Below are 270478 nucleotides of genomic sequence, written 5' to 3'. Positions count from 1 at the left end.
CCGCTGTGGCCGTCAGAGCTACTGCACAGGAGTTACGTTCAGAGCAGCCCTGGAGTTGAGGAGGGTTGGGGTGCTGCTGGTCTCATGCTTGCCAGGCCATAACTATAGCGCTTGCTCTGATAAATACGTGCCTGTTGCAGGAGATGCTGGTCCTGAAGCCTCCCTTGCTCTGGGATGTGCTCGGAGGAACGTGCCTTTGCCTGCCCCGGGGATGGAGGACTCCAACACGCAGACATGGCAGTGACAGCTCTCACCAGGACTGCCACCCTTAATGTCTTGGGAAGTGAGCTTATGGGGGCATAAATGCACAGGCAGTTTGTTCAGGTTTAGGCTGAGCACCCAGGAACAGGATTCCTATCTCCCTTGACAGTGACTTGGGTTGCTACGGAAAACATGATGTTAGAATTAAAGGCCACTTTCTGCAAGTATTAGCATTAAGTTCTCTATTCCTTGGAGCACTTATCCTTGTGGTTGCTCAGAGAGAAAAGGGTCACAAATTCAGCCAGCATTAATCTATGAAGAAAAGCCAAGCGAGCAGTCACACCACAAGTATGTATTAAGCAATTAATGATAATCATGGGTCATTTTGGAGGCTGGCCTGTACAGTGAGTGGCATTGTTGGCTGAGTGAAGAAGTGGGGATGCCGTGGCACCTTTTCTACCAGGTACGGCATTTCCTGTCCTCAGTGAAAATGTGAAGCTTTGAGCACAGCCATTAACTGTTGCCTCAGCATTCATGTGTCCGTGCAGTTAATTTAATGCCACCTCCGACAGGCTTGGCGCCCAGCAGCCTTATGAAATATTCATGAGGAGGAAAAGCAGTGGAACTTATCTGCTCTGTATTGTTCAGATGCAACTTTGACTGAGACTTAAAGCCTGGCAGGAGCCTTTGGGGCAGGCTGGAAAGCTGCCTGGCTCTCCTGGGAGGGACATGCGGAGCGAGGCGGGGTGAGAGTGAAGGAAAGCAAGGGCTAACCCGAGAAACGGCGAGAGGGAAGTGGCAATCGGAGCGCTGCTCAGCCTGGCACAGGGAGCAGGGGAGCTGCAGGGTCCTGAGAGACCCCCCCCCACTGCATGAGCTGAGCTGGGAGCGACCCCAGCCCTCTGTCCCCAGGGGTGCTCTCTGTCCCCTGATATTAGCTGCCTTTTGTAAGAAACACAAGGAGAAAATAACCCTGGCTTCCTTGGCTCAGTGTCTCCTTACGCTTGTCCTTTCTTCTGCCCTGAGGGTTCGGTTGCTTTACTCCTCCCAGTGGAAATGGTTTGCGAAACGCTACCCCGTGCACCTTCATTTTACTGCACCTGCTGGCACAAGGCAGCTCCTCTGAAACCTTCTTCCCCAACCAGTATGGCTCTGGCTCCAGGCAGCCGAACAGCATCCAGGACTGTGTAATTATATCCCAGCGCCTGTTTCTGCTGGCAGCTTTAGCAGCGAGCGAGTGGTAACCAGGAATTATTGCCAGGGAGGAGAAGAGGTGATGCTATCTCTGCCGTGGTTATGTGCGCGTTGCATGATTAATCCTTGCTCTGTAGGGTTTCAGCAGCTACACAATCCATGAGGTAAACACAGCAACGTGCAGGCAGGTGCTTCCCAGCATCTCAGGCCTAGGTGTGTCACACCCCATCCTCGCGCAGATCGTCAGGGACGCTTCCCGTGAAATGTAATTAACTCCTTGTCTTGTGCACAGCCCGAGTCTCGCACCACCGAGTGACGGAGGTGGCTGCACACGCGCTGCCTGTGCCGCACACCTCGCGGGCTGCCAGCCCCACGCCCGTGACCCGCCGTAATCCCAACCCGGCCGAAGCTCCCCAGCCCGCGCGCGCTGTCTGCGACGTTCTGAGGCTGCACGTTGGAGCCTGGAGCCTGCAAACGTGCGGCTTTTCTGCTCCGTATCCGAGAGCTGCTGGCGTCGGTGTCCTGCCAGGCTCCCTGCGTCGGCTGCGCTGCCCTTGGGCTCCAGGCACCTCCGTTCCAGGCCGGGGCTCGCAGACATCGTGTCCAGCGGCAGCAGAAGCCTCGGACGGCCGCGCTGGGGCTGGGGATGCGCCTCGCAGCGCGAGGCTGTGACAGATGGATGGGGTGACCCGCTCCCAGCGCAGCCCAGCGGGTTAATGGAGAGCTGGGGAAGAGATTACAGCTTGCAGAGACGGGGTCACTGCCTGCCCCCTGCAACAGGAGCTGCTGTGAATGCCGCTGCGGAGGGAGCCGGCGCCGTCAGCTGCTCCAGCTACTCACAGGGGCTGGCTGCAATTAATTTAGGTTCATTAACTCCCTTCTGGGCTCAGCTATATTATCTTGTTCCTATTCAAAGCCCACCCTATGGCCTTTGCAGCACCAGCTCTGGCAGAGAAGGGCCAGGACAGCAATAAGACCGTTCTAGTTTAAATGCAAAGCACCTGTCTGCCATTTCCAGGAGCGAGAGGGATGTGGCCCAAGCCAAGGGACCAGGGGGAGTCTGGCATTTCAATATTCCTTGCCCACTGCCCACTCACTATTATTCAGTCTCCCTGGGGTCCTGAAGGCTTTTTTGGATGCCCGGTGTTGGATCTGGCACATTACTTTTGCTCTTCATAGCTGGAAATTTGTAGGAGAAAAAGTGTGTTTACATATGGCTCATGCTACAACTGCTACTAACTTGGTTAAATTAAAACCAGGTGATATTCAAGCTAGTGACTCATTTCTGCTGTCCCAAACCACCGAAGTGTTAGAGTTGTCAAAGATTAGCAGCTCTGCATATGTTAATTCTCCTCCTCCTGCTTGAGAGCAGAAGTCAGTTCCCATCCTCCCGTCCTAAGCGTCCCTCAGGGCGTGTTCACGGGCAGTGCGGCCTGGAGCTGGCGTTGGTGCCCAGAGCAATCACCACGTTAGCACAGCGCCCAGCAAAGGGACAAAGCTGACGCGGCTGTTCAACGTCAGCTCTGATGCTGCTGGTGTTCGTGTGCGCGTTTAAAGACGGTGCTGGAAGTCTGGGCCAAAGCTTTATCCTTCCCCCCCATCTTTTGGTCTCGGCTCCAGGATTTCAGCGACGCCTTCAAGAACATCCTGGGATGATGCCGTCCCCACCTGCCTCCTTGGGGAGCATTTCCAGCAGCTCAGCAAGAGAGAAAGGCTCAGTGTTCATGAGTTATATCATTCTTTATATCATCGTTAAGAGTAGCAGGTATTGATGTACAATGCATCTGTCATCTTATTGTGCTTCCTATGAAAATGTGTGTACATAGTACAGATACCAGAGAGAATTCAACACTTTATACACTTGAAGGCATTCAGAGATCAGTAACAGAAAAAAAAATGGCACAAGAACAAGGCCTAAATGCTACTAGATGGGTATCTACACTGATATGATGCATATATAGAGATATATATATATATGTACACATATATATATAGTCATATATATTATATATAAGAAATATAAAATGCAGATGACATAATAGAAACAAAGAAGTGTATGCTTCAACAGGTGAGCGTCAAGGTCAAATCCCAGCCCCATCTTTAAAAGCTTTAATGGGAAAGAGAAAGAAAGAAAATAAATAAATGAAACGCAATGAAACATTAGGAAAAATCCATAAGAAAATTTATGGATGTGGCCGACCCGTCATCTTTGGGCGATCGCTGGATACAAAGGACTGACCCCCAGTTCCTAATTTTGGTCAGGAAGCAAATAATAATAATGTCAATAATAAAAACAAAACTGCAGTTTAGAAATAATAATTACTAAAAAGACTTATTGCAAAAGCTCTTAAAGATAAGTAGCACTTCAGCCCTGGGAGGGCTCTTGCTTGATGTGTGGGGCCTGGGGGCTGGCAGGGGCTGGGGGAGGCCAATTTCCACTGACCCTGGAGTGAAATGGGGGTGCACTTGTGGGCCCGGGGAGCAGAGACTGGGCCAGCACCGGCCGGCCGGCCCCCGGCTGCCAGGGCAGGTCTCTGCATGCCGGGGAGAGGGCAGCGGCGGGAGGAGCAGCGGCCGTCCTGGGGCAGCGAGCCGGCGGATGCCCTGAAGACGCCCGGGGCTCGTGGTGCCCAGGGGCAGCTGCTGCCGGGGGGTTCGGCGGGGTGGGAGCCTGCGGGCCCGGGGACTGGAGGCTGCTGTGCCGTGGGGTGTCCCTCGAGCTACGAACCCTTTCGGTGTCGGGGCTCCTGTGCCCACCTGGCCGAAGCGGTGCCAAGGGGCCGTCCCTTGTGCTGCCCCCGGCCGAGCCGGACCGGTGGCTGCAGCCGAAATGGGGGCCAGGAGTTTTCCTTCTGCCTTTCTCCCCAAAGATGGCTGTTTTTGGGGGCCGCACAGGGTACCCTTGGGGACAGGAGGGACTGTGGGGCAGGGCTAGCACTGGCCAGGAGAGACGGACAGGGAGACCACACCATCGCCCGACCCAACATGGCCAAGGGAGAGTACCCGGGCGACGGGGTCTTCAGTGCCGAGGTGGCACCCCCTGGCTGAGTCCCCTCTGGAGCTCACGGCCGGCCAGCGAGCTCAGTGGCCGGGCACCGCCGTCCCTGGAGCAGGGTGCTGAGGAAGACGTTTCGGAGAGGTGGAGGTGCCCCGTCTTCATGCGCGTGGAGTGGCCAGGGGTGCCCAGGCAAGGGCGGGCCACGGGCCACCGCGGTCCCAGGGGACAACGAGGCTCTCCTGGGACTGCCGAACCCGCTGCCATGCCTGCCAGACATGCCGTGGGGCTCCTCGGTGATCCCTCCTGCCGGGCATGGGGGTCCCAGCAAGTGCCAGCCGAGGCGTTGGGGCAGGATGGGCATGGAGACAATGGACAGACAGACGGACAGGGCTGTGGATGAAGACTCTGCGGCCGAACGGCTGCTTCTTCTTGGCTTCTGGGTTTCTAGTTAAAAAGGCCGAGGGGAGCCGAGGGGAGGAGACGGGGCAGGCCTGTGCCCCAGCCCGCTGTGCGTGTCGCTCCCCGCACCGCAAGGATGGGCCGGGCTGGAGCGTCCTCGAGTCTCTGAACTAGCGGGGCAGGCGCGGAGCAGCTGCCGCGGGGGCTGCGCCGGGTTCGAGCGTCACCCGACCCGACTGCCTGCCCCGAAATCCGAGGCCGTCGCTCTTGTCCGTGTCCCACCGTAGCGAGGAGCAAGGTCCCCTAGATGTGTCTCTCCGCTGGCGCTCGCAGGGAGAAGGGCAGCTCTCCGGAGGGCTTTGGTAGCTCAGGTTGTACATCCAGACGTCGGTTAGCAGGTGAAGTCCTCAAAGGTGCCCCGGGCCGGGTGATGAGGTAGGATGTTGGCTGCGTACGTCATGCCTGCCGGGTGGCCCCGTATGCTTTCACAGGGATTCTGCAGGGCAGAGGACGGACGGGACACTGGGGTCACTGGTTTCCCCCAGCCCCCTGCAGAGCTCGAGTCTTGTCTCCCCACAACATCTCTGCCTGGTGCCTCTGCTCCTTTCCCAAGTGCTCCCCAAAATGGTGATGCCCCCCTACCCCATGACATATCTGGGGCAGCCTCCAAGCTGCAAGCGAGGACCAGCAGCTCCCGTGGCAAACCCAGCACTTACGTGGCGTTTCACGTCATCCATGCTCAGCGCGACGCCCTTGTCCGTGTTGTTCCTCTTGTGGTTCTTGCGGCACTTGCCCCGCCGGCACAGCCGGTGCTTTATCACCTGCCAGAGCCAGATTTCAGTACCGTGGGGATTCACAGGCGGCTCTTCCCCATGTCCCACCCGAGCGTTTCGGTGCTCCAGGGTAGCCTGGGCCTCCCTGGCAGCCGCGGATGGCAGAGACACTCACCTCGTAGGCGTAGTCAAACAGCTCCAGTACTGTGAGGATACTGGCCCCAATAAACAGCCCCATCTGCCCTCCGATGTCACCTGCAGAGGAGAGGGAAGCCATCAGGGAGGCACGAGGCCTCCGGTGGCAGAGGGAGCAGAGGAAGGGCAGAACTCATCACCGCTGTGATGGTGCCCCGCTCTGCAGCCACACGGTCGGCACATCCCTCGGGAGCAGGGCCACGGAGCACGGGACCACCGTGTCGGAGGGCGCCGGCCGGGTGCTGCCGCAGGGTCCTCGTCACAACCACCAACACTCACCCAGCAAGCCGGCCACCTCGTACGCCTTCTTCTGCTCGATCGTCTCATAGTTCAGGGCTTCAAAGAAGATATCCAGCACCAGGATGTTCTCCCTGTGCAGGACATAAGCGGCGTCAGGCTGAGATTTGGGACGGAGGGACGAGATGCTGCCCCGCCGCCGTGGCCGCAGGACGTTACCCGATGTACTGCTCCGATTTGTTGTACTTCTTGGCCAGGTACTTGGCGGAGGCCTTGCTGGGGATCTTCACCATGGAGAGCTCTTTGCCATAGCGGGTCACGTTGCAGGGCATCTCGCAGACGCAGTACTCGTTGTCCTTCTCCACCAGGAAATCTGGGCAGGGAGAGAGGGAGATGGAGAGATGGAGAAATCCAACCCCCACAGCTCGGTCCCACAGGGCTGGGCAGCCTCACCTAAGGCCGGATCCGCGCACTCCTTGTACTGCTCCGGGGTGCAGTAAGGGGCATCGCCTGGAGGAGAGAGAAGGCGGGTTTTTGGGCGAGATCACGGCGGTGGGCAGAGCCCGGCGGGCCCGGGCCCCATGGCGGGGCTCACCTGGCATGTGCACCATGCGGCAGTTGCAGTTCTCCACCAGGTAGCGGGTCTCGCAGTCGATGCGACAGGCCGTGATGCTGTAGGTGTCGTAAAACTCCGAGTCACCCGCCACAGCCTTGCAGTCGCCCCAGGGAGGCGGCAGGTAGATGAGCTGGGAGGGGGCAGAAGCCAGGAGTGAGGAGAGAAGCCCACCGGCCCCTGGCAAGGGACAGACACGCTCGCTGCATCGGTCCCCAGGGCCGGGTCCCCTTCTCCATCTGATGTGGGGACAGGGGAGGAGGCTCGGCATCCCACAGCAGGTCAAGCCCCCAGCGTGGGGTGGGAGGGAGCAGCCCGGCCCCCCCGGTCCCTACCCGCTGCTCCTGGCAGGACACGAAGGTCTGGAAGCCGGGAGCCACCCCGAAGCCCAGCTGGTCGATCAGCGGGGGCTCGTCCTGGCTGTGGATCTGCACCTTGATCCCGGCTTCGAACGAGGTCTCATCTGCAGCAGAGAGAAGCGGGGTGAGCTGTACCCTGTTCTGCAAGAGGGACCAAAACTTCTCCTGTCTCCCACCCTTCCCCTGGGCAAATTCATCCGTTCACATGTCCATCCATCTGACCATCTGTCCGTGTCCTTGTCCCCTCCGCCTCTGACCCTCCTGCTCCAGCACCCGGGGAGAGCGGCAGGGAAAGTGTTTGCCTCTATTTATAAACAAGCGATGGCTGCTTGTCTAAACCGATGGGGAGTTGCCATGGCGAAGAGCAAAGACAAGGAGGAAAAAGGAAAGAAAAGGATTCGAAGTGATGAGAAATGGAAGGAGGGGAGAGGAGGGAGCTTGAGGGACGTGGTGGGGAGCTGGGAAGGGGCTGGGAAGCACCTTGGGAGCTGCTGGTGACCGAGCGGACCTGCTGGCAGAGCCGCTGGGGCGGTGCGTTACCTGTTTCCCCCCACACTGGCAGGTACTCGTCCTGCTGAATGTCCAGCATGATTTCCAGGCCGTTGCCGGTGCCCCCCTTCATGGTGATGAGCCGGGGCTTCCCGTCCTGCCCTGCGTTGAAGGTGTAGCACTTCCCGTAGCGGGTGAAAACCTGCGGGAGAAGACACGGGGCTGAGGCTGGGGCCCCGCTGCCGGCACCGCAGCACGGACCCGCGAGGGTGTCACCGGCCCTGAAACACAGCCGGGCCCAGCCTGGGGGGAGGATCCAGCCCAGGCTCCTGCCCTACAGGTGCTTCTCCCTGTTGGAACTGTCTCCTCTTGGAACTGGAGGAGGAGATGTTCCCCACCGAGGCACAGGGATGGCACAGACTCGGAGGAGACACTTTGCAGTGCCTCGACCCCACAGACCCCACGGCAGCCCTGGCTCCCCGAGTCGGCGGCACTCAGCCCTACGCCTGCACCTCCTCCAAGCCCTCCCATGGGGCTGGACGGGATCCTGAACCCCCCGGTCCCTCCTCGGCCGTTCCAGCTAATGCCTCCGGCAGCCGGCATGTCTCCACGCTGCTGAGCTGCTGCCAGCCTGGGCAAGGGGCAGGGGAGGCCACAGACCCCACGGTGCCCCACGGGCCGTGGTGATGCCGGGATGGAGCTGCCAGGCACCTCCTCTGCGAGCGCAGCTCCGGGGCTGCTCTCCGTGTCCCGCCAGCAGGTCTCCACAGCCGGTGCCATCCCCAACTCCAGCGAGACGCCCAGGTGCCGGCGGACAGGGCTGAAATATCAGCCTGTCCCCAAGCCAGCTGGCAAGGGCAGTGTCACCCATCGTGCCTGCTCCGACACGGCGTCGGCTGCTCCCCGCTGCCTTGGGGTTACTCACCGCCACAAAGTCACTGGGGCCACACTGCTCGCCCCGGTAGCTGCAGCTCAGCAGCATGTCCTCCAGCTGGTGGCAAGTGCGGTTAAAAAACCCGTACAAATTTAGGGGCTCATCCTCATCCCAGGGGCCGGGCTGTGCCGGGGTGAAGCCCAGCTCCATCCCAGGCTCGTAGTCGACCAGGGGGGCCAGGTAGAGCAGGTCCTCGTGGCTGAGCTGCGAGACCCGCACGCGGTTGATGTTGCAGAAGGTGACGGCGGGGAAGGTCATCTCGGGGCTGTCCTCCTCGCTGAGCAGAGTGACGTGGTGGTACTCCAGGTAGTAGACGATGCGGTCGGCCACCTGGTAGAGGAAGACGGAGAGGGAGAGGAGGAAGGCCAGCGCCCAGAGTGCCTGCCGAGCGCCCAGGCTGCCCTCCACAAAGATGTGGCTCAGCCCGTGCAGTGTGCAGCTGCTGGCAAAGGCCACGAAGTCCGTGGCTGCCCCCACGTCCTCCTCCTCCTCCTCCTCTTCATCCTCCTCCTGCCCATACAGGAACTCGTCTGCTCCATCCTCTCCCTTCCCAGCATCTGCAGCATCTTGTGGTCTTTCCTCGCTGGCGAACGAGATGGTGCAGAATATCTGGAGAGGCATCGTCCAGCGTGGGGGTCCCAGCTCTGGTGTGGGGGTCCCGGCTCTGGTGTGGGGGTCCCAGCTCCGGCGTGGGGGTTCTGGCTCTGGCGTGGGGGTCCCAGCTCCGGCGTGGGTGTCCTGGCCCCTGCTCTGCCACAGCCTGGGGGTGTTTGACGGTGGGTTGGCTCTTCAGGGTGTGGGTGAGAGGGGCTGGATGAGAGCAGGGAAGGAGGAAGGGCCAAGTTCAAAGAGAAATGGAGAAGGGAAAAGGAGCGAGAGGCGAGCGGAGTGAGGGAGAGGAGCAGAGGGATGCTTGGAGGGGACGGAGAGAGGAGGGTATATGAGGAGCAGGGAGGAGGAGAGGAGGAGCGAGGGGCGGTTCTGCGGGCTCCCCAGGTCCCCCGGGACAGCCGGCTGCGGCTGGCAGGACAGAGCAGAAACGTCACCGGCTCCAGAAGCACCGACGTGTTGGGAGCTCCCGGTGCTGCCCCGGAGGGGCCCGAGGGGCTGCCGTGTCCGGCGAACACGGGTGTGCAGGGGGGTGTATGGGCCTGCTGCGTGCCCACGCCGCATCCTCCCTCCTCGCTGCGGGGCAGCACGGCCCTGGCAGCCCGGATGGCTGCTCCAGCCAGGCCCTCCCCGCCGGGCGCCGGGCTGTTTCCTGAGCCACCATATGCCAGGCTCTCCGGGCTCTTCGTCAGGGCGGCTGGAGCCAGAGGTTTTCCCAAAATATTAGTGCTGCTGTCGTGCTGCAGTGCCCACCCAGGGCGGAAGGGTGCTGTGGTGTCCCCGGGCTCTGGCAGTGCCCATCCTGCCCCAGCAGCACCCGGCCCTGCGGGCTCCTCTCCCCGTGCCGTGGGGCAGTGTCCGGCGCAGGCGATGGTGTCCCGAGCGGTGCCAGGTCTGTGTCCTCCTCCAAGCCAAGGTTGGTTCTGGCAGGGTTTGGGCACTGCCATGGTTCAGGTGACGCCTCCTTCTGCAGAGCCCAGCCAGCACGCTGTGTGTCTTCGGGTCCCTGTGGGGCACAGGGAAGCCCCCGCTCCCCCCAGGGGACGGTGTCCGGGCCTGGTGCTGCTGAGCCGGCTGGGCTGGGGGTCCCGGGGGGGGGCAGCCCTGCTGCAGGATGGTGGGATGGAGCTGGTGGCCAGGCTGGCAGCGGGGAGCAACGGCGTCTCCTCCCTGCAGCCCTGCAGCAGCACAGCCCCTTCTCGTGGTTTGCTTTTTTCCAGCACTCAGCACTTCATAAAAGCATCTGATGCGACCACAGAGCGATCTCCAGCCCCATCCCAGCACCGCAGCCGCCAGCGCCGGCCCAAGGGGAAGGGGAGCATCTAAATACGGCAGCGTGTTGATGCGCAAGAGCAGGACGGGAGGTTTTGGCTGATGCCCGAGTGTGATGAGTGCGTCCCAGCCTGCAGTGACTCCTTCCCCAGCGGCACTGCGGGGCCCCTGGTCCCCGAGCACATCCCGGCTCGCGGACACGGGCACCACCAAGCCGGGCGAACAAATACAACCGGGAAACTTGTACAAATCTGATCTGATACTAGGGCAAAGTTATCTGCTCTTCCCCAGCCAGTGACGCCGGTGTAATGGGTAGAGATCCCTGCCAGGGTGGGCCCAGCCAAGATGTGACAGCGAGTTGTTCCTCGAGGGGCCATCCTGGGGCTCCCCAAGCTCAATATTCAGAACGGGGCCCTTGTGTAAGAGGGATGCAGCTGCCACAGAGCTGGGGAGGCTGTCAGCACCTGGGGGAAAGGGTGGGTGACTTTGGGGATGAAATTTCATAAAGCCAAGAGCAAGGTCGCACCCTCTGGGAGCAACCCAGAGAGTTGAAGCTGGAAACACCCTGGGAAATGGGACCAGGGAGGTGGATTGGTGTCTGGGAGCCACCGTGCCGTGGGTACCAGGTCACATCCCGGCCCTTTGCTTTTGACAGGGATGAGCTGCAGCTGCACCGTGGGCAGGACTGGGCTATAGAGGCATCAGGGCTCCACCTGGGAGGGGGTTTGGGGGCGCTGGGCTGGCTCAGCCCTGTGGGAGCAAGCTGGGAGCAAGCTGGGCTGATCACACAGACCAGTGCTAGAGGATGCTGTTCACAGGGAGCGAGCAGGTACTTGGCTGAGATCGGGGTGGGATTTCTGCTGTTCCCCAGCTCTGAACAGGGAGTTTCTGTGAAGTGTCTGCAGGAGGGAGGGGAGGAGAAGGAAAATGGAAGAGAAACCTGAAGGGGTTAGTTTGGCCCTGGCAGGGCACTGATGGGCGAGCGGTGCTGCCCGGGGCCCCGTGGGCCAGTCCCTGCTGGTGTGAGCGAGGGGCTGATCTGATCCCACGGCACGGGGAGGTTTAATGTGTCTTCTTGGGAGCAACTGCAGCAGGGAGAGGGAGATGCTGTAATGAAAACACTCCGTCATCGCCTGGGGCCATTAACCTGCCTGTTCGGCTTAAACAGCTCGCTGGGGCAGCAAGGATGAGCGCTGCCCCGGCTCCAGTTACCGCCGCCTGTCCCACAGCTGACACTTGAGCCGGGGTGAAGGTGACCGGGGACGGTCGCAGCCAGGAGCACGGTGGCACCGGCACTCAGGGGAGCGTGTCCTGACCCCACGAGTGGGGACAAACTGTGGCCGTGTCCCCGTGCTGCAGGCAGGAGGGTGCCGTCCTGGTTTGTGCAAGTTTTGGAGATGCTGGAGGAGTCCTTGGGCTCATTCCAGCTCCTCCCTCGCCAGGAGTTATTTTTACCCTCTCTCAGGTAAAGCTTTGGCGGGGGAGAGGGACGGGGGATGCTATAATTAGCTGTGACATCAGCCCCCGTGGCGGCGCGTGCTGGGATGATGCCACCACACCCCGACCCACCGCTGGGCACCCGGGATGCTCGCTGCCCTCCTCCCTGCCGCAGCGAGGGACACGCGATGGTGGAAGGAGCCTCGTTTTTCCTGGCTCCCGCGTAGTGTTTGGCCACTGTCCCGTGGCGGTTCGGCCCCGCTCGCTGCTCTGCAGCTCGTCACGGGCCCGGGAAAGGAGGTTCCCCGGAGCGGGGGAGCACGGAGGCGGCGGGGGGGAAGCGGGAGGGGGATTTGACGGCAGCAACAGCACATTTCACAGCCTGTCACGCTTTAATGGCAGAGGAGATCAAAGCTGGGATGGAGTTATTCATAGAGATAAACCAATCCCCGAGGAGGCGAGGAGAAAACAACATTGCAAGCTCTGTTATCCCGGGCCTGCAAGCAGCAGCCCGGCCCTGGGGAGGCTGTCGCAGAAAGCGCCCCGGGAGCTGGACCTGCTCGGTTTTCGGGGCGCTGCCTGTCCCTGCCAAGGACCTGCTGAGCCGGGGCCGAGCTCCCTGCATCATCCCTGGGGGTGCCCAGAGGCTGGAGCTGACCGGTGGGAACGGATGAGATGGGGTGCAACCCCACAGCAGCCAGAAGCAGGATTTGGGGGAGGGAGGTTTGATGGGGCAGCCGGGCCCCCCACAGCCGGGCTGTCCCGCTCCCACGACGCAGCCGGATGCGTTGCAGGGGAGAAAAATCAGGTTTGCGATGTGCCCTGGCCCGTGGATGTGCTCTGCAGCTCCCAGAGCTGTCAAGATGGTGGTGGTGGCACCCGCAGTGCCTCCGTGGCTGCTCTGGGCAGGATGAGCTGCTTTGGGACGGCTCCGGGGCTGCAGATCCCCTCCCTGACCCTGGTGAGAGGCAGAGTCGGGGCAGCTGAGCGAGGTGGGATTGCCCGGGCAGCGGGGATCTCTGCCGGGACTAATCCTGCCGCCCCTTATCAGATGCTGCCACCTTGCCTCCGCTCACTCCGCCAGCCAAGCCGGGCGCAGCTTGTGTTATCCAGCTCTTTATCCCCCAGATTAGATGCTTCACAGTGGATTAGCATGTCACATTCTAATGCAGAAAAATTGATGATTAAAAAAGAGTTTTTCCTCTGTATTATTCCCCACCTCCGCCTCCTCTCCACCCCATCCCCTTGGGCCCAGGCAGCCCGGCCCCAGCCGTGGGGACCGGTGTTGCCGCGGCGCTGGGCTCTCACAGTGGACGGGGAACCAAAGGTCCCTTTTTGGGACCGTGCCAGGCTGGCGCGCTCCGTCCTGGCTGCTTTTGGTGGCAGGGCTCAGGGCGGAGCGGCTGGGTGCTCCAGGTCCCTGTGCCACCCTGCCCCGGGTTATCGGCTGCAGACCCAGCATCTGCAGCACAGGACTTTAATAAAAAGCACATTATGGTGAGTAATGCGCTAAGTGGACTTCATTATGGACCCGGGGCCTCCCTGGCTCCCGTCGTTCCATATGATTTCATATCAGATGAGCCTTATCTCCTCTCCAAACGTTTCCATTTAAACTCCATTAATCTTTCAAAGCTTCCCTGGGCCTGCGCTGCCAAGCGCTTCCCAGCCAGCCCAGCCGGGTGCAGGTGCTGCTGCCTTGGGGCGCAGAGGCCACCTCCAGGCCCCCGGCTCGGGGGGGCTCAGCCAGGGCCCTCCACAGCTCCGCGGGCGGTCGAGTGTGTCCCCACGGCCGGGCCCTTCGCCGTGCGTCCGCTGTGACAGCTCCCACAGCCACCTTATCCTTCTCGCCGGGGATCTATTTACGCTCCTATAATTGAAACAGTTTGTCACGCCGAGAGCGTTCAGGTGATTTACCCGTTGGTGGTTCCCTTTGTGCCATGGAGGGGTCACGGGCCTGTGCTGGCTCCTGCCCTGCCAGGATGTGGAGGATGCTGTCGAGGCGCTGCTAATTCCCGGGCAACTGGGATTATTCTGCGTGGACACTTATCCCAGTGCCTTTCCCTGTTTCCTGCCGATCACGAATTACCCATAAGCAGGTTGCAATTTTTTCCGACATCCTTCACAATTGCTTAGACAGTGCGTGCAAGCAGATTCAAGCCGACGGTTTTATTGGTGGGGGGAAAAAAAATTGTATTCCTATCTGGTTTTCTCGCTGTGTTCGCTCGCTCTGGCTCTGCATGCGCCACGGTTTTCAAATCTAATCTAATCCAAGCAGGGCGGTTACGCAGCCCCGGCGCGCGGCTGCTCTGGAGGGGTCTCTCTGCTGCTTTACAGGGCCGTGAGGCTGCTGGGGAAGCGAGGAGAGGGGGCTTCAAATCCCCCAGAAACCGGAGGGTGAGTGAGAAGCCCCATGGCCCAGCACCGTCCCCTGCCCCATCTCTGCCCTTATGGTAAGAGCCTGGATGCAAATGTACCAAACTGTCCATACAGAGGGAAAATAAAGTCAAAAAAAAAGAAAAAAGGTTATAATATCCAAGTGTCGGGGCCTGTATAAATAAATAAGAGCCCGAGATGGTGAGGAGCTTCTTGATTCATGGTTGTTGCAGGAATTGCAGCGGCGCCCACTGCTTGGAGAGCCCCGGCTCTGGCCAAACTCTCTGCAGGCGATAAAACAAAGGCGTCTATAAAAAGCCAGATAAATTAAAACTGAGGCAAAAGGCCACGAGACAGTTAATTTCCCGGATCTCCCTGGGGAGATTTCTGCCTCCTGCGTGGGTCTATGTGCGCCGGGGACCTGCCGCCCTCTGCCCCGGCTTCTGTCCACTTGATATCGGGGCAGGAGAGGGAAAATGGCACCAGGAGATTTCCTGGGCAGGTTCTTCGAAATACCCACAGTTGGCAGAGGCGCCACGTGCCTCGCTGCTGCTCAGCCTGGGTCTCGGATAAAGACCGAAGGGAGATTAAGGGGCAACAATTTGGAAAAATACCACGTGCTGGTGGTGATCCGGGGCTGCGCTTCCAGCCTGCGGCTCCCTTGGGGGCCAGCACCGGGGGGGCAGACAGGGTGCCCCGCCTGCAGCCGTGACACCCTTGCCTCCACTGCGGCCGGATAGCACTCGAAAGCCTCATCTCTTCCAGCAGCCACAGATGCCATTAAGGCTTATTATGAATAATTAATAATTCATTTGTTAATGATTCTTTATGTGCGAAGGCATCGCAAGAGGAGCAGGAATGCCCTGAGGTGCATCTGAGCCTCTCTGATCTCTTGGCACGACACCTCCGGGTGTGCAAAGTGCTGTGGGTGTGCGTGACCCCTCCAGGGGTGCAAAGTGCTGCTGTGCGGGTGCGCTGCTCTGCGCCGCGGCTCTGGGTGCGCCTGGGGGTGCTGCCGGGGACGGACACCCGGCTGGGCCCGATCCTGATCCTCCGTGTCCTTCTCTCTCCTTCCTTAATCGCCTGCTGGGGCGGGTGGGAGTGACATTCAGCGCTTAGAGGCTCGAGGCACTAAATGATTTCCCTGCTCCGTTGCAGAGCCGCTAATGAAGCGGTTGCGGGGCACAGGCACGCGTCAGCCTCCCGCCGTGCCGTCCTCAGCCCTCTTGTTCCTGACCCTTTTCTGCACCAGCTCAGCCAAGATCGTGGTGGGTTCAGTGGCTCCGCTCCCACGCAGCAACGGCACCGGGGTCACACCGTGGCATCACTGTCCCGCTGCAGAATGAGTGTGAAATGCAACTGACTTCGACACGAGCAAAGCCACAAGCAGCTGAAGGATCCCCAGTCCTGCCCGCAGCCCGCAGGTGCCCGTGTCTGGAAAAGCCTGGATGAAGCTGGAGAAAGGAGGCAGCGGAGGAGCAACGCTTGCCAGCATCTCTGCTCCGTGCCCAAGGGCTTAAACTGCTCACAGCTGCTTTCTGGATGATTTGCTTTGAGCAAAATACCGTGATACCGGAAAGTCTCCGAGCTGCCAGTGAGTTGACAGAGTCAGGGCGTTCCCAACCCGCTGAGCTTCCCAGGAGAGCTGAGCCACCCCCAGCCAAGGGCTGCGGTCCCGTCCGCGGCCGCGGTCCCGTGCGTGGCTGCTCCTCTGCTCCATCACCTCCAATTATTTTGCACCAGGCAGCCCATGTCCCACTGGGTTTGCTTCATTTGTCTGGAAAATGATGCAACCTCCGGGGTCAAACGCTGCTGCTACTCGACAGCAGAGAGAGGCCGACGCGGAGGGTGAGCCCAGCCGGGAGTTGGCAGATGCTGCAGGTGGGGATGGCCCCAGGGAGAACTGCCGGGATGCCGGAGGTGAATCACCGCTCCAAAATAACGGATACATGCGAGCGGTTTCAAACGCTTATAAGTTATTTAGGAGCCCATGTGCCACTTTTTGAAGTGATTTACATAAATCACTTGAATGTCTTACAGAATCTGTGAATGCGCCGGCTCCGTCGGGCGCCGCAGTGGGAGATGCCGGGGCTCAGCGTGCCGCCGGGGACGGGCCCCAAACCAGGAGGATGTTATTTGGGGCCAGCGGCCAGCTCTGCTGCCCACGCGTGGTCCCCAAGTTGTTTTTCCAGAGCCAGATGGGCCCATGTGGTTTGTTTATTGACTGTCTAAAGCTCCAGGAAATATCTGGGTATCAGTAATTCCCGCGCCCGGTCTCTCCAGCTGTGTTGGAGATGCTTTTCACTCCGGCTCTATGATTATCCACTAACGCTGCGCCGCGGGGGAGCTCTGCTCACCGCGGGGCTCCCGGGCTTGTGACTGCCGCAGCTCCACGCGGGGCCGTGGGGTGCTGGGGACAGGACGCCTGGGTCCCCAGTGGGTGCTGGGTGTCCCGTGGGGCTGAGGGTCGAGGTGGAGCTGCGAGACCAGCAGCATCCCCTGGTTGGATACTCAGAGACCTGAGTGCGCCCCATTGCAGCCCTCCCTCCCAGCTCCCAGGGGTGCTGGGGGACACCCCAGCACCCACCAACGGGGCAGGTGTGAATGACATGAGGGGCTTTTTTTCAGGGGGAAAAGCCATGGTGCTCGTGGGGTGGCAGAAGCTGAGCCCCAACACACACCAGCTGGCATGAGGTGGGCTAAGCAGGGGGTTCAGAGGGGTTCAGAGAGGCTTTGGGGGTGCAGAGGGACATGCATTGGGGCTCAGCAGGGTACAGGGGCACAGCAGGGTGCAGAGGGGCACAGCAAGATCTGGTGGTGTCCAGTGGGGCTCACCAAGGTGCAGTGGGATTCAGAAAGGTGGTGGGGAGGCTCAGCAGGGTGCAATGGGGTGCTGTGGGGTACAGTGAAATGCCGCTGGATCCCTTCTCTGTCACAGAAGCCCCCACATTGCTCCAGAGATGGGAGGAAGGAGGAGAGGAGGAGCATGGTCGGCGTTTGCTGGGACTGCTCCAGGCCTTTCCTGCTCCCTCCCTTGCTCTTCCTCCATGCACTCGGTATTTCCAGGGCAGAGGATGCAGAATCCGATGCAAAAGGCAGCGGCATGATCTCCATGTCAAACTCAATTCTCCCTAGTGCCATCTCAGCCCTGGAGCCTCATGGAAATGGTCCAGAGGTCTTAATCCTCTGCAGTTTATGGAGGATGTCCCGTGTGTGCTGCCCCACGGCTCCCAGCTCCCCTGCCAGGCTCAGCCACCCTGTCCTGACGCAGGACGGTGACGAGGAGTTGGAGACGTGGCTCTTCCCCGGGATGGGATCACGGGGTGTGAGAAGGAAAAGCTGCAAACGCCCATTGCACCGCACCAGGCACATCACCCCTGGCTGCACCGGCCCCTAGAAAGGGGCTTCGCAAGCCTGGGGCACCGTCTTGAGGTTTAGTGTATGTGGGGCTGCCCCAGTTTCTGTCCCACAGGCCATACTGGGGTGGGTAGAGGAAGCTTATCCTCTGGGTTTCTCCTTTTTCCCAGGGATGGAAAGAAAATTAATGAGGTTTAGAGCCCAGAGACAGGACTCCTGGGCCTTTCCCTTGCTGGGCGAGGGGCAGATCCACGGGGGATGAGCAGAGCTCCTGGGGCCCTTTGCTGGAGCGGGGAGGGAGAGGAAACGCAAGCTGGGAGCTGATGGGGCCGCGCGTTCCCGCAGAGGCGTGAGGGCTTGAACTTATAAATAATGAAGTAGCAAGCGTGAAACATTGATCTTTGCTGCTAATGAGCACGTCGGGGAGCGCAGTCCCGAAACAGAGGCAGCAGTGAGGGCGATTCCCCCTTCCCCGCAAAGGGGAACCGGGCAGCCTCCCCCTGCCCACCCCATGTGTGGCCCTGTGGCTCTGGGCATGTGACAGGGACAACCTCAGCCCGTGTCCCTGAGGGGGATCAGGACTTGCCCCTCAGCCTTGTGTTTGCCCCTCTGGGCTTTAAGGCCATGCCAGGATTTTGGGGCTGGGGAAAGGAGACGGCTGCTCCTCCCTGTGCGTCCTCCTCCCCGTCCTGGACCGCTGCAGTGGGGGAGCTTTGGTGGGTGCCAGACACCCCCATGGTGCTGAGGGGCTGGGAAGAGCCAGGGCGAAGCTGGGGTGGGCCAGTTGTTTCCCCCTGGGTCTTCTTAGAGGGTTCAATCCCCCACACGAGACAAGGCCCAGCCCGGTCAGCTCCACCTCTGTCCCTGGAGCATCCCTGCATCCTGCCCCGGCTGCTGCTGGGGAGCACCCAGCCCCTGCGGTGAACCAGCCAGGGTGGGTGGAGGGGGATGAACAATGCCAGGGACCCCCCGACGTGGCCTGGTGATGACACTGGATGAAAGAGGAGGTGGGAAAAGCCCGTATGATCCCAGGATGGGTTTCCCCATGGCATCCGCACAAGCCCTGTGTGCTGGGGGATCCTGTCCCAGCTGCAGGGTGAGGGGGCTGAGACCCAGCCCACCGCCCCCCTGGGATGCTCCTGGGTGGGTGCATCCCCGGGGGGCACCCGGGCAGCGCTCCCCGCACTGGGGGCGGCGGGCCCTGGGCTGCTGCAGCTGCCCCCCCGGCGATGCTCTCCCACTGTCCGGCAGCGCGAGGGGGGACGCGGGCAGGCTCAGCTCCTGCCGCCTTTTTGTCACCCCGGATATTTCGGTTACGGCAGCCCCTCATTTGCATTCGCCGCGTCGCCCCCCCCCAAGCCCTCCCTTCTGCCGGGGACAGATAACGTGGCAGCCGCGGCGTGGCGGGGCCGTGGTGCTGGCGGCAGAACCGCGGCTCTGCCCGGCACCTCCTGCACCGGCCAGCATCAGCATGCAGCCAGCATCACCCGGGCGGCCACTGGCCCCCCAGCCATCCCACCGGCCCCCCAGCCATCCCCACTGGCCCCCCAGTTCTCCCCAGCTGTCACGGCACCGAAGTTAAATGGCTGCACAGGGGACAGGCGCAGGCAGAGGACCGACGTGCATCCCCGCCGGCGTGCAGGCAGCTCCCCCCAGCCTGTGGGGTCTGGGCAGCCCAGAAATCCTCCCTGGCCAGGGCCCTCCCTGGAGTCAGCGCCTGCTCTGTGCCAGCGAGAGGAGAGCGGCAGCGCCGGCTGCAAAAGCCCCGCTCGGGGCACCCCATTAGCCTGGACGGTGCGAGGGGTCCCCGAAATACAGATGACGCGCACCGGGGCGGCACGAGCCGGGGTGATGGTGCGTCACCGGGTGATGGTCCCCGGCCCCCCCCAGCCTTGACCGGTGCCACCAGGCCCAGAGCAGCCCCAGGCTGGCTCAGCTTGGGCGGACGCAGTCGGAGCTGGGAGGAGGCAGCAGCGAGGCGGCAAGAATTCACCCGTCAGACAAACCCCTCTCAAAGCCGCCGCGAGCCCCGGGACCCCCGCGCGGGGACGGGGCAAAGGTTTCCCAAACTGCTCAGCAGGACGGAGCAGCTGCCGGGGCCCCCGCACAGGCAGCACCATCCCCAGCCCTGCCTGTGCCAGGCTGCAAGGGGAATCCAAAGAGCAACATAAATGTAGCACAGAGGCAGCTTTTTCTAATCAAATCCATTAAATCATCCCAACCTGCTTGCAAGGAATAATCCAGGCAGGAATAACAAACCAGCTGTGAGTCTATTTTGCTTTTGCCGGTCAGAGGGGATGCAGAAAGTAGGGTATTTGGAACCCGAGAGATGAAGGCTGGGAGCTGGGATGAGGGTCCCTGAGGATGCTTCGGCGCAGAAAACACGACTGGGCACCGGGAAGAGCCCGGCATCGAAACCGGCCAGTGGCCACACGCAGGCTGGGAGCCGGCCCTGCTCGCTGGCCGTGCTGGAGAGGATCCAGCCCCCTCCGGGCTGCAACTTGCCTCCATTTAATAACTAAAACGCCCGACGGTTGACAACAGAGAACGGCTCCATGTAAAGAGCCTGTCAAGGGAATTTAATGCAGATGATTAAAATCACCCGAATTGTGCTGGGACCTGGGCAGCAGCTCCGCAGGCGCTCGGCCGGTGCCAGCGTGTGCTTGGTGGCTTCGTCCCGGCGCGGGACATGAGTGGGACATCCCTGGGCTGGGGATGAGGACGGGGACCCCAAACAGCGCAGAGCTGCAGGCTCCATGCTGGAGCCGGCTCGGGAACAGCCACCCTGGCTGCCGAATTTATTAGGCAGCACCCGAATAGCCGGCACTGTTTAATTCCCAGCTGGACGGGGGGAGAGGCAGCCGCGGGGGGATAAAGGCTTTATTGTGCGCTGGATCCGTGCACCAGCACGAGGCGCAACCTCCGTGGTGGGGCACAACGCCGCGCGGTGCCACCGGGACCTGCCTTCCCCGAGGGATTGCGGGGCTCCCTCGGCTCCCCGCCGGCCGTCGCCGTGGCTCTCCCTGCTTTTCCACCGGTGTCTCCTCACCCCGCGGCAGTTTCCAGCGCGAGGTTTCCAGCCCGGCATGCACAACCCTCCTTTGCAGACCCCAAGCGATCCCGGGGAGCTTTGCCCACACGGGAGCACCCTGTGCAGCCGCACCGAGCGGCACGTGCTCCTGGGGAGCTCTAAAAGCCAGCGGCATCCCCGGCATCCCCTTAACGAAGATGCTAGCGGTCCTTTCCGAGCTGAGAGGAGGCAGCAGCAGCTACAGGCAGACAAACACCCTCCTTGCACGGGAGAAATGTGACCTTAGACCAGGGCCGCAGGGGCACTCACCACTTTGAAGTCTTCAGGGGTGCATTGCTCCCCGCGGAAGAAGCAGGACAGCAGCATCTCCCGGATGTCGTGGCCAGCCCGGTCATAAAACTCCAGCATGTTGAAAGGTTTGGGCTTGAAGTTTCGGAAGTTCGCCTTGTCCTGCAGGATTTCCAGCTGCTTCTCGTCGGCCGTCTGGGTGTCTGGGATCTCGTATCTTAGGGGAAAGAGGAGGCAGAAGTTGAGGCCTGACCGTGGTGGCTGCTCCCACCAGTGAAACCCATTTGGGCTTCACATGAGCTACTCCTGCCCCAGCCCCGGCGAGGGCTCAGCAGAGTCCCAGGCACTTTGCACGTGGCATTTTCAGAGCATTCAGCAGCACGAAGTGGCCCAGAGGCACGTGAGTGGCGGCAGGAGAGTGGGCGAGGAGGAGAAGCTGGGCAGTGGCAGTGGCCACGTACCAAACCCTTCCCACTTGCCCCAGAGCTGGTCCCGCAGCACCGGCCCTGGCCAAGGCCAGCCCAGCCGCCTGCCCCGTGCCTTTGGTGGCCTCGCTGGGACATGGGCTGAGTGTGCTGGGTCTCAGCCCCCATTCTTGTGGCTCCAAACCCCTCCCTGGGGCATGAGTGGGGGCAGCGGTGAAGCCCCTCAGCAAACGACACAGGCAGGGACTGCGTGTTGCTGCTGGCACTGGGCTCATGGCAGTGGCTTGGTGGCACCAAGAAGCTGCCACAGCCACAGGGAAGGGCTGGGGAGGGCGGGTGAGGGGCTTCCCCACGTGCCCTGACACTGCAGAGACCCACGGCCCAGGGAATGGCGCCGACCCTGGTCCTGGCGCGTGGGTGATGCTCAGCGGCTTCGCCTGCTGACATCCCTGGCCTCGCTGCATGTGTCCAGCACCCAGGACATGGTGTTGGAGCTGTGAGTGCTGCATCTGCCCCGCGGGTGTCCCAGGGTGGCCCTGTGGCACGCACTGGGGCCGGGAGCCACCCACGCTGGATGCACCCAGGGCAGCCCAGCATGGGACCACATACCCAGGAGCAGTGGCAGGACCTGGCAGCTCTCGGCTGCCAGTGTTGCCGCAGAGTGGCTGCATCCAGCTGCGGAGCTGAACTAACTCAGGATTCGCTTCCTCACGGAGACTACGGAGACGCCGCCCACGCCAGCGGTGGAGCGCACCTCTCCGGCACTCACTGCCCCACGAGGTGCAGGGCTGGTGTTGTGGCTAGGGCCATGGGGACGTCCCCTGGGGCCACCCCAAAGCACCAGCACCCACCTGTTATTGAGCAGGGCGAGGAGCTCGCCGGCGTGGTACAGGTCGTTCTTGGTCACCCGGCTGAAACGAAACTCGTTGAGGTTGCAGAAGGTGACGGCGGGGAAGGTGAGCCTGGTGGCCGCCACCTCGTCCAGTTTGGTGACGTGGGGGTAGAGGAAGTAGTACTGGATGCGGTTGGTGCAGACGAGGGCGAGCAGCGCCAGCGAGCCCAGGAAACACAGCGCCCAGACCACGCGCTTCAGCGACAGCCGCTCGTACGAGAAGATGTGCGAGAGCCCGTGGAGGGTGGAGCTGCTGGCGAAGGCCTGGATGCTCACCGGCTGCCCACTGTCCACCTCCTCCTCGTCCACCTTCAGGTCCATCATGGTCCGTGCTGGCACCCCGGGGCGGCCACTCTGCCGAGAAGGGAGCCCATGGGTGCGCGGTGCCGGGGCGGCCTCGTGGGTGCTGCCGCTGCCCAGCCCGTGGCACCCCCGTGCAGGGACGTGCCCAGCGGCCCTCGCATGGGGCAGATGCTTTGCTGTGTCCTGCTCTTCCCCCCAAGCCTACATATATATATATATACACACACACATATATATATATATTTATTTGGGTGCAACCTCTTGCATTTCCTCCCCTCCCACCTCCTCTCTGCCCTCCCCATCCCATGGCAGGACTAGGGTGCTGTACCCCCCCCCAGCACCCCACCGTATCCACCCCTCCCCTCCCACCTGCCCCCCCCCCTCCCCAGCTCCCCCCCCTCCACCTCCCCCAAATGGCACCGGCGCATCGACAAATAAATGAAGGAATCGAGGATGCAAACCTGGAATCAGGGCCGGCGGCCGCGGCCGGAGCTGGGCTCGTTCTGCTCCGCGACGGTGGCTGCCGCTGCGACGCGGGTGCCGGGGCTGGGACGAGCCTCCCTCCACCTCTTGCCGCTGGGTGGGAAGACGGGAGCGGGAGACGTGCAGGCACGGAGGGTGCGAGAGGCACCGAGCCCGGCAGCAGCGGGCGAACCGGAAAAGAAAGGGGGGGAATAAAAATAGCCTCGGCGGTACCTTGGTGCAAGCGTGGGAGTGGGGATGCGCCGGGGCCTCGCTCAGCGCTGTGCGGGGGGACCGGAGGCGACCATCGCCGGAGAGGAGGCAGCTGCCGGGTGCGAGGAGAAAAGAGGAGGAGAAGGAAGGCGAGCAGGAGGCTGCTTCCCTGCCAAACACATGGATACCTCCCCCTGTGGCTATCTGGGAGCTGGTGATTTCTTCAGATGCATAATCCGCATGAAGTCATTGTCTGTGCGCTGGTGGGGCTGGAGGCCGCGGAGGGGTGCCGCAGGCCGGTGGGCAGCGAGGAGAAGGAGGAGGAGAAGGAGGAGGAGGAGGAGGAGGAGGAGGAGGGAGAGGCGGAGGAGCGGGGCGCTCCAGCGATTGCAGGCTGCTGGCAGGGGCTGTTGGTGCTGCTGGCGTGTGCATGTGGGTAATGTGTGTGTGCGTGTGCGTGCGTGTGCCGCTCCCATCCCCCAGTGCCTTCCAGTGATGCTCCGGCTCCTCGCTCCACTGGAGCCCCCCCGGCCCCCCCATAGAGCCCTGACCCCGCTTTCCCCTGCCACGGCCTCCACCGCCCTCGCAAGCTTCACCCACGGGCGACCCCAGTGCCGGGGCGGGTGCTGGGACACGCTGGGGCTGGTCCTTTCCGGGAGGACGGGAGCCGGGCACCTTCCAGTCCTTTCTGGCCGCCTGCTCGGGGCAGCGGTGGGGGCTGCGGGGCCTCGAGCGTCTGCCCCAGGTCACCGGGTGCAGCCTGGCAATTCCCTGCCTGCTGGCACGGGCCCCGGCATGATCCTTGCCACGATGGGGACAGATGCTGCCAGAGGTGCGGGACGTGCTGCCCCTCCCCGGCTACTCGCCTTCTCCCATTTACAGAGTCATGGAAATTGCACTTTTGTTCCCAGGGTGCTCTCTGGGGCAGGAGGTAGCAGGTGCCGGGTGCTCTGCTCCTCCCCGGGGCAGAGTGTGAGGGTTGCACGGTGCTGCCCAGCTTCCCCCCAGCGCTGCCCAGCTTCCCCCCAGCGCCGCTGCATCCCCAACTCTGCTTCACCCCCCTCTGCTCCCCACTGCTGCCCCGGGGAGCGGGGTGCCCTCACCCCCCCGGACTGCACCCCACTGCAGATCTCCACCCGGCAGCAGAGGCTGCAGCAGGTGCCTGCCCAGTGCTCCCAGTAAGGTGATTGCAGTCAAATGGAAAAGAGTGTTTCAATGTCCTTTACAAGTGTGATGTTGGGAAGGGACAGCCGGAGCCCGGGGTCGTCCCTACGAGCTGTGTCTCTGCCCGAAGGCACCTTCCCAGTGCACTGTCCCTGCCTGATCTGTGGCTAATGGGGGCACGGCCAGTTTGGGATACAGCAGGGTCAGGCATGCGCACCCTGTCCTCAAATCCTGTGTCTTGGACACGCTCGGTTTGCTCCTTTTCTGCAGCATCTTCTCCCAAACTGGATCCTTGCCTGGGCAGGAACCCGGGGTTTTGCAGTGGGACCTACTTGGGGACATCTGGGGGGGACAGAGACAGGGCCCAGGGCCACCCCTGTGAGCCAGCGTCCCCCCTTTGCTCACCGCTGGGCACAGGGACGACCCTGCCAGCGCTGGGAAAGGCGGCTGCGAGGCCGGGAGAGCGGCGTTCGCGTTTCCAGTTGGCACCAGTTCTGCCTCTCCCTTCCCTGCTCCGTTCCGCAGCGCGTCGGCCCTGCTCCTGGCCCCGCCGATACCCGGCTCTGCGTTCGGGCTCCTGACGGGCACCTGGAGAGGGACGTGCTGCTTGGATAAGGGAGAAGAACATTTAAAAAGGGGTTGCTTTTTTCCTTCCCCCTCCCCTTTTTTTTTTTTTTCTTCCAGATGAGAAGTCATTCTCTGCGGTGGTTTTATTGACAGTAAAGCCACCGGCAGTGGCGAGGCTGCAGGCCGGCAGGGATGGGGTTTCGGGCCGGAGCGGATGTGAGCCCTTGTTGTCCACCGCTCAAGAAACCCCAGTGAAGAGACTCTGAGTCCCCAAGCACCCTGGCTGGAAAGCACGTTTCCTGGGGGGCTGTCGGGGCCCCCCAACACCCTGGGAGCCTTTCCTGCAGGAGCTGGGAGGAGGTGAACGGTCGGAGGAAACTTCCTTGCTGCTGGCCCCCAGCCAGGAAAGATGCAGCTGCATCCTTGGAGTCGAGTGGAGCGTGGGGAGCACGAGCATTTCCGCGTTATTTTTCAGGGGAGCCACGTGAGGGTTGTGTTAATTCCTGCTGGGAGAGGCAGCGGGACCAGCTGAGGGCTGTGGGGCGGGTGAGGAGCTAACAATTAGCCCGATGTGCTAATTGATAACAGCAAGACACCAGGCAGGAAGGCTTGAAGGTGGGTAGCCAAGGGGTGGGCTGGGACCTGAGAGTGATGGGCAGCCGGGTGTGACGAGGAGAAGGAGGAAGAGGAGGAGGAGGAGGAGAGCTGCTGGGGCTGTATCCTTACTGTACAAAATGGGTGCTCAGCTCCAGCATGGATTCAGTAGCCAGGGCTCCCCTCAGGCATGCCCACAGATCCAATTAGCATGAAAAAAGTAATTAAGGGAAGGTGCTGCAGTGCTGAGGCTCCCAGTGCAGGCTCCAGCAGACAGGCAGGCACTGGCGTGTCTTGGGAACAGCTCGGGAGCTTGGCCAAGGGATAACTCAAGCCCTGGGGCTGTTTTCTCGCCTTGCTCCACCGTAGGCACCTCTGTTACGGAAACAAAGTCCCACTCTGCTTCTTGGAAGGGCAAGAGCATCCCCAGGGCAAGGATGGGCTTGCAAGGATGGGTAAGAGATGCTTTTCCATGCTTTTTTGGGGTTATGCCCTGCTATCGCTCCCTCCTTCAAGGCAGCCCTGGCTTGCAAATTGCTTCTTTATCTGCACCCGCCGCCCAGCTGCTGTACAGGAGGCAATTTAATTCATAATGGTCTATTAAGTCCTACGGGTGATGGAGGTGCTGGGCGCTGCCGCTTCCCTTCCTGGGGCGTGACGGCTCTGGGGTGCCTGGCCCTGTGATCCCCAGGATTTCTTTGTGTGTTTAAGGTGAGAGATTTAATTAAAAGGCCGCCAGTGCCACAAAGCCCTTGCAGCCAGGGCCGCGGAGGCAGCGCTCCGGCGTTCAGCTGCTCGTTGGGAGGACGGTGCCGTTGTTTGCCCCGTGCTGGGCGCCCAGCGTGGTTCTAACCCTCGGTGTCGGTGGGTTTTGCGTGGCTGGTGCAGTGTCCAGCCTCACAGCCCCTCCTGTCACCCCATCCCCTCCAGGCCAGGAATTCCAGGGGAGAGGGGGAAAAATTCAAGCCTACCTCAAACCTGGGCTGAGTGACCTGTAAAACATCCTCACAGCCGATCCGGTATTACAGATTGCTCCTTTGAAATTGCATCCAGGAGCCCATTTTGAGGCCAAACACTTCCTAGCTTGGGGAAATAACCATCAGCATTATTAGCAACAGTAAATTGTATTCACATGAAGCACTGTGGGGCCTTACCAGGACTTTTTACACGTGCCTTCCTCGCGGGTGGGGCAGCTCCAGCATTAGGGGCTGTTGGGTCTGCATGGGGCTGGGCACGGCTCCCCCCAGCCCCGAGAGCTGTCCCCACTGCCCCGGGCTGCTCCTCGAGGCATCACTCTGCTCCAGCTCTGAACAAAGAGCAGCTCCCTTGCCTCCACATAGGTCCTGGTAGAGGTCCAGGGCTTCCTAATTCATGAGTACATCGTTAATTATCTGCTGGAAGCCAAAGCCTCAGCGCCTTGGTGAGACTAACGAGACTATTAGCAGAGCTGCTTCTTGCCACTGCTGGCTCTGGCTGGCCCGGAGCACGTTGCCATCCCAGGTCGGCAAACGGAGACAGAGAAAAGCCTTGTGTTGCATCTTTTGGCTCCTATTTGCTCTTGCGTTTAAACAAAGCCTGACCATTTCTGAGACCTTTCCAAAGGAAACCACCATATCCAAACCCTGAGAAACGGGAACCCAGCACGAGCAGCTCGGTGACACTGTGGGATTTCTAAATCGAGCTCATCCCCGTCGCCCCGGTGGTGGTAGATGCGAAGGGTCAACGACAGCCCGGGCGCAGGGTCGAGCCGCAGCACCCCGAGCTGCTGCGTGCAGGAATTACTGACGGGGTTATCCAGAGCGAAAACGCAACTGTTTAAAATCAGGAGTTCGCCTGCCTCCCTGCTCCCAGCTGCTGGGTCACTCGCCCCCGTGCAGAGTGTCTCCGGCTGATTTATGCCGTGTGGTGCTGTGCTCTCGCTTGCACCCGCTTGGCTCTCCCGGCGCGAGGAGCAGCCAGTCCATTAAACACTGAGTCATCCTCAGCGGCATTTAATTTTGTGAGGGGCAGCAGTTTGGATAATTAAAGGCCTCCGTGGCCAAAGCCGGCGGCTGTGGAGAGCAGGGCTGACGGGGAAGGCGAGGACACCCAGCAGCACGATTCATCGGGTGCCACCACCACGAGAGAGGTGGCTTGCAGAGAGGTGGCTTCTCGCTCCCCCCCTCCCCTCTCCCCCTTGCGTTTTGGGGCGGTTTTTAACCTTTTCCTGCCTCAGATGAGGGCTTCCTTGGTCAGGCGAGTGCAATGATACTTTCTGCTATTTCTGTCCGAATTAACCACGTCCTGATGGGATCTCCCATGGGCAGATATGCGATCTGGAGGCCTTGGCTTATTAAAAGGACAAGCTATTCGGGGAGCTGGTAATAAAGCCATGAAAGCTTTTACGAACCAGAGTTGAAGGCACTAATATCGCTGTGCTCTGCGTGGGTGAGAAATTAGACAAGAGTTCCTCCGTGCTGATGGTTTTTTTCTTCCTCCCCCCTATTCATCTTTCTCAACAATTATCTTTTATTTTGATATCTTTCTATTTAAACCTTCAGAACGGCGCTCGGGATAAAAAGGAGGCTGAATCGCTTAACAACCAGGCACCTTGCAGTGCGGGTGCGGGGGACCTGGAGACACGGAGAGTGATGGGGAAGGGGGAAGGTGGCTCCAGCTCTCCTGAGGTTTTGGCAGCAGGAGACAAACTCCCCGGGGCCCGTCTCCTGCGGGAAAGCAGATACACCTCCTCGCCAGCAGCGAGGGAAGAGCCGTATCGCTGCGTCTATGTTGCACCAACATTGCACACCTGGGTCTGAATATCTGGGATTTCCTCCTCTTGCTGCTCATCGCCCTCGGATCTGGGTGCCCCTCGCCTGCTTCGGGGCTGCTGTGTTTTTTACAGCCCCTTCAGGGCTGTTTCTACTCTCCTGCCATCCCGGAAATCTTGCGATCGATCAGCTGCCGCTTTCCAGAGTTGTGAATGGCACAGAGCAAACTGAAGGCGGATGGAAACCCTGCAGAAAGTCACTGAGCTGAGCGTGCAGCTTCATTAGCTCGAGCAATTAGCATGAGGCGATGCAAAGCCACTGGCTACTGCTCAACAGCTGTCCTGAAACACTTTCCCCACGCACCGATTCCACCTTGGCCGGCTCCTGCCACCCTCACTTGTTTTACCCTGTGTCCAGAAAAAGCCTCTTGGCGGGGGGGGGGGGGGGGGGCGCGGGGCGGGGTGGGGCGCAGCCCTGGGGCTGCTCCTGGGACTGGAGGGTCTGAAGATGCTCAGGCTGGATGGGACCCGTATCTGGAAGTGTGGGGCAGAGGCCAAACAAACTCATTTCACAGGATGCTGGGCCATGGCTGGGTCACGCAGGGATCTGTGGTGGCCAGCAGTCCTGCAGCGCTGCCCAGGGCCACCCCCCAGCTCCTTGCTCCCTTCGCCAGGCTGAGATCTGTCAGAAGCCGGAGCTGGTTTGGAGCAGAAATGCCCCGCGGTGGCCGTGCCCCCGCTCCCACGGGTGCGTCCGGCGAAGGCGAACACCCTGCTGCGGTCCCAGGCCGCGGGCGAGTACCGCCACTGCGGGTGCGTGTACCGGGGCGAGATGTGGGGATGTGCAGGGCTCCAGGACCCCCCCGGCCCTCCCTGGGCGCAGCTCCCGCCCTGCCCCACTCCCCTGATGCCGGTTCTCTGCCTGCGCTGCCCTGGCTTCGCTCGCGGCTGCTTGTCCCCGTGTCCTTGTCGCTGCCGTAGAGCCCGTTCAGATCACATTTTCTTTTATTTCCTCTGACACTGGTTGTGGTCACAACAAAACTCATCTCATTAAGGAAACGCTGAGGGTAGCTGGAAGGGGAAATGGATCCCCCCAGCTGGTAAGTGCCAGGTCGGGCCAGTGGCTCGCGCTCGCTGTGGCCCCGAGCTCTGCGGAGCCGCGATGGAGAAGGCGGCTCGTGTGTCCTGGGCGTGCAAACACGCTCCGGCAGCCTGAGCGATGGCGCGGGAGCCAAAGGGTTAACGCTGCCGGCGTGCAAACATCCTCCAAACAGCACCGATGGGAGCAGCGAGCCGCTCAGCTCTCTGAAAGCTGGCAAACAAATTAAAGCAATGTTGCAACTAATGCGTTTCTTTGCAGCAGAGAGGAGGAGAAGCACCGCTCAAAGGCTGAGGAGACAAAGGCGGTGCAGATGGGTGCTGGGGGACCCGGCGAGCGCCACGTGCGCTGCGCTGCTTGGCTCCCAGCTAAGCTCAGATTTGCTGCTCCAGCTCTGTGACAGCGACTGGAATAACCTGGGGAGGATTTACAGGAACCACAGCAGGGCCAAAGGGGGAACCTGCCCGGGAAGGGCGGTAGCTGGGAGTTACGCCGGTGTTGCTGCTCCTTGGTGTTTGTGTCCCATTTCTCCAGGAGGAATTGTGTTGTGCAGGGAGGGAATACAGCGCTATATGCTCCAGGCATATAGATCAGCGCGTCGTCCTCCCAGCAGCTGCCTGACACGCAGCAGTCCAGCATCTCCAGAAACGAGGTCCCGCTTGGCTTCTTGTGCTCTTATTTGCCTTGAAGAGAAATTAAACGGAGAGCTGCAAATCCCCTAAAACAATATAATAAAGCCAGTGGCCGTGGTGGCCCCAACGGAGCCAGGTCCAGGGCTGGTGGGTGCCTGGGGGAGGAGGCTGGTTGGCACGAGTTTGGTGGGTGATGAAAGGGCTGGTGGAGTTGGGCAGCCTGGACCCACAGCCGCTGTTGGAGGGCTGCTGCTGGTCCCCCCATGGCCTCCTTGTTGCCCCCCGTTTGCAGAAATGACACGTTTATCTCCTCGTTATAAACAGGGGGGGTTGCTAACCTCCCCCTGGCAGCCAAGCCCCTGCAAGGAGCAGATGGAGCCCATCTTGAACGTGCAATCTCAGCAAAAGCAAAGCCAATAAGTGAGTTAATTACCAGCACGTTATGTGAGAACTGGGGATTCCCAGGGGATGGTGGAGATGAAGCGGCCCTTCGCTCGCCATCCGCAGCTGCGGGAGCCGTGCGTGCCCGAGGGGCCGGGGGAGCCGGCTGGCCGCTGCGGGAGCTGAGCTGCCTCCCCGGGGACAGCTCGCCTGCGAAAACCCTCCGCAGACCAACTCGGGGCTCTGCGGATATTATCGAGGTCGTATCTGTCCTTTCCCCTGTGGTTTTCCTGGCTGTGTCTCATGAGGCGTATTCATGGGGTGGCTGCGAAGTGCCAAGCTCTCCACAAGGCAGTTGTGGCTCTGACTGTGAAAATACAAATATACCTGAGGGCAGAGCGTCTTTCCTTTGTCTCACTGCTGAGCAAAATTAGGAGAGAAAGTGTAGCAGCTCCTAAACTCCCCAGTTTAAAAGTGAATTTTAACTGGGCTTGAAGGACAGCTGGCCCCTTACCTGGTGCCTTTGGGGGTTTTGCCATGCCCCCCCCGGCCATGCAGCGTCTGCCCTGTGATGTGAGGGACTTCCCAGCCGAAGAACCTGCCTGGAGGCAGCGTGCTCGGCTCTGGCAGCCGGAGGATGCGGATGCGCTGCTTTGCCCTCTTTAGGCCTTCTGCTCTGCTTCCCATCAGCTTGAGCTAATAAAGTTTGGGCTTGTTAAATCCACAAATGGTTTCAAACTCGATTGCCCTGGGCTGGCTCGCAGCTCCCGTCCACCCCTCCCCTTGCATATCTGCCTGGGAGATAAGGATGGCAGTGGCTTTAATTCCTCACTTATGCATCGGCTGCCAATTCTCCTGCCCGCTCACCCTTGATAAATATTGCACAAAGATTTGGCTGCCAACATGCTGGAGATAAAGGTCCAGTCCCACCAGATCTACTTCCTCTGTGCCTTTTGTCTCGTTATGTGTCCAATTTGTTAAACAACCCACCTGCTGCAAGAGAGGCTCTTCCCGTCTCCGCTCCTGCTTTGGATTATTGCTAAACCTCTGAGCGAGCTCCCTCCTCCCCGTGCCCAGCCTTGGGTGGGAATTGAGGACTAAGAAAAGGCGCTGTCATTTCCAGGCCTTGAATTGTCATTGACTGGGGGATCGATAGCGGAGCCTGCCTTGGCTCAGTGCTCTCCCGGGCCCGGCAGGATCCTCTTCGCTGCCGTCATGTGGGTGCTGAGGTGCTGCCCTGTCATCCACGAGCCTGGCCTTGGGAGCAGAGCCCGAACCAGGATCTGGGGACGCTCCTGTGCAGCAAACCTCCAAAAGAGAGAGCACCCAGAGGCTGTGGCTGGGCTTGGCCTTGCTAAAAATTCTCTTTGCACCCCTGTGGCCAGGCTGGATGAGCAGTTTGGGGCGCCAAGAGTAGGGTTAGTGTCGGGGAGGCATCACCAGGAGCTGTGCTGCATCTTGCCCACCCATCGCGTCTGGGTTTGCTGGAAGCGGCTCCCCTGGCTCAGAAACCCTCCAGGAGCTGAAAACCACAACCCGACAGCGCACAAATGTCTTACAGAGGGTGCAGCGCCGACGGGGAGCCATCGTGGCACGCACGGGGAGGATGCCAGCGCCGACGGTCTCCGTGAGACCGTGCAGACAAAAGTCCTGATGGCCCAGCAGTGTGTGAGCGTTGCTCCTGACGGAGCCTCAAATTTCAGGGCTGCTGTAGGCGAGAGGACAGGCAGAGGCTATCGATTGGGGTGGGGAGGGAGAAACAGAGGGAAGGTCTCAAGCAAGCTTATCGCTGAGTATAGATCTGGTTGGCAGCATCTGTTAGAGCTGATATCCCCCCTCTGCCTCCTCTCATGCAGCATCCTGGGTGTCATCTCTCTTATGAGGAGATCAAATTAAAAAAGAGATGAGTGACGCTCAGATCTGGAAGTGTTTGAGCTCAAATGTGGCACATTCATCTGTTATTCGTGCTGTCCTGCTGGAAGAGCAGCTGTCCCAGGCAGCTTCAGATGCTATTTACCTTACAGGTCTCTGGATTCCCCAGTTTGGGGGTGGCTCTGACAACACGGTTTGATCACTATCACTTCTAAATCCATAAGAAATGTCATCTAAAGTGCAACAAATAACGTTCTGATTATCTGCTGGATCCTAATGCTACTCCCTGGAGATAACAAGCTGCAATTTTCCCCCTGGGCCATACAATAATCGCCCCAATTACTCCCAAGCAGCGGTTATTAAACTCACGGCACTGCTTTCATTTACAAAGCAAAAATAATTAAGCAGGTGTCTGTGTTCATTGTTTGGCTGGGAGTGACCGGGGTTATTTCTGCTTTGTTCTGCAAAAAACTCTTGGCGTCGATGGAAAACCTCCATGGCTTTTCCCTCTGTGTGGCACAGTTCTGTCAAGAATGGTGCAGCGAAGCTGCTGGATGATCGACGAAATAAAATGCAGTTGGTGTCTGTTAATGCTGGGGTTGGTATCCCAAAGGGTGTAACCTCCATCCGACTATAACATCAGAAGGATTTAGGGAGATAGTGTGGTTAGCGGAGCTGAAATGTGATGGGCATACGAAATCACCCGCTAGGCCCTTGCAGAAGTTGTCGTGCTGGTTCGGTTTAGCTGGATTGGTGTTGGGTACCCCAGCTCCATCAGCCTCCGGGTAGAGGGGACAACGTCCCCCTACCTACATCCCGGGGCAAACCTGCAAAGAGAGCTACACTGCAGCTGAAACCTGCCCGTCCTGCGGGGTCGGCGGAGGCACCTGCGTGCTCGCTCCCCCACACCTGAGCGTGCTTCTGCACCCACACACGCAGCCAACACACGCGGGCTCGCCTGCACAAGGAGCCTTCCAGTTCCTGCAGAAGAGGAGCAGTGAAAGCAGAGCGAGCGCTGACCGGGACGGAGGGAGGCAGCGCTGGTGAATTATGCATGACACAGGGAGGAGAGCGTTATCTGCACGGACAAAGGCCTGTGCCAGGCAGCTCGCCTCTCCGCTGTACCTGTACCTTCCTTTCGCCCGCGCTTTATCTCCACTCCCAGCTTGTAATTCAGCCCAAATATCAGAGGAAGCTGGAAGATTAATTTTCTCTGTTTGCATGGCAAAGGAGAGGGGACGCGCTCTCACTCCAGCATCCCAGCTGCTTAATCTGCCGCCAAGGCCTGCCGAAGGAAAAGGCAAAAATTTATCAGCGTTGGCAAGTCGCTGGTGCGGGGAAGGGTGTTCGGAGCCGGTGGCTGCGCTCAGCCTGGGGCTGCACACCGGCCCCCCGCGAGCAGGTCGTGGGCTCTCACAGCAGAGCTTGGCCTGCTTGATGTGTGGAATTTTGGGGGGATACTAGGAAAATGCAAAACCTTTCCCCCACCCCAATGTTAGGACCTAGAGGAATGTGTGGGGCTCGGGAGGGTTGGAGTCGTTCCCTACCCTGTCGGCGAGCGTGACCTGCGTGTCCTTCCAGCGTGGGAGCATTCACGGCTGCGAGATGCTCAAATATTTAAGAGATGACAACTGTATTAATACAAAAACTAGATAAAGATCCCTTGAGTTTAAAGCAGGAAACATCAGCATAGCTCTTATTTTCCAGCCCTCTTCCTTAGCTTACTCCCTGGCTTAAATGAAATCATAAATATCAGCCCACAAAGGTCCTTTGTCACTGCACGCAGCTCCCAGTGACAAGAGGTCATTCATTAAAAGCCAGATTAAGGCAATAGAGACTCCCATTGTTTTTTAAGGAGTTCAGGATAAGGCCGTGGCTTCTCTGCTAACATTAATGCAATGTTTCACTATGAGAAGCAGAGAGGATGGATCGTGTGCTGCTGCAGACAGGTTTGGCTGATCCCATCCAAGAGCTCTTTACCCCGATGCCAGTCGCCGCTGGAGGAATTATCCCGGGTTCACGCAGGCAGGAGATGGCAGATAAATCTGGTTCGTCGTTCGGGCCGACGGTGCAAACACGGCTGCTTTGGCACCCTCCTCGCAGACTGCACGGGCGATGCGCCGAGCAATATTTTGCAGACGAGCGATGGCTGAGGCCCCGCAGCTCCCGCCCAACGGCATGAGCGTGATGCCATCTGCCGGCCTGCGGCTCGGGCCAGGTGCGAGAAATTAGAAATTAATTCCCCAAAATGTCCAGCTTCCTCCGGCTAAACCCAGGCTGCTCTCCCTGCTCAGCCTCCCGGGTATTTTCCTCACGCCACCGAATCACTCCTTTTGAAGCACGTGCTGTATTAATGCATCAAGAGAAATGCACCTAAGATAATTTTTTCTGCTTTTTTTTGTTTTTTTTTCCTGGAGAAAGGATGCTGTCTTAAACTTTCTAGTTCCGCTTTCTTCCCCCCCCCCCCCCCCCTTTTTTTTTTTTGAATAACCGTTCATGAAAACCATCATGGTCTAACCGGTTTTGGATTAAAAGGAACTTAATAAAGGTTTCCCCTGAGCACAAAGCCGCACAAATGGGTTTGCAATTCTGGAGTTAATTAGGCAGGAGCCGGGCACAGAGAATTATGTGTTTGCGAAGCTCTACCAGAGGATGAAGCTGGGAGGGAAAGGTTTATTACTGCAGGGCTGCTTGCTAGCACAATGAGGCACCGGGGCAGATTTCTTTGCGTCCTGCCCCAAAACATCGAGGCCTGAGGTCACCAGTGAGCCTGTTGGCATCGTCATAAGCAAAAATCCCGGTCACATCGTGGGGTCCACACGCGCTGCCCAGCAAAGGAGTCTCTGGTGGCTGGAGGAGGCGAATGGGCTAAAGACCAAACGGAGTGAGACTGCAGAAGGAATTGGAGGAGAATTTCTACTGCCTGAAAATGTGAAGTGCTTCCGCCAGTAATCGCCGGAATCATCAAATTAGCATAAATTCTATTAACGGTTTCCCAGATGAGACATTTCAAGGCTTCTCCCTCCCCTCCGCGACGCAAACAAAAGAGAGTATAATTACTTTGCAATAAAGCAGCTCCTGAAAGGGCCCTCAATCCTTATGCCTTTTCTTCTCCCTTGAAATAAAGCGATGTATGAAAGGTGCTCCTGACCTCTCTGCTCTCATCATGCATCAGTCAGGAAGGAGGAAAGAAAAACTACAAAGCTTTTAGGGACCGGGGCTGGGATCGAGCAAGTGGCATGTGCCACAGGACATGGCCCATTTGCCATGTCCACATCGTATCAGCAGGTGAGGGGGCGTCTGAGAAGGTTTTTGGGGGAACCGATGCCCTTGGAGCTCCCACCCATCATGTTTCAGAGGAGCATTTGGAAGTACGACATCCGAACACATATGGAAGAAATCTAATTTGCCTAACACTGAAACCCAGTACCTAACGCAGTAACTCACTACAAGCACCACGGGGGCAATAATCTGAAATAATGTGCCTTTTTATTGGCACAAGATTGCGGATGACAATTTAAAAGAGAAGAGAATTTGCTTATGAGCAAAAGCCTCCTTAACTCTTAAGAATGACACTAAAACAACCTGCCTATAAATATGATCTGCCAATAGAGACATCTTAGCTGTGAAGATTTAATTACAGGCAGGAGCTGCGGGAGGCCCCGGGGCTGACACCGAAACAGCTGAACCTCCTCAGAAATGGGGGTGCAATAAGTGCCAGGAGGGGATGTGCATGCACAAGAGGCTCTCAGCAGAGCCAGGTGTAACTATCAGCCTTCAAGTTGCTTTCCAGACTGGAGCAAATTGGGCATTTGGATGATTTTCCGTTCCACGAGGTCAAATATCAAGGTCAGTGCCTTTTTCTTGCTTTGCCATTGACACGGCGGATGAGTTGTGTCTCTTCTGGGCCTCAGTTCCCCTATAAAATGTAGATAACTTTGACTATCTTTCTCAAGGAAGCCTCATTAATGTTTACTTTTCAGGAGACCTTGAGGCTTTTTACAATCTATTATGAATTAATTATTATTAATTAAGTTAAAGCAGACTATATAACCTAAATAAAGCAGTTCTGACAAAGCAGCTGGATGTTAGAGAGCAATCTGCTTTACGAACTCCCTTTTCCACTTAGCAATTCTAAGCATTTAGTTCCGCTTTCTAATTGCTAATATCCATTCTTCAATTACCCGCTGTTTTGTTTCAGATTTAAAAGATTAAAACGCGTTGTTATTTTATGATTATGTGATTTCACTTCTTGTAATTGTTGGGTTTTGGGTTGTGTTTTATCGGTTTGCATATTAAAAGTCTGCGAATGGAAGACTCGTACACGGCTTGAAATGGGGTTTTGCCTTTTGGCACGCAGGACGGATTGCTGGCTGTTACTCAGATCAACGTTTCAAAGACAAAAATCAGTCGAGGCGTCATATTTCTCAAACGACAACACTTAATAAAAGGCCTCCTGGTGAAGTATCAATGTTCTGAGCCAGCTATGGTTTGCATCCAGCATCTTTGCGTAGGCCTTGCTGCGCGCTGCAGAACCAGTGTGGGGGGGCTCAACACCCGCACCGTGTGCCAATGGCTTTGCTTAAAATTACACCCGGGGGTCGGCCTGAGAACAGTTTTTTCTCCCCAAAACAGCCTCTCTGGTACATCGGCTGCACTTGGGCCCTCAGAGAAACTGCCGCCCTCCATGGCGGGGGGCCTAGGCCCTGTCGGCGTCCCCGGCCTGCTCTGTTGCTAAGCGACACGGGCCGGAGCCAGCAACCAGCAGTAAAGATGGCGCTTGGCCGGCTTCAGCACGCGGCTGTCCAGGCCACCGTCCGCCCTCGCGCCGGGAAGCGGAGCGGACAGGCCACGCCCTCAGCAGACATGGCGCCGGCTTGGCTTCAGCCGCCGAGAGAGCAGAGCCAATGAGAGGCCGGCAGGGTGAGTAGCGCGCTGGGATTGGCTGGCAGCGGGGATTCAAACCGAACAGCGGGGCGGTTGGGCCGGGCCGTTGGAGTCGGAGCTGGAGCCGGGCTGGCGGCCCAGGTGAGTGTGCGGGAGCGGGGGCTGAGGGACAGCGGTGGGGTCTCGGTACCGGCGCCTTGCAGGGGCCGCGGGGCCCCGGTACCGGGCCTCGCCTAGGCCTCATGACCCCCTCGCCGGCCGCGGGGAGCGCCTTCCTGGCGCAGCGCGGGCCGGCGCCCAGGGCGGGTCCGGTGGCGGTTTCCTCAGAGACCTTTTCCCTCGCTGGCGGTTTCCTCAGAGACCTTTTCCCTCGCTGCCTCCAAGGGTCGTGCCCCGGAGGGCGGCTGGGGGGCCTTTACGGGCTGGCCTTGGTCCCTCGCCTTCCCCAGCCTCTGCCGTCGAGTTGGGCTCGGGGCTAATGATCTGGTAATTAAGGCACGAAAAGTAGTGCCCCTTGCGAGGGATTAACAGACGATAAGGAACAGGAGAGGCTTTCAGCAGAAAGCTTTTCCTCACCGTGTAGTCCACATAATATAGAAAGTCCCGAGATATTATGTCTGTGGAGCCCGTAACTGCAAATCGAGTACTTCAAAGCTTTCCACGGCGGGCCCCTGAGCTGGGGTGTTGTGCTCCCCTCTGGCACCTCCCAACTGTGTCCGCACCCGCTCCTGGTGCGAGTTCATTAGTCAAGGTTGTCCTCTGTGCCCCAGCAACCTCTTGTATTAGTGAAGTAATTTCTGTGTTGCTGAGCTAGAGACTTTCCTCTTCGTTGCTTCTGTTTATGCCATTGTTGCTACTGTTTGAGGAAAATGTGCTGACTGGCTGAATTTTAACAGCGATTTGCAGGAGGAGCTGTAACTTAAAATGCAGCTAAATTTAAAACTGTATTAAAATTCCACAGAATGTTGCTCCTATTTTTATCTTATGAAGCTCTGAAAACTTGCAGATTTTTAGTGGCCTATATAGTACCAAGTTATTCGTATACAGGGCATGGGCTGTGTTCTGCAGCCTTCCAGAAAGAGAACGATTTGGGATCATCTTGCCTCTGTAGTATACTGGAGAATATTTGCAGCAATAAGGTGGGGAGCTGTACTGCTTCTCCCTGTGGCTCTGCTGTCTGTAAACTGTGGAGGGGTGAGGATCTTCATTCCCTACAAAAGAATTTAGATGCACATATCTCCATAAAACATAACTCTTAATGTATTTTTGTTTGTGCGGCTTCTAAAACTCGCCTTAAAAAAATCAGTAATTCTGAGGCTTTTGGGGTTGGTAACACATTTTCTGTTTGGGGGTGGGAAGAAAGGGCTGGGCTGTTTATTTAGCTCTGGTTTCTTGGCAGGAAGATGGAGACTGCGATGCTGAACTTACGGAGTCTGTATGATCAACTTATGCGCCAGGCTGAAGTTTTAAGTGAAGGAAATGAATACCGTAAGTTCTGTTTCTGAGGTGGGTTGTGCTGGCTTTGCTGTAAGAACATAAACACACAAACAAACATTATTAGCTGATATTGAAGAATCTGTTGATGATGTCATGGGTAATAAGGCTGCTACAGGCAGTCAGATTTGAGGGCTTTTTCAGTGTCTAGGAATACAAAGTCACAGGCTGAACTAGGCAGGGCCACGTTCTGCTTGTAGCAAGCTGACTTCATCCACGCGGGGTCTCGTGTTGTAGCTTTTCTGGCTGATGCTGGCATGAAGGACTTGGTCTGAAAAATGCAAGATCTCATGAACATCTATAGTGTGGGTGGGTTTGCCAAAAGGCTGGCTTCTCCACTCTTCAGTCAAGAGCCGGTTATATTAATAGATATCTACTGTCAGGGAAAGGAGGGCTGCTGCATCTCCTTTGCTTGCCTGGGTAGCTGAAGATTTACGTGTCTTTTCTCCAGAGTTTATTCAGTTAGCGAAGAACTTTGAAGAGTATCGCAGAAAATGGCAGAAAACGGAGCATGAGCTTGGCAGGTACAAAGATCTTCTCATGAAAACTGAAGCTGAACGTAGCGCTTTGGACGTGAAGCTGAAACATGCTCGCAATCAAGTGGATGTGGAGATCAAACGAAGGCAAAAAGCTGAAACGGACTGTGAAAAGCTGGTGAGTAATTCCTTTATTACCCGTTAGCTCTTTAGAGTGTGGAGACAAGGTGATTAAACTGCATTGATCTATGGAAAATAAGAACTGGTGCTCATGATAACTTTTTTCCCGGGGAGGAAAAAACGCAACAACAATAAATTGGCTTGGCTCCTGGCAGCAGCCGTCTGCTTTGGTCTGGAAAAAGACGAGTGGCTGCTGTTTGGATCTGAGCTGCCATTCCCTGTCGCTTGTGCGTTACCTGCCATTACCTTACACTGTACACTTGAGGTTGGTTCATGAAGTAATTAAACACAGTTTATCCTGTGGCAGCCTCTGATATCATCTACATTTGCAGGAGCGGCAAATACAACTGATTCGAGAGTTGCTCATGTGTGATGCCTCCGGGAGCATTCAGCTAAGCGAAGAACAGAAGTCTGCCCTCGCCTTTCTTAACAGGCCACAGGTTTCTGTAGGGGGTTCAGGCAACAAGAGGTAGGCAAAATTGCATTTTGTCTAAGCAACATAAGTGTCAAATATCAATCCAGCCCTGTACCTCTGTGACACGTACTGCACCCATATCGACAGAATTTTACTTTTGTTCCAGCTTGAAATACAGCTCTTCTGAGTCAGAAAGATTGTTCTGGAACCTTGGCTGACTGAAAGCCAAACCGATACAAGTCTCTTCTAATTTTTGATTTTTATTTTTTTTTTAGGCTGTCTACAATAGATGAATCTGGCTCAATTCTGTCAGACATCAGCTTTGATAAGACTGATGATTCACTGGTAATGTAACTCCAAGTTCTAAAGTTTTCCTCTGCTGTAAAACCTTAGGGGTGTGGGTTAATCTCTAGAGACCTCTTGTGTGTAGGTTACTGTGGTATTAAACTGGTAGAGCTGATTTGCATTTCTCTGGTGTACCATTGGCTAAAACTTAATGAAAGTCCTGGCCAGATGCTGGGTGGTATTTACACTGAGCTAACCAGCATTGTGCATTTCCCCCAGGACTGGGACTCCTCTGTGGTGAAAGCTGTCAGACTGAAAAGGAGAGAGAAGCGGGTATGTTCAATTCTTCCCCCAAATGGATTCCTTTGTTAGCCTTAGCTGACACAATGTCACCATCTGTCATCTCACCACCACCTCTAATGATGTCTGAGCCACTAATCACAATCAAACTTGGGATGGATGTGCTGCTACTGTAATTCAGACCTGCCGTGTCAATTTAGATAAAGTTAATTCTGATGTTGCTGTTTGTCTACTGAAAATGACTGGAGTTCTGCATATCTTGCTTGCTTATGGCCTAGATTTTGCAGAAAGCACTTAATTATTAACAGCTGCCAGATCGGGGAAAATCATGTCGGAAGTTAATATTTTTCTCTTCTATAAAAGAGCTTGTGCTTGTTCTGGTCCGCTGTAGGATGTGGTAGGCACAGGTGGGAAAGGACAGCCTGAAATCAGCACTAGCAGAGTTGGGAGGAGTCTGGGACTTGCTTAGTTGTCGCCTGTTTTTGTGTGTGTGGTTTTGTTTGGGTGTTTTTCCTCTTCCTTTCTCTCTTTTTTTCTGAATTGGATTATAAAGCTGGCTAGGAGAATTATTTGAAAGAGCAGTATATAGAGGCCTCCTGATACTTCGTGGCAACCTTGAGGTTGCCATGAAGAACAGGTACTGTGGAAGACCTTAATGCGTCTGTGATGTGTGCAGACAATTGTTCAGTCCTTCTAGTTATGCTGAAGTAGTATAACACTAAGTTAACAGCATCCCTGCTTCACAGACACAAATGTACTGTATCTTTCCAGCGGTCTTCCAGGCAGTTCATTGAAGGCCCACCAGGTCCTCAGAAGAAAACCAGATCAATTGGCTCCACAGTGGACCAGGTATGGTGGTTCCATCTGGGTCTGGGTGCACTTCATACATGTTCCTAGGGCCAACGAGCTTGAAAAGCCCATGTCCTGTCAGTAGTGCTGCCACTAACCGCGTATTTCTCATTACAGGGAAATGAATCCATAGTAGCAAAGACAACTCTCATGGTCCCCAATGATGGTGGCCCCATTGAGGCCATCTCCACTATCCAGACGGTGCCGTACGGGCTGAGGAGCCGGCGGAAGAGCGGTAGGTGCCTTGTCTCCGTCTGTCCTAGTCCTGAAGCAGCTGCTTAGCAGGCCGGAGGCTTATCCTGACGCGGTAGGGTTGCCTTCTGCCAGGACCTGGGCAGTTGCCTCTGGTTTATGATGCACTTGCTTTCAAAGCAAAGGTTATGAGGGGTGGAGGGTGATTCCATGCAGTCATTGCTCTTCCTCTCCTGTCTTTCAGGCCCTTTGCAGCCTTGGAGCAGCGAGTCAAGCCTGGGCAGTAAGCAGCTGGAATCCAAATCAGAGACTGATAGCTCTGGCACCCCGCAGCACAACGCGGGAGTGAGGCTGCACGATTTTGTTTCAAAGACGGTAAGTCTGCGGGCAGGAAGAGCTTGAAAAAGCATCTCCTTCCATTTTTAAATGTGTGTGATTTCAAGCTATTGATGAAAGGCCACCAGCTGTTATGTCTCAAGTCAGTATTAACTGTACCGGTTACCTGCACGGATCAGGGTGTGTTACCCTCTGTGGTTATCCAGTTTGAGATGCAGAGTTACTACACAGCACGAATCTCTTCCCATCTGTATGCTCTGAATCATTAGGTTATCAAGCCAGAATCGTGTGTTCCGTGTGGAAAGAGAGTAAAATTTGGAAAAATCTCTCTGAAGTGCAAAGACTGCCGTGTGGTGGCTCATCCGGAGTGTCGGGACCGCTGCCCCCTCCCCTGCATCCCCACCTTGGTGGGCACTCCTGTCCGCATCGGAGAGGTGAGCCTGGGGGTGCCCTTTGGGCAGAGGTGGAGCGTGCTGAGGCTCAGATGAGTCTGCCTTCCCCAGAGGAGCTCCTGTTGCTCAGAGCTGCATAATAAAATGCAAATGAGCTTGCTAATGTATCCTCCAGTAACCAGGGTGGTGGGCGGGAGGGATGCGATGTTAGGAGGGTGTTGAGTTGGGAACATGGCAGCTCTGGGTAGGCAGTCCTGCAGCATTGGGCTGATGAAGAAGAAACAATACTTGTTTTTTTAAGCCTAGATCTGTGAATTTCTAAGATTTACCATGTCTTGAAGACTGAGCATTTTGTTTTTATTTTCCCTTCTGCCTCTTAGGGGACCTTGATGGACTTTGTCCCTTCTACTCCTCCGATGATCCCTTCCATCATTGTGCACTGTGTTAATGAGATCGAGCAGCGAGGGCTGCATGAGGTAAAAAGAAAATGAGGTGTGAAACAGCGCTAATGAAATGGGTTATGGTGTTAGGGAAACAAATTGTTAACCCAAATATCTCTTATTTATGGTGTATATAGTGCTGCTCAGTGGGTGACTTTGAGCAACAGTGTTTGTGTAGAGCGCTCAGGAGTGGAGAGTAAGTGGGAGTGGAAGAATGCAGCTTTATATGTGTGGTTGATGTTCTGCCTCTAAGCAATGCTTTCTGTTAATAGACAGGCCTTTACCGGATATCTGGCTGTGACAAGACAGTGAGGGAACTGAAAGACAAGTTTCTTAGAGCAAAAAATGTTCCTTTGCTCAGTAAAGTGGACGATATCCATGCAATCTGCGGCCTTCTCAAGGACTTTCTACGCAGCCTGAAAGAACCCCTTCTCACTTTCCGGTTAAACAAGACTTTCATGGAAGCTGCAGGTAAGGAGTTGCCAGATGACATCTCCAAGCCTTTCCCTGGGCTTGGCGGTCATGGCTTTGGGTGTCACGTGAAGTGGCAGAGCGCAGCGCTCCGCGGAGCCCTCGTGCTTGCGGCTGTGTTGACGACGTGCTGGGAAGGTCTTTCTCCTGCTGTACTGTCTTGGATGAGGAAAGAAACAAATTCTAGTGCTCGAGCAGGATACAAAATTATTACAATGGCATGTGGAGTTTCTGGCTTCCTTGCTTCTCGGGCTAGCTATTGCTGTGAGGGGACTGTTACAGCTGTGCCTCTGGGACCACTTTCTGAGGTCTAAACATTACTTTTTTCCCCCAGAAATCTTGGATGAGGACAACAGTGTTGCTGCTATGTACCAAGCGGTTGCTGAACTTCCTCAGGCCAACAGGGACACCCTGGCTTTCCTCATGATCCACCTGCAGAGGTACGTTCAAATGGCCTGGTAGTTCTGAAAGATTAGATTCTCTAGTTGGCTCTTGTTGCTGCTTGTGAGCATAAAGTCTTCATTCTGGAAGAAAACTGCTTTTTCAGAGGCGGAAATATGTGTGGGATGGGGGAGTTGTATGACAAGTGAGGGGAGAAGCTACATTCTCTCTTAATGATTTTTCTTTTAACATAGGGTGGCTCAGAGCCCAGACACTAAAATGGATGTTACCAACTTGGCCAAAGTCTTTGGCCCCACAATAGTGGCCCACGCGGTGCCCGATCCTGACCCGATGACGCTGCTGCAGGACACAAAGCGACAGCCCAAGGTAGGTCAGCAGGAGGCAAATGTGTCCTGCTTCAAGAAGTCACATGAATCTCTGGAGGGAGGCGAGGCAGTGCCTGCCTGGCATCGCTGCGTAGCGTCAGCGGCTCACAGGTGTCTCTGTAGGTGGTGGAGCGACTTCTGCTGCTGCCTGTGGACTACTGGAGCCAGCTGATGGCTGTGGAGCAGGAAAACATTGACCCGGCACACGTAATTGAGAACAGCAACGCCTGCTCCACTCCGCAGACACCAGATGTTAAAGGTAATCCCTGGGTGCTGCTCTATGGGCTGTGCAGCTGCTGTATTAAAAATTAATGACCCTCAATCAAAGCTGCTTGTGAGACTGTTGGAGCTAGCCCTTCCTGCAGGCTTGATGGAGGAAGAGGGAAGAAAAGTGTGCCAGGAAATGCCAGATTTGTCTAGTATTTTTGACAGATGCTAGGGAATGTCTAATGTTCCTTGCATGGCAATGAAAACTTCAGCTGTCCTCGTGTTGCTCACTTTGCTGCCTCTCTTTTCTCGGCAGTGAGCATGCTTGGACCCCTCACTACTCCGGAGCAGCAGCTCTCCAAGACGCCGTTGTCGAACTCCCTGTCCCAGAGAGTCCGCTCCACCTTCAGCAAAACCACCCCCAAGTAAGTGCCAGCAGGGGCTGTGGAAGTGGTGGGATGACTGCAGGTGCTTTGGGCGTTCAAGGAGAACTAAAACTAGACTTTTAGACCCAGTTCTGGGAGCAACCTGGATTTACTACTCGGGCAACTCTCCCTTAATCAGTGCTGTAGTAACAGTGTGAGCTGCGTAACGGTTAACAAGCATCCTCTTAGGGGAGGGGGAGGAACCCTTGGTTTGGGAGGGGGGTGAATGGCCCCTGGGAAGGGCAGAGCGTTAGACCAAATCCCTAACTGCTGTTTTTCTACCTCTCTTGAACTAGATTTGGGAGCAAAAGCAAGTCAACAACTCAGCTTGGGCATCAGGGCAACTTTTTTGCCTCTCCTATGCTGAAGTGAAGTGGCCCTGGGAGTCGGTGTCATCCCAGCATTTGCACACCAGTATACACCAGTACAGCAAACGCGAGTCCTCGCCGCGGCCCTCGGCAGCTTATGTAATAAGATTTTTCCTTTTATCTTTCAGCTTAACTGAGACTTTTAATGGGATTTTATTGTGCAATGTATTTTTATTATCTAATGTTGTGCTAAATTTAGGATTGGTAAAGTAAGTAACTAACAGGATTTGTTCAAAGTGTTAATTAAAAATGTTAGAGGAACTCGTTGACACTTTTCAATAGCATCCAGTCTTCCACCCATACAAAGTGGAACAGTCATATGGGGTTTTTTTATTGTTTTTTTTTAAACTCCATAGATTGTTTTTTCACACAGCAGTGACACCCCAGGGGAACTCTGTCAGGATCCAGTCCTTCCAGTAACCCACCAGTCTGTAACTGTTGCCTTGCGCTGCGGTGGTGCAGCCTGCAGTCCTGAGGATGGCAGTGTTGCATTTGTCTGACGGACAAAAGACGCTGTTTAATTAACTGCCAGAGGGACTGGGGCTTCCTCTAAAGAAACGTTTCCTGATACTGTGTTTACAAGGGGAAAATTTTGTAAAGGGCTGTCTGTAGATGCAAACCCAAAGGATTCCTGGGTGTTCTAAATGGTGCTGCTCATCCTGGTGGGGGGAATGAGGGTAGTTCAATAGCACCCTTGCTTTTGGGAGTCCCTGCTTCCCCAAATGGGGATATGTGACCTTGCTCAGTGCTGTGTGGAAAAAAAAAAGTGTGGAACATGTACAAAAGTTCATAAAATTGCTGGTTTTTTTAATTGAGTTCTGGAAGACTGTCCTGCCCTGTGCAGTTAAGTAAATCATGATTCTACATGACCTATGGCTCTGGTTGATGTTTTTTACTCATGCTCCAGAGTCTTAACCAGGGCCTGTGGAGCGAGGTGCTGTCCTCAAGTGCAGGTTCTGGGGTGCAGGATCAAGCACTGGGCTGTGGCTGATGGGTCCAGAGGAGGGAGGAGAACAACAGTTTTGCTCCTCAGTGTTGTAGCAGGAGGTGAAATAGCCTGGGCTGAACGTGGTGGCCTGGGTTCTCTCTCTGCCCCTTGGTTGCAGGGGCTGGAGGGTGAAGTCCTCTCTGGCCACGTTTGCACCCCCGCTCTGACCCACTGCAGGAGCTGGGGGGCTGCTGCTCCCCTTCCCCCCGGGCAGGTGGGTGTTTCTGGCCCCTCACACACACCAGATCTGCGTGAGAGGCACTGAGGTGTGTTCCCCTCCCCCAGATCCCGTGTCTTGGACACACTTGGCCTTTTCTGGACCATCATCTCCCAAACTGGGTCCTTGCCTGGTCCTTGTTGGAGCAGAAACTGGGGCGTTTGCAGCGGGACCTGCCCTGATCCCTGTGGGGATGGATGGGGCTTGGGGACACCCTCACAAGCCACCCCCAGTTGTTTGCTGCTTGGGAAGGTGCCTGCAATGCTGGGCCGGGGGGTGCCCACCCCTCCCAGAGTGGGATCTGGGAGCAGAGGGGACCGTGCAGAGGAAGAGCTGAACCCAGGGGTACTGAGAACTGAACACAGGGTGTGTCTCTGGCAGTCCCTGCTCCGGTTGCTTTAGGCTGCAAGAAGACACCAGACATCATGTGGAAAAGAATTTGGAATATTTATTGATTGAAGAATATTAAAAGCTTCACTTTGGCCCCAGACACAGGGATGAATATGTTGGTCCTAGTGATTCCTCTTAAGTGGGTACCAATGCAAGAAAGCAAAGCCCCTGTTTTATGCTCACAGGGGTGAGCCCACACACACACTTCAAAGAATTAATGTGCATACAATTAACTATATGCTCCTTAATTAGCAGCTAGCTCTTGCTACATTTGTGTTTTAAGCAGGTGGACAGCCCAGGGACCATCTCTGTCCTGAACACAAGGGCTTCACCCTCATCACGGCCCCTCCGCACTCAGTGACCTTGTGGAGGAAGCCATCTGCTTATTTGTGCAAATGATAGAAATCTGGTAATTGAAGAGAGTTAATTTCTCACGCTGCCCTAATCGGCACTTAATTCTGATCTACAGCCCTGCCATGGGAGTGACACAGGTCTACACCTGTAAAGGCTTGTGCTCAGACCCCCTAAGCCAAGTTCTTCACCGCTGTTTTCATTCTCTCCTCGCCGAAGCAGGACTGAGCGCAGTCACCCAGGTCTGTGTTTTGTGAACGGGCACGGGGATGGTCCGAGGAGCTGATCGAGCCCTTGTGAGGCGATGGGCCTGCTGTGGGAGGGACGGACAGACAGACACTAGTCCTTGATGCCTTCTAGCTTTGCGGAAGGATACCCTGCGTTCTCCGCACTGGGGCTCCTGCTGTCAGTCTAGATCGGTTCCAGCAAATTCAGCGGGCAAGTGGCGGTCGGTCTCGTCGATGAAGCGGTAGAAGGTATCGGCCTCGTCACGGGGGCAGTGCCGCGCCATCTTTATCAGCCTCTGCCCACACTCCTTCCTCTCTCTCGTCATCAGGGGAATTTTGTAACCATCCATAAACTTTGCTTTTGCTTCATCTAATGATTTCTTCTGGTAGAGGAAGAACCTTCCCCAGTAGAGATTAAGGGCTTGAAGGCCTTTGGGGCTCAGGGTGTCCTTTCTCTTCTCCAGGTCCTTGTAGATCTTCTCTTCCTGTGCTGGGTCTCTTGCACCACAGAGCTCTGCTAATTGCAGCTTTGCAAACACGAGCTCAAGGTCTGGATGTTTCTGAAGAATTTGCTCGAGGTCCTTGATAGCTGCCTCCAATATATTATTCTTGTCTTCTTCCTTTGCGTTAAGCCACTGTAGCTTATAGCACTTGGCCAGGGTTTGGTAGAGAAGGTGGTAACCTGGATCCGGCCGCAGGGCTCGCTGTAATACCTCAGCTGCTTTCTCTGTGGACCGTCGTCGCAGCCAGAACAAAGCTGAAGCTTTGAGGACATCAGGATCGGAGCTTTTCTCTGCACTTTCTTTTATCAACCCAATTGATCTTTCTATATCCACTTGTTCGAGTAGCTTGGCTAAATATATCTTGGCTCTGTAGTTATTTGGCTGCTCAAGGATGGTTCTTTCCAATTGCATTCTGGCTCTCCCTGCAATGTCAGGATACCAGAAGTAACAACAGGAGAAATAAAGAGCCATTCCGAGCCCAGCGTGGAAATCTCTGTTCTCCGGCTCAAGCATCAACGCCACCTCAAAGCACTCTCTGGCCCGTTCCCCGTTACGGGCTCTGATGGCCAAGAGGGACCAGCCCTTCTGGGCCTGGATGTACGGGATCAGCCGTGCGTCCCAGGGAGCCGGGCAGAGCCGCTCAATCCGTTCCAGGTAGCTTTCAGCCTCCCGATAAGAGGCCTGGAGGTAGTGAACCCAGGCGTAATTCCCGTAGATAACCACAGACCCGGCCGTGGACGCGTGTGCTCTCAAGGGCTGCTCGCCTGGTCTCTCGTGCTCCTCTTCAGCATCTTTAAGGCTTTGTAGAGCTGCTCTGTCCTGGCCTTTCAGCTGGTGCAGGTACGCCTGCAGCCCCAGGAGAGCTGCCCGGTTTGGGTGGACTGTGTGCTTGATTTCAACAGCCAGCTTCTGCAGGACGTGGGAAGGTTCGACGTGGTCCGTTACGCTCAAATGCCAGGTGAAATGGCATTGAAGGGCATCCAGCTTCTCCTTCAGTTGCTCGTTGCTACAAAGAGGAATATGTGGGTTATGAAGAGGCAGCGTGTGGGGGGTGATACCCACAGGGAGCTCTTGGTTGTACAGGAAACAAAAAGGAGGGAGGGGTGGAGGATGGGGCTCTCCCCACTTGCTCTGTGTGTCCCTTGCACTCAAACTGCTAAAAAACTTGTATATCTTTGTTCTGATCAGCCCATTTTCAGGGCACCGTCTGGGAGGCTTCATTCCTGGCTTGCTCTTCTGCAAAGGGGAGTCACCAGTGCCTGGAGCCAGGGCTGCTCTTTCATCTTACCTAAGACAAAGGCCCTGGGCTGAGCTGTGAGCAAGGGAGAGTAGAGCCAGCCAAAATCACAGGATCAAACCTTCTGAGCTCCCCAGGAGGAGGAAATGGGGGCTGTCCCGTTGTCTGAAGGGTGCTGCAGGAGATGGCTCAATGAAGAGAGAGTCTAACAAAGGGCCATGAAGATACTGGCCCAGAGCATGTGAGGAAAGGCTGAGAACTGGGACTCTTCAGCCTGGAGAAGAGAAGGCTCGGAGGAGTCTTAGAAATGTATATAAATACCTGCAGGGAGGGTGCAGAGTCAGAGCCAGGACAAGAAGCAATGGGCACAAACTGAAAGCTTTTCTTTGAGCTGTGAGGATGACAGAGTACGGGCAGAGGGTGCCCAGAGAGGTTGTGCAGCCTCCTCCATCCTTGGAGATACTCAAAATCCCGTCCAGACGTGGTCACGGGCAACCTGCTCTGGGTGGACACGGTGACTCCCGAGGTCCTTTCCAACCTTGCCCATCCTGTGGTTCTGAACAAGGACACTCTGCTGAGCCTTGGCAACCCAAACCCACTTTTTCTGGGAGCCGTTACGAGAATAGAAACTGTGCACTCACCTCATTGTTGCCGTGGGTGTAGTGTCACCGTCCGGGAGCGGTGGCTGGGGCTGCGCCTCTTCCACGCCGCGGCGGATACGCTGGGCAGTACCGGCTCTGCAAGCTGTTGACTCAAACAGAGATAGCACTTCTGGCCGGGGTCTGATTAAAAAATGTCTCTTGAGTGAAACAAAACTGGAAGAGAAAAGCTTAACACAGGAAAGAAACTATTCTGGTCGTCCTGAAGCTGGTATCTTCCTTTCACAAAATGGGGCTGAGGCCTGGATAAACAAGAAAGGAAATCCAGTGGCCAGAGCCGCAGGATCTGAACTCAGCCCTCGAGACCTTCTCCCCGCTGAAAAGGACTTTGTGAGCATTAAAGCTTTTCAAAAGTAACAGGGCTGAGGTGGGAGAAGAGAAGGATAATGGGCTACGGAATGTAAATACGACATTGCCGTTGTTGAAAGGCCACAGGCTCTGTAGGACCCTGGCACTGGGGCTTGTCAGCCTGGTTTTGCCTGGATCTGCCCTGACCCGCCTGGATCTGCCGTGGTGTGGTTTGTTTAGCTTGTTCACCTGTAACAGCGACCGCCTAGCAACAAGGTGGCTGTTACCCACTTGATTTTTAGCAATTGAATTTGCAGTTCTGTGTAACCGGGAGGTACAAGGGCTGTGCCCGTGATAAATCCGTGAGGAGCGAGTGGTGCTGACGGTCACTGAGCAGGGGGTGGCCCCAGGGCTACTGGTGACTCCTCGGTGATCCAGAGCTGATTATTGAAGAGCAGTTTTGGCAGGTGACAGAAACCGGTCTTAGAGGTAATGATGAAAGGTTAAAGATTAAAACAAAAGAAGCATTTCACAGGACAAGGCTTTGGGAGGGGATAACAGGCTCAAAGATAGTAGAGCCTTGCAGAAGGAAGAAGATAAAGGAACAGAACCTTGAATCCAGGAACAAGGAAACCTCTCTTGGTCATGTGCTCAGAGATACCATAGAGACTTGCCCAAGCTGTGTCCTTTAGATGAATTTAGCTCATTGTCATGTGACAAAACCACACCTCTTGATGAGAAACAGCCCCCTACTCAGGTATGACCCCCACCCTTTGTGTTTGCACAGAATGATGCAAGGACACCGTGGCTTTAAACGGAGCCGGGACATGTTGGTAACCAAGAGGAACAGAGTGACAACAAACCAACCACTGGTCACTGCCTGAAACCTGCGTTCCAGTAGTTTGAGGTGTATATAAACACGTCGCTTGCCGGTGTGCGGTGGGCTAGCGCTGTGGGATTGCCACCTGGCACCCGTCTCTGCGCGGATGCGGATTAAATAAACATCTCCACTCTGTGTGGTTTTTGGCTCGTGGCATGCTGGGTCAAAGAACCCAAATTTTGGGACAACAGTAACAGAAAAAATATAGGTAAAACACAGGATGCACACTATATCTGGATGTAACATGGAATTGCAGGTCTTTGAAGACAGATGCAAGTATAGAGAGTAATGGAAAATATATTGAAACCAGCTCCAAGTAGACCCTGAACTGAGGAGGAATAAACAATCAACCTTATCATCATATTCCTCCCAGCAAAGAAGAAGAAAAAAACCCATCACTCTCGTTTTTCCCCCCTCAGGATGCTGACGAGTCGCTGCAGCAATGCAAAGGAAGAAGGGAGAATTTATCATTAGAGCGATGGCGCAGATATTTTTGCCTATTGTGTTTGCTTTTTTTCCTATTACTGACAACCTTTAACAGAAATTGAGTGATTTGGGTATTAGTTGTTAGCACTGCTGTAACTGGATGAATGGTAAGTGATTGCTGTATCTCGATTAGACCGAGGCATTAATTAGACTACCAGTAAGTTCTAATTCTTGAATCCCCACGTAAGCATCTTCTTTCTGTGCGGTTTGGCTTGCACAAGCTGCTTCTCTGTTGCCTGTCGTGGCCAGGATGGGGCCGTGTGAGTCGGGCGATGGACAGAAGTTTTGACTCCCTGGGGCAGGGGCTGAGCTGGGCTGTGGGCAGCGCTGGCAGAACCGAGGAGAAATTCAGAGCTCGAGTCCCTCAGGCCTCGGCAGTGGCTCTTGGCTCTTTCTCCTGCTAATATTAGGACTGCTTTGAGGAAGATTACGGTTCTGTGAAATAGCTATTAATATCATACAAAGCTTGGATGGAAGTCAAAAATAACAGCAAATGAGAAAACTACTAACCACAGAGCCAAACAGGAAGTACAGGCAAGGCTTGGTGTTGTGAAAGATAAACGGTGGGAAGGAAAAGCGAAAGAGCTGCAATAAGACGCAGAGAAGAAAAATACAAATAGCTATGGAGAGAGCATGGAAACAGTCCTTGGATCCAAACCGGTTACGTTACATCAAGTAATGCTGATCGAATTCTCTGAGCTGATTGAAAGGAAATCCTGGTTTATTGGCCCAGACGTTTCCCGAGTTTGGAAAAACACCCGTCTGTCACAAAGTTCCTCTGCTGGGAGCGGAGGGGGCTTGAACCAGCCCGGTACTGTAACCCCCCTCGCTGCCTTGGAAAGGAATCTGCTTGTCTTCCTCCCGAGTCTGTTCCTTTACCCACAGCGGGCTGTTACTGGGCAAGACTGGACGGCTGAGCCCTGGTTTTCATCTTCCTTTGTAACAGCTATTGTACTTGCCATAATCTAGCAGTAGAGAGACGTGGTGTGGGCTGTAGGAATAAATAATCTTTATAAGACCAAATGAACTGATTAGGAAATGCAGAGAGGGCCAGCAGGCTCACAGCCCTTTATCAAGCAGGAAAAGGAAGAACAAAAATCCGGACTCAGCCTGATTCTTGTTGGGCACAATGAAGGGGCTCTGAACCCCCAAAGTCATCCGCAGTGGGAAGCAGGAGGGGCAGAGCCTGGAAAAGCTGCTCTGAAAACTGTGCCTGCGGGGTTAGGACGTCGCAGGGAGCTTCAGCTGAGCAGCAACGGCCAGAACTAAAACCACACTGAGGTGCAGCAGCAGGGTTTCCCTGACAGAGTTTGAGTCCTGGCTGAATATTTAAAATCTTTTGTTAATCGCAGCTAAAACTTCCCCTTTGGCATCGAAGTACAGGTGAGGCTTCTCGGAGTAAGAACAGGGAACAGAAAGGTGGTTCCCGTCTCTGTTACACCTTTTCAGATCACGTCGGCTCTGCTGCTCCGGGCTGCACCACTTGCAGTTCTGCGTGGGGACGTACACGCTCCTCCGGGGGCGAAGGGGGCGAAAGCAGAGTCGTGCTGGAGTAGCAACACTTGCACAGAGGCGTTTGATCCGCAGCGTTGCTGGTCGCTGGACAAACCCCTGTGCTGATGAAAGCCCAGGCTCTCCACCTGCTCAGGAGCCAGAGGGTATGCAGAGGATTGCAGTGTCTTTTCCGAGACCAAACTAGGTAACATTTCGCCCAGACAGGGGCTTCTGTACTTCGGAGATGCCTGTTGTCCTATACCGTAAGACAGTCGCTCTATCCCCAGGCTCTCCTTCAGCGGTTTGTGCCGGCAGATGGCAGAGGGTTTCCACCGAGGAGCTGTAGGACGCGAGGTGGGGGTGTCTGCGCTGCCATTCCTCTCTCCAGCCTGTGAATACGCTTTTGCACCACTTTTAGATTTCTGCCTCACAGCTGGATTATTTTTTAACAATATTCCAGTTTTTCTCCCCGCCCCCTTATTTGGATGAAAAGATCTATATTTAGAAATGTGGCAGTTTCCCTTGGGTGTAAACAGGGAGGGAAAACAGAGCGGGACTTTAGAGCGTGAGCTGCCTGTGGAGGGCATTCAGCCTTCTGCACAACTGAGCTGGGAAGGGCCCAAGAAAATGACCGGGCAGCAAGCTTAAAATGAAAAAGGAAATATTTTTTCCATATAACGTATACTGAAACTGTAAGAGCAGCATTGTGTAACAACAACCTCTGCCTCACCAAAATATTTGACCTTGTTTTCAAACGCTTTGAATGTACCACAGAGAACAGCCTCTCTGTGCGTGCCCTGATTATTACACTCACCCGAATTACCTGATACTGGAAATGAGATATATCGAATTCCTCCAGATCAAGGTGGCCCAGACATTCAGCTTTCCTGATACCTGAGCATCAGATGACATGTAACCTCCAGAGACTGGATTTGCTGCCGTGGGATGACGCAGGGAGCTCTGTCTGGAGATGGCAGTGAAGGGCATCGCTCCAGACACTCCTGGCTCCCCCCAAACCTGCCAGGGGCTGCTTATGAAACTGCGTCTTCTATAACCTGCAGCAGGAGCTGGGTAACATCTCGAGCATGCACAAAGGGCAGAAAAAGGGAGCTGTTAAGCATTTCAAAATTTTAGGCTGAAATACCTCCCTGAAGTGCCTATCTCTCCTGAATTAATCTATCTCCAAAAATACGAGGATTCAACTGTTTACAGCTTGGCAAGCCAATGAGGCCACTGCAGAGGCTTGATCAACAGGAAAAAAATAATTCTAAGGAAAAGAAAATAGATGATAGTGAGGGGTTCAGTTAACTGACCTCAAAAACACAGCCCTCAGTGGCTGCTGTCTACGTGACCGCCTCACCATCTCGCACGTACAAAGGGTACGTCTGCGAAGTGCTGGAAGACACCCTGATAGCAACGAACTCCCCTGGCTCCTCAGGGAGGGCTTCTTATCTCCAAGAGCAAAGCCTTCCCTTCTATCAGCACTTAGAGAGACACTCAACTGTCTTCCAACTGCTCTGATGCGGTGATAAGCCCAGAGCATTTGCTGCTCAGCGAGGTTGGGAAACTCCAGAGCACCAGGGGCTGGTCTAGGCCAGGCGGCTCGGCCGTGGAGAGCAGCAAACCCCTGCCCTAAGCCTGCAGGAGGGTTGGGATCCAGAGGGCTGTCCCCACCTCTCCATTTTGACCCAGCTCGCTGCCCGCAAGGGGCTGTAGCCTCTGTGCCGTCTCCCAGGGCCGGGTGGCTCAGGGCAACTCGCAAACGCAGGGGGCCAAAGCCAAAAGTGGCTCTTAGGGACGAGCCCCTTGTCCTGTGTGCAAGGAAGAGAGCTGGCTGGAGAGCCCAGAAGTAAGAGCAAGGCCTGCGCTTCTCAGGAGCCCACGCAGTGCAGAAAGCTCAGTTCCTACCTGGTCCTAACTCTTCCCACAGCAGTGACTGCCTGGGGCAGGGGACACAACGTTCCAGCCTTCTTTATTCCAAACCAACTATTTGTCTAATTCTGTCTCTCACTGGGTTTGGGATCTCTCTGCTGTGGCTACAGGGGGGTCTCTCCTGGTTTTCTGGAATCAGAGTGTGTTGCAGGTCAGCGGGAGGGGGGCAGCAGATCTGCCCAGGTGAGCAGTGATTTGCATCTGAGACAACCAGGACCAGTCGCCTTCGTGTTGGGAGCATTTGTGGCTGCCGAAGGAGGCAGCAAACGGCCCTGACTCTTGCAACAGGGCTGGGTCTGAATGCCAGTCCCAGACCACGGGAAAGGCTACAGGAAGATCCATAGGATTTGCAAGGTTGTTAACTAATGAAAGCCAGAGCCCCGGAGAAAATCAGATCCTCTGATTCCAGCAGCCAACTGCTGGTCCAAAGGCACGTGGACCTGCTATCGTGGCAGAAAAGTAATGAGAAATTGTGGTGTTAAGATTCTGATAAGATTGCTGCAAGAGTTCGGAGCCAAACTCAGAGAGCAATGGGAAAAGAAGAGAAGCTGAAGTGATGACAACCCAACATAATGTGTAGAAAGAAAGAATAATAGCCAGTGGATGATTTAAACAATGTGTTAATTAAAATAATATAGATATTGAAGGACGAATCTGTTTCCTGCACAACTTAGAAAAGAACAGAACATGGTATGCTTGGACTAGTTAACAGCAGCTGTGGGTAAGGGTAGGCAAGAAGATCTTTCCCAGTGAAATGTTTAGGTGCTTTGCATAGGTTTAAAGAATGTAAAAGTTCTGAAATGTGGCTGAGCTCATAGAAAGTCCCACGGAAATGAAAGGAAAGGTCCGTCAGACATCTGTGACCAGCCAGTTCAGGACAACTTATTATTCTGGGTGTATCAGAGATGAACTGTAGCCGATTCAACAATTCCTTGGATTCTTCCTTGGGTAGGAGATTATTTCACTAGTGAGTAACAGAGGAATTTCTGTATGTGGAGAGCGGAGGCGAAGGAAACAGCAGATCTAAGTCTTTCTTAGAAAGAGAAGAAGCTAATAGTGGGTGATGCCAAGAAGGTCGAAACGTGTCTAATTGCAAAGGGTGATTGATCAGATAAGCATCATAATTGACATGAGTGGTGAAGAGGGAAGAAATCTCAATATAGTAAAGAAAAAACCGAGCTCAAAATGCACTTACATTCATTATATTCTTTCAGGCCACCTGGGCAAGATTAAATTCACTCAGCAGGTGGGAGAAAGCTGAGAAGGGAGCCTCCACTAACCTGAGGAGGATGGAAAATGGTCAAGAAAAATGCCAAAGGTTTCTCTTAAAAAGGAGAGTGAAGATCCAGAGAGAATTATGTGGTGTTGGGATCTGGGAAAACAGTGGAACAAGCAGTTAAACACGTTGTTTGTCAGCACTTAAGGAACAACACCAAAGAAAATGAGAAACAGGCAATACTAATTTGGCAAGATCCAACCATCCCAAGCTAAGATAATTTACTTCTACAACGATGTTATGAGCGCTGCGCTCCAAGAAGAGGCAGTAAATACAGTTTTACAGCTTTTGACACTGTTCCACATGGTACATGAGCAAGCTAAAGCAGCAGTTCAGATAAAATCACTCCAGAATGGGTCCAAGAGTGAGTGAGGAGCCCTGTGCAGAGGAGAACTTTCCTTGCAAAGTGGAAGGACAGAAGCAAAGCAAAGTTTCAAGAGCAGGTTAAAGAAATGGGTCAGGAATGATGTAACTGGTCCTTGACTGCGCAGGAGGATATTTCTTTCTTGCCTCTATCGATGGAGGCTTCTGTGGATATTTTGGAAAAGAATGTAGTTTTAATTGCCATGAAACAAAAAAAATTTTTTTTTTTTTTTTTTGCAAGTAGGAAACTAAAATACACCTTGAAACAAGAAGCTGTCAGCAGCTTTATCTAACTAAAGATAACAAAAGTATAGAGCTAAGTGGCTACAGACAGAAGGATCCTTTTAAAAGTGTTAATTCATGAAGAAATAGCTCAAACTGAGCCTGGATGCCTGCTCTCCCAAACAGGGATGGAACCTGCATATTTCTGCAAAGAGATCTCCACCGTATTATCTGTTCCTGAAAAATCCCTGTTCCCTCAAACGCTGTGTTTCCCTGGGGACGTCTCTCTGAAATGTCGGTACACTCTTGCTGAGAAAACCCTTTTTTACCCTTGGCCAAAGTCACAAACAAGAGATTACATGATGTGATTTCCTGTGCGAGCAAAAGTGGGTTTGATGACCCACTGAACATCTCAGCCTTGAAGGTTGAAGCTTGTTTTCTTGGGCTTTAACTTGGAACCAATTCAGCAAAGTCTTTTTGTCCTTTTAACTGAACACAAAAAAAAGAAGGGGGAGAATAAAAATATGCAGTGTCTTCTAGAAAAAGAAAACAAACTCTATGACTCCCTAATTCTGACTCTTCCTCTATCAGCTTTCAGGAAACAAAGTGACAGAGGTGAAATTGTTTTATATACACTATAATTTCCACCCAGTGAGATGACGGCTCCCTGCTCACTTCTTGATCAAGTGGGGCTGAAGGCGGCCATCTACCATCTGTTAAATGTTTAACGTCTTTGTGGGGACACGGGCAGTGGCATCGAGCGAACCCTCGGCAAGTTTGCCACTGACATCGAGCTGTGTGGTGCAGTGACACGCTGGAGGGGAGGGATCCATCCTGAGGGGCCTGGGCAGGCTGGAGAGGTGGGACGGGCAAACCTCCTGAAGGTCAACAAGGCCAAGTGCAAGGTCCTGCCCATGGGTTGGGGCAATCCCCAGCACAAATCCAGGCTGGGCGAGGAGTGGATGGAGAGCAGCCCCAAGGAGAAGGACTTGGGGGGGTTGGTGGGTGGAAAACTGACTGTGAGCCAGCAACGTGTGCTCACAGCTCAGAAAGCCACCGTGTGCTGGGCTGCACCCAGAGCAGTGTGGGCAGCAGGGCGAGGGGGGGGGATTCTCCCCCTCTGCTCCGCTCTCGTCAGACCCCTCTGCAGTGCTGGGTCCAGCTCTGGGGGCACCAACAGCAGAAGGACACGGACCTGCTCGAGCGGGGCCAGAGGAGGCCACGAGGATGCTCGGGGGGCTGGAGCACCCCCCTGTGAGGACAGGCTGAGAGAGTTGGGGGGGTTCAGCTGGAGAAGAGAAGGCTCCGGGGAGACCTTAGAGCGGCCTCCCAGGGCTGAAAGGGGCTACAGGAAAGGGGGGAGGGACTCTTGATCAGGGGGTGTAGTCCTATGACAGGGGATAACAATTTTAAACTGAAAGAGGGGAGATTTAGGTTAGATATGAAGAAGAAATTCTTCCCTGTGAGAGTGGTGAGGTGCTGGAACAGGCTGCTCAGGGAATTGGTGGCTGCCCCCTCCCTGGAGGGGTTCAAAGCCAGGTTGAATGGGGCTTTGGGCAACCTGGGCTAGTGGAAGGTGGCCCTGCCTGGGGCAGGGGGGTGGAACTGGATGATCTTTAAGGTCCTTTCCAACCCAAGTCTAGGATTTCTCACCTGGGCAAGTCTGATGCCTAATCCTGTATGAAACATCTCACCAGGACAGCAGGTTTTCCCACGTGCTTTCACCTGCTCACAACAGCATCTCCTGGAAGTTTTGCTTCTTCTTCATCTGCTTGTTCTCATCCAGGACGTACCTCAGCCAAACGCTATCACTGGTGCATGGCAAAGACCCGGTGCTGTGTATATCTGCCAGTACCATCCCACCAGCTGGTTTAGTGGCTTCAAATATCTGTTGAATTAGACAAGAAGAAGCGTGTGGTTGTTGTGTTGTTTGTAGCATCTTTGTAGCCCACATTTGGGGACGGAACTCGGTACAACCACAGTGGACACTGGCTTTGTATCTACTGTCTACTGCTTGGCCAAAGTCTTCTCCAGGGTCACGTGGCCCACAAAGACTTTGTCTTCTTGTGTTTTTTTTCCTTTTTCAGTTGAAAGTACCTGAAGCCCTGAGAAGGCTGTCAGAGCCTTCCCGAGTGGTTTATTTTTAGCGCGGCATCAAAAGCACGCTCTGTGCCCTGAGGCATGCCGTTCGGTGATGCGAAGACACTTGAAAATATAAAACTCCCCCTTTTCAACAGAAGTGAGCTCTTAAACCTGCCCAGACTTCCTAGTGGCTTAATTCAATCCCTGTGATCATATTTCATTTGACGGGATTTTATTTGATGTTTCATTTTTGAGACGTTGCTCCCCATGAGTCCCTCAACCCCTCTCTCTAAAGCCCGAAGTCCTGAAATCTCTTGCCCTAAAGGCTCTGAATGGGTCCCGTGGTGCTCGGATGATCCCGGCGGCGACTTTGGCCTCGCAATTGCTGACTGGGTGAAACGAGAACCCCTGATTATTTTCACAGACGGCGTTCCTGAGCAGCAGCCTCGCGGCGGCTCACGGCATCTCAGCCCCTCGCTTATGAAACCCCGCGTGTGCGCGCGGGAGGTGTTTCATCCGGGGCTGGAACACATCAGCCAAGCAGAATTTCCTTTGAGCTGCAGATAAGCAGATTCTGGTGATAGAGAGGCCCTGCTCAAACAGACACTGGGCTTCCAGCTTTCAGAACAGCCTCCAGGGCCAAAGGGGAAGGAAGTGTTTAATATTGTGATCATACAGAGAAAAACAACACTCCAAGATGCATCACCCTTAAACACACGCCCTGAGCTGTTAACCCACTGCTGCCAAGGGTGAGCATCCCCACAGCGGCCTCGGAGCTTAGGACACGCGCAGTGAGGCTAAAGGTTTTCTACGCCTGTGCAGTATTTGGTAAGAATTCCTCAGGAATTGGCCACAAAGAGTCGACTCATTGTGCAGGGAACCTTGATCAGCCGTGGAGAAAGCTGATCAGGGACTTGCGCGTATTGAAAAATCAAGTCGTCTTTGTGAGCAACCTGAATGGTCAGATTACAGAAAGTAAATCCCTGCAAAAAACCAATCCCAGCCTCTTCGCTGAACGCTGCAGAGCCCAGCTTGCTTGGTGTTGAGTTGTGAAACGTGTCAGGGCACGCACAAGATCACTTCTTCGAAATCACAGCTCTTTTCAGCATCAGCAGAATTAAAAAATATAATAGTCTCCACTTTCAGAGAGCAAAGAGAAGCAGCTCTCTGCACTGTCCAAGTACTGTCCAGAGTGGGATAACAAAGTTGTGGTCAAAACCAGCAGAAGGTATAGGCAGACTCTTAGGTGGACCGGTTCTTGAAAGAAAATCTTAGAAAAATCCATAACAGATCAAGCACAGTAATAATAGACCAAGTATTTCTGGAAAAGTGACGGAGAAGCATTTCCTAATTTTGGGCAGACCCCAGGGACAAGCACTAACGAAGAGCAGAGAAACGCAGGCAAAAATTTACACCGTGGTCACAGATGATTTACAAGCACAGATTAGAGTCAGCAGAGGAAAAAAAGTGTGATTCAAGGGGCCCCCTCCTGGTTTCCAGGGGCGCAGGAGAGACTGACGGTGCAACCCCGATCTCGGGGCCAGATTAGGTGATGACACGGCGGCATCTCCAGTAACAGAGACTTTGTCCGAGGGTCCCCGGTTGAAGAAAGGAAGAAGAGGATAACGACCCGCTGTTCAGAGACCTTGAATCGCAAGGTCACACCGTATCCTGGTAGTTCCTGGTGGGATGGTAGCTGGCAGGGGCTCCGCATGATGTGGGCACAGCACCACCATAGTGCTCCCAGAGGGACACCCCCATCTTCCTCCCCCCCAGCCCAGCGGAAGGTGCTACAAGCGATGTTCTGCCCGCATCTTCCAGAAACTGCCTCAAGGTGGTGCTCCAGCCAATTTTCTGGGTTTCTAAAAGAATTTGCTTGCGTTGGGGATGGCTTTTCTGTGCAGGTCTTTGCTTAATAGCAGCAGCTGAGGGTGGACCGGGCTCAGGCCTTGCAGGGAGCCTTCAGCTGCCTCTGCCAAGCCATTCCTTGCTTTGAAAGGTTCATGGCTTCCAGCTCATGGACTGGAAGCCCCCGAGCGGCTGCCGGGAATGAGTCACAAACAAGGTCCCCCTAGGAAAGGAGAACTATGGATTCATAACCTTGACCATTCTGGGTAGGAAAAGTTTATTTGTCCAGCTTGATTTATAAATAATCCAGAAAGCAGCAGCTTTGTTTTCATGATCTCGGACTGGATGTGTGGAGGAACCTCAGCAGAGTGCCTGTCCCAACCCTGGCAGCCCTGGCTGGGGAGACCAGTCCCTGAGCAGGCAGTTTATTTAATGACTCAAGCACCCCAGCAGGATAAGACCAAGGAGCAGGACCTGTGCCTCTGGCATGGGAGTGCTGTGGGCACGGCACAAGCACCTTCATGCTCCCTCTGGCCCCTGGATGTTGCCAAAATCTATCCTCCATCCTCACTGTGCTTTGCAACACTGTAGAGAGAAACGTCGGCGGCCTCCCTGTGCTGCGACTCGATATTGCTGTGTTGCATCCTGAGTGAGAAAAAGGATTAAAAAGAAACTGGAGCAATTCTATGGAGAATGGAGAGTTGAGGTCAAAGAGCGAAGTGTTAATGGAGGGACTATGGGGACCTGCGGAGTCAGGACACAGGTAACTCCAAGGAGAAACTGAAACTCTGAGAGGAAAATTAACCCTACGCGGGCAAGGTTAACCCTTGCATTTTAAGGCTGTCAGCAGGGAGAGTCTTTTAGCAATCATTTGCTGCAGGGAAAAGGAATCAGTGACAAACTGGGAAAGGTACTTATTGTTTGCTCCTAGGCTGGAGTGATGCCTGGCTTCCCACAGCAGCCGATGGTGAGGGAGTCAGGCAGAGATGCCGGGGCTGAGGAGGAGCCAGGCCTCATCCCAACTGCTGTCCCACAGAAGATCCCTCGCTGGCCCCATTCCCAGCACTGGAAACATGAGGATCCCCTGTCCTCCCCATACAAGTGGTTTGGGGACAGAGAACAGCATTAATGAAGAGCTGATCCTTCCACTAATCATGGGGGTTTTTTTAATCCTTCCATCATATAGTGTTTTTCTCCCTTCTGCGGGGCAGGAACAGCTCCAGCTGTTTGTTTTTTTTTTTATTAGAGGATCTGAACAGGTGCTGAAAAGGGGCAAACACTCTTTTAGACCAAGCAATAAAGCTGAGAAATCACAGGATCCTACAGGAATGGTAGAGGCAGCCATCAGCCAGGCACCTGAGCCCAGCATCGTTTGACACGAGACTTTACAGTGGTGGTCAGCTACTGAGCATCGAAATGCTGGAAGCCTTAGTCATGGGGTAAGCATTGGACACGGAGAACTCTGCAAAGTATGTGGAAAAAGAGGAAAAGTAGAGGGCAAATAGAAACCCTGTGCTCAGCACTTCGGGGCCTCGCAGCCTGTTTCTCCCATTGCAAGCAGTGCTTCCCCGGGCAGCTTCACCTCCCCTAAGGCTGGTTTGCAGAATACTAAAGACTTAAACAAATCTTTAAAACTAGATACTTCCCTTACCCAACCCACTCTTCCTTCAGCCCTTATCTGCCCTTACCTGTCTCCACTAGGTCGCTTTAAAAGTCCCAGACACTTCCTTCCTTTGTTTGTCTTGGCCAGAAAGGGAAATGTCTTGTGTGTCAAAGGTTTAGTGCAAATTCCTGTCCAAGCTCTTTAGTACCTCTGGCCTCAGTAAATCAAACTTGTGCTCCTGACTAGAGATTTGCACAATCAATCAGACGCTCTCTCCCCACTCTCCCTCTCCTGCCTGCACAGAGCATTGAGGTGGAAGCCACAAAACAATGAGGGGTTGAATCCCTTCTGGCTGGTGCAAACGGGGGGCTGGGAAAGATCTGGGTTTCATAGAGGTTAACAGGGAGCCAGAGTTTCTTGAGGTCTGTGCCACTGTCCTGGCTCTTCAAGGGCCTGGCTGAGATGGGTGAAGAGCAGCTGGCAAAAAATGAGCCCTGAAGAAGTGGTGGTTGATGGGGAAAATATGAGCAACTAATGGTCAGATGTCAAGCTGTCAGTGACCCACATCAGTGCCTCTCGGGGAGCATCAGGCCCACCAGCACCTCATGGAGGCCTCTCCCAAGAGCCTTCTCTTTCTCCTGCCCTCGCACTCCTGTTGTGTCCCCATTCCTGTTACCACCCAGGTTTTGTCCTGTATTTTCCACATCCCACTAGATACCTGTGCCCGTGTGGCAGCTCTCAGAACTCATAGGAACCTGGAAAAACATCCATTATTGCAGCAAGCAGAAGAGGGAGAGAAGTTTTCATGCCCCCTGTGCAGAGTACATAGTACAGGACTTGAGGTTTCAAAAGAGAAATGTCCCATTACCAACCCAGCCAAAACCCTGCAGGCGTGAAGCTTCTCCTGTGGGTGGTGAAGATGCTCAGAAGAGCCCCCATTCTCCTGGTTTCACAAGAGGAATTAGTCATTTTTGGAGCGGGGATTTCTGGTGGGATTGGCACAATGGTTTGGTGAGAGCAGAGGTTGCTGATGAAGAAAGCTTGAGAAGCATCGTTCTCCGGCGTGTTGGGATACAGCACTTGTCTTAAAACCGGCACAATAAAGCCAGGAGCAAAACTGAGTGTGAAGGGGGTCATTTTCAGGAATTCCTGGCAGCTCTCGTGCCTGAATTAGCTTCCCTGGGTTGTTTTCCAATGAACTGCTCTGTGCCGTGTCTGACCAACACATTCAGAGGGATGGAGTGAACAGATCAAAGAGCACGAAACCTCCTTGCCTGGGGTGGGTGAAAAAAGAACACTTCTCTGTGCATTCTGCTCATCCCTTCCTCTTTTAGGAAAATCATCTGGACTTAGAGACTCAAAGCAGGACACTGGGGTCCTGGCTGGAGATGTGGGCAGGAGGCACAGCCTTCATGAGCTCTACCTGGCCGGCAGCGCCCTTTCCCTAGGGCCCACGGGAGGGAGACTGACACTTCCCGTCATCCTGGAAGAGTGAAAAATGTGCTGAGCCTGAGACATGTTCTAAAGAGAGGTGCTGGTCTCCCATTTCCATCCCAGACCTTTGCCTGGGTTTCGCTGGAAAGAAGAAGAGACCTCTCCCTCGGGTGAGCAGCTCAGCGGCAGCAGGTGCAGAACAAGAGCATCGGGTCGAGTTTGAAGCTCTCAGAGGCTCGGCAGGGAGGGGCGAGCTAGCTAGCCACAAGCCTACCGCGCAGGCAGCACTTCGGTTGGAAGCTTCTTCCTTTGCAGATGAACACCTTGATCTCAGCTCCCCACTCTCCTCCTTCTCACCGAATCAGCCCTGTGTGGTCGCCTGAGAGCAGCGCACCTGACTGTGGGGTGCCTGGTGCCAGCAGCTGCTGAAACCACAGCTTGACTGAGGCCAGCCTTCCTCTCCCTTGCTCAAGACAAGGCTGTGCTGCAAGAAAACAAACCTGAATCAGGCTGTTCTCACCCCAAACTCTCCTGGCAAACAGGAAGCTGCGAGCAAGGATGGAAGAGCAAGTTTATGGGCTCTTGGGTAACACGAGGAACAGACTCCAGACACCACCTGCAGTGAAGTGAAAGAAACGCTTTCCAGGTAAAAACATGCATCTGGGTTTACCTGGCCAGCTGATTCACCAACATCTGTATCCAAAAGAGGGGATGAGTTGAGCACTTGCATTCCCCTCCCTGAGCTTTGTCTTCAGACGAAACGTTAAACTGATGCACCATCTGCCAGAGCAGCAGTTCAGGTGCAAGTGGCTGTTGCCAGAGCTGCCGTTAGAGCCAGGGAGAAAAACTGATGAGGAGCCAAGAGATTAGTGGCCGGTCTCCTCCATGTCAGTGCCACAGCAGCTGGTGCAGAGCAAGTCATCGTTCCTTGGAGAGGGAAGGTCTTTCTGCCCCCACAATGCTCCTTCCACCTCAGAACTCCTCCAGAAACGTGGAATAAGTCCATCTAGGAGGGACAGCCACCACGTTGTGCCCCCAGCTAAGGGTTCAGGCAGGCCTGCGGGGCTCCCTCGCTGCAATTTGCTCTCACAGCAGACAGGGATCGTCCGTCTGTACGTTGAGGGAAAGAGGACAGGAGCAAGCACGTGCCTGGGGAAATGTGGCTGAGTCAGATAAAAGCTGTTTTGCAGCGAGTTACACTTGGCTGCGAAAATATCTGCCCAGGGAAAGCCTAGGGGGGAAAACAATCAGTTTAAATAAATTGATATTGAATAGTACAAATGCCTAAGGAAACATGCGCCCAGCAAAAGCCAGGTAGGTTGTACTTCTGTAAAAACGCTGGCACTGATTTAAGAGCAGGATCTACCCAAACCAAATGCACTTACAGCTCCGGCAGGTTTCTGCCGCACGTGCGGCCGAGAAGCAACTTTCCTACGCCTGACACTAGAAGTTCAGAGCCCTGGACGCTTTATAAGCATTTCTTTTTAATCATCAGGTGTTTTTCAGGCTGACGCAGAGGCCAAAGGGAAGCTTTTGTGCGCAGACTGCTAACGCAGCATCATCTTGCCCGGTGTGCGCCTCCTCGGCGGCTCCACGGTGAATCACAACGAGGAACAGCAGCATCTTGTGCTGATCCGTGCCAAGAGGCCGTTGGCGCGTGAGAGAGCGGGGAGACCATGGTCTCAGCAAGGCACCTCCATGTTTCTCCATCCTGGTCCTCTCCTTCGCTCCACCAGCACCTAAGTTACATATTAGGTATGGGTTTTCACCACCAGCCACGCACAGAATCTGTATTGGAGCTCCCTTGATCCAGCACCTGCCTGTCGTTGACATTTAATCTCTCTGTAGTGATGAGGATCCATCGCGAAGGCGCAGCAAGAGGTTGTTGATGGCAATACGAGAGCCAACAGCCATTTCTGTAGGTCTTTCTGCTGAGTCCCCCCTGGAGATGCTCCTACCTCTGGCACTCCCAGTCTGCCACCGGAGCCAAAGGCCACCACGGGACACGGGTGGGATGATGGATTAGAAAAGTGGCTGTGAAATTTCTCATACATTTCCTGCAAGTTTTGAAGTCAGGCCTCCCCGTGTGACATCTCATCCCTCCTCTTCACAGCTGCTTCTCATTTCCCAGCCATAGTCTTCCTGTTTTGCTGGAAATTTTTATTTTTTAATTTTTTTTTTTTAAAGGTGGGGGGCTGCACTTAACAGCTGCACACAATTCTCCCTTGGCCATGCCTGCTCCCATCACTATATATAGCCTCAGACAGGCCAAACAAATGGAGCAGGGCTGGGGTTAATAATCACAAAATGGAGTTCAGCTGTCTCTGAACTGTGATTTACTGGGACCAAGGCCAGGCAAGTTCCTCCTCACGCCCTTGCTGTGGAGTTGTCCACAAGGGACCAGCCTTTTCAAAAGGGGAAAAATTATTTGAAATGCCTTTTTGCTAGCTGAAACTCAAGAAGATGTGAAACGATTCAAGCAGGTCTGCTGTTGGATGAGGTCTCCAGGGAGATGCTGGTGTGATGGGGAGGGGCTCTGTGCGTGCTGGTGTACCACCTTCTCCATCCGTAGAAGCTCGGAGCCAGGACAATGGGTGAATTTAGCCCAGCCCTTGGCCCTCGCTGGGGCTCGTCGGGGCTGAGCAGCTGCTGATGGAAATACCCCATGAGGAACAGAGTTGTTGGAGTTGCTCTCAGTCAATAAGTGCATCCCAGTGGGAAGCTCTGCTCTGGGGTTAGAGGTGTGAGGGTCTGCCAGGCTGTGTCCCCTCCCCATTTCATGTCAGGGCTTCCAAAATGTTCTTGGTGTTGGATATTTTGCCTGTTTGTCACGTGGACAGAGACTGGGCACAGCTGTCCCCTTTCCTGAGGGGTTTTAGCCTCATTGGTGTCCTGTGCGTTGGGTGTTGCTCTGTGCTGGTGCAGGGGCACTGAGTCCCTCTGGGGTGACCTGCTGGGCGTGGGGGGCTTATCTCTGTCCCCTGCACAATCACAATATTCACATGAAGAATCTGCAGAGCGTAGCTGGGGCTCAATTTACTTTATGTACTAATTATTAACAAACAGGCTGAGCCAGGCTGCGTTCACCTCAGAGCCTAAAACAAGGGCCAAAGTACATGAGCAGGATTCAGAGAGCATCCAGTGTTGTGGGGCTCGGACACCTCAGGCATCACCCCAGGGCCTCCCCTGCAGAGGCTGTAAGGTGGCCAGAGGTGGCACCGATGTGGCATTGCCACCTTCCCTCCAGACACAGGGCACCCAGCACCCTGTGCCCTGCTCTCTCTTGTACACCCCAGTCCTCAACAGCTCGGAGTATTTTTAGCCGCCGTGCCTTGTGGACATAACTCTTCTCCTCCTGAAGAAACAAACCTGCTCCTTTCCTGCCTTCTATGGAGAGATGCGGCTGCAGGCAGCTCTCCTCCCCTTGCCTTGCACATCCACTGCCTGCACCCACACTGCTGCTGCTCCTCCAGTTTTGAAGCTGCTGATGGCCCGCTTAGTGTCGACGGGCAATTCTGGCAGTGCCCTTCTCTGCTCACCTTTCAGGCAAGGAGGTGGATCTGGGGTGATGTGAGAGCAGGCTCGTGGCTGCTGGAAGCAAAGAAACAAAGTTCTTATAAGCATGCCGGGGGTGGTGGGATGCATCTGACCCAGCAGCACAGCTTAGGTCTCTGTGTTTTGACTGGAAGAGATGAGGTCCTGAAGGTGTGTTCAACACCAAAGAGGTACAGGCACCTGGCAGGATTTTCAGCAAAGCTCATACTGTTTGTTACCCAAAGGCTTCTCAAAATCCATCTGTCCCTTTCTACTCCTAAACACCATCTCAGACCTGCCCTGGCCTCATTAGTTACTGAAATAGCAGCCTGTAGTTTTCTAGCATGTGAAGGGAATGCTATTCATCCTTTGAGTGGCTCCTGGACGAGAAGGCTGCTGAAATACCTGGCTGTATCTATGCAATTTCAAGAACCCTTCCTCTCCTCCCTATGCTCCCTCAGCCTCCCCACCCTTAAATGAACTGAGCATCCATGCTGATGTGACCACGCCACGCTTGAGAGAACACCGGGGGAGAAGCCAGTGCTGGCAGATATCACAACAAACACTGTCCCTGGAGCTGCTCAGATCTTCCACCACGCAACCCCGGAAGGCAGCGTGGCACGGCTGTGCCACCATGCCCTTCAATCCCACTGATGGGGACACTGGGACGTCTTTACTGGGCTGCTGTACCAGCACTGGGGGGATGGCAGCGAGGGGAAACCTTGTGTTGAAGGAGACCTGCACAGGTTTGTCCATGCTGAGCCACCGCGTGCGGTCTGCTGGGCCAGGCAGGGCAGGGGCCTGTCAGTGCCGGGTGTACTCTGAGAGGAGGCATCCCAGGCTTATCTGGGACCAGCAGCTGCAGAAAAGAGGGATAGCACAGAACAAGGCCAAAGTAGCCCCTCCAGAGCTATTTCATTCCCCGTCCCACGGCAATCTGCTGTGCAGATTGCAAGTTTGCGGAAAGCTCGCAGGCTGCTTGTGTGTATGCACAACATCTTCTGGGAGCGTCCGGGAACACCATTCCCACGTGGCGTGAGTGTTCTCCATGTATGTCTTTACATTCCTCTGTGCTAGCCGACAGTTCCCCTGAAATTTCCTGGAATTTTGAAATTCTTCCTCTCCGTGTACATCCTTAAATGCAGCAGGGTGTTCCCACAAGGCAGCTGTAGGAATGGCAAATAAGTGCTTGTGGACTACGTGAAGATCTCCCTTTGAGGGAGCTGTGTACATAGCTAGGGATTTCAGGAGCCCACTGGAATGTGTAGGGGTTTGGTTTTTTTCATGATAAAGCCTTGAAGAAGTGCTCTTGGAAAATGCCAGCACAGATCAGAGCACTGGGGGTTAGCATTTGCACAACTGCGGAAGTTCAAAGGAGCTAGGCTTACGCTTTCCTTGAGAAGATGGGTCGTGGCTTCCAAAAGCCCTACTCATGCCTGCTCCATCCCTGGGTCTATGTATTTCCACCTCAAAGTCCACTGGGTGCCGCTTTCCACCTTCTCCTACAGCATGAGCCCACCACCCATGTCTGCAGTGGGGGGGTGTGTCTATACGTGCTCACAACCCCAACGCACACACACACCCCCCCCACAGCTCGTCTACTCTCAAAAGCTCTGTATGACGTTTCTTCCTTGATTGCCCATATTCTTCTTTCAGGGCAGAACTGACCCTTCCAGCAGACTCCAACTGCTCTGTGCCAAAGCAGCCGCGTGCACTTCAGGTCCTCAGACAAGGGTCCTTCCAACCAGTAACTGTGGGAAATGCTCCCACTGACTGCTGGGGTGCAAACGTGCACAAAATCCTCCTCTCTTGTCCAGCTGACGGTCTGTCCGTCCTGCAGGGAAGCCTTTGGCTTCAGGTGCCTCTGACAGAAACAGAACTTATTTTGGGTGGCCATCCCCAACCCTTCAGACACACCTCCCATCGTGAACACCTTCAGACCCTCCTTAGATCCACCATCGTAACTGCTTCCAGTGCTCAAGCTGCCACGCAACATCTTTTGGGTTCTCCAGTTGGTAGAACGTGAGCTTTTCTGGCTGGTCTCCTCTGCCTTTGAAACACAAAGATTTTAATCTTTCACCCTCTTTCTTCCTCCTGGGAGACTTCGGGCAGTCTTCTTAATTAGACAGGATTGCCTCACTTCCTTAGATATGGAAATGTCTCTTTGTTAAACAAGGCAGTATCTCTTATCTCTGGCCCTTGAACAACTCTGCTTTTGGCAATTCATTCTGTGTCCTTACACCTAACATGCAAATGATGCAAATATCCAACTAGGTAAAAGTTTGTAACTCATTATAAAAACTTGGCTCAGACCCGGAGCAGGAGTGATCCTGTTTGGGGGCACTCAATTCTGCGTGGCCGACTGCCAAACTTTCTCCTAAGCACATCTTTACCACGGCTCTTTCCTTTCCCCTCAGATCTCTCCCCATGATCTTTATTTTTATTTTTCCTTTTTACCTCTTTCAGGTTATCAGGTTCTTTTATCTGAGAACAGAGTCAGAAAAATCCCAAGAATGGGTTTTTACCTGTAGGACTTCTCCAGGACAGGACTGCCCGGACACCCCCAGACGTGACTTGTCATTTTGGGGAGAAAGCAGCCCTCAATCACGGCTTTCTGCAGGCTGATGGATCCCTCCCAGCCCCCTTCCAGAACTTGCCCTGCTGTTGCCATGACTAAATTTTGCTGCTGCTAATTGTGAGGATGAAAATAAGCAATTTTCTCCCTCATCCTTCTGGCAGCAAAACTAAACTTTTGCTTTTGAGACTTCAGCTGTTTCTAGTCTCAGGAATTCACATCTACTTGGTAGAGCAGGACTGGCATCACTTGGGTTTTAGAGGTGGGAGAAGGACAACCATGCTCCATCTTTTCCACTGACATTGCTTCAGTTGGCATTAAAGGATAATTTGTGCTTGGGCTGGAAATAGCCAGGACAGGTTGACTATGATCCCCCAACCCAGGAGCTGGGGCAGGGAGCCCAAACTCTGCTCTCAGGAGAGTTTGTGTGCTCTCTGCACAAAGCAGGGCAACTTCAGCGGAAGAGGTGGAGTCCATCCCTTTGCAAGGCTCCTGGGAGGATTCTCCTGGCTGCTGGAGATTTTCCTTCCCTCAGACAGAGGCAAAACCTGAAGCCAGGCCTCCCACGTTAGGTCAACTGCTATTATTGAAAGGGACACTTGGGGTGACAGTGGGTGAGGCAGGAAGAGTGTTACCATCTTCCTCCTGGAGCTGAACCCTGAAGACAAGGTTCTTCAGAAAGGTGAAGGCTACGAGCCTTGGAAATGGTTTGGGGCTGGGAATCCCAGGTGGAAGGAGCCACCTCCTGGAAAGACTAAGGCTTGCAAGCACTGAAGGCCAGTCCCTCAGCTTCTCCCCCCTCCCGTGCGTTCCTTCTTGCACTCATCTTCCTCATGAACTCTTCTTGGACTAGGCTGTGCTCCCATCATGAGTGAGGTGCTCAAAAGCTCAGAGCTGCAAAACTATTGTGCTGTGGCCCTAATTCCCCTGCGGATCTACTGGAAGATGCTACATCTGTGACACTCAGCATGCAGGAGGCCCCACTGACTGTTTGCACAAACACTAGTGGCTTCTCCTTAAAGAAAAGGAATGAGGAGTGAAGGGCAGGTAATGATGTGGCCGAGATCCTCGAGGATCAAGGGACAGCAGTGGGAATGGAGCCAAGAAGAAGCACAGAACAATATCTCACCCTCAAGACCTTCTCTTGAGTGACCCTAGAGGAAGCCCCTCCATCTCCTGTAATTTTTCTTTACAAGTGCCTAAAAGTTTAGGGAAAATTAGGCGCAGGCATCTAGATGAGTCCTGTGCTTTTGAAACTATTACCCAGCATTCTAACAGCATTTATCACCTTAGAGTGCAGCTGGCTTAGCTTTTCTCAACAAATTCAAAATAAAATTCTCAGATTGGACCTTTTTTCCTGAGAGCAGCTGACTTCTTGTTTGAAATCTTTGTGTTTTTCCCTAGACAACTCCTTGAAAGGAAGGGTGGCTTCAGGCAGGGCAGAGATCAGCTCATCCCAGGGGAGTGGGAACAGGAGAGAGGGTGACTTGCAATAAACTACTGAAGGAACTTAATCTGTTTGGTACGTCAAAATCCAACAGCCTCTCAACTGTGTGCTTAGTGACACTGGAAAATACTGGATTTGACTAGATTTGAAAGTGATAAAATGAATAACAACAATCAATTTCCAGGAGTTAAGCGTAGCCAAACAAGAAAAAAAGACTCTTGTTTTGGTGGTGACTTAACATAATTAAAAGAAGCGTTCCTAGTTAGGCTGTTAAACTATTGAGGAAAAAAAATGAGGTGTGCAAATCCAGAGCAGACGCTTCTGGAAACTGCTGTAGATGTTGGGCCCTTTAAGTGACTGTCTCGGGTGAAAGTTCCTATCTTGGGACTGTCAGGTGAGGAAAACGTACTTTTCTGACCCCAGAATCCCAAAGCCTGTGTCTGAGAAGTCGTGCTTCAGTAGCTGAGGTCTGTCTCTAGCTGTGCCCGAGGATGTCTGTACAATTTAATTCCTCTCTGGCCCTGTTTCCCACCTGCTCTATCAGATTGACTGTTTCCCTTGGACTCTCGCTTCACAGTGCCACTTCCCTTTCCATGTTGGACTGGGAGCGCTGGGTTAATGCCACCCTCGTAGGGTGTCAGCATTGCACAACCAGTTAACCCTCTCCTGATAAGAAGGAGATGGGAAAAACAAAAGGGAGAAGAACCAAATTCTCTGCCGGTGACACTTTCTCCCAGCCAACAAACAAAAGTTTTATTAGCTAAACCCTCTCAGATGCTGCATTCCAGCTTGGTAACATTTCGGTAACACATTGCAAACGTTTGACTCATAGAAACTTGGAAGGCTGGAGCCGGGGGAGGGGGAAGAGCGTCACATTCCCATTCCCGGGCAGGGTTTGGTTGTTGGATTTCTTTTTTTTTTTTTTTTTTTTCTTTAAAAAGAACTGAAACTTCTCTCTGTTTAATGAAAAAAAAGTGTTTGAGCCTGACGGCTTTCACCGGCTTGCATTGTGTTTGGGAGCGAGGGGCTGGGGGAGGAGGGCTTGTGCTGCCAAGGGAGGAACCCAGGGCAGCTGAACTCGCTTTTCTTCTGCAAGTTTTTTTTTTCTCCCTCTGTGTTCCCAGGACAGGGTTGGCTTTCTAGGTTTGATAAAGCATTTCCTTCCATTGTCATTCTATACGGCCTCTGGGCCCTTCTCTCAGTCCCTCCCCTTTCCCCGTCCCCTCTCTTTCTCTCTCTTCCTGAACTTTAGTGAATCTTGAGATATAAAGAAAGCAGCTGCCTCCCTTAAGCACATCTTGAACAATGAGACCTCATCTCCAAGGGCTTTAATTCCTCTGGATGCAAGGACAAAGCCAGGGTGAGTAGCCTGCTAGTGACTCTGCCGGTCACTGCATCTGCAAACGCGGCCGTTCCCGGTGGGTGCTCGTGTCCGTCCCCGCAGCATCGGGGTCCCCTCTCGCTCTCGGGCTGCGGAGGTGTCGGGTAGCACAGGAGCAGATGCTGGAAACGTTAAAACTCTCGAAGCCCAACCGGCGCCGCCCGAGAAAGCGCAGCCACGGTCCCCATCGGACACGGTCCCCTCCGGCCGCGGTCCCCATCGGACACATGCGCTGGAGGCGGCTTTGCCACCCAGCTGCGTGCCGGGATTTGGGGCACCCGCTGGCTCCTCTCCTTGTGAGACTGGGCAGAACTCGGCTCTCAGCAAGGTGGGAGGAATCCCGATCCCAAAGGCAAAGAAAAACAAATATGATGCAATCAAGCGTGACTCGGAGCTGGGCTGCGGGAGGGAGAGCTTCCCCCGCAGATGTGGGGCTGTGCAATCCAGGGGCAGCACTGAAATCGGAGCTTGGGCAGGCGCCGGGTGGGAGACCCCTCCGCGACCCCCGGGTGCTCGGTGTCGGCGGCGAGGGCTGCGTCGTGAGGGTGCCGCAGACCTTCCCGCCGGTGTCCGCGGTGCTTCTGCTCTCTCGCCTTCAACAGCCTCATAGGAATTTTCCAGTCCGTTTGAAATGGCGAAGCGAGAGATGGGCTGGAGCTCAGGGGAACTTCTGCTCGGTGCAGGGGAGCGGTGACTCCCAACCGCTGCGTCCCGGGCAGAGAGCGGCCAGCGCGGCTCGCTGTGGTCCCACAGAGAGCAGGCAGAGGTGCAGCGTGTGCTGTCGTTGTAAGGAGCGTTATCTGGGGTCTAGTTTTGCCAGCGTGATCTGTTTAGATTGTTTTGTGCACAGAAAGCAGGAGGCAAACACAGGATATCTCAGCAGCAGCGTGATGTGCGTTAATGAAGGGAATTTGGGACAAGTGATGAAGCTGCTGCCTAACATGCAACTTCCAATATGGGGTCCCCGTCTCATCATCCCAGGAAACTGTAACCGATTCACATGGGAGACCGTGACGGAGTAGAAGGCCTATCCCAGATATATCTTTAAGATCTTCCCAAGGGATTGCCCGCCCCAAAAAAGCACATTGTAAACCTGCCAGCTCCTCCTCCAGAGCAGCTTCCCAGGACACTTGCTCCGTTCGATGTGCACCAAAACAACTCCGTGTTCCTGGCACTTCCCCGCTGCTCCTTCTGGCAGGCCTTTGCTAACAGCTGAAATAGGCTCGTCTCATGAAATCTTCCTTTCAAGGTGTTTGCGCTCCCGTGTACTCTGAGGTACTCACTGGTGTCCAGTCCACCTCTTTGCCTCCACCGTTAATGCAATCTTACTTTGCTTGCAGTGCCTCGGTGATGGGGACAAAGGAGCGGGGACCGTGACTCTGACGGATGTCTGAGGTCAAAAAGTCCTCTCACACTTTCTCTATTTCTCCTCTATTTCTGAATAACCTGCAGAGTGTTCCCCACCTTCATGCTACTTAGGGCAACTGGGGGAAAGTTGGTGGTGATGCACAGTGTAGGGGGTGCACAGGGGCTGCATGGCGGTGTGAGAACCTGCAGTACCCCAGGACAGTGGTACTAGATGTACTTTGGAAAGTAGGAAACACTTCAGGCTTAAGAGAAACGTTGCTCTGTTATGGCATGTTCCTCAGACTGGCAACCACAGGAGTTTGAAAAAGCAGAGGAGGGAAAACCAGTGAGATTTTGGGAGGGAAGGTGCTCCGGCAGTTCTGACGTTTTTCCCTCTCTCAGCTGCCCCTTCGCTTCTGCCATTGAACTTGTGTGATTACGGTGTGGCTAAACTGGGCCCTAAGGGTTTATTTTTAACCTCGGTTGCTTGATGTTAGCTCAGTGATCTGGTTGACGATACAACGCCACAAGTGATAGCAGTGCCGCTGCTGCGAGGGGCCGTGAACTGCGACACGCGGGTGGGATCAGATGGCCTGGGTGGGGAGTCCTTAAGGCTTCGCTGCCAAAGACACCGGGGAGTGGAATGACTCCCAGGTTGAGGAGTCGACTGCATGCAACTAAATACAGCCCAGATGCTGTTATCTAATGACCCCACGTCTCAGTACCACACCACCCCCCCGCTTTTGAGTTTCTCCTCTTCATCTCCATCTGTCTCCAGTGTCTGCTGTCTGCGCTGAAATCTGATTCATAGGAAATAGTATCTTAGCCTAGGAAATACCACAGGGTATCTGAGGCCCTCGGGATGGGGCATGGAAAAGGTTGGTCCCTGAAAGCCCATAACAAACCTCCATGCCATAATGACTGATCCTCAGGTAAGAAATTCTCCTAAAAGCTTTATTACAGGTGAGTTTCCCAAATTTCTGCCTTCTGCCCTAGAACAGAAAAGAAAGTCTGGGATAACTCCAGTTAGGAAGGTTTCCAATGGCTTTATTTGTCTCCTGCATCCCATGTACAGGCTTGTCAGGTGGAATTCATCCAAGTTAAGGTGGATGAGCCCAGCTGAGCTGCTCAGCCTTGGCTCCCTTTGCAGGCTGAGGGGAGGAGGCAGCTCTTCTGGGGACTGTTCATTTCAGCTAAAAGTAGATATTCGATGTGCATTTCTAATCTGGATAAGTTGGATCCTTCTGGTAGGGGCTTTAGGAGAAGCAGCTGATGACTTACACATGGCAAAGACAGGAAAAACAGACAGGAAAGATGGCTGATAAAGGGAAATTCAGATTAACAGGGTAAACCTGGGCACATGCAAACAATGTGATTTTGTGTCAGAAAACACTGGAAGAAGAAAACAGCTGAGAACAGAGAAAGTAGGTCAGATGCTGACTGCTGGATCTGTTCTAGGAACCAACTCTGGCCGTCACCTGGGTAATCGGGAGGACGTGTCCCACTTCTGCCGTAAGGCCCAGTGTGATGCCCAGGCAGATAAAATTAACAGCTCTGTCCTTACTGTGTTTTAATCTCATTGGAGCTGATTTTTTTTGGAAAATAGGAATGTTGATGCTGCTCAGGGCTTATTTGCAACGGGGAGCTGTATTTTAGGAAGCAATGCATTGAAGAGGCTATAGGAGGCTTTGAAAGCAGAAACCTGGTGGTACTGTTGCTGGTATGATATGGCAGTTGAAAAAACAAGTGTGATCTTGGGGCTTATAAACAGGGAACGATCAAACAAGGTGTAAAAGAACACTTTTGTTACTCATTAAAGCATCGGGGTGTGCACTGGTTCCAGTAGCCATTGGTGCATGGTGTGTTCTTATGCTATAAACAACCTCAAAGTTGTCCCGTATTCTGCAACATATAAACTGTTCTAAACATGCCTGGGAGTTTCCTAGGAGACCTTGTGGCTTGTGCAAAAATCATCCAGAGAGCCTGTGCAGTCTGTTATGCAGCAAGTCAGAGTAGGTTAGATGTATTTTTGAGCTTTTCTCTCCTTAAAATCACATTTCTAGTCCAACACAACATCAAGTGTTTTCCCCCATCCCAGCACGTTGTGGTTGTGCCACTTGTTCTTATCCAGCAACTTCCACTGAATCCAGCAGCTTTGGGCAGCACCCTGGCATCTGCAATGGAGTAGGAGTTGTGGGTAGAGATGGCTCGGGATCGGACACGGATAGGGTTGCTCTACTCCAGGGAAGATCAGAGCCTGCCAACATAAGGGAAGCAGCCACGTTCACCTTAAATTCCATTGACTGAGTTGAAGGAGTTGGTTAAATTGGGCTTTAAAGTAGCAGAATGAGGGAGGTGAAATGAGCATCTCCAGACTTGATATTGAACAGATCAGGTCTGCGGCAGGAGGAAATCTCCAAAGCTGTTGTGCTACCGCCTGGGACAGGCATTTTTCCAGCAGGAGCTGACATGTGTTAACATAAATGTAGATGAAACCTTCAGATTTAATGGAGCTTTTCAGAGGCATAATTGTGCTCTCTTGATTTGCAGGAGGAGATGAGAACTTTACTGCCACTTCTGCCACTGAAAGTCTTCCCCACCTCTGTGCCCACAGTCCCCTCCATAGCAGCCTCCAGGAGCTCATCTGTGCTCTTGGCACTTACACAATGAGGAAATTGGCCAGCATTTCCATATTAGCAATCAACTTTCCAGGGATGTTGCATGTATTTTCCAGCAAGGGATGGAACAGCATCAGCAACGCTTTTATCCACCAAGCCGGGACTGCCGTTGTGCAGCCGGGAGGACCAGGCATTGTTTAAAAAGACTCAGAGGAGAGCGCTCAGAGTGCAAATGCCCAGAGAGGCCCTTCCCTCAGCCCCCGAGCTCTGTATTCAGACCATGTCCTGGCACTTGGCCCTCACATATTGTCCCTGTTGGGATGTTTTGGCACGGCACGGTGACTGCTGCCATGGCCAGCGCTGCCCCAGCCCTTCCCTCTGACAGCCCCAGTGTCACACCAGCAGGCAAGTGGGCAGACTGGGCGAAGGAGGGAGGGATCAGTGGGGCAGCAGTGCTGCTCTCTAGACGCTTGTCCCGCTTCGTGTAGCTTCTTGGCATCTTGACGGACTCTCAGAGATTTATCGCCTCGTTCCCTTGGTGAAGCTGAACTTGGGGTTGCTCGGTGTGGGCTGTCACACAGGGAAGGGAAACTGGGATAAAGCGCTGAGAAATGGCCACCTGGAACAGTTGGTAAATTGGGATGGAGGCGACACGACTTGTTTGACCACCCTCATGGTGCACAGGGATAGGGAGTGACAGGGACCCAGCCGTGACCTTACTTCCAGTGACACTTTCCTCCTGGTATCTCTCCTGGACAGACACAGCCATGCATTGTTTGCATTCTCAGGAAGATGCACTTTAAATATGTATTAATTGGGCATGGTTAATTCATCAGGAAGTTTACTTTAAAAGCAAATAAAACCAGCGAGAAGCTCTAATGCCAGGAAACAGGTAAAATTTTTTTCCCCGAACAAACCACGTGGATGAGGCAAAAAAAGTCTTGCTTGAGCTGCAAGCATTTAGCATTTTGTGATGGTTGCACCTGATGGTTATAATATCACCAGGCAAATTGCTAAATAATGAGTTTTTGGGTGGTGGCCACACAGGAAGACCCTTGTGGCCACACGCATTCCCCCATCCTTTAAATTTGCTGTCCAAGACCGTTGCGGGTCCGTCGGTGACTCTGGTTATTCCATCAGCTTGTAGTCGGATCTAGTTTGTTGGTTTGGCATCTTTCAAACGCAAAATGCACTGAAGGGGAAAAAAAATAAATAAACCATTGTGCTCTGCTTTGTGCGGTGTCTGGCAGACGCGTGAGGGTCTGTAAAACCCATCCTGAGCTTTGCGGCACCGGTGCGAACCTACAGCAGAGCGTCGGGCCTCGAGGTGCTGCAGCTCGCGCCCCTGGAACGAGGAGATGGAGCCTCTCTTCAAGGTCACCAGGGCCCTCCGGCACTGCTGCAACCCTGGGCTGCCAGTCCGTGGCTTCTGCTAGTCCCCAGCAAGCTGGGAGACAGGTAACACCTCAGTTCAGCCTGTTTTACCCTTTTTTTCCCCGCCAGCCTGCTCCTCCCTGGTAACTGCTCGCCGTCCTTTGTTCTTGAACCATATTTCTCACCACGTCGTCAAGCGCGCTCAGCGAGACGGAGAAAAGCGCTCCCTTTCAAACACAAAGTCCCAGGACAACCCCGGCCTTTTTGTTTCTTTTTTTTTTTTTTCTGTGCTCGCTTTCATGCTGGGAGAGCAGTTTTTCCAGCCAGCCTGGCTTTGGAAAAGCCCAGAGCACTGGACATGTGCAGAATGAGCAATGCCAGAGCGTCGGAGCGCAGCCCGAGGACCTGAGGCTGGCGGGACGGACAGACAGCGGGCTGGAGGACCTGGAAGCAGGCAGATTTGGGTTTTGGGGACAGAGCAGGGCTTTGAGGGGAACGTAGGCTTTCCAGAGATGGATTTTGAGTTGGAGACACCCTGAGGTTTTGGGTTTGGAGCAAAACTATTTCCTCCATCTCTTTGTGCCTGTGCTTTGAATCTGGTAAACAGCACATGTTCAGTTTTGGTCATTCATTCGGTGAGACCCAGACCCTATAACTCACTCGATAAATACCGTGGCAGAGTCTGCTTCTCCCGGCACAGGGGCTGATCCGAGCACTGACAGGATGCCCCAGACAGGCAGGACCTGGCTGCTGAGCCCTGCTGACTTTTCAGATCAATCTCTTCACTGTTATTTGTCTAGACAAAAGGTTTTCAGCAAGTTGGAAAAACACTGTGAGATTCCTGGGCATTTCACAGCCCTCAGCATCCACTGGCCCTTTTACTGGAGGTGAAACCCTGAAATTATGAGAGGCTCAAGATCATATTGCTGTGCGACTCCTAGGAATGATTTATAGTCCAGAGACTATAAATCCTGCTCTGCTCCGATGTTATAAGAAAGGATCCCTCTTCCCATTTCCTGAATTCATTATATTTAAGACAAGTGAATCTGCATTAGAACAACGAAAAAAAATATATCTCTGTAGCAGATCAGAAAGGAAACATTCCTATACATGAAACTAAATCTCAGACCAAAGCTGAGACAAGGAAAGTAGAGACTAGACACAGGAACCTGGCTTAAAGCCATACGGCAAAGTCACAGGCATCTGAGATGGGTCTTGGGCAGGAAGAAGGTGCTATCTGCCAGCTTAGTGGTTTAAACAGCCCCGAAGGCTGTGGGAGATGGGAGGTGGGTTCCCCTCTCCTGCTGAGGGTCAGAAGGTGCCGAGCTACGGCTGCTCTCCTTGTGCAAATGCTTCTCCAACTTTTCTTCAGAGCTGCAAGGCTGGAGAGAAGGTTTTTAATGAGGTTGGGATTCCTGCCTCCCCTGCGGCGTCGGGCACCGGGGCTGAGCTCAGATGCGGCTCTGGCTGTTGGCTGTGGTCCTTCACCAGGGCCAGGGGTCGGGGACGTCGCTGGGGGCCACCTCTCCCCGTTCCCCAGCGGGGCTGGTTCCTGGGCTGGCAGCACCCACCCGGGGACGCGGCCGGGGGGTTGCTCGTCCCTTCTGCTCTCCGCACACGCGGCGTGAGCAGCGTCACGGCGGGGGGAAGAGGATGAGGGCCTTTTTCAAGGTTACAAGCCTCTTATTTTTGGACGCGTTTCCCTACTGCTGGAGCTGACCCAGGCTGTGAGCTGTTGAAGTTTTAGGTCCTTTGTTTGTTTAATTGAAGTGCTGTTTGTTTTTGATCACAGGCATTAGATAGGCGCTTCCTCTGCAGGCAGGAAGCAGTGATTTCCTGTTCGCTCGCTGGCCAACTCTCACTGCGCAGGAAACCTCGCTCTGCTGAGTGTTCACTTTTTGTGCAACATTTTTGGAAGGTCTTTCGTGTTGTTGTTTTGTTTTCCCTTTTTTTTTTCTTTTCCCTTTTTCCCCCCCGCCCCCGGCCCCGTCCCCTGCAAGTGGTGCTGGGTCTCTGTAGGAAGGATGTGTAGAGACAGCCCTGAGTCATGCCGGGCTGAACGCGCTGGGTGATGCTTTTTGCTGAAAATGGTTCCATTTAGGCTGAAATCTTTTAGAGAGGTTCAAAAGGCAGGGAAGGCAGCCGCTGGGCTGTCTTCACACCACCGCCAAGCCTCCTGCTACTGAACGCATTTGGTTTTGACAGTTATTTGACAATAGCTATGTGTTACCACAGGCAGCGCAAGTGTATCTTCCTCACGCCTTTGTGGACCCCACTCAGTGCAGATCCGTGTCTAAGAGCACTGATTTCTTTGCAGGGCTCGCCGGGCTCTAACTGAAGTTTTGTGGATGTGTGCCTTGTAGTGAAATTTTTTTGTTGTTTTACGGGGACACTGTTTCATTTACTGTCGAGGAAGGTGTATTTGTAACGGGTCATTTCAATGACTTGCCCAGTATCACCTAAAACTCAGCACGTGAGCAAGGAGTTAAAACAGAGTCCGGGATCAAATCTGCCCAGCTTGCCTGCTTGTTTGCTCGCTGTGCTAGAAGGAGCTTTATGTAGATGAATACTTTGAGGATGCAGCAGGTGAAAATTTTATTGCCAATTCCCAGTTAAATCTGTGACAGATCGCTGTTCTCGGTCTCTGCCCACCATGGCTGAACTAGATGGAGTTTCCCAGCTCCTTTGTAAGTGCAAAAATCTCATTTCTCATCTCTGCAATATCCCACCGGCCTTGTTCCCTCCTTGGCTACAACCACGCGTCCAGGTCAGAAGCATCAGAAAGGAGTCGGGGATGGGGTTCAAGCCGATGCTTCACACCTTCATGGGTTTTTCTGGGGTGGAAAAGAGATGCTTTGGCTTTTCTGTCATATCCCAAACGGGCGGAACAGTAGTTCCTTGGCAGCTCCATGCACATGGGGCTGTTTTTACTCAGCGTGTTTATCCTGGTAGGATCTAGGAGCTAACCCAGCTAGGGCTTCACCGCAGCGCAATGCCCAGAGGTGAAGCACTGCAGCGTCAGATGGCTCCAGCCACAGGAAGCCCGGACAGACAGACGGACACCGCTGCATGAGAGCTTTCAAACTGCCCCACGGCAACAGATGCGACCGTCAGTGCTTCGCATACTTGTCTGCCCGAGTTTTTAATTATCTTGCCGTTGTAAAGGGGCTCCCCTGCAGGGAGGGAATTTGTGATGGGAAGAGGAGCGGCTGTAGGAACAAAGCAGGGAGAGAAATGGCAGGGGAAGGGGGAGCAGAGCAGCTCAGAGCCCCCGAGGCGAAGGGTGGGAGGGATTAATCCTGCAAATGCCCATGCACGGGAGAGAAGATGGTCGGAGGTTTTAGCCAGGGTTGTGAAAGAGCAGCTGGCTGGGGCCGTTGGGCTGCAGGGGGATGAAACGCTGAGGGATGCACAGAGGGATGGGAGGAGGAGGAGGAAGGAGAGGGCAGGACAGTCTCTGCTACAGCCACCGTGCTGGGCTCCAGCCTCCGTGTGCTTCGGCCACGGCTCATGCTTGGGACCATCCAAGGAAAACTTTGCCCGGGCTGCTCTCATGCGGCCCTGGCCCTCTGCAAGCGTGTCCCCACCATCTCAGCCTCCTCTCCCGCCTCGTTCCTGGAGAGCTCTCCATTCCCCAGGCCCCTTCCGATCATTGCACATCGGTGACATCATCGCTGGTTGCTATGGAGAAGCCAGGTTGTCCAAAACACGACCCCTTGGCCTCATCCCATGTGTGTCAGGAAATGAAGGTTTTATAGTACATCTCTGCAATGGAGCAGAAACAGCCGGAGCAGGAACCGCAGCCCGGGGACAGGCGCACAACCCACCCTCGTCGTGGGCTGTTTGTGTGTGACTCCCCGGTGGCCTCTGCGATGGGGAAATGGGGAACAATTTCTTGGGGTTGCAAGGCTGATTTATGTCTCCTGAGTTATTCCTGGGCTGCTGAGCTTTCTGCCTTGGTCTGAAATGCCCTGGAGGAGAGGCAACCTGAAGTGTTTTAAGCCGGTGCCTGGGGAGAAGGCAGAAAGCCTGCACCAGACTCTGAGCAGAGGCAGAAAATGGGAGAAAATGGTCCACAGGGGCTCCTGGCCGGGTGGAGCAGTTGGAGGTGATCAAACGCGTCTCCCACCAGAGCTGCAGGCTTCAGGGGGGGCTGTGATGTGCAGGGAGAAGAGTGAAGGTGTTTGGGAGCCTTGGCCACAGAAATGTTCCTAAAGCCAAAAAAAACTATCCCAGAACCGACAGTTACCAAAGACCTCGCAGACGGTGAGGGGGCTTTGGAAAGGAAACATCAGGTATCGTCCCGCGGCAGGGATGGGATGTCACTGTTAAAGGCAGCCTTTGTTCGGGCAGGAATTACAACCAGACTCTCTCTTCTCTCCTGCAATGTTTGGGTGTGGAGGTGTTTCCCCGAGGGAGGGCTGGAAGCCTTATCCCTGGATTCTCCGAAACCAGGCCAGAGAAAGCACGAGGTGTCCTGCCCTGACCGCAAAGCCAGGCTGGATCCGCTCCCTCCCTGCAGAAGGAGCATAAAAATCTCCCGTGAACACCTGAAGCAGCCGGTGGCTTTGCCAACCCCGGCTTCAACTTCCCTTCCGACTTCGCGGCAGGGCCAGCCTTCAGATCGTCACCCGGGCTCGGACGTGCGTCACCTCAGATGCAACAGCTCTGCAGCAGCTTGGGCTTTGACACAGTTTGTCTTGCCCCTGCCCTTCCTGCTCTCAGTTTGGCTGGGAAACGAAAATGCTGCTTCTCTCGCTGTTTCCAGGCAGAGCGGCTCTGGGTGGACGAGCTGTAACGTGAGAGCCCCAGACCCAGAGAGCCTCCAGGTTGGGCCATTTCACGTGGCTGCATCCCGTGTCTGCGCACACTTGCGTTAGTCCGGGTTGGTGTGTGCCCATGCACACCACAGCCCTGAGCACAAAGGAAGTAAATAATAAGAAGAAAATGAGCATCAAAGAGCGGTGTGGCCCAAATCTGGTGTCCACTCCATAGCGCAACCTCAACGCGAACCTGGAGGTTTCTTCCAGCTCGCTCGCCCCTCTGCCGTGTTGCCCCTCGGAACCAGCCCCTCAGGACACAGCGGCGCTGAGCAGGTTAAACAGCACACGGGGGATGTGCTGGAAAATAAAAAGTTGGAGTCTTTCGGTTTTGCATACCCCATCCGGGGGCACGCTGCCGGCAACGAGCATGGAAAGTGCCTGCATGACTTGTTTTGGTCTCACTTTGCTTGATAACTCGCCGATGCCGCAGTCAAATTACCCCGTAAACAAGAGCACGAGCCAGCTCAGACTCAGAAACGGGGCTGGCGGTGACACAGCCCCAACCCAACGGTGCCGGCCGACCCGCTGCGCCGCACGGCAGGCTCCCCCCGCTCGCAGTGGGTGTTTCGGGGTTAAAAATAGACTCCAGATTTCAGTTAGTAAATGCGGAGGCAGGGAGCGGAGCTGTTTATCAATGCCAGGGTTTCCCCTGAGACGCTGAAATGAGTCAGGTAGGAGATGGGCACAACTGTGCACATGCCCAACTTCACCGGTGCTGGCAACGCTGCTCCGTGCACGGGCCGTTCTGGGGGATTTTTTCTACGTGCTGAGGTGCCTTGGAAGCCGCAGTCCCTATGGATGCTCAGTATGACTCATGCTCCTACCACATTTAGATATTTTACAGCATCCTACCCTCGGCCCCTTTTGAAAACATCGCTCTCTGTCATCAATCCATCATGCCTCGACCATGAAGGAGTTATTTTTCTAACCTGGCACAGTTCCTACTCATATTTTGAGCTCACGCAAAGGGGTAGAAGGGGAGGAGCGAGCGGTGGGGCTGGCGGTGGGACATGGGTGTCTTGAGAAGACCCGCTGCCTGCCAGGCACCGGCCCCGCCGGCATCCCAGCCGCCCGGGACGCAACTGCACGTCGCAGGGCCGGGCAGGCATCGCCCCAAATTTCCCACCGCATGCAAAAAAATTGTTTCTGATATGGAGGTCACATAGCAGGCTCCATAATCCCTGAATTTTAGAGAAGCATGAGCTGTCCTGGTGGGTTTCGCTCCCCAGGCAGCCGGGCTCCGTGCACAGGGGGGTTTGCCGGTAGCAAAGTCCGTGGTCTGGTAATGCTGGAGGGGTCCCAGGTTCTTTCAGCTGAACAAGCACTGGTGAAGTCTGGTTGTATGAACAAAATTGCTGTTGCAAGGTTTTCTTGGGGTGGAAAATAAGGATAAACCGTTAATGGGATAAACAGAGCGCTGCAGCCGCCGCTGTACTGCTAACGCTCAGGACCTTCAGCGCTGGGACGGTGAAGGGAGGAGAGCTGCTCCATCCCTGGGGGGTGCACAGTGTCCCTGGGGGGTGCACAGCGTCACTCCTGCTGGTTCCTGGAAGGGAAATCTGGCAAGACCCGGGCACTCAGAGCCCACCGGCACCCCGCGGCGGGGAGAGCTGGCCAGCACCGTGGGGAACGACGTGGCACCTTTTCAGTGCCGCTTTTTGGGACAAAGTTCATCATCCAGTGATGCCTGAACGTAAAGACATGGGCCACTGTCTTTATGTCCCTTGTCTTGCCACTGTCTCTTGACAGTCATCAAGGCACTGGCTCATGTTTTCATGGCGTTACAGGCTCGTCTCGGTCCCACCAGCCCCGCGTTGCCCTCTGCCCGCTACCAGCTTCCCTGGGGTGATGGAGACGTGGTGGCAGCCCCTGCCCCGGCGCTGAGGTGTGGGGGCCGTGTGTTTGAGTCACCCCGGCTGGTTATCATGCCCAGAGGCAGCAGCGTGCCGCCCCTTTTAGCAAAAGACCAAATCACCTGGTTGCAGGGTTTCTGAGGTCAGGGGGGTGGAGTGCTTCGTCTCAGCCCCGCGGGGAGGGGGACAGGACTGAAACCACCCCCCAGCTCCAGCCTTTCCCCTCCTGAGCCCCATCTCAGGCACCCAGAGACTCCCGGCACCATCCAGACCCCGATGTCTTTGTGTCCCTGAAGCGACGCATCCACGTACAAGGTTTCCAATGCTCCGGAGCCCTTTTCCTACAGTGACAACCAGCACCTGGGGCCTCAAAATTACCCAAACCTCGTTTTTCAGAGGGGGTGACACAGGCAACACCAAACCTCCAAATAAACCTTGCTGTGGAGGAGGCGCAGAGCCAAACCCCAGCATCCCACGGGCAGCATCCCCAACGCCCCAGCCTCGCACTGGCCGGGTAAATCGGCTTGGCCAGGGGTGGGCTGTGGGGCCAGGTCCTACGGATTAATTGAGGGCACTTTTTCATGGCTAATACCTCGCTCGCTTGCACAGCAGCGGCTTCCTGTTTGACTCACACCTGACAGCCCCGCTGCATAAGTCGGGGCCTCTCGCGCTTGCAAGCAACTGAATGGGGCTGTTTACAATTAGAGAACATGGGATTCCCAGAAAGAGGCTCAGACCGGACATCCTGAAGCGAAATACCCCAGGCGTCACCGGCTAAAAATAACCGTAGCAGAACAGTCACCAAACAAACAGCGCGTTAACACCAGCCCCAGCACCGAGCTCTCACGTATCCCATGGCACGGGGGGAGTGGCAGGCGGAGGGGCACCGAAAGCACCGGCTTTCCCTACCCCTGCGGGGTTTTTCTGCCATAACATGGTGCTACAAAGGCTGGTGGCTGCCACTTGCAGTGATTTCTTTTTGTTTCTGTTTTATTTAGCGGTAGGGAGGAGTAAGGCAAGGGTTAAAATATAAATAAAATGAGTTTCAGCCAGAAATGGCTGGTGGAAATCAGTTCAGCCCGCTGGTGGGCTGGGGGAAGCCGTGGAGGATGGAAGCGAAGCAGGAACAGCCTCGGCGAGGATGGGGACTTTGCTGACCGGCTCCAGACCTGGAGCTGGTGCCCAGCGGCTGGGTGGGCAAGTGTCATTGCAGCCAGCTCCAGGGGCTGCTGAACAGCCTCGGGGAGTGGCACGGGTGGCTGCTTCTCATCTGATGCCTCTACTGGGGACACTTTTTCCCGCCAGGACCCCCTGCTCAGGCTCACAGGGGTTTTATAGCAAATGCTCGCAGCAGCCAGGGGGAACCAGTCCCTCGGCACCGTTCAGCTCTCCATGGACAGCAGAGCGGTGGTGGCTGCAGGGTGGTCTCAGTAACGCTGCTGTGAGTTTCCGAGTGGGATCCTGCTGCAGTTTCCCAGTTGCATCCCCAGGATAAGCAAGTGCCAGACCCAAGAGCCTTTTTCCAGCCTTTCTCGGGGACAGCCCCAATTAAGCAGCTGGCAGGAACAGGCTGCATGTGAAAAAGAGTCGAGAGCGCTCACTAATCCCTTATGAATTTTTCCAGGACCTGACTCAGAGCTGGGGAAGGTGCTAAAGTGTCTGGTCCTTAGAGCGGGGCTCAGAAAATGGGGACACGATGGTGGTGGGACCAACTTCAGCTGGAGCTGAGCTGCGTGTTGTGGTAACCCCAGCACGAAGCGGGGAGCTGCTGGCTTTGCCCCCCCTCCCCGATGCTCGTCAGCTTGAGGGAGAGACAATAAGATGGATCAGAGCAAAAGGGCACAGAAAGGGTCGTAAAGACTCGTCCCAACAGCCCTATAGACCAGTCAGCCTCTCTGTAACAGAGATTTCAGAAGATAGGAGCTCCCGTTAAAAGGCACTTACGCAATAGGTTGCTATGAGAGGAAGTTTCTCTTTAACCCCAGGCAGTTAGTGGTTGATTTATGTCCTACAGCTTTAGATTTTATAAGTTGCAGGGGTGTTGCTTAAGAAGATAATTGGACCCTGTATTTCTTATAAACCTTTTCTGTTGGGGAACATTTACTCTTTTATCTGCCTCTTGTATTCCTGATACCTTGACGATGTATAAGGAAGGAAAATTATATGGCTCAGGTTATCTTACTCATGAGAGTGAATCCTCAAGTTCTCCCCGAGGCCGTGCTGGATTTGGGTCTTCCTGAGCTTTATCCAGGGGACTGCCCACTTTTCCTTCCTAGTTGTATCCCCCTCAAAATAATAGCGGCTCCGTTGTTGCCCTCAATTTCTCCTGCTCTCTTTGTGTACCGAGTTATGGTTGGTGGCTTTTGCTCTTAAGCAATAAATACCACAGTGGGGACATGGGCAGTGGACTGCTGTGGACAATTTTGCACCATGTTCATGGTGGACTTACTTGCTGGACTTAATGGCCCTGGGACCCACTTCCAGTGCCATGGTCCTTCCTAGGTAAGAGCTATCACTTGGTGGGAGTCAATTCATTTCATGGCAGGGGAGACAGACGGAACTCTTCTGCTTCATGGAAACTTCACTTGGGCTCTCTCCTGATTTGCCATTTGCCTTTAACCTAAAATAAAAGTTATTTAGACTAAAAGCGCACATTAGCGATTTGTGAACAGAAGGACAATTACAGGGAGAAAACTAATTTCCACCAGCATGGTGGGGGAAAGACACTGCTACATTGTCTGAGCTGCGGTGTCCTCCCCAGCAGAAGAACAGGCCCAGGTTCTCTGCCTCCAGCTATTTCGAATGACGATAGTTTGTGAACTCGCCCTCTTGTTCTTGGAGTCCTTCTTGGACTCCCGCCACAGGTTGTCTCACTGCTACGGCAGCAGAAATACCTCCAGGCCTTCCCATCGACAGCCGCCCATGTCAAAAGCTTCATTTGCTCAGTGGAGGACCCGGCTCCTCCATCTGCTCTGGAGCGGCGCGGAAGCGGAGCTGCAGCCCGCAGGGATGGCTGCGGAAACAGCCAGCGCACAGCAAATATCACGCTGGAGGGACAGGCTGCCGAGCATGGGGAGGGTGACACTGGTGCTCTGAGATGCTGAATGGAAAGTTGGGGCAATTCCTGCTTTTGTTATAGACCCCCCGGGGCCCTTGAGCAAGCCCATTACGCTTGGGCATCAGCTCACCCTTCTTGCAGAGCTGAGCGGGGGACAGCGTCTCCTTTCTCTTTTCATCTGTCTTGTTAATTGGGACCGGCCCTTCGTTTGCGTGGGTGTCTGCTGCCATTTGGAAATCTGAGCTTTAGCTTGTAAAATCTCAAAGGGAGGGATTTTTCCCTTCCTGGGTGAGTGTGGGTGGCTTCAACGCTGCTCCAATTTTAGTCTCTGTGCACCACCCAGATATAAAACCGGGCATCTTGCTGCATCTGCTCCTGGGATATTCATTGTCCGGGAATCCCCGGGTGACCAATTATGCCAGTGGGAGCATTCATGGAAACAGGCCATTTTCTGCGACAGCTCAAAGTCTTTGCAAAAGGTTGGTAGAGTCCCAAGAGCTTCTGGCAGCTTCATTTTATTTTGAAACCGATTGGCCCCCAGCTGGGTGTGAGAGTAAAATGAAAGGATGCGAGATAAACCCACTTGTGCGAGAGAGTGAGCAGCTGCCCGAGGCAGCACAGCATCAGAGGTCGTCATTCTGAAACTGAGCATGGAAACTGCACTGAGAAGAAAGCTAGAGAGCAGGGCTCGGGCTCCTCGCCACACACGGTGCAGACCACACTAAAGAGCTGCTCTGCCTGGGGACTGTCACATGCACTGGGGCAAAAGAGAGACGGAAACCTAAAGGGCAGCAGGCAGCTCTGACTGGGCAGATGAGCGCTGACAACAAAGGTACTCTTGTCCTCTCTGGGCTACTCTTGTCCAACCCATCTTTTGTGTTTCAATGTGTCTTTGGGCTTTCTTTACCCTCTGCTCTTTGCTGAACACCTCTGTCGTGTTGCTGTGATCGCCACCATTGCTCCATGGGTGGTTTTAGGCATCCCCTGGCCTGAGCTGCTCAGGAGGATGAGGAGACGTGGAGGTGGAGGGGAGTGAACGGCAAGGTACGGAGAAGAGGAGGCTCCGATGGGTTGTTAAAGCTTGCGTTTGCGTCTTGCTTACCGCCAAGTGAGCTGCCAGCCTGCTCAAGAGCCTGGGTAGCGTTTATCAGGAAATACGGTCGGTGTGTGCTGCGTTCGTAGCTTCGGCACCTTGTGACCCAGACCATACCCCGTCCAAGAGCACGCAGGGAGTTCGGGATTTTTAGTCTGGTTGACCCATTTTTGTGTGGCGCGTACTGTGTCATTCCTAACTGCTCTTGCCCTAGGTCAGCATCCCCATCCCCTGGCACAGCCGCTGGTGTTTTAAGTAGCTGAGAGATGCTCTGATGGATGGGCCGTAGTAAAAGGCTTAATACAGAGGATCTCCTGGTGAACATCAGCCAGGCAGGGAATGGCCAACCAGGCAGGTAGTTCTTGCTCGTGTTCGTCATCGGTTGCTCGCCATACACGTGCCAATCTCCTAGCAGGTGGGGGTAGCTCCCCTCTTTCAGGTGAGAAAGGCATCGCAGCAGGTGTAGCATGGCAGAGAGCAGCACCGGCTCTTGCGGGACACCAGAGCTCTCCAACTTCCAGGCTAGATGCTCAGTTACAGGTTTGCACCTTCAAAGCATGAAGTTCTCATGGCATGGCTGCTCCTCGAGAGCCTCCTGTGTGTGCTGCACCGTGGACGCGGTGTGGCCGTATGACCCACGGCATGGGTGGCTTTGGTGGACAGGAGCTAACCTGAGCCTCCAGCTCTGCAGAGCTAAGCCACGGTGATATACAGGAGCTGCAGCGTTCTCTTACAGTACATGAATGACTTTTTGTCCATACACCAGCACTCGCCTTGCAGAGCCCTGGCCTGGGCCACGTGACTGGAGCCAGGACATGGGGAGCATCTCTCCACTTCCTTCATCCCAAGACAGATATTACAGCTCTCCTCTCTTCTCTTGCCACCCCCTGGTACTGCCTTACTCTCTTTTTGTGAATAGGTTGAGAAATCGCATCAAGGTAGAAATGTGCCGGTCATGACACCACAGTTAGGAGGAGAGAAGCTGTGATGGAAGAATTTGTTGAGTTTTGTCCTACCTCAAAAGTGCTGAAACTGGTGTACTGCTCCCACACCTCAGCCTGGGAATTTCCAACTAAAGGTTTTGGTTCTCTGGGCTGTAGAGAAAGCGGAACACACGCTCAGGGTGCTCTAGATGTCTCAGAAACCAGGAGGCAAATTGGAAGAGCTGACACTTTTAAAGTATCAGGACCCTTCAAGCTAAATCTCATGATCTCTAGGCATCTGATGTGACTTTTGGCACCGCACAGCAAGTGTGTTTCAAGCACCTTGTCTTTTGGCTTTGAGGGGGATGGTGAGAAAGAAAGGAGAGGGAGAGCAGGACACAGCACTAAGGGAAAACGATCCCTACAAGTGATATGATGCTGTTGAGAAGTGGGGAAGGAAGTGGAGGAACTTTGTAGACCTCATGCAGCAGGAAGGCTTTTAATCCCAGGGCTCCTATGACCATTTCCAGGCCAAGAAAGCACCTTCAGGGCTGTTCTCTACAGCAGGAGACAGATCACAGCCAACAATTAGTGCAAAGTAGAGTCAATTACAGTTGGTTGGCAAGGAGCAGGAGAGAGATGTAGCAGACCCTCTTCTCTTTCACCCACTCTTTCCTCTGTTGCTTTCCTCTTGTATTAAAGCTTCATCAGTTAGGAGCTCTGGTTCGAGGTTGTCTTTGTTCCCCGCCTACGGCAGCAAGGCCAAATGCTTCTTTGGAGGAGAGAGGGAAGGAACTGAGTGAGAAAAGCAGCTAGAAGATGCTTGCGAGGCAAGTGCCAAAGCGCTGCAAGCCACTGAGGATGCTCTGGGGTAACTGAAGGCTTCAAGGAAAGCTGCAGGGAACAAAATGAGCAAAAGATAGCTGCTTCAAAATCCTTTTGTATTAGAGGTCATAAGCTTTTTTTAACAGGCTGCGCTTGAGTTATCTGGTGCTGGCGCAAACCCCTGGATAACAGTGCAGTCCTGGAAGGACTAAAACTTTTGAAGGATACTGTTTTCAGGTAAGAATTCAAAAAAAGAGGCTCTAATGCGGCGTTTATAACAGTTTTGATTGTGCTGAGTCTGCTGGGCAATTCTGGAGGGCTTGTGAACTCTGCAGTTTGTGGCCAGACCGTAATGGGGACCAGAGGTGAGACCTTGTGGAAAAACCCCTTGGGGGGTGTCTTGATTCAAGCAGTAAAACTCCGAGTGGGGACAAGAGAGAACTGGCCCGGTCTTGGGCTTTGGTGGGGAATCAAGGCAATGCCACTGGGCGAGTGGCCTGTAAGTGACAGCCTGAGATGAGAAAAATGAGGAAAAAGTGAAAACTCCAGGGATGGGGCTGTGAAAACTCAAACAAGGTGTTGATAAGAAGCAGGCGGGAAGGCTTCACGCAGCGGGAGAGAGTGCCGGCACCCACGGCAGAGCTGCTTCCCTCACAGGGAGGAAAACTGCAAATGCCTTCAACAAATGACTGGAAATACCTAAAAGCAGCAGAATTTACCTATTCTGTGTGCTGCAGAGGTTAATTTGCAGAGCTGCTGAAGGCACAGCCATGCACAGTGGCGAGGCTGTTGTACCTAATGTTATCAAACCCACTTTATTTATAGAAGTAGAGCGAGGAAGCCTGGTGTTTAAAGCTTACACACACACACAGGGTCACTCTTACCATGGGTGTTTCTGAGCTTTGTATCAAAAACCTGAAAGTTCCCTACTGGTAGGATAAAAAGGGTAAAAGGTCTTTTTTTACTGTTTCTTGATGGGCTGATATCCCAAGTCCTCCTAGGGCTGAGCATGAGCTTAGAGCCTTGAGCTGTCATTGGGCAAAGAAAACCTGAAAAGATGCAGACTTGACAAATAACAGCTCCTTTGGTGGCAATTTCAGAACTTTATGCCCAGTCCACGTTCATCTGGTCGTTCTCTGTGTTTCCTGGGAAATAGGATATGATGGGTTTGGATTAATTGTTCTTGGTGTTTAGAAAAAGCCTCACTGGTGAACCCAGCTCCTTGCCCTACAATCTCAGATGGAACCAAACCCTGTAGCAATGGCAGAGAATGAGCCACATCTCATTATTAGGAGGCGGGGGGGGGGGGCTTTTTTTAACCAAAACAGGATGATTTCCAACCGATTACTTTGAATCTGGCGGATGAGTAATCACGCGGTCGTGAGGATGGTGAGGTTACAATTGTTAAAAGGAAACCTTAAAAATTGTCGGGTGTCGTGTTCAAAGCTCATGCGAGGGTAGCACCCATGTAACGGGGACCACAATAAGCTGAAACGTTGCTCAATGAAACCTCAAGCTAGACGGCTTCATTCTATAAGTATTGGTTATTTTTAAAAATAACTCTTTTGGAAATGTTCATATCAATCATGGGCAACTGCAGCGCAGAAGGTTGGGAGAGAAAATCTGGGGTGTGTGTTGGAAATGGGAGTGTGCATGGGTAGGATTTTCTGCTCCTTTTTTTTGGGATAGCTCTGTAGGAGAGGAAAAGAAACCTTCAGCTGTTGGCAAGAGGAGGTGGAGAGGAAACGGACCCTGAGTCAAAGCTGAAGAGGCTACAAAGGGCTCGGGGTGCGGGCAGGAGCGGCGGGAAGGGTGAGTAGGCAGCACGGGGCTGCTCCCAGGGCGAGTAACTCCAAACTGGGCTGAGACCTCACTGTTCTGTCCCGTAAGGGAAGGTGGCCCTTGAAGAGGCTGGTGTGAACAACGAGGAGCTTTTTGGTGGGATCCAGCTGATGTCTGTCCCAAGAAAAATTCATCGGCATCTGGCTGTGATGCCTCTCCCTGACCCTTCTTCCTCCAACTTTTATGTACCTCCCTCACAAGATAAAAACCCATCAGAGTTATTAGCTCCGTTTCAAAGATGCCATCAACCACAACCAAAGCCACAGCTTAGCCAGCAAAGTGTTAAAGTCTGTCCCGGAAACTCTCCGGGAGGATGGGAACTGCCCAGAGGCAGGCTTGGGTCCCTGCCAGCTGCTGCAGAGCAGCCTCAGATATCTCCTGGCCACCCTCCCTGCCAGCCCCCTGGCTGGGGCACACACATGCCTTGGGTTGTCCCCTCACTTTCTCAGGATTTCTGTGATCTGTCATGTGAGCAGTTCTGGGTTGCTCATCTAGACATCCCAGCTTGCTCCCCTTGGCTCCGCTGGCATCGTCCTCCATCCTACCCCATCACAGAGGGGTTTCAGCGGCACCTCCAGAGCACTTTGTGTAGCTGCACCCAGAAATCCTCCTAGCTCCCAGCACAGCTGGCCCACGTCCCAGCTCCAGGAGGAAACCCCAGTCCCCAGACTCAGAGGTTTTGCCTTTGCACCCACTGTCTACCACTGCTGGAAGCTGCTTTGAGTGATGTTGCAGCGGAGAAGGTCTCCTCTGGGATGGCAGTGACATGGGCGCGTCCTGGGAGAAGGGAGGGCTGAGCCGAGGAGGCAGCCTGGAGCCAGCTCGGGAGTCCCTGGCAGACCTGGCCCGTCTGCTGTGGCATCCCAAGGGCTGTGAGGCCGTGGAAAGGCTGCCAGCAGCGCTGCCAAGCATGAAATGGAAACATGACCTCAGCCTGAGAGCAAAACTCCCCTTCGCTTGGAGGTCTGGCCACTTCTGCAGCAACGTTGCTGGCGGGGCTGCCACCTCGGCCCCCCTCGTGGTGGCCCCGGGAGCTCGTGGTGCCAGGAGGCTCGTTGGCACTGCCGTGCTGGCCAGCCTGAGCTGTCCTTCTCAGCAGCCTTCCTCAGGAGGGACATCTGGGTGAGTTAAAAGCAGAAGGCACCAGGACTGGCCTGGCTGTGGGAAGGATGTGGTTGCTCAACAGCCTTTGGGAACATCCTTGCCCAGAGGTTTTAGACATCTCCATCCTCGCAACTGATTATATTTGACTTTTTGGTTGTGACCTTTAGCTCTCTGAAGTTGCTCGTTCTGCAGTTGTCAGAGGTGTGTTTGGGCTCCTCTGTGGCTTTAAGGTGCGGAAGCATTGACAAGAGTTTTGCTGTCAGACCTTGTGCGACTTGGGGGAGAAGAGGAGGAGAGCTGGTGCCCAAACTGACCTCAGAAGGTGGACTGGTTGGGTGAAAGCAACCCCTGGGGTACCCAGGCTGTCAGGAGCTGGTGGGTTTATTGGCCTAGCTGAATTAATCTTGGATCAGGCACTTCTCTTCACGTTCTCTGCCAGGGACTACAAGCTCTGGATGTTTCTAAGCAAGCTGCGAGGGCATCTGTAGGTGTGTCTGTGCCCACCTGGTGGCACTGTGTCTGCCCTGGGCCCCGCAGCCGAGGCGCCCGACCCGCTTTTGGGAGATGATTTCAGTTCCTCAGGTTAGGTCATGCTCCAGGGAGGGACCTGGTGATGCTCTGCGTGGCTGCAGCCAGGCTCTTCACACGGTGCATGGCAGGAGGAGCAATGAGCATGAATTGAAATAAGAGAGGTTCTGGCTGGATATGAGGAGGAACTTCTCCCTGTGAGGACGGTCAAGCATTGGAGTAGGTTGTACGGGCTCCATCCTTGAGCCTTTCAAGGCCAAAGTCCAAATCAACCTACTCTGGTCTCATAGCTGTCCACATTTCACGCAGGAGGTTGAACCAGAGACCTCCAGAAGTCCCTTCTGACTTGAATTATCCTGTGATCCTACGACAACTCTTCTGGCCATAGCAGGAACTTTGCTGCTTGTGCTCTCGCATCTCAACCCATCTGCTGGCAGCAGCTGGCATGTCCTCCTCCCATCCAGCTCCTTGACCCTGGGGGTGCCCAGCTCCTGGCTCTCTCAGCGTGTCTCTCTCGGCAAGCTCTGAGCATGATACAATCCCTTCCACGTCGCCCGTCTGCGCTGCTGACGCGTTCGCCGGTGAACCGGCACCAAGGAGCTGAGCGTTGCCTCCAGCCTTTGCAGGCAGGCTGGGAGCTGAGGTCATAGCTTGCTGGGTGGAAAGATTTGCTAACACGGTCATTCCTGATGTGTTTTCTGAGCCTTTTTGAAAGGCAGGAATCCACCTTCCCCTGCAGACCCGCCTAGTCTGGTGGCACGGCTGCTTTGCTAAGTCTGGAGACGGAGCTCTGGCCATTCAGGTAGACCCTGTCCAGGAAGGGGACAGTGCGGTTGCTGTCATGAAGCTTTAAAACATATTGGTCTTCCCTCTCTAGCCCATTCTGACCTCACAGTGTTTCCCATCCCAGGACTGGAGTGCTTGGGTGAGTTCCGCATTCTAATTAATAAGAGAGCAGGTATTGATCCAAGCTGTTGAATTGATGGAGAAAGTACCTTGCCCCTGGATGGATTATAACATCCCTTAAATGCTCCTTATTTCTCATTGAAATCTGTTTATCTCCATTTGGTTCTTGCTCTGCTGTTGGACAAGAAAGATCCTCCTACACTGAGAAATGTTGCCCCTTGCAGACACCCCCGATCACAGTTCCTTCAGCCCATGACCCTTCCCTGGGTGCACACAGCACAGGACATACGGACTCTGAATCTTTACTGACCTTCTTCAAGGGCAGGTGCCAGAGCTGGGGCCCATCCTTGCGCCTGCAGAGGTGTGTCGGGCTTTGGAGGAGCCAAGTACGTAGATCTGACAGTGGGACTTTCCTGAAGGCTCAGCTCACCTCCCTTTAGATGTCTTCACCTGAGCATCACTTTAAAGTCGACAGAGGGGAACAGCTTTTCTAGGGCATGAGTCATCTGGGCTATTTTGGAGATGAACTGTACCTGCTCTGCCCAGGGATTTCACGTGTGGTTTTTCACTTGTGTGACTGATACGGTGCCCATGGAAAGTTGCCCTCCCAGGTCAGTTTGGTTGTGTTTTCTATCAGCCAACCTATGGCAAGCTGCTTGCTTCAGATCAATATTTCCTTTTTCTAACTGGCTTGATGAGAAAATCACAACTGTCTGGGTCAGGTTGAGAAACTGCCGTTTCTCTTTTAGCAGTCGCTGCCAAGTTTAATTAAACTCAAGTGGTTCCTGTGCCCAGGCTGGCTCTGAAGATCTTAAAGATGAGGTGCAACTGTCTTTTTTGTGCCCTGATAGATCTGCTTTATATGCCTGAAAGGTTTGGGGAGTAAAAGCCACCTGCAGAGCCCCGTGAGCCACCCAAAGCCCCTCTCTCCTGGGGCCAGGGGAGGTGGGACGGGCAGGACCCACAGCAGTGGGACCCCGAGCCCTTCCCAGCTGGCTGGAACCTCCAAGCAAGCCCATGCTTTAACCTTTAGAGCCCAGGATGCTCGGGCGCTCCCCAAACCCCACCTGAGGGTAGAAAAAGAGCCAGTTTTTTGCTGCAGGTGCAGGACAGGGTGGCAGCGGGGACTCAGGGTGGCCTCTGGACCGGCAGCCGAGGAGGTCATGCCACGAGGGTGGGTTACCGCCTCCGATGCCAACGTGCCCCGCAGCTCAGAGCGGTGCCCAGAGCGTGCCAGAGGCTTTTGTTCATTCTCCTGGTGTTTAGGAAAACACAGTTTTGCCGGCTATTATTTCTTTATCTGGATACAAACCCTCTGGGCATTTTAAAGGGAAATAAACAATTTCCAGTCACTCAGCTGGTGACATTTGCAAAGTGCCCTAAACTTTCGCGGCCCCTTTCTGTGAAACTGTTTGGCCTGAGCTTCTCTAATGAAAAAGGCAAAGAAGAGGTAGCGGTCGGTGTGTACAGGCGATGGGCTTTCATGTGGTTGGTTGCCCCATCGGAGTTGTTTTTAAGGAGATATTAAAAAGGCAGGGGTCTATAGAAACTCCCGTGTAAGTTGGGCTGTGCCTTGCTTCACAGGGAACGTGCAGCGAGGAACCCACCGGGTTGTGCCGGCAAATCCCATCGGGGAGGTTTGAAACGGGAGGTGCAGATTTGGCACCCGGAGATGAGGGAGATGATGAAGCCACCGAGTTATTGCATTTGCTCCCGGAGTCAGGAGAGGGCGTGCGGCGCGGGGCCGCGGGCAGCCTTTGCTACAGAAACATTTAGTCAACTTGAAGACTGTTTCGAAAGCTGAATTCAGAGCTGCTCCGGCTCTTTCCCCAGCCCATTGTTGTGGTTTTACAATCACATTTTCCTGTTTTTAAAACAAATGTTTTTCTCTCCCCTGGGGCCGTACGAAAGCCCCGCAGGAGCAGCAGGGGAAGGCGGCCGCAGGGCTGCGCTGCGCGGGGGGGCTGCAGACCTGGAGCAAACCCACCCGCCGGCCTCGGCGTTGGCATCACCCCCTCCCTCTAATTGCCGTTCACTTTGCGCAATGGGCGGCAGCGCTAACAACAACGGGAGGGTGAAACAGGCAGGCAGAAGTGTGATTATTTTTATTTTTTAATCTTTTTTTTTAAAGTCGATGGTTCCTCTTTACTGTGCTGTGGTTTCACGCTCAGCAGCAGGACGGTGAAGGTATTTTTGTAGGTCTTATTCAAGGAGTGTCTATTTAAAACAAACTTCTGGGCTGCCAAGCAAATGTCATAGCACAGGCGGAGGACGGGGCTCTTGGGGAAAGGGGGCGGCTGGTGGCAGCCCCTCGAGGGCTTCTGCCACTTCTGCTCTCTGATGGGTGCTGTGAGGTCTCCGAAGGTCCTCAGAGCCCAAGTCCCAGCTGAATCCGTACAGAGGGTGGACCCACCGCGGCGTACGCGGAGGCGGTGCAAGACAAGGGCCTGTGGAGGAGAAAAACTATTTATTATACAAGTTCCTCTATGCAGAGTGTCTGCACGCTCCCAGCGTTTTGCATTTAAATATGAATAGTTTTACATTTACTGAATGGAAGTCAAGAAGTTTAAATGCTGAGCTCTGCCAAGTTGCTTCAGCCCTGCCTGGTGTTTCCAGGCAGGGTGCAACCGGGGCCAAAACTGCAGTGGGAGTGGGCTAATGCTTGCCCAGCGTGGCCAGGACCTGCTTGGCCCATACTCTGACCCCACTTCTTTCACTTGAACAGTTGAGACCCTGAGATATGAAACACAAACCCCATCCTGGAGACCCGACCGGTGCCTGTTTACCCAAAGCACCGCTCGGCGCCTCCTTCCCAGCCCAGCTGCATGTTGCCCAACGCAGGGTGTGAGTTGCTGCTCTCGTATCACACATCAGCAAATAAAAAAGGCATCAAGGACTCTTGTGCCCAAGTCAGCAACTCACCCACCTGCTTGCTGGGTCAGCCAGTCCCGCTGCTGCTGGCAGGCTCAGCAGGTTGGCCTCAAACCCTCCCAAGCATCCCAAATTCAATCCCTAGCAGTGAAAAAATTGGGAGGGGAAAAAAGGGAGGTTTTTAGACAGGATTTGAGAAAACAGAGTGCGTTTCCCTTCCGATCGCGTCTCCAAACCTGCTGGTGCCAAGACGCGCTGCCCCGGGTGCCCTGTTCGCTGTGGCCCCGCTCCGGCATGACGGGGCTTGTGCGGATGCGGGGAGCAGAGGCAGCTTGATCTGCCCTGCCACGCAGGCCAGTGGGGTAGGAAATGTCTTTGGCTTGGTCTGTAGGTGGAAGATAAGGGCATGCTTGGAGCGCATGCTGTGTGCTGGAGCATTAGCAGGAGATCCGCAGCTCCTGAGAGCAAACAGTGATTTTCAGCATCTTATAATGAGGCTAAAAGCATCCTACTGCCAGACTGTGAGTTCCTGCTGAGGCCAAAATATATCTGAAACAAGGACAACCCCATTTTCCCCTGGAAAGCAGGAGAAACCTTCATTTTTTCATATTTGTGAGGCCCACAGGTGACCTGGGGTTCCAGACCATGCACAGCCCTGGACGGGCCCCGAGAGCAGAGCTTTGTGGTTGCAGGGCGGGCAGGTGGAAGGAGCTGCGGTTTCGGGATGGAAAGATTGTGGATGGGGAGAGGAAGACAGAGATCAGCACAAAGCCAGGGGAGAGGATTCAGGGCTGTCCCCGAGGCTGTGGGTCCCACCTGCAGCTCTGTGAACTCCCCTCTTATGCTCAGGTAATTACGGAGCCACGAGGATGCAATCAGTCCCGGGGAGGGGGGAAGCTGCTGGCTGCCATGTCCCTCATTTTACCAGGTTCTTCCTTGTGATCAGCAGGATCCTCACGCTTGGACACAGCCCTCCCGACGCTGGCAACGGCCAGGCGTTCGCCTGGTTGCCACCACACACCGCCGGGGAGATACCAGGCGTCTTTCTGTTCCCAGGGCTCCGGTTAGGACAGCCCATGCCAGGAGAAAGCTGGCGGCAGCCCAGGTTCCCAGCACGGCTCTATAAACCAGGGCGGGCCGGGGAGCTGAGCGCACGTCAGCGGATGCTCTCCGCCGGGGAGCATTGCTCTCGTCTGATCGAAACCGCAGTCACTCCTCACCTGCCACAGCCACCACCTACGTGGCCTCTTGCTGTTCCAGATGTTCCTGCTGGCAGCGGGCAGGGAGGCTGCAGGCAGCAGGCGTGGGAAGGGGAGCGCAGCGGTGCTGAGCTGGGGCGGGCAGGAGTTGGCGGCTGGGGGGCTCCAGGATGGGGGACGAGGCCGGGAGAGATGCTGAGAATAGGGCTGCCCGTGCCTGCCACACACGGGGCACATGCCCAGCCTTGTGGCCTCTGTCATTTGGGGGGCCAGGAGTCACCCCCAGCCCTGGAAATGTTCCCAGCCTTATCCCTGTATTTCCCAGCTCTCCGGTTTGCTGCGTGACTTGGTGTGAAGTGGTGTGATGGGTGGGAACTAGGAAAGCGCCCGGCTGCTCAGCAAAGGCTTGGGTGGGGAACTGCCACCACTGCCCACCCTCCTTCCTCCTCCCAGGCACACCAAGATCAGGTGGCCAAGAAGGCCAGTGGCATCCTGGCTTGTATCAGCAATAGCGTGGCCAGCAGGGACAGGGAAGGGATCTGACCCCTGGGCTCAGCACTGGTGAGGCCACACCTCGATGAGTGGGTTCAGTTTTGGGCCCCTCACCCCAAAAAGGCCCTTGAATGACTCGAGCGTGTCCAGAGAAGGGCAACGGAGCTGGTGCAGGGTCTGGAGCACAGGTCTGATGGGGAGCGGCTGAGGGAACTGGGGGGGTTTAGTGTGGAGAAGAGGAGGCTGAGGGGAGACCTCCTGGCCCTCTGCAACTCCCTGAAAGGAGGGTGCAGAGAGGGGGGAGGAGTCTCTTGAGCCAAGGAGCCAGCGGCAGGCCAAGAGGGAATGGCCTCAAGCTGCGCCAGGGCAGGGTCAGACTGGCTCTTAGGAAGGATTTCTTTGCAGAAGGGGCTGTTGGGCGTTGGAATGGGCTGCCCAGGGCAGGGGGGGAGTCCCCATCCCTGGAGGGGTTGAAGAGTCGGGTTGAGCCAGCGCTGAGGGATCTGGTGGAGTTGGGAACGGTCAGGGTGAGGTTCATGGTGGGGCTGGAGGAGCTTCAAGGGCTTTTCCAACCTCGATGATTCTGGGATTCTATGACCTTCTTCAGGTTCTCCTCCACCCTGAGCACCAGGGCTGAGCCCGTGTGGGGATGCTGTGGGAAGCCTCCCCACTCGCCATGAGCCGGCTGCTAGGGAGTTGGGATGAGCCTGGGCAGCCTGGAGCGTCTTTGTCTGCTTCGCCGACAGTCTGAGGGTTGCACAACGTGTGGGGGTGAAGCGCATTCATCTCCGCCGATCAAAATAGCACGTTTCTTTCACAACCGGCAGCGGGTTCTGCACATGTCCCCCTGCCCGGCCGCAACAGAGCCCCAGCCTTGCTGGCAATGGTCTGGAAGGGAGGAGAGACTCTAGAAAGGGAAGTGGTGCCTTGCTTTCCAGGCTAAAAATACTGGCTGTGCTTCCAAAATAATTTTGGTTGAATGATCTCGATTGACCCCACGCTCCAAGGCTGCCGGCTGGTTCAATTCCCCAATAACTTCAGTCTGCGCTTTGGCCACCTGCATGGAGGAAGATCTCAGTGGGATCTTTTTGCTCTTGGAGGTGAGTTTTGCTCTTCTCGTGCAGGGAATTTCTGAATGAGGTTGTAACGGGAGGAGCCAGGCTGCTGCTTCTTCTTTTTCAAAATGCAAACATGAAAAAATTCACCAATTTCAAAGTCGAATACAAAGACCAGAAAAACTCTGGTTTTCCAGCCCGCCCTAAATCTGACCTTTCATTTGAGCTGTTATTTTGTAAAACAAAACCACCAGCTTCCTCCAGGCTGCTGCGGGGTAGATTCCCAGGGGTTATACTGGAATGGGGAGCAACCTGCAGGAATGGAGGGGCTGGCTGAGCTCAGGAGGACCAACCCCCAGCTTGCCCTTCCCGATGTGTCTGAGCCTTTTTGAAGGATGAATTTAAGGGAATTTAGGGCACTGAACAGGAGAAAGAACTAGATGAAGGGGATGAAACCCTTTTTGCTGCTGCTGCGCAACTTAAACCATAGAGAACGGTCCCCACCAATCACACCTTTGCTTGGCTCCACTGAGTAATATGCAAATTTATGCAGAATGGGGCCTGCTGGGACTTAGGTTGTGAAGTTGTTGACTGTTCTCAGAATGAGCTGTTAGTCATAAAAACACTGTCATGGCAACTTTGGTGTCGCTGGGGCTCTAGGAGCACGTCAGCGTCCCAGCCCAGGAGACCCCTGGCCCGGCAGGTGAGTCCTCGCAGCCCTGGGGTGTCCGTGGGTCTGCTTGGTGCTCACCAGTGGGTTCGAGGCAGCTCACCCACCCCAGAGTCCTGGTTTCCCACCGCTCATGCCTCCGGACAGGCTTTGCACCTCATTGCATCCCTCTTGTCACCGCTTTGCTTTGCGGCGTGCTCCTCCCGTGGTCCCAAAGCACAGCCCGGGCTGGCGCATACGTGGACCCTCTTCCCGGCGGGGGTCTGAGCCTCCAGCAGCCCCCAGCCACGCGCTGGATTCTTCACCAGCTCGGGAAATGGCCAGTGCTTTTGCAGCTCATGAAATCAGGGACGTCAACGCTGCTTCCTCCACTGGTCAGCTTCCTCCACTGGCACTGACGCTGAGGTTTCCCTATTATCTCCCCCAGCTTCAGCTTGGGATTAATTTTCAACCATCTTAAATGACTAGGACTTCTGTTCTGGTGTTATTTTCCAAATCAGAGAGGCATTAAGTGTAACCTTGGTAATTATGAATTATTAAAAAAGCCTTCATCCCCTCCCTCTGTCCTGGCTCTGGACTGAGCTGCTATCAGGGGCTGTTTGAGGGTCGTGCAGCTCCTCAGATGAGCTTTTGCCAGGCATTTCTAAAATGAAACTGTGGATTGATGAGGTTTTAAGAGTTTGGGAAGGAAAGGCCAATCCAGATGAAAGGGAAAGAGAAAGCCCCAAAGGTGAGATGGACCGTGAGCGGCTGCAGTTTGAGTGTCCCAGCTTCAGCGAGTGCTGAAAATAACCACTTGGTAACTGGGGCTTAGCTGGGTGCCAGCCTGTGTGCATGCATGCATGCTTGATATGTAACTTCCCATATTCTGTTCTGGTATCGTAAGAGCGAGCAAAATAGCTCAGCAAAAACAGAGCCACTGCCCACCCGGGTTTCAGTGTTTATCTCGCTGCATCTGCACCGACTGACCTCCGGAGATGCAGCGCGCTGCAGCTGAGCGGCAGCTCTTCCAGGTCTCCTCGCCCTGGGACGAGGCAGGGCTTTGCTCTGCATCTGAAGTGATTTCTTCTTTGGAAAAGAGAAGTGTAATTCAGTGGTCGGAGAATCCCCCGTGCTTTGGATTTCCTGGAAGTGCAGCTGTCTTCTTGCAGAGGAGCTGCGGCCCAATTACTGCCAGCGCCGGCTGTTCACGCCGCGGTCAGGAAGGAAATCTCGGGTGATCCCACTGTGCCTTTGAGTGGGATTTGAAGCCCCTGAGCACCACTTCCTTCACCCTGAATTTGGCTCATTTTCTTTCCTGGAGGTTCTAGGTCCCCCGTGGGGATGCTCCCGCTGCCCTCAGCTCATCCCTTCTTCACCCCGTTGTGTCTGGCTGCAACGGGAACTGCCCCGTCCTGGCCCCGGGAGGGTCCGTGGGTGAGCTCCCGCAGCACGGTGATGGGGGAGTCACGCAGGAGAAAGGTCTTAAGCCTGCAATTTTATGCAATTCAGGAGTTTTACTTGAGGCTACGTGGAGGTGCCTATCTCCAATGAGGTTTGCAAAGCTCTCTCCAGATTAGGGCCTTCTGGCAGCCTGTTTGCTGGCCCTTTTCTCCCCAGTTTGGTGGCTTGGACGTTCACCCAGGATGGAGGGGACTCAGGGTCAAGTTTGGCTTCTAGCAACAAGGGTTTGAACCATATTCCCACTCGCCCTGGGTCGTCCTGACTACTCAGCTGAGGGATTGCTGGGACAAGCTGCTCATGGTCCCTCCTGTTGAAGCAGGTCTGCTCGATATAATAACAGATTTATTGGGTATGAGACAATGTGGGTTGCTCCTCCTGGGGATGAGGGTGCTCCTGGGCGCTCCCATGGGTGAGCGACCTGAGTTTTGGGCCTTACTGTAACAGCTCCTGCATTTGCAGTACAGCTGCTGAGATGGTTGGGGGCTCCAAGGAGAGGTGAGGGGAGCTGCCCTGTTAGGGTGGGCAAGAGGAGATGAAGGAGAGGTCTAACCACAGCCCAAGGGCAAGCACAAGGCAGCAGAGCCAGTCTATTCCCAGTGGTGCCACGTTACAACAAAAAGCAGCTGGGACAGTTTGTGGCTGGTAGAGGCTGTTTCTCAGCCCTGAGGTGGAAGGTCTCCACCCCTGGAGGTGACCAGCCCAAGAGAGGCAAAGCCCCAACCACCCTGCTGTGGTGGTGGGGAGGGTGCTGCTCCGCACGGGAGGCTGGACTGGAGCCTCCGGAGGTCCCTTCCCACCAGCACCCCAAGCCCTGAGACAGGTGCCTGTCCCAGGGTGGCTGTAGGACCAGTGCCTTGAAAAGAAACCATCACCCGGTCCCAATGCGATGTAGAGACGGGAGGTGCTGGAGCCTGACCAGAGTGTCAAAAACCCAGGATGCTACATGCTGGGTGCTTGAAAGACAACCTAAATTTTCATGTGGATTTTAGAGTACCTGAAAATACTGCTCAGAAAAGGAATGTTTGGCTCAGCTCCAATGAAAGAGCTGCTGCGCTCCTTAAATTTAAGGCAGACCGTGATCCGTGTAATATTCCGGATTAATAGTATTTAATTTTCAAAGAGAATGCACTTAAGACCAATACAAATAGCAGTAGAAAAGGCTGGCAAGCTTCATGGCTCCTTCCTGCTTGCACATCCCATATCTCTCCGGAGCCACCCTTATATTTACCAGCCGGATGCGACAAATCCAAATGATGTGGCCACTTGAAAGGACTTATCGTTGGGGACCGAGGCCCAAGGAAACGGGCAGGAAACGGCACCAATCTGCCAAAGACAGCCCCGTGTTTTCAGCTTTGTCCCCTCTGCGCTGTCATACAGCTCTCGCTGCAGACTTCGCTGCATTTCAGATTTTTAAGTAAATCTGTGGTGGAAGAGTCTTTTCCAAAACTTAATTGAGTGAGTCTGGGCTCAGGGATCAGCTGCAAGAGATTTTAAATGTGCAGTTCCTAGTTTTTCCTCTTGAAACGTGTCTGTGAATCGTGCCGGACTCTCTCGAGCAAAGAGCAGGCAGGTTTGGGAAGTGAGATAAAAAGCTGCAGTAACGGCAGAGCTCCTTACCAGAGAGTTCTTGCTGCAAGAGGCGAGTTTCTTAAGTTCCTGCATGTAACCAACCTGACCTTTACATTTTCTGTTTCTGGGATTTACAGGCTGTAGCAAAGCTTCTCTGTGGCTCACTGACCTCAGAGGGATGGGTTTGGTAGGACCGAACACGGTATGGTGGGCAAGGGGGGGTTGAATTCAGCAAGCACCTTGCTGTGTGACTTTTCTATGATGTTAAAAGAAATAAGTTAAGACAGAACTGACATAGTCTCCACGTGAAGCAAGCACATAAACCAGGGATGGCAAGACGTGTCCAAGCAAAACGCAGCTCAGACAGAGTCATCCTCCAAAGGCAGCGGCCCCAGCAGTCAAAGCCGCCGCCTGTGAATGCTTTTAGGCGTCTCGGCGGTGGGTTATAGGTCCTGCTGGGCTGTCGCTGGGGTTTTTCACACCTGCTCCTCGTGGTGCAGATTTTCTGCTCACGGCAGCGCCCGGGGCTGGTGCAAGGCCGCGGCCGTGGGGATCTCGGTGCCCGGGAGGTGCTTTTCCAGCCCAACCACGCAACAGGGGCGGCTGAGGGGGTCTGCAGAGCACAGCTCCGCGAGCCCCGATTTGACTCAAGCTGGTGAACCCCGGTTCTGCTCCAGGCTGGTCCCGGGTGCAGGATCCCCAGGTTTTGATCCTGGTGCAGGATCCCCAAGTGTTTGAACTCCCAGGCTGGTCCTAAGTGTTTGAACCCGGGTTGGTCCCGCGTGAAGGATCCCCACGCTGGTCCCAAGTGCTTGAACCCCCAGGCTGGTCCCGGGTGCACGATCCCCAGGCTGGTCCTAACTCTCTGAATCCGGGTGGGTCCCGGGTGCAGGATCCCCAAGCCTGTCCTAACTGTTTGAACCCGGGTGGGTCCCGGGTGCACGATCCCCAGGCTGGTCCTGAGCGTCTGAACCCGGGCCGGTCCCGGGTGCAGGATCCCCCCGTTGCCCCCCGCCTGCACCCCGGTTCCCAGCTGCACGGACCCGTTCCCGCGTCCCCCCCCCGCCCCGTCCCCGGTTCTCCCCGGCGGCCGCATCCCGGGGGCCGAAGCCCGGCCCGGCCCAGCCCAGCCCGGGGGGGCGGCGGCGGCGCCATTGGCGGCAGCGGCGGGGCGGTGCCGCCCGCACCACGGGCGCCGTGGGCCGGGCCGGGCCGGGCCGCTCCTCCCCGCCCGGTTCCGGGGCGGCGGCGGCGGCGGCGCAGGTGGAGCCGAGCCGCCCGCCGAGCCCCGCGCCCGCCGCCCAGCCCATGGCGGCCCGGCCGGGGGCCGCCCCCCGCCCCGCCGCCGCCGCCGCCTGAGCCCGCGGACGCCCCGGCCTGGCCTTTGTCCCCGCCCCAGGTAGGCACCGCGGCCTGCGGCGGGCGCGGGTCCGGCGGCCCCGGGGGCGGAGCGGCCTCCCCCGGGCCGAGACCCCGTCCCCACGGCGGGAGCGGCCTCCCCGGGGCCTCGTTCCCCTCACACCCCGGGGAGGGGGGGATGCGCCCCGGAGGGGCTCAGCTCGCCCCCTCCGCACCCCCACAAGCCCCCCGGGGCTGGCGGGCTCCGCTGAAGGGGTGCCCCGAGGCCGGGCCCCCTCCGCAGGGTGTGGGTCAGGGAGGGGGGGTCACTCTGCAGGGCCCGCGGGCAGGGCTGGCGGGGTGGTGGTGCACCCCGTAGCCACGGAGGGCTGGTGGTAGCCGCGGTGTTGGCCAGGCTCCGGGCGAGGGAGCATCCCGGCACATGGCGGAGAGCCAGGGCGGGTGCCTGGGGACGCATCGAGCGAGGGCGGCTTCGAGAGCAGCCCGGGAGGAAGCGGAGTCCCGTGTGGACGCGGGTGTAAGGGCTGGAGGAGCTGCCGGAGCCGCGGCGAGAGACTTCCCGAGTCCCCGACTCATCGGGTCGAACGGGGTCCGCGGGCCTGTGGCCACCTTCAAGCTCAGATCCGGTAACCCCGAGCCTGTTTGCTGGAAGGTTTTGTTCTAATCCTGACGCCTTTCCCTGCCGAAGGCCAGCTGGTGCTTGCGGGAGCCAGGCTTTAAGGGCAGAGGAGCGGCAGCACCAACAGCTCTGCTGGGTTGCGTCTTCCTTGGGTGTATTTACTGAAATAGCATCTTTTTTTTTCCTCTCCGAATACCTCGTTGAGAAAGGATGTGAGCGGCCGCACTGGGAAAAGAGCGGGCGATCCCCTGAGTAGCCTGAATCTGGAGACTGAGCACACGAGCCGTTGCAGCCCACAGATCCGCGGGTCGTCCAGGGTTTGCCCTTTGCTGGCAATTCCTGGGCTCCCAAAAAGCAGCTCTTCCCACACCTTTTTCCACGGTGAAGGTATGATCCGGGGTTTGGGCATGTTACGAGGCTCTGCTGAGTAATGGGACGTTGGGAGGCTCCTGCAGAGGCGGTGTTGAGATGTGCTGGACTTGGCTCCGTGCAGGAGAGACGAGGTGTCGCTTGTGGGAGAGGAAGGGAGGCGAATGACCAGAGGATTTGGCCCGTGCAGCAGTTTTTGCCCAACTGGATGTTCTGTGAGTGGTTTCTGCCCTGTGTTAGTTCTAGCAGATGGTCAAAGCAGCACGCTGCGGGAGGATGGGGAGGGTGGGCCCCGCTTTTCGAGGGTCCGGATGCGATACCTCTGACCAGATGTTTGCAGAGGATTTCAGCCTGGAAATCACGGCCTTTCTCAGGAGATCTCCAGCGCTTCCTGGTTTGCAGCGAGGACTGGAGGATTTCAGCACTTCCTACTCAGCTGCCTGATGTGAGCAGGAAGTGGGAGCGTGAAAATGGCAGCAAAAGCGCTTGCAGCGAGGCTGGAAGCTCAGCAGGCACCAGCACCTGGGTTGATAATGAGGTTAGACCTGTCCTGAACAGGGTCCTGAACCTTTTGGATGTGACATTTGGGAATGCACAAGTCACAGTGTTAGGGCTGGTCCGTGCAAGCGTGTGTCTCGTCCTGGGGCAGCGTAGGACGGAGGTGAGTGTGGACGGGTGCATGCGAGTGTGTCTTTTCCTGCAGTTTATTAAACAGTTTTGTGGCATCCTGCTGGGGCTTGGACAGGAACCTCCCCGGGGCAGGGAGAGGCTCCTGCTTTGGGTCGGTGCTGGGTGCTGTCCAGTGCAGCTCTGATCTGGTAGAGGCGTTTCAGTGCAACTCAGTGTTGCATCTGGGCAAGCAAAGTGATAAACTTCGTGGCCTCATGAGATTGCGGGTCTGGATTTGTGCCGTGGCTCAGGCAGAGATGGGGAATTTGGGCCTGCGACGGCTGGAGAACGCGCGTCGTGACTCTGGCCCCGGTTTCTGTGTTCACACTGCGTCGGGCTGTGGATTAAAGACCCAGGTTTTATCTGGTGTTGGGAGCGAGGCTGGTTGCTTAAAGTCTTTTGAGGCTCTAGAGGTGTGAGTGGCAGCACCGATAGCTTTGGGATACGTGGCTAAAGCCAAACAGTTCTCCCACCATGGGGCACTGGGATAGAAACAACTCTTGGGAGGCTGGAAGTTGGTGCTGCAAAACTGTTTAAAAACTGTTGAAAGAAAAATAAGGTTTGAAAATGTCAGTAATAAGGAGACGCTGTGTATTTGGAATCTTTGTAGCTCAGATTTTCAGGCTTTTTTCTGTTCAAATAGTGGGATGCAATAGCATATGTGCTTTTTTAAGAGAATCAGTGAGATCCTACAATCCTGTATTTAACAGCTGGGACCTTGGGGAGGGGAAAAACCAGACAAGTGTGTTGGCAACGCTCCGAAACGAGGCAGCTCCTTCTGCCCCCTTGCCTGACTCTCGCGGGGGAGGTGTGCGAATCTCCTCTTCCATCTCTGATTCAAACATCAAGACCTTAGTTTTTCTGATCTGATTTATCACCTTTTGATCTCCATCCAGCCCCGTAGCCGCTCTCTGCTCCAGAGGGACGGGACAGCCCAGGACGGGTAGGTGAGTCAGTCCTGCGAGCTGCGAGTCCGTCCGACGTCTGTGTCTCATCGCCTTGCTATGCTCCCCGAAGGCAGGAATGCATCCTTCCCCAGTTCAGGCTTTGCCGGCCTCCTATTAGCAGCCTCTTTGCTGACTTTCGTGTTGTTGGTAAAATGGGGGAGATGACAGCCGGCCAGAGAAGCGTGTCCTGGCCCTGCTGAGTTTGAACACTCTGGTTGCAGCTGGGTGGGCTTGTGTCAGACTTGAGCAGCCCGCTGTGACCGAGGCTTTGAGAGCCCGGCGCGGTTCAGCTCCTGGCTGGCACGGCTGGTCTCTCGTTTGCCCTAAAAATACTGCAGAAGCCCCTGCTGCTTGCAGCCCAGCAGCCTCGCTGAATGGCTGTAATGTTTTCCTGCCTTTGTTGGCGCCTTAACCTATGCGGTTTGTTTCTGGTCACCCTGCTCCCTTTCTCAGGACGTATACGGGCTGCTCTGCTGAACTGCCTTCCCCGAGGAGCTGGGCCGGGCCTGGAGTATGTTAGGGACGATTTTGTCACTCAGAGAAGATCTGAGTTGGTACATTTGCTGGATGATGTGATGGTGTCATGAAGCTTTCAAGGCGGTGTACAGAGTTCGGGAGGTGGGCAGGGGCTGGTGGGGTGTAGTGTGAGTTGCTAATGCTGTTAATGTTAACTTTTTAGCAGAAAAACTTGGGTCTTGTTAAGCTGAGCTGAAGAAGTTTAGGAGAGCAGTGCTGTCCTGCAGAATGTAGGCAGAGGATTTGTTTTCTTTCTCTGCCTTGGAGAGCTCCGTCTTCCCTTGAAACCATCTTCCAGATATAGCAGCAGTTGCTAACGCTGAATGAATGCGTGCTGAATTTAGGCAGCTCTGAGGCTGCTGTATGTTGTGTAGGATTCGGTCGTTTGGGTTTGAGTTTAGCCAGAGCAAGCGAAGCTGGTATGCTTGGGTGGCATTGTCCCAGTTGCCAAACTATAAATAGCAAACGGAGCCCAAGCGCTTGTTGAACTGACTTTGGAAATTTCCCAGACTCACCTTGGAGGAGGAATTCGTGCCAAGGCACATCAGCCCTTGGCAGAGTGGGGCCGAAGGCGGTGAGTGCTCGACATGATGCAGAAGTACCCGTAAGCGACTCGATGAGGTGGCAGAGTTGGTATGAGTGCCATGTGTGCGTGTCATTGTGGTCCCTGTTGGGCAATATCGGAGGATGCTGAGGAAAGAGCCTTGAGTCAGCGCTATGCTGTCACTCAGAGAAGCCTTCAGGAGGGAGGGAACATCCTAAAGTGAGGATCTCCACGGAGGTCCAGACCCCGAGGAGGGGCTGGAGCAAGGTAGCAGCTATCCGTTACAATTCAACGCCTTCGCACATCCATCACGCGTAGCTGTTTGTCTTGCCTCATCCTAAAAGTTTAGTCCCTCCACGTTCAAGGCTGAGCATGGCGGGCAGTGCTCAGTGCAGAAATGATGAAGCTGTCTCTGAGGCTGGAGTCTCGCTCGGTGGCTGGTTTGCTTCTTGCACCTCAGCACAGCAACAACCCCCATCGCTCATTCGCGGGCGGATACGTTGGGCTTTGTCCCGTGAGGTGTTTGTATCCCGGAGGAGGAACGCGTGCCAGGAGGAGAATTAGCTCTTCCAGGAGGAGAATTAGCTCTTCCACGGGGTTGCATTGCACAGTTGGATCAAAATACTGCTCACATCAGTGCAAAACAAACACTGCTGCTGGTCTGGCACGTGGTCACGCTCACCCCGCGGCCTCTCTGCGCCGCGGGAAATGACGGTGAGTGCTCCGGGGGACGGAGGCTCCGCGCGGAAAGGTGGGTGTTGAAGGTGGGGAGCAGGAGGAAGGGGCGTAGTTGGGGCAAGAGCTGCAAACTGAGAGTATCTCACACTGGCCTCCAGAAGAGACTCGTTGCTCTTGATGGAGAGATTTTGGACACATGCAGGGTGTCCCCGTGAGCGGTGCCTGCCCGGAGCATCCTCCGGGCGAGTGGGACAGGAGTGGGAGTCGCTGGTGGCCACCTGCAGGTCGTGGCTTTTGGCCGGGTTGGCTGATCGCTCTTCGGGGCTGTTTGTGCATCGCCGCGTGTAGCTCAGGATCAAAAGAGCTCTACAGGTTTACTGTAGCTATCCTAAAGTAATACCTTAAAACCAAGACCCAAACCTTTGCTTATTTTAGAAATGACTCAGTTGATGTTATAAGGCATGAAATAAGCAGGTTAGGGCTTCCTGGTGCATTTGGCTTCCTTGACAAGATTGCTCTCGCTGTGCTGATTCACTGGGTCACGTTAGGAGATCCTGGACTTTTTGTCCATCTGCTCTCCCACCTTCCTCTCCTACTTTGCCTCTTTTAGTCCCTTTCTCCACCTTCCCTTTTACTTGAGTACTCCCAGTTCTTCCCCAACTCCCCCCTCTGCAAGGAGTGTGGTAGGCATTTATAGAAATAAAATAGGAAGGTGTCCTGCTCCAGTTTGTGTTCCAGTTGTAGCTGGAAGGATGTCAGCCGGTCACTTGGCTCATCTGCTTCTCCGAAAGAGCAGTGTGTCCAAGGGGACACGTGTCCTGCAGGTGCCTCGGAGTTGAGCTCCACGGAGGGTGGGAGGAGGGCGCCAGGGCAACCTCCGGGCAGGAGAGGACTCCCTGATGCGGGAAGGAGTCGGGACTTGGTGCTGGGAGCAGTTTGCCGGGGGATGTTCTTGAGCCTTCGAAAAAGGAGAATCTCTTACGCAAGAGAGGGGAAAACAGTGGTGGTGCTGAGGCTGCTTTTTCAAAAGCTGCTGTTGCGTAAGGGTGAAGCCTTGGGCAGCACAGAAAATGTGGAGAACGTCACTTCCTAGCAATCACTCAAGACCAAGTGAGGATTGCTCTCTGAATTTCCTCCTTTATGCATATCCTAAACTTCAAGGCTTATGTAAATTCTCCAGGTTTCCTCACGGCTTGATGCACTTATGTTGCAGAGGATATGTTTCCATGCGTAGCCTGGGGGTGCAACTCCCAAGTGAAAATAGTCTCTCCTGTTCCTGCCGTAGACTCTTTTCTTTATCTGGCTGCCTTCAGCAACACTTCAGAGGCCAGTGAAAGTGCCTGCTTTCCAGTATCATCTTCTAGTGGCTGTAGGGTGGGAATATTCACAGCAGAGAGGCTGTCTCCGAGGTGGGAGTGTGTCCCTGCTCCCTCCCTCCCCTTGCCAGCCCAGAGCAGAGGAGAATCGCTGTTCTCCCACTTCCTTGCCTTGCTCAGTCACAGGTTTTGCTCTGTCCTTTTCGCCATCTGTGTGGGCTCACCCTTGGTCCTCTGGCCTTGTCGCAGGGCTGAGGCAGGGACTGGCACGTGGCTCCTTACCGTCCCAGGGATGTCGAGGACAGAGGGTTGGCTATTTCTGTGGACACTACATAGCACCTGGATGCAGGAGCCTCTGCTTCTCTTGGGGCTCATCTCCTGGCTTCTGCTGAGCTCAGGGTCATGCCTGCCTCCTCCTTTTCCTTCTTCTAAGACTGCACCAACACGCTGCAGCGGTAGAGGGTCCCCAAGTGAGGGTGTGGAGGTGTTGGTGGGCAGACTTGCAGGATGGTCCATTTGCCTTGAAAATTGGTTCCACAGAGACCAGCAGCAGGCGCAGTTCTCCACGGCTCAGGGATGCAGCGAAGCCTGATAAAACTACTGGGTGCTCCTCATGTGCCTGTGGTCAACCCCCTCTGAGGCCTTGCAGCTCCCCTCTGCGCTGGAGCTGAGGTGGACTGGATCCTCCTCGTCCTTGGTGGCACTTCCATCCCCACAGCATGGTTGCAGAGCAGAGCTGCTGCCAGCCGGGGGTGGCAGTGTCCCAGAAGAGGGGTTCCCCACGCCGGGGGACAGTCCCTGCCGCGGTGCCAGGGCGGTTTGGGTTTTGGCTGGGTCCCTGCAGCCACGTGGCTGTCACCTGCTGGTGTGGGGCGGGCAGAGGGGACAGCAGCGCTGGCTCACGCCACTCTAATAATTGAACTGCAGCGTTAAGCAAATCTGTGGCTTGTGATCTTTATTCAGAGTGCTCAGTCTCTTTGAAACCGTGGTTTAATACAGGCGGTTTGACAGAGGCCTTAATAAGCAGTTGCTGTCTGGATGACGACTGGAATTGGAGGTGCCGTGTTCCCTCGGATGCCCTGTGTAAGTTTTGGAGGATGTTTTTGTAACAGACTAAGCTGGTGGGTTTGGGGAATTCAATCATTTAGCACTGTGGACTCTGTCAATCCCTGTTTATGACTTACTCCTGTCCGAGAACCAGTAGAAAATACATTTCTCGGTTTTGAGTAAGCTGGCAGAATATGCTGGCATCACGAGTGTTGAGATGCACACGCTGACGAGATGGACACCCTGTGAACGAGCAGAGAGCTGCTGCAGGGACCGGTTTCAGGTGGTGAGTTTGATTTCCAGAAACCGTAGCTTGTGTGTTTGTTTTCCCAGTATCTAAGGGTTGAAATCAAATACGCTCCGAGTATTGCCATTTAAATTTCCCTACATTAATCTTAATGTTGGTTGCTAACCAAGACCAGATCTTTCCTAAACACATCTGGCGACTGGGCGTGATCGCAGCCCTTTCTGCTACGCTGAAGAGCTGTGAGGGTCAGCTTGAGGGAAGCAACGACGAGGTTTGGGGTTTGTGTCTGGTTGCTTTGGTCGTGTCAGCTCCCTCTGAGCCTGGGCTCGGTCGCAGCAGGATCGCTGGCAGGCCCGCTCCACGGAGGTGCCTGGGCAGGCTGAGCCTATGGCAACACGCTCGGCCCGCTGTGGGCCGCGTGGCGGAGGCACGGGCAGCACGGGAGGCGGTTTGCTGGGGTTTGGCTGGATCCCAAGTGAGCAAGAGCAATGGCCATGCTGGGCTGGTGCCTGTTGGGGTCCAGCTGTGCGGCTCTTGGGGGGGCTCAGCCGGTCCTGGGGATGCTCAGGGCACCGCTGTGCCTGGGGACAACCCGCTTGTACCACGCTGCCGCAAACACAGGTGCCACGGCTTGGGTTCTGAGGGGTGAGCTGGCAAAGCGCCGTGGAGATGGCCTTGGGGATTCCTCACAGCATTTGCTTTGCCTCAAAAGCACGCGCGGTGGCTCTACCTTCTGTTACCCAAATCTTTCTTGGTGAGGTGAGAGTTGTTGTGCAGAGTTTCCTCTTTGTATCCTCTTATGTCACGCTGCCCCGCCGGCTGAGTGCGCTCAAAATAGCTGCCAATCCCAGTAGGTTTCACTTCAAGGTCTCTATTCTTAGCTTGCTGGTTAGCTGAGCAAGCCGCGTTACTCAGTAGTCATGAGTTCAAGGACTGTAGGGTAAAGACTAGCAAATTTAGGCCATGCAGGAGTCCTGTTTGCGTTTCATGGCAGCTTTGAAGGGACGGCTTGGGTAAAGCCCGGCTCAGCAGCCTCAGACTTTCGTGCTCAAAAAGAGAGCCTTATCTACGTGAGTAGGAAATAAGAGTTGCCGGAGCGCGTACGTGCTCCGGAGGAGGCAGAGGGCTCAGGTGACAGGGTGACTCGGTGCTGGAGAGTCTGTTAAGTGGCCGATTGCATCTGGCCCAGCGACGAGCAGCCTTATCAGATGCGTCTTACTGCTGCGCTGATGGCCAGATCCGTTCGTTGGTGGCAGGAGTGAAGCAGAAGTGAATGTGGGATGCAGAGCGGTGGCTTCCCGGGAGCGGAACTAGCTGGATGTTCTCAGAGTGTTGCACTGAGGCTGAAGATATCTGCTGCGCTGGTGATGTTCAGCCCATCCTGTAAGTGCTTTTCCCACCCTGGGGGATTTTTTTCCTTCCGTGCAGGGCTGTGAATCCTGACTAGTCGGGTGGGCTGGCTAAAGGTCTACATGGGAGCATCCTTCCCTACGGCACACGGAGAACGGTTCACGCAGGGGCCTGAGCTGAAGCTCCAATCTGTGTCTGCTGGACACAACCACCACCCAGGCGGGTTACGGGCTTCAAGATTTTGATGGCCAGTCTGCAGCGTCCCAGCTTGGTGCCTATATGGGAGCTTTCCGCAGCCTTGTAGCCACAGCAGAGGAGCAGACAGCATCAGTCCCAGTTGTACCAGCAAACACAGGACAGGCTCATCTGTTACCTGCTCCGCCTTGTCTGGCTGTTTCATTGGGAACTCGCCGTTTTCCCACCACCTCTTGCTCAGATCTGATGAAGGTGCTGCCTAGGTGGGTGCAGAGGGACCCCCCACTAGTCCTTCAGCAGGATTTAGCTATTTTTGAGAGTGCATTTTGGGAGAAATCTTGTTTTCCAGACTTCATTTAAATTCCTTTAACTTTGTCAAACTATGGTTGAAGCTGTCTGCTGCCAGCTCTGCTGGGTTTAGATGGATTTCCGCCCAGGAGTGGCTCAGACACAGCGTGCTGGGGTTAGGGCACGGGCAGGAGCAGCATCCTGCACCCCAGGGATTTATGGCACAGGAGACAGGAGCCCATCCCGGGGATGAAAGGTGCTGGCCGTGGCTTTTGCTGCGAGGTGGCTGAGGCTCTGTACGTGGGGTTGCTGGGGAGTGAGTGTTGTGTACTGAATTCGCATCCTGCCTACGCTGCGGGTAACGGGTCACGTGCAGACGAGGCCTTTGTCCTGTGCCTGACTGCTTTTTTTAAAATTTATTTTTAGGTGCTCTCTGGCTTCCTCTTCCTCCTGTACTGCGCTGCACTCCCTATTTCTAACTCCCTCTTCTAGGACTGCTTTTTGAACAATCAGTTCCTCCTTAAACCCATTTTTGCAGGCCTTTGTCTGCGCTTGGGAGCTGGCCCAGTTTAGCATTAGCAGCTGCTGGCTCCTTCTGGGTAAGCAAGAACAAATAAAGGTTTACACTGAATGAATCATTTGAGCCTTATCTGTCTTTCAAATTCGGGACAGCTGTACAACTTCTGCGTGGAGTCTGCCTGGAGGGCACAGAGGCTCCTTGATGAAAAACTTCTCCTGCCAGTGGCCAGGCTTAATGGGTTTGTGCTGCGGATCCATGCGCTGCCCGAGTGAAATCTTCCATGTGCCTCTTTGAGCTTTATCCCACGCTGGTCACAAAGCACAACTCTGGAATAACTCCCTTTCCTTGAAGACTTGCTCCATGCCGGCTTTGCTACAGGCTCCTGTGGAAATTCAGCCTTTGGGATGCTTTCAGTGGTTTGATCAGCGTGTGAAAATGCAGATGCTGGCTGCAGAGCATCACGGCGGGAACCACATCGTGGTGGGACCCGCGCAGGGGATGAGCTTTGGAGGCAGACGGTGCACGGTCTGTGGGGAGCGAGCTGTTGGCCTCCCCCCGGGCTCGCCACTTCAGCAAAGGGCCGCGGCAGCGTCAACACTGCAGGAACTGTGGTGTGGCTTTGCTGGTTTAAGAGGCAGGATTTGTAGATAAGTAGTGTTAGTTGGTTTTAATAACAGAAATGTGGGAGAAGGGAGGGGAGCAGCAGATAAGCCTTGGGCTCGTGCCTGAAAAGTTTTAATCTGACACTGAGGTGGGGAGTTGCACCAGAACTAATATTTTGCTGAGGTGAACAAGAGTTTTTTTTCTCCCCTCCTCCTGCTGTCCTCATCTTCTGGCACTCTAGATTAGGCTTGGTTTATCCTCTTTCTACACAGAGAGGCACCCTGTCTAACTGTAACAAAGATCTTGCCAACAGATCTGGTGTCGTTTAGTGGTTCGGAGGAAGTGCAGGCACATGTTGAGCCTTGCCCACCCTTCTGCAGCCTTGTCCTTCTCCCAGCTCGCATCCTCCGGTCGTCAGAGCTCATCAGAAGAAGAAGCAGGCTTAGACACATGACGCAGTGGTGGCAAACTTGTAGCTTCTTGCAATTTCCCTTTTTTTTTTTTTTCTTTAAATTCTTCAGAGAATATGTGCCGCAGAGCCTGCCCATGTCTCTGCACCCTTCGCAGACGCTGGGGGGAGGTTTTGGCTCTGCGGCTGGATAAACCATTTGCCTGTTGCAAGGCTGGGAGCCACCGCGCTCTGGCAAACTGGAGGTGTTGGTGGAGCTTCCTTTGTGTGTTCGTAACCTGCCTTCCCAGTTTGTCTCATCCCACGCCCAAGGCCGTGTGTTGAGACCAAGAGAGGGACGCGGTGGCTTCGGCACTGTCAGGCGTTGAGGACACATTTGCAAGACAGAAGTTCTGACAGGCCAGGCCTTGGGAGGTGAAGATGGCTCTGTCCTTCGCATGCTAGCACGGGCAAACCTTGCTGTTGGCTCAATGAGAAGAATTAGGGGACTAAAGCGGATCTTGGCTCCCGAGTGCAAGGGCTTTCGGTGCTTTGACTCCTCTGTAGAAGATCCGTGGGCTGTCCTGGCTGCTCAGAGCTGGGCTTGTAGCTCCCGCAGAGTGTGGTGAGGTGTGCGCAGGATCGCAGCAAGGTCTTCTCCTGCCTTGTCGGTGACGTCCCTGGGGCTCCCTGGAGCTGGGCTTGCTCTGAAGCAGCGATGGCCAAGGCTCTTGGGATGCTTGGAAGGTGATTTTAGGACTAAGGTAAGGTTCTGGGTGAGGAACCAAACAGGTGCTCATAATGGTGGTGGCAGAACAAGGTTGCGTTGTGGCAGAAACTGTTTCCTTAGTTCCATATGAGCTCTTCCCTGCAAACCTCATCCCTTTCTTCTCCAGAGCTTGGAGGCACCCGGCTGTGCTTGTGACCCGGCCTGGGAGCTGCAGTGGAGCAGGGAGATGCAGGGAGCCTTTCTTCCCACCTTAAATACAGAATTTTTGAAGGGGGTCTGCAGGGTGCTGAGATGGGATAGCCACGCTGTGCAGGGTGAGCTTGGCGGTTATCTGTATCTTCGTCTGGCGTGGAGGTGGCACATCAAGCTCGGACATCAGCAGGAGGCTCTTCTTTTGGTGTTTCCAGCACCAAAGGGTGTGAGACTACAGGTGGCTGGACCCAGGGACTCGGTGAGAAAGGGGTCTTGAGAGCAAGGTAGGGATGCAAACCTTGCTATGGTGAACACAAAAACTGGCCTCCAAGACATGGAGAGGTCTAACTCTGAGCCCGAAGTGCTGCAGCGTGGAGGAGCGGAGCACAAAGGTGGCACCGAGCACGTTGTGCTGGAGAAGGGAAAGCCAGAGCAGGGGGACACAGCAGTGCAGGCTCCTCAGACACCTCTGAATTTTTCAGTCTTTCTGAAAGCTTCCTATGCATTAGGCTGGCTCTGTAACCCTCGGTGTCAGATCCAGGCTGGGGCAGTTTGGGGCCAAACCCTTGGAGCCACGCACGGAGGATTTCCGAGGGATGCCCCCAGCTCCCCGCCACGAGCCTGTATCGATTATGGCTTCACTTCTGCTCTCCCTGCCCGTGTCGGGCAGACTCCGAGTGCCCCAGCGCAGGGGTGAGCAAACAGGGCTTGTACAACCCTTACAAAGCCGGGGCTGGAACCTGCTTTTCTAGTATAACAGACCACACTCAGCCACTTGCCTCTTTAAAGCAAGTGTACTCAGAGAGGGTTTGGCTTTTCTGCCTATAACTAATTTTTTAGCCATTAGGTAGACGGGGCAAAAGTCCCTGTTGGATTTGTCCGAGCGCTCATTGCGGAGCCGTCGGAGGTTGTTTGTGTTGCAACGCCTTGTCTCGTGCGGCGAGTCCATCCCTGGCCATGCAGGATGCTGAATTCCCCCCTTCCTCGTCAGCTGGATGCTCTATAAACAAAGCAAGAATAATTCACCTCTTTTTAAATTAAATCACAAGTCCTCTCTCTCCTTCCATCTTCAAGGCTCTGCTGTCGTAAACAGCTGCTTACTGGAGTAGGTAAGTGGAGGCAGCACAGTCCTGCCAAGCCCTCGTGTCCACAAATGACTAAATCCTGCCTGAAAAGTCAAAGTATGAAAACATTATTTTTTGGTTTTGGCTGAGCCTTGTGGATTGCTGGGATCAAGCCATCTTGGCTGCCCGGCGGGCTCACAGAGCCGCTCCTCTGGACGCTGGCTGGGGCTCTGCCCACCTTGCAGCTGGCGGAGGAAGGTGGAGGAAGGCTGGTGCGGACGTGTCGGGGGGCAGGCGGGGGTGCGGGGGGGTGCCTGGGGGCTGCCGCTGCCCCTGCGGCGCTCGGACCAGCCTCCCAGCCCAGGATCAGCTCTCAGCACTCTTGCAAAAATTGTTGTGCCCATTGGCAAAGTGTGTTGGCAGGAGGGCGGAGGGCGGTGCTGCGGCTGCGAGCCCTCGCAGTTCATAAATAACTGTGGGGGCTGGAGAGCCGGGCCGGTGGCTCGTAGAGGAGCTGTCGTGCCAGCCCCTGTGCAAATGCAGCACCTTGCCTGCGTTTTTCTGGCTTTTCAGCTGGTTTTTCTTTCGTGTGTGCTTCCACGGCGAGGCCCTGCATGCAGCTGGGGTTTCTGTGTGCTCCTTTGCTTGCTGCTCTGACATCCCGTGCTGGGACAGTGGCCGGTCGTCGCCTGTTCACGGGCAGCTGGGCCTGCCTGGGGCTGGGTCAGGAGCCTGGATGAACCAAGCGGTGGGTCCCTCATCCGTTGCAGCCTGGCTGATCGACTCTGCTCTCGGTTCGTAGGGAATAGCTGAATGGGAGACGTGGGTGTTGAGTAGGGCACTGGGAAGGGAGAGCTCTGAGCAGCTCCCTGCTAAAGACTCTTTGTGCATTTTGATGTCTGTTTAATATACGCCGGAGCAGGAGCCCAAGAGGGTGGAGAGCAGTCTGGTAGGAGCCCAGTCTAACTGGGTGTCCTGACGTGCTCCTGGGAGCGTCGGATCTTTCGGGCAGCGAGATCTGCGTGTCTCGCCTGGGAGTGCAGGTGCCGACAGACTCAGCGGCGCTGCGTGTTGCATTGCTGAAAGACCCCTGGCTCTGGGCCCCGGCCCACCAGAGCCCTCGTCCTTCTCCAAACAGCTCAGCAGCTTGTGGCCGGTGTGGTTGGGTTGTGTCTGTGCCGTTCTGAATGCGAACAGCGGTGGACCAGGCAATGCATAAGCCACTCTGCATCCCTGACTTGCTTCTGCTGCCTCTGCTCGCGTCTCCAGCTCCCCAGGCTTTCCCAAGTGTGCACCTCTTCTTCTCCACCCAGAATAGCCTTTGCAAAACTTGGTTTCCCAGCTGCCCAGCAGATAAATATCCATAAAACGAATATCTCCTCTCCTCCTCCGTAAGCTCCAGCCCATAGAGGTGGTGCGTGGGTCCAGCTGCCTCAGCAAGCGACACTTGGGACCTACAGGAGCTCAGCACGAGCCTGGGCTCCTGCTCTCTGGCCAGGGCTGTAGGGACAGAGCTGAGGAGCCTGGTATGGGAGGTGAGAAATGGGAATGGGAGAGCAGGCAGGTGCTAGGGAGGTGGCAGCGGCAAGGGGATGTCCAACCTCCATCTCCCAGTGAAGAGGTAGGCGATGGGTTGTTTGCTCTAACACAACTCATAGCATGATCTGATGTGACACATAACTGCGGGACGCTCGTAATTTTTCAAACCTCTTTAACTCGGCCAAATTTATAATCAAACTTTGCTTTAGAAGAGGTTGGGAGCTGTGCTCTGGGTTTTCCGTTTGCAGCTGGAGAGGACAAGCCTGCCTGTGTGTCAAAGGGCCAAGCTTGAAGCTGGACTCTGCCAGCTGGTCAGAGATGGTGGTGGGAATGGACCATCCCTTCGCATCTCCTCCCTGCTCCACAGGCATGGCCTGCAGGGGCGCAGGCAGCAGGCTGCGGGCAGTCTGGGATGGCTGCTGGTGGAGGCAGAGGTAGAACTTGTCTTCAGAGGCTGTATCTGCTCCGTCTGGGCCAGGCAGAGCAGCACCAGGCCTGTGATGCTGCACTGGGTGCTCGTCTGCTCCCACTGGCTCTTGGTGTCCATGCCCCGCCGCCCCAGGAGAAGCCCCCCTCCCTCCAAAGAGCAACGTCCAGCACCGCTTGCGGGACCCGACTCTTCTGAAAGACTCTGCAGTGTCTGGATGGAGATAAGGGTAGGGTTTAAGGCCAAAAATCAGGAGAATTTCCTGCTGCTAGAGGTGGAGCCTGGATAATGCTGATTCAGGGCTTTGACTCCCATCCGCAGCCTCCCTGGGCTCCCGGGGGAAGCTGACCTCATTCCCAGCTCATTGGGCTCTCCCGGCTCGCACCCACTGGCAGGGTCCATGCCTCGCTGGATCTGTAGGTGGTTTGTGCATATGGATCCCCGATTCTCGGTCTTCTGCATTCATGGCAGCACAATTCCCAGGTACTGGAGCCGCCGACATGCCGCATCCTTCTGCGGTAGGACCGAGCCTGGCAGCCGAGACACCCCTTCTGCGTGGCCAGGCTCAGTGGTGAGACGCTGGTATGCGAGATGTAAACTCAATACCAAAGTTTAGATTACAGCCCTGTGAAAAACATCAGCTCCCCTAAATGGAGCCCAGATGGTGGCGGAAGCTGTGCAACGCATCGAAGCCGAGGGCCAGGAATTGCAGGAACCGTGTGAGCAAAGGGACCGGGGCTGTGGGGGAGGGAGAGGAAGGGAGGTAGGGTTACAGCTCATGGAGGCTGCGAGGCAGGCAGTTGGCCACTGCCATCTGCATCGAGGGTCAATTCTTAAACCAGGCGGCTTAATCCACCTCGCCCCCTTAAAAACAACTTTGGACGACAAATGTCTCCCGAGTTGCATCACTGTAAATGCAGCATTTCCAAAGCTGAGGTTTCCCACAGCCCGTGACAGCTGAACTTGCGGGCGTAAGAGGCCAAGGGCTTTTGGGCAAATTAGAGGAGACCGGGTAGATCTGAGGCAACGAATACACAAGCTGTGCTCGCTCGGGAGCTCTGCCAGAAGAGTTTCCCAGCTTCCTCGTTTCGGCAGGTTCAGAGCTGCTGAGCCCAGGGTCGAGTGCGCGCGGGGAGGTTGGAGACGGAGCCGTGTCTTGGGTAAGACGAGCCCCAGCAGCCGGGTGGTTGCATGGGTGAGCGCAGGCTGCGGGGAGGCTGACCGTGACTCAATATCCTGGTGTTGTGAAAAAACCAAACGGCCCGGGGCACTGCTGAGAGCACTGTCTGGGAGGCTCAGAGCCATCCTTCCCCCTGCTGCGCTGCAGGAGCCTCCGCTGCAGCAGCTTCTGGGTGTTTTGGAAAGGCTTGGAGTGATTGAGAAGTGCTGGGAGGGACCACAGAGCACACCTGGTGGGGCTGGACCCGTGAAGCCAGTGTGCACACAGGAGATGGAGATGGAGGTGTCCAGCCGATGCTGCGGTGATGTGAGAGCGAGTTAGTGCCTTCCCAGGAGAGGCGATGGCCTTGGACTGCCGCAGGCAGCCCTCCTCCCTGGGCCAGAACGGGTCCGGTGGTGAGGAGGTGCTGGGAGGTTTCTCTAGAGGGTTTGGCCACATTAGATGAACGTTAGGAATGGCTGAGTTCATTGTCCCCTCTGCGAACTAGAGAGCTGGGGTGAGATGGTAAGAGATGAGGTGTTTATGTAGAAATTGGGGCTCTTCCTGAGGTCATTCTGTCAAGAGAGGTTGTGGGGAGACCCCAAACATGTCGAGATGGGATCGGTGCTCCTCTGTTAGGACCCCACCATCCCTCCATTCTCCCTGCTCTGCCCTTCCTGCATCTCCTTCCCTTCCCCTCCTTCGAAGAGCTGCTGCATTTTTCAGTGCCACCCGCTTGGGTGGTGAAAAAGGGACTGGGGCTGAGCGAGGGAGAGGGCAGGAGAGATGGGGAGGAGCAGGAGTGATCCTGCAGGCCCCAGCGCCGGCGCGGGTACCAAGCCACGGGGCCTGCAGGTAAGCTCACCCGTGCGGTGTTCACCGCGGAGGAAGGCCCACATCCCTCGAGATAACAGTGTGTGCAGGAGCAACACACCCCTCCCCTCGGAGATAAGCTTGTGTGCAGACACAGCCCGGAGATAAACACTCCGGAAGGCAAACATCCAAGTCGTACACCTGTACGGACACGGAGCACCTGCAAACACCCGCCGCCTGGCTGTGCCCGTCCTCCCGGGGTGTTCGGCGCTCACCGGATCAGCACCGGACCCGGTTTTGTGCTAGAAAATCACGTGTAGGGCTGCACGGAGCCCCAAAATCTGGGGATGCTCAGGGAGGGAGAACAGGCGGAGTTTGGTGTCATCTGTGGGTTGAGTTGGCTGCAGCTTTCTAAGATGCTCAGAGCAACGTAGACCCCGAAGTGCGGTTACACCCCAGGTTTCGCGTGCCTGGAGGATGCCGTCATCTTTAGGCTGTGCATTCAGTTTTCTAGTAGCTCTCGGGTAGCCTCCGTGCATGATGCGGAGCCATAAAAAGTTCCTTTAAATTGCAGGAAGGGTTTTTGTTGAACTCCTCATGTCTCAGAAGTTGTGAAATTGGCACAAATGAAACGGTTGCTGGCACGGCTCCGCCGCCACGGCTCCACCGCCGCCCCAAAACCGATTTCCACCCGCGTTTTGGGGACTCTGCTTTCTGACTCCTGTACAGGGAGCTGAGCCGGGCGTCTGGGCTCCACTTGGCTTTGGGGGAGAGCAGATCCATGCCGCTGCTCGCTTCTTGGGAGCAGCGTGCATCGGGTTTAACTCCCCGAGTTTTAGGCGTCTGCAGCGATGGCGTTTGCGTCTGAGCCTGAACCGCGTGTCGCCGCACTCGGGGAGGCGGAAGAGCTGCTGGGGCAGACAAACCGCACCGTTTTGGGATGTCCACCACGGGATTACTGCTCAGACATCTGCACTGAAATGTCGACTCTGGCAGATGAATCACAGCTGTAGCTGGTGGATTTGGATCTTACCCTGAAGTCAGACTCTAGAGTTTTGTTTTTCAGCACTGACAGGCACCGTCACTTTATATCCCAGATCAGACAAGGGGGGCTGGGGGGGTTCTGGTGATGGTCAGCCCTGCGTGTGCTGTCTGCAGACATCTCCCAGCACATCCTGCAGAGGCCGTTTCTGCAATATTTCCGAGTCTCTCAATGGAAATTTAGTGGTAAAATGACTACTGAGACCATGACAAACTACAGCAGCAAGTTGTGCTGTTTCAGGAGCGGGGGAACCAACAGCTCTTGCAGCCTGCGACTTGTGAAACGCAACGGCGCAAGCATACAACTGTGCTTTAGGGGACAGCGTGAAGGACAGGCTCGCAGGTGCACTGCTCGTCTCCGCTGTGGTTAGGGGCACTTCGTGAGCAGACCTAGAGATGCCGAACAGTTGTAGGTAAAGGCACTGCAAAAAGAGACCCCTGTGCCCCCAGCCTGCCACGCTAGCTGCGGGCGCTCTTGAGACAGGCTTTGGCGCTTCGGTTGCACCACGCGGTGACTCTGATTAAAATAAATACCAATAGTGGGTTGTAACCAAGCAGGGGGTGGTGGTTCTGTGTCTCATCTGTCACCGAGAGGGCTTGTTGCAATGCACCCCCAATTCTGGAGCGAGCAGCAACCTGAGGAACCCTGTACTGACAGGTAGGAGCCTTGCAGAGAGTCGGGGAGCTAGACATCAGCTCTGTGCTGCTTGTTATCTTTGTAAATACTGCAGGTGAATGTTAACCACCTTCCTTGGGAGGATAAACTAGTCTTTAGACTTGGAAGACTAAGAGTACTGTATTGGTGGTCTGTAGCTGCAAAGATGTGGATGCAACCGAGCAGTAAAGACGTGCCTGCAGCGTGTCTCTACCGGGTATCCTTTGCCCTCTGTCTCCCTACGCCTGCAGACTTCGTGTACTTCTTGTGGGTTTTCCTAGTAGAGGTTTATTTGGCATGAATCGACAGCATCCGTATCCGTGAGCAGGAACTGAGCTGTCAGGAGAGAGATGATGCCGGCTCTGCTCAGGCGATGCCGTGGTGGCTGTGCTCGAGTCCCTGAAAATAACTGAACAGGGTTGAAGGCTCCACGGAGTCTGTGCTGCTTGAGTGACACCAAGAAACGTTGAGTAGGAGTAAGGAGATGTCATCGCCTCTGTAGCTCATGACTCTCTGAGTGGTCTCCATGCTGTGGCCAGCACCGTACTGGCTACTTCAGCAAGGGCAGTGACTCAGTGGAAAAGACTCAAAACTACACAGATGTAGGATCTGCCGCGCAGGGAGAGCTGATGGTGAAGCTCAGGCTGGTTATCTCGACAAAGGAGGCTCCAGCCATCAGCTCCTTTGGCCAGTGGACCAAGCCAAGGATGTGCTGGAGGCAGAGGTTAGCTTGTGGTTTCTGTGTTGGCTCTGTCCATCTCGTGAACAATCCTAGCAATGCCACATCTGATCTCTTCTTGTGTCAGATCACAGCAGAAGGGAGTCCCTGGAGAAACGTCTGGAGTCTGCTCCTTCCCTGGCCGAAGATCTACAAGTCTCGTTTGCGGTTCCTGTCAGTTTTATTGGCTGCCGTTTTTGTTTGTGTTTTGAGGTGTGGATTTGTAACAGTGCTGATGACGAACCCTTGAAAGATCTGTCAAGATCAAGGAACTGGGAGGATTTTTTTAATTTTTTTTTTTTCCCTTGGTGGGACCTTGCTGTCAGGGTTGGATGTCTTGTTGGGTCTGGCTTACTCATGAGTAACTGTGCTGGTTGGGTGGAGGTTCGCTCTCTCTTCTGCAGGAGCCCGGACTGGGTGATAGCCTGTGACGGTGATGGGAACAAGTGATAGCGCTTGGCTGCTTCCCTGCTGGGGAGGTTGGGATGCTGGCACGGAGAGGCCGTTTCACACCACGCGGACGTGTCTGGGACGATGTGCCAAGCGAGCGAAGAAGGTGGAGGGTGTGTCTGAGGAGAAGCCTGGGAGGGGTGGAGGGTGTAGGATGGGGTGCTGGCACATCTGGAGGTGGGACAGAGAAACTTGCAGAAGGATTTGTGGGTTAGGCCTGGTTTGAGCTTGGGTGTGTGCTGTATCTGCAGAAATCTGCATGTCCTCCCTTCTGCCCTCTTATCTTCTGACTTGGTGGGGGAGGCCTCCCGACAGTGCTGCTTCCCGGAGGAGATCCTTGCAAAACCCCGTGGCTTTTCCCTCTGTCCACGTGGCTTCCACGTTCATCTCCTCACAGCAGCTCTCGCACATTCCTGACCCTGGGAATGAGAGATGAGACTTTGCCAGAGCTTACCTGCTTACCGACCAGCCTGCCACCAACAGCCCAGTTCAGAAGAGAGGTTCCCAGTTACCTGCTGCTGGTTGTTTTTCTGGTGTACTTAGCGTGAGTGTACAGATCTCCCAGTTGGAGAGAGAGGGATACCCCAAATAAAGCTCTTGCAGCAGGCTCTGGGATGAGCAAAGCTGACGAGTGGCATCTCGTTACAAAACCTGGTGGTTTTATTTTGTCAGAATATCTAAATTAATGGCAGAAAGGCTATGACTTACGTGACTTTGAGGCGAGGGTTTGGTCACGGGTGAATAGTTTCCAGCAGATTTGTGTTTTAGGGAGCCATCTGACACGTTGTCTTCAAGAGTTTCCGTAGAAGAGCGCGCTGAAATTGCCGTGGCTGGAAGGTGGCTGATGTGGGAAGCGGGAGACTGGGGTGAGAGCAGCGAGTGGCACCGTCCGGTCACGAGCAAGGGACGGCGGTGTCCTAGTGAGAGGCAGCGTCTGCGGCTCCTCCATGCCTAGAAACTCTTATCTCACTGAATAAGAAAGGGAGTCAGGAACTTTATGGCAGGGAATAGAAATCCCAACCCAGAGGTCTGGCTGGGAGCTGTGTCTTCCATGCAGACAACAAGAGCCCTGTGAGGCTATGTTTAGTCTCTTAGTCTAAGAGACAAAAAAAGGAATTGGATTTGGGGCTGGGGTCGGTGGATTTAAGCCTGGAGCGGGGCAGGGGGGTTGCAGGAAGGGTTTGTGCAGCTCGGGGCTGTCTGCCGCTGGATGCACCCGCTCCTGGGTCAGGCTTCGGCTTGGCAGGGCTTTGCTGAAAGCGGAGGCCAAACAGCTGGGAGAGGAGATGGAGCTGGCAGAAATCAGGCCTGCAGGAGCTGATTTATCTGGGAAGATTAAAATACTTTTATCTAGCTGAAATCATGGCCTTCATCTAGGCTGTGCAAGGCCGGGGCTGTGCTTGCTCGCTGTTAGCTCCAGATCCCGGCCGCTCACTGCAGGAGAGTCTCCTGCTGCACCTCTGCCAAAGCAGGAATTTACCCAGGCGTTGCTCCGTGTCTGCAGCCGGGACGGGGATCGGTAAAAAGCAGCCACAGCACCTCCAGAGCCAGACCCTCCTTCCCTTTTGGGTGCTCGCTGACCCACACGTGCAGGCTGGCTGCTCCCTCAGCCTGGCCCTGGGCTCCCAGCTTGCCTTTTTTTTTTTTTCCAGCAGCAGCCACATGCCCTTTCCGCAGCCCACACAGTTTTTCTTGGGTTGCGGGAGCCCTGGCAGCAGGATATCGGAGCAGATTTCCCTGCCAGGGCTCTGAGGGTGGATAGACCAGCTTTTCTCCTTCCCTTATCACCTCAAGCTTCGGGAGCGGGGAAGCCGCTGCTGAGCTGTGGAAGAGCTTTTTGTGTTTGGCAGCAAAAGGAGAACGTCAAGGCTTGCGATGGCTGCAGACGGACCACCTAAGAGAGCATGGGAGGTTGGCAGCAAACATGGCTGAGCAAAGAAATGGCAAACTGATGTTGAAACTCCTGGAAAAGGGAGAGTTGTTGCTGTAGAGAGTGGGAGAAATAATATGGAAGCATGGGGATGGCTTGCCACTAGATGGAGCGAATGGTCTTATGGGGATTTATCTTCAGCCTCTGGCAAGTTCAGCCCAGGACCTTCGCTGGGGGAGTGGGTCCTTTCTCCCTCGAACTCCTGGGTTTGACTTTGGGGAGCCAAGTTTTGCTGACCGTCAGCATCTCCCCCAGCACTGCTGAGGTGTGCTGGTGTGGTGGTCCAGGCTGTCACCACCCCTTGGATGCAGAGCAGAAGAGTCACCTCCAGCTACTGCGGGCACGGAAATTGAATCTTTAAGCTCTCAAAGCCTGTGTCCTTCAGCAGAAGCAGAGTTTGGGACTCTTCAGGAGGAGAGTTTCCATGGGCGAGTGTGGCAAACGCAAGAGTCGTGCGGCAAAGGGAAATCTTCTCCAGCCTTGGTGGGGGGAGCAGGAGAGCTGGGGCTTTTGGCAGGGGCAGAGGCCTTTTGGGAAGCCACCAGGGCAAGAGCTGGAGACGTTGCCCTCAGGATGCTGCGGAGGCACCGCAGGACCTTGCAGAGGTGCTGCGGTGCTGGCTCTGCCAGCCCCACAGCCATCCCTGGAGAGCCGGTGACAGGGGACCCTCGTGTCCCCTCCTGTTCGCCCACCTCTCACTGTCGGCCGAGGAGGCTGCAGACCCCGTCAGGAATGATGTGGTGCTGCAAGAGGAGATCGACGTAGGAAAACCTTGGGCCGTCCCTCTCCAGTGCCGAGCGGGAGCGCGAGGAACCCCTGCAGCAGCAGCAGCAGCTCCCCGGTGACGCAAGCGCCGGCGCAGCGGCCCCGTCGCGGTGAGGTGCTGCGCTCTTCCCACCGCCCGCGCACCAGGGGAGGGGTGAGCTACAGCAACAAAAATGCGCCCTTCCACTTGGGTGACTGCTCCCAGTTAGAGATGAAAACATTTGTTCCTGAAATTGGAGTCATTCCTGGGATTGCAACACCCAGGCTGTGTTTCCAATTAATCTGCTGAAGTCGTCATGCATTTCCAAGTGCATTGGCTCAGCAGAGAGAAATCTGGCGTCGCCTTCGCGCTGAAGTGCCAGCTGAGATGTGCGCGGTATTAAATGAGGAGAGAAGGGCCCCGCAGGCTTTGCCCACCAGCGCCTGGCACGGGACGGCGAAGGGGCACCGGGCAGCTCCGGTACGGTGGGGGGGATGTGGCAGAGGGCAGAGCAGCCTCCTCCTGGGAATGAAAACGCTTGAAATAGTTGCTGAATTACTGTCGGGTTTTTCCTGACTGGTTTCCTTCTGTTTCTGGGTGTGTGTTTTGTTTTGGGGAGAAGGGGAGGGGGGTGAAGTGAGTTATGCTTGGTCTATTCGCTGCGTCTGCAGGAGCGTATTTACAGCCTCGCTGCCTTAGCGGTGACGAGTGGTAGATGTTTGCTGGGCACTGGGGATGCTGGTGTGACCTCTCAACCCCAGCCTCCTGGGCCCTCCTGCATGGTGCTGCTGCCCCCAGCGAGGCAGGCGAAGGCTGGAAGCTGGAGGCTGTTTGGTTTTGGGAGTTGAGTGATCCCTTAAGCGATGCCCACGGTGCTGCGCCCGGGGCAGCCTCCGGGTGCCTCAGGGTGAGGGGCGAGCGCTGCGCCATTGGCTCCCGCCTGCTGAGACTGGAGCTTGGTGTCGGATGGTGGGTCCTGGTGGTGCGTCTCCGTTTAGGCACCTCTCCGGGGAGCTGCTGGAAGGACAGACATCCCCTTGCCCATGGTTTTTTCTCTCCTAGGGCTACTTTTGCAGAAGCCAGCGTTCCCGCCTGGAGCTGGAAGTGACCTGACACATTCCTCTCATCTCCCGTGTGATTTTCTGAGAAATGAAATTGGATCTGGAGCCCGGTCCCAGCTGGGTGGGAGCGGTCCAGTGCGTTCGCACAAACACTCATGGAAAGGCCGAGCTTGCGTAGAAATCTTCCCTTTCCAAGAATGAGGTTCAAGCTGAGGCCCCCCTCCCTCTGGCATCAGCTGGGGTGATGGGCAGGAGCGGGGAAGGGGGGACGGGGAAGCTCAGCAGGTCTCCTGCCACCAAGGTCACAGGTGGCTTTTCCCTTTAGGGGGAAGCACGCACACTGCTTTTGCAAAAGGAGCGTGCAAACTGCTTTTACCCGTTGGGAACTAGAGCAGGGATGGGGTGTCCAGCTGCCTCCAGCTCCCCGCTCTGCGGAGCCCCTCTCCCCGGGGCCGTCGGGACGGCGTCACCCGCTTTCCTGCAGCAGCGCTTCGTTTAGAGCTGGAAAGTGTTAAGTGAGGATGGTGACAAGACCGCTCCCAAATTGGATCACGCTTGCTTTCCCATCTGCGAGGGCAGCACCGGGGCAGTATGTTCTTCGGTGGGAGTGTCGTGCAAGCCTGTGCACCCTCCTCGGAGGCCAGCGCAGGCAGGCGGCCTGCGGCAGATGCAGAAAAGCCTGCAAAAAAACCCAGGGAAGCGAGGAGAGGAGGGGGAAGGCAAGTTTACCACTGGTGTTTAATGCCGCGGCGCGTCAGTTTAACGAATGCTCTTAAGGATGTTGTGCTAACTTCCCAAGTTACTGCCTCCAGAAATAGAGCTTTCCTGTGTGTCTCTCGTAGAGTAAGTCTCTGTTGCATAGATTTTAGCAGTGAGGATGTAATCTTTCTATATTTGCTTGCAGGACAATAATACTGATGCTTTCTATTTTTAACCCATCAGCAGGGCAAAAATGCACTTGGGAATCTTCAGGGAGCAGAGCAGCTCTGCTCGTAGCGCTGCCTGCCTGGCCAGGCTTCGGGAGCGACGCCAGCAGCTCCGCCAGCAGCACGGGCTTTGAGAGGGCCCAGCCCCGCTTTTCGGCAGGTAAAGGGAGGCCGGTCTGCACAGGGCTGGTCTGCTGGCTCCGATGGGCTCAGCGGAGCCCGTGCTCTGGGCTCGCAGGGCTGGGCGGTGGCGAGGAGGAGCAGGGGGGTGCGTGGCGTCGGCCGTCCTTCTCTTCCTCCTGTTTCTGTCCCTGCTGCGGCCCTTCGCGGCTGCGGAGGTGGTGGGGAGCGCCGGAGGGTTTGTGGCTCTGGCTGTGTTGCTGACTCTGTGATGCTCGTTTGGGTGGTGCCAGTCCTGAAATCCCAGCTTGGGTCCTAAAAGCATCTCGAGCCTTTTTTTGGTTTATATATATATATATATATACACACACACATTTGTGTTTTTTAAGAAAAACACTTTCTGTCACCACCTTGATCGTGAAAAAGGGCTGCAAGCAATAACCTGCAAAGCCCTCCCGAACAGGACATAACAAAACTGGCACCAGCTTGAGTCACGGTCCCAAGTTTGGGGACTGGTTCATAATTTTGAGTAGTTCTGCCCTGGCCAGGTCCTTCTGCCGCCCTCATCTGCTCGAGCTGCCGTCAGCAGCCGTCCTCTGGCAGGACGGGCTTGCGTTGGTCCTTGCAGGGTTTTCCAGCTGCTGACGTGCATGCTGGAGGAGCCTGAACACGTGCACCTCCCATTTGGAGGAGAAAATAGGAATTTAGGGTGGAACTTGCTCCCTGGAGGCTTTGTTTTGCCCTCCGGGCTGGGTCCAGAGAAAGTGTCTTCTGCTGTCTTGTTGTTTTGTTGGGTTTTTTTCCCTGCAGTGGAAAATCCCACTGGCCTCAGGAGTGGATTTTATCACGGTGTTTGCGCCTGTTGCAAAGACTTTGGTTTCCAGCCCCTCTGCGGGACTGTGCACAGCCATCACCGTGCTGCCACGGCAGCTGGTGGCTGCCAGTGGAGTTTGGGTTAAATCCGAGCCCTGGTCCTTGTGCCTGGGGGTCCCGGGTGAAGGTGGCACCTGTGCCTGCGGCCGCCCCTCCCAGCCAGGGCACAGGTTTTTGCATTTCAGGGCTGTTCCTTTGGGGGCAAAGAGGCAATCTCGGTTTTGCCATCCCGGGCGTGCAGCTGCGCGGGGCTCGGCCCTGGCTGGGACAATGGCCGGAAGCCGGGAGCCGCGCGCAGCTCCTTGCCGCTGGCCAGGCCCCGCATCCTCGCCGAGCCGAGGCTGCCTCCGCCGCCGCTCCTCCCTTGCTATTTCCATCGCATTGTCCGGAGGAGAGGAAGGATGTTTCCAGCCTTCTTCCTTTTTGCCTCAAAGGGATGTGGGGTGGGCGGGGAGGGGAGGGGAGAGGATTTTTCTCGCTGGCGGTTGTGCAATAGGCACAATTACTGCTATTCGAAGCACTGTCCCGCTCCGCCCAGGTCAGGGGGGTGATGCGTCTTGGCCTGAGCCATCCCCGAGGTCTCCCCTCCTCTGCACACTCTTGGCAGGGGAGATGCGTCTCGTCCCGTGTCCCCGCTGGCAGACACCAGGCTCGGGCGCAAGGCGGGGGCTCGGCGCTCCGTCAGATGAGATGCTTCTGCAACGTGGCTTTTAGCGGACGCGCAGACGTGGCCAGAGCCGTGGTGCTCAGCGATGCCGGGGGAGATGCTGCTGCCTCCACATCCCTTATTCCCAGCGGTGGGGTGAGGCTGTCGTGAGGTTCTTAGCGCTCGACGTAAGATATTTTGGGAAGGCGAGGTGGGATTCTAATATTATAATCGCCGTGCGTGTCGTGGTGGGGATGGGTGCGTGGAGGTGGGGGGGGCTGCAGGGCGTGGGAGGATTGTCCCCGGCCCCTCGGCGGGGATGGTTTCAGGTGCCTCTGAACACGTTAGAAGTGTGCGGTGGGGAAAGGGAATAGGGAAGGTCACCCCTTGCATTATGATGGAGAAATATGGCCATGAAAAGGGATTCTGGCTTTTTTGGGGATGTTTTTAGTTCTTCATCTTGTGGGCAGGGCTCTCATGATGACAAAGAAACGCTGCAAAGTCTTTCCTGCGTTTTTGCACAGCTCCAGCGGTCGTGGCTGTGCAAAGTCGAGGCTCCTTGCTGCGCCGCAGGAGGCCGGGCTCCCACGTGCCAGGAAGTGAAAGCACGATTAATTAAGATGGGAAATGATCTTCATTTACTCTGCCTAAATCCCTTTAGCACCAGTAAACCCCAAACATTTGCAGCAAAGATCTTGGTCAGCGCGCGGCCACACCTCTCCCGTTGTTCAGAGGTGGAGAAATCGCCCATGACACATCTCTGAGGGTTTGACTGTATGGGAGAGTTTTACCAGTTTTACTGGGGTGATTGTCACTTCCTGGTAGCAGCCAAACTGGGAAAAACCCCTCTCTTACTGAACTGGATCACCCTGGCACAGCCAGAAGAGTCCAAATTCAGATCTCGTGTGTGCTGGCGTCGAGTCTGTCCTGGGGCAGCCCCAGCCCTTCGCAGCACTGCTGTTTTTTCCATAGGGGAGCAGAAAGCTTTAAGGATCCCTTTTGGCTTTTTTGCTTTGCTTGTCCCAAAGTGGATCAGGACACAGCGTGGCTGTTCCGTCGAACATCTGCTGCGCGTGGTACCCATCACGTGCCGCTCTCAGGGACACCCTCCATACCGCGCTTTGGAGCCGCTGAACGTTTCTGACAAAGCCCAGGGTCAGGGCCAGCCCGCGTAACCTGCCAGGAATACCGGGAGCTCCCGGATTTCGCTGCTGACAGGAGGTGTCCTGCAGTGCCAGGGCTATGGAGCAATTCCTTGGCGGCGGTCGGAGCCAGCTCTTTGCATTAGCGAAAAATGGGAATGATCTGCAGGCTTGTGAAAGTCCCCGGGGGGTCGAGGTAACGACCTCGCCTGCGTGTCCTCGGCAGTTTAAACCTTCCTGATGCTTTGGCCACGCGTGTCCTGTGGCGTGTGTTGGTGTTGGCCGCCCCGGGGGGGGGGGTAGGCAAGGGAGGAGAGGTTGTGTGGAAGCAGGAGGAGATGTGGAGTTCAGTTGTCTCCCTCTTCCTCCGTGGTTTTGCGGTTGTAGAGAGGCTGTGAGGGCAGAGAACAGCAATTCTGCTGGAAACCAGCTTAGAAATGATGCTGGAGGGGCTGATGCGATAAAGTATCACTTTAGTCTGGGGCAGAAGTTGTTCCCTGTATTTTTAAAATATGAGCAAGCTGGGGTATAAGCTTCGTTATGGTCTATCCTATTGCATGTTCCCGTTTGTGAAGCAGAGAGGGTCTTGTGTTCATCTCTGGCAGCTGCCGCAGCAAAGGGAGCTGGAGTGGGCAGGCGCAGGGGCAGGACTGGCATCGTGGACCGGCCTCTCTGCTCCACCGTGGCTTTTGCTTCCCCGACACAGACTCAGCGTTTCCACCTGCTGCTGCGTGGGGCCTGGGTGCCAGCCACCTGCCCGAGCCCACGCAAAGCCGCCCTGTTTATTTTGTCTAAAAGCAATATCCCCCAAAGGGGCGGTGGGGGGGAGGAATACCCACTCTGGCTTAATTGCATTTAATGAGTCTGATGGGGCTGGCTGCCAGCAAGCCGAGGGCTTTGCCAAGGTTCGTACTTGCCCGTGAGAACGGCGAGGGTGTGGTGCGCGGCCGCGCCTGGCTTTGCAACCGCTGCGAGGAAAGATCTGAGAGCTCCCGCCACCCTCCACCGCCGTCCTTGTGCCGCTCGCCCGCTGCCGTCGGCCCAGCCCGCCTCGCAGGGCTGAGCTTTACGGGCGTGTTGGCCCCTAAGGACTCGGAGGAACATGATATCGTCGATAGGTGAGTGTGCCAAGCGGGTGGGAAATATCCCTCACAGACATTACAGGGGCCTTAGCAAGCTGGGGTTGTTAGATGCACCATGAGCATCCCTTCGTCTGGAGCTGGGTCCAGCTCCGCTCCGCAGCATGCACCCAGCCCGTTCGGTTGATTGTCAGGTGGATTTTAGGGTCCTGGACAGGGATGTGATTTTGCTGAGCTGACACCAGGCCCGATCTTAAGAGATGCCGAGGGCTCGAATCCCAACCCATGCGCGGATTCCTCGGTGTCTGAGGTTAACGCTGCTGTGCTGGGCTCGCCGGGGGTTGGTTTGTTTATTTATTTTCCTTTTTTCCCCCATGCTTGAGCGGCTCAGCGGCAGGATTAACCCTGCTTTCTGGGTTAAACACCCTGGGCAGTGTTGCTACATGAGCGCGGAGCACACACACCCCACCGCACCCTCCGTCCCCGCCAGGCGCTTTGGCTGCCTCGGGGCACCCGCGTTCTGCAGCCTCAGCTGGGAGCCGGCCCGCGTCCTCCTCCGAGGTTTCTCCCTCCCGACTGCTCTTCGCTCCTGCTTTTCCCTGCTCCGGCTACATGTAGGACACCGGGTCCTCCTTTTGCATTTCTTTCCCCCCCAGCTTTTGTGGAAACCCAGAAATCCTGCCTGATGACTTGGCCCTGCTGTTTCTTGTTGCTTTTCCAGCCCCAGTGGCATTCTCCGGCTTCAGCGTCGTGGATCTCTTCCCACCATCTCCCCCAGCTGCTCGCGTGCACCAGTGCTCACCCGGATTTACCCTGCAGGGCGGCTGTCCCTGGTGCCCCCATGGTGTGGCAGAAGGGCTTGTTGGCTCCAGGCACGTTTCAGCCTCCTCTGCATTAAGGATTTGACTCCTGCACCTTGCCCAGCTGCACAGATACCAACTTTGAGCCAAAGGCTGCGCTTGCTTAGCTTCTTCCTGAGCACCCAGGTAGGGGAGGCAGGGCCAGACAGCCCCACAGCGAAGGGTACCAGAAGTGTATTTGTGCAGGAAACCAAAAATGTTGCGGCTTCCTTCCTCTGGCATAAATAGTTCTTGCCCTAAAACCCGTCTCTGCTCTGTGTGCTGGTGATCTCCAGCGCTGGCCGGAGGGGATGTGGAGACGGGGCGGGCAGTGGTCAGGGGCCACCATGTGCTGTCCCCTGGGCTCGCAGGGCAGAGCTGGGGCTCCCCGGCTTTGAACGTCCCCTTGCTCAAACACCTGATGGTCAGCACTGGAGCACGGCCTGGGGTGAACTCTTGACTGCCCTCGCTGGTGGTGGTTGAGCAGTTCATAGATCCATGTGGAAATTTAATTTGTGCCTCTTTCCCTGGGATGTGTCTTATCCCCACAGAGCTGGGGCTGCTGGTGTTTCTCCCAGCTCCTTGGTCTCCTGCTCTCTGCATTGTATTGGGCCTGAGGTTTTTTGGTGGATTTTTTTTTTCTTTTCATGACCGAATCTGCCTTGCAGCCCAGCCTTGGACCTCGGCCAGCGTTTGCCAAAGGGATTTCCTTCTCTGCAGCACGCAGAGAGGCTCCAATTAATGGGCAGGTCCCCTTGAGTAGTCACTTGCTGAAAGTGGGTATTGTGGGAGTCCAGGCTTTTTTGTCTCAGCACTTCCAGATCAAGCAAGACACTGCTTCAGAGCCCTGAGCTCTTCCCCGGGGGCTTATGAGTCAAGCTGGGCTCTTGCTGTGTTGCACGCAGCAATTAAAAAAAATAAATACGTAGGCTGAGCTGTAACACTGGTGACAGCAGCCCCCGTGCAGGGGTGACCCTTCGCAGGCGGCGCGAGGCGAAGTGGCGTGTAGGTCTGAGCCGAGTGGATGGAGACGTTGCTCCGTGCTGTGGCGGGATGCTCCGAGGAGCAGCTTCGTGTGTTTGGGGGGTGACAGCAGCGGGGACCCCTCTGCAGCGGCCCCTGGGGCCGAGGTGCTGACGAGCCCATCGGTGTGCTGTCCAAACCGGTTGGGAACGCTCTCCTCCGCTTATGCAAACGGCTGGTAATTGAGGAGAGGTTCGTATAATCGTTTGATCTCTCCTCTGCTTCCCTTGGCACGGAGGCCGCATCCTCTCGTGCTGATGTAATCAAACCCGGCGCGGGAAGACGAGGCGTCCTGCGCCGAGAGGGTGCTCGCTCGCTTCCCGGGAGCGCTTGGCCGTGTCCGCGGGGCTGCTGCAGGGCTCTGCCTCTTGGCATCTACCTTGGAGAACAAAGACCCCGGAGGAGCTTCTCTTGCCAGGACCGATGCCAAAGCCGCTCTCCAAAGATCTGTGTTGGCTGCAGGCAGGGAGATGATGCTGAGGCTCTAGACTGGACTGTTGCCTCCTGCCAGAAGCCTGTTGAGGGAGAAGATGGGGCTGTTAGAAGACACGGGGCTGTTCCAGTTCAGGCAGAGCGGGGGTACTCGCTTCCCTGGAGATGCTGCCTGTCATCCGCGTTCGTCTCTGCCCACGGGCCTTGGCAGCGTTTAAGGTTTCAGGAGCGCAGCGCAAAGCCCTCGCCCCTTCTCGGGCTGCTCTGTAGCTGCGTCCCCGAGGCGTGGAGGTGGGCGGTGAAGGTGCGTAGCAGCCCGACGGGCCACGGTTGCGGGGCCGGTGGAGCTCAGCGTCGGCTGGCTGCAGAGAAAGGCTGCGGGGGAGGCCCAGGAGGAAGGGCACTGCCTCTCCGTCGCGTGACTCGGGAGGGCACGACGTGCGGGGCTGCGCCGACCCGCCGCTGGCAGCTCTCGAGCAGGGAGTAGCCAGCAGACCCCGGCCAGGCTGTGCGACCAGGTGAGGGAGGTTGGAGGGGAGAGAATCCAAGGGGGTGGCCTGCATTGAGGGGGATGTTTCCCTTCTGGGAGGGGAGGACTTTTCCTGAATCACGGGATTTTCCCTGAGCAGAAGCTGCCTACGCTGTTTGGGGAGCACAAGGTGCCACCAGGCAACCTTGGCTTTCCTTCAACAGAGCCCTTTGGTCGTGAACTTCCCTCTGTTTCAGAGGAAATGGTGGTTGTTGCGAGGTTTCCTGGGGATACCTCGCACTCCTCCGCACAGCATCCTCCCCCAGGGCCCTGGTGCTGCTGTTTGGGATGGGGTTTACGACCGGCGCGGGCGGGAGGATACAACTGCTGGCAGGAAATGACTGCCAGAGGTTTCCAGCCCTGCCAGAGCCGTGGCGGGGCCGGGGCCCACTTGCTGTCCCTCCGGTCCCATGTCCTGGCTGCAGTTGCAGGAGATGAGCTCTTCGGTCCAACCTTGCCCCTCACGCTGCCCACGCTCAAACCGTGTGGCGCGATGGCCTGATCCTCCTGCAAGAAACTGGTAAAAATCCTATTTATTTCCTTACTTGCTTTAGGGGGACACAAACACATATATGGTGATGGTGCCATATATCAGGGCACGATGGAGGAAGAGCTGGCTGGGACGGGGATGCCCTAAGCAGCTCTCTGTGAAACCGCAGCCGCTGTTGCCTGCCTGTGGCATGATTCAATCCTGCCTGTGCCCAGCTCTTTCTGTGGCTGAGTACCTGTGCATTCCTGTGACCAAACGATCTCAAATTTAGACTCGAAACCTATCGCTGGGTTTTGCCGTGCAGGTTTTGCCTCTGCACATTCGTGGTTGGGTGCTTTGAAGGCTTTAAAAGCTCATTCCTGGGAGAGGGGCAGCATCCAGGGAGCTCAACCCCTGGCAGGTTTGAAAGTTGCTCCAGCTCATCCGGGAGCTGTACGGGAACATGAAAGAGGTTGGTTGGTGGTTTAAGTACCTCCTGCGGTGAAGTTTGGGTCCGGCATTAAGGTTCGGGGCTTTGGGGTAATTTATCATGAGGCAGGGTTACCTTGGGATCCTCTTGGCCAGCTTTGCCCTGCAGGCAAAACGCTTTCAGGGCCAATCTGAACGTGCAGATTTGAGAGCGTGTGGAAAACCTGCCTTGAAATGCACCTAAACATGCCTGTGTGGGTCTGCTCCCCCCACCAACCGCATCGGTGGGGCCGCCCAGGGCCCGCACGCAGACCTGGGCCAGCGAGGAGGGGGCTCGCTGCTCAGGGAGGGCACAGGCCCCCCGACTTCCACTGCGGGTGCAGCTGAACCACTGCCATGAATTTAGTCCCAAAGGGTTCACTCTGCCTCTTCTTTGGCAGTAGAGTCCTGGCTTCTGCTCTGTCTAGATGCTGTGGGAACGTGTAGCGTGGTCCCATGTCTCTGACGAGCCTGGATGGGAACACCGACGTTGGGGTGTGGGTGGAAACACAGAACATTAAAAATAGGAGCAGATCCAGGTACGAAGCTTTTTGCTCCGGGTCCCTGTAGCGCAGGCTGGCCTCAGCGCACCGTGAGATATTTGGGTCCCGGAGTCATGAGTTTCAAAATGTAACTACGCACATTTGTGGGGAGAAAATTCCAGGGAGGGCTATTAAATGTCTGACTCAAAGGTCACGAGCCACAAATAACCAGGGAGAGTAATCAGGGGAAGTATCTCGCCCTGATCCACTTCCCGAGGCCTGATGTGGATCTCGTTTACAGGCTCAAACAGAGTATTTTCTGATTTATGTGCTTGAAATACCTAAATAATGTGCTTCGCTCACAGGTGTATGTGTGTAGTCTGGGTGGTTTCAGGTGTGTTGCTTTTAATCCTGGTTCATGACTTTGGTTGTGGAAAGGGGTTTGTGATGCACGTGCGACTTTGCCAAACTTTAATCATCGTCTGTCTCAAATTTTTTCTGGAAACTTTCTGCAGAAGAAAGTTTGCAAGAATCAAAGTAAAAAAAAAAATATGGTTTTACCCTTGTGGAAAAACTCTTGGGGGCTTTTCACAGGGAAGCATCAGCCTCTTCTTGTTTTGGAGCAGGAATTTGATGTCTGGTAGGGAGGAGAGGGATCCACCCACATCTGGCCAATTCATAAAGCCCTTGAAACTCCCAGTGAACATGCTCCATAAAGAGTTATCAGAATTTGGCAACCGACCGCTCCAAACATTACATCTTCCCTGAGCATCATCTGTTCTCGTATGGCTCATGCGGGACGCTGCGGACGGCCTCTCCGCCCGGGGACAGCTGCGGCGGCGCAGGGCTTTCCCCGGAGCTGCCGTCCCCGGAGCTGCCGTCCCTGGTGCTGCGCTGCGGCTCCCCTGCGCTCCCCCGGCAGCCGCCCGGCGAGGCGAGGAAGGAGGAAAATGCCCCAAACGCTCAGATTTTGCGGGGTCCTGCGAGGAAACCCCCCGGGAACGCGCAAGCAGATGGAGGTAGGGGGAGCGGGGGGGCGCGTGGAGCACCGGCTCAGGGTTCCCACTGTCCCCCTGAGAGCTGTGAGACCCGACGGCAGTGCCTGTGTCCCTGCTCCTGGTGTAGCAGGGCAGAAATACCGGGGTGATGCTGGTTTTGTAACTTTTTGCTTGTCTTTGAGGGGAGCAGAGTGTTTGGCCCCATAATTAAAACCAGCATCTCGGTGCATACACCCCAGGGGCCAGGGCGAGGTTACGCGAGGTACCCCGACTCCGGGATTTCCTATTTCTCGAGTTCTGGCTTTGTGATCTTAATGTTGTTTCAACATAGTCCTTTTCGTGTGGTTTCTTATTTAAGTGTTTTTAATTTGAACAAATTCCCTCCAGCTAATTTTTGTTACTTGTGCGTGGCTCTGGAGAAGACCTTTTCCTTTTATTAAAGAGGAGTGTTTTTAATCACATGCATTCTTCAACCCGGCTGAACTCTGAACCTTTTGCAGCTAATCAACATAAGATGGGAAAGGGTTTTTAAAAAAAAAAAAAAAGCCCAAACTGCCTTTAACTGCTGCTCAGCCTCAGACAAAGCTCTGCGCCGTGTGCGATCGCCTCGCTGGCACACGGCGGGGCTGTGCCGTGCCGCAGAGCCCGGCAGGCTGCCCTCATGGCAGGCAGGGCTGAAGGCAGGGCTGCGCGGAAAGGCGTAGCTCGGATGCGACTGGTTTGCTCCTTAAGAATCTGCCTGCCCTGGTTTGTTTGCTTCTTGCTTTATTTCCCTCTTATATAAGTGCAGCTCTTTGCTGACGGCTGATCTTGCCTCTTTAAAAAAGTCAGGAAATGCCAAAGCAAAGATTTCTGCGCTGCTTTTTTTTGGGGACGGTGGCTGTCTGTCTGAGAGCAGCAGCGTGACCAGGGATTTCCACTTTGGGGAGACGCAAGCGCCGGATTGCCACCGCCAGCCTGGGAAAGTCGCTGCCACCAGATCCCACCCTGGCCAAAAGCTTAGCAGGAGCCCGAGAGGCTCTCGATTGTCGAGTGGGGAGCCCGTCGCCGGCTGCACAAGCTCCGTGTCTCTCCCCACCTCGCCGCAGGGCCCTCGGAGCGCTTCGGCTCTTCTCCCCGCGCCGCGCCGTGCCGGCAGCCTGGAAAATGCTGGTAACCCGGGCCGGGTTGTTGAGCACAGAGCCTGCATTCACGCTCGCACCGCCGAAGGCTTTCCCAGGGCACGCTGGGGAGAGACTCCGCACCGAAGCTCCTCTGGCCGTGTTGCAATCTCCCCTTCCCGCGGAGGAAGGGTGGAGCAGCAGCCGCTGTTCCCTGCCCAGGTGCGGAGCGGTTTGTGCAATGGGCTCGGCAGCCCCGGGCGCTCGCCCCCGCGCCCCGCGACCGCGGCGCGGTTCGCCTCGGCTTCCTCCCGGCGCGCTGGCGTAGCGGCGTGTTTTCCTCCCGCTGACCTGGCTGGGCAAGGTGACCCAGAAAAACAACCGCTCAGTGCCACAGTGATGGGACGTCCCCAGTGCTGCTGTTTTAGTGCCAGGCCCCGTGGTGCGAGCGGGGACAAGGCAGCAAGCGATCCCCACGGCCACCTTCGCCTCCCACCCGCGGGAGGGGCTGGTGCTGCCTTGCTTCGCGCCCCAAATACCTCCTGGGTTGCTTGAGCTGAGCAGATAAACTTTGTAATTCGTGCTTACTCAGCAGAAGCGGGAGGAGAGGGAGAAGGCATCGTGTCTTTGCAAAGAGGCTGAGTTTTGGTGTGTGTTAACGGCAAGGTTATTTGCAAAGCCATTTGCCCTGCGCGTGCTGCTGCTGGTGACGTGGTGGCTGCTGAGCCCCTGCCATCCCCAGCACTCGTGTGAAGACGAGCTCAGCACCAGCGCCGGCCTTCCCGTGCGAATGTTCTTGCGAACTAAAAATAATTCGCAAAAATGTTGGCAGCCGGACATCCAGCCGGGAGAGGAGCCTGTCCCAGAAACCTTCCGCCTCTTCCCTGGGTGGGTGCTCCCAGCTCGCTGCTCCCTGCCCCGGCTCTGGGCCTTGCTCCTGGCTGTGCGGGTGAGGAAGATGATGGATTCGGCCCCCTGAGGCTGCACAGGGCCAGCGGAGCGTCCCGCTCTCAGCCCGTGCATCCCGATCCCAGCCCCTCCACGGCCACGTGTCGTGGTGCTGGTGGCTTACAGGGGTCTGCTGGGAAGCGGCAGGACTCGGGCCGCGTTGAGGAGAGGGGCAGACCCCCCAGGAGCCATCGTGGGGCCATGCTTTTGGCCTTCTTTGGGTGAGGGGAAGAGGAGGAGCTGCTCGCCTGGCTGCCTGCCCCCTGAATCATGTGTGAGCATCGGAGGCTGCCGGGGAGGGGAGTTGTTTACTGTAACTCTTGGCAGAGGTCCCGGCATGAAACCCCAAATGAATTCAAGCTGCAGCGGGAGGTCATGGCTGAAGCAAACAGCTCCCAGGGCAGGAAGGACTTTGCAAAGGGGGTCCAGAGCTGCTGGAGCCCGGGCTGGAGCAGGAGGGACACGGGGCAGCCCCGGGGAGCTGCCACACGCAGGCGCCACATGCCGGAGGGGTCCCAGCACGGGGATGGTGGCCCAGGCTCCTGCCCAGGAGCTGGGCTGCACTCCCAGCGCTGCTACCCCCGGCCGCTCCTCGTCCCTCGCCACCCTGGCACTCGGCTCCTAAAGCGTCGTGTTCCTAAGCTCTGGAAAACCGCCCTGGGTTTTGTGGCTTTAGTCCGGGCCGGCCGGGTGCGAAGCTGGGACGCCCATGTCACCCTGGGGCACTTCAGGCCACTCTGTGCTCCCACGGTGCCTTTTTTTTTCATCCCATCCTCCTTCTCTCCCACCTCCTGAAAATTTTGCTAAAACATCCCCAGCTGAGCAGGGCCCGGTGTAGCGGGGCGCTCCCTGCGCCAGTGATGTGCGGAGCTGGGGGCCGGGGTGGGAGGAGGGTCTGCGCAGCCTCCGCCGGCGGCTCGTCCCTGGCTCTGGTGCCTCTTGGCCGTGGGGATGCTCGACAGCCTTTTTCCTGGCTCTGGGTGAGTGGTGAGGAGTTGTTTTTCTGGCTGCTGGCCGCTGGCCTGCCCGTCCTCCCTCTCCCCCAGCACACGTGTTCCCTCCCACTTCTCCTCTTCCGCTGCTTCGGAGTTTGTTTTTAAAAAGACTACAACAAATGAGGTAGAGAGATTCCCAGAGACCCCGCCAGTGCCTTCCCCCTCGGCTCTGTGCCACTGTCCACGTCTCCCCCTCCATCCCTGGAGGTGCCTGTAGTAGCCCTTCCTTTACTGTGGTTGCCCCCAAGACCTGCTCACCCCTTTCTGCCCCGGGAAGGTGCTGGTCGGGCCATGCCGAGCCTGAGGATGCTGCTGATGGGCAGGCGGGAGCTCTCCAGGGGCATTTTTAGCATCACAAGCGGAGAAAGGCCCCAACAGTTCTTCTCCAGATGCCGTCAGCTCTGAGGACAGAGGCTGTGGCTTGGTGTGCTGGTCCCTTCTTCCTCGTGCCCCCCCTTTCCCCTCTGAATGGTGATTCTTCACAGAAGCAGCCCCTGAAAAGCGTCTCCAAGCTGAACCCGACGCCGCAATCCCCCGACAGCCCCCCTGCGTTTCCCAGCTCCTGCCCCTTCGCGGGGTAGAGCGGGACAGTGACATTTGGCTGGGGGGGCAGCAGGGTGGCCAAGCTTCAGCAAGTTCCTGCAGATAGAACAGCGTCACGTGGCGGGGATTTGGCTCGGCTGGGAGCTGTCAGAAGTCCCCGTTTCCCATCCTGAGATTTGCTCGTTACAGTCTGTCCTTGTCTGGCTGCCAGCAGCCCGGCACATCGGGTAGCACTACGCACGCCGGGCCGCTGCCTCCCTCCAGCCTTCCTCCCGCGGAGCATCGCTGAGGGGCTCAGCCAGCGCCCGTCCCTCCGGCATCCTCCTCCTCACCAGGAGATGGGAATACATGTGAGCTGAGAAGCAGGAGGTGACAGCCTGGCTTATCGCTTGCATCCTTCAAAATCGCTGACATTTGGCAAGATCTGAGGCCCTTTGGGGGTTGCTGAAGCTGGGAGGTTTCTGGAGCGGCAGGCAGGTACGGCCTCCCAGGGCGCCGGCACCGCGCCACGAGGAGACGGGACCGAGCTCTGCGGCCTCTCGGGCAGCGCTGGGATGAATTGTCGGCGCTGTGGAGGACATCAGCCTTTTCGGGAGCCCTGCCTGGCTTCCCGCAGGTGTGGAAGGGCATGTGGTAGGCGAAACAAAGGGCTGAGAGAAGACGAGGGATCTTCTTGCTCAGGGTAACTTCGCTTGGCCTCTTGTTTACTCATCAAAATGCAGCTGAAACGCGCTCGTCTGCTTTTGCTGTGCCTGACCCCCAAAGGGGGCTGCAGGGCTCCTCCTGCCCGTCTCGTGGCATCACCCCACGTCCAGCCCCGAGGCCCTGGTGATAACGGGGCAGATTTGCTCAGCGGCTTTCAGGCTGCAGCTGTTAATCTTTTTTAACCGCCGTATCATGCTGGTTACGGTGGGGCAGGCAGGGTGTAGCAATTAGAGCCAATTAGCCAGAGACAAATTAAATCCCAGGCAGTTATCAGCGAGAGGGAGAGAGAATGGAGTAAACCCTGTGATGGGCTTTCCTGGGAACATCATCGGGTCCTTCTCCGACATGGGCTGAGATCGGGGACGTTTCTGCCCTGGAGAATTGAGCTGGTGCAGAGACGCGTTTGCCCTCGCCCAGAGGGACTTTTCCCTGCCCGGGCCATGCAGGAAAACCAGAGCTGGCCCCGTTTCAGCAGGGCCGTGCACCCCGTGGTCTGCAGGATGTGCGCCTGCGGTTATTAATAGTCCCTGTGCCCTCCTTGGGTGAGCACAGTCGTGCTCCTTCGCCTTGCAGGGAGGCACAGGCTGGGCCGGGACTTCGCTGCGTTTTCCCCCGGGCAGAGCCGTGTAAAGCTGCGTTACGGGGCAGGAGCCTGCAGAGATTTCTCATGCAATATTGCAGTCATCAGCACAAGCTCCCTGATGCCGTTGAGGCTGAGGTTTGAACAGCACAGGGTGTGGTTCTCTGTCTATAAAATAACGTTTGTATTTTTGTTTTTAATTCAAACTGCTTTTGGGAAACAATTAGCTCTCAGGCTGCAGTGGCCTTGGCCCTGCGTCCTGCAAGAACATCCCCCTTGCAGCGTCTTTTAATGCTGAATTTCCCACCCACCCACCTCTTTCCAGCTTCCCCCGTGCTGCAATGCCCATGGTGAAGTGTGAAGCTGCAGTGGCCGTGGCTGTGTTTGGGTTTGTGGGATGCCGTGGGCCCGTCGGGGCTGTCCGTGCACCCTTTGGTTGCTGTCGTGCTCACTCATCCCCTCGCTGCCTGCTCGCTGCCTGCTCGCTGCCTGCTCTCTTGGCAGAGCTGCGGGTGGCCACCTGGCTGGGCAGCTCTTCTGCAGGTTCACCTGCTGTTTGTCACAGCTGGAGGCCACCAGCTCTGCTCTGCACTGGCCTGTGGCACCTACAGGATAATTTAAGCAAAGCTTTAGGAGCTGGTCAGTGAAAACCCCCTGTTGCAGTGGCTGCTCCAACACTCTAATTGGGACTATTTTAGGGGTTCCCACGAGGACGGAGGATTCACCACGTGGGGAGGCGCTGCATCCAGGCAGGGCAGGAGCGTCTTAAGTTTGCAAAGCAATTCTCAGCTGTGGTGTCAAGGCGAGATGCCTGCAGCACCTTGGAGACTCTCCAGAAGTGTATAATTTACAGGAGTTTTTGCCCAGGAGATGGAGGAGGCTTTTGCAGGCAGTCGATGGTGTGTGGCAAACCCTTCTCGATGGCAGGGCATGTTCCTCGCAGCGCATTGGGATGTACCCGGGCTCCATCCTGACCTACCTGACAGGGTGCTCTGAGCCGGACAGGGACTGAGCTGTGCCCCACTTTGTGTCTCAACAGCTGCTGTGAACCCGTGCACCTCCCCACGGGTGCCCCAGACCGCCCCCATGGACCTGCGCATCGGGCAGCGCGTCGTCAAGCCCAGCTCTGACACCACTTTGCTGGCCCTGAAGCACACGCAGCAGCTGCAGCACCAGCTCTTCCTCGCCAGCCTGCACCACCAGCAAGTGGAGCAGCTCGCTCACCAACACGTGAGGGTACGGGCACTCTGGGGTGCAGGGGGGGACCCGCACCCGCTTTCGGTAGCGGCTGGGTAAGAACCGGGCACTTTGACAAATTAATTTTGCCCCCAAAGCTCAGGGTGCCGTGTGCGGCTGCCAGCGGTGTCCTGCATCGGGGCAGGCTTTGTCCGAGCTCCCGCCTCTGGCAGGGATTAAGAGGAATAAACTGGAAATCCCAACCCCAAAATAACCTTCCCAGGTGAATTCCTTCTTTCCCCTGAGCTGGAGAGCCTGTGGCACTTTTTAGTCAGCCCAGAGACCTCTCTGACGCAAGGAGGCCGGTTAGGGAGTCAGGTGGGGGGTTTCGTGACTCGCTTTCAGGCCAAATCTCCGTCCTGCCAAGGCCAGCGGGAGGGCTGGGGCCTCCTGGGATGTGTGAAGCAGGGAAATGTTTTCAGCCGCATACCATGTGTGCTGAGCGAGGAGCCAGAGCGACTGGACAGGATGCCTGGTGTCTGTGATCTGCCACTCCGCTTGGCCACCGCTGTTTCTCTGCCCCAAAGGCACGGCTTACTCACTTTACAAGCTAATTTACTTTTCTGGGAAGTCTTCACTGAAATTCTCTAGTGTCACCCGGAATAGCACCCCTGCCTGGCACAGCTTCTGCTGCCAGACTCTGCATTGTCACAGAATTACAGCAAGATTTAGCTTGGATGGTTCCTCGGAGGCCCCCGCCAAGAGCAGGGGTAGGGCAGGTTGCGGAGAACCACGTCCAGGGGGCTGTGACCGTCGCCCAGCACAGGGATCCCCGGTCCCGGGGCTGCACCATGCTCATGGCAGGACTCGGTTCCATACATCCAACTGGGATTTCCCTGTCCCATTGCTGCTCCTCCTGTTGCTGCACTCCCTGGGGGACCCTGGCTCCATCTGTTCTACAACCCGCTTTAGGCGGAGGAAGACGCGGTTGTACCCCCTCGCCTCAGGACTAAACAAGCCCAATCCCATCACACATCCCGCGTGCTCTGCCCCTGAGCTCCCACCCTGCTCTCGGTGTGTGGCGTGGGCTTACTGGTCCCAGTAACCTTGTCTGGAAGCCCTGGGGGAATCACTGAGGTGTTCTGGGAGAGGCTGAGCATCAGCTTGGTCCATACAAGGAGACTTTGAGATACTGGTGCTGAGACATTTGTGCTCCCTGTGAGATGGGATCATCTCTGCAAACCTCAGCTCTGGAAAACACCGAGATCCACACTTTTAAGACCAGTATAATAGTTTTTTTCTTTTTTCCCCTTTTTAGTCAACTATGATTTTCATTTTTTGTTGTATTACAACACGCCCTAGCTACAGATATGTCAAAACACCGTGAAAGGCAGCAAGCTGAAACAGACTGGTTTGAGTTTTACAATGTCCCTGGGGAGAGTCTCTGGAGACAAAGATGTGTCCGGTTTGCTGTGATGAAACAACTTAACAGGTTCTTGTCAGCCAGGGCTGCCCATCAGGTTTCCAAAAATGACATAATGGACTGTTTCAGACGTGCTCCATCACCGTGTCGTAGTGCCTTGGGCTTGGGGAGGGGGTCTGGGGGTTCGGTCTGTGCTGGGCGACCCTGGGGTCTCCTGGTCCTGATGTCCCTCTCCTCTCGCAGGTGACCATGGAGTCTCCACACCGTGAAGTCGAGCCTGGGCAACAGGAGCAGGAGCTGCGGCAGATCCTCAACAAGGACAAGAGCAAGCGAAGTAAGAGCCTCCGCGTGTCCGCTGGCACCGGGCGCCACGGCTCCGCCAGGGGACTCAGCTGACAGAGGGAGGGAGATCAGAGTGGCTTTTAGAAGGGGACTCAGCAGGAGGTTGTGCCCTTACCCAGACCAAGCTCTGCCTTCTCTGGGTCTAAAGGCGTGTGGTGGCCCCCGCGCCGCGGAGCAGCTCCGTGCTGTGCATCAAACAGCTGCGCTCGGTGCCTGCCTGCGGCCAAGAGAGCGACTTGGTGTCCGCGGGGAAGTCTCATCCTGAGTGGCCAGCAGCGGTGCCAGCGAGTTGCACTTAGCAGCTGGCAAGAGATTTTTTTTTTACCCCTGGCCTGGCTGGTGTTTGTCCTTCACAATGCCAACCAGGTGGTCACGACCCATCTCCACGCTACCGCTGCGTTGTGCCCTCCAGCCCCTGCAGCTGACGATGCTTGTGACCGCGCTGGGCAGGGCCTGAATTTGCCTCTTGAACTTGCCAGCCCCCAGCCGGAGCACCCGTGGCAGTGGGGAGAGCTTAATGGGTCCCCCCATGCTGGGCAGAAAGGTTTGCAAACCCCGTCCGGCTGCGATCTCCCTGCGCCATCTAGTGCCAGTCGCCGCAGGGAGCTCGCAGGGAGCTCGCAGGGAGCTCGCTCTGAGCTTTGGGGTGGGCAGAGCCCTGCACCACCCCCCAAAGATGCAGCTGCAGTGTTCGTCGGACACACTGCGTCCATCCCAGTGTCCGTCAGCCTGCTGTCCACCCGTCTGTCCAGCCTGAGCTGTGTCGGGCTGCTGATATTTTCCCTCAGCTCTGCCGCGCTTCCCGGGGTCGATGGGGCTGATTTGCAGTGCTGAGAACACAGCGCCTGCCCTTCCCGTGCCATTCCTGAGCACGCAGCGCCCGCAGACCTGGTCAGCTCAGCATGGCTGAGTGTGACTGACGGCCTCTTCATGCAATCTGGGAGTTAATCATGCAAATTAATCACGGAACTTGTGGTCGGAGGTGCTGAACGCTGGCCCGGAAGCGTGAAGCATCCCTGGTTGTAACCACAGAACGTTCCTGCTGGAACAGACGATGGGGACACGGCCTGAAATGGGTGGGAGGATGGGAACGGGCCCACGTCCGAGGTGGGGAACCGCACGGGAGGCTCCTGGCAGCTGGGGACTGGCAGCCACAGCACCCTGCCGCGGTCAGTCCTCTGCGGGGGGGGTGTTTCAGCCGGGCACTGAATGTGGGTCGCTGCCGTGGTGTTTGCCAGCGGGTCGTGGTAAGTCTCAGGCTCATCTGGAAGAGCACAGCTCCATCGAGAGATTCGGGAGCCTCAAAGCTGTCCCCTGAACTCTGTGGAGATACTCTTTTTCTTGCTGTCCCCGTCTGGGGGCAGAGCGTGGCTGTGGGGGGCGCTGAGGTGCAGGACCGGCAGAGCTGTGTGCCGTCAGCGTGTAACACGGGCTCAAAGAGCCCCGGGGCAACGGTGTCTCTGGACAGGCTTCAGAAGGATCCCATGCACCCGTGGGAGTTCTGTCACTGCTTTACAAGCCACGCTGTGCTTTCATGGCCTCTTTATTCTGTGGGTATCAGCTTATACCTGCTCTCTCTGGCTCAGATGAAGCAGGCAGATCCGCAGCTGAGACTCGCCTCTGGCGATGCTCTGCCTCTCACCAGCCGCGCTCTGGATGCTCAGCGAGGCACAGGGAAAAAAACAGGGCTCCTGAGATGACGTGGGAGAGCTGAGGGTGGGACAGGGATCCTTCCCTGACCACCTGGGAAACTCCGGTGGTCCCAGCTGACCTTTCTCTCCCTGAGCCAACCTTGACCAGCATCAAGGAGGTTTGTCTGTGCCTGTGTGGTTGTTGGAGCTCTCCGGCCACCCTGGCACCACTTGTGCAGGCACGGGGGAGCTGTGGCGCTGTGCTCGTGTCTGCAGGGATCCTCTCAAGTGCTCTGTGTCGGCTCTCAGCCCCGTGTGGTCACTGCTGGTCTTTCTGCAGGTGCTGTGGCCAGCACAGTGGTGAAGCAGAAGCTGGCTGAGGTCATCCTGAAGAAGCAGCAGGCAGCTTTGGAGAGGACCAGCAACCCCAACCCTTCAGCCATGCCGTACAGGTAAAGCAAGGGCATCCTCCGGCCTGCCTTGAGCAGGACATCTGCTCAGAACCCAGAAAATGTGGCTCTTTATCTTGGGCAAGATCTTGCCGGTATCTTCTGCTTCCTGGTCTTTAGAGATATTGTTTCACTAATGTCTGTTGGGGTGAGGTAGCTTGGTTCTCTGTGAAGTGCTTGCAGGAGGGGATGATGCTCCCACATTGTTTTCCTTGACCTTGTTGGGCTTTGATGGCTTGTCCCACTCCTGACTCAAAAAGTAGTTAGGCTTCTTGTCTTCTGTCCCAAGACAAGGCAAAACCAGCAGCTGGAACCCTTCTATAGGTGCTTGTGGCAGTGGACAGGACAAGCCTTTCTGGCCACTGGCAGAAGAGTTAACACATGCCCAGGAGAGGCAATGGCCCATGGGCCACCCTTGCGTTGGAGGGCACCGTGTGGGTGGCATGTGGCAGCCAACTAGGAACAGTCTCTGATGAGGCGGCTTCTCCCCGCAGGTCTCTGGAGCCTCTGGATCCTGAGGGCCCTTCCCCTCCTGTGCTCAGCACCTTCCTGCCCCCCGTCCCCAGCACTTCTCTTGACCCTCCAGAGCATTTTCCGCTCCGGAAGACAGGTAAGGCCTTGGGGATAACGCCAACTCCCTCCCACTGCAACACCCTCACAGCCCGCTTGCCGGGGATGGCTGGAGCTGAGAATTGGGGTGCCCTGGCCCTGGGGAGCCAGCCCAGCTTTGCCCCCATCAGCAGCGGGGCCGGGACTAACCAAACGCCTTGTCTGCTCGCAGCGTCTGAGCCCAACCTGAAGGTGCGTTGCAAGCCCAGGAAGTGCCTTGACCGACGCAAGAACCCCCTGACACGGAAGGAGAGCGCTCCCCCCTCGCTGAAGAGGCGGCCGCCCGAGGCCATCGGTGAGAGCTTCGCCTGGACCCCGAGACCTCGGGGCTTTGGGGAGACCTTGGGGCTGGGCTGGAGCAGCTACGGCCTGCCCGGGATCCTGGGCCGTGTCTCTGGGGCTTGGCACATTATCGGTGCCCTCTCAGGGCACAGCCCACGGAGGGAGCTCTGCTGTGGTGCTGCAGGGATAGATGAGCCAGGAAGGGGTGTTGCTGCAGCTGTACCCGGCTGCTTTCCTTTCCTAAGTGTTAGCTTTGGCTTCCAAAGCCTCATTTTGATGGTCCAAAGGCTCAGTTGTAGTTTGCAGTGCCTCCTTTCTAGAGTCCAAAGCCGTGTTGTTACTCTCCATCCCCTCATTTTCAGGCTCCAAAGAGGCATTTTTAGGATCTGGCCAGGCATTTAGAGGGTTCAAGCTGTATCTTGAATGTCCAAACCCTCCTTTATGTAGCCCAAACCCTTTCTGTAGGGCCCAAAGCCTCATTCTACAAGGCTGGAAGGGTCCAAGGCCCAGAGGAAACATGGCTGGTCAGGATTCCTGACCCGCTGGCAGCATCTCCACTGCGCCAAAGGGAGATTTGACCTTGGGAGGGTGGTGGGCGGCTGTCGGAGGGAGGGAGGGCTATGAAGGGCTGGGGCAGGGGCTCTGCAGCCCTTCTCTGGGTGCTTGTGCCCATAGCCCCGTTTCTCTGCCCCGTGCAGACTCCTCCCCGAGCAGTAGCAGCACCCCCGTGTCCGGCTGCAGCTCTCCCAACGACAGTCTCCCCGCTGAGCACGGAGCCCTCCCCGCCGCCTCCAGCATGGCCCATGAGGTGAGTTACGGCAGCCTCGTGGCCACATCTCCTGTCGTTGGGGCTTCCTGGCCCCAGGGTCAGGCACCCTGATCTCCTGCTGCCGTCCTAGGCTCAGGCAGGAGGTAACAGACCCCCGAGGGACCCCAGCCCTGAACCCCACTGCCCAGGAGCTGCCCTCAGCCCTGCTCTCCCCGCACGGCGGGACCCTCTGCCCAGCCCAGCGCTGCTCCTGACACGCTCCCCTCCTTTGCAGTGTGTGTTTCTTGTCTCCTGGTGGATGTGCTGTACCCACGGGTCCCCAATGCCCCTTGCCCTGGCCCCAGGTGTCCCCCCCGGCCAGCTAGGGCTCAGCCACCCTCTTCTGCTGCCCGTGCCAGAGCTACGTGTCCCACACTGAGCTCTGCTGCTGCTGGAGCAGGAGACTAATGAATTGTGTTTGGTGCAGACGCCCCTGGCCCAGCGCCTGATGATGCAGGAGAGCTCCCTGGCCCAGTTTGCCCTGTCGAGTACAGCCTCCCTTCCGGCCATCACACTGGGATTGCCGGCTACCACTAGCGCCAGGGTAGGTAGCCAGGTTCTAGGTAGCCCCAGAACTGGGCAGAGGGTCCCCAGGGTGGGCAGGAGAAGCCCTTTCCTTTGGGCCTGGGGTTCCTGGGGTAACACCAGGCGTCGTGTGCTGGCTCTGAGTACTCTCAGGTGCTGCCTGTGGGCATGGTGGGGACATGCCATCCCCTCCTCATGCTGACCCAGTCCCTCTCCTCCCCGCAGGGAGAGGCAGATCGCCGCCCCCTCTCCAGCCTGGCACACCGGGTGCCCGTGCTGAACGGACCCGTCCTCGCGGGCACGCACTCGCCCATGTTCATACCGGCTGGCTTGGAGCAGCACGAGGCTGGGAGCCCCTTATCCCCTCGGCTCCAGCCCGTCATCATCCTCGAGCCCTCAGTCACCCACACTCCGCTGGTGGCGGGTAAGTGTCGAGCTCGGGGACAGGCACCGAGGCTGTGTCAGCGCCGGAGGGCTCAGTGCAGAGCGTCGCTTGGGGCAGGCAGGTGTTCTGGGTGCCGGGAAAGCCCAGTGGCCTTGATTTTGCCATTACTGTCCCATGAGCTGGGGCTGAGGGAACAGGAGATGGTGAGCCTGGTTCTGGCTGGCCAGCGAGCACGTCCTTGCCACACGCCACAGCCCCGACAGTGCGGAGAGAGCCGTAGCTTTGGCTCTTCCCTCCAGCTGCCCCTTGCCCTGCCTGAGCTGGGCTGGCGTGGAGCTGTTCACCGTTCCCGCAGCCTGGAAGCCGCCCTCCGTCGGGTCTTTCTTGCCTCTTCCTGGGCTCTTGTCCCAGCAGCTTTCACTACAGACCCTGTGTTGAGCCGGGCAGCGCAGAGCCCTTGTCTGCCTCTAGCTGCCTTATTTCCCACAGCCCCTCTAGGGAATCCCCTCTGGCTGTTGCAGAAAGAGAAGCGGCTCTTTTGTGCTGCTCCCGGGCTCCATCTCTCCCTGCCCTCTGATACCTGCAGTGAAGGAAGCTTCTCCCACTGAGGATGAAGCTGAGGAGGGGACAGAGGGGATTGAGTTCAGCCAGATCCTGTCCCCAGAGCGCTGGGGGCTGTGTGATGCCAAAGCGATGGGGACAAAAGGAGGGGACCCATAAAGGCACAGCCCATCTGTCCTGGCCTACCAGATACTGCGCTCCAGGGCAGGGTTTTTAGGGCTGTCTGGGGCTGGTCTGCGTGGGTGCAGACAGCCCTGCTGCTTGCTGCAGTGTGGACTGACAGCTCTGCAGGGTGTCGCGTCTGCCCAGCGCACGAGGCCACCCCTCACCTCTCCTTCCTCTGCCCTCCAGTGCCAGGTCTGGGAACGGTCCCCTTCTCCTTCGCCCCCTCGCTCATCTCTGCAGAGCGGCTGTCGCTCCCAGGCCACCATAAACCGCTGGGCAGGACCCGCTCGGAGCCCCTGCCCCAGAACCCCAAGGCCATCCAGCAGCAACTGGTGTACCAGCAGCATCACACCCAGTTCCTGGAGAGACTCAAGCAGCAGACGCACCTGGGCAAGGTCAGTGACAGCAGCGCAGCCTGGGCGGGCAGGAGGCAGTGGGAGAGGTGCTGGGAGGGTGCAGGATGCGTCCCTGTGAGCGCCACATGTCCAGGGCACGCGAGATGCTGCCATGCCCGGGCTCATAGCAGCAAGCTGAGGGTACCTGCTCAGCTTCCTTGGCTCCCACATCCACTGTGCTCCTGCCTCGAGTTGCCCTGCCACACCCCGGGACCTTCTCGGCCTCGGCCTGTCCCCTGCCACCTCCCTGTGCTCACTGGTGACCCCTCCGGCTGCAGCGCATGGCAAAATCCAGCGAGAAGCCCCGTCTGCGGCAGATCCCCTCCTCGGAGGACATGGAGGCCGAGGGGACGCTCCCGGAGGCCGGGACTGAGAGCAGCGACCCGGCCAGGGCACGTGTGGAGCCCCCACGGCCGGGGAGCGGCGTGAAGGAGCCCGAGAGGACGCAGAAGATGATGCAGCCTCAAGAGGAGCTTGTCCTACAGCAGGTACACGAGGGCTGGCAGGGATGAGAGAGCCCTGGGGAGGGGCTGAAGCAGCCCTTGCCCTCCTGGGCACACGAGCCCACAGGCAGAAGCCACAGTGCCTTCCCCAGCTGCCCCAAGCTGCGCGGAGCCCTCGGCGTGGTTTGGAACCGTCATAACAGGCTGAGGAGTGGGTGGAAGAGGTGGAGTTCCTTGCCTGCTCCCTCTCTCCTATTGTGGTTTCATTGCTTTGAGCAGTAGTCCCGGACAGGCAGCATGCAGAGATCCCTGCTCTGCAATTTGGAGCGATTCTTCTTTTCATCCCTTGGCATCTCCCATTTGAGGCTTTGCACAAACCCAGCAAAGCCGGCAGCTTCCCAAGCCCGGGAGGATTCAGATCAGCCCCCGAGAGCCACCTCGTGACAGGTCCTGCATGGGTTGGGCCACCGGCACCGTGTCTGTCCCATCCTGCAGCCCAGGGTACTTGGCTGGGACAGGGACGAGAGCTGAGGCCACCCTGGGTGTCAACAAGGCCGGGCATCGTCCCCAGGTCGCTGGGCACCGTCCTCCAAATTTCTGGGCACCATCCTTCAAATTTCTGGGCACCGTTCTTCAAATTTCTGGGCACTGTCCTTCAAATTTCTGGGCACCATCCTGCAGGTCTCTGGGCACCATCCTCCAAATTTCTGGGCACCATCCTTCAAATTTCTGGGCACCATCCTCCAAATTTCTGGGCACCATCCTGCAGGTCTCTGGGCACCGTCCCCGGGTTGCTGCGCCTTGCAGCAGGGCCGCCCAGCGCTGCGGGGCTGCACCAGCAGAGAGCAGCAGATGCTACGTGACGTGTCCCAGCTCCTGCAAACCAGCTCCGAGCCCCCCAGCTGTTGGTATCCAGCCCCCGGGAGGGTGCCCAGGGCAGGGCTCCCTTCCCTGTGCCGGGTGCTGCTGCTCTCTCCGCTCCGGAGCCGCGCTCACCGCTGCCTCTCTCCGTCAGGCCTATCTCTGGGATTCCTACCAGCGCGCGCAGCAGCAGCTCCTCAAGCGACAGCCCTTGGCCGACTCCCCCATGGTCCCCACCATCCATGCGGGGCACAGGCCCCTCTCCAGGGCCCAGTCGTCTCCTGCCACCGCCACGGTCTCCCTTCCCGCCCAGGATACGGCCTCCAAGACGCTCTCCCTGCCCGTGCAGGAGCAGCCAGCCAAGCCACACTTCACCACAGGTACGGCCTGGCCCCTCTGCGGGGCTGATCCCGGCTGGAGCAGCCACAGGGGCTGGGGACAAGAGCTGGGGATGCCCAGGCACAGCTTAGCATCAGTCCTGGGCACTCCCAGGCTCATAAATCACAGAATCACAGAATCATCTCGGTTGGAAAAGACCTTGAAGATCCTCCAGTCCAACCATGAACCTCACACTGACAGTTCTCAACTCCACCAGATCCCTCAGTGCTGGGTCAACCCAAATAAATGCTTGGGAGTGCTCTGGCTGGCTGCAAAATAGAGCAGAGCAAGCCACGAGGGGCCCCTTCTCCTTATCTGAGGTGGCTTTTCCACCTTCTGGCCCCTTGACTGCCATCCTGGTCCAGCAGCGCTGGCAAGATTCAGCTGTCTTGCATACCCAGGGCAGGATTTGCTTTGAGCATGCTGGGACAGAGGCTCCCCTGGTTTGAGGGAGGTGTTTCAGTCAAACTAAATAGTTATGGGCGTTCAGGGTCTCGGCCAGCCCCTGAAAAGGAGCTGAATTAGGGTCAGCACTGTCGAGGTGGGACAGGCCAGTCTCTCCTTGTGCGTTGCAGGGCTGGTTTATGACTCGGTGATGCTCAAACACCAGTGCTCCTGTGGCGACAACAGCAACCACCCAGAGCACGCGGGCAGGATCCAGAGCATCTGGTCCCGTCTGCAGGAGCGGGGGCTGCGCAGCCAGTGCGAGGTGAGCACAAGCGGCGGGGCAGGAGATGCTGGGACGAGCCGATCTCCTGCTAATGCTGCCTTAGGGTAGCCTGCTCCCATCTCCATCCCTTTTGCTCCCAGATCTTCTCAGCCTCTTTGAGGGCTTGGACTTGTCCGTTGCTGGCAGTGCCGAGCTGGAACGTGCTGATCTGCCCGTCTCCAGCTTGGTGTGGCAGCAGCAGTCTGCTCTGCTGGAATATGGGTGTAGGGAGAGGTGTGACCCCTACCGAGATAGGGTTTTGCCAGCTCTGGGAACATCAGTGTCAGTTCCAGTCTGTCAGAAACCCTGCCCTGGCCTAGCAGGGTCTGCACAAGGCTCTGCAGTTGTAGGAAGGCGGTGCTGGTATTTCCTGCCTGCTCCCTGCCTGCTCCTTTGCAGGCAAATTTGCAGAGGGGTGCTCAAGTTCAAATCCAGCGCCAGAAGCGCGGTGCTCAGCCCTGCAGCTGTGTCCCCAGCCGCGGTGGCACGAGGTGTGGCCGTGCTGGGGCAGCAGGACGTGCCACCTCCACCCTCGGTGGTGGCAGAGCCTCTGTGTCCTACCTGGGGCGGCTCGGTCACAGCCCCTGTCTGTCACAGTGTCTGCGGGGACGCAAGGCCACCCTGGAAGAGCTGCAGTGTGTCCACAGCGAGCGCCACGTCTTCCTCTATGGCACCAACCCCCTCAACCGCCTCAAACTGGACAACGGGAAGCTGGCGGGTGAGTCCACATCCACAGCCGTGCCCTCGCCGGCTGCCCGCCCCTGCCCGCACACCCGCGGCGCATCTGGGGGCACCCTCAGGTGTGGGGACTGCGCCAAGCAGCTCCCCGGGGAGCTGCTCCTAATTCTGTCCGAGCAGCCAGGCCAAACCTCCCTCCTTGGTGGCCCTGTGCCGTGCGCCCCGTCCCCCACCGCTCCCCAGTTCCTCAGCTCTGAAGTCCTTGCTGTCCCCTCTCTCTGCAGGGATCCTGTCGCAGCGGATGTTCGTCATGCTGCCCTGCGGAGGGGTGGGGGTGAGTGCTCGATCTCTGCTCTGGCCGCTTTCGGACGGGGTTCTTCCTTTCTTCTGTCCCCAGCGAGGGCCTTCTCATGGGCTTGAGGGGAGAGGGAGCTCCCGAAGCCGTTGGGCAGCCTCAGGTGGGAGCGCTCCATCCGTGGGCAAGGTGTCATTGTGTCAGAGCTTGCCCTCCCCATCCTTGGGGTGCTCCCAAGCATCCCACACTTGAAAGGGGGATCCTTTACACCTCCTCACTCCAGGAAACCCAGCAGCCAAGAGCCCTTCAGAGCTATTTCGCAGAGCCCGGGGTGTTAGAAGCAAGCGAGCTGGTGGGACGCTGGGGGGAAGCCACAAGCCGTGCTCTCCGCTGAGGCGGGGAGCGGTGTCATGGGGGCAGCAGCTCACCGCTTCTCTCCAGACACTCCTGCGGCCTCTCCTCTCACAGCTTGCCGTCCTGGTTTCTCTCCGTTCATTGCGTTCTCCTCTCTTCCTCTCTCCCCTGTCTCTGTCCTTCTCTCTCTCTTTCAGGAAGGGCCTCACTCCGTGCCTTCCTGCTGCCTCTTCTGGTTCTTCTCCTCTCCTTGCCCCCGCTGCTGGGCACCAGCTCTTCTCAGCCCCGTTTGCATCTACTTTCCCCGCTCTGCCTCCCCCTCCCTGCTCTCCTCTCGCCCGCGCCCTGAAGGCGGGGGGGCTGGAGCTGCCCCTCTCCGTGGGCAAAGGGGACCCATTGAGTTGCACACATGGCGTTGATCAGAAGAGACTTGAGTTTTCCGGCTCTGGCTCGGCCCTTGAAGTGATCCTGATCAAACCAAGATGTTTGGTTAAACAATAAAATAAGATAAAGAAGGTAACGAGCGTTTTCTCAGTCACTCCTTCCAGCCCCCGGGTGCGGGGTGAGATGCTCCGTGTGGAGCTCAGCTCGGGGCTGGGGCTGTCGGCAGGCGCAGGAGCTGCCGTCCTGGCCAGGATTGCACCCTTGCCCCGTTGTGTGCGAGGTGGTCCAGCTCCGCAGTGCCCAGCCCTTCAGCCTGGACGGGATTGAACCCCTGGCCCCAAGCAGGGCGGCTGGCAGAGAGCCTGTGTCCCGTGACTGAGAGCTCCTCCACCGGTGCCTTGGCCCCGTCTGACCGCTGCCCTTGCTTCCAGGTGGACAGCGATACCATCTGGAATGAGCTGCATTCCTCCAACGCTGCTCGCTGGGCCGCGGGCAGCGTCACCGAGCTGGCCTTCAAGGTGGCCACCAGGGAGCTGAAGGTAGGCTGGCTTCATGCAGAGCTCCCAGAGCTGTGCGTTGCCCCGTGGCCGGGTAGGAGCGGGGCCGTGGGGTCTCACTGGCGGTCCCTGGGTGCTCCCAGCCTTGTGTGATGCTGGGGGGCAGCAGCTCTGATCCCCTTCGCCTCTGTTTTGTCCCCAGAACGGCTTCGCTGTGGTGCGGCCACCCGGACATCACGCGGATCCTTCCACCGCCATGTAAGGGCCCTTTCCCAAGTTGCAGGGCTTTGGGTTGGCACGTGGGAAGCCCCAAAAAACATCTGCTTGGCTCAAAATCACTGATTGCTCCAGACTAAACTCCCCCAGGACCCATCTGTATCCAGGCTGAAGGGAGAGGGGAGGGAGAGCCCATCCTTTGGGGAGCACGTGAGCCAGGAGGAAAGAGTGCTCAGGAAGGGCCCGAGCGTTAACCAGCTCCAACTCCCTCTTGCAGGGGATTCTGCTTCTTTAACTCGGTGGCCATTGCTGCCAGGCAGCTGCAGCAGAAAGGGAAGCTCAGCAAGATCCTCATTGTGGACTGGGTAAGTCCCTCTGTCCCCCAGCGCATCCCTGCTCCTCCCCAGGACATCCCCAGGAGCGGGTGTCTGCTCTGGGTTGGAGCTGGAGCAGAGAACAGCAAAACCTTTGGGACTGGCTGCCAGGAGCGTAGCTGGGAACCCCCCGGTGTGCCAGGATGGGGGATCCCAGAGCTTTTAGCTCCATGAGACTGTTGGGCCACCCTGAAGGCTGAAAAAAAGAGCGTCCTCCCAATCCCTCTCTCCCTGCAGGATGTTCACCACGGCAACGGGACTCAGCAGATCTTCTACAGAGACCCTGACGTTCTCTACATCTCTTTGCATCGTCACGACGACGGCAACTTCTTCCCCGGTAGCGGGGCTGCTGATGAGGTAAAAAGCCCCGAGAGGCTGCGAGATTGGTGCAGCTCTGCCCGGGGATGGCAGCGCTGGTGCCCAAGGTGACAGCTAGGAGAATGGGGCTCTGGTGTAATTCTGTGTTGGTGACTTGCGGGCTCGTTTCCCATCGCTGCCTGATCCTGCCTGCTTCACCCCGCTGCCTGCAGAGCTGAGGCTTCACCCCAGCCTGCAGCCAGCAGCATGGGGACAGTGTCTGATGGCTGCAAGGCTCTGGAAAATGTCAGGAAAATGCACTGCGGCTTCTTTGGGCAGTTTTGCAAACCCAGCCAGCTCCCACGGGTGTCCAGAACACCCAGCCCTGCCTCCCCGGAGCTATCCAGCACTGCCCCAGCGTCCCTGCGGGCCACAGAATCACAGAGTCATTCAGGTTGGAAAAGCCCCTCGGGATCATCGAGTCCAGCCCTCAGCCCGACTCTACAAAGTTCTCCCCTACCCCACATCCCCCAACAGCTCACCCAAACGACCCTTAAACACACCCAGGGGTGGGGACTCCACCCGCTCCCTGGGCAGCCTGTTCCACTCTCTGACCACTCTGTCAGGGAAACATTTTTTCCTCATGTCCAGCCTGACCCTCCCCTGTTGCAGTTCAAAGCCGTTCCTTCTCGTTCTGTCACTAATTCCCTGGGAGCAGAGACCAGCCCCAACCTCTCCACAACGTCCTTTCAGGGAGCTGCAGAGAGTGATGAGGTCTCCCCTCCCCTTCTCCTCCTCACACTGAACAGCCCCAGCTCCTTCCATCGCTCCTCACAGGATTTATTCTCCAGCCCCTTCCCCACCTCGTTGCCCTCCTCTGCCCTCGCTCCAGCCCCTCGAGATCTCTCTCGGATTGAGGTGCCCAAAACTGGACACAACCCTCCAGGTGTGGCCTCACCAGTGCAGAGCACAGGGGGACTGTCACCTCCCTGCTTCTGCTGGCCACACTATTTCTAATACACATCCAGGCCTTCACCCCTGTCCTTGCTCTCTCGCAGGTTGGTGCTGGCCCTGGCGAGGGATTTAACGTCAACATAGCCTGGACTGGAGGGCTCGACCCCCCCATGGGTGACCCTGAGTATCTGGCTGCGTTCAGGTACTGCTCCTTGTGTTCCTGCTCACCTCCTCTTCCCCTCCATGTCAGGCTGACCCAGCACTTAACGCCTCTTACTTGTTTTTTCCCCATGCAGGACGGTGGTGATGCCAATTGCACACGAATTCTCCCCCGACGTGGTGCTGGTGTCGGCCGGCTTTGACGCAGCTGATGGCCACCCACCGCCCCTGGGCGGCTACAAAGTCTCTGCTAAATGTGAGGAGGTGGAAGCGGCGCCGCAGGCTCGGGGCGGGTGGTTCCCGCTGCCCACCCAGGCTGGGGAACAGCGGAGGGGTGGCAGCTCTCCAGGGGAAGATCTTTGGGGTTGTACAGCCCTGGCATCTCCGGCAGGGAGGCTGACAACCCCCCCTCGGGCTTCTCCTCCAGGCTTTGGCTACATGACAAAGCAGCTGATGAGCCTGGCTGGCGGAGCCATCGTCCTCGCGCTAGAAGGTGGCCATGACCTTACAGCCATCTGCGATGCGTCCGAGGCCTGTGTCTCAGCCCTGCTGGGCAACGAGGTGAGAGCTGGGGGCCAGCGGGTCGGGACTGGGGGGGTGCACTGGTGCTGCGAGCCGAGCCCTGCGCACAGCTCCCTCCCATTCACTCCCTCGTGTGTTCATTCGGCAGCTGGACCCTCTCCCAGAAGAAAGCATGAGGCAGAAACCAAACCCCAACGCTGTGCGCTCCTTGGAAACGGTGATCCAGGTCCAGAGTGAGTGTCCCAGGGCCAGGGGCTTGGCTGGTTAACGAGGAAGGGCCGGGAGTGGGCATTTCCTCCCCTCTAGCAAACCCCATGACCTCCAAAGACACACTGGGCATAAAAAACTCCAGTGGAGTCCTTCATCATCATCACAGAATCACCTGGGTTGGAAAAGCCCTTGAAGCTCCTCCAGCCCCACCATGAACCTCCCCCTGACCGTTCCCAACTCCACCAGATCCCTCAGCGCTGGCTCAACCCGACTCTTCAACCCCTCCAGGGACGGGGACTCCCCCCCTGCCCTGGGCAGCCCATTCCAACGCCCAACAGCCCCTTCTGCAAAGAAATCCTTCCTAAGAGCCAGTCTGACCCTGCCCTGGCGCAGCTTGAGGCCATTCCCTCTTGGCCTGCCGCTGGGTCCTTGGCTCAAGAGACTCCTCCCCCCTCTCTGCACCCTCCTTTCAGGGAGTTGCAGAGGGCCAGGAGGTCTCCCCTCAGCCTCCTCTTCTCCAGACTAAACCCCCCTCGGTTCCCTCAGCCGCTCCTCATGTGCTCCAGACCCTCCTCGTGGCAGGGGGATGCCCCGTGTGTGAATTCACTGCAAGGGGACCCCAGAGACCTGGGGCACCCCCATCCTGGCACCTCCTGATTTTTGCTTCTCCCACAGGTAAATACTGGGTGGCCGTGCAGCGCTTCGCCTCCAAGCTGGGCTGCTCCTTCCTGGAGGCTCAGCACCACGAGGCAGAAGAGGTGGAGACGGTCACAGCCTTGGCCTCCCTCTCGGTGGCCGTGATGGTGGAGAAGAGGTGATGCTCTGAATGGATCCCAGGAGATGTGGGTGCCTCTCCCTGCGTGCCTGGCTCCCGACCTCGGTGTCGCGGCAGGGAGAGGCCGTGTCCACCAGCCAGATGAGCTGCCGGGAGCTCAGGACGGTGCTGGTGTGGGAGAGAGAAATTACAACCATCCTCCCCACCGAGAGCCCGGGGTCTGCAACCCTCAAATCCTGGCAGATCTGCCCTCAGGTGGGGGGGGTGGATGGGGGGGTGAGGTCCTGCATCTGCATGGTCAGGACCTGACCTGGCTTCTGGGAGACTCGGGGCTGGGCTCTTCCCAAACAAGATGAAAATGAGACCAAATCCTCCTCCCTTCCCTGGAGGCTGGAGGGGTGGGGGTGCACCACCTCCTTTCAGCAGGGTCCCCACCTGCCCAGCACCTTTCCTCACCCTCACCAGGACTCAGCTGGAGCCTCTGTGGGTCTCCGTGGAGCAGGAAGCTCCAGCTGGCAAGCTGGGAGGCTTGTTGGCTAGCTCCAGGAGCTGGACATGCCAGAAGGCCCCTCGACGCTGGGAGGGATGCGTTGTGTCACACGGGTCTCCTCCTTGTCTCAGGTGTCGTATTTCTCCGTTTCAGGCCACAGGACGAGCCAATGGAGGAAGAGGAGCCCATGAACCAGTGATGAGCGGTGACGTTCTCTGCTCCCCTGCTTCCAGGATGTGACTGGACTCTCCTGAGCCCAGCGCTCGCTCTTCACTCCTGGCTTCCCGTTTGCCACATCATCCTCACTCCCCGAGTCACGGTCCTGAAACGGCCCGGCCCTTTGGCTGCTGCCTCCGTGGGTCTCCCAGAAAGGATGTTCCTGCAGCCACCTGGAAGATGTCCTCCTGCTCGGGACCGATGGAGAACCACGAACTCCCTCTGCACGGCGTGGCCTCGCAAACCTCGACCGTGCCTGCGATCAGTCCCCAACCTTCGGGCCCTGAAGCCCCTCTGGGGTTGTGCGAGAGGCCTCCACCCCTCAGGCGCAGACCTGCCCTTCTCCTGGGACCTTCCTCACCCTTGGGGAAGGGGGTGGGTGTTGGGGTGGATGTTGTGGCCGTGCTGCGGGTGGTTAGAGCCACCCTCGGGACTGCACCCAGAGCTCCTCCCCGGCCGGGCAGCGATGCCTTTTGAGAATCAACCCCGTGTTTTGTTCGGGAGGGACAGACTCTGCGTCGTCCCACGAAGGCTTCCTGGCTCCCCCTTGCTAGGGCACAAGGTGACCGTGACACGGGCTCTGAGCTCGTTCTGCGCAGAAGGGTCTGGATGGCTGTGGGTGACGTCCCGACGCCCCACGGCTGGGGAAGAGCAAGGGCTGGAGTGGCTGCAGTGCCCGGGATTGCGCCCGTGGGTCCTCCTAACCACTAACCAGAGCGTCAACCTCTGGTGCCGGGGCTCTGATTTGCACTATATACAATTGCCGTGTGCTAATGTGAACCTTACGTACTCTTCTTTCCATGGGAATTTCGGGAACAAACACCTCTTCGTGTGGACTTGAGCCCTTTCTGGCGCCCGCTGACCTGACGATCTGTATCCTGTAAGCCTGAAAGTGGGGCCAGCCCAGCTCTCTTCCAGTCACCCCCCCTGCAGCTGCACCCCCAGCCCACCCCCAGCACCCCGTTGGGCTCCTCCAGCCGCCATCAGATCAAGTCCCGTTGCCCTCAGCTCGGTGCTCAGCTCCCCCAGGGCTGCCCCAAGCCCCGGCACTGCAGCGCCCGGCTCTGTCCAGGCTGTTTTGGGGTGACAGAGGCAGTGTCAGGCCCCCCCCCAAAATGAGGCGTCCATCTAGAGCTGCCGCATCTCGGACTGCAGCAGGGCCCCCCGGGTGGCTCCTCACCCTCCCAGAGCCTTCCCCTCGTCCTCCCCCCATGTCCCGGGGGTTGTCCCCCAAGGATGGGTCCCCCCCCTCGGGTGTCGGGGTGCTGGGGTGCAGCGGGGGCTGGGGCCGAGGGGATCCTGAGACCTGGCTGAGCTCGGGAGGCGGCCGGGTCCGTCTGCAGGCACAGGGAGGAGATTTTGTAAAAAAAAAAAAATAACAAGGAGAAAAGGAAAAAAAAAAAAAAAAAGGACCTTGGAAGAATAAAACATTTCTGTGTCTCAGACTGCCCAGAGCTGGGTCCAGCAGCGCCGGCTGGGGGCACGGGGGAGGGTGTGAGTTCCCCTAGTGACAGCAGACCGTGGCACTGCCCCTGCACCCCCCCCGAGGGCTGCCTCCTGGCTGCTGGGGGACAGCTTGGGCAGGAAGGGGTTAAAAAGCACCCCAAAACCTTTCTGTGTGGTCTCCAGAGCCTGGCCATTGCAGATGCTGTCCCTCCACCCTCCGGGCCCCCTCCCCAAGGTGGGCTGGGGGGAGGGGGTGGGAAGGACCTGCTGCTTCTCCAGCCTTGGGGCACTTTGTGTCTGGTGTCCCCAAGCCGAGGCTGGTGCTGCCACCCCCCATCCCCTTCCCAGTGCCAACCAGTGCGGCCCCTCCGCTCCCCCCTGTCCCCCCAGGCTGGGCACCCTGCAGCCCCCGGCCCTGACTCCTCCGGTGCCGCCACCTCCCCCTCCGCCGGCCTCAGTTTCCCCTCCCTGCCCAGCCCCACCCTCACTCCCGTTTCTCCCGAGTGGTCCCAGCCGAGAGCAGTCGTGGCCTGTGGCCACTCCGTTGCCTCCGAGGGAGCCCAAAGCTCGGCGTGGAAGGAGAAGTTTGTGCCCCAGTTTCCTCCAGCAGAAAGCTGGGGGTGCAGCTGGGTGAGCTGTGGAAGCCGTGACATGCCCCGAACAAACGGCCTCTTTGAACGTCTTTATTATTTAACATTTTCAGGTTTCCTCTGGGTCTATCAGGGCAAGATACCAAAGGAAAAAAAGCTGTGATTAATTAAGCTCATAAATTCAAGGGCTGGCCCTCCGCAGGCTCCAGCCCGGCAGGTCTGGGAGCACCCAGCAAGCCCCTCACAAGCATCATCCTTCATCCTTCGCACCCCAAACCGGAGCCGAACCCCTGAGCACCCCCCTGCATTTGCTCCCCTCTTGCGTCACCACGACCGATGCACCGAACGGCTCCCGGGAAGCGCCAACCCCCGTTTCAACCCCGAAGACGGGGCCAAACGACGTGGTGGCCAAGCGTGGGCATTCGTGGGAAGGTGTTTTTTTTTTTCCAGCAGAGTTGTGTGCTTGCTTGGAAGGGTCCCCCCTCCCCGTAGGGTGGCACCTCCTCATCCCCAGGTCCCCCCTAAACACCAATTTCAGGGGTGTCTGCTGAGCAGGGAGGCTGGAGGAGGTGGGGGGGGGCCCGTGGGTGGAGGTCCTGCCACCGGGTCTGGGTGGGCACGTTGCTGCCTGGGTGCTCCCACCCCTTCCCAGTTAGGAGGGAGGGACAGAGGGACCTCACTGAGCTCCCATCAACCTGATTTATCAGCTGAACTTCGGGTGGAAGAGCCCCGCCATGAATCCAATGGTGGAGGCCCCAGGGAGGGGCTCTCCTCTGCAGCCACCCCGGTTGCCAGCCGTGCGTCCCAGACGAGCACACTCCACCCCACTGTAAATGGAGAGTGGGACCCCCCAAAACAGCCACTGGGTCCCACAAAAGTCACTCGCACTTCCCAGCTGATGGGAAGGTTTGTTGGCGTGACAAGAAAAGCCACATGACACCACAGCCACCCACGCCAAGGGTGCTGTGGGACACCTAACGTGGCGCTGGGGTGGCCGTCCCATGGGGATGGGGGTTACTGGGCAACCAACGTGGCGGTGAGGTGGCCATCCCGTGGGGATGGGGGTTACTGGGCAACCAACGTGGCGGTGAGGTGGCCATCCCGTGGGGATGGGGGTTACTGGGCAACCAACGTGGCGGTGGGGTGGCCATCCCGTGGGGATGGGGGTTACTGGGCAACCAACGTGGCGGTGGGGTGGCCATCCCGTGGGGTTGGGGGTTACTGGGCAACCAACATGGCGTTGGGGTGGCCATCCTGTGGGGACAGGGGTTACTGGGGCTTTGCCCCAGGCCACAAGCAGATGCTGAGGGCCTGAACCTCTCCAGATCCTCACCCCAAACACCTTTTTCCCCCACAACTTTCTGTGGCTTTTGGAAACAGCAACCGTGGTCGTGACTGAACACTGAAAAAAAGCCAAAGCCACGGTTCAAATTATTGTTCCTTCCTTAGGGCTGATGTTTTGCTCATTTAAAAATAAGTAATACAGGCATTTTTTTAAAAAAAAAAAACAAAAGACTCAACAAAATGTTACTTAAAAAATAAATTTTAAAAAGATACTTTACCCTTTCTTTAAAAAAATTACCATTGGAAGCCTGAGTCTCCACTTCACAAAGAGGTATTTCCCCTTTATTTTTAAAGCATATTTTATTTTTTTGAAAGAATTTTTATATTTCTAAAGGTGGTTTCATTTTTCCTGTGTAAAATACTTCGTCTGATGCAGTTAACGAAGCCATCCACAACCCTGTTTTTAATGGAATTTTTATTTTTTTTAAGCACATTCAGATCTTTTTAAAGGCTGCGGTCAGCTCCCTGGAGCAGGGAATCCACTCACACTGTACATAAAAAATTGAGAATTACATAGAAAAAAATAGTCTGAGCCTTGCTGTCACTTCTCGTTGGATTTTCTGGTGCGTAATAAAGCGTGATCACTAATTGAAACTCTGCTGTGGAGTCATTGGTAACACTTCTCTCCCGTGTGGATTATTTTGGGTTCCACGCCTGTTGCAGCCTCACTTACAGGGACTTCCCCCCCCCCGCCCCTTTCTCTGCTATAACAAGCAAAAATACCTGATTCTCTTTTGCCCAATTTCAATAAAACTGGCCGAGCACCAGCGCTGACAGAGGACGTGGGGGGGTGCGTGGCTGCGCCGCCTCGTGCTTACAACAGCACCATTTCCTTAGGAAACAAAAGGATTGAACCCTGGAAAATTCCCCCTGGACTTTATTGGGATTGTCTGGAAACCCCAACACCGTCCCCCAGCATCTCCACATCCCCCCAACTCCTTCTCCCCCCAAAAGAGCCCCAACCGCCCCCCCCAGAGCAGCACCGCTCCCGAGATGTCCCCGAACTCCCCCATTCTCGTGGGGCAGAGGGAAGGGCTGTGTGTGACGTCTCCAGCCTTATTTTCCAATAATTTCAAAGAAACGGGGTTGTTCCACCAGAGCGGGTGATGTTGAGGCAGGCCCGTGGGGTACAGGGGGAGGGCGTCGAGAGCCGCGGGGTTCACCGAGGGGTTCAGCAGCCCCCCCAGACCCGCTCGGCGTGCCGGGCAGCAGTTCCCACCGCGGCATCGCTGCGGCACAGACCTCCAGAGCAGGATAAAAGCGGAACCACGCTGGGCTCTGAGCTCCATCCTTGGCCAAACCCTCGGACGCTGCGTTTTCACATCCTGGGAAGCGGCGAGGACCAGCCAGCGAGGGAAGGCTCGGGCCCTTCCCATCGTCCCGACGGGAGTTGTCCTGCCCGGTGCTGGCAGAAGGCAGCTGCCTGCACATCCTGGCTGTGGGGCTGGCTGCAGGCAGCGGGGGGATGCGGGGAGGACCGAGCCCGCTGAGCCATCGACTTCCCTGCAGGCTCGGGAAAGTCGATAACTTGACTATTTCTTACCTGCGAGTCAAAAATAAATTACACCTTTAAGAGTTTCATACACAGCGTCCAAACAAGCTCGTTTCAAGCAAAACCACCCAGGTCCTGGTTCGGGTCCCTCTGCCCCAGCCCTGGGGTTTGGAGGGGGTCAGAGCAGCCCCAGGCGAGGGGGCTGGCAGGGTGGGACGGTGCTCGTGCTCTCCTGCTCGCCGGGGAGGCTGCTGTCAGGTTTTGGGTGCTGGAGGAGAGTGGGGTGGCTGGGTCTGGGTGCCCGGGCGCTGGCGAGCTGCTGCTTGTTTCCATCGAGGCGGAGGCGTAAGACCTACGGGGAGACAGGCAGGGTCAGCCTGGCTGCCAAGTCACCGAGGGTTTGGCTCGGCACGGCCAGCCCAGGCTTCCCAAAATCATGCAAAATCCGGCGCGCGGCTGGGAAGCTGGCGGGGAGAAAAGCCACGTTCGGTTGCTGGCTCCTGAGCCTTCGTGCTTCGCATTCGCAGACTTCCCTGTGGCCGCAAGAGTTTGCCTGGGACGCTCTGGGAAATGTCCTCGCACCTGAGCCGGGGACCACGAGCGTTCCAAAAAATCACAGCTTTTACCCCAAATATGTTTCTCTGGGAGGATGGAGAAGGAAAACAGCCGACCCGCTCATCTCTCCTTCCCTCCCCTCCGTGGGGGGAGGACTGGTGTTACCCCGCGGTGGTCTGTCCCCTCTCCAGCCCCGAGGACGCCAGGCTGTCCCCAGGGCGGGTGACACCAGAGGGGACCCCATGGAGCCACTGGATGCCTCTGGCCACCACTGGCCGCCAGCCTGGAGCCAGGGTCCGTGGCACGGGTGAACCGAGCGCGGGAGCAGGGCAGACCCTGCCTGAGCTGGACCTTGGGCCGGGGGAAACGTCTCCTGCACGGGCTGGAGGAGATTAGAAACGGCTCCAGCAGGTCTTGAGAGACGGGACGTGGGGGGCGAGGGGAATCCAGCCCCGGGGGCAACAGCTTCATTTTGCTGGCCCCGGAGCTGTCTGGGCTTCCTCCCCATCACCCCCAGGTCTCTGGTTTTATTTCATCCCCCCCTGCATTGCCTCCTGTTTTTCTAGTCCTTCCTTTGCGCAATAGCAGAGACCTTTAACTCTCCGGAGAGGAGCCTGGAGAGGAATAAATCAAACCCTCCAGTAATTCACCCCGGGCACTGCTGAGGTAATGCAGACGGGGCCGGCGGGCTGCTGGGGGCAGCCCCTGCCCACCCTCCCTGCAGGCAGGGCTGCCCGCGGGGCTCACAGATGGGGCAGAGCCTGCCTGAGCCAGGCGGCAGAGAGAGAAAAAATCCCCAAAGCCCAACGCGTCCCATCGCTTGGGGGACTGACAGGTCTGCGGTGGGTGCTGTGCACATCCCCGGTGCTCAAGGGCAACGGTGCCCGGCACAACGGGCAACCAAAAAATTCCGGTGTCGGCTGGCCCAGCGCAGGGATGTGCTGGGGCGTGAGGAGCGCAGGCACGAGCGGCTCAGCCCAGCTCATATAAAACTTAATCATCTCCCCTCGCCTCACGGCACGGCCGTTCCCAAACCAACAAGGTCTAACGCCAATTAACGTGCTCACCGCAGGATTTTGAAGGCTGCCGAAGGGCTGCGGGAGCCTCCGGAGGAGACCAGCCCTGCTCCAGGGGACCGACCGACATGGGGCTGGAGAGGACCAGACCACGGAGCCACAACGCTCTGCGAGCCCCGGCTGAGCGCTGCCCTTCCCTCCCTCCGCCGCATTAACACCCTCATCTCTGTGCAGGTACAGCCCTATAAAAGGAAATTAAATGCAAAGCCCGTCTTGTTAACGCATCTCCTTCGTTCCTCCTCAGATCCCAGGTGCCTTCCCATGACATTCGGCGATGAAATACGGGTTCGTTTCAAAGGCATTCCTCTGGGCTAAGCGAACGCAGCTGAGAGCGAGCGAGCCCGTCTCCTCGTGGGGATCGTAAACCGGCAGACATTTTAATGCTCGTGAGGGCTGGCTCTGTAATTTTATCTCTGTTTTAATTTTAACTAATCCTGAGTAGGGCTGAGAACCTGCCTTCCTGCGATGGAGAGGAGCCTGGTCCCCCCGGGGCAGGTTTGGTGTTGAGTTCTTCCATCTTTGATAGAAAGGTGAAAGTTTTTGCTGGAAAAAGGCTTTTCTGCCGGTGAAATGAACGGCAGCCCCAGTTGCCCCTGTGCCACGTCCTCGTGCCGGATGCTCTCGTGCCAGGGGAGCTGGAGGGGGATGGCTGGATGGCCTGCGGCTCTCCCTGCTCCGGGCTGGGCTCTGGGAACAGCGGCAGAACCGCTCGGCACAGCGAGGTGATGCCACCCCTTGCTCCTACACAGCAGTCGGGGTGTCCCCGACAGCCACGGTGTGGGGTGTCCCCGACCAGCCCCGTCTGGTCCTGCACCCATACCCGGAACATGAGATCAGCCCTGGGATCTGGGGGATGTCCTGCATCCCTCATCTACAGCGGCTCCTCCAGCCCCGGGGCACCAAAGCTGGAGCCTTCAAGGCACCAAATATCTCCTCTTCTACCCGTCCATCCTGCAGACGCCGTAGCAAACGCTACACCGGCGTGTGGGGGAAGAAAACAGCCTTTGGAGGAAACTTCTGGGCTCTAAACCTGCTCTACGCCAGAGCAAGGAGCAAATCCCAGAAGCATCCTGCCAGAGCGCATGGATGGGAGCACGGCTGGTACTTAACGTGGCCCTTGACCCAAATGGAAAAAATGAAAAATGACCCAGGCACAGATTTCCCAGGATTTGGGCAACTCCTCCTCTCTTCTGGGAGTTCAAACCAAAAGTGAAAGCCGGGTGGTTCCTCGCCTGCTGGATCTGGCTAAGGAGGAGCCCAGCGCCTGGGCTTGGTCTAACCCAGCCCGGGGGTCCTGGGCCACCTTGGCCAGTTTAACCAGCAGTGAGCGAACGGACACGCTTCTCGCTGCTTTTAAAGGACTGATCCAGGGTGGCAAGGCAGCTCAGCCGGACGGGACCGCGCTTCCTCGCCGGTCTGCAGAGGGATCGCAGCTTTTTGAAGCAGATGCTGCTTCAAATGCGTTTTCTGGATAGTGAAAGGAGCTCTCCCCAAGCTCCTTCAATACCCTGGTGCTTTAATACTGTGCAATGAGATGTATTTATAAATAAAAGAAAATGAAACATCCACCCGACAAAGCAGACTCCAAGCAAGAGCAACAGTCCCCAAAGGGAAGATTTATCCAAGGTCTTTCAGGATAGACAATTAAGTGAGGGCAACGCGAGAAAGACAATAAATCCAGGGAGACAAATGAAGGGCAAGGAATATCACCCCTCACCACTCCGCCAGTCTTTCTCCCCCAGCAGTTTCAGCTTCCAGCCTCATTTTCTCCTCCAGCAGGAAAAGAAACCATTTTAATGTGCTCAAGACTGTGCTGAAAAACCGTGAGCTTGGGGGACTTCAAACATTATTTTTCTTGCCTGAGGGCTCAATCCCTCTTTCCCCGGATGATGTCTCCTGGTTAACAAGGGCATATCCACATCCAGCTACTCCAGCACCCTTTGATATTTAATAGGCTGAGTTCCAGTGGAGACCAGTATGCCGCGCTCGCAGCAGCCATTAGCTGCTTTACATTATAAAATTACAGTCCCATTGCAAGCGCTGGGTTAATTCACTTACGGAGGAGAGACGCAGCCTTTCCAACTCCAGCATCGCTTCCCCTGTGGCTGTTCCCTCTTTTTGGTCTTTGCTTAGCAAATCCTCCTCCCATTACTTCCCTGCCCAACTGGGAGTTGCTAATTGGTACCGGAATACCGCTGCAGGTTGGCACAAAGCAGATTATTATCTATTCAGCTGAAGGATGCTTCGCCTCAAGGCAAGCACCGAAGCCGCTTGGGATGAATATTAACCAGCAGTGATAAGCACACCGAGCGTACCACGCTCACAGGACATGAGGGATTTTACACGGAGGCTCTTTCATTTAGCAGAGAGGTCTTTAGGATCGCTAAGGGTCTTTAATTCCTGTTTATCATGGGAACACAATCCCTGCCAAGCACTCAGCTTAAATAAACAGGTCTACGAGTCAACGACCGGGCACAGAGCTGCACGTCAGCCCACACACGCGTGCTCCGAGAGCAATGGCCCCGAGTCTGGGGGCGATGGGGAGGGCACTCAGAAACCCCACACCTCCCCAGGGTGAAAATGCCTTTAGCTGGGCTTTAACGGAGCGCACACACCTCCTCGGCACGGGCCTCACCAACACAGTGCTGAAGCTCCTAAAAACCACCCACCGAAGAAACCCGCGAGCTGCTTCCACCTCTCCCGCGAATTCAGGAGCGGGGAAAAGCCGTGCCGAGCTCTTTTGGGAGCATGCACAGAGCACCCCGCGCCCCCCAAAACACGATAACCCAGCTGCATGCTGAAAAACTCGCAGGGCTGCAAAAATGTGATGCCCAGAAGAGGATGAGGGAGCCTCTGGGGGTAATAGGGGCTTGCTCTGCTTGCGGGGCTCCACACCCCGACTGTCTCTGGCAGCTTTTTGACTTCTCAAAGTGAGAATAAGTACCCACACGCTTCGCTCTGCCTGTCCCGGAGGGGAAGGGGTCCCCGGCGGCACCCAGCCATGGCTACGGGGCAGCAATCCCGCTTCCAGCAAGGACGGTCTTTCATTTTTTAAACAACCAGGTCTGCCCCAAATAATTGAGGTTAAACATGGGTTTAGAAAACTGGCAGTTTTCCTGTTGGTTGGAAAAGATCTCAGCCAGGCTTGCAGGAAAATGAGAGTTTAAATGTGGCACATCCTTAGGTGAAATCCCCCTGGGAGCTGGTCAGCAGCGCCTGCACCTCCAGCTGCAGATCTGAGCTGAAATTCAGGGCTGTGAAGTGGCAAAGCCCGATGGCAGAAGGGTCAGCGGTGCTCGGGGTGGGGGGACACCGGCCATGCCAGAGGGTCCCCCACAACCCCGACATCACTTGAGCCACTTTGCAGAAATTTTGTCTCAAAAAGGCCACTTTCCTCCCTTTCCCTCTCCCTCTGGCCTTCCAAACTGCGAGACCAGGGCAGAGAGCAGATATATTTTTGCACTATGGCTTCCCCCAGACGTACTCTGAAGGTGAAGGCGCTGGCAGCCCGTCGTCCTTGGCGGGCTGTGCCCATGATGAGGTGGGGACCAGCGATCTCACACCAGTCTCTGCCCCAGATGGGGGTCAGCACGGCTTAAAATAGGGTCTTGCACCCACTCAACACTTCTCATCACAGGGGCCGGACTCTCTTGTGTTATAAATTTGCTGCTTCTGCGGGCACGGAGACCACGGCTGGGCGCAGGCACCCGGGTCCCCGTGCGGAATCGGGACTGCGGTAAGACTGGCCAGGAGGAAAAATGGCACACAAGGAGGGTGATGCCAATTCCTGTCAGAAAATAATTTAAAAAGGGTCTTTTGTGGGTAACCCTTAGTGGTAGGTGCAAGAAAAATAGAGTCCTTTTGCAGTTGGCTTCCCCAGAGGACACGGCGGTCCCTCACCCCAGTGCCAGGGCTGACACAAGGCAGGGGTTAATGAGTCAGTGCCCAAGAAAAGTCAGAAGCCCTGGTGCTGTTCTGGGGACAACGGGAACTCTTGGGAGCTGGGCTGGGCTCCCATGAAATGTCCCCAAAGTCCACGGCTTGGGACTGTCCTCTGGAGATTTCTGTTCCTGCTCATGGGCTGCAGGACATGTTAGCACGCAGCTGACCCTCTCCCCCCGTTCACCCTTTCTCCCAGCCCAACAAGACCTAAAGCACCGAAAATAGGATTATCTCCCTCCCCTCTCAGCAGCTTTGCCAGTGATTGAAAAGATGCTGAGGTGGTGGCTGGATGGTGCTGAGTACGTCAAACAAGGGGTGCAGTGCAAGGAGTGGGCAGACCTCACCGCCCCGGCATCCTCGCTCAACATTTTATTCTCTGCAGATCGGGAGGGATTACGGATCCCATCTTATCTGCAGCGCCTTAGGAGAAGGCTAGAAGAAAGCCTGGCAGGCTGGAGGCCCCAGGGCCACCCAACGGCTCCAAGCAATGGCTACCGAGTTCGCCCCGGTGGCCAGGACAAGGCCGGGTCCTTTGCACGGTGGGAGCCACAGCAGCCGTCGGGTGATGGCTGCGGGGCTACCGCTGGCCTCGCTCGTGCGGCTTCGACACCTCGGTAACCCAAGCACCTCCAGGAGGGTGTCTGCTGATTTACGCGCCCTCCTGGGTTACTGTGAGAGGATAAATCAGATTTTTTAAGCCCTCATTTTAAACCTTTCACTAGCCTGCCCCAGACCAGACCCTGCTAAATGAGATCAGTCGCTTTAGGGCTCCACTGCTCAGCCCCCTGCGACGTCCCACCAGCCCCAGCGAGGTTGGGAATCGCCACCTCCTCTGACCGCTGGCCTTGGCGGCGTCTGGGGTTCGTTAAAGCAAATCGCTTGCACGTGGAGCATGAGGAGGGGGTGGCTGCTGTGCGTTTCCCCCACAGGACCGAGCTGGGGAGATGCGCGGAGGATGCAGGAGCGAGGGACGTGCGGAGGTGTCGGCGGGGAGGTGTCGGTACATACCCCGGCTCAGTGGGATGCGGACATGGACCAAGCCCCTTCCATCCTCCAGACAGAGAAGGCATAGCTGAGCCTCTCGTGGGCCAGGTAGTTGCAGCTGGTGATCTTGTGGTCCAGCTCATCGCTCTGCAGGACCTGGTACAAGAAGTCTATGTAGCGGGCGGCCAGCTTGAGGGTTTGGATCTTGCTCAGCTTGTCGGAGGGCAGCGTCGGGATGATCTTCCGCAGCTCCGCGAAGGCGTCGTTGAGCGACTGGGTCCGCTGGCGTTCCCGCACGTTGGCGATCACACGCTGCGTGTGCACGTCCTCAAAGGACTGCGGGACGGGGCTGCGCTTGCTCCGCTTGCCCTGCGGCGAGGGGGCACCGCTGTCCTCCGCTGGCTTGCCCCCCTGGCCACGCTTGCGGAGACATTTCTTGTGCAGCCGCTCGCCTTCCTCCTCGCTGGTGACCAGGCTGCCTTCGGGGGAGTCCGGACACATGTTTTCCTCTTTCATCTTCTCGTCACCTTGCAGGCGAAGGGCTCCGGGGTCTCACGAGATGCGGCGGCCACAGCACATCGGCAAGGCGGCCTGGAGAGCAGCCAGAGCCCACTTGAGAGGTGCAGCCTGGAGCATCCACCCTTCAGCCTCCCCAAACTTCCCAAGCCTTGCAGAGCCCTCCAAGGAGCTCCGTTGGTTTTTCCTTTGGGCTACAGAGAGGAGGGCGTTCGAATAACTTTGGGGAATGGCTCTTGCTGATAGGGTGAGGAGGACCGTGGGCGGACCAGGCACAGACCAATGCAGCCGTGCAAGGTAATGCAAACATCAGTGGAGCTTATGGGTTCCAGATTTCCTCCCTCCCTCCTCCACCGACACCCCCAAGCCCTCCGGCACAGATGCTCCTGCCTGCTGCCCGGATGTCAGGGGACATTGCCTATGCTAATGTGAGCACCAGCCATGGAGTTCAGGGGAGACTTTTTTGATTTTTAGTCTTTTTTAAATTTTTTTAAGCCCAGTTGACCCTGCAAAAGCCAGCCAGAAATATTCACTTGTTCGATTTGGAATAGGAGACTTTTATTTATGAGAGATTCAAGTGGAAATGTGGAGCAGTGGATGTTTCAATGAGCGATACAGGTACACTCTGAATCCAGAGGAAGAAGCAACAGCGATAGGCATCCATCCTGCTCTCAAGAAATGGCATAATTCAAAATGAACTCGAGTTTGCATCCATCCATCCATCTGCCCAGTCATCCATCCATCCATCCATCCATCCATCCATCCATCCATCCATCCATCCATCCGCTGCCTACATTTCTGGCAGCCCACAATAGCCCTTGTCATACAGAGGGAAGCCAATACTCACCCACCATCACATTCCTCTCAGATAAATATGGCAGCTATTGCAGATAGAGAGGCTGTCATAAGTGCAGACCCCGTTCCTGGCTGGACCCGCAGCAGTTCAGCCCCTGATTTCCCCAGGAAATCGAGCTCTATAAGCAGTATCACTTCCTTACACCGCTCCTGAGCTTGCCTACAAATAGACCCACTGTCTCCTCCCTGCAGAAATGCTGGGACAGCTGGATCCTCTTTTAGCCAAGGTTGGAGGTTCAGATTCAGACCACCAAGTCATAAAATATTCTGCACAGGTCCCTCCTTATATCAGATAGTTGTTGGCCCTCTGTTCTCACACCGGTAGAATCAGCACATGAAACTGGAGGCCCTTGGTGGCCCACCACCCTCCCACACCCAGCCACCCTCTCCCGAAGAGCTCCTACACCTTTGGGAACCCCATAACCTTCCCATCTCCTGCCTCTGCCCTCTCTGCCTCTCCAAGGTGTTTCTTGACCTCATCCAAGCTGCCTCTGCTCCTCGGGCTCTCCTGGCATTGCTCCCTGCTCTTGGTCCCTGGGAGCTCTCACCCTGAGTCTCTTTGGAGGGACACGGAAGTCCTGGCAGGATGCTCCGTGGGGATATTGGGATCCATCCCCAGCAGAGCTCCACAGTCCTTGCTACAATCTTACTTTGTTATTCTGTCTTAAAATGAGAGCACAAAGGGGTATTATGGGAACAATATAATATAAAACAGTAGCAGTAATTCATCAAAATGATTAAAATAATATCAATAAAACATAAATTGTTGAGTTGATATATGCCTGTCTCTGTATAAACATTCTTAAATTGGCTCCTTTTTATAACATCTAACAAGTTTCCATATAGAATATATTTTCCTAACAGAAATCTATAACGTACTACAGAGTTCTCCTACGCGGCACCGTGCTGATACTCCACCTACCCCCGGACTGGCAGTGATGGGGCTGCGGCAGCTCAGGCTGAGCATGACCAGGAGGCTGCAGGAGAAAGTCCTTTCAAAGGCAACGACCTTTTTTTATCGTCTTGCTGCATATAACAAATTAATATTCTCATCTTGTCAGTATTAACTTCCTCCTGAGTAACCTACACTGTTGTACTGCAGTCTTCTCTTGAACTTCTGTTTGAGACCCTCTGACCCGCTCCCTACAGCCCGAGGAGGAGGAGGATGGCCTCTCAGCTCTTCGGGGTGGGACTGCATAAGAGCAAGTGATTTGGCCAACTTTGCTTAAGTTTTCAGTAGAAAAACCTCAACTTGAGCTCAGCTACAAGGTATTTCTTAAAAACAAGCTCCATAGACCTGTCAAGCCTTGCTGAGCAGCCAGGGAGCCCGTTGGCCATCAGCGCTCGCAGCAAAACCCCTTCACCTCCCTAATTACACCCACTCAGATGCTGCGGTTTCGCTCAGGATGCAGGCACCCTACACGTGCTTTTCTCTGTTTTAAAGAAATACGTGTTTTCAGTCTTCCACAGGTTTCTCTTGAACATCCTTCCCGATGAGTGAGGCCCCGAGTGAGATGGCAACCCCAAAGCATCACCCAGGGAGACCGGAGTGACGCAGGATTTTGGATCTGAGAGGGCTTTGGCTCAGCCCCGTCCTCCCTGCGCTCGCGTCGACTTGTCAGGGACAGCAGTAGCCACGGACAGGAGCTAGCAGAGAGCCAACGTGTGGAAAAACACCCAATATTGCTTAAAGAAGTAAAAGATGCTCAGAAACACGTTGATGCTCAGACCTGCTGGGATGGAGTGCGGTGACTTTGCTCCTTCCTCCTCACCGAAGCCGGCGGTGCCGGCAGGGCAGCGGCTCAACGCATTACTCACACGCGAGCGTTGTCAAGACAGCGACTAATATCAGATGTTCATAATGCGGAAAGACAATAGATCACAGGGGCCTGGGAAAGCGAGAGAAAACAAAGGGCAAGGAAAAAATACCCCAGGGAGGGCAGGATTTAGGCAGGATCCAGGGTCCTCTGATCCCGCGCTTGGAGGAGCTGGCTCGGCTCTGCCGAGGGCTGGGGAGCTGCCAATTAACACCAGCTGGGGCACGGGCTTCTGCCTGGGTTTTATTTTTTTATTAATTTTTTTATTGTTTTCCTTTTAAAAAAAAAATAAGCTTAATTTCGCTGGAGAATGGTTTTGGACGAAGGAAGTAAAGTTTGGTATTGTTGCTGATATCCTTGAGCAAAAGGAGAAATACAATGAGCTTTGATCTGCAGGAAGGATCAGCTAAGCACCCTGAACTGCTCAAGCGGGCTTTCTTACCCAGATTTGGATGTTTTGTAGCAAGAGTATTTTTTCCCTTAAACATTTCAATTTGTTCTTTCAGTGAGTGTTTTTTTGGAAGAATATTAATATAAACTTTTCATGGAAAGGTCACGAGTCACCAAACTGGTTTCAATAACTTTGCTTTTCCAGCTAGCTGGGGGTTTTATAGCGCTCGTTTTGACAGATCAGTGAAAATTTCAGACCTTAAATATGCAGAGAAAAAAAAATAAGCCTAGTGAGAAGCCGCCAGATGGAAGATTTGAATTCCCACCATGTCCCAGCCCCTCTGCCTACCTCCCCTCCTGGTCCTCCTCCGCCCTCTCACTACTCACATCCATCTTTCCTGAGCAGCTTTTTTTTTTCGTTCAGGTGGGAAATGTCCCTGGTGCTGGGGTGTTCTCAGCAGATCTGAGCCTGGAAGATGGTTTGCAGGGCTCCTGCGGGGCCAGTTCGTATTTTGGAAAGAAAAGGAAGGTGAAAAAAAAAAAAGGAGGGACGCTACCAAACCACACACGGGCAGAGAAGGAGGGAGCAGAGAGTCCATCACCTGGAAAACCAGGGCTGAGGTTCACCGATAACTTGAGAGAGGCTGTAGGACCTCAGATGGGAGCTCTTTCATGGGGTCAAGGTGGGGACCAAGATTTCTTTAGAAAGGGGCTGAGGCGTCCCCTCCAAACTGAATCCTTTGGGGGCTGGAAGCACGTCTGGGTCAGCCTGAGCCTCCTCTGTCTCCTGCCCGTAGATGCTCTTCACCAGCCTTCACGCAGGTCTTCAAAACCCCTGGTGATCCCAGCCCCACTCTGCTGTCTCCACGGGGACCAGGCTTTCCTCTCAGCCCCAGGGAGCTGAGCTTTGCCACGAACACTTACTCACCTCCTTTTGGTACAACTCACCAACGTCAGACTGTTGTCCAGGGATGTCCTGGCCTCTCTCCGTCTGCCACCGGTCTCTGGGGATTGTCCACCAGAGCAGGAGGAGGCCGCTCTCTGCGTGGCCTGAAGGACATTGTGGCACTGCCACGTGTCCAGGTCCAGCTCTGTCCCACTCAGGACAACCCACAGAAGAGCAGAGCAACCACTTAATATCACAATTTATTGCAGAAATTTGCTTCTTAGTCACTGCTGAGAGGTGTCACATCTTTTGTTTTTTCTGAGGTGGTTCTCGAGTACAAGAAGCTGTCCTGACCTTGCCAAACGCACTGAGCTGGGCTGGCTGCGACGGGGGGGAGGTCTCGGGGGCAGATGGGGTCTTGGGGTTAATGCCCACGGGGGAAGAGCTCGTCTGGAGCTGATGCTCCACCACCACCGGTGTAAGGAAGGTGGACAGGAGGCTTCTCCATTCTTGGGTTTTGGGAAGGGGTTGAACCCGTGATTTTTCTTGCCTCGTGTGGCATAAATCAGGGCCGCATCTGCCGTGAGTGTAAAGAGAAAAGACTGAGAGAGCTGGGTTCAACCCAAACAACCTCCACAGATGCAGCGACTTGCCCTTGGTGGGCAGAGCGGGGCTGGGCCAGGACGTACATCCCGGTCTGTGTGCAAAAGCCGTTTTGGGCCAGAGAAGCTGAGAAAGTGCCACCCCCCAGCTCCACCCACGGTTTGCAGGCTGGTAAAATGGGGCTGCAAACCTGCCCGCCGCTGCGAAGAGCCGGGGCTGCGCAGGGCTAACACGGTCCATGTGTGAGCCCGGTGCTGTCGATAGCATCGCTTTGATGGCCAAGGACCTGATTACGCCTGCAAATAATTCTGGGCATAAAATCAGCGGCTGAGCCTCGATGCAGAAGGTTGTGTGGTTTTTTTTTTTTTTCTTTTGTAAGCTCCTTTTCTTTGTTAGAGAGGACAAAAATAATCTCTATTTTATCCTGCGTGAAAAAAAGGAGGATAACGCTAATAAATTGAGAACATTAAAGGGAGCCAGGAATAGCCGCTGCCCCTGGAGGCTGGGGAAGCAGCTTTGGTTTCGCAGGTTTTTCTAGTTATTGCAGTGTTAGAGTGGAAACATGTGTGGTGCGAATAAAAATGCGAAGCATCCGCTGTAGCGTGCTGTTGCTGCAGCAACCGCAGGGAATATGGGCGAGGGGGATCGTGCAGGGCTCTGGCTGTAAAAGGGAACTCGAGCGCTGCGGGGTCCTTTGATCTGCGCGCCTGCAGCTTTGATTGATGGCCTCGCAATTCATTTCCTTGTCAAAGTGACATAATGTTCCTGGAACTTGCTGAACTTTTTAAGAACTAAAAGATGTTCCCCACCAAAACGCACCCCCCTCCACCCCTCCCTGAGTGGGGGGCAGAAGGGACTGGGGTGGTGGATGGGGTCTGCCCAGTGGTGTTACTGGTGAGACTGGGCATCGGTCGCGGCGTTTTTCTGCCTCGCTTTGCCCCTTCCCGGGAGCGGAGCCGCGGGCCAGGGCGGTGGGATGAGCGACAGAGGGATGCCCCGCGTGCCGCCCACAGATGCCAACCACCACCCTGCGCTGCCGACCATCCTGTTCCAGTTAATTTTTATATGTGAAAGTTTTTTTCCTGCCCCCCCACCCCCACCCCGCTTCTTCCCCATCTGTTTCCATCTGGCCATCAAAGGAGCAAAACGCCATGTTCTGGGTCCCGCTGCCAAGAGCCTCCCCACTCTCCCCGCTCGATGAATAATTCCCACCGAAGCAGGCTCCAGCCCGGCCGCGGGCGAGCCGAGGCTCGGGGGGAAGCCGGGCGCGATGGGCTCACACCAGGGCACAGCAGTCGAGCCCTTCTCCGGCCGCCGCCGCCGCTGCCGGAGCCTTGGCTGGGAGAGCGAGCGCTGCCCGCGACTGCGACCTTGCTGTGCCCTTGGATTTGCATCAGGCCCAGGCAGCGCTGAAGTGGATCAACCCCTCCCCTAGGATCTGCTTTCCTGCCTGTAATAAAAGATCATCACAAGCAGTTGCTCTTCCTATTTACTCCAGCTTTCTCCTCCAAAGGACCCGGCTGCTTTGCAAACCCCGTGCAATGCCTCGCAGACACGAGTCTGCCCTGGGAGGGCACTCCAGAAGGAGGGGGGGTGCGTGCCATGGTTGGTCGATAACTGCACAAGCATTTCCCCGGGAGATGATGGGATGAAGAGGACAAATTCAGTCTTTGCAGGCAAAGAAACTCTTCAGGAGGAAGGAGCACGAGCCCTACAGCCCAGGTGCTCCTGCGAGCAGTGAACCCCTTCCTGCCCGGTGACCCCGAGTCTACATCATCCCTTCAGCAAACATTTCTTGGACCAGCTCCTCTGCTCAGCCCCGAGGTGTTGCTCACCCCTGGCTGTATCACCTCACACTACTGAGAACACTTTGACTCCATCAGCTTTGCAGCTTGTGAGTAGCTGTGCTTATACCTGCTGTCTTGCACCTCGGGAGCAAATAAAACCCTCTGTCAGTCTTGTCTTTAATTTCTCACCCTGGACTTAAATGCCAGGCAGAGGCACCCTGTGAGTTGTCCGTCCCCACAGCTCCCTGGCTCTGCAGATCCAGCTGCAGGACCACCCCTGCCTCCAGATGTGCAGCTCCTGTGCAAAGCAACCCCCCCCCCCCATCTGCCTTACTACCACCACGCGCTTCGCCCCGCACCGCTGCTCACATCTGACTGAGGACAACCTTCTCCCAGTCCCTCCAGCGGAGGCACCAAGGTTTGTGCCTCCTGAGCAGGTTCGGGGGATGAACGAGGCACCGTGATGCCACAGGTCTGCTTGACGCACTCAGGGGGAAGGAAACACGACGTGCTGTGGGCACATTGCAGGCAAGGCCTTGACTGGGAGCTCTGCGTTTCATCCCAGTGCTTCCCAGTACCCGGCTGGACCTGGGCTAGCACCAGTAACCCAGGAGGAGAGGCCAGTGACTCACTGTCAGATGGAGCCAGGATCCTGACGGCTGTGGCTGCATTAGCAGGAAGCATCTTCCCACCACGTTGTGCATCCCGCGGTGAGTCACTGCAGCCAGGGCATCCCACAGCCTCCAGTCGCTCTGTGGGAAGGGAAACCAAAGGGTTGTCTCCTGCTCCTGGGGAGCTTCGTGGCTTCATCCTCTCTGAATGTGTAAATGCTGCCTGTCCCCCCACTCCAGGCCTGCTTCCCCCCTGCAAAGGCATCAAAGCCTCCTCCTGCAGCCATGAACCCCACAAAAGCAGCTTCCAAAGTGTGGGAGCTCACGAGAGGAACTAGAGTTATTCTTATTTTTCCAAGCTGCGCCCCTGGGCTCCACACCAGCTCATGTCTGCCTTTTCCTGACCCTTTGGATGTCTCGTCTGTGGGTCACCCTGTGTCCATCCCTCTGTTTCAGGCTCAGGTCTTCCAGCATCCAACTTCTGGACACCTCTTGCAGCTCTAACCCTATTTTCATACGTGTCTACTCATCCATCCTTCACACGCCTTTTCCCTCTAGTTACCACGTGCATGGCCACACATGTCACCATCCCACTACCAAGCTGACCCTCCTCTCTCCCCTGCGCATGCTCTTGAAACCCCAACAAAGCCAAAAAAGTTGACTCTTTTCTTCCCTGGTTCACTGAACCTGGTGTCTTGCTTTAAAACGAATTTGAGGCAGTTACTTCTCTCTGCACAGAACTGGAAAGGATCCAGCGAGTCAAAGCCACCCTGACCTCCATCTGCCCCATGCAGAGCACCACGCGATCCTCCAACATCAGCTCAAGTATTTGTGGGAAAGCGAAGTTCAAAACTGCCATTAGCAACAAGACAAACATTTATGGTAGGTTTTGTTTAATCTGTGACAAAACAGCCTCTGGAAAAATCTGTGTGAGAAGGTGTTAGAGGGGCAGAGGTTGAATTTGCCCCAAGGGGTCCCTGTCCAAGAGCATCTTCCCTGGATGAGAGGAGACATTTCACTTGGTGTCACTCCTAAGCAGCAGGTCCCTTGTGCTCCTGCACAGCAAATCAACCAGAGATTCAGGTTCAGGAACTGGGATGGAGTGAAAACAGGGGGGAAAAAGGTCTTTTTTTTTTTTTTTCCTGGGGCAACCAGAGCCAGGCCAGTCCCATCCAGGGAGGCAAAAAAAGGAAGACACTAGGTTTAATAACAGTTTTCCTTGGACTGTTATCTAAACGCCGCAAAGCCTACCAGCAGGATAAGGCCACAAAAGTGTAGAGCAGGCAGACAGCCGGATGACACCGATGATGCACATCCCAAAGAACGCCGGGTTATTTTTATGTGAGCAACTTCGTAGGCACTCAAAGCTGACTCAGTTTTCTGCATGTCCTCCCTTCGAGCCGTGGGCCAAACTGGAGCCGTGCCAGCCCAAGGGATGGAGGAAAAAGGGGTCTCAGAAGAGCCGACACGCCGGGTCTTCTTCACACGGCTCTGCGTGAGAGTCCACGCTCATGCAACCCAGCGGCATCTCGGAGCAAATCAGTAGCTCACACTCCCACAGATCCCAGCCGGTCCCTGCGTGGCAGAGCACAGTTATGAGCAACATCTTGGCACATGCTTGGGTGGGATGGGAGAGGACAGGATGAGCCCCCTCCCACCCCCAGCCTCTAGACCCATTAGCATCGCCCTCCATCACCATCACCCCATGCCCTGGTCTGTTATCAGCAAAGTCACAGGAAGAGGAGGGAGGATTTGGGGGAAGGGGGATTAAGTGCTGAAGTAGTGGGTGGTAGAGAGCTTGGACTCTTCCCTGCCTCACTGCTACTTTGCTGCCAGTGGGAACCAAACTCCATTTCTTCAACCTGTATACACCACCTTTGCTCTCCCCACAACACACTCGTGGGCAGAAAGCAGACCCACCAAGCCCAGAGACCCTCCAAAGGGCTGGTAAAGCAGTGGGTAGCACCTCTGCCTCCATCCCAAAGAGCTCCAAAACCTTTTCAGCTGCCTGGGGAAGAGACTTTGCAGAATTTCAAAACCACCAGGAGACCCATGGGACAGCCTGTCCCACAGTGCTCCAGCCTCTGGATGTCCCCAGCCCCTGAATGGATGTCCCCAGACCCTGGATGTCCCCAGACCCTGGATGTCCCCTGCTCTTCACAACCACCCTGGGTGAAGCTGGCTTGCAGGAGCCCTTCCAGTTGCCCCATTCGGGCATCTCCCGAAGGGAAGAACACTTTTCTCCCATGCTGCTTTCCACCCTCCCCTCCCACCCGGTCCCAGAGCTGACACCACTCCCAGCCCCAGCAGCACATGTGGGAGGACCCTGCAAGCCTTCAAAGCCCTGTCTGGGGAGAGACGAAAGGCCGGTTAAACTCCTGGCTGGAGATGAAAGGAAACTCTCCCCTCCGCGGCTGGAACGAGTTGCTGGTGCTTTGGAGTCGGGTTTGAGGCCCATTTCCTGAGCGCCATGGCAGGAGCTTTCATTTGCAGAGGGACTTTGCTAACTAGCCACGGGGCTGCCGTGGGAGCAGATGTCCGAATTGTCCACGACACGTCAGCGCATCCCCGAGCACGCCGGGAGGACGCCAGGCTCTGCAGGAGGGACAACCTGGATGCTCCAGCAGCTGAGGCCCGTGCTCGCATCCCCTCTATCTCCGTGGGGGAGGGCTCCTGGAACAGCTCAGTGGGACCCCGCCATCCCTCGGGGGTGATAAAGCCACAGGCGAGGGTGGGTTGTCCAGCTGGGGCTGGCAGCAGGACGGGGGTGAGCAGAAAGGGGAGATGGCAGCTCCTGCACCCGAGCGTAGATACACAGCCCAGGGCTGAGGAGCGGCCGGCTGGGCGGATGCGAGCGACAGATTTTACTCATTTTGTCAAAGGAAATTCTATTGCGATTAAAACCCGTTTGATCTTGATGGAGAAGGGGGGGTAGAGTGGGGGTAGGATTGGGTTTCTCTCCAATTGTTGGGCTTTATTGGGCTAAAGTATCAGCTAAAAGCTTCCAAGTAAGATTTAAAGGAGGGAAAGGCAAGGGCATGAGCTGCAATATCTGGAGATGACTTCAAGGGGTTTATTAAAAAAAGGGATGAGCTGCACAGCACGGAAGAGGAAGGGGTCAAGCTGCTCATTCAGGGCCACGCGGGCTGCAGAGCCAGGTGCCCTGGTAGCCACAAACACTCGGGGCTCTCCCCTCTCCTCCCACAGTGTGCCTGTATGTCACTGCTCTGTTGGGACAGGGTTATCCAGTGTTAAACCTGAGCTGAGCGGAGCCCAGGACGTAGAGACAGTGGATATCAGATGGGTTTATGAGTGTGTATTAAGCTGTGTGGCGGCCTGCGGGACAGAGCAGGGAAGGTGCTGGGTGCTATGAAGGTGATTTGAGGATCGGCAGGCAGAGCTGCGGGGAGCAGGGCTGGCCACGGAGCCCCCTCCGACCCCGTGTCTCTGGCAAGCGGTTCCTACACTGACACATCCCACTTCATCCACTCTCAAATCAGTTGTGAGCTCAAATCCAGCAATTCTGGTTGGGATAAAAGGTCAAGTCATGGAAAATTGCAGTTGCGATGACTTGGAGAGGTCCCTCTGTCCCCAGGATGGATGGGTCACGCCTCTGCCATGTCTGCAAATGCCCGTCGGGTTTGTCCTGCCAGCCAAGGGGACAGGGCAGGCCACCCCAGCAACCCACTGCCCTCACTAACCCTTCCCAAGACCCAGCCTACATCTGTGCTGTAATTTAAGCCTGTCCCTTCTTTCCCCATCTGGACTGGACCAGCAGAGCAGATCGCACCTGTCCTCTGTAAATCAGCCCCCAAAGGCCATGGTCAGTGGTTCCTTCAGTGGTTCCTTCTCCAGACCAAGCAACAAAGACCCTTTCGGGCTCGCGGTAAGTTGTGCCTTTCTCAAAAAGCCGAACTTGCTGCTCACCCAGAGCTGTTGCTCTCTGCAGGGCTCCTCGTGCTGCTGCCAGCTGCCACTAAGCACGGCCCCGGGTGGGTGCAGGCACCTAGAGCTGAGCAGGGATGGATGGAGGCTGGACCAGGCACGGAGAAGATCATCTTGGTGGAAAAATTCCTGAAGGAGGAGATGCCATGTCACTGCCTCGCTGCAAGCTGTAGGGCTGGGCTGGGCTCTCTGCCTCCTGCCCGGGCAGCTGAATACCCAGGTTGATTTTCCAAAGGGTTGATTCCTCCCCATTGAGGAACGAGAGTCCTCCAGTTCCTGCCCTTCTCCTCCATCAACAGAAAAAGAGGTTTTGTCCAGGCTGCAATGTAAAAGGGAACGCATCCTGTGATGAAAGCGCTGCAGGGTTGGGTGTTCTCAGGGGAACCAGGAAGGTCTCATTGAAGTTTGGGTTTTCCTGAGGGCTGGAGGGAGCATTGTGGGTTGGGGGACATGGGCAATGAACCGTCTTCCAAGGGAGGCCGTGCTAAAGCCTGATCTGAAATGAGTGATCATGGGTTAAATTGAAGGGATAGCTAAAGTATAAGTGTTTCGCTACGGAACCACTTTTTTTTTTTTTTTTTTTTGAGATGGAGAGAGGGAAAACCCCACTGAAAAGTTCCATTTACAAGTAGAAAGAAAAAGAATTAAAGAAAATAACTCTTTCTTGGAGATCTCTGCAGGGATAAAGTCAGAATTGTCCTAAGCCAGGTTGAATTAGACCTGGCTAAAGAAGTTCGCCTTGAAAGCCCTGCAGCTGTGCACATAAAAGGGGGCAAAAAAGAAGATTCCATCTGCTCAGTGCAGAAAGGATTGAGCTTAAAGATAATTTAGGCATCTCCCCAGATTACTCCGTGATTCAGTGAGGAGGATGAGGACACAGGAAGGGGGCATCAGGAGGAGGAGTTTATGGAGCGAACACCTTGGAGGCGAAGGCAAATCTCCATGAGTATTGTGTGATGAAACCTGGGTCTGTAATAGATATCATGACTTGGTGGAAAATAAAACCAAGACAAGACAGTAAATATGGAGCTTTTACCGTCAGCAGGGCAGGAGAGGTGAGTGAGTGTGACCCCGGCAGTGTGCAAGGCTGGGAGGAAATCTGGAAGGCAAAAACTATCAAAGGTAGGGAGATAATTGGATTAAAATGACACGGAACAAGCTCACCTTGGGCTAACCCGCTAGTTGTTTTTGATCAAAAATTATTTTCTGAACAAAGGCCGTGCAGTGGATCTCCTCTGTCTGGACTTTATGAATGCACTTGAAATTGCTCCATCGGTACTTGTAGGTAAACTGGAGAAAAGGGGGTTTCAACTGGGGAAGGAATGGGCTAAAGGGGAGACGTGGGGCGGTTGTGGAAGAGGGACTGTCGCTGGCTTGGGGTCCCTCGGGGGCTGGTTGGGGACAGGCTTTTTTAATATTTGCCTAAAAACCAGGAGGGAGGTAAAAGCAATTTGCAAGTGATGCAAAGTCACTGCAACGCAAAGGCACCGGCAGCGGAGAGGAGGATCTGAGTGCGAGACCTGGATGTATTAAAAGATTAGAGGAACAAAACCCAGAACCAGACCAAATGTAAATTCAGCATTTGGAAACAGAAACCCCTTCTTGACGAAGTCTTCTTGCCACTGCTGGCACTTGCAATGTGGACGTCCCGCTTTTCCCAACCCCCTTGCTGGGTGAAGCTGCCTCCCAAGCAGAATTTGGCTGATCCCATCCCACCGAGCAAATCTTCCCCAGGGTGGGAAAACCAAAAAATAAAATCCAGTTTGGAAGGAGGAGGAATGTGCATTGGTCTGGTGGGCTCTGGGGAGCCCATCCCAAACTCTGCACATCCCAAACCAACTCCACCTCCCAGGCACTGGGCAGATAGAGGAGAAATTTTTATTTTTTGAGGGTTGATGTTTAGCTTCGGAGCCCTCAGCTTCAGGACCTAGCTACCAACCCGCAAGATTTTTAATATAATTATTCCCAGAATAATTTCTCCCCCCCCCCCCAAGGCCTTTAAACCACTGAACTGTGTCAGGGAGATGTGGGCCAAGAGACATGTCCTGGCACGGCGCTGGCTCAGCGAGATGTTTCCAGCCACATCAGGCGTGGAATAAACAGGATCTGGTGGAAGATCTCACAGCCCAAGTGCTTGCAGGAGGAGGGGAAGGCCACCCTTCGCCTTGCTTGCCTTTTTGTTTGAAGCCGTGTTTTACTCCGCAATGATTATTTCAGTTCATTCTTGGCTTTTTAGCCCTTTCATTCCTGCTTCAGGAGGAAAATAAGCAACGACCCTTCCATGAAGAGTTGCTGCCAGCCCCGCTCTGCTCCAAGCCGGCAGCGTGGGCTGTCCCAGGAGAGGACCAGAGCCCCCAGCCAGCTCCAAACTGCAGAGTAACCCCCACGGAGGTGCCAGGACCATCCGATAACCTCTTTGCAAAGCTGTGGTTTGGCTCCTTTTGGCTGCACATCATTGCTCTCCATAAATATTGTCTCAAAGGCTCTTCCTAGATACTCCACTTCAAGCTGGCAATTTTCAGCCTCCTTGTTAAATATTGGAACCATATTGAACCGTTTTACTCACTTGGTTGTTCTCCAAACTGAAAGATGTCCTAAAAATAACTACTCCCAGTTCTGTGTGTGATGCTCAACCCCCCCCTCAGACCATGGCTCCCTCCCAGCTCTGTCTGTGCTTCAGTTCGCTTATCCCAGCGCTAAATCAGCTCAGTTGGGGACTTTTAATCCCATTGTTAGTTCTTACCAAAACCCACCTCTGCCCGCTGGCTTGCGAGAAGCACAAGGCAGGACCACGAATTCCCTTGGGAAGAGCATCCGCCTGGCAGGACTTAACGCTGAAGACGATGACCGGGATGACCTGGCTGGGGCTCGTGTGCATGAGTCCAGCACCCATCCAGCTTGAGATGTGGCATTTGGAAGCAAGGAGCCACTTCTGGAGTTCCTTGCTCCAGCAAAGAGGTCTGAGGCAGTGACTCTTCTTGTCCTGTGTCCTCTCCACCCCATCCAGACCCGGAGCCACACGCAGGGTTGGGGCTGGATTCCGGGCTGCACTGTGAGACCTTCCAGTTGTTGCTGCCGTGAGGAGGATGCCAGACCAAAAACTGCCAGCAGGTCCCTTCCAGCCTGATTTTATGCTTTTAACCCATACTGGCCATGCCAACCCCCACCGTACCACATCCACCATCACCCTCCATCCATCACATCCAGCCCAGGGCTACACCACGCCTGCCACCTCCAGCTCTCTTGGCCCCATCCAGCACTACCCCAACTTCCACTCATGTCCAAAAACGCCTCATCCCTGCGACATCTCGCTCCAACCAGCACACGATGGCACACAGCTCCCTCCTGCTCCAATCAGGGCCTTGCGTGCAAGGGTTGCAGTTATTAAAATGGTATTTGGGGGATTTTCTTTTTCCTTTTTTTTTTCTTTTTTTTTTTTTTTTTAACAAGCAACAGCCAGTAAACAAAGAGCAAATATGTGCTGAGTCGGCTCTCTCCTCACAGGGCGGGCCGGCTCCGCTGCAGGGCTGGGGACCGCGCTCGTGGCAAACCGCGCATCCAGGCGGATCTGCGGGGTGGCCCCACGGAGGGCTGCCACCGAGCGTGGCTGAGGTCCCCCATGCCCGCAGGGCTTGTAAAACGGTCCCCTCGCCCTCGCTCTGTGCCGCAGCAGATTCCCCTTCTCAGCACCCGCACCGCCAGGCGACGGGTCCTGCGGGAACAGCTTTGGCCAAGTGGCAGGATGAGACCCCATGTCAAGCTGGGTGGGTGGACATCCCCAAGGGAGCAGGGACCAGCACCCAGGCAGACCTTTGACCCTCCCAGCACGATGCTCCCAGCCCAGCCACACTTAGGACCATCCACGGCCACCTCAGGGATGGCTGAAGAACCTCTTTGCCCCGGCTGCGCGGAGCCCCAAGCTCTGCCCCATGTCTTAGAGGTGTCGGACACCCCTAAGCACAGCCCCAGAGCCCGCTTCGAGGACAGACAGCCAAGATTTACAGACGCACCGAGCATCCTTCTCCACCCAAACCCATCTTTGAAGGCCCATGCTCAGCAGCTCCAGCGAGGCTCATCTGCGGAGGCCTCTGCGCCTGGCGGGGTTGCAGCACTCGAAGCCTTTGAAACGCCGCTTCCGTCCTCCCCACATCTTGAAAGCAGATTGCTAAAACGCAAAAAATCTGTTGTTTTTGTTAATGTTGCTTTGAATATCTTCAAGCGCTGCTCAGGCAGGAAGGTGGGATCAGGGCCACCGACACTGGCGAGCAGTGGGACCCTCTGGGAGGGTGCCGAGACCCAGACACGGGTCCCAGAAAGCTGGTGGAGACCTGCCCTCACACCTGCTTCACGGCGGGCTCCTTCCAACGTCAAAGGTGCTCCACAAGCCCCGACACACACACCAAATCCAGCAGATGCTGCCTGATTTCTGAAGGCTTCCTGCCAAGTGCCAGGTGGTACAAACGCTGCTGCTCCTCCGAGTGAAAACTGGGCAATGGCACAAAAAACATCCCATTGGATGGGAAAGCCTGGTCTGCGCTGAGAATGGGGCTGGGATCGCCGTGACTGTGGGGAGTTGGCAGGTAGGGATGGGCTCTCACGGCCAGACGATGGACTCAAGGCTGCCCAAGGGGTTGCTCTGGCCCTTTAGATCCGTGTGGGACCTCTGGTCCCCCTTGTGTCCCAGCACCAGAGGGACGAGCAGGTAATTGGGGCTGGGGTGCTGCCCTGCCCGGCTTAGGGCTGGCACTGGAAACCTTCCCCAGGGGAGGAGAAGGCTTTTCCCTTCCCGCCTGGGGCAGTCAAGGGCTGCTCCACCCTTCCCTTGGAGGGTGTCTGGATTCACCGAGCTGCAAAACCCACCCTGCAGCGTTTGCACCTCTCTCCGGGTGGGAGACTGCAACTGGGGGGGCTTGGACTCCCCACTGCAGAACGGGCAGAGAAGGGAGATCCCTCCCCTTTGTACCTGCTCTGCTTTGGTCCCTGCAGCCCAAGAGGCGGTTTTGTGGCTGCAAAGCCACCAAGAGAGGCAGCAGGACCGGAGAGCATCGTGTGACAGCCGGCACCGCTGTGCCAGCGTCCGGGAGCGGCGTCGGTGATGCCCAGTGGGTACCCACATCCCTGAGCATCCCAGGGCGGGAGAGCCGGCCAGAGGCACTGCAGGACCACACTGAGCTCCTCGGCAGCCTCCACACGGTCCCCAGCCCAGGGGACACCCTGCAGCTCGGTGACACGGTGCTGGACCTGCTGCGGCGCCGAGCTCAGCCCCTGGGCCTGGTGGGAGAAGCCCCCTCCGGCGTTCGCCCGGGGAAGGGCTCGCAGGGTGTCCCCGGGCACGTGTGCTCCGGCACTGTCAGCCCTCGTCACCTCCCTGTCGACGGCAGAGACTCGGTGGCTCCTCAGCAGAACAAAACCAGCTGGGATTCTGTCATGAACGAGCCGGGAATGGTGCCAGGAGCGACCTCCCGGTGCAGGAGCGGCTCCCAGAGCCATCTGCCAGACCCCGGGGAGGGAAGGGGAGCCCCAAAATGTCCCGCGGTGGCTGCCGGCCGCAGCTCGCCGCCCTGCCAGACCCTCCCGGCACCCTGGCACGGGGCACCAGTGCGGAACAAGGGCTTCGGCAGGGCCCAGCCCGCAGGGAAACGGGGGTTTTGGTGGGGATAGCGTGGTGACCACGGTGGGAGGTGGCTGCTCCCAGAGGGGTCCGGCCTCTTCCCCCCTCCCCAGCTCCACAGACACCCTCAGCTGGACGCACATCCCCGTGATGTGGGTGTCACGGGGATGAAGATCTTGCTCCTTGGGGGTCCCAGCTCCCCCCCCCAAGCCATGGCCGGGCCACTGCTGCCCTCCACTGGCTACTGCCCACCCTGCACCCATGGGTGCTCAGCCAGGGTTAGCCCCCTCGCCCACATCCCTCCTTCCCACGCTGCCACCAAAAGCTGTTGGTGCCGGGGTGGGGGACCCCTCCTGCCCCCCCTCCTTTCCCCGTAGGAGACCTCTCACCTCAGGAGCCCCCAGCAAAGCCACTCTGGGTCCCATGAGAGAAGGCGGCCAGTCGTGCCACCACGGCTGCGGCTGAGCCCGGCAAATTCATTTCATTTGTAATCGGAGTCAGAGCGGAGCTCGCCACGCAGCAACGCTGGCTGCGGAGCCTTGGACTCTCCTCTCCTGCAGGAAAAGCATCAAAGGGGAGAAGCTGGCCCAGCGCTTCCCAAATTTATTCCAAATGTTCTAATTACCGCGGCCTCCCACCAGCCACTCCACTCGCTGGCCGGGCTACGGAAAATGGATGATCAGGAATCAAGATGCCTGGGCCTCCCCCTGCCCCGAACCGTGCTGACCTGGCGGGTGGGGGGGGGGACGACACACAGGGTCCTGGTGGCAGCCTCAGCACCAGGACTTGTGTCACCAGGCGGGACTGGGAGGGGAAGAGCCGCCCCAGGGCTGGTTTGGGGAGGAGGGATCCCCACCAGCATCACCCGGGGCAGGGGCACGCAGCCACCCCGTGTCGGGTGCTGGGTCAGAAAGTCACCAAATGTCCAGCGCTGGATTGAAGATATCACCTTGCATTTCCCTTCCTTGCTCAGCTTCCCAAAAGTGCCTTCTCTTTCCCAAAAGCCCAAGAGGAAGAGGAGGTGCAGGATTCCCGTTTCCCCCTCAGAGCGCGCTCACCAGCCAAGAGCAGATGGAAATGGGGGGGGTCCCAGCCACCCCCCGGCCCTTCACCGCGGGTGCCGACGACACGCACGCTGTCGTTCAGATAAAAAGGGGCTGGAAACAACATCACTTGCTCAGAAAGTCCTTTGTGCTGAAATCGTAAAACGCAGAGGGATTTGTGAGGGGAAAAACACCCATCGGGCAGCGGTGCCTGTGGCTCAGACACCGAGGGTGCTGGTAACGACACAAGGGACAGAGTTAAATGCTGCGGGGCCACATCACCCCAAAACCCAAAATGTTTTGCACAATTCACCCCCGTCTTTCCCACAAAGAGCGCTGTTCCTGCAGGTTGTCATCGGGGAGGGAGACAGGCAGAATCTAACAACCTGACAGGGAAAAAAATCACTCCAGACACAGGTTTGGTGAGAAAAACGACTGTATTTCTGCTCTTACCGTGGTGTCACGTACAGGTTATAGTGTGGTTTAGTACAAGCAGCCACTGGGATACACGCGAATGAACCCCACTGTGAATTACATCATCCCACCGCAGCACCAACTCTTACACCAAGCGTGCAAACGAAGCATAAACAATGTAAAAATATATTATATATTTACATACACAATCTTTTAAAAAGCCGAGATGCAAGTATAAATTCCGGAGCTAAAACACGTCGGGGAGAAAACAGGTTAGATTCAGTGAGCTGTTTGTAGGCAAATTTACAGTCACAAAAATAAACTTTCAAAACCCCCGGGGTAAAGCGACCGGGTTTTGGAAGGGAGCCCCCGCTGCGAGACGCCGGGGGCGCAGCCAGGAGTTCTCTGCACCTCGGGGACAAGGTTTTGCTGCCGGGCAGTGGCAGAGCCCCGTCACGGGAGCTCTGGGAGCTGGGGCACACCAGGGGCGGGGGCAGCGCGGTGTCGGGGAGATGGAAGACGAGGTGTGAGACAAACGGAGTGACCGATGCTAAAACCACTCGCAAACTCCACAGCGGGTGGCACGGCTTTGGGCAGGGAAGTGAGATGAGCCGTTCCATCCCCGGCCGGGCATGCTGGCCACCCGACGTCGGCAGAAAGGGAGATTTTAGTATTTAATTCCTGAGTATTAATCTCATAAGTATTAATCTCCTAAGAAAGCGCATTTCACATTCGCAGCCTCTGTCTGGGTTTAGTGACTCCAGCAGGTCCCCTGGCAAAAGCTGGTTATAACCTCAGTTTACACACAGCCCCAACGAGGTTCCTCCATCTGGTTAAGTCACCCGAGGATCTTCCTACCCACTAGCAACACATGTTGTCAAACACTTCCAAAATCCCCTCACCGGCTCAAGTGAATTCCTGTGTGCTTGAACCAAAGCAAAACACAGAGCAGCGAAGGGGAGGATGGAGCCTTTGGGCACGGAGAGGGATTCCAACACAGCCACAGAGCGCTTGCCTAGGAGAGGGTGACAAAGCCCAGGCCCAGCAGAGCGCTGCCCAAAACCAGACCGGGAGCTTTGTGTGGCGTGGGAGAAAGCCGGGCTGACAGCAGAGCCCGCAGGACCCACCGCTCGCACCGCGCGGTCACAAAACCCTGAGCAGGTCCCGACACCCACCCTCTGCCACCAACCGCCAAAAGGGCACTTCGGGGCGGCTCCAGCAGCACCCCGGGAGTTGTGGCAGGACAGTTGTGGCTGGGAGACCCCTCCAAACACCCGCCTTGTTCACCGAAGGGAAGGGGCTGCTCCTGCCTCTCTTTGCACCCACCCACAGGATTATTCATGGAATACAAACTGCCGTGCCCAGTTTGCAGCAGCCAGGCCCATCCGCCCGACACGGCGGAACGCTGGCCTGGGTTCTGCCAGAGCAGAAAAACCTTCAGCTGGTTTGAAGTACAAATAGATAACAAGGAAAGAGGCAAATGCTTGGGGGTTTCAAGCCTCCCAGGGTAGCTGCTAGCGGGGAGCAAAACACGGGGATTAAAGAAGTCACTAAATCCAGCCAGGTTTCAGGTCGGGGGGAGCAGTGCCACGCAGGGCTGGCTCCCCGCTCTCATCCTGCTGCTACAGGGGAGCTGAGCAAAGAAAAGGAAGCGCTACTGCCTACAAAAAGAGATTTTTTTTTTTTTAGAAGAATCATATTCACGTTTCTCCAGAGGTTCATGCCTTTGCCCAGTGCATCTTTCACCCAAACACCTGATTCTACATGCTACAACTTTTGAGTGTTAAATAGGGTATAAGTTCCTTTTTAAAAATGATCCTGGAGAGCAGCCAGAAACAGCATTCTCCACCTCTGACAGAGCTTTGAGATGACCAGTGCTTCTCTGCTGCTGGCCCGTCCCTCCGGGCTCACCCAGACCACAGGGGAGAGCTGACCTCGTGTACAATGTCTAAAAAGAAAATACTGGAAGCTGCGGGGTGCCGGCTGGAAGGTAGGTAGGGACTTCTGCCACAAAGAAGGGCTCATCTCTCCCCTCCCCTCCGCGGAGCAGAGCAGCGCAAAGGAGCCAACTTTCACACAGCAGCGTCCTTTGCTACAGACATCTGGGGCGCCCATGTGCAGCACTCACGGGGATGAGACGTCGGGGTGCTGCAGCCACGAGGAACAAACCTGGTGGGCCCAGGACCTCGTCCCCGCGGGAAAACTCCCCCGGGCTTCGGGGCAAGAAAGTCTGTCACCTCACTACCAGACACAGGGACTCCCAGGGCAGTTACAGAGAGACTAGATCGACATCATTAGCCAGACTTTAAATGGTTGAGTAAAAGCAATTAGGAAAAACCCCTACTGCGGACAGACAAACCAAGCAGCACTGGGTGGGTTCCTGCTCCACCTCTTGTACACCTCTCGCGTGTGCCATGCCTCGGGGGGGCAAGTCAAACAGCCAGCACCTTCAGGCAGGGTTGAAGTCCGAGCGTTAGAAGTCACTGAGGATACTGATGTCTGCAAACTCGTTCCTGTACCGGTAAGCATACAAACTGAGCAGGAAGGCCCATTTCAAGGAGATGAAACTCCAGACGCACGACAGGTAGTAGCTTCTGGGATCAGTCAGGGCTAGGAGAGAAAAGGATACAGATACATTTGAAAATCCCATTTATCCCTCACGCAGGAAGAACCCAACTCAGCCCCCCGGTTCCTGGGAGCTTCCCAGCCCACATCTAAAGATCTTGTGCTGCGAGCAAGGCTCAGCCAGTGCCGCCTTCCCAGCTCTCAACCTCATCGCTGCCACAGGAGAGTGTTCTGGTCACGGTCTGAGGAAGGATTATCATCTCAAGAGGCAGATCCTAAGGTCACCCGCTCAGCCACCCCAAACTCTCCTTGCTTAGGGCCCAAAGGATGGAGTTGGGTGAATTCCTGGATGGCAGAAACATGTGGCTCAAGAAAACCTCAACCCGCAGTTCTGAATTTCTCTCCCCCTGCCTTACCACTGCTCCCTTCCACCCCACCACGGCAGGCAGAGAGGAAATCTGCACATCTCGGGGGTGAAAACAGGAAATAAAATAGATCTTCCTTCTAAAAATGTTTTTACCAACGGTTGTGGCCAACATTTAATTAAAACTGGTGCACTCCAACCTGTACTGCAGGTCCTCAGTACAGCGCTGTGATAATCACAGCTCGGCGAGTGATGTAACAGCCTCTTTTTAGAGAATCTTTGCAAATGAACACACTTCTTCATCTATATAAAACTGCCTTGACTCAGGGATTACTTTGAGGACATGTGGGTACGGTTCTGCTTTTTGAGCGCGTGTCAGCAGGCTTCATATTTATTTTCAACATTTATCGGTTTTTGTTTGTTCTAGAGATGTCATCAACTTTGTGATTCGCTTATTACATAACCTAATGCGCAAAACAATTCCACTTCTAAGTACAGAAGTTTGGCCATTGTTAAAAAATAAACGTGATCATTTTTTTGAAGAATGCACAGAACAGTACTTACTCAGTAAGCCCCACTCATTAGATGTACCAGTCCTACACTTTCCATACTTAAATAAGCTGTGCAGATGTTCTACTTCCCCCCCTCAAATTAGGGCTTTCCCTAAAATACCTCAATTTCCCTAAAAAACCCCAAATATTCCGCAAAACAGTTTTTCCTCATGTCTCCAAGAAAGGACATGATGAAAAATATTTGGTTTTCTTTTTACATTTGTATTTCTAACGATCGAGTACGAGTATTTTCACACCCTTCCAGGCGGCCGAAGCACTCGAATCTCCACAGGGAGCATATTTAGGCTCAGCCGAGGGTTTTGGGTGGGTTACGACCCCAGCACAGCGTGCCCACCACCGTGAGTACAACAACAACAGGACTCTTCGCAGCTATCAGCCCAAATGCAGCGAGCAACAAACACAGACAACTCCTAAAAAAAACAAAACCCAAACTTTCTCTCTTTGGTTTATTGCCAAGCAAATACTGGGAGTAATTACGTGAACCCTCCTCAGACAATGTTAAATATTTTATAGCAACACAGCTTTATATGCTGACTAAGTGGGGAAGGCATTGTCACCCTGCTGACTCGTGTTTGGATTTTAATATCCTCACCCACCTGCTTTATGAGGGCTGCAGAGACAATGTTTAAGAGCACTCCCTTTATTTGTCCTAGAAATAAGTAAATTCCAGTTCCTATAAGAAAAAATGCTGGAAAACATGGACTGCCTGCCAGCAGGCCCCCAGAGCAGGCCTAGCAAGGCAGCCGTCAAACATCAGAAAGTGCCCTCAGGGAGCGGCACTCATCGGGCAGCAGAATTTCTCTTGTGTCATCAAGATCCCACAGCAAAAAAATGGAAGCGCAGCCCCTCCCCACAAGTCTCTCAACACCTCTCAGAAGAGAGGGGCAGGAGCACCCCCAGACTCAGACCCCAGCTCTGCTCTGCAGGCTCTTCCATCCCGTCAAATCCAACCCCAGTAATCCCAGCATCGCTAGTCATTTCTCCCAGTTACTTACACTGGTGCTTGGTGATGGCCAGAACAAGGAATGTGCAGAATCCCACCACGGAGAGAGCTGAGAAGAGGATCCCGATGAAGAGGAAGAACCTCAGCCCTTTTAACCAGGTCCTCCAGTAATCCTGCACATACATCACATGCGTGATTAGGGCCCAGAGCGCCAGAACACCTGCTCGATCAGACAGCAAGGGCAGTCAGTACCGGCGTCACACCGGCGCAGAAAGGTCTCTAATAAACAAACATCTCATTAAACCCCCCCACGAAACACCGAGCAACACTAACGCTTCGTGGCCGCGTCCCCCCTCCCCGCCCCGAGAGGGAAAAGAGCAGAACAAACGGCTGCCTGCACCAGCGCTGCCCCCCACAACCACCCCGGCCCCCCCCGGCTTCCGCAGGGGCTCGGGGAGACGCACAGGAGGGACTTTGCTCATGGAACAGATTCCCCTCGACAGCGTGTTCGTTGTCCCGTTTGGGATAGACCCGTTTCGTGCATTCTCAGCGCAGGTTTATTTAACTCTCCCCACAGCTTTCACGGCGTCGCGCGAGCCAAGCCCTTGGCAGGAATTAGTGCAGCGGCTCCCAAAGGCCGGGCGGCCCCTTTCACAAACGGGGGCGATGACGCAGAGCACGGCTGCCCGACCCCTCAACCACGAGATACAGGACCCGTTCAGGTCTCAGCATCTCACACCCCGCCTTTTAGCTCCAACGTATCCTCGGTTAACTTCATAAAGAGTGGATTTATACAAATCCCCTCCAAACGCTTCACGTGTTTCAAGCCAAGGGGTGTGGAAGTTCAGCTCCCAGATGATTCGCACGTACAATTCCCGCTTACGGCAAAGCACGCTCACTGAGTGGTTAAGGTGGCTTAAATCTAACTCTGTACCTTTGGGTCTGGCCCAAACCTCCTGGATTACATAACCAGACAAATATTTGAGCGCATACAGTTTATATGGTTTGTTTTTTTTTTTTTTTTAAGAACAGCCAAATTCACGATGGCTTTAATAGAGCAGCAACAGGCATTTCCCTAAGCTTAGGTGACTGGTCCATAACCAAAGTTTCAACTCTTATCAAAAGGGAGGAAACGACAGTTAGAAAAAGGGAGGAAAGCATCCAAATAACAGCTGGAAACAGCTTCTGATATAGGGCAAAACCGACGCATCCTTCCCTGATCTTGTTCTAAAAAGTGCTACCTTTTCACCACACCCCAGGAAACAACCAGAAGGGACCCTCAATACAAGACCTGTCCGTTCACACGCTTAAAGCCCGTCACAGCTTTTACACCCCCCCAGAACAAGGCTGGCTGGCACTCCCCATTACACAGTCCCAATGACAAGCAGCATCACCAACTCCAATTATAGCAAGCTGCTCCTCCGTTTAGGGCGCAGGGCTGAAGAGTCCGACCAAACCTCCTTAAGCCGCTAACTCAACCTATAGTTAGAGCCACTTTACAGACTTAAAACATTCGATTCATTTTGGCAAAGACCTCAGCGGCGTTTCTGAAATTTGAACCTCCAGTGGTGCAACTAACTGGCTTGTATTTCTCCTCCGCTGCCACCTCCTTTCCAGATTTTATTTTAAGGGCAGCAGGGGAAAAAAAAATAATAATAATAAAAAAAAAATATGACACCACTGCTAAAATACCAGGCTGCTTTATATGGTATCCTGCAATAACACAGACCTCCCTCTGTGGCTACTTCTCAACATCAAAGGAAGCGAAAACCAGCCTTGCCCACTACAAGATAAACATTTTAATACTAAGAACAGCCACAAGTCTTGCCAGAGCTCATTTGTTACTGGATACGGTCATTATACACAAAGCTTCCCAAGGCTTAAAAGAAGGTATTATAGCACAGGGGCCAACAGCTGTGTCAAAAGCGATAGATGGGCAGAGCCGAGAGCCGCCGTACGAACGCGCTGGACTCGCTTTTCAGCTCCCAAGCGCCCTTCAGCTCCTCTCCAGCAGGTTTTTCTGACCTCACCGGCCACACGGCCGGTGCATGCGCTGCAGCTGCACGTCAAACGCGGCTGAATTACACAAAGTCAGTTCCAGGTTAGACAGGAGAACCCCGGCAATGGTTTTTGCCTCTTTGACGTCTTGGGATGGGGCAAAGAAAGCTAAAATACCCTCCATGGTGGCTCACAGAAGGGGTGGGTGGAAGAAGGACAACCTTCAAAAGAAAAACCCCATCAAAAGCAAAAGCACTCAGGGTGAACTAAAAACCCAAGAGTAAAGGGCTGATATCCAGGACAGATGTGGCTCACAGATATTTTACCACCACGAACAGGAAAGGCAGAATCCGTCCATCACCTCACCTGGTCGGACCTGCTGTACCTCGGCAGCACCTAAGGATGTTTTCTGGCTCCAGGCAGTCAGGATTTTAATTCTGAGACTCTCCTCAAGTCACCTACAGACACTGCTTTTCCATGACTGATTCCACACAGGCTACCTCCACGCACGTGCGCCAGAGATCACAAAGCTGGCAGAAGACACCCTGCAGCCGCACAAGGCCGTAACTGCGTTGGCAGCGCGTTTCAAAAAGCCTGCCACGGGATTTGGTGGCAAAGCCTATCGCTCAGCTTGTCAACAACCCCTTGCTCGACTTCATATTACCTTTAAGCTTGTGCTCCAGCAACTTCAACCCACATTTTTAAAAAAAAAAACGGGGAACTTCTGTTTTTCAGTCAGCAAAACAAGCTGCTTCCCCACCCAAGCGCTTTCAGATGACTTGGCACAATTTGTTTGAACTGCTGAGTCAAGCTGCCAGCATTTCCACACCACAACTGCTGCTGATGCTCCGAAAGCTCCCGGTGGGGAGAGCAGCAGCACCGCGTGAGCTGTCACTTGATCTTCCCCCCACTGCCGGGCCTGACCCTGCACCTTCCCCTCACCCTAAAGCCTGACACAGCACTTGAAGCTATTTGGCAAACCGTTGTGTTCGGTTAATCCTTAGTCTACAGTAACCACCTCACACGTGACTGAGCAAAAAAAAAAAGCCTCATGACAACTTCCCCACGCGCTGAAGGGCTGAGTTTGGTCACACGGGCCATTGTTTTACAGGCAGCTCAGCCACCACGTTCATTACCACATGGAGGGGAAAGGAGCCTCCTCCAGCTCCAGCCACACGTTTGCCTCCTCTCCCTTACACCACTCCGAACCGTCGGTGAGGCCATCCAGCTTGCAAAGCAGTTATTTATTTTTTTTCCTCCTAAAACGGCAGAAAAGCATTCCAACAGGTTAAATCAGCTCACAACACCGTCTGAAAAACATCAGCACAAGAAACGTCGGTGGCACACATTCAGGGACAGGTAGGAGAGATGAGAACAGGACTTTGCTTTTTCAACTGCTTAATTTGCCCCTCCTGAGCTTGTGAGCTCATACTGGGGCGGGCACCCGACGGCCGCAGCACCGCTCCGACCCAGGGAGCGGCCACAAAAGAAAGCAAAGCCACCACCCAGATGTTGACAAAGACACGGGGATAGAAGGGGCATCCCAAGAGGGATGAATCTACACAGCAGCAGGGCAGGGCAAGCCAAGCTCAGATACACGAGGAAAACAAACAAATATTGGGGGGAATTCAATTTAAGCAGAGTCTGTTGCTAAATACAGTCATCACTAACCAAACGCTTCAACACATGAGAACATGCACCTTTGCTAAAAAGCCTTCCTGAAGCTAAGTGCTGATCGACACACAGCGTTCAGCGGGGAAAAGCCCCGCTAGTTCTAATCAACTCCAGAGGAAAAGTCTCTGTGAATGCTGGAATGAGAGTTTGATTCATGTTTAATTCAGCTGAAACTGGGTTCAGGAAAAGAAAAATCACCTTCTAGTCACAAATATACGCGAGCTAAACTGCGAGAAGAACAAATTTACAGAACAGACTCTCATTATCACACAGAGAAACCAAAACCATACTAGTACTTTTAATCAATGTGAAATCTCTCACTTCGTAGACCTTTGGAGGTTCACCACCAGCTCTACGTAGGCAACAGAAGAACACCCAGCTCAGCCGCACAACTGAAACAGGTTTTACTGGAATAGGAAATAAAACATATGTCTCGTTTCAAGTCTGGAATGATGAACTGCAGGACCTCCAGTTTTTCTTTTTCACCTCGAGCGATTCCCCCCAATCCCCTCCCTCTCCACAACCACAGTTCTATTCTCCCGTGGAATCGCACTTTGCACAGAAGCAAAACCTGAACCTGCAAACGTAGCCCTGGAGTTGCACTGGTGGTTGTCAGCTCCAGTTACATCGCCCACTTAAAACAACATCAAAAATCTTACCCCCCTTTCCCAGAAACATTTGTCTTGGTGGATTTACCCCACACATCACCGTTGGAATGACCCTAAAATAAGAGCTGCTCCGTAAGACACAATCAAGGGATTTCCGACACAGAGCAACGGGAAAGTTACCTCTAAATCAAAAACTAATTACCCCAAGTACACAAAGCTCCAGGAAAAGGAAACTGGCCCATCAAACATCCCCGAGCACATCTGAAACAACAGCGACAGGGGCAGGGTTTTTTAAACAGAAGTTAACAGGTATTTTGGCAAGATTAACTCATATTAAAAATACAAAAACTTGCAGCACACTTGGAACAAGTTTAAATAAATTGTAAAGGCAAGTTCAAAAGCAGGCTCGCCCCCAGCCTGTAATAAACACTAATATCTAAATATTTTGATAAGCCCTTTCGAAAGTTTGGCATACTTTAGCTCAAGTGAAATAAAACTTTCCCTTTCTCCGAGCATAAAAACAAAAACCGTGACAAACAAAAGGTTTTGTCAGACCCCTGCTCATCACTGACCGATTCTTCGGTCCCAGCAAAACAAGCCGCATTGTGGATGGGGAATAACAGCACAGCTGCTTCCCTGAGGTCAGAGCTGCCCGAGGCCAAACGTGTCAGGCCACGTTTGCACGCCGCGGTAGGACACTGTGTACGACACGAAGGGGCGTTACAGATTCTAGGAAAAAACAACAAATGTGCAGCGGAGGCCAAAAAAACCCAAGCGAAGGCATAGAGACAGAAGCTGTTCTGCGATGAGCGCTCCTACTCCGGCCTTCTGAAGCTCAGAACACGTGTTGATGATCGCAGACGAGGATGATGGCAAACGAAATGACAGTAAAAATGGAAAACAGTATTAAAAATTACTTGCACGGTCCTGGAAAATATGAAATCTACGGTGACCAACTAGAAGACTTTTTTCCAGAGCACTTTCAAAGCCTTCAGTCATTTTCCATCTAAACAATCTTCTTTTATACACCCAGTTACTCCAGCTGGAGCATGAGAAATACCTACTCTAAAAGCAGCCTGAGCTTTGCCAACCTAAGTTGCCGTTTCTGAGTTTTGAAAACCTTCTCTTGTCTGGTTGATTCCCAGAAAGGGTAAATCGTTCTCTTCCGGGAGCTAAAGCCAAGCTAGCTCAGCCTCAGCTGTTTTTGGAAGAGGTTAAAAATGGGTTTTCTTGAACAGCTCTTCTGCCAAAATAGCTGGGGATCAACACTGAAATATTTTAGGAAAACAGCTCTCGAAGGAGAGGAGCCTTTGGAGTATTCTAGTGAAAACTGGTTTTCACTTGGCAGAATTTCCCTCTGGACACGTGCACGCGAGGGCTCTACTCCCTCAGGGCGTTTCGGTTCGGAGGAAAGCAGACTGGGCCGCGCGCGAGAAGCAAAACCCGCCGTTTGGGCTCGTTGCTCAGCACCGCGTCGCTCTGCTCAGGCATCTGCAGGAAACAAGACGTACAGATCTCAGACGCTCGCGCCTCTATCATTCACGAGGAAACCAACGGCACATTTTCCAGCCCATCGGCAGCACACGACGGACTCGTTCCCTTTAACTCAATTACGGTCTTCTCTGCGCTTTTAGGGTGCTTTCCCCCGCTTTTCCACCCCTTCCTTCAGACGATGGGCTAAAGCAGCCACGAGCCGAACCGTAATCGAACAATATGTGGCATTTTATATGCAAATCCAAACATTTAAAAAGACTTTACCTCACAACTGCCACGCTTTTTGGCCGCGCTATTCCAGCCCTGGATAGGGAACAAGCCAATCTGCGTAAGTTTATCTAGTACATGCAAGGTAGATTAGTTATCAGTCTGCAGGGAATGATTACTTTGGTACGCAGCAGATACTGCATTCAGCTTCTGCTACTTTCACTCATCAGATATTTTTAAAGTTTCAAGTGTCTGTAAAGTACATTTTGTGTTTCATCTTCTTTGCAGCTGCTTTAATATCTGGTCCACATTATACTCGCAAAGCACAAGCTCTATATTTTGCCAGAAATATCTGAGCAGCTTGGAAACAGCCAATAGAGTCTCTTTGGAGCGGAAAAAAACCCCTCTCTTTCTATTAAATTTAAAAAGAGAAGATACATACACAAGAACATTAAAAGCCACTCAGGAAAGGGCTGGAAACATCCTGAAAACATTGAATTGCTTTCTTCTCTTTTAAACTGCCTCTGGCAGAATGAAAACATCAGAGTGGTTTAGAGATTCATGGCCTACTTAAAAAAAAAAAAAATTAATTTAAGGCAGCGAGGGGAGAAGGTCAAACATACAAACAAGCAGTAAATTATAAAAGCCACTGTGACTAGCTCAAAATGAAATGGCAAACCACCGAGACAGCCAGTATTAACTCAGGAATGACTTTCTGGGTCTCGTGATCAGTCGCTTAAGTTGCTGTCCCTCAGGTTATCAGAAGCACTCGATGGGGTGTTTCTGCCCAAAACCTGGGTATGATACACAAGGTCTGTATCTGATTTAAGATGATCCCAAAATTCCCAAGTATGCATGCCCCGAGGCATATTTAAGATTCGGAGGATTAGTGAGTTGATTTTACTAGGCATTGTGTGGGGGGTTTATTATTATGAAAGCCAGCCGGTAAGACTGGAAAGGTGGTTTGCTCAGCACCTTAAATTATGTGCTTCTGGTTTCATAACCAGAGGTAACTAAGGGCTCCAGCTGCAGATTCATCAGTACGTGGCAATTTTCCCTCCACGGAACTTTAATACTAGGTATTTATTTACTCCAAGTTCTAAGTCTTTAAATTATAGGAAATGTATCAGAGCGAGCAAAAGCACAAGCAGCAGCAGAGGGCAGATTTCAGTGCAAAATGCAGCCGGAAAGGTTCTCTAGAAGATAAGCAAAAGATAAATAAGCTGATTACAAAGAGAGATTCCTAATGAGACAGCGATCAGTAGGACTTCTCACAGAGAGGAAGTGTATAAACATCCCAAAACACACGTCCCTGACAAACCAAAGGCACATGAGCAAAAGCTGCAGCAGGCTGCAATCCATCTCGGCAACACAGGCGAGAGAAAAGCAACGACAAACACACAGGAGGCGACGGGAAAACCAGAAAGATAGTTAAAACTAGATAAACATGTACAAACACACACTCGCAGAGGAGGCTGGCAGGCAAAGCCTCGGCTTAATCAGAGGCATATTAACGAGGAACTGCTGCAAAGCTGCCAAATAAACCAGCCGAAACAACTTTCTGCTCCCCCCACACGGTGTCAGAGCTCCCAGCCACAACAGCCCCGCCTGCACCTCGTCCTCACTTTTGGGAGCTTCTGAATGAAATAGGCACATATAGGCCCAAAAAACCCCACCCCCCCATTTGTGCTCAAGCCCTTGAACCCACCCAGCACAGCAAACCCCTCCGGCGCAGGGGTTTGATTTCGCGCCGCAGCAGCGCGTAGGCTGCGCCCCGGCACCTGAGCTGCGCCCCACGTTTTGCGGGAGAAGCCGTCTGTCTGCGTTTACGGAAACCCGGACAACGTGCAGAAAGTCGCAACGGGTTTATTAGTAGACTAAAGGGCACAAAACAATGCCCGACAATTAACTTTGCAATGGCTGCGCGGCGGAAGATTTCAGCCGCTCGCCCACTTCGTTTCCTGCCATTCTCCGCCCGTAGACGTAAGTTCTAGTGAGCACGTTATGATAAAAATCCAGATGATTTAACAAGGCACGCCAGAAACCAAGTGAACGCCCTGCTTACCTGGAGTATCCACAGTGTCTAAGCACAACGCAAAGCTCCTACACACCGTAATTTTTTTTCTTAGAACAATCTTACTTTAGCAAGTAGCCTTAGCTTCAACGCACGGAAAAAACGGCTTTTTTTTGGCTACTCCCCCACGACTAAACAAGCACTTAGCTCTCTACCCGTGCAGGCTCCAGTGGGCAGGACGTGAAATGTTGATTTAGCAATGAACTGAGGGCACAACTCGACTTTAACGTACGCCTGGCAGCAGAACAAATTCAAAAGGTCCTCCCCGCACACGAGGGGTTTTACTCCCGCTCCTCCCTGGCCCCTCCGTCGTGGGGATAACAACGTCTGGGAGACAGCACGCTACAGATCTTCAGCTCAGGGGTGGGAGCCTAAAATAAAAGTCTCATCTCCAATGTCTGGAGCGTATTTCACCTATTGAGGGGCAGGAAAGTGAAGCAGAAGGGCAGGAAAAAGCAGCCATGAATTTCAGATGACAGGAGCTTAAATCAGCTCTAACACCAAAACACACGTTTCTTAATCTGTTTCTCAGGCTTTGTGACTCCACCTACATACACTTCACTGGATATTTGAGAGCACACCAATTCAGAGCCCAACCTAACAAATGAGCATTTTTTGTTTCTTGCTTACCTTGCTCCTTGTTATCTTAACTAGCTTGAATCACCCCCCCGGTCATTAACCAGTGCACAAACCTCATTCTGACAATAACCTGAGTAACTTCAGCACAGAAAGTACCAGCTGGTTCCTCTCTCTGCTTTCTCACCAGCCTCCTTCTAGAACACAGATTTCCGAAATTCCTCTGTGAACACAAAGACAGCACGTGCATACAGCATAAAATATTAACTCGCTCTTTTGTTGCTCATTTTTGGGGTACAACACTCCAACTTTCCTTGTGCCACCTAGTAAAGCAAAGGGTTGGAAGATCCCTGCTTAATTCCAGCTCCAGCTGGAATTAAAGCTTTTTGGAGGAAGCAGAGAGACAACCACAACCCTGCGCCTCGCACCTGCTCTGACAGCACAGCCAACACCGAGAGGCGCACGGGAGCACCGGCATTGCTCACCCACCACTACGACTTTCCAGAGTTTAACTTCACTTTCTACGCTTCCTCCAGGTGTTCAGCCAGAGAAACCCGCGAGCTGCTGAGCTGACAGACCAAGCGAGGACTAAGTTCTGCCCCAACACAGTCATTCACTAAGATCCACAACCGGCGCGGGCATCTGAATCTCACGATGCAGTTTACAGCTTCTGGCCTCTACCACAAGCAGCCCAAACGCCCATTTCACAGCGTCTGGCACAGATGCTTTCAGCGGGTCTAAACATCAGGAGGCCGGCGTTTTTCTCTTCTGAAAATACAAAGCACACGTAAATATAGGTTGCCAGACCAAAATTTTACTAGGAAAGTCAGCAAAGCTTCCACCTGTAACTCTGAAATAAAATCCTCTTCTCTGGCCAGCGCCTGGGGCTTACAGGCAATTTCAGCCTCAATTTTAGAGGTTTTTCCCTGCACGGCACCGCGAGTTACACACCATCACCAGCTGAAGCTTTTCCACCACGAACAGCAAGTTTGCTGGATGTCGTTGCAAAAAACCTTCTTGGGACCAAGGAGAAGACTAGAACAATTCCATCTACACCAGCAGCGGGGTTATAAAATACACAAATTCATTTCCTTTTTTCCTAAGGGGTGAGCATCGAGGCTGTTAACGTGTCCCACAAGCCACGGGTTTGCATTTCGAGTTGCAAATACAGCCGGACACCATGAGCTGAAGTCCCAAACCAGTTTTATCACAAGTCACTCCCTCACGGGCACAACAAGCCCCTCCGGGAGCTCCTGGGTGGATGGGGAAAGCATCACCTGCAACTTCCCGAAACAAAACGCAGCCCGCCCAAGCCCCAAAATCCAACATTATCCCCCACTCTAGTCCCTAGACGGAGCTTTTTCCCCCCCCCTCAATGCCACACGCCCGGTTTGCCGGCCTCGCCCCCACCGCTCCCGGAACACGGCGCCAAGGGCCCCGCCACGCGCCCTGGCCTCGACGCCGTCCCCGCGCACCCACCGCCCAGGCGCAAACTGTCGCTTCCCCCCATTTTCAGGCCGTTTGGTGAGTTTTGGCGAGGTAAGAGCACGCACCCGGGCTGGCACCCAGGGGGGCTCTGGGCTCACCCACCCTCCCCCCGCCCTGTCCCCCCTCACCAGCGCTGAGGGAAGCCACCCCCCCCACCGCCCCTCACCCCCAAAGGAAGGTGCTTCTCGCCCCCCCCCCCCCGCCCTGAGGGAGCTCCCTCAGCCGGCGGCGCCCCCCCCGCCTCGTACCCGAGAGCCCCCCCGCCGCCGCCGTGGCGGGCTGTCGGAAGGCCGGCGCCAGGCTCCAGGTGAAGAAGGCCGAGAGGCCCATGAGGGCGCCGGCCGCCGCGTAGGCCAGGCGGAGGGCGAGCGCCCGGCTCACCGCCATCGGAGCGCTGCGCCGCCGCCCCGCCCGCCGCCCCCCGGCCCCGCCCCGCGCCAGCGCGGCCCCTGGCGGCCGGGCGGACCGAGGGGCGGCCGGGGCGGGGACACGGCGCGGGAGGGGCGGGGGGGGGCGAGGAAATGGGGGGACTCGGGGTGCTCGTGGGGGATATGGGGGTGTGGGGACACGGGGGGGACACGGGAGGGCATGGGGGTGTGGGGACACAGGGGGGGCGTGGGGGATATGGGGGTGTGGGGACACAGGGGGACATGGGGAGTGGGGACACGGTGGGACACGGGGTGGACGTGGGGGATATGGGGGTGTGGGGACACAGAGGGACATGGGGGACACAGGGGGACATGGGGAGTGGGGACACAGGGTGGGCATGGGGGACACAGGTGGACATGGAGTGTGGGGACACAGGGTGGACGTGAAGAGTGGGGACACGGGGGAACACGGGGTGGACGTGGGGGATATGGGGGTGTGGGGACACAGGGTGGGCATGGGGGATACAGGTGGACATGGGGTGTGGGGACACAGGGTGGGCGTGGGGGATATGGGAGTGTGAGGACACAGGCGACACGGGAGGACATGGGGGGTGTGAGGACACAGGGTGGGCATGGGGGCACAGGTGGATATGGGAATTGGGGACATGGGGGGACACAGGGTGGACGTGGAAGACATGGGGGGCGTGGGAACATGGGACACACAGGAGGGCATGGGGGGCATGGGGACACAGTGGGTGTGTGGGACAGAGGTGGACATAGGGAGTGGGGACACGGGGGGACATGGGGAGTGGGGACACGGGGGGACACGGGGTGGACGTGGGGGATATGGGGGTGTGGGGACACAGGGGGACATGGGGGACACAGGGGGACATGGGGAGTGGGGACACAGGGTGGGCGTGGGGGACACAGGTGGACATGGAGTGTGGGGACACAGTGTGGACGTGAGGAGTGGGGACACGGGGGAACACGGGGTGGACGGGGATATGGGGGTGTGGGGACACAGGGTGGGCATGGGGGACACAGGTGGACATGGGGTGTGGGGACACAGGGGGACATGGGGAGTGGGGACACAGGGGGACACGGGGTGGACGTGGGGGATATGGGGGTGTGGGGACACGGGGTGGACATGGGGCATATGGGGGTGTGGGGACACAGGGGGACATGGGGAGTGGGGACACAGGGTGGGCGTGGGGGATATGGGAGTGTGAGGACACAGGCGACATGGGAGGACATGGGGGGTGTGAGGACACAGGGTGGGCATGGGGGCACAGGTGGATATGGGAATTGGGGACATGGGGGGACACAGGGTGGACATGGAAGACATGGGGGGTGTGAGAACATGGGACACACAGGAGGGCATGGGGGGCGTGGGGACACAGTGGGTGTGTGGGACAGAGGTGGACATAGGGAGTGGGGACACGGGGGGACATGGGTGGGCATGGAGGATGTGTGGGGGTGGGGACATGGGGGACAAAGGGGGACGTAGGGGAGTGGGGAGACGGGGAGGCGTGAGGACATGGGGTGGGGACCTGGGGGCCACAGGGGACACAGGGTGCGTCAGAGTGTGGGGACATGGCAGGAGCATGAGAACATGGAGGGACATGGAGGCATGAGGAGATTGGGGTACGGTGATGTGGGGGGCACACAAAAGAACCACAGAGGACATGGGGACATGGAGGGTCAGAGGGCGTGGGGTTGGGGGGGGGACACCTGAGGCATGAGGACATGGGGACACTGGGAGAGGGGGGAGCACGTGGGGTTGGGGACATTCCCTGCGCAGCTTTTCCTTCCTCTCTTGGGGAGTTTTCCTTCCTCAGCCAGCACCATCCTGCTCGGTTGTGGCATTGTGGCTTTGGGGACACCTCATAAAAGTTCTTAAATAGTTTGGGGGCTTTTCTGTTCTCTTTTTCTTTCTTCCTTCCTTTTTTTTTTTAAACCATTTTTTCATTTTCTGAGCCGCCTGCTGGGTTTCGCTGCACTTAAACCCAGGAGGCAGAAAGTTGCAGCGGGGATGGAGACGAGAATGGGCTTTTTCCGCCTATTTCAAATCAATTATTAATTGCACTTATGTAAGCGACACATCGTCTGCAGCTCAAGGACGGCGGGGACGGATGCTCCGCCCAGAGCCTGGGAATCCATTACTTGCTCTATTCCAGCTCGTAATGTTTTTTCCTTAATTTTCCGGGTTTAGTCTCCACCAAGATGATCTTTCCAGGCCTGGGAGAGCGCAGCTTGGCTGCTGTGCCCGCACGCAGAGGAGTCCCTGCTCTAGATGGCAGCAGCCTCCTTCCCTTTCAGCCTGAGACATCCCTGAACATCTCCCCTTCCCTCCTTCACTTCACCCAGCCAGCTCTTGAAAAGCCTCAAGGACTGAGTTTCTCCGTATATCCCACGTGAACCTCTCCGATTCCAGCCTTCTGCTGTGAACCACCACGGAGAACCTGCCTCCATCTTCTCAATAACCTCCTTGTAGGTGCTCAAGGCTGCTATTACGTGTCCCCAAGACTTTTCTTTAGGTTGAAGAAACCCCATTTCCGCAGCTTCTCCTCATGGAGAAGCTCCACCTTCCAGCCATGCTCCAGCCTCCAACTGTCTCCGTTGAGTTCACTCCAGTTCATTGATGTCTCTCATATTGGTGGCCCAAAACTGGACACAGCATCCAGTTGCGGTGCAATGAGTGCTGAGTGGAGGGGACCAAGTGATAAACCACCGGAGAACATGGGGAGGATGTGGAGGATCCTCGTTTTCTGGAGGACATGGTGATGAGGACAGTCACGGCGTGTCTGCAGATGTTGACGTTCATTGGGGCTGAGAGATGTGGCTGAGGATTCAGCTCCGCCAGTTCAAGAGCAGGTCACGCGATCTGCGAGCGGAGAAAATGTTTATGCAGTGTGACCGACCCGTGAAGCCTTATCACATTCTTGGCTGAAGAATCGGAAAAATTCACGGGGGAGCTCACCGCAGGGCCCGGAGGAGAAACGGCATTCCTCGGACCGCGCCGTGGGACGTTATTCCGAGCACACCTCACGCCCGAGATGCTGAACGCGCATCGGTCACGGTCACTGGTGAGAACGTGGATAATCCTGCAGCTCGTTTGGGTTCAGCAACGCTGAGCCTCAGCCTGATGCATCCCAGGGCTGAGCACAGTCCTCAAAGACTTGGCGACATTAAGAAAATATCCGGCGCCCTTGGCATGGACGGCTGCAAAGAGCTGCTTGACCTGGGTGCCTTTGGCTGGGGGAGGGACTTGCTGTTAGTGGTTTTTTTAGCGTAAAAGTCTTGAGACCTGCAAAAAACCCTCTTTCCTGATGCCTCCTGCAGCCATCGCAGGAATTCAGATGCTGCATGCATGTACCTGAAAGCGCAATAAGCGGCGTCAGCAAACGCCAGTCAGCTATTCTGTGTCAAAACAGGTAAAATCAGCTCCATCTCTGTTCTCTCTGCCCAGACTCTCCTCACACCTACTTTCTGCCAATTACCCAGCAGAAATTTGGAGACGACTTCTGTAGTGTCATCCCAACTCTGCTGAGTCTGCCCGAACGGCTGCTGCCAAAGACAAAAGGATTTTTTGGAATAAATTTTTACAGGTAGAAAACCTCTCCAACCTGATCAGGAACAAGAGAGTCTGTTTTTCTGTAGATGATTGAGGTTCAGATGGATCATTTGGGGAAGATCAGGCCACAGCAGAAAGTCATCCAGAAGGATTTGGGGAGATATAATAAGGGGAGCAGGTTTTGGGGAGCTGGTCTATCACTTAGACCAACCTCAGAGACGGTCAATGTGTCTTTTAAAAGGCTGCAGGAGGGATCTGGAGATCACAAGGGGGTAGATCTGACTCCAGGCTGGGTGATGGGTTCAGGAGATCTTCAGCTGTTCTCATAGAAAACAACAGGACATCGACGTGGGTAAATACTGGGAAAGAGTAAATGCTGCTTTGGAAAGTGGAATGAAGTGGCCTCGTGGATGTAATGTACATCGATTTGTAAACAAATCCATTCTGTTGTGCTCCTTCACCTTTGCTGATGGGAAGGAAACAACTCTCCTGCATTAATAACCATCCACCAGACGGGACTCAAGAGCTGGTGGGAGATCAGTCTGTGCCAGCACATCCCAGCTCTGCGCCAGGCATGGGCGGGCGCGAGGAGACCCCGGAGAGACCCCAAGATACGGGGCAGGTTTTGAGGATGGGTCTGTGGAGGAGCTCGGCTCAAGGGTGCAGGTACCAGCTCTGCAGTGTGGTCGGACTCCGGAGCAGAATCAACGCTCAGAAATACGCTGGGCTGCAGCTGATACCGACCGAAAGCCGATGAAGAAGAGAGCAGCGTGCGAGTCCCTTCGTCAGAAAGAGGGTGAGAGCGGCGACGCTGGTTGCGATCGGCACCCGGGGGGGTTGACATCACCCTCGGTACGCTGCTGCCGTGCAGACGTGCGTGTCTGGGCCGGCCGGCGGTGAGAGAAACGGGCACTTCGGGGCATGAGTCACCTCGTCCCGAGGTAAAGATCTCAGCCAGCTCAGGAGAATCGCACCCAAGAAGTGATTGCACCTCAAATCCCTGCCAGCCCCGTGAGAGCAGGTCTGGCAGCTGGCACGAGCGCGCGCCTCAATGCCTAAAGAGTCTGGTTTTGGGCAGCAAACAGCTTTTTGAGCAGTTGGGTGTTACAGTGTGAAAGCATCTTGATGCCCAGGTGGAAAAGCAGTGCCACCAGGATTAGCATCCCCCCAGCACCCCCTCAGCACGTGGGGTTCTCTCCATCCACGGAGAAACAAACCCCAAATCTGCAGGAGGTAACAAGAAGCTGAGTGTGTATGGAGGAACCTGGAGCTCTCTAGATCCTCTCTCCTTGCCCAGGACACCGGAGTCCTGCACCGTGTCCAGCTGACTGCCAGTTTTTTTTGGGATGCTAAGCTAGAGAAGATGTGGTTTCCACAATTCCCTGAGCCTCTGCATCACCCTTGTCCATGACTGTGTCCATTCTTAGACAATATAAGTCTGGAGCATCCTCGGGCAAGCAGAGGGGCAGGCAGTCACCAACACGTTGGAAGCAACAGCAACCTCAAACTGGCCTCGGGATTAAGATGATTAGAAGCTGCTGGAATTTGCATGGCCTGATTAAAGATGCACTGAGCAGACACAATGGGCCGGCGCTGGAGCAGCCAGCCCGGCGCTCGCTCCGTGTTTCACCGTGGGCTGCTCTGGGTCACGTTTCAGGGCAAGATTCACCTTACATCATTAGGAAATCCCTGCTCCCGGGTGGGAGCTGCGTCCTCCAGGCACGTGGGGACGTGATAACCCCGGAGAAGGGGGCACCCACATGTTTTAATGCCCTGTTTACCGCAGAGCCCATCATTTTTGCCTTGCGAGTGGTCTGGGGATGAGTTAAACCCAGCTTCACGTCCCGGCTGGAGCTGCAGGCAGGGGAGGGATGGCTCCCAGCCCCTCTGCAGCCAGCAGAGACCTTTTCCACGCAGTTTGTGGCTGCTCGGCATTAGCAGGAGCCCACGGCAGCGGCTACTGCCCACCAGGGGACATCCCCACCCCGAGCAGCCGTGGGTGGCCCCGCTCCGAGGGGTGGAAACCTCCGGCAGGCGAAGGCGGATGAGATGGAAATGAGCAAGCGGGGAAAGGAGGAGGAACCGCTTCAGATGCGAATACAGACGTTCCTGTTCAACAGCTCAGATTTGGCCTGCTTGCATTTCTCAGCCTAACGATGTTTTTTCACCTCTCGACCCAAAACGGGCTTCCCCATGCCTTGGCGCTGCACACAACAGCGGGCAACCCCGGATGGCTTCTTAATTTTGCAGAGATTTGGACCTTGGCCCTTTTCTCCACCACCAGCACCTGGTTGCCAGGTTGCCCAGAGCAGAGTCTTTCTCCTGGTTATTGCTCCTGCCTGCAAAGTCACAGCAACAGCTGGGAAACAGCCGGATTTACCGGATGAGGGATTGCCTTCCTCCTCCTCCCTCCGCCCCGCGAGCCATAGGTGGGAAAGCTGGATGGTGGCTGGATCTGGGAACAAAAGGAGGAAAATCACTCGAGATGGGGGTAGCCCTGTTTGTTTTCAGAGAGCTGGAAACAGGCTGGTATTTTATCCCACTCATCTCTTGAGAATTTGTCCTTGAGGCTTTTTTTTTTTTTTTTTTCTCCTTTAAAGAAGCATTTCATAGATGGGAATAACTGGGGAAAATAATGATTTAGACCCTGTGAATGCTAAAGACTCAAAAGCAAAAGGAAGAAGGAAAAGTGAAGGAAATGGGGAGGTCCCAGCCCTTCCTGGTTCGAGGGAGGGTTACAAATGCTGCCTTAAAATGGCCCTTTGGGAAAAACTATTGTTTTTCCTTCTTCTCTCATTAATCCTTCCTTAACCCCCCCGCAACTGCCTGCCAGTTCCTCGTGGTCTCCACGGGCTCCCACCCAACTCTGTTCACTGTGAAACCTGCAGTGGTCTGCAGCGTGCTCGGCTGGGGCTGGCTCTCGGGGACACGGTCCCTCAGATGCCACCAAGCCGCCGTGTCTCCCTGTCTCAGCATTTCGGTGTCCCGGTGATTCGGTGTCTCCATGTTCCGGTGTCTCCATGTTTCGGTGTCTCCATGTTCCGGTGTCTCCATGTTTCGGTGTCTCCATGTTTTGGTGTCTCCATGTTCCGGTGTCTCCTCCGTGGGTTTAAAGGACTTTGTAAGGCAAAGCCTCTTAATTTCAACATTTCCAAGGGGCTGCAGCCGTTGTGTAAGCTGGGCCAGGCTGAGCTGTGATGGAGCCGTGAGTTTGTGGCAGGGAAAACTGGTCCTGAGTCTGACTTTCCTCCTTAGGTCGGTCCATGTCCATAAATTAGACCTGCCTGGGACCGGCCTCTGCACCAAGACCCGCTGGTGCAGGGGTGCTGACATCCACGTGTGACTGGGTTAGGGTTAGGCTTAACTTTAGGGTTAGGGCCAGCACTAAGGCTAGGGTTGGTTTTAGGGCTGGTTTTGGATTAGCAGGTGCCCCTTTGCCCCCCGTGCCAGGCAGACACACACCCTGCAGCTCTGCAGACCTGATGGCCACTGCTGCCCTCACACCCCTGCCTGCCCCCCCCAGCATCACCCCGGCACCCCGCTGCCTCCAAAACACAACGCAGCCAAGGGCTTTGTTTAATCTCACTTTTCCCAAGTGAAATCTGCCACTTCTCAGCCAACCGTAACGCTAATAGGTCGTGATTTAGAGATATTTCTCCTGCGAAGGGAGGTGAAAGCCTCGTTTTCTGGAGGGCTGGTGACAAGCCCTTGCTGGATTCAGATCTGAAGCGTTTACAGCTCTTCAGAGACGCAAATCTGGGAATCATGTTTCAGGAAGAATTGGAAGAAGCAAACTGGGTATGGAAATACCAGGAGAACAAGATGCATCACGCTCACCAAATGATAATTAAAGGAGTATGAAATGCAACTGCCTGGGAGACTGAAATCTTCCTTCCTAAAAGAGCAGCATCACTTCCACCGCAGCGTGTTCCTGCTCGAGTTCCGATCCAACCGACGATCCTCAAGTGGCTGAGACAGCTATAGTTACAGCTAAGCAACGACGGCTAAAATAATACCTATATCTGTTTTCTTTTCAACCAAAAAAACGCAGAAGATAGCTCGTGCTAATTCCAGAATAGCTGCTAATTCTGTCCCAATTAGGAGATAAAACGCAGGAGCGGAACTGCTTATTAAATTACAAATCATGCAGCCTAAATCCGAAGATTATTTAACGCCAAGTGTTTCAGTAAGACACTTGCAAAACTGTGTTGGAATAATAATGTCACTGTGGAAGTAGTATTAATCAAAGTAATGAAAATATAAATTAGGAAAGGCTTAGCCAATAAAAAGGAAATATATATAGTTTGAGGAAAAGAAATACATAAAGTAGCTACATTAAAGAATAAACCAACATGCTTAGAGTGCAGTAATTTAGAGTCATTTTCCCCAGAATCGTATTTTCAACACCAATTTGTTATCTTGTGCTGGTAAGCCAAAGAGATGATAAATATAAAAGATTTCTTCTGTAACCATCTGTCAGCAAATACACTCATCAGTAATACAAAGAGTTCAGCCATTTCTTCTTGAGTTTCTTCTGTGCAAACGCACTAGACCCTACCACTAATTTTCATGAAACGATGCCGAAATCGGTGTAATGGAAATACCGACATTTACCTCGTTCTGCCCTTGGGTAACGGTCACAGGAGGGGAAGCAGCTTTCAGCCTTTTGTTCCCCCATGTACCTGTGGTTCCTCTTCAGGCCGGCCCCGGGGTGATGAACAGCCCCTGCGTGTTTTGCCATCTCCGATGCTGCGATTCAGCGTTTCCGAGCTCCGTCGGGCGCTTCCCCAAACAACCCGACGCTCTCAGCTCCTCATCCCGTCTGCCCAAGCCCCTGCGGGTTTTAGTGCCAGGCTCCGGTTTGCCGCAGCGACAGGCGGGCACGGGGGCAACCAAATGCCCTGGGTTTGCAAAGAGCCTGAAAAAGCAGCTCTGAAAACCCGTGTGCATCATTTCGGGGTGAGATGAGAGTTGTTGATGAGTTGTGACCCCCGTTTGCGAGCACATCACTAAAACACTCGCAATTAAATAATCTTGGGAATAGTATCGCCGTCTGTAATTCAATAAGCAATTTTAGGGCTGTAGTTTCGCTCCTCATTGCTGCAGAATTAATTTCTGCTCGTCAGCCAGCACAAAGCTGCGTCCCAAAGGCGAGGACACGGGGTCCTGCCATCCCATATGTGCTCAGGGACAGCAGGAGGGAGCTCGACAGCTCCTCATCCCACGACGGGCCAGGGGATGGTGCAGGGTGCAGGGATGGAGGAGGCATGTGGCACAGTCAGGAAATCAAACCTAAACCCGGGACTGTTTTTCCATCCAGGGGAAATAAACCCCACCCTTGCACGGCCAACAAGGTGGCAAAGCCGACCGGTCAAGCCGAACCCAGGGCACCTGCCCAGCGAGGGTGCGACGCGCCCCTGCGTGCAGCTTTCTGCACGTCCAAACCCATCGCCGGGGTCCCCCGAACACCTGAACCCCGACAGCCGCCCACCCCGGCACCGGGCTGGCACAGCCCCGCCATCGGCGGGGGAGTCCTCCAGGAGCTGCCGGCAGCGCGGGTGCCTGGGGCTGGCTGGGAAAGGCCAGCCCCGGAGCTATAAAGAGCAGTAGCCTGACATCTCCGCAGCTTTATTCAGCGCTTACACTGTGCGTTTGCTGTTTTTCCCACAGAAAGCCGGGGCCGGCCCGCTGCCTTCCTGGAATGCTATTTTATCCCCAATTTGATTTACGGAAGAGCCTGAGAGGAGCCTGGAGATGGAAGGGGGCTTGAAATTGGCCTCGTAGATCTTGCAGGCGCAGCGGAAAGGCTGGGAAAACACCCCAGAAAACACCCAACGAGGCTTTTGGGGTGGGCTGGAAGGGCCTGAGCTGCCAAAGCAGCAGCCCCCGGTGCAGGCACGGTTGGGGGTTCAGCAGGGACCCCTCCTCTTGGCAGACCTGCGCCCCAGCCCCACGACAGCACCCTGTGATTTTACCCCCTGCCCGTTTCTTTCACCCTGTCCCCCCAGTCCTCAGCATCGCCCCGGGATAGGCTATTTCTGCTGCCACCTTTATTTATGCTCAGCTATTTAAAGCTTCAAGCTATAGTCTGGGCACTCGCCCTGGGAATATCGAGTCCCTCAACCAGGGAAACGACCACAAAATACAGCCGCTGCCCCCAGCCCTGCTGCCGGCTCCACCACGGAGAGAGATGGCTTTGCCCTGAGCCCGGAGATGGGTAGCCAGGGCTGTGGCGAGCCCCGGGGAGCAAACACCAGCCCTGCCTGTCATCCTGCCAGCCCTGCTCTGATTTACAGCCCCTGGGAAGGGGCCAGGAGGGGTTTCCCAATCCTGCTGATGGGGTTTATTGTGGAGATGCCGAGCGGGAACACTGGTCGTGGCTCCCAGACCTCGGGGAGCGTCTCATCTCCCAGGGAACAGGCATGTCTTGCTGGAGACTCAGCTCCGGGGAGCTGCCACCGCGGTCCCTTGGTGATCGGGGGCAGCGGGTGTGCGTCAGAGCAGCCCTGAAATTAGTGATTTGTGCTAACGAACAATGGGGAGGCGACCGGCAGCAGCGAGCCCTTGGCTCCAGCACTGCAAGGGGGGACTGAGGTACCCACAGCGGGGGCACCAGTAAATCGCAGCGAGACGGGAGCAACACTAAATCTTTTGTGCCCTGAACTACCCACGAAAACGGGAACCTTTTTTTTTTTTTTGGCAAAAACATGGGCGATAACAGCTGTTCTGAGGAATTATTGAAGTCCTGAAGCACATAGATCAAAGCCTGGAGGATTTTGTCAGGGGATGTGCATCACTCCCAGCCCACGCCACTGAAGGTCTGAGCGCTGGCGAGATCTGAGGGGTCGAACAGCCGTTTGCACTGACACCAGCACCACCAGTTTCACTGGGAAAGATCTGGGAGCAGCAGCCAAAAACTCTCCCTCTGCAAAGTCACCCGGCTCCAGCAGGTCCCATGAGCCGAACATGCTCCGCACGAAAGGCACATTTCCATGGGGCCAGGCCTGCCTGCTCCGGGAGATTAATTATTATTCAAGTGCAGATAAAATGAGCAAGTTAAATACAGCGATAAAGAGTTAGATAAAGCAGAGCTGCTCTGTTTGCATTTTATGGCAAGGCAGGAGCGCTCTGCTCGGAGCTAACCGGACTTGGAGAGCTGGTGCAGCCTGTTGGAAACGTGTCCCTGCGGCCAGAGCTGGTGACCCGACACGCTGGCTGGGCACACGGCTGCAGCACGGCAACAATCCTCCGGCATTCCTGCGCCTGGTTCGCACCTGGAAGAGCTGCAGGGGAAGTGCACGGGTGCAGCAGCACCAGCTGAGTTGCTCCACAACTGGGATCCCACCGCTGGCCCAGGGGCCTCTGCCATCAGATGGGCGACATCCTGCACAGCTCAGTGACACCCCTGTGCCGGCTCCAGGGAGGGGTCCATCATCCAGCACTGCTGCGTGATGCTCTCACACCCCATCCCTGAAGCATCTTACTGGTCCAGTACCCACAGGACACTGGGCTGGATGGAGCCAGTTCAGCGTTTCCAGAGCTGTCGTCCCTGGAGATGCTGGACCGCGCACCGTGGGATGCTAACACCCGATATCCCGAGGGATTCGGAGCTCCAGCAGCACCCATGGCACACAGCGGCCGTGGGGTGCACGCGGAGGATTGTCACCCCGGCTCCCCACGCACCGTCCCGCTTCCCGAGCGAGCGGGGCCGCGCCGCTCCCTGCCAGCACAGCTGCACCAGACGGGTTTCTAAACTCCGCCAGGGCTGGGAGCCATTCCCAGGAATGCAGGGTGGGAGGAAGTGAGGAGACGGCGGCAAAGGGGCAGGGAGAGTGCTTTGGTGAGGGTGGTGGGGGACCCTTCGTCTAAACTGGGATGGGATGGGGATGCGGGGAGAGAAACCGCCCATGGTCCTTGGTGGGGCCCAGGCAGGTGTCACGTCCTTGGCGTGTTGTGCTGCAGCCGCAGCAGCCGCTCGGGTGGGGCTCCCCAGGGGGAACCGCTGCTCCAGGAGCCTCCTGTCTTCCTCAGACCTCTTCCGCCTTCTCTTAATTGGCTCTAATTTGCATGGGGGGGCATGTCTGTGCAAGGCAGGGATCTCTCACCCATGTCAGCAGAGACCCAGGGGCCTGTCAGAGGTGAGCAGATCCCCGATGCGCAAGGCGTGAGGCGGCTCCAGAGAACTTTCCATCAGGCCGGGGAACTTTCCAAAGGTTCCTCCCTGCAGCGGCCGGGCCAGCATCCTCCCTCGGCACAGCGGGGAGGCCGCGTCCTGGCCCACCGCCCCGCCAGCGCTTCCACCGCAGCACCAGCCCCTCGAGAGCAGGAGCAGCTCACACGACTCGCTCCCGGCTGGGCTTTGCCAGCCCGCGACAGGCGGCCGAGCAGGAGGGAGGTTGCTCGACGCCCGAGCAGCCTTCACCGGGGCCAAACTCTCCCTCCGTGAGGCCCTTTGGGTGGGCTGCGGCCGGGGAGGTTTGGTTTTAGAAGGGGCCGCGGGGGCTGTGAAACGCCGCCCGGGGAGCCCAGACTCGTGTAGTGCGAAGTTTGTGGGTGTTGCACACCCGGCATCACCCGGAGGGGATGGACGCCTGGGAAAGAGCCGATACGGAGCCCTCCCAGGGCCCGCGGCACCGCACAGCGGGGATGGACACGTGGGTGGAGGAGCTGCACACGTAGGCAGATGTGCAGGCAGATGTGCAGGCAGATGTGCAGGCAGATGCACACACAGGCAGATGTACACGCTGGCAGATGCGCAGGCAGATGTGCAGGCAGATGTGCAGGCAGATGCACATGCAGGCAGATGCACAGACAGATGCACACGCAGGCAGATGTACACGCAGGCAGATGCGTGTGAACTCCACCGTGCCGGGTTTCAAGACAGGGATGCAGAAGATGCATCTTTTGCAGCAGAATAATCAAACGGGAACTTTTGTGCCTGTTTCTACAGTGTCCCGAGTCCCCGGGTCCTGCCGCCTCCACCCAACCCACCCACGTCTGCTTTGTCCGTGAGGCCTCAGCTGGGAAACTGAGCCGGCAGCGCTGCAGGATGGGGAGCTGCTGCACTGTGCAGTTTAAACGCCACTTGGTGAAGTGTTTTCCAGGCAGCACCGGGCCTCATCCAGCCCCCGCATCGCTCCCTGCCCCGCTGGGCCCAGTGGCCACCCTGGGTTACCAGTGAAACAGGCTGGGAGTCCTTTAGCCAGGTCCTGGGAGGGATTTGCACAGAGGACGGTTACGCAGCAGCTCCCCAGCTTTGGCTTGGAGATCCTGGACCAAATAACAGCCCAGGAGAGCAGAGTCCGGGCACGGCGTAAGCGCTGACAGACCTCGGCGCGAGAGTCCTCAGCGCCGTAATTGCGCGTGGGTGGTTGTTGCGATGCTGGGCTGCAGCGGAGCGCGGCGGCTGCAGCAGTGCCCGAACCCTCAAGGTCTCCAGGAAAATGCATTTTGCTGCCTCGGAGCGCTGCGGGAGGAGCAGACGGTGGGGGGAAGGATTGCTGTCGCCGTCCCGCACGGCTGCTCAAGGATTTGCCCAAGGCCACGCTGGGAGATCTGATCTCCCCAGCCCCATGTGGGGTGACCCCGAGGAGTGACAGTCCTGGGGACCCTGGCGTGACCCCCAAAGTCCCTGGGGTGCCTGATCAAGAGAGGAAGCAGGAGTGTGTCGAGGAAACCTCCCCAAACCGCTTGTAGCCAGCTGACATGTCTCATCACTTTGCTGGTTGGGTTGAGGTCTTGTTTAAATATATACATTTTTAAATCTCTTTTTTTTTAAATTCAAAAAATAGGATTTATTTCAAAAGTTAAAGCTCCTTTTGGCAGAAAACCCTTTCTTTTTAGCCAAAAGCCCCACTACAAGCACTCCCAGGACCGCTGGGCCACGCTCCAGGTTTGCTCCTCTGTCCTCCCTGGCCAGAGGCTCGGGGCCACCTCCCCAGTACAAATCGCCTCCCACTTTCCAGCACCTCTCTGCCCCGTTCTCCCCCCACCAGAATGGGCCCTGCAGGACTGGCCAGAGCAGGGGGGGGTCCCTGTGGTTCCCTGATCCATGGGGTCTCGGTGGGGTGCTCAGGGGAAGGGCAGGGACTCCTGGAGACACCCCAATCCCTGGGGTCTCAATAGGGTGTGGAGGGGAAGGGCAGGGGCTGCTATAGACACCCCAGTCCCCAGGGTCTTAGTGGGGTGCACAGGGGCTCCTGGAGACACCCCAATCCCTGGGGTCTCAGTGGGGTGCTCAGGGGAAGGGCAGGGCCTCCTGGAGACACCCTGATCCTCAGGGTCTTGCTGGGGTGCACAGGGGCTCCTGGAGACACCCCAAACCCTGGGGTCTCGGTGGGGTGTGCAGGGAAAGGGCAGGGGCTGCTATAGACACCCCGATCCCCAGGGTGTTGGTGGGGTGCACAGGGGCTCCTAAAGGCACCCCGATCCCCAGGGTGTCGGGGCGGGGGGGGGACACCCCGATGTCCAGGGAGACCCGCAGGGCTCAGGGGGTCCCGCGGGTGGGGGTCCGGGCTGGGGTCCCCCTGCCCCAGGATGGTCAGTACGGGGGTGGGGGGGGGGGATCCCCAGAAAGCACAGGGGCTGCCTGTCCGCAGGGCGCGGAGGAAGGGGCGGGATGGTCAGACCGTGGGACCCCGGGGAGGGGCTGCGGGCGGGGTGCGCCGTGCCCCGGCCCCGCTCCCGGTTCCAGCCCGCCCGGGGGCGGGGCGCGCCCAGCCCGGCGCGGCGGCGGCACCGAGCCCGGCCCGGCCCGGCCCGTCCCGTTCCAGCAGCTCCGCGGAGCCGCCGCCGCCGCCACCGGAGCCATCCCCGGGCTGCGGCCACGATGGCTTCGCCCCGCCGAGCCGCCGCCGCATGAAGGTGCGCGGGGCCGGGGAGGCGGCGCGGCGGGGCCCGGGAGCCCCGGGAGGAGCCCCGGGAGGAGCCCCGGGAGGAGCCCCGGGAGGAGCCCGGAGCCGTCAGGGCACACGGCGAGCCGGGCTGGAGCCGGGGGCCGGTGCTGCTCCCCCGTCCCCGCCGGCTCCCCCCGGCGCTGACGGGAACCGGCTCTCGGTGCTCCTCAAGAAGATGCACTTGTTCCGGAGCTCCAGCTACGAGATCCGGCTGGAGGGCGAGGGGGGCGACCTGCCCCGCATCCAGGGCATCCGCTGGGTGAGTGCGGGCTGCGCGGGGGGGACACAGCCTGGCCGGGGGACCCCGAGGGCCCCCGGGGGACGGACCCCGCGCCACGGAGCCCCCTTCACTGCCAGCTCTCCCCACCGCCCCTCTCAGCATCCCTCCTCGCGCCGGGGGGCTGCGCTTGGCCGGCCGCAGGGTTTCGGGGGGACGGGGTTCGCTGCGAGAGCCAAGCGGGGCCCCCCCGGCTTTATCGCTGCCTCCAGCCCCGCTTCCTTGAGCGCGGCTTTGCTGGGCAGGTCTGGGCCCTTCCCAGCTGGGCTGACAGCGGGCTGTGATCTGTGACCCGGGTCCTGCTCCCCCACTCGTGTTTGCTGGGCCTGGCGTGCCGGGAGCGAGCTGAAGCGTGCAGGGAGCGAGCTGAAGCGTGCAGGGAGCGAGGCGAGGCGTGCAGGGAGCGTATTCCTGCGACTGCCTGGCCCTAACCCCTTCTCCAGGCAGAGCTGGCAGCCAGGCATGAAATAAGCCCGGTGCTATTGTGCTCCGGCGCACGGCGGCCGGGCAGCGCACCCCAACCCCGAGCGTGTGAACAGGAAAGACCTTCCCTGCGGCACACGGGGTTCAAAACATTCCCTCCCCGCCAGGTCAGGCCGTTTCTAGAGGAGAAGCTTGTCGCTTGGCAGCGGGACAGTGCTCGGCATCACGTCCTCCCTCCCCGGGTCCGTGCTGTCCCCTGACTGGTCCCTTGGGGGGTCCCCAGGGTGCAAAAGGCACCTGGTCCCCGTTCTCGGTCTCCTCTCTGTCCCCTTCAGGCTGGGAGGTGACCCTGGAGCCTGTTCACCTGCCCAGACTGAGCTTTGTGACCTTCCCCTTCCCACACTGCTTGACCCAAGACAAACGTTTTTAGAGAAAAAAGTGAAATTCCTTTAAAGGAACAATCCCTCTTTCAGCATTTCGATGCAGCATGCAAGCTCCTTCACAAATAAGAAAGCTTTCCTCTCTTTTCCTCTTCCTGACTTTTTTCTCCCCAGAACTTTTAGGAACTTAATTTTGGGAGGTTTTTCTGAGTGGCGAAAAGCCAGGGAGGTCGGGAAAGCAGCAGGCTGGAGCTAAACTCCAGATTGGGGTAAATCTGACCAAATCTGGCAGCGCGGTGGCATGTGCGGTGTGGCAGGAGTGTCCCCTCCCCGGGTGGCTCCCCTGGGCATGGGGACAACCACTGGCCAGTTGAGGGGAGTGGATCTGATCTTTGCAGGGAAAGGGGGTGTTTTCCCCGCTTTTTGCAGGTGCTCCCAGCACGCCCCTTCCTCGGGGCAGCGACGGGAGAGGCGGGTGGCAGGGAACCGTCTGGCCGTGCCTTGGAGCAACAATATTGTCCCTTGTCCCCGTAAGCCTGCGGCTCCTGGAAACTCCTCCTCATGTCCTGGCTGCGTCTCAGCCCTCCCGGGGACCTGTTTGCCTGATCCCGGGGCCAGCAAATCCCTTCCCGCTCTGCTCCTTGCCGCGAGGCTCCAGCCCAGGCTCCCTGGCATCAGCGGGACATCGCAGCCCGGCGTCCCCAAGCAGCTCCGTCCTTCACCCTTCCCAGGGTACAAGTGCCACCATGCCGGCTGTCACCGCGTCCCTGGAGGGGACAGCGAGAGTCCCCCAAACCCCCCTCCCTGACAAGTCTCCCAGGGGGGGCGGCAAGCCCCTGGCTGGCTGCCGTGGCTTTTGAGGCTGCGGATGGGCGAGGACTTTCTCCGGAGCCGTAAAGCCTGAAATAACTCCTGTTGTTTTCCTTGGGATCCCAAACAAAAGCGGCGTGCGAGTGCGGAACGGTCAGTGCCGGCCTTGGCCAGCTGCCCGCCGCTGCCGGATTTCTGGAGACAGGCAGGATCTCAGCGCCCGCGTGTCCCGTAAGCAGGAAGATGGAAAGAGGCAACTCCTTAGGAAGCTGTTTGGAGTCGGCAGCTGCGATGCTGCGACAATTAGGCAGGGGCTGAGGGTGGGGAGGGCATCCTGTGGGTCCGGACCTGGGAGCTGGGGAGCGAGGATGCTTCAGGAAGGGGGTTTTTGAGCCAGCCGTGAGGTTTTGCGTGGGTTTGCAACGAGAAAACTGCAGGAGGGAGAAATCGCTCCGAGCACTCAGCCTTGGGCGGGGGTTTTGCAAAGTCTCCTTCGGTGTCCTTGGGAGCGCAGGACCGTGGCACGTCCTGGCTCCCTGCCTCAAGGCCAGACCTTGCTTACGGGGTGACAGCGAAGGCTCTTTGGGGACCAGAGCAGCTGGTGTGTGCACCCGAGGGGGTGACATCACCCTCCGGGGCCCACGGGAGGTATCTCCACGCTCTGGCCGCAGCCCGGCTCCTATTTGCAAACATTTGCTCTGCCATTGCCGGCGCGTTTCCTGTTCCACGGGGCGGTCACGAGGCTCAGGAAAGTTTGCAGAGTGAGTAAGTCACCGTGTCCCAGCCTCGGTGGCAGCGTGGCCAGGTTGGGAACGTCCCCAGAGACCCGCTGCGCTCCCAGAGCCGCTTGTTTTCCATCCGCTCCCCAAACCTCTCCGAAGCCAGTTACAAACTGCTGGGGGGCAGGTTGGTGGCTCATCCGAGCTGTCCCGAGGAGGATGGAGAAGCCCTGAGGGTAGGGAAAGGGCTGGAGGAAATGAGGGAGCAGCCTGAGCTGGGCAGGGTGTGAGCAGGCAGGGTTTGGGACAGGCAGCACGGGACACAGCACCCATCTCAGCACCCATCGGGTGTCCCCCTCCGTCACCCTCCTGCCTGGGCCGGGAAGTGCCAGGGCTCTTCCGTTTCCCCTCAGCTCCTGGTAGGTGGTTTTTGTCCTTGAGTTCATTTGCAAAGGAGGCTTCTGCAGCTAATTACTCCTGCCCTTGGCTTCCTTAATTGAGGCTGACATCCGGACTGTCCCTCTCGCTGGGGTTGCTCAGACCTTCCCAACCAGCCCGGAGCCGGCAGATCCGAGGAGGATCTGGCCCAGAAGACGCCGCGTTTCAAGCGCCCATCCCCTCCACCACCAGCCCGGAGTGCTGCAGCCCTCCTACAGCCAGAAATAAACGGGGGGGCACCACAAAACCCTCCCCTCCAGGTGAAGACACCCCAAGGAAGGCTGATCCTCGCCCCGTCTGGGGGTTAATGCTCAAAGTGCATTAACTGCCTTGGCCAGGGCAGCGCGTGGAGAACAGGTCTGACGGGTGCTCTCAGCTTCCCCCAGACGTGATTTATGCAGCACACGCAGCCGAGATGAAAGACAGGTTGTTTATTCAGGGCCGTGGCAGCCCGGGAGCCTTCATCCCTCTGGGCAGCGTCCGGATGGGAGCTCGGCTGCCTTCACACCGGGATTCGGGTGCAGCTGGGGTGGGCAATGGCTCATCCCATTGTTGCTTGGCTTTTCCCCCGGAGCATCCCCTTCCCGAGGGGAAAAACCCGGGAGGAAAATAAGCACAAGGATTAAAAAGCACCTGCTGATGGGGGATAAGCAGAGGGAGGAGTGGTGCTGGGGAAGCTGAGGACGCCAGCGTGGCCCGGCGGGGATCAGCATCGCTCCCGGCGGAGCTGAGCCCGGTCCCGGGTTGTGCCGCGGGGGCTGGCAGCTGGACGTGTCCGTGTGCTGCTGCTGGAGACGGTCCCCGGCTATTCCTGGCGCTGGGAGGCCGGATCGCCCCAGGAGGGACTCCCCGAGCCAGGAAGGGGGACGCTATTTTAGGATCAGTAAACAGCCAAGACATTAAAGAGCCGGTTTAGAAAATAGCACTGGATCAACTCATCACGTGCAGATTTAAGAGAGTAAATAGTGTAAAAATAGAGTAAATAGAGTAAAAAACTCAGCGGGTGACTGGGGTTTTTCATCCCCAAAGGGTGCATTTTTCTCCTTTAGGCTAGGAGAGCGCTGAGCCGCTGGTGATCCGGGTGCGCCGTGGATCAGTCAGGTTTCCTATTTTGCTCTTGTCCTCCTGACACCCATCCCACTATTTGCATTTTTTACAGCTGTCGAGGCCCGAGCTCACATTTTCAGTCGCCACCACGGGCTCCTGCTTGAGCTCAGAGCCTCTGACCATGGGCGAGGGAAATTTGTGCTTGTTTCCTTCTAATACGCCGCTTCCCCATACCCAGCACGTGCTCGGTGACTTTCTGTCTTGCTGATCGGTTGTTTCCAGGATCTTCCCTAAAACCCTTTGGAAAAACAGCTTCACATTCACCAGCTCTTCGGTACCCAGGGAAGCGCGAGGTTACACATCACCTGTGGAAATGTGGCTCCTTCGCTGCCGTTCTCCTCTGGGCACCAGGGACCTCACGTCCCGGTGGTTTGTTACAGCTGATTTTTCAGGATTTATTGCATCGGTTTTTCTGGCCGTGCTGTGATTTGTGACCCCGACACGTTGCCTGCAGGGAAGGGTCTGGGCCCGTGCTGCCTCCATCCTCTGCAAGAGCTCTTGCTGCCCATCGTCTGCTGTGGGTCCTGTCCTTGGTGTCCTCTGCAAGCTGATCCTCCAGCTCTCCAAGGCTTTTGTGGGCTGTTCCCGTAACCTGCCAGAGTTTGGGATCTTTTCTGTCCTCTTTGTTTAGACCCAGCTTCAAATCTAGAGGAAACCCCCCGGGCTTTGGACACGTCTCCCTCCCCTGGGGCTTCCCCAGGTCTTTCTGAAGTCCTTCTCCTCCAGTGGCAAGCTCCATGTCTCAGATACGATGTCTTTGATCCCTGTTTGCAAAGATTTTACTTTTAACTTCCTTCTTTCATCTCCCAGCTCCCTCATTTGAATGCACTTCCCTTGCTGAAGCTAAACATAACCGCGGGGGGTTTCTGGGGGTTCCGTCCCCCGCACGCGTCTGTTTTCAGCAAGGATGGGGCAGGGGAAAGGCTTTGCCCTGGTTTTAGGCGATCGGTGCTGGTGAGCGTGCGGGGGTGCTCGCTCCTCGCCTGGTGCCGAGCAGATGAAGCTGAACTGTGCCTTGGGGGAGGCAGGAACCCTCCTGGGGTGTGCGGGGTGAAGCAGGGCACAGCAGAGCCCCCGTGGCCACCAACCCCCTTCTTTTCGGTTTCCCAGACCCCACTTTTGGACACTGAATCCACCCTGGACTATGGACACAGCCTTACCCAGGTGGGTGGGCTGGGAAAACCCACAGGGGTGTGGGTTTGGGGAGGTGGGAGATGGAGAAACGTGCCTTGAAGGCTGGGAGGGGTGGGGGGCCGGAGCACCCCCATGCCCTGGGGTCCTTGGCTCAGCTCTGGGCTGGTCGCTCCCTTGGGCTCGGCTGTTCCTGGGGGTGGGTGACGGAGATCCTGGGGTGTTGGGGTGGGCGTGCAGGTGTATCCCACCTTGGCAGGGTGTTGGGGGCACAGTTGACCACGTCAGCACAGTCAGGGTCCACCACCGCTTCCCCTGCAAGCCATAAAATCCCCTCCCACCCCCAGGCATCCTCGGACAAGATCTGGCGAGCTGGGAAGCTCCTCTTCATCCACCTCACCAGCACCCGCCCTGGTCTCATCCGGGACCACAAACATCACCTGCGGCACCACAGGTGGGACAGCCGGGACCCCCACCATGCCGGGGGGCACCGTGGGCGGCCGAGATGCCGGCAGCCCTCCAAGGAGGGCAGGACTTCTCCTGCCCATCCCAGGCAAGGGTCTGCCCGGGGTGCTGTGCGCCGCGGCCCCATTTTGGGGAGGATTCTCACACCTTCTCCCCTCCCAGGCAGTGCTGCTCTGGGAAGGAGCTGGTGGACTGGCTGCTGAGCGCCGGGCTGGCCGTGCAGACGCGCAGCCAGGCCGTCGGCATCTGCCAGGTGCTGGTGGATGGAGGAGTCCTGACGCACGGTGAGGGCGGGCGCCAGCAGCCCCCTGTGCGGTGCTGGTGTCTCACAAGGCGAGACTGGGCGCACTGGGGGCTGCTGGGGTCTCCCGTGGGTGCACGTGGCACCCCATGGATCTCCCGTGGGTGCCCGGCCAAGCTGACGCCTGCTCTCCCCCCGCAGTGAAGCAGGAGTGGCATTTCCAGGACAAGGACACCCAGTTTTACCGCTTTGCCGAGCTGGAGCTGAGCCCCGAGCCCGGTGCTGGTCTCCGGGATGCAGAGGAGCTGCTGGAGGCAGTGGCCTTCCTGGCCCAGCTGGGCCCCGACGCGCTGCTCACCATGGCCCTGCGCAAGCCGTGAGTGGCCAGGGGCTCCCCGGGGGACGGCGAGGGGATGTGGGGCTCATTTTGACCCTGCTCCAGGGGGGGTGTGGGGTACCAAGGGGGCTGCTGTGAATGGGGTGACCCGAGCATCCCTTCCACAGCTGTTAGACCTGGGGGGGGAAAGAGGCTGCCTGGCCGGGGGGGTTGTGCCTGGAGAGGGGTGTCTACACCCCGAGATGGGGTGGGCAGAGGGGGCACAGGCAGCTGCTCACCCCTCGCTCCCCTCCCAGGCCTGCCCAGCGCACGGAGGACGAGCTGGAGCTCATATTTGAGGAGCTCCTCCACATCAAAGCTGTGGCTCATCTCTCCAACTCGGTGAGCGCTGCAGCTGTGCCCCTGCTTCCCCCACAGCGTGTGTGTGCGTGTCCCCCAACCTTCTCCTGGTCCCCAAATTCTCCTGCATCCCATCGCTTCCCATCTGGGCATCCTCTCCTGGCGCTCTCTGAGCATCCCTGGGTCCCCTTCCCACCCTCTCCCCTGTGCCCACGCGTGTGTGTGTCCCCATCACTCTGCTCCGGGCTGGGGTGACCCTGATGGCAGGTCCCTCTCGGCGCAGGTGAAGCGGGAGCTGGCATCCGTGCTGATGTTCGAGTCACACCAGCGAGCAGGCACCGTGCGTGAGTATCATGTGCCCCGGGAGCCGCGCAGGGCCAGCCAGTCCCCCAGAAAAGGGTCCCCACCCCTGCGGGGGACGGCTGGAGCCTTTGCCATCAGTGTGGATGCTCCTGGTGTCTCCTCATGGACTGGGGATGGAGGGGAGCAGAGCACTTGCTGCATTCGCCTGGGCTGGCGGCTCAGGATGGGGGGACTGAAGAGGGATGCTTGGGGGCTCCCCCTCTTTGGCTGCTGGATGCCGCCGCTTCCCCTGCAGTGTTCAGCCAAGGAGATAAAGGCACGTCCTGGTACATCGTCTGGAAGGGCTCAGTGAACGTGGTCACCCACGGCAAGGTGGGCGCGTCCCTGCGGCAGCGGGGCTCTCCAGACACCCCACATCCCCACATCACTGTCCCCCGTTGGGGATGAAGGCTCCCACCCCGTCCCTCACCCTCTGCGACCCCCTTCCAGGGCTTGGTGGCCACCCTGCACGAGGGGGACGACTTTGGGCAGCTGGCACTGGTGAACGACGCACCCCGGGCGGCCACCATCATCCTGCGGGAGGACAACTGCCACTTCCTCCGCGTGGACAAGCAGGACTTCAACCACATCCTCAAGGTGGGCCGGGGGCTGGCAGCAGTGTGCCCAGCAGTGTGCCCAGGTGGCCAAGAAGGCCAATGGCATCCTGGCTTGTACCAGCACCAGCGTGGCCAGCAGGGACAGGGAAGGGATCTGACCCCTGTGCTGGGCACTGGTGAGGCCGCCCCTCGATGAGTGGGTTCAGTTTTGGGCCCCTCACTCCAAAAAGGCCATTGAATGACTCGAGCGTGTCCAGAGAAGGGCAATGGAGCTGGTGCAGGGTCTGGAGCACAGGTCTGATGGGGAGCGGCTGAGGGAACTGGGGGGGTTTAGTGTAGAGAAGAGGAGGCTGAGGGGAGACCTCCTGGCCCTCTGCAACTCCCTGAAAGGAGGGTGCAGAGAGGGGGGAGGAGTCTCTTGATCCAAGGAGCCAGCGGCAGGCCAAGAGGGAATGGCCTCAAGCTGCGCCAGGGCAGGGTCAGACTGGCTCTTAGGAAGGATTTCTTTGCAGAAGGGGTTGTTGGGCGTTGGAATGGGCTGCCCAGGGCAGGGGGGGAGTCCCCATCCCTGGAGGGGTTGAAGAGTCGGGTTGAGCCAGCGCTGAGGGATCTGGTGGAGTTGGGAACGGTCAGGGTGAGGTTCATGGTGGGGCTGGAGGAGCTTCAAGGGCTTTTCCAACCCAGATGATTCTGGGATTCTGTGGGGGGCTGGCTCTGAGCCGGGACACACCCTGCACCCTCCGTGGTGTTTGCAGGGGAGGACACTTCTCTGCAGGCCAATATGGGGTTTTGGGGTGCCACCAGCCCGCCAGGCGTTGTTGGAGGGATCCGGGCCGGGCTGATGGCTGGTTTCTCTCTCTAGGATGTGGAGGCCAACACCATGCGCCTGAAGGAGCACGGGAAGGTGGTGCTCGTCCTGCAGAAGAACCTGCAGGGTGGCAGCAGCCAGCCGGCCACAGCACGGAGCAGCAGGTGACAGCAGCCTGTCCCCAGCCCTCCTGGCAACCACACTGCAGCACTGCCACCGACGCTGCCTGTCCCTCTGCCTCCTCTGCCGCTCTCTGGCTTCCCTCGGAGGAGTCTGCTGGGAGGACCGTGTCCCCAGAGCGGGGACAGGGATGCCGGGGCAATGCTGACCAGCTGTCGAGTGGCCCCGTGGCCCAGCGTGGTGGCCCTGCCCACAGCTGGGGTGCCGCATCCTTCCCTGATGTGCCCGGTGCTCTGCCCATCAGGTACTTCGTGATGGCTGGGACGCCGGAGAAGATCCTCGAGCATCTGCTGGAGTTCATGAGGCTCGACGCCACGCTCTACGACCCCGTGGGTAGGTTTGGGGTCCCCCGCCCTGCTCCAGAGAGCACATCCCAGAGCCACCTTGAGATGGGCAGGGGGCTGGGGACGGGGTGCCAGCAGGGGGACCAGCACTGGACAGGCTGCCTTATTCCCGCTGTTCAACCCCAAAAGCTGCTCTTCTCACCCTAAAATCCCCCAAGTGGGGCCGGGAGAGGGAGGCAGATCCAGGGCTGGGAGCATCTCCTCTCCCACATCCCTCCATCTCCCTCTGCCTTTGGAGAGGAGCAAAACCAAGCGAGACAGGAACCAGGAGATGTCCCCAGCGGGTAAAAAATCAGAGCTGCCAGGCTGGCGTCATCAGCGGCTGCCATGGAGTTCACTCCCCGCGGAGCTGCACTTTTAATGCAACCCTTTAATTTTCTTTCATCCCCCAAAGCCTGCAGCCTTGCCAGCCCTTTCCGGGGTGTTTAGGAGCAAAACACGACACGTGATGAGCTGCGGTCGCTGCGGTGGAGGAGGCCACAGGCCAACCCCACTCAGGGCGTGGGTGACCCTTTCCCGGCCAGCCCCGCTGCCTGGCTGTGAGCACCGTGTCCCCAACCCGCTGGACACCGTGGAGGGTGAATGATGGTGGCCGCCTCTCTTCCAGATACGCTGCTGGGGGATTTCCTGCTGACTTACACCGTGTTCATGCCGACCTCGCAGCTCTGCAGAGCTCTGCTGCACCAATATCCTTCTGCGGCCAGAGTTGGGGGGGGGAATGGGCTCCATCCTCCACCAGGCCCCCCCTGCCAGGGACCGGCAGGCTCATCTGGGTCCCTGTCACCCTGGTGGGACCCCAGGGGTTGGCCGGGGGAGCCCCGAATCCCCCAGGCTCTTGGGCACATCCCCATCTCCCATCCCATCCTGGGTGTGTAACGGGGATCTCTGCACGCTCCCCACCACTCATGCTGGTGCCCTTGACTGGTCCCAGTTTCCGTGCGGAGCCGCTGGAGGGTTCGGAGCAGGAAAAGGCCACCTACTCCCTGCACAAGCGCCGGAAAATCCTGCGGCTGGTGAGCCAGTGGGTGCTGCTCTACGGGCGGCTGCTGCAGGGCGACCGCAGCACCACGGCCCTGCTGCAGGTACCGGGAGCAGGGACGGGGCAGGACGGGGTGCAGGGCGATGTCCCCAGAGGGATCTGGCTGTGACCCCACCCGTGCTGAGCGCTGGGCACCTTCTTTCCCCAGAACCTCGCAGACCTGGCGAGCCGGGACCCGCGCTTGGGCGGGCTGGGCCAGGAGCAAGCGCAGGATCGCCGGCGACCCCGAGCGTGAGTCCCCCGAGGAAGGAGGGGTGTCCCCAGCCGAAACAGAGCCTGGCTCTGTCCCCAAGTGCCACTTCTGATGACCACGTCCCCGCATCCTGCACCCCTCGTGTGCGCTTTTCACGGGGCTGAGCTTTCAGCCAGCAAAGCAACGATTGCTGAGAGCAGGGGGATGCCAGCAGCTCTCGGGCCACCTTGTCCCCAGCCACGGGGAGGGTGTCGGACACGCCGGGACTCCCCGGTGCCCGGGATGCTCAGGGGGGCTCGGTGGTGGCCTGGATCCTGGGGACGCAGTCCTGTCTCCAGCACAGAGGGGGTTGCAGGGCTCTAACACCCCCTTTATCCTCTCTCTGCAGGCTGGAGAACGGAGATGGCAGCGTTTCTCCCCAGCCCAAGGTAGGGGTGGCCCTGAGGGGTGCCAGGGCCGGGGAAGGTGGAGAGTTGGGGCACCTTGGCCCTCTGGGGACCCCCGGCAGGAGGGGTGGCCGGTGGGGTGGCATCCTCCCCGCTCTCTCCCACCTTGGCCGCAGGCTCGGAGCTCAGGGAACTGGCTCGCAAGCCAAGAGGAGGCGATTCTGAACAGCAGCTGTGCCTTAAGAGCCCAGGACAAAGGTACAGCCACACACAGTGGGGACTGTCCCCTCCTGGCGTCTGGGACACTAAAATCCCTGTTATCCCCCCCCCGGTAGTGCCCTACGAGATCTACAGACCGGACCACTCGTGCCTGATCACAGTGCTGCCTGTCAATGCCTCGGTGCGGGACGTCCTGCGGTCCCTCGCCCCCCGGCTCGGCCGGGACAGGGAACACGTCCTGGTGAAGGTGAATTCAGCCGGAGGTGAGGGGGCTCTCCCGGGGATGCCACTGTGCCATGGTGGCAACTGTCCCGTGCCCAGCCAGGATCGGGACCCTTCTCTGTCCCCAACCGTCCCCTTTCTCCCAGATAAAGTGGGGCTGCAGCTGGACGCCGTGGGGGTGTTCACAGCGTTGGGGCTCAACGAGAGGCTCTTTGCCGTGAGCGTGGAGGAGCTGGGCAGCCTGGTGAGTGCGGGGCGGGGGGGTCCTGGGGATGGGCAGCACCAGGCTGATCCCCCCCAGGTGGGATTTGGGGCTGCGGTGCCTCCGTAGTAGCTTGGGGTTGGGGGAGTCCATCCCTCCCTGCTCCTCTCCTCTGGGGAAGGGGCTGGTGTTGCCTCCCTGCTGCGGTGGCTAATGGCAGGAAGGGTTGGGCATCCTCTCCTGTGCACAGACCCCCCACCCCGAGCAGCTGGGCCCCCACGTTGGCTCCTCAGAGACCCTGGACCTCATCAGCTCCAAGGACCTGGCCAGCCACCTCACCGACTACGACTGGAACCTCTTCAAGAGCATCCACCAGGTAGGGCCAGTACCCGGACTGTGGCAGAAGCCATCTCCGGGGTGGCTTTCGGGACACCCCTCAGCCACCGCGTTGGGCTTTGCAGGTGGAAATGATCCACTACATCGTCGGGCCGCAGAAGTTTCACGACGTGACCACAGCCAACCTAGAGCGGGTCATGCGGCGCTTCAACGAGCTGCAGTACTGGGTGGCCACGGAGCTGTGCCTCTGCCCCGAGGTGGGCAGGCGAGCCCAGCTCCTCCGCAAGTTCATCAAGCTGGCCGCGCAGTGAGTGCTTCCCTGCCCACATCCCGGTCCTGCGAGGACGAGGACGGAGCTGGCCATGGCCTCCTCACCTGACTCTGTCCCCGCCTGCAGCCTCAAGGAGCAGAAGAACCTGAATTCCTTCTTCGCGGTGATGTTTGGTGTGAGCAACACGGCTGTCAGCCGCCTGGCCAAGACCTGGGAGGTAACAGCCTTCGGGCTGCTGCCAGCCCTGGGAGGTCCCCTGAGGTCTGCGGGGATGGATCTGGGTGCCCTGCCTTGGGCAAGGGTGACTTGGTTGTTGGGTCCAGGCAGACCCTGCACCCATGAGCCCTGAGCAAGGGGGCTGCCAAGGGCAGGGAATGCATTTCCCACCGGGTGGGATCAGCCCCTGGGTTTGGTGAGACCCAGCCAGGGACCAAAACCCGCCATCCTGGAGTGGCAATGGGGTCTGAGCCTGTTCCTCACAAGCACCTGGAGCAGGTGGTGTCACAGAGCCCGTAGAGGTGCAACAGCGTTGGGGGGAGAGCTGGGGGGTCTCTGGGGGTGTGAGAGCTGGTGGGGGGAGAGCTGGGGGGTCTCTGGGAGTGGGAGAGCTGGGGGGGAGAGCTGGGAGGTCCCTGGAAGCAGAAGAGCTGGGGCGGAGAGCTGGGGGGTCTCTGGGAGTGGGAGAGCCGGGGGCCCGGCACCAGTGACCCCCCCTCCGTGCACAGAGGCTACCCCACAAGATCCGGAAGCTGCACGCGGCGCTGGAGCGGATGCTGGTGAGTGCAGCCCCTTCCCGCCCTGTATCCCCCCTCCCGGCAGGGTTTGTCCCTGCTTCCTGAAAGCTTCAAGGTCCCCTGCACCCGTGGCGAGCAGCAGCCAGGGCTGGGTCCCCGCCTGCCCAACGCTGAGGTCCCGCTCCATCCCCCAGGACCCGTCATGGAACCACAGGGTCTATCGCCTGGCCGTGGCCAAGCTGAGCCCCCCCATCATCCCCTTCGTGCCCCTCCTCCTCAAAGGTGGGTACCTCGGCTTGGGAGCTGTGGGGCCTTCGCTGGGGGTGCTGGTGGGAATGGGTTGGGCAGGGGTGGCAGGGACCCCTTTGGGCGCATCCAGCCCTCCCCAGGGACCAGGAAGCCAAATCTGATCCCTAAATCCATCCCCCCACTCCTCCCCAGACATGACGTTCATCCACGAGGGCAATCGCACGCTGGCCGAGAACCTCATCAACTTTGAGAAGATGGTGAGTGGGGCAGGTTGGCTCCCCGTGGACCCCCACCTTGGGGGACCCGCTGTCCCCCCCGTCCCCTGGGATGCAGAGCCAGAGCATCTCCGTGGCATTAGCACAGCCGGGACCCCCGGCCGTCCCCTTGCAGGGGGCACAGGGTAGCCGCAGCCGCCACTGAAGCTGGAGGGGACTGTGTTTTACCAGCCTGGGAGCAAAGTGGGGCCAGGTGACAGCAAGTGACCTTTGTGCATTGCCCACAGCACATGATGGCAAAGACCGTGCGTGTCCTGCAGCGCTGCCGGGGCCACGCGCATGGTGAGTGCTCCCGGGTGGGGGCAAGGATGGGGCCGGGCACCAGCGCTCCTCTGGAGATGGGGGCTGAGCTCCTGCTCTCTGTCCTCGCCCAGCTCCCCTCTCCCCGCTGCGAAATCGCTCCCCACACCGGCCGGAGGACCCCAAAGCCGTCAGGATCTCCACATGTATGTCTGGGGTTCACCCACCCACTCCCCACCCCTGCACTGGGAGACCCCCACCCCTCGGGGCTACGCGGGGCCAGCCCAGGAGAGCATGCACCCACCGTCCTTGGGCAGGGGGGTCCCACGGGGGCATCCTGAGGGCATCAGCCTGGCTACAGGGGGTGGAAGCGTGTCCAGGGAGGTGATGGAGGGATCTGTGAGCTGAGGGAGAGGTGATGGAGGAAACTGTGAGCTGAGGGAGAGGTGATGGAGGGATCTGTGAGCCAAGCTGGAGGTGATGGAGGGATCCATGAGCTGAGGGAGGTGATGGAGGGATCCGTGAGCCCAGGGAGAGGTGATGGAGGGATCCATGAGCTGAGGGAGGTGATGGAGGGATCCGTGAGCCCAGGGAGAGGTGATGGAGGGATCCATGAGCTGAGCTAGAGGTGATGGAGGGATCCATGAGCTGAGCTAGAGGTGATGGAGGGGTCCATCAGCCAAGCCAGCAGCAGCAGAAGTGGATGAGTGAGTCTGGCGAGAGGCAGGGAAGGGGAATCCATGAGATGAGCCCGCAGTGATGGAGAGGGTTGGCAAATGGAGCCGGAGGTGATGGAGGGGGATCGGTGAGCCCAGCCCTGACCCCAGCTCTCCCTGGCAGGCTCGGAGCAGTCCCTGAGCGTGCGGAGCCCCGTCTCCACCTGGGCGTACCTGCAGCACCTGAAAGCCATCGACAGTCAGAAGGAGCTGCTGCGGCTCTCCCGCGACCTCGAGTCCTGACCGGGACAGAGGGGCCGGAGCGGGCCCGGAGCAGGGATGCGGCAGCCTGTCTGCCGGCGGCGGGGGCAGCCCCGTGGCTCTGCTCCCGGTAACACCGGGCATGGGGCTGCGCTGGAGCCAGCTGAGAGCAGCCTCTGCTCGGCCACGCCGCCGACACCGGTCTGGCACCGCTGGACGGCTGGGAGCCCACAGGGGCTGTGGGCAGGCGAGGGCCACGAACAGCGGAGTGAGCAACAGAGGTATTTTTGTATGCGAGGCTGCACTCCCGTTTCTTCTCCCTGCAGCAGCCTGGATTCACTCCCTGCACCGGCCAGGGGGGGAAGGAGCCCTGGGTGCCCCCCGATGCTGGCCGCCCCGGAGGTGCTGGGCTGGAGGATGCCCCTTCCTCCTGGAGGGACTCAAGCCAGAGCATCCCTATGAGCAGGGAGCACCACGCCTGTCTCCATCGGGGTGCAGGCACCCAGGCTGAGCTCAGGGTCCAGCTCATGCTGCGGTGCTGCCCCGTGGATCCCAGGGGCAGCCCCAGATCCCGTGTGTCCCATGGGAGGTGCTGGCTGCATCCCCTGTCCCAGCCTCTGGGAGCTCCACAACCCCAGCAGCCACAGGAAAACTATTTTGATCCCCCCCAGGACTGTTGGGGCTTAAACCAGGCTGTGCTGCCAAACCTTGGGCTAATCACAGCCTTCTCCATGCCTCGGTTTCCCCACATGGATGGGGGCAGGAATAGCCACGTACAGCCGTGGCACGGAGGCAGGACATCAGCCCTCACGGAAGGAAGCTGTGGTGGCCTCGTGATGGAGACGGTGACCTGCTCTGGCCGTTCCCAACCCATGACCGGTTGCTGCTGGGCCATGTTTGGGGGTTTGGGGGAGCTGTTTGACGGAGGCAAAGCTGACGGACCGCAGGGGTGGGGACCCCCATCCCCTCCCCTTGAGCATCTCTGTATGCACACAGAGCAGTTTTAGCAAGAACCTTCCCAACGCTCTGAGCAGGCCTGGATGAAGCTACGGGGTTTGGGGGAGACAGCACATTTGCAGGGGACCCGCGCGGGGGAGACTCGCAGCCCCTGGCAGGTCTATGCCCCAGCCAGGACTCCACGGAGCCACAGAGCAGAGCCACAAGCCAAAACACATCCTTGCCCCAGGTACGGCTGGGCTACAGGGGACCAGAGCACTGCTGCAGTAATTGCTCTTTTCAATCTCGCCACGGAGATGAACGGGTTGCTTCAAATAAAAGTCCCCATCACACCTAAATAATGTTTCGAGTGACGCAGACAGCTATGGGATGGGATGGGGGTTCTTTGCAGCTCCCAGCACCACGTCCATCCCAGGACCCGCCCATGCAAAGCTCGGCTTTGTGGTTCTCTGCAAGGTGGCTGTGCCCCGTGGGGACCAGGTTTTGATACCTGGCATCTCCCAGGTTTCTAACTCCAGCCCCTTGCATGGTCCCAGCAGCGTGTGTGTCCAGGCACGCCAGGGCAAAGCAGAGCAGCAATTCCTTGGCATCTGGACCCAAATCAGGCAGCCTAGACCTCCTGTAGAGAGACCTTTCCCAGGATGGCTGCTCTGAAGGAGCAAAGGAGCCTTGACATGAAAGAGTTCATGTGTGGGGAAGGAAGGGTTAAACTACAGGGGAGGTTTAGACGGGACATGAGGAAAAAATGTTTCCCAGAAAGAGTGGTCAGAGAGTGGAATAGGCTGCCCAGGGAGGGGGTGGAGTCCCCACCCCTGGGGGTGTTTAAGGGCCGTTTGGATGAGCTGTGGGGGGATGTGGGGTAGGGGAGAACTTTGCAGAGTCGGGCTGAGGGTTGGACTCGATGATCCCGAGGGGCTTTTCCAACCTGAGTGATTCTGTGATTCTGTGAACTAGAGGAGCACATTTTCCAGATGTTTCTGGGCCTGCGCATTCCCTCCAGGCCACAGGCTGGATGTGTCTCGGGGATTTCCCTTCCTTGGCTGCAGGCGAGATGCTGGCCCGGTCGGCTGGTTTGGCTGGAGAAATCTCCACTCGAGGGGAAAACTTGACCCTTGTCTGGTTTTCCTGGTGCAGGCTGTGAAGAGCAGCCCGTTGGGGAGCTCACCACCGCAGCCCACAGGCCTGCATCCTCCACAAGCTGTTTTCCCTCAGAGCCTGAGCATGAAGGTCCAGCCCCACCAGAAATTCCCATGGAGCCACAGAAGCCCCATGATGTCCTGAGGGTGAGGGAAAACCTGGAGAAATATTCTGGAAAAGGGCAATGAGTCCGGGGGGGTGTGAAGGGGAGGATGGCAGGGGGGGATGGAGATGAAGCTTGGTGTGGGGCAGTCCAGGAAACGCTGGACTGTGCAAAAATGTGGCTGGAGACCTGCCTCCTCGAGCAAGGCGATGGGTAAAGCCAAAGTCTGGGCGAGGGTGCGATGCAAGGGGCGAGAGCTAACGGCATGGTCGGGCACCGGAGCGAGCGCGGCTGCCCGGACTCCCGGCTTCCCGTCCCGCGTCCCCGAGGCCGGGGCTGGCTCCGCGGGCTCAGCGCCTGGGCAGTGCCCGTCCTCTCCTCTCTTCAGCCTTAATGCGAGAGCTACACGGAGCCAGCCCCAGGGCGCTTGACTCACCGCCCTCCCGCAACACCTCTCATGGGTGAGGGGAGGAAATGACTGAGGGGTGAGAAAGAAGCCAAACCTGGTCCTTATTACACCAAACGCGGCTCTCCTGGGCCAGCTAATGCACCCCGGGGAATTAAGGTTGTTGCAACGCTGCTGTGTTGGCAGGATGAATTGCAGGCAGGTGCTGCCTGCGCTGCTGATGGAGGTTAGAAGTTGCCTCCCCTTGGCTCAGGTGGTGTCTGGAGGTCAGTTGTCACCTGCCGAGGTGGAGGTGCCCAGGGAGTGATTCCCTCCTTGGCTGGGAAGAGACGGGGAGATGAGGGGAAGAGCTGAACATCTCCAACATCCTCCAGCAGCAAAACGGGTTGAGGAGGTTCCTTCCCGCTCGCCTCAGTTCTGCTCTCCAGAGCAGAACGGGAGAACAGCAGGATTTAAACCCACCTCCAGAAGGATGGTGAGCTAGATCTGGATTATTCTCCTGATGAGGTCTTGAGTGGAGGCCCGTGAGCGGCAGAGCTAGGCAGGGGGGGGATGTGGATGGAGATCGGCTCAGGGACGATTGCGATGCCTCTTTGAAAACAAGAAGGTTCAGAAGTAGCGTGAAGGTGCCCTTGGAGGCAGGACGGGTGCTGACCTATTCCAGTCCAGTCACTCCCATGCCTTTGGTGTACTGGTCAGCGTGTATGACAGGACTGGGAAGCAGTGGGAGCCAGGTCCCCCCCAGGCAGTGGTAGCACGAAAAACTGTCTCTCCTGCTGGATACACCATCTGGGAACATCCTCCCCTGGGATGCACTGAACTGAGCCTGGGCTGGCCCTGCTGCAGCCAGGGAAGAGGCTGGTGACCACAGCAGGCATGGGCTGAGCTCCCCCTCGGCGTTACCCAGGGCCGTGGAGGCTCCCTGGAGAAGGGCAGCCCCACGCAGGGTGGGGATGGACCAGCTCTGGGCTTGCCCCAGGACTGAGACCGCACCGGGATAACCCACAAAACCGACTCCCTGTGCAGCCTCGACATTGAAGCTTGGCCTGTGGTTATGGCTCAGGGTTTTCTTGTGCTGCTGGAGGACCTGGAGGCTTCAACAGAGGCTGGTGTGTGCTGGAAGAGGGGCACAGCCTCCAGAGAGCCGCTGAGGAAGGACAGGTCATTACCTCCAATTCACCAGGGAGCAGAAAGTCGCCCCCAGTAAGCACCATTTGCATGGGAGCATGTGGCACCATTGAGGGACCGAGCTGCGGCACTGGTCACCAGCTCGCATCACTGATGGACCTGCTGGGCTCTGGCTGGGCAAAGACACCCCACTGAGAAGCTTTCTCCATGCTCCTCAATCACCCCTGTGGGTCACACGTGCGAGGAGTGGAAGCAATACCGGATTTACCAGCTCTCCTCCCACTCTGGGCAGCCTATAATTAAGCCGTACACATAATGAGTTTTGGCAAGGTTTGGGTGCAGCCTGCCCGTGAAGTCCTCGGTGGCATCATGCTCCTCCCTCCCTTCCGCGCTCCCAAAGGACCCACATATAGCAGGGAGTGCCAGGGAGCACCGTCATTCCCAACCTGCTCTCCGGGACGCTCCGAAACGCCCAGCCTGCCGTCGACGGGACGATGAAGACCTGGATCCTTCTCGTCGGGGCAGGAATAGCCCTGAGCTGCGTGTCAGGCAGTGAGTAATGGAGCCTGGCTTTGGCAGAGGGGCTAAACCAGCCGGTGCATCCCATGGGAAGGGGCCAGCGATGGGTTGGGTGGCAGCGGGTAGTGTTGAGGGCACTGCCATAAGCCAGGAGCTCCGCTGTACTGGGGCAGCTGGTTCCTTGCAAGTTTGGATCCAGCAAATCTTCGCAGGGGAGAGGGTCAGGGTGTTTTCATGCTGGGGGGCTTCCTCGAGCTCTGGGGGACTCAGCTGGGGAGGAGGAGGATGGTTCATCCTTCTCTTTGATGGGTTGAGACTTACCCTGGTCTTTAGCTTTGTCTACCAGTTGCTTCCTGGTGCATCTTGCCGTGTTTTCACGGTGCCAGCCCACCTTCCTCTGGCTCCTCCACCCTCCCACACTGGAGGAGGACAAAGGGAAATATTTTTCTAATATCTTGCCTACGGTCCCGCCATGACCACTGGAACTGAGCAGAGGAGCCAGTCAGTTGCAATGGAAAATGCAACATGAGCTCAGGTGTTTCTCCCTTCATGACTCTGCGGTTGTTATGAGAGGGGTCGGGCTTGGGGAGATGATAAAGAATAGCTCTGGCTTTAAGGCAGATGCTGCAACAAGGAGTGGCTTGTCAGCATCAGGATTTGGCTCCCAAATCTCCCCGGATCCTGCCTGTGACTCGGTGCCTTCGTTGCCATCATCTTGCACAAAACGTGAGCTGTGATCTATTTGCAAGAAGGACGTTTCCTCACTCCTGGCGCTGCCAGCGGGCTGTATCTGGTGTTTCAGCAGCAGACGACTCCCCTCAGGATTAATGGTGAGGCGTTTTGCAAGGCCGGTGCAGAAGAGGAGCAGCTTCTGCTGCGAACCAGCCGCTGGGTTGCCTGGAAAACAGGATTTCCCATGATGGTCTCATCTTCTTTAATGCAAGCGCTAAATTCTTCTTGCTTGAAGGAATAACTGGGCTGCTCGTGTCTGGGAAGCTGGGCAGCTCCTCTGGCTCGTGTCGTGGTCTGTCCTTGGCACATGCTTCGGAGCTATCGGAGCGTCACCCTGATGGACCTGTCTGAGCTGCAACACCTCCGCCGTGTAGTAACTTTGCTTATCCTCGGCTAGGCAGGGCAGTGGTGGGAGATTTTGCCTGATTATCTCACAAACAGCTTGCACCCAGGGTTATATGTGGTTTCAGGAGCCAGGAGTATTGTAGCTAAATATTTGGCGAGCTCAGACCATCAATAGTTCTTTTATTACAGGTTAATTTGTCCTTCAAATGGGCCCTTTTAGAGGCAGGGTTGATCTTTGGTCCGTGTTTGCACAGCGCAGCGAGGTCTTGAGTCAGGCCAGGGACTCGCGGACGCTGCTCTGACACTAGCCGTAACTCCTGTTCGTGTACTAAACCGAGCTGAGAGGGCTCCGTCGTGTCTCAGACATTTCCCCACACCTTGGTGAATGGAGCTGCTCAGGAAATAGCCTGCGTTTTCTCGGTCAAAACTTTTTTGGCAGAAATGAAAATGAGTTTGTTCTTGTCCAAAAAGCCGTGCTCAGGGAGGGATGGATCTGGCTGAAGGGCTAAAAATGAGAAAGAAATATTTGTCTGGCTTTGTGCAGCCAGAAAACATCTACTGGTTGGACCAGACAAATACCGATGGAGTAGCTGAGTGCGGACGCGCTGTGCTGAGCACCGCTGGTCGTGTCCTCCTGCTCCCACCACCGTCCCTTGGCTGCAGCGTCACCAGCTCTCCCAGCAGCCCTTCTCTCCCCGAAAGCTCCAGCAGCCCCTCTAAACTTGACCATGGGGTGACCGACTGCTCTGCAGCTCCTTAGGTTCGTGCCCATGTGAGGATGAGGAGCAGACACCCTCCTGCAGCCGTTCCCCCTGCCCTGCTCGTGGTCCCTGGGTGGGGAGAAGCCTCGGCACCCTGCAGCCAAGCCCCGCGGGGGACGGGTCCATCTGAGCTCCCTCCTCCAAAGACCCTGCAAGGCTCCCGGCCCTGGTTGAGTCACTGAACACCCCAGTATCTATGCTTTGCTGTGACACGCTCTGGCAGCACGTGCCCAGGGACTGGGAACGTCTCAGCGGTGACTGATGTGAGGGCAGTTCCTGCCTTGCACAATCCCTCCGGGAAGGCTGCTGGAAAATGAGCCCCAATGTGTGATTCAGGCTGATCTATCCCGACTGCTGCCTGGGGAATGAGAGGGATTCCGTCCTGAGGACAGGGACCTCAGCTGACAACCCCACCAGAGCTCCAGACCTGGCTGCTCTGCTGCGTGGACTGGTGAGACTGGGGTGTCTGGACACCATGAGCATCACTCACCACCCAAACTGTGGGTGCCCTTTCCCGTTTCTCCCTGAATCAGTGTGAGCAAAGGTGGGACTAAAGTAGCACCGAGGGCCGATGGCCTCCAGGAGCACCTCAGGCAACTCTTTCCTACCAACACCCCTCTTGCTGCAAAGCAGATTTGTGGAAAAGGACCTGGTGAGGAGAAGCCAAACAGGAGCCAGCAGTGTGGCCTTGCAGCATGGTCAGCCAGCCTGGGCTGGGTTGCCTGGTGGGACGAAGAGGTTCTTCCTCTCTCATCAGCACATGTGGGACCTTGATTATGTGACTGTGAAAAGCACAAATAATTTGGGTGAGATGCCAGACAACAGAGCAAGAAATGCGGGTGCAGAGAGAAGCCAGCACGCGTGACACTTGGAGGTCACTCTCGTCACTGCTGTATCGGGATTTGCCCCGAGGGCGTGTGCTGCCGGAGTTCAAGGTTGGCAACCCAGAGGTGTTTAAGATGTTGCGTGATTGCAGGTTTGCGAGGGAAAGCAACACCCTTTCCTCCAGCGATCCCTTTACAGGCTGGCAACGTGGCTGGGACGCGGCTTCTCAGCACGTCCTTGGAGATGGTCACCTCCCTGGCTGGAGAAAAGGGGTGCTGGAAAAGCCCTGCCCGTGCTGCCGGCTGTCCCGCTGCTCCCGTCAGGAGCTGACGAGCACCTTCCCGAAGCAGGTGGTCTCTGGGCTGTCGCTTAGTACAAACCCAACATCTTGGTCTCCTACAGCCCCTCTTGGCTTGATGGCAAGTGTCCATCATCCAAGACCTGGCACTTGCCCTGTTCAAGGCACAGCTTGAGTTGCTGCGTTATTTTTAGCTTTGCCACCATGTGTAATAAAGCATTTATCATATAAATAGCTCGGGAAGGAGTTCCCAGTTTTCCCAGCGTTGCAGAAAGAGCGATGGGGTTGCAAATAAGGGTGTCTGGAATGTGGCACTTCACCTCTGGCCAGGAGACGGCAGGACCTGGGGCGCTCCTGCTCAGCCAGGCATTAAAAGGGTGAATCAGAAGGAGCAATTAATGGTGGGGAGATGAGAACGCGCTTCCTGGTGGGAAGTGGCCCTGACGTGGTGAACATCAAATGGCTGAAGAGAAGTGACCCACGGAGATGTGCATCCTGAGGATTCAACCGGTCAAAATGTCACCCCGAAATGCTGACAAAGGATCCCAAATAGCTCCAGGGTCGGAGCTTGGTCCTTCAGGCTCTGCCGGGAGGGGGAGTTGGGCAGAAGGAAGGATGCTGCCAAGTCACGGGCTGGCTGGGGCGGGGTGCTCGGTCTGTCCTGAGGCCCACGCTGCTGTTTCTCTCTCCCACAGACCTGTACACGGCCCCCGACTCCTGCGAGGGACGCTGCGAGGAGCCCTACAGCGAGGAGGACGAGTGCCACTGCGACGCCAAGTGCGAGACGTACGGCAACTGCTGCGAGGATTACTACAGGCACTGCCAACCCGGTGAGCATCCCCGGCTGACAGGGGGGCTTGGGGGGGCTGCTGTCTCCCTGAGGCTGCCACAACCCAGCCGTGGGGTGCAAAGCGGTTGGCTGCAAGCATGTGTCCACCTGTGTTGATGTGTGTTTTATGGCGGGGGTCCTGGGCAGCCCCCAGCCCACGTCTCCATCACCCTGAGCTCCTTTTCCTTTCGGCTCCGTGCAGGTGGAGAATGGGCCGAGGAGGCAGCTCGCACCCGCGGTGAGTAGCTCCGCTTCTGAGCAAGGGCGACAAACCACCACCCCAGTTTCACCCCGTGTGCTTGGGACAGCTCGCTCCTCCGCCACCCACGGCTCTCGGGGATCAATGGCATCGGGGTGTCACGCTGGTTTCTGGCCGTTTCCGCGCCTGTTGCCAGCTGCTCCAAGCCGCTGCGTGTCATTGCTGAGCAGACGGCGCAGCGGGAGCCCCAGCATCACCCGCCTGTTTACCAGCAGCTTTATCTCCCATCACCAGAGCCGGGGGACGCGGGAGGCATGAAGCAGCCAGAGGCAGGAGCGAGCTGGCCTTTGCATCCCCTGGTCACTGCGCACCTAAAATGTGGGGGAGCGAGAGGGGGCTGGTCCCAGAAGACGTGGTGCAAAGAGCAGCATCGTGCCTGGGAGACGGGGGCTGATGCTTCCCAGCTCACCCAGTGCTCAATGAAAGCCTGCAGCCCTGGGGCCAGCTCTTGTCCCCAGGGTGTGGGGTGGGAGCAGGTTGGGGCCCCCCTGCACCCCTTAACCCTCGGTGCTGAGCACCCAGCTCTCACAGTGTCCCAGGATTGGGACACCCCTGTGTCACCCCAGCATCGGGCGCTGCATCACCCTCGCTTCTCCGTGGGCAGCTAATCTGCAGCCCCAGGAGCTGCTGCCTGCTCCTGCCAGCCTCCTGCCTCTCCTTGCAGACGGTTTCTCCAGCAGCCGGGATGCCATCACCGACGAGGATCTCCTCCGCGTCTCGGAACAGCTTTACAGGGCGGATCACAACAAAGCCCGCCCGAGCGACATCGCCATTAACCCCCAGTACCAGGCCTCCCCCGATGAGACGGGCGACCAGGAGGACCGCTCCCCGTGGCCGTGAGTGTGGGCCAGCATCCTCAGGAGTGGCCAGGGGCCACCACAGCAGAGGCCAGCCAGGGTGCAGGGCTGGTTTTAGGGGGGACATTTGCTTCCCTGCTGAGTGGAGGATCCGTGCTATCCTAGGCTCTACAAATACGTCAACGAGGAGCTCTTCTCCAAACCCACCTATGCAAGCTTCGTTAAACTGCTGGACAACTACCAGAGGGCAACTGGCAGGGAGGAGGAGGTGACGGCAGAGGAGCTGAGGGAGCAGGACAACTTCCTCAAGGAGGTGATGAAAACTGAGCTCATGAAGAAACTCTTTGCCTTCCTCCACCAAAAAAGTGAGTGTGGAACAGGACAGGGCTGGCCAGGGGGTCCCTGGGCATTGGGTATCCCAAAGGAAAGCCCCAGCTGGGTGGGAGATGACCTGGGAGGAGGCAGACTGGAGGAGCTGCCAGGACGTGGGAGAATTGAGCAGGGCAAAGCTGAATTGTTCCCGAGGAAGAGGACTGGGAGAGGGATGGGGGGAGCCCTGGCTCTGCCTCTCCCTGTGCTCCCACCCTGGGACACGGCCCCCTCCTCTCCACGCCGCCTTGCCTGCAGACCGCTACAGCTCCGAGCAGGAGTTCGTCGCTGATTTGAAGGAGATGTGGTTCGGCCTCTACTCCAGAGGCGACGGCGAGCAGGACTCCAGCGGCTTCGAGCACGTCTTCTCAGGTAGAGCCCGCACCAGTGGGATGGGGGGGACCAGGCAGCACCGGGCTGGGGGGCTCACCCCAGCATCTCACTTGTGTTTAGGGGAGGTGAAAAAAGGGAAAGTGTCTGGATTTCACAACTGGATTCGCTTCTACCTCCTTGAGAAGAAGGGCATCGTCAACTACTTCAGCCACAACTTTGACGGGCCAGTAAGTGATCCCAAATCAGCCGCATCCCAAATGGGGCGATTCAGAAGCATTAGAAGATGCTCCTCACCCTGCCACGTCCCTTCTGCCTCCCTGTGCGGACCTTGGGATGGAGGCAGGGTGGGGAGGTCCCAAAAAGACGATGCAATGGGCAAAAGGGGCTCCCAAACCACAAATGAGAAATTTGAGGCTGGGGGGCTCTGTCTGGTGGCTCCTCAGACCAGGTGAAAGCTGGTCTGGATCTGGCTCTGGAGAGGGCATGAGAGTTCCTGGCTTCGTGTGCAGACGGGCTTTGTTTGAATTCCCTCCCTGCTGCACCCGGAGCCGAGCGGAGCCGGGGCTCTGATCCCCGAACCCCCTTTCTCTAGTGGGACACCTACCCCGACGTGCTGGGGCTGCAGTTCAGCTGGGACGGCTTCTACAAGGAGGTGGGCTCTGCCTTCATCGGCTCCAGCCCCGAGTTCGAACTTGGGCTGTACACGTTGTGCTTCATCGCTCGTCCTGGGAGGGCGTAAGTACCGAGTCTGTCTGCATCTGTCTGTCCGTCTGTCCTCCAGCTGTGGAGCCAGCTGTGCCCTCCTGAGCATGATCAGCTCTGGGGCATCACGGGTGGGGAGGGCTGGGGATGGAGCAGTGATGGTGTGGGCCACTGAGCACCCCAGAGATGCGGCTGTGGGGCTCAGGGGTGGAGCAGGGCTGTGACACAGGCTGTGTCCCCACAGATGTTACCTGAGCCTGGGTGGCTACAGCCTCAGCATCCAGACCTACCCCTGGACCAAGTCCACCTACGGCAACGGCAAGAAGTACATCGCCACGGCCTACGTGATCTCGCCCTGAGGCTGGGAGGAGCGGGGGGCAGGGGGGGGTGGTGACTGCAGCCCTGCTCTGGGGCCCTGGGCTGCCTCACGGCACTGGGCAGCACTGGGCAGCACTGGTCCCGCTGTGGGAGGTGGCCGGCCGCGCTGCAGGACCAGGGCAAGGTACCAGCAGGAGCTGGGCAGGACGGTGGTGGCCGTGCCCTGCGTGGAGGCAGCGAGGGGCTGGAGGCAGCAGCCTCAGCCCCCCCCCAGTCCCGGGGGGTGTTGTGTTCCCCAGTTACAGCAGAAGAACAGGGGGAAGGGAGAGATGTACAGCAGAAAGTAGCACACCCGAGTGAAATAAATACTGACCCTGGATGGAGAAGTGTTTAATTCCTCCGTGCCGGAGCTGCTGCTCGCCGTGCAGCCTGCCCTCCCCATCGCTTCTGTGCCAGGGACGGGCATGTACCAGCCCAGGGTGGGTGCTGGGACCACCGGGTGCTGCCAGAGCCGCATCGAGCCCAGGGGCTGCACCCTCTTCCCCTCTGGCTGCAACCTCCAGCCCCAGAGTCCCACGGGTAAGGCTGCTGCAGGGAGGGGACATGGAGCAAAGCCTGTCCCTGCGGTGACAATCCATCCCCTCACCCCTCCAGGAGCCCTGCCGGGGGGGGGGGGGGCGGACTGCAGCCTGCCCAACAGCAGGGCACCCCACTGGGGATGGATCTTTTGGGGATCCTGGGGAAGCAGGGATGGCTGAGACCCCCCAGCACTGGGGCACGTTACCCCAGGACCCTCATCTCCATTTATCTCCATCACTTCCAGGGAGCCGCCCCTCCTCACTGGGGGTCTGCTGGTGCAGGACACTGTGGGGGTGAGGACACTGGGCCAAGCGAGCTTCTGCCAGCCAGGGTCAGTGCCACAATCTGTGCCACTTAGTCCTCCAGTGTGACACCCAAAACTTGTCCCCTGCCTTCCTTTACCCCCCCTGCACCCAGCTCCTCTGGGTGCAGCAGGCTCAGCCTCCCTGCCGTCTCTGAGCGCCAGGAGCTGCTCCTGGGTCCTGCCCTCAGGAACTGGGGACCGAGGAGCCGGTCGAGCTGCTGGGCCCCTGGGTCTCCATCCCAGAGGCAGCCTCTCCCTGGGGCCCATCACAAGGAAATTAGGGTCTGCGGTGGGTGCATCCTCCGTCCTTGCCCAGCTGTGCTCTCTCCAGGGGCCACAGGTCCCCAGAGACCCCCCCCCAACCCTGCACCCAGAGCTGGGGCTGCTCAGGGCTCCAGGTGCTTTTCCCAGTGCCGTGCTCTGGGGGGCAAATCCAGAGCCCCCTTGGGCAGCAGGAGGGGTAACTTGGTGCTGGGACCCCCAGGATGCCACCCACAGTAACCACCCCCCCGGAGACGATGCCCCCCACTCGGGGTACAACTCGCCCCGTCAGCCCCATCCCTGCCTGACGCTGCCAGCCCTACCTGAGAGCTCCCCCGAGGCACAGGGATCCCATCAGCCCCCTCCTCTGCTTATCCCCCCCTCCCTAAATTTGGGTGGGCAGCAGGCAGGGCGGCCCCTGGCCCCCCCTCTCTCCCCATCCCCTCCTGCCTGCACCCCCTGCGTCGGCAGGGCAGGCAGCAGCCGGGGTCCCAGGGTGGAGATGCTGTACGGCAGCTCCCAGGCAGGAGCGGGGAGATTTGAGCTGCCTGACAGATGGCCGGCTGCAACAGTTCCTGGGGAAGGGGTGGGAGTCCCCGCACCATCTGCCAGGGGTCACAGGTGACCCCCAAACCCCGCCACGGGGGAGGGGGGCATGCCAGAGCTTGATTTATAGAAATGCACTGGGAAACTGGGGAAGAGGCGGTTCGGGGGCACCTGGGATGGGTGCGGGTCGGCTCCCCGCCATCAGCTCCCTTCCCGGCAGCGTGGGCATCGCTCCTCTCCCGCGCCCAGGAGTTGGGGTGCAGCAGGGGCTGACTGCAGGACCTGGGCGGGGGGTTAAACTGCGGGTTCAAGCACTGCAGGGCAGCTCGGGGCCCTGGCCGAGGTGGTTGTGCTGGCTGGTGGATGGGGGCTGTTTGCGAGGGGCAGATATTGTGCCGGGCAAGGCAGAGCCCGGCTGTGGGACGAGGATGCTCCAGGCACCTTCATCGTGGCTAGAGCCCGTTCGGGAGGTTTGCGGCAGAGCTACAGAGAGGCAGCGGGTGGTGGCTGCTCGCTGCGGGGCTGCGCTGGCACAGGACCCAGTTCCTCCTCCCAGTTCTACATCCCCCAGCCCACTCCCAGTCCTGCCCGCTTGCCACCAGCCTCCTCGATGCCAGAACTCCCCGGCTAGAAGGACGACAGCATCCAGGGCTGGGAAGCTGCTTTCCAGCATCTGTTTTGGGGGTGAATGGAGACAAAACCTCACAGAGAAAGGTCGCCCACCCCGGCCCGGGCTGCTGCCATGGTGGTGGCTGTAGCACTGGGGGATCGGCCAGTGCTTGGAGATGCTCCAGTGGTGCTGGGGGGCTGCTCTGAGCTTTGCCCCCACCCAGAAGGAACCCCGCTGGTTGCCACAAGCCGTGGGGGAGCAAGAAGGGACCAGGGTGGGCACTTTTCTGGGGATGTGTCAGTCTGATGGACCCCCCCTGCCTGCATCAGCTCAGGCTGTAGCGTGTGAGGCAGCTGCCTGCCAAGGCCAGGAGCCTCCAGGTCGTGCCCAGGTGGCCAGACCAGGCAGAGCACAGGAAAAGTGCCCATCAGTGCATCCTCCACAGCATCACCCTCCATCCGAAGGGCCTCCTGGTCCTCCCTGGAGCCAGCACATCCCTCAGAATCTTTCTGGCCTCAGGTCTGGCTCCCAGGACAGGCTCCCTTCGGCCAAGGGGAGCAGCACAGCGGGACCCTCCGGCTTCACCCAAAGTGTTGGGAAATCAAACAAAACGAGCGGAGAAGAAAGGGAAGGGCAGGAGAGGGGTGGAGAGGAGGGGCAGGTGTCAGCAAGCTGCCTCCAGCCATCTGTTGCCAGCTCAGGGACTCCAGGGCCCCCCCAGCTCTGTGCCTGACGGGGACAACGCTGGCTCTCGGGGGGGACACACACCGCACAATCGCATCCCCCACCTGAGCGCAGCCGCGTCGGGGAGTTTCGGAGGGGGATGCTGGCCGTCCCTCCGTGGGGCTCGTGGGCTGCCTGGGTGCCTTCGCTGCAGCTGAGCTCACGGGGAGGCTCAGGCAACCGTTGCCCCCCACTCCCTGTGTCAGAGAATATTGGGGTATCCCCTTGGCTCCCCCCAAAACTGCCTGGCCAGACGTGCTGCTTCATTGCCCATGGGAGGCGTGGGTGCTGCCTTGCAAACCAGGGCCAGGGCTTGGCCTCCTTCACCTGATCTGGGCCAGCTGGGACCAAAAACCTTGACTTACACCATGGACACGGCTCTGCTGGTGAGAATTTGAACCACTGACCCAAGCAGGGTGTTTTTTCCCTCATTTTCCCTGGTTTTCCCATGCTGTGCTGGGCACAGGGAACTGGGAGGAGGCTGGCCATTGCCAGCGCCCCGCCAGCAGCGCTCCGGCCGTCCCTGGAGCCTGGTTTGGACTCTGTCCATCGAGGTTTACACAAGGCCACGCTGAGCCACACTTGGATGGGCCAGCATGCAGACACTGGGGCAAGGAGAGCTTCCCTTTGGGGTGCCCAGAGGGCTGCGAGGCATCCCCAGGTCTTGCAGAGCGGCTGCTGGAGGCCAGGCAGGACACCCCGAGCCTCTCCCAGGGGCAGACAGGAGACGTCCCTCCCATTTTGAAGAAAAAATGCTGAAAATTCGGGGTCCTGGGCGGAGGGATGCTCTATCACCCCCAGGTCCTTGCCCCAGCTCATGGGCTGGGTCTCACCCTTGGAAGTAGCCGAGCTTTCCCAAGAGATCCCACCAGGATTCCCCCTGGCACAGAACGCAGCACCCAGCCGTTCCACCCAGGGCCCCGGCCAGCCGCAGCCCCGGGTACCCCCACCAACTCCCAGCCATTAGAGCTTTTGCAAAGTGAGGATGAAGAGGGTTCCAGCTCCATCTGAGCCCCCGTAAGGCAAAGCCTGCTGCATTATATCCTAATCCGAGAGGCCTTGGGGACCGTGACTCTAAGTGGAGGCTCTCTAATCCCCTCCCGTAAACGATACGGCACTAACTACCCCGATGGGACTCTGGCCACATCTGGTAGGGGAGCCCGCCGGGAGTGCCCGGCTGTACCTTTTGCTAAGAGGATGAGGATGCAGAGGGGAATATGCTAAACCATTTACGCCGCGGGCACTTTTTTATCCGCCGCGATCAGCTGTCTGAGCTGGCAGGAGGGGATCTCCATCTGGATGTAGGGCCCCGGCCCTCCGCTTGCTCTCGCAGCCCGGGCAGCACCGCTCCTCTCTGCCGGCCGCCGACGCGGCACCGCCAGCCTGCTCCAGCAAAAATCCCACTGGGGATGCAGCCCCTTCCCTTTCCTGAGGTTCAGCCCTTTAAGGGGAGGCAGAAACGCCCCCCACAGACAAGCCCCCCGCTCTGCTGCATCCCCGGCACGGCTCAGGACGCAGCGGCGATGCTCAGCTCTGCGGTGAGGGAGATGCTGTCCTGCTTATGGGGCGCTCTGAGGCAGCTCAGGAACCCTCTGTCCCAGCCCTGGGCACAAGTTAACTGGGAAAACACCCCAAAACAACCCAGCCCCCACGTGCACGGTGGGAGGGGACACTGGGGCAGCGTCTCTCTTCTCGGGGATGCAGTGGAGATGGGGTGAGCCCTGCCATGGTCGGGGTAGGAGGCCAGACAGGGTTTAGATACAGTAAATCCTCCTTTTACAGTGATTCATCCTGAGGATGTAAGGGGTGGTGGAGAGCAGAGCCCCCCCCCGGAGCCCCCCAAGCAGCCAGGGAGGGGGTGCGGAGCATCACTGGCAGCTGGGCTGGGGGTCCAGCCCCGGAGCAGAGGTTAATGAGCCCGCGGGGTCGGGAGCCGCCGCGGCCGTTAGCCCATATGGACACGCGAGCGGCAGGGAGGGGGGGGCGAAATCGGCACGTGCCGGCGTCCTGCCCCGTGTTTGGGGTGGCAGAGCCCCCCCTCCTCTTGCTCTGAGATTCAGCATTAGGTCCTTGATGTCCCACCCCAGAGCTGGTCCCCCCCATCCCTCCCGCATCCCTCCTGCATCCCTCCCACCCCAGGGATGCTCTTCCTATGATCAAATAAATACCACTGGGGAAACCCAGGACCCCGCAGAGGGGGGGGTCCAACACGGCCAGGACCACAGACCCGCCACGGCTACCGCCTCCCCCCTGCCTGTGGCCCAGCGAGCAGGCAGGGCTGCCTGTGCTGCCGGCCCGCAGCTGGGTCCGGCCGTTGGAGAGGCAAGCCAAGGTCGCGTCCGTTGCCCCCGAGCTTCGGCTAACGGCCGACAGCCCGCTGGGCCCCCTCTGCACCTTTCTCCTGCTCCCCGCGGGGACGCCGAGCAGCCAACTGTTCCCCGCAGAGGCTGGCGGGCCGCAGGCCGGGCTAATCCAATCCATCAGCGGGGTAATGAGCTATGAAAGTGCGGATTCAATTAAGGGGGATTGCGACGGAAGGCAGAGCCCGGCGGCAGACGGAGAAAGGAGCCCACTCCCCTCTGAAAGGGTCCATCTGTGCCGCTGTGTCCCGTCTTTGTGCTCCCTGAAAGAGCCGGCGTGGCACAAAAGCAGCCGCGTCCCCGCCGGGCGCTGGCGCTGCACAAGGGTCCGGTGAGCCCGGCAGCCCTGGGGGGGAAACTGAGGCACGGTGCGGTGAAGGGAGCGGCTTACGGCGCCCTGGCAGGGTTCGGAGGGCAAAAGCGTGTGCCCAGCTCTCTGGATGGTGGTTGCAACCTCGTTGGCGGGTGATTTGAGTCTTATTTGTGAGTCAGGTGGGGTTTGTGCAGGGCTGCTGGCACAGGAGATGTCCTTTGAGTAGCCCAGATTGGCTGCTGGCTCAGGGCCCCTGCCCGGGGCACAGGGGGGGCTGTGGGGAGCAGGCTGAGCCCCCAGCTTTGGGTTAGTCCCCAGGGCTGGGCTGGTCCTGGGGCTGCCTGCCCTGCAGTGCCTGTCCCCTGGCCTGGGGGTGGGGAGTGCTTCAAGCTTTCCTGGCCAAGTGACATCTCAGTGTCCCCCAGGCTCCGGGTACCACCAGGGCCACTGCTGGCTCGGGCATCTCGTGGACACGTGGCCGAATCCCGCAAGCTTAATCCTTTGCAGAAACTGGTATCGAGTCACCACGCAGGAGGACAATGAGAAGCGAAGCCTCGCTGGGGTCCGTGCCTCAGTTTCCCCTCTGGGGAAGGTGCCAGAGCCCTGGGTGGGTGCGTGCAGGGTCTTTGGCACCTGCATGCCCTTGGCTCGTGTCTCTGGGACTCCCCCTGCATCATTTGGGCTGGAAATACCCCCCGAGGTCTCTTCATCTGAGAGGCTCCTGCCTGATTACAACTTGGGAGGGATTGGGCTGTGGATGAGTTTAAAGACGGGATTATTCCTGTACAAATTCTGATTAAACCATCCCCAAACCCTCCTGCTACAAGATTAAGCCGAGCTCTAATCTCACCCGAGCAGCAAGACTTCGTCAATAACTCCAAATCTCTCCACTGTTAGTTTATCTGGTGGGGATTAAGCTGGGAGGTTCCTGAACTTGTATTATAATATAAAAAAAAAAAAAAAAAAAAAAACCCCAAAAAAACGAACAACCCAACGCTCTGTGTGTGCTGGCCAGTGCACGACAGCTGCCACCTCCCACGTCTCAGCCAGGGATGGGGCGCAATGAAACGCCCGGTGCCACCCAGATGCCAGGGCTCCGGGGATTGCCCAGGGCTGCCTGTCTCTGCCCGCGCTGCCTGCGCTGCTGCCAGCCCCCAGAGAGCGGCTCAGCCGTGGGCTGGGGATGCCGCCCCGGTCCCACCCCAGCGCAGGCTGATTTCGGGGTGTCTCCGGCTGTCGGCCCTCACCAGCAGCCCAGATCCTTGCGTGTAGGACAGTGACGGGTTCTGCTCTTCCAGGCCATGATTTAGCACCCCGCAGCAGCCCAGGCGGTGACCGCAGCCCTCGGGCCAGGGGATGGCTGCGGGCTGGCACAGCTCTGGGGCGAGCAGCCACGTCCCCACAAGCTCTTCTGACAGCCCAGGGTGTTCCCATCCTGGTGCAGAAGCACCAGGGTTCATCCAAGTGACACCTCAGGAACATCCCTCATGGGCCAAACATGATTTCCGAGGTTTCCTGAGCAGGGCAGACCGTGGGAGAGGGGGAGAAGGGTGAAAGTGCTGCGTGTGGCACCCTCCAAACAGAGCCCGTGGGCCTCCCTCACCCCGGCCACCCAGCTCAGGGTGGCACCTTCGTCTCCTACTCTCAGCACCGTCACCACACTCGGGCTCATGACCCCAGAGAGGGGCTCAGGAATTAGGGGACCCTCCAGAAGGGCCCTTTCTGCTGCTGGAAGCTGGCACAGTGTTAGTATTGCCCATGTATCCACGGGCTCAGGGATATCCTGAGACTCCCCAGAGCCCAGGGGAGGGGGGTGACACCTCTCCCAGCTGCATGACAGTCCCTCTTGGTCACCCTGAGCTCCCCTCGGGGTCAGCCAGCCCACCAGGACCCACACCAGCACCTGGGTGGAGCATGAGCTCCTCCACCACAAGCAGGACCCTTTGCCAGCACCGAAATCCCTTTGGGTGCCAGGAGAACACACAGCACCTTTGGACCCAGCGCGTTCCCTGGATCCCACGGCAGGGTGGGGATGGGGAGGGCTGGGAGAGCCGGGATGGCCCCCCGAGGAGAGGGATGCTCCAGTGCTGGCCGTGGCTGGGCCGAGCAGATGCCGAGGGAACGTTTCCCCTAATCCCCTGGACCGGTCCCCACTGCGTAAACACTCTGTACAGCTTTGCAAACAGATTGAACCGCGGCTGATCCGGAGTGCGGCAAAGAGCTTAGGGGCTGGGATTTGGGTGAATTCCCCGCCCCGCACCAGCGGGAGGCTCCGGAGGACCCACTGGGATGCAGAACCTGGTCCCAGTTCCACGGGGCTAGATGTGGGAAGGGGACCTTGCCCTCCCCTGGGTGCCCTGGCCCAGGCAGGGTGCAGGGAGGGGAGCAGGGTGGTGGGGCAGGCACGGACGCTCCGTTCCATGGAGGAGTTGCAGGTTTTGGAAGCTGCTGGGACACCAGAGCCTGGGATGTGGTGGTCAAGCTGGCCAGGATCTTCTCCCAGGCATCCATCCCCACAACACGTCCACAGGGATCAATCTCCAGCACCGTGGCGCTGCTGATCCCACGCTCCAAGGACCTGGGTGGCTCAGACCAGGGCTGGGTGGGACACTGGGCAGGACTGGAGGGTGCCGGATGCTGCAGAGATGGGGACACCCCATGCACCGGGGTCACCCACCCACACAGCCACGTCCAGGAGCAACAGTTTGGGCTCAAGGAAAGAAGAAACTGGTCCTGAAGGCTGCAAACATGCAAATGATGGGTTGGTTTCCAACAGACGGTGTGAGCCTGAGGGTCCCGGCTTTGCACAAGCCCAGTTTAACCCTCGGGGCCTGGTAGGTGCAGACAAGCTGTGTCCTGGCACGTCCCACTTTCCCCAGGATCAAGCACAGTGCCACCACATTGATTCTCTCAGGACCATGCGCGGCTCCTCTCCCACCGGCCCCCCACTAATCAGCAAGAAAGTTAGTTGCCAAAATTTGATGTCCCCAAGGGGGAAAAGACGATTAACTCAAGAATCAACAGTCTGATATTTCGGCTTAGTGGGAAAATCCTCATGGTTTCCCAAGCTGGGCACATTAGGAGCTCAGTGGCTCACAGTGTTATCAGATTACAAACAATATCAGAATTACAGCTTTTAAATCTGAGGTTTAAAAAGACTTAGCAATTATACAGCTCTGGGCACTCCCAGCCCGCTGTGGAAACCAGGGCGACGTGGAGCCAGGGCCCTCAGAGCGAAGAGCTGCTCCCAACTGTGGTTTCCCCAGGGCGAGGCAGGGAGTCCCCTTCCACGGACACCACCAGCACTGACCGAGCCGCGTGTCCGACTGGTGCTGGACACCCCAACCGCTGCCATGGGAATTCCTCGCTGGGATGAAGAGCCCAAGATCCCTCCCTTCCAAAGATCCCACCTGCCCAGGGAAGGTCATGGGGTAGGAGGTTGTTCCTAGCTGGCTTTTTCAGCTCTGATGGTCACCTTGCACGTTTCTCAGCTTGATTTCTCCTTCCAGTATCCTTAAAAAAAAGGCATTCTGGTTTTCCATGAGTCCCACCAAGGATGGGGCTGGCTGCTGGGGTGCCAGAGAGGGGCTGGCAGGGCTGCTCTGCCATCCAAGCCGACCTCCACATGGGCCCAGCTGAAGATGCTGGTGGAGTTAAAGCAAAGCTGTGGAAGTCCAAGAGGCGTCTGGAGCTGCCGCTACACTGCAGCCAAAACCAGTGCTCGCCCAGTAACTGGAGCCGTAGGAACTGGAACGTGAGGAGAGGATGGCCCATGGGATGCTCCCGGTACCTGCTCCAGCCTCCGTGGTCCTTATTCCAGGAGGAAGCGCATCCTACGCTCCCAGCTGTGTCACCATTTTTAACAAGGGATCCTTTGTCCTCGAGGCTAATTAGTCATTAAGGCCACCTAAGTGCAGCTGATGGACTCTCAGTGCTCAGCTCCGGGGCCCCCGCTCATCCCCAGCATTTCTGGGGGTCCTCACTGGGGCTGGTGAGCAGCAGCGTTGCCGTCCCGGGTGCCCTTCGAGCACCCAGACCCTGCCTGGCCCATCCCCCGTGGCTGTGGGACCTCTCCCAGCCTCCCCCCATGCTGGGAGAACATGGAAGGGGGGGATGTGGGGACCCAGCAAGGCATGGGGTGGAGAGGGACCCCCCCTGACCCCCCCAGGGAGGGAGAAGGACCTGCCCCATGGGCTCCCAGGCTGTGCCAGCGCTGGGGAGCGTGTGGTGCAGTGAGCACGCCAGTTCTCAGCTCCACACCATCACAGCAGTGCCAAGGACCCCCGGGGCAGGGGGATTTAAATGAGCCCAAGTGCCAGCCAGTGTTGAGCCACGACCCCGGAGCTCCCCGTGGGCCACTCACCCTGCGTGCGCACACACACACACACGGGGACATTCCCTCACCCCTCGCACGCCTGTGCACACACACGCAGCCCTGCGGGGGCCGGGCAGCGTTTGCCCCAGCCTGGCACAGCTCCCTGCCCTCTTGGCACTGGCTGGGGCTGCTGGAAGGGGCGATTCCCCTGCTGTCGGGCTCCCACATGCCCGGGGGACCTGGCACCACAACGGGCTGGGCCACTGGCCAACGAGCGAGGGGCTTGGGGGGGCCGGAGGCACAGCTGGACCCCGGGCACCAGCGGGCAGTCAGCCGCTGTCTTCATCCCGCTGCCCCCAGAGCATCCTCGGGGTGGGGAGGGTCACGCTGCCCTCGGAGGGGGTGAGCACACGTGTGGGTGTCTGTGGGTGTCCGGGGTGTGTGTGTGCAAGGGCGGCACGTGGGTTTGTGCACACACGCGTGTGTGGCCGTAGGTCGCGTGCAGGGGGGCTGTGAGTCTGCGTGTGCTGGTTTCTACATGCACCCAGCCCCGCGTGCGCACACGTGTGTGAGCGGTGGCATGTTTCAGAACACACCTGCACATCGTGCGTACGCGCTGGGAAGGGTCTCCCCATCTCCACGGGCTGCAATAACCCCCAGACCCACCCCCAGGTAGGTGCACCCCAAAGGGGACGCTGCCCTCTCGTTTGGGGGTCACACGAGTTCTCCTCTCCTCGCCAGCCCCCCGTCCACCTCCCTGGCCCCACTCAGAGCCGCAGCATCTCCCCCAGCCCTTTGCAGCGCGGCTGCAGCTGCGGGTCCCCCCAGAGAGCCCCCCGCCCTCGCCCCGTGTGCCGGGCACAGCTTGCGGGGGACGAGGCGCTTGGCAGATCCCACCGGGCTCCCGGCAGCAGCCGGCATACGGGGCTGGGGGACGGAGAAGCACTGAGCTGTGCGAGGACACGTGGAGCAGGGGGGTCCCCACGCGAGGAGCCGACGGCAGCCAGAAGCTGTTTCGGGGTTTTTAGCGCAGCTGGGAAATGAGGACTCGTGGGGGCCGGGTCACGCACAGCCCCGCTCGAGGATGATGGCTGAGGTGGGGTGAAGTGGGGGTGCCCACGCCCCCCGCCCACACGTGTGTGATATTCGTGTGCGCGCACCTGCATGGGCACATCCATGTGGGTGCACACACGTGTGCGTGTCTGGGGCAGCACGTGTGTGTGACGGTGCGCACGTTCCCGTGCGTGTCTATGCGTGTGTGAGCGTGTGCTCGTGACGTGCATCCCATGAGGGCCGGGGCCAGACAGGCAGAGCCGGCAGCAGCTCGACGTTAAAGGCACCCACCCTCGCCCCGCAGCCGGGCCCACCACCACCCACCCCACCCCACCCCTCTGGACATGACCTTCCCAGGGAGTCCCATGGTCACTGCTGGGCCCGTGGCCAGCACTAGCCACCAGCAGCAGCCCATGGAGCCCAGCCCCAAGGTCTGGGAACCCAGCTGGACTCCAGTTCAGATCCTCTGGTCCCCCCGCAGGTAGCTCCTCACTGCCACCACCATGCTGAGGACCACAGAAAAGGAGACAACAGCCCTGGGGCGATGCTGCTTGAAACAAGACCACAACTTTATTTGAGCTAAAACCCCAATTCTGCTTTCTTTACAAAAGGATAAACATTTGCTCTCAGTACAAAAGGGAAGAAGCCCCAGGACCCAGGGGCTGGGCAGGGACCTCCGGAGCTCAAGTCATCTCCAAATTCCCAACTCTATACAAAACACCTCTGCAAAACAGGGAGGTTTGGCCAGCCGGGCTCGCAAGGCCAGTGGGACATCAAAAATAGTTGCCTGGATTTTCTTGAAAACAAAAATAGTTGCATAGCCTTTAAAAGTTATTGCTCATATAGAAATACAAGGGATGAGTTGGGAGCTGCCGGGCACGATCAGCCTCCAAAATCCAAAAAACGACCATGTTAAATATGTAGTTCAACATTAAATATGTAACCCCTCGGTTAAATACGTGCTTTCATCACCAGAAAATAGACTGTGAGGGCAGGAAGAAAATAAATTAAATAAATAATGGCTAATAAATAATCCTGGAGCAACAGCACTGCAAAAACCACATGTCTCCACAAAGCTAACTCCAACTAAGCACTTGGAAGTCAACTGGAAAATGAGGAGGTTATTTAGCACATTCCACATTTCATGTAAAATGGAAGGAAATAAATTAGACCCCCCCACACACAGTAAATAATAAATAAAACAGGAAATTAAGACACACTTCTTTTGGCAGGATGTGTTCAGGACACGGATCGTGATAAATGACACTACGAACCGTAAGACGTGGCCCTAGTCAGGAGCGAGGGTTCAGCTGAGAGCTCCTCTTCCAGCCGGGATATTTGTGCTCTGAAGGACCAACAGTCCCTTAACGAGGTTTCAAGGTCCATGTGCTTCTAATCTCATGCTGGTTGTGGGTCACGGGCGAGGTCTGAGGCTCAGAAGAGGACGGGCAGCAGGGCTCAGCGCGGAGAGCGGTGGAGGGACCATCACGGAGAAGCTCCGAGCCCGGCTGGATGACAAGGATAAGGTTCTCCATTGGGTGGGAAGCTTCAAGAAGGAGCAACCGTGTTGGTCTTCTGCAAGTGGTCCAGATCATTCCCACCTCTGCCAGTCCGCCTGGCCACGGCTGGACTGGGAAAACCATGATCCCATCAGAGCCTGCGGAAGGGGAACTGGTCATCCCGAGGGGCAGGAGGGGCTTGTCTCCACCTGATGAGAGACAGGGGTGTGCCCACCCCCCACCACCCCAAGGAGGAAGGATAAGGAGCCATCATGCCCTGACAAGGGGCGATCCCAAGTGCTGGAGGTGTTCAGGAAGAAAGTCCTGCAGGGTGAAGCCACCTCCAGGAGCATCTCTGGAACACGGGGAGCAGGAGGCAACAGCTCAGCTTTTGGCGGTGGCTGCTCAGAGTTCAGCTGTCGGGAAGGGTTCATGTGGCTCCTGGGGACAGCTCAGGAATCAGCAAGGTGGCACCAGTGCAGACCTGTTGGGAAAGGACCGGAGGGCCAGCAGACCCTTCCACAGCGATGTCCTGCAGAGATGCTCAGAAGTCCCTCATCCCGTAGCGACGATATCGCTCCAGTTGTGTCCGTTCTAGAAACAGCTCCACGACGCAGCTGAACTTCTCTCTGCGTCAAGATTTTGGGTCTAACTCTGCTTTGCTACTCATTGAAGATGGCGTTGAGCTGAGGCCCGGCCACGTGGTGTGGGTAGGACTCATAGCTCATGTCTATGGGGATCTCGTAGCGCGGCACCGTGTTTTGGAAGTGAGAGGCATGTCCGTGTGCTCCAGCCAGGCTGACTGAGGGATAGTGGGCCATGAAGGGGTAGGATTTATCCAGGTCTGGAGACCCATCTTGCTTCAAGGAGAAGTTCCCGCTGATGCTCAGGGGCGGCGTCAGGGGACCCTCGTAGGGGGGAGTGGTGCAGTCAGAGGGGTGGTTTCCAAAGGAAGCATCCACCAAGCTCTTGAAGGTCGGAGGCTTTAAATGCAGCAGATGCGTTTCCATGGTCCCGTAGGGCGGGCTGGGGAGCCCCGGGGACTGGTAGCTGAAGGAGTGGCTGGTTATGGCTGATTCACACACCGGGGACTTATCTTCGTGCTTCTCCAGGAACAAGGTCTGCGGTCCCAGCTGCAGACACCCGGCCACCAGGTTGCTGGTGGGCTGGGACAAGCCCTTGCAGAGCATCTCCACGAAGCTCTTCCCTTCAGGAGTCTGCCCCGTCTCGAGCACCTCAGACAGAGCCCAGATGTAGTTCCTCGCAAGCCTCAGTGTCTCAATCTTGGACAATTTCTGAGTCTTGGAGTAGCAGGGCATCACCCTCCGCAGGTTGTCGAGAGCATCATTCAGGCCGTGCATCCGCGTGCGCTCCCGGGCATTGGCCTTCACCCGCCGGGCCCTGAACCGCTCCAACCTCGCCTTGGTCATTTTCTTCTTCTTTGGTCCTCTTCTCTTCGGCTTTTCCCCATCCTCCTCTTCCTCCTCTTCTTCCTCAATGCTGTCATGCTCCTCATTCAAGCCAGACATCATTGCAAAAGGACCTTGCCTTCCATCTTCCTCCTTCAGTTCATCTTTGGAGCTCAACGTTTCATCCATCCAGGCTTGGGTGCTCACAAGCTCCGCCATCTCTTTGGGCTTGGCATAGGTCTTGGTCATCTCTGATCTCTGCAACAAAGGGACAAGATGTTAATGAATTCCAGCAGAAACACTCAACACGCTGAGGATGTTAGGAACTGAGGTCAAAATGAGCTTCCGGAGACATCAACTGCTTTCTGTCCACCAATGGCACCTACAGAATCTATCGATCCATCACCTATCTATTTATCTACCTACAATAATTTCTGGTGAATTTTTTGGGGAGCCACTGAAGCCTCTCCCTGGGGCCCAGCAGCTCTTTTCCAGGGCTCAGGGCTTCCAACAATTCAATCTTGGGGTTATTCCCACTCATGAGTCCTTCCCCTCAGGGCTTCAACCCTGATCGTCACGTTGCAAGTTGAAAAAGGGAGCCTGAAAGTAAAGGTCCTCTGCCGAGCTGCCTCTGGAGATTTTCCTGCCCGAGCTCTTCTAACCTGAGCACATTCGCTTGAACCTTCGTTTCCCTCTGCCATAACGAACGCAGCCACACCGCACAAACCAGCCGGGGTTTCATGTTAATCAGCACCCCAAATCCTGTCAGCGTGCCTGACTCATTTAATAAAGCTTAGCTGAAAGCAGCTTTGCTGCAAGTGCGCTGCCCCAGCCCTGGCTCCGCTGCCCCGTCCGCCCCACGTGGAAAATCCCACTTTTAATATGAGTGATGGGGCTTGCGGGCTGGATTAGGGTGTTAATTGCTGCTCACAGCCATCGTATCCCCGGAGGACCATGTGGCCCCAATTAACTCTTCGGCAGAGTAAGAGGGGTCTGTCAGATGCTGGGAAATCCGGTGGGCGAAGGTGGTGAAGGACCATCTTGGGGATGAATGGATGGATCTGGCTGAGCCAGGATGGAGCTGGTACCTTCTGCCGGCATCCTGGTGGGACCACGGGGCTGCGCCCGCTTTGCGTGGGGAGGGCAGCCCAGAAACGGCTGTGGATGGGCCCCCAAACCCCTCCAGGCTGCACTCTGAGCGTTTCCTCCACTCCACCCTGGGGGACCTCCCTCAAACGCAGCATCCCCGCCTGCAGCCCCCATCTCTCGCTGGTCCTGGGCACCAGAACCCACCCCAGAAGGAAATCACTCAGTCTGGGGCTCTGTTCAAGAGGCGTCTTCCCCGCTTTCCCGCACTTCACGGTGCAATATTCCCATGGACATGTTTCAGAACGTTGTCTCTTTGGAAATCCAGTTTGAATTTTTAGGGATTTTCCTCTCTTTCTCCGGAATATTTTTTTTTTTTTTTTAAATTGAGGAAAGTAGGCAAAGAGGGAATTGCCTGATGAACACTCAGGTAGTTTCCCAGTTTCCCAAGTAAGGATGCTGTGGGAACCCACTGCAGAATGGGAAGCTTGTCCCACCCCATTATTTTGGATATCTTTCCTTTTCAAACATCTTCATCCCCCATCGTCTGAAAGAACCACCAGAATCCCATTGCAGGAAAAAAACCCGCTGTAGCTGAAAACTTAATTTTCAAGTAGGGATGGCTCAGCTGGGGGCAGAGGGAGATGCTCTCCCTTTGTGTCACCAGGCACTGAGCCCCCATCCCAAACAAATGGGGTCAATCCCTTCTCCTTTCCTGTAGGACCAGCAACTTGGTCTCAACCCTCCACTGGTTTCCTTCCAAGGGACTCGATTCCCCCAGAGGGGGACAGTTGGTTCAGGACAAAGACTGACGAACTCCAGCCCTGCACAGCCCCTGGCACCAAGACCCTGACCCCAGACAGAACCACCCGAAGCAGAAGAAACCCAGAGGGGTGAGGAGGAGGATGCAGGAAAGATTCTGGCACAAGAGCCAGAGCCAAAACAGGCAGCTGGGGCTGGGAATTCATCACGGAGAGGGGCAGGAGGGACAAGACACCCCCAAGCAGACCAGGAAAATTAGGATTTACTTGAGATCTCTGCACCGTGTCCTGCCTGGGAACGCAGCAGGATGTGGCCCGGCTGGACGTGGACCTGGTGAGCTCTGGCTGCAGCACGGGTTAAAAACCCTACGGCCGCTCCATCGGCTTCAGCACAGCCAAGGGGGTGGCTACGGGGCCACCGGTGTCAGCCGAGTCCTGGACCCGGGGCTGCCCAGAGCTCCCAGTCCCACCCATGGTCCCAGTCCCAGTCCCACCTTCAGCCAACTGGGGCATTTTTTTCGGAGGGGGGAGCCTGCTCAAGGGCAGCCCCGCAGCATCTCTGGGAAAGGGGGAGGAAGGTGGGGGATGCTGGTTTCCTCGCTGCTGGGGTTCAGGAGGACTCGCGGGGGAAGGGGCTGTGCTTGCAGAGCACCGGCCCCCCCGACCGGGCTCCCCTCCCCGGGCTGCCCCCTCCGGGAGCGAAGAAATAAAAGCCGGGGACTGGAGCCGGTCCTTCATCCCCTCCTTCACCTTCATCACCTCCATCCCCAGCGAAAGCCCAGCCCCGACGTGGCCGGGGGTGACCGGCCCCGCTGCCAACCCGTGGCTGGGCAGAGCCCCCGGCACTGGGGTCCCCCCCCCCGGCTCCGGGGCTGCGGCTCCATCCCTGACGGCTGCGGGGGGCCGGGGGGTGGCGGCCGGGGCTCGGTGCCGCCGGCTCCATCCCACCCTTCGTTCTGCACCCCCGGTGGCTCCCCTCGAAGGGCGCAGACCCCCCCTTCGCCCCGGGACGGGGTCCCGCTGCTCCGTCGGGGCCGAGCCCCCCGCGCCGTCCCAGGGGTTCGCCCGGGGAACCGGAGGCACCGAGCGGCCGCGGAGTCCCGTCGGAGGGGCCGATACGTCCCTTCGGGTCCCCTGCACCCCCGGGGAGTCCCGGTCCGCCCTTACCTGGGCACCGGAGCGAGTCCACGCTGTCACTTGCCCGGGCTCATGGTGCCTCCAGCCCCGGGGGCGCGGGCAGCTCCCGCGGCGGCGGCACCGGCAGCTCCGCCGTCGGGCGGTTTTGAGAGCTCCGCGCTGCCGGCGGCTCCTGCCCGGCCGCGGATCCCGCGTGGCTCCTCCCACGGGGGGGAGGTGGCCGAGCCCAGCTCCTCCTGCCGCCCCACCGGGGCCCCGACAGCAACCCCGGGCATCCCCGGAGGGGTGTCCCCCGGTGGGCACCCCCGGTCCCTGGGCATCCCTGGATGGGTGTCCCTAGACGAGTATCCCCGGGTGGGTGCATTGGCGGGGGTCCCCTAGATGGGCACCCTTGGGTGAGCATCCCTGGGATGAACACCCTAGGATGGGCACCCCTGGACGGGCATGATTGGATGAGCACCCCTAGTTGGGCCCCCCTGGATGAGCACCCCTGGGTGAGCATCCCTGGACCAGCACCCTTGGATGAGCACCCTAGGATGGACACCCTAGGATGGGTACCCCTCTGGATGGGCATGATTGGTTGGGCACCCCTAAATGGGCACCCCTGGATGAGCACCTCTGAATGGGCACCCCTGGATGGGTACCCCTGGATGGGCACCCCTGAATGGATGCCCCTAAATGGGCACCCCTGGATGGACACCCCTAAATAGGTACCCCTAGATAGACACCCCTAGATGGGCACCCCTGGATGGGCACCCTTGGATGGGCACCCCTGAATGGATGCCCCTAAATGGACACCCCTGGACAGGCACTCTTGGGTGAGCACCCCTAGATGGGCACCCCTGGGTGTACACCCTGGTTTGACACCTCTAAATGGGCACCCTTGGATGGACACCCCTGAATAGACACCCCTAAATGGACACCCCCAGATGGGCACCCTTGGATCGGCACCCGTGAATGGACGCCCCTAAATGGGCACCCCTAGATGGACACCCCTAGATGGACTCCCCTAGGTGGACACCCTGGATGGGCACCCCTAAATGGGCACCCCTGGGTGAGCACCCCTAAACGCTCACCCCTGAATGGACGCCCCTAAATGGGCACCTCTAGATAGGTACCCCTAGATGGGCACCCCTGGACGGGCACCCTTGGGTGAGCACCCCTAGATGGGCACCCCTGGACGGGCACCCCGCTTGCCCAGCACCAGGACAGACCCTGCCACACAGCTCCCTCCACTGGGGGGGGAAGGTGTGGGGTCCCCCATGGGGGTCCTCATCCGACAGGGCACGGCCAAGCATGAGGTGACAGTGACCTGGGGCTGCCGGGGGTCTCAGACTTGGGTGTCACCACCCTCCATGTGCTGGGGGTTGGGGGGGGTTGGGGGGGCCAGGCCCTGGGTGACGTTGGCTCCGGCCCAGGTGCTGGGGGTGGGCGCGGGGGCCGCGGTTCCCTCCCTGCTGTAATGAGAGAGCAAAGGGGGAGTAATTAGTGGCTGGTACAGCCAGAAGGGGCCCGGCTGAGCTCTCGCTGCCCAGACAAGGGAAGGGGCCCCCGGGCTCCGCAGCCCTCGGCCAGTGAGGGGGGGATGATGCAAAAAGACCCCCCCAATTAATTAAGGGACGGGCGTTACAGGGTCACCTTGTTCTGCCCCTCAGACCCGGAGCTCCAAGCGCGGGGGCTGCAGCCGCGGGGCTGGGGGTGGGGCTGGGCCCCTCTGAGCAGCGGGGCTGGAAGTGGGGGACAGCGATGACACCCCAAAAGTCATCCCCTGCTCCCCCACCCCCCCAACTCCATCCCTGCCGGGACTCTTGTCCCAGAGCTCAGCGTGGGACCCTCCCCGCACGCGCCAGCCCGCAGGACCCTTCACATTAATTTAGAGCGCTCGCAATCATGTCTTTGGGATTACAGGGAATACTAATTAATTCATTAGTGGTTTCGTGGCTTCCTTCCCACCGCCAGGCTGGGACGGGCAGGGCAAGCAGGAACAGATTGCGGCCAATAAATCTGCCTGTTGCCACACTGCCCGGCTGGGCGACGGCTTCGTCCCCTCCCTGACAGATGGCTCCAACAGGTCTGGGCACCCGCACAAAGGGGCCGGTGGGCGCCCGGAGAAGGAAGGGGAGGGAGGGGGGGACACGGTGAAACCTCCCCCAGGGGCTGGCGGTGGCCCCCGGATGCCGGGAGCGGGGAGTGACCCCCGGGAGCGAGCGGGGCGACGGCGGGCGCATTGTCTGCCGGCCACGTGCCGCTGGCTAATCCCATTGTGCGGGGCCTTCGCATCTGTTGGGGTTACGGGCGGCTCTGGCCCCCCGGGACCGCGCTCGCGCAAGATGTTCGACCTTCCCGCTCCCTCCTCCATCACCAGCCCTGGGATGGGGCCCTCGGTGGGCAGAGATGGGGGGGCTGCGGCTGGGGTGGAGGTGCAGCCCCCCCTGCCCCATGGTGGGTGGGTGCTGGGGGCCTCTGGGGTGGGTGGGAGGGAAGCACAGCCGGGTGTTGCCGTTCACCAGCCGGGCTCAGCCCCACATCCAGCCGCAGTTGCACTGGTGACCCCTGAACCCTACTCTGTGCCCACCCCAGGGGCCTCCCACCCTCCCTGAGAGCCCCCCACCCCATGTGCCGTATTCCCCTGTGTCCCCCCCCCGACATGTCTCTCACCCCCCACATATCTTTCCATCCCTCCCAGGCGTCCTCCAGCCCCCATTTAACCCTCCCATCTCTTGGGGGTCATCCCCTCAGGTCCCCCATCCCCTGCAGGACCCCCAAATCTCACCCTGTCCCCCCCCCCATCACTTTCCCACCACCCCACATCACACCCCAGCTCTCCATTCCCCGGGCACTGGGGGCTCCGGACACCATCCCATTGCCCCACACCCCTCTCAGCTCGGGGTCGTGGCTCAGGTCCCCGTCACCCCACATATCCTGCTCATCCTGAGCCTCAGTTTCCCTCTCTGCTGTGGGGCTCTGAGCGGTGCAGACCACGAGGGACAGGCTGCACCATCCCCATGACACCTGGAGAAGATGTAGCAGGTCCTGAGCTTGTCCACGTTGCCCCCATCAGTTGGCCACACGCAAGATGTCCCTCACCCCGTGGTGCTCTGTGGGGAAACCTCCCTTGGAGGCACCGTCCTTCTCAGCTGCCCCACGTCCTGGGGCTGCTGTCGCAGGGAACAAGCCACAATCCTGACAGGGCTGAGGTGATGGGCGGGACTCAGGGGGACCTGGAGCAGGTCCTCCCAATGCCTGCAAGACATGCCAAAAGGAGCTACTTTTGGGGTGCTCCACCTTGATGCTGCTCCACCTTGATGATGTTACACTTCGGGATGCTCCATATTGATGATGTTCCACCCTGGGATGGTCCATCCTGGGATGCTCCACCTTGATTCTCCATCCTGGAATATTCCATCCTGGGAAGCTCCACCCTTGATGCTCCACCCTGGGATGCTCCACCCTGGGATGCTCCACCCTGGGATGTTCCACCTTGTTGCTCCATCCTGGGAAGCTCCGACTCGATGATGTTCCACTCTGGGATGCTCCATTCTGGGATGCTCCACCTCAATTCTCCACCCTGGGATGCTCCATCTTGATGCTCTACCTTGGATCCTCCATCCTGGGATGCTCTACCCTGGGATGTTCCACCTCAATTCTCCATCCTGGGATGCTCCATCCTGGGATGCTCCATCCTGAGATGTTCCACCCTGGGATGTTCTACCTCGATGATGCTCCACCCTGGGACACTCCACCCTGGGATGCTCCATCCTGGGATGCTCCATCCTGGGATGTTTCACCCTGGGATGCACCACCTCAATGCTACTCCACCCTGGGATGTTCCATCTGGATGATGCTCCATCCTGGGATGTTCCACCTCAATGATGTTCCACCCTGGGATGTTCCACCTGGATGATGCTCTCCTGGAAAGGGGATGAAGCCACCACCCAGATGCTCGTGGCTGGACACCAACCTGCACATACAAGGGGCAGAATTTGGAGATGATGAGAAGCGGGGGAAGCTCATTCACTCCCCCATCCCCATGTCCCACCAGGAGCCCAGGCCACCGCCCCCACCCCAGTGTTTCTCTCCATCCCCTAATCCCCCCGCCAGCCCCTGGCCTCCGAGGGGCCGCGGCCTGGAAGGGAGGGTAATTGCCAGAGTAAATATTGTGAAAGCCGACGGCCGCCCCGGTGCCGGCCGCCCGCCGCCCCCCGCACCCGGGCTGGCATTCCTGGGCCTGTGCGGAAACGCAATTACGGCGTATTAACGGGGTCTAATTTAATCCCGGCAGCTGCGCCCGGGACAGCTGATTTGCATGACACTGGGGAATGCAATTAAAGAGAAATCAGGGGCTGGGGGGCCCGGCGGGGCAGTGGGGGGCTGGGGGGGCTGCGGCCAGCGCTCACTGACCCGTGTTTGTCAGTTTGAGCGATGGTGGCACCGGGGAGAGGCGGCAGGGGGGCTGTGACAAAGGGACGCTGTCCCTGGGGCCCCATGGCACCTCAGTTTTGGGGGTCTCCCAAGCCCCACGGGCACCATCCCGGGGGCCCAACCATGGGGTCCAGTTGGCTGTGGAGGGTGTTTCACCACCCTGATGGCTGTTGGTGCTGGAGAAGGGATGTGTCAGGCCTTGGGGACACTCTGTGGGGACCAGCTGTGTCCCCAGCCCTCGCTGCAGCACCCTTCCTGTCCCCCAAAACCCCCAGGCATGGGGCACAGAGAATGGGGGCACCCAGGGGTGCTCTGGAGATGTACAGGGCTGAGTGTCCCAGCCAGCTCCCTGCCTCATCTTCCCCTGCCCAGCCCAGGGCTGCTCCCCCAGCTTTCCCTTCCCTCCCCACTTTCTGGGGGTGCTTGAGCCCCTCGGTGCCCCCCGACCCATCTGGCCACTCCAGCATCAGCTCAGGTGAAGCCAGAATGTCCCCAGGGCTCGGTGGGTGGAGACCCTCTGGAATGCAGAGGGGTGCAATGCCCAGCACCTTCTCCAGAAAAGGGTTTATCAGGGCAGGGAAAGAATATTTTCCCCAGCCCTGCAGAGGCAGAAACACCCCAAGGCTCAGCCCCAAGACAGGCTTTTCCCACGGTGGCAGCCAGGGCGGTGTCCTGGGTGGGGTGGGGACCCACAAACCTGGCTGCTGAGGTGCAGGATCCCACCCGCCATGTCCCGGTCCCGCTGCCCCACTCATGCACGTCCTGGGGGGTCCCCAGGCTGAGGGCAGCCAGTGTGGCACAGCGGCTCCACACAGAGCTGCCCCGGAGGGCACCTCAGAGAGGGGGTGCAGGCGAAGCACCCCGACCTGCTGCCAGGTGCAGGTGTCCGGGATGAGCCCTTGATGTGCCGTCCCCAGACCCCGCTTTACATCACAGAGAAGGGTCCCGGGTTGGTGTCCTTCGGGATGCTCAGGCAACACCTGCTCGTGGGCTGGGGGCTGCTCATTGTGGGCCAGGGAGGTCCTTCCAGCCCCACTCCATTGCTCCTCGACAGCTCTGTGGGGGGGTTCCAGCCCCCTGGGCAGCCCTTCGCCCTCCCTTGAGCAGCTGGAGAGCTGGAGAAGGGGATGGGAGCTGGAGAAGGGGACGGGAGCTGGAGAACAGGACCTCTGGCTCCTGTTCGCTCCGAAGCTCCCCAGGATGCTCAGCCCAGCGCCCACCCCCTCCCCTGCATGCTGGAATTTTGATAAGGAGATATTTTGTGATATGAGGGCTGCAGGACACCCCCACACAGCCCCGGGTCACGGAGCGGGAGCTGCACAGCTCCCGGAGGAAGAGCCACGGTCAGTTCCGGGTTGCTGCAGCGGTGATGGCCCACACAGCTCCAGGGCCACCATGTCACCCCGCTGCCCTCGGGGGTCGTGACGCTCCGGGGAAGGCCACAGTCCCATCACACGCGTGTGCAACGGTGCAGAGCCAGAAGCGGAACCAGCCGAGCGTTGGCCGCGCATCCCCAGGCGGGAGCTGACATCTGCTGGTAAGAAACCTCAGCAGCCGGCAGCCCCGTGGGGTGCCCCGTGTCCCGCTCGGGGTGCTCGCCGCGCCCGCAGCCAGGGCCCAGCACCAATCTGGGGGACACGAGAGCCTCGTCCAGGCAGAAGTCCTCCAGGGGGTCGTCAGCTCGTGCAAACCGCTGCGTCCTCCACCATGTAGGGTTGGAAGCTGCACGGTCCTGGGGGTGCTGGGCAGATCTGGGAGCCGGGTCAAGGGGTACAGAGCAGCCCTGGGGTCACAGGACAGGTCTGGGGGACCAGGACACTGGGTACAGCACAGCCCTGGGGTCACAGGACAGATTTGGGGTTCCAGGACTTTGGGGTGCAGCACAGCCCCAGGGCCCAGGACTTTGGGGTGAGCATTGCCCTGTGCACAGCACAGCCCCCCATCCCTGGGTGGCACCACTGGCACAGCCCCAGGGTCCCCCCGCAGCCACTTCTACCCCTTAAACCCTCAAGGGGGGGGGCACAAAAAGACCCGTGTGGGCATCGGTGAGGGGGTCCTGGCCTCTTGGGGGCTGCTGGGCTCTGCCCAGAGCTTGCCCCAAAGCCCCCAGAGACCAGAGTCTCCTGTCCCCTGCCCCCAGCCAGGCTCTGCAGGAGGAGGAGGAGGAGGAGGAAGATGCCTTGGCACAGGCGGTGACACTGCTGCCTGGACGGCAACCACGGGCCCCAGATGTTGAGCTGCGGGCACGGCTTTGCCGGGAGCCGCCGTCTCTGCCCGTTTGGCAACTTCCTCGCCCAGCTGCTGCCCCCCGCTCCTCCGGCTCCACAGCCGGGGCCACCGTGCCCCCCCCCCCCGGAGCATCCCTGGACCATTCCCCCAGGACCGACGACGGCGAGGAGCTGCCACGGCACCTGGTCCAGCTTGGCCTCGACCCAGGCATGGAGATTTGCCGGCATCCCCAGGAGCACTCCGCGGCTCCGTGCCGGCACGGGGGGAACATCCCTGGGGAAGAGGAGCCCCCGCAGCTCCACGGGCACCGGGATGCGGCCAAGGAGCTGGAGGGGACAAGCAGGGTCAGAGCAGAGCATCCCCCAGGATGCCCGGCCTCCCCGGGGATAAAGGGTTGCTCTTTGCAAAGAACATGGATTTTTCTGAGAATTTACAAGCAAATCTATTAATTAGTTTATGAGCTAAAATTAATTAGAAATGGGTCCTCTAAGGGCTGCTGCTCCGTGTCAGGTCGTTAGGTCCGGCTGACAGTAATAGCAGTAAATTGAGTTAACTGAAATAATCGCGGTGACGTCTCCCAGCCAGCTGGGCCAGCTCCAGGCTCAGCGCGGCTCCCAGCTCCAAATTCAAACCGCACGTGGAGGCTGCGCCCGCGGGTGCTCCCAAGGGGACCCGAGCAGGAGGTGACGTCCTGGGACGCTGTGGTGCCCACTCGGCGAAAGGAGGGCGAGCCAAAAACCCCCTGCGAGCTGCCCCCCAGCACCGCGTCCGTCCCCACCTCCCGCCTACGGATGCTTCAAATGCGGAAAAAAAGATGCCGTAAAGCCTTAGAGATGTCGGGTGGAGGTTGGCCCCCAGCCCCAGTACCCCGCAGTGCCCCCCATTGGGCACCCCGCAGTCTTTTGCAGTCACCAACTCCCAGGTAGCGACATCCAGCTGCCCCGAGCTCAGAGGTTTTCTGCTCAGCCAAAACCAGGTCCCTTTTTAAGGTCAGTTCTCAAGGTTTAGGGACAAGGCCACACCTCGCTTTGTGCGGCAGGCGAACGCGAGCGAGCCTTTCACGCCGGATTACACCGCCCGGCACAAACCCAGGAGGGCTCCGTCAGCCGGAGTCTAATTTAAGCTCCGCTCCATCCCCAGCAAATCCGTCGCTAATAACGCACTAACCCACCTCGGGGAACAATTACGGGGCGAGGAGCTGTCAGGAATAACTTGTGCCATCTCCCCGGGGACATCCCACTCTGCGGAGAGCGGCCCAGCTCACGGTGTCCCCACCAGGAGCCTTTTCCTGGGGGAAAAAAAAATTAAAAAGAGAAAAAAAGCTGTTTTTTAAGATGAGATTTCTCTCACCTGCGGTGAGAAGCGGGAGGTGGCCGCTGCAGTTGTCGCTGCATATGTTTATCCACCCCCTCCCGCTTCCCTTGGCCAGCTCGGAGGTGGACTTTGCCATCTGAGAGCTCCTCTGCGCTTGCACAACGCACCTTTCCCCTGCGAAACCGTGCCAAAAAAAAAAAAAAAAAAAGCTTTATTTACTCCCAAAGCTGCCCAGAAATGCCGGGAGGGAGGCGGTGGTGAGATGTGCGCAGCAGCTCGCACCCCTGCGCCCAGCTGGAGCCAGAGCTGCCAGCCCAGGGGAGGAGGAGGAGGCAGCTCTTCGCGCAGGGACGGGGCATTTGCCCGCTCCGGGAGGTGCTGGGTTTATTCCTACAAGGAGTTTATTGGGAGAAAAATCATCAATTTAGGGCATCCCACCACCGGTGAAGAGATGAGGTGGTGGGTGACCAGGTTTTGTCTGTCCTCCAAGCAGAAGCCGTGGGATTCTTCTCACTGGTCTCCCCAGCTGGAAACCAGTAAGCACTGGTTCAGCAGCGTGCCCCGGTTGCGCGCGGATTTGGGGGTGCGACTAAAAGCTGCACCCCACGGAGCTGAGCCCTTCTCGGGACGGCTCCGGGCTTATCCCAGACGGCTCCGTGTCTCTCTGGAGCATCCCACGAGTCTGAAAAAACACGGAGCTTCTTCCTCCCCCGTTGCTGGGAAGATCACCCGCTGCCCACGGAGCTGCCAGCATCATCCTCATCGCCATGGCAACCAGGCAGCCCCCCCCCCCCCCCCCCCCCCCCCCCCCCCCCCAGCAGGTTTTTGGCAGAGCGGGGGGTGTCAGAGCTGCAAATCCAACACCCCGGCCCCCACAGGGCGTCCATGCGTGGGGGAGGGGGGCAGGCACAGCCGCATTTCGGACCTGCCATGGCCAGGGTGGGGCACAGCTGGGGACAAGGACACCCTGAGCGGGAGGACAACCTCCCCCCCCAGGGCTGGTGGT

General features: G+C 56.9%; 9 protein-coding genes across 22 annotated transcripts; 4 read left to right on the top strand and 5 right to left on the bottom strand.

Annotated features, from left to right (window-relative positions):
* Window positions 1-3116: 3116 nt before the first annotated feature.
* ASIC1 (acid sensing ion channel subunit 1) lies at window positions 3117-23304 on the bottom strand. Of its 2 annotated transcripts, XM_074853930.1 has the most exons (13): window positions 23076-23304; window positions 22841-22955; window positions 22036-22430; window positions 20781-20976; window positions 7510-7660; window positions 6946-7073; window positions 6593-6743; window positions 6451-6507; window positions 6217-6370; window positions 6040-6131; window positions 5741-5820; window positions 5509-5613; window positions 3117-5288 (listed from the first exon to the last, which is right to left on the bottom strand). In XM_074853930.1, the coding sequence occupies exons 3-13, from the start codon at window positions 22398-22400 to the stop codon at window positions 5184-5186; spliced, it is 1584 nt and encodes a 527-aa protein (XP_074710031.1). In that variant the 5' UTR covers window positions 22401-22430; window positions 22841-22955; window positions 23076-23304; the 3' UTR covers window positions 3117-5183. The 2 variants fall into 2 exon arrangements, with proteins under 2 accessions (XP_074710031.1, XP_074710030.1); XM_074853929.1 differs by lacking the exons at window positions 20781-20976; window positions 22036-22430; window positions 22841-22955; window positions 23076-23304 and adding an exon at window positions 8384-9316.
* Window positions 23305-37071: 13767 nt separating this feature from the next.
* RACGAP1 (Rac GTPase activating protein 1) lies at window positions 37072-45465 on the top strand. 2 transcript variants are annotated; one of them, XM_074853921.1, is made up of 17 exons: window positions 37072-37140; window positions 38403-38487; window positions 38945-39147; window positions 39482-39618; window positions 39840-39909; window positions 40129-40182; window positions 40921-40998; window positions 41116-41233; window positions 41435-41565; window positions 41796-41960; window positions 42299-42394; window positions 42631-42829; window positions 43164-43269; window positions 43465-43597; window positions 43720-43855; window positions 44120-44228; window positions 44525-45465. In XM_074853921.1, the coding sequence occupies exons 2-17, from the start codon at window positions 38403-38405 to the stop codon at window positions 44598-44600; spliced, it is 1896 nt and encodes a 631-aa protein (XP_074710022.1). In that variant the 5' UTR covers window positions 37072-37140; the 3' UTR covers window positions 44601-45465. The 2 variants fall into 2 exon arrangements, with proteins under 2 accessions (XP_074710022.1, XP_074710021.1); XM_074853920.1 differs by having other exon boundaries at window positions 37078-37140; window positions 38399-38487.
* Window positions 45466-46229: 764 nt separating this feature from the next.
* On the bottom strand, window positions 46230-51105 carry LOC141936729 (antiviral innate immune response effector IFIT1-like). The gene is made up of 3 exons (XM_074853954.1): window positions 50729-51105; window positions 49151-50687; window positions 46230-48278 (listed from the first exon to the last, which is right to left on the bottom strand). The coding sequence occupies exons 2-3, from the start codon at window positions 49153-49155 to the stop codon at window positions 46949-46951; spliced, it is 1335 nt and encodes a 444-aa protein (XP_074710055.1). The 5' UTR covers window positions 49156-50687; window positions 50729-51105; the 3' UTR covers window positions 46230-46948.
* A 20667-nt stretch (window positions 51106-71772) lies between these two features.
* HDAC7 (histone deacetylase 7) lies at window positions 71773-161086 on the top strand. 9 transcript variants are annotated; one of them, XM_074853895.1, is made up of 26 exons: window positions 104884-105005; window positions 105794-105971; window positions 143722-143918; window positions 145525-145615; window positions 147595-147706; window positions 148198-148313; window positions 148485-148607; window positions 149293-149402; window positions 149830-149946; window positions 150153-150351; window positions 151225-151433; window positions 151712-151921; window positions 152892-153117; window positions 153691-153824; window positions 154422-154542; window positions 154787-154836; window positions 155967-156074; window positions 156235-156290; window positions 156526-156613; window positions 156860-156979; window positions 157978-158075; window positions 158170-158288; window positions 158460-158593; window positions 158703-158787; window positions 159440-159578; window positions 160183-161086. In XM_074853895.1, exons 3-26 carry the CDS (start codon window positions 143769-143771, stop codon window positions 160226-160228), a joined length of 2961 nt encoding a protein of 986 aa, XP_074709996.1. In that variant the 5' UTR covers window positions 104884-105005; window positions 105794-105971; window positions 143722-143768; the 3' UTR covers window positions 160229-161086. The 9 variants fall into 9 exon arrangements, with proteins under 9 accessions (XP_074709992.1, XP_074709993.1, XP_074709996.1 ...); XM_074853891.1 differs by lacking the exons at window positions 104884-105005; window positions 105794-105971 and adding an exon at window positions 71773-71992; XM_074853892.1 differs by lacking the exons at window positions 104884-105005; window positions 105794-105971 and adding an exon at window positions 87900-87918.
* A 10618-nt stretch (window positions 161087-171704) lies between these two features.
* On the bottom strand, window positions 171705-172190 carry LOC141936661 (twist-related protein 2-like). Its single transcript, XM_074853807.1, has one exon. The coding sequence runs from the start codon at window positions 172188-172190 to the stop codon at window positions 171705-171707; it is 486 nt and encodes a 161-aa protein (XP_074709908.1).
* Window positions 172191-190156: 17966 nt separating this feature from the next.
* On the bottom strand, window positions 190157-205125 carry SLC48A1 (solute carrier family 48 member 1). The gene is made up of 3 exons (XM_074853582.1): window positions 204964-205125; window positions 194649-194816; window positions 190157-192762 (listed from the first exon to the last, which is right to left on the bottom strand). The coding sequence occupies exons 1-3, from the start codon at window positions 205100-205102 to the stop codon at window positions 192626-192628; spliced, it is 444 nt and encodes a 147-aa protein (XP_074709683.1). The 5' UTR covers window positions 205103-205125; the 3' UTR covers window positions 190157-192625.
* A 14245-nt stretch (window positions 205126-219370) lies between these two features.
* On the top strand, window positions 219371-235031 carry RAPGEF3 (Rap guanine nucleotide exchange factor 3). 4 transcript variants are annotated; one of them, XR_012626762.1, is made up of 27 exons: window positions 219371-219811; window positions 224817-224870; window positions 225185-225291; window positions 225465-225586; window positions 225745-225919; window positions 226177-226261; window positions 226503-226563; window positions 226818-226894; window positions 227012-227158; window positions 227981-228090; window positions 228351-228439; window positions 229058-229136; window positions 229382-229532; window positions 229638-229720; window positions 230071-230110; window positions 230245-230326; window positions 230404-230550; window positions 230656-230753; window positions 230962-231087; window positions 231173-231354; window positions 231445-231535; window positions 232044-232094; window positions 232247-232334; window positions 232494-232558; window positions 232748-232858; window positions 232951-233022; window positions 233657-233701. XR_012626762.1 is itself a non-coding variant. In XM_074853680.1 (27 exons), exons 1-27 carry the CDS (start codon window positions 219515-219517, stop codon window positions 233773-233775), a joined length of 2562 nt encoding a protein of 853 aa, XP_074709781.1. In that variant the 5' UTR covers window positions 219371-219514; the 3' UTR covers window positions 233776-235031. The 4 variants fall into 4 exon arrangements, 3 of the variants coding, with proteins under 3 accessions (XP_074709781.1, XP_074709779.1, XP_074709780.1); XM_074853680.1 differs by having other exon boundaries at window positions 219371-219520; window positions 232804-232858; window positions 233657-235031; XM_074853678.1 differs by having other exon boundaries at window positions 232804-232858; window positions 233657-235031.
* A 5623-nt stretch (window positions 235032-240654) lies between these two features.
* On the top strand, window positions 240655-244868 carry ENDOU (endonuclease, poly(U) specific). The gene is made up of 9 exons (XM_074853600.1): window positions 240655-241065; window positions 241525-241774; window positions 241976-242011; window positions 242697-242868; window positions 242995-243194; window positions 243457-243570; window positions 243652-243758; window positions 244124-244266; window positions 244478-244868. Exons 1-9 carry the CDS (start codon window positions 240655-240657, stop codon window positions 244590-244592), a joined length of 1548 nt encoding a protein of 515 aa, XP_074709701.1. The 3' UTR covers window positions 244593-244868.
* Window positions 244869-256163: 11295 nt separating this feature from the next.
* NEUROD4 (neuronal differentiation 4) lies at window positions 256164-261694 on the bottom strand. The gene is made up of 2 exons (XM_074853808.1): window positions 261538-261694; window positions 256164-258781 (listed from the first exon to the last, which is right to left on the bottom strand). The coding sequence occupies exon 2, from the start codon at window positions 258770-258772 to the stop codon at window positions 257777-257779; it is 996 nt and encodes a 331-aa protein (XP_074709909.1). The 5' UTR covers window positions 258773-258781; window positions 261538-261694; the 3' UTR covers window positions 256164-257776.
* Window positions 261695-270478: the final 8784 nt, after the last annotated feature.

The sequence above is a fragment of the Strix uralensis genome, chromosome 33 (genome assembly GCF_047716275.1).
Source record: "Strix uralensis isolate ZFMK-TIS-50842 chromosome 33, bStrUra1, whole genome shotgun sequence".
In the NCBI taxonomy this organism is placed as follows: domain Eukaryota; kingdom Metazoa; phylum Chordata; class Aves; order Strigiformes; family Strigidae; genus Strix; species Strix uralensis.
This window is presented reverse-complemented; position numbering and strand designations above follow the sequence as displayed.

Bases quoted from the DNA above. Each gene is read 5' to 3' on its own strand.
- ASIC1 (XM_074853929.1), bottom strand. From the start codon at position 9,013: ATGCCTCTCCAGATATTCTGCACCATCTCGTTCGCCAGCGAGGAAAGA. The intron at 7,074-7,509 runs GTAACGCACCGC...TCTCTGCTGCAG, and splicing joins GCCAGTGTGGGGGGAAACAG to ATGAGACCTCGTTCGAAGCC. The intron at 6,371-6,450 runs GTGAGGCTGCCC...CTCCCTGCCCAG, and splicing joins GTGCGCGGATCCGGCCTTAG to ATTTCCTGGTGGAGAAGGAC.
- RACGAP1 (XM_074853921.1), top strand. From the start codon at position 38,403: ATGGAGACTGCGATGCTGAACTTACGGAGTCTGTATGATCAACTTATG. The intron at 42,830-43,163 runs GTAAGGAGTTGC...TTTTTCCCCCAG, and splicing joins GACTTTCATGGAAGCTGCAG to AAATCTTGGATGAGGACAAC. The intron at 43,270-43,464 runs GTACGTTCAAAT...CTTTTAACATAG, and splicing joins CTCATGATCCACCTGCAGAG to GGTGGCTCAGAGCCCAGACA.
- HDAC7 (XM_074853890.1), top strand. From the start codon at position 113,198: ATGCAGAGCGGTGGCTTCCCGGGAGCGGAACTAGCTGGATGTTCTCAG. The intron at 143,919-145,524 runs GTACGGGCACTC...CTCCTCTCGCAG, and splicing joins TCGCTCACCAACACGTGAGG to GTGACCATGGAGTCTCCACA. The intron at 158,076-158,169 runs GTACTGCTCCTT...TTCCCCATGCAG, and splicing joins GAGTATCTGGCTGCGTTCAG to GACGGTGGTGATGCCAATTG.
- LOC141936661 (XM_074853807.1), bottom strand. From the start codon at position 172,190: ATGAAAGAGGAAAACATGTGTCCGGACTCCCCCGAAGGCAGCCTGGTC.
- SLC48A1 (XM_074853582.1), bottom strand. From the start codon at position 205,102: ATGGCGGTGAGCCGGGCGCTCGCCCTCCGCCTGGCCTACGCGGCGGCC. The intron at 194,817-204,963 runs GTACGAGGCGGG...CTGATCGAGCAG, and splicing joins GGCGGCGGGGGGGCTCTCGG to GTGTTCTGGCGCTCTGGGCC. The intron at 192,763-194,648 runs GTAAGTAACTGG...TTTCTCTCCTAG, and splicing joins GGCCATCACCAAGCACCAGT to CCCTGACTGATCCCAGAAGC.
- RAPGEF3 (XM_074853678.1), top strand. From the start codon at position 219,515: ATGAAGGTGCGCGGGGCCGGGGAGGCGGCGCGGCGGGGCCCGGGAGCC. The intron at 228,440-229,057 runs GTAGGTTTGGGG...CCTCTCTTCCAG, and splicing joins CACGCTCTACGACCCCGTGG to ATACGCTGCTGGGGGATTTC. The intron at 232,559-232,803 runs GTGAGTGGGGCA...CATTGCCCACAG, and splicing joins TCATCAACTTTGAGAAGATG to CACATGATGGCAAAGACCGT.
- ENDOU (XM_074853600.1), top strand. From the start codon at position 240,655: ATGCGGGTGCAGAGAGAAGCCAGCACGCGTGACACTTGGAGGTCACTC. The intron at 241,066-241,524 runs GCAAGTGTCCAT...TTGGTCCTTCAG, and splicing joins CAGCCCCTCTTGGCTTGATG to GCTCTGCCGGGAGGGGGAGT. The intron at 243,571-243,651 runs GTAGAGCCCGCA...ACTTGTGTTTAG, and splicing joins CTTCGAGCACGTCTTCTCAG to GGGAGGTGAAAAAAGGGAAA.
- NEUROD4 (XM_074853808.1), bottom strand. From the start codon at position 258,772: ATGACCAAGACCTATGCCAAGCCCAAAGAGATGGCGGAGCTTGTGAGC.